Genomic DNA, 251,592 nt, shown 5'->3' on the forward strand with positions numbered 1-251,592 from the left:
TGAGTATAGTTCTTGCTGAAAAATGCACAAGATTTGATTTCATTAAGATTCCCTAGGACTGTGTTTCATCTTTAACATACCCTGCCTATGAATCTTCCCGAAAGCAGAGTCTATATAATACAGGAGCAAAAGAAACTGGATGAGTGCAAAGTATGCAGCAAAGCACATGCCAAATTTCCAGCATTCGCTTTTTTCTTTCTTTTCCAGACATGCACTATTCAATTTCTCACCTTGTGAGCAATATCTCTACTGCCTCAGTGTGTAGTTGCTCCTGGCCACGAAGCTGTTTCTCTTCACTCCATCCAGGAGGTCAAAGCAAAGTCAGGGCTGGCAGCTCCTGATCAGAGAAAGAAAACAGATGTAACAAATAACAGTCCTAACAGCAGTGTTGTAGGCTGAGATTACAAGCGAGTAAGTATTTAGGAAACAAAAGCAACCTAGGCCGGAGGAAAATGATGCTCAGAAGCATGAGGCAGAGACCCTGCCTGTTCTGCCACAAACGCCATGAGGCCGGCGCTCAGGTCTGCTGGCCAGGGAAGCTCACACAACAAAGACAGGGTTAACTGCACGTGCCACAGAGGGCTGCCTGGCAGCTTGATGAGTTTTGCATAATAAAATAGAGTTGCCTCAAGCCGTTTTCCCTCTGTCACCTTTCTTTCCTGTGAGCTAGATGAGAACACGATGCAGTCCCATCCTGCAGGCAGAGAGCAAATGGCCGTGCTGCTTTCTGCATCTGCCCGGAGTCCCCTGCCTTGCTTCACCGGAGGAGGATTTTGCTCGCTCACCCTCAGAGGCTCAGCCAGGCACAAACAGGGCTGGGAAAGAGAAGAGATTTCAGTCTGCTCACACATGATGTGAATTTCCCATCCTGTGGTCCAGCCAAATGGCAGTTTGCTTGCTTCACTCCTGGCTGAGCCGACGGGGCTGGCGGCGAGCACCGACGACCCACCACATGCACCTGCTCACGCATGAGCAGTGACACAGGCTCATTTGGACAGCTCTGAGCACCAGCATGCTCTCCCCCTCCTCAAGGATCTCTTTTCGGAGCAGAAGTGTGCTGTGCAGGAGTGGGTGCTGAGGGGTGGCAAATTAGGTCACCTAGATAGCTTTGCACTATGTGCAGCAACAGAAGACAAAGGCATTTTAAGATGCTGACTTCTGGACACCTAGAAAGGTACGGGTTAGAGAAAGAAGACGCTTAAAAACTGCAAAGGTGAATACCAGCTCTGTAACGGCATCGCGCCTCTTTAGTCACGAGCAATCCCACTGATTTTAGGAGGGGAGAGATGTCCTCCTGCTTCAGTCCCTTTCTGCTACCATCCCAGAGCAGCTCCAAGCTGGTGACTGCAAAGGAACTGCCCTGTGAAGGACACAGCTGGCCGAGGACAGGTGAGCCCCCAAGACCACAACCCGTGGTGAGGCAGAAGCGTGGAGAGAGTATTCTGACAGGAACCCAACATGGGGCGGGGGACAACAGAACAAGGAACAGAGGTGTCTGTGACACAGGGAAACCAGAATGTGCTCCCCCAGCTCTGCTGGGACAGGAGGAGGAGGAGGAGGAGGAGGAGGCGACGCCTCTGTCTGCTCGGGGGCCACCTCAGGCAGCGCGCACGGTGCCATGTCTGCCATGTGGGCTTTCCTCCTCCTGTCCGGTGAGTAGGAAATGTGAGTAGGAAACGTCTCCTCTGCAGGTCACGGCCTAAGTGAGGATTTCCTTTGGAGATGCTACTTTGTTCATCAAGGAGAGCCGGGGATTGACTGAGGAGCCAAGGGAGGGGGACTCGGAGCTGGACACAGCTGGGCAGAGGCTGGAGATGTGAGGCAGGCTGGCACGTAGACCAGAAATGGGAGCAATGGCAGGGATTTGGGTTTGAACCACCAGCCAGGGAGGGAAGAACCAGCCAGATGAGCAGGTAGAGGAGGCAGGAGAGCTGAGAGAGGGCCTTGGTTAAGGACAAACATGAGCTAGAAGAAACGGACAGAAAGGCCTGGCCCATCAGGCCACATCCTAGCAGAAGGCTGTGGCGGGGTCCCATATTTCCTGGTCTCCTCAGCCCCCACTTTCTGCAGATTTACACAAAGCCATTTGGCAAAGTGTCTCATTCTCATCCAATGTTGTCTCACAGAGGGCTCGATAACCTCTGGGACCATTTCAAGGCGGAAAATTGCACACTTTTGTGTGATCCTGCTGCATCTACAGGCACACAGATATTAAGAAGATGGCACAGATGCTAACAAGATAGAGGTGATGAGGAAATCTTTAAGTCTGCTTTTACCAAAAAAAAAGGAGAAAAAAATAAAAGGGACATGATAGGTTAACAGACTACTCTAGAGAATGCTTAGAGCGTGCCTAAATCCCATTCAGCTTGTAGCTTTAGATGTGTTCCCCCTGTGCATTGACATAGTAATAGCTCTTTAATCCAGCTTCTCTTTTTTCACACGGGTTTTGGCTTCTTTAGACCCAAGATGGCCAACGCCTTTGTAATGAGCAGCTATTCGTTAAGCTATTCAGTGAAGTTAAGGGTTATGTCACCCTCACTGTTCAGTGTCTGACTGATTTATTTGCTGATCCCATTTGAATGACTCATTTCCTCGTGAACTTTTCATATACTCTATGTTTCAGTGCTTCACAGCTATTAATTGGTTTATAGTGATTTTGCGAATGGCAAAATGAGGGCAGAGAGGGATTAAAGTTAAAAATACCCACTACTTCTAGAATCTCGCTTTGAGATGCCTCAACCCTGTCTTCTCCAAGCACGCATGCTAATGTAGCACTAACACTCAAAATACAGCACATACAGATTCCAAAACTGCAAGAGACTTCAGCCTTCCTATAAATGGCAACCCACAAGGTAATGAAAATGCCATTAATAATGTGCTGAGAAACCTGGTACTTGCCTCGCATCACATGCAAGCCTCTGTGGTGTAGCCAGGAAAAAAACCTCCTTCTTGGGAGAGTCCCCACAAAACCACCCCTCCTCTTCCAGCCTTCTCCTTTTTTATACACCTTCCCAACTGGGGGAAGTGAGGCAGGTGTCTCGAATGCAGCATGAGCCTAACCTGGAAAACTCTAATTCCCTGTCTGGGCGGGTCCAATCTCTGCAGTGAAGGAACTGGCAGTCCTAAGGATAGGAGAGTAGCTTGCTGCGTACTTAAAAAAAATGTACAAAAAACATATGCACACGGAGATGAAACTAAGATTGCACACGGCAGTTTCACTTGGGCACACGTAACTTCCAAATGTTTGATTTTGACAGCTTTCATGGTGTTCTGTACAGGGAAGAACTGGCTTTAAGTTTTGCATATGGGTTCAGTGAATGCTTGGACCGTTTCAAGGGTATACACGTATCTGTTGGGGCATGCCCCATTAACGCCAGGGGTCAGGATACACTGACCCAGAGGAGGAGAACTTGCAGACACAAAAAATCTTGAAAGGAAACCATCTCCTTGCTCCAGCCCTGACAGCAGAGCTGCATTCCCAGTTCCAGCCATGACTTCCAAGACATTTCTCCCAGCTCAGGACTTCAGCCTCCAGAGGTTTTGGTCAAAGCCCTTCAGCCACGTACTCTCTCTTAAGTACTACCCCCGTGTTAGCAGGGGGCTGACGATGTCTAAACCCCAGATCTTGACCCTGTTCTGCCATTTCCGATGTTCTTTACCTCCCACCAGTGCTCTCAGGCTGGGGCTGCGCTGCCGGCCCTCGGGGCGTGCAGGCACAGCAGCCAGGAGCGCCGCTCTCCAGCCACGAGTACCGCCGCTTCTTCAGGGCCCTGCGGGTCGCGCGCCACGCCGCCACCGCCTGCCACCTGCGCGCGCTGTACGGCTGCCAGAACCCCCTGGTCCGGAGGCTGGATGAGTATGAGAACCACGGAGTGATCCCCAAAGGTAAAGCCAGCTGTAACTGCCAAGGGCTGTCGTTTGACAGTGAGGTTGCTGCTGGTGGGACCTCAGCACCGGAGTTTATCACCAAGGCTGTGTCTTCATTTGCTTCTTCGTAGGGCCCGTATGCTCTGAGCTGCCAGGAACTCCTTTCTTCCCCAACTTCTGTGCCTTTGCTTCTTATCGCTGTACTATGAAAAGGTACTTCATTAAGGTGAGTGAGTTAGCTATTTCCTGAAGATCCTGGTGTGCTCTGGGCAGTGATCGGGTGAATGGGAGAGTCCTGAAAATGAGGACGTGGGAAAGCAGGAGGCCAACAGACAGGGAAGACAGAAGGGGGCTGTGGGCAGCCCACCTTCCAGGGGCACCCACAGCAGGCTGACCAGCTTACACAGATGGCATCTTACACAGATGCAGACACTCGCCAAGGTGGAGACATTGGGGAAGGTATTGTTGGAGAAAACGAACCTCTGAGGACCATCTCGGCCCTTATGTCCAGCTCTCACCCCCCAGCAAGGTGAGATAACCAGGCTGCTGCAGGGGAAAGGCTGACTTGTGCTGGCTATAACAGGCAAGGAAAGAGGAAAACTGGGAGTGACAAAAGAGACTTATGGCAAGGAAAGGTGATGGAGGTTTCTCCCCTCCTTGGGCCTGTAAAGAAGCTCACCTTTCCAACTCATCTTTGCATGTTCACCTCACAGAACAGGGGGGCAGCTGGGGGGCTGCTCCCCAGGTGCACTGCCTCTACGGAGGTACATTTCTCCCCCACAGAGGACTGCATGCCCAGGAGAAGGCAAGGCTGAGCTGGGCAGCACAGGAACCTTCAACACGACCATGAGCAGCGACGCAGTGTTGTCTAGTATCTTCCGTTCCCAGCCCCTTTTTCCCACCTCTCCTACAAGCACCCAGCCAGCCGGCTCCAAACTCGACATGGAAGTAGCTGTGGTCTCCAGCTCCTTACCCGAGGGCTCACCAGAGCTGACGAGCATCCAGCAGAGTCCTTCTGACCCGCATGCCTCAGAGGTGACAGTCAGTGGCCAGCAGCAGGGGCAGCTGCCCATCAGTGACATCCAGGATCTCCTCCTGAGGCTGCAGGATACCCACGTGCAGAGTTTGATGCAGAAACTGCAGCAGATGATGGCCATGGGGAAGGCGGTGGGGGAGGAGGAGTTGCAGGCTGTCGCCCTAAAGCTGCTGGTGGCCCTGAACAACGCAAACGTGTCCTAGGAAGGAGTCCTGAGGCAGCAGCAAAGTTGATGGTGCTTCCCCAGGCCAACAGTGTGGGAAGCAAGGGGAAAAGGCGCAAGGGAAAATCCAGGCACCCGAAATGGTATCGCTCGGGATTCAGAGAAAGACGTTATCCTCTTGAAAGTAACTGTACTGAATGTATATTGTCCTCTCCCACACAAACTGCTCACCCACCACTGCTCAGTCTGGGAGATCGCTATTCTTGGACAAGGCAAGATGGAAAAAAATTGCTCTTTTCTTACATGTGGCTGTACCACCACCATTGCTGGGGTTTTTATATCAAGCAATGAATGCCACGGGAGAACACCAGCCTTCCTTCATCAAGGACAGGTGTTTCTGCTGGGCAGCATTACGGGAAGAGCCTTCTTTGGAAACGCGCGTGTGAACACCCACACATATACACACGAGGGGTGCTCTACATGCAGAAGGCCTTACCCTGCAAGGGAACTGCTTGTTCTGGTTGTCTATTTCTGAAATAGATTCTGTTAAATGCACAGTAGCCATAGCGAGAAACTCTTGTCTCTCAGAAAATAAGTAACGGAGCCACGCTATTAAGCAAAACCCCGTGAAGTTACCTGCTAACAGCAGAGTGGAAACTGAGGGAACCACCTCGGGCTTTCTGCACCTCCACTCACTCGCAGTTCAGAGCCACCATCCTCTAAGGGCAGTCCTTAGATCTCCTTCTTTTTTTTTTACTTTTTTATTTTTATTTTTCTCCCCAATTACCCACCAAAGCAGCCTAAACGCCGCAGCCCCGCTTCCCCCTGCCCCCCCATGCGACCCCCGCGAGCATCTCCCCCCACCCCGAGCCGTGACAAAGCCCCCCCCGCTCCCCCGACCCCACAGCCCTCTACCCCCGGCCCCCAACCCCACACCCTCGATGGGGTCCCGGGGCCGAGGGCAGGCACCCCCACAGGGCTGAGGCTCCCCCCCAGCAGCGGGAGGGCTCCGCGGCGGCTCCCTCAGCCCCGGGGGGAACCGCGCTGCCTCCCGCTCCCTCAGCGCGGCCCCGCGCCCGCTGTGGCGCCACTTACCGCGGGCGGGCGGCGGCCATGGGGCCGGGGCCGGGGCCGTGTGAGGGGCGCCTCAGCCCGGCTCGGCTCGGCTTGGCTGGGCTCGGCTGGGCTCGGAGCCGTGTGGCCGGGCCCGCTCGCCGCCCTTAGCCCTCGGCTGCGCCTCCGCAGCGGTGACGGGAGAGGGCGTGCGGCCCGCGGGCTGCTAGGGGTTGGTTGTGGGGCTGAGGGGACCCCGGGCGGCTGCCTGGGTCCTGGGGAGGGGTCTGAGCCTCGGGGGTGGGCAGGCGGCTGGGAAATGAGCTGCGTAAGTCGGGGGGCTTAATATAAAATAAATACTGGGTAAATAGCGGGCTGTGTCCTTGTGTCTGACTGCCACGCTGCACCACCGAGCGGGCTCATCGGTCTCAGCACCTCTTCCAGAGGGGTTCCTGGGTGCACAGCCCGGGCTCCTGAGGTGCCCGACACACGCAGCTTGAGCAAACCCAGACTTTGCAGCCTCCCTGCTGCTCAGAAAAGGACTTTGCACAGGCAGCACGTTGCCTCTCCTCAGCCCTGCCCCAGCTGCTTTCATCTGGAGATGCTTCTCCCTCATGGGGCGGGCAGGTGATGTTAATATCTCTGGTAGGGGAAGCCTCCCCAGCTGTGCTCAAAGCCCAGCTACCAGAGCACAGCTTCGCACAGAGAGGGGCAAAGCCCTCCTCTGCCTTGCACTTTTAAAGATCCCCCTCCAGCATAGCTCTGGTAACAGACCTGAAGGGTCTGGGAAAAAAATCTTGCTTCAACAACATTTTCTATTAAAAGCATATTATGGAAGACTTAAATTATCACTTGCTAATTTGTGCTGATCGGTATTTCACAGTAAGAGCATTGGTATTATCAGAGCTTGCCATGTGATTTACAAGCCCAAGCCTAGTTATCGCCCATGGCCTCTGCTGAAATCTTCCGCCGTCTGCTTTTCCCCGGTGTGTTGTTTTCTGCCTCCTGAGAGCGTGCCTCAGTGAGCATACTCTGTCTGGCTGCCTTGCATCTTAAGCAGAACTGCCAGCTGAATTTTTTGAAGTAATACGAGGGCATTAGCTAAATGTCCTTGATCAGTTTAAACACTACCCAGAAAACCTCCTATTTCAAACTCAAAATAAGGACCTTATGGTCCTGCATCTTACTGTTCGCCAGAATATTGTCCCAGTGTGCCCTGTGAGCCTGGTATCAGACTAAATCAGTTGCACCCTTCCTTTGGCAGCTGTGAGCTTCAGCAGCCCAGACATTGTCCATACAAATGAAACAACGCGGCAGGCTTACATAAAAGCAGAAATTGTGAAAATGCAACAAGTCACCCCCTCACTAGCCCCACAAAGTCCCACCTCTTTCCCCATAGCTGTTGTCAGCTACAAATGAATGTTAAGATGTGCTGAACTCACTCCATAACCAAGAGATTTCACTGTGCGTTCGGGTGGAGGGCATCTCCACACCTTTTCAACACGGTTTCTGACAGCAGTCCCACAAGAGGCACGTAACCACAGGTCCCACCGGTGTGCAGCCCAACCAAGCAGCTCTCATATCTTCAGCACGCTGCTGCCGGTCCGTTCCCTGCACTGGCAACAGCTGGGTACAGCGGGTGGAGATTTTCTTCACCAGGGGATTCAACAGCAGCTACAAAGCAGCCTTCCCGAAGTGCCATGTATGGCACATTAAGCCTTTGCAGAGGTTTATGCATCTCTGCTTTCTGTAACTCCTTCCTCTGCACCGTGAGACACCTGTGGACAAAAAAAAAAAAAAAAAAAAAAAAAAGTAGAGTTCGCCATCAGACAACAGAAAATGGCTTTTCTGAGCCATATTACCTCTCATTCCTCCTACCTTTACCACAAATCAAGTCTTAAAATATTTTATTCTGAAACTGAGGGCAAGGGCTATTAATTCCAGAGAACAGCGTGTCACACATCAACTTTCACAGATTTTCTCTCTGCCTGAAGGTTAATAGCAACAGTAACTGTATTTCACTGTATAGTAATGGGTGAAAAAGACACTTTAAACATTACAATTTAAATATAAAAGAAACTGGAATTGAGGAAAAAGGCTAACAAGCCTTACTCTGCTTCTTCATGACTAGACAGAAATGTCCAGATCAGCCTCCTCAGCCCGTACTTCACAAAGGATCCCCATCACAAGTTCTCACCCCTTATTTGCTTTTTTTTTTTTTTTTTTTTTTTTAATATTTCAGCAGTAATAGGGTCACTATTTTCTAGCTTCCTTGATGGTGAAGGTCTTTGGCAGTCTCACAGATCTTAAAAACACCTCCCTTCATTTAAGGACTCCAGTCTTTAAAAAAATCTTCTTTTTTAATTATGAGGTAAAAAAAGTCCAACCCACCATGCATTAGAAGGGAATACCTTACATCGTCTCAGACATGAAAACAGAATCAACAATTCCCAATGCAATGAACCTGATTTCATTAGCATTTTTTTGCCAATATTCTGAAACTGCTGTGTTTTTTTTTTTCAAATCAGACTAAAGCTGGGTCAATTATTCCAGCTCCCTCTGAAATGAACAGTTCTGTGTCTGAAGCTGGCTACCTTAAGGCTGGAAACCTTAATTATTTGTTTGCCCAGCAGGCAGTCTTTCAAAGCAGACAAGATCTGATTTAGTATTTTATAGGTATGTTACTTTAGAGATTTTCAGAAAACCAAGAGATATGTAGATGTGTCAACAAGGAACTCTGGTGTCTTTGCAGATAACTTTCAAAGAAAACAGAGCACTAAAACATTCCGAAATACACAGTAAGAAGTCTCTCAGAGCCCTTGCTCTGCTCCTAGAGCAATGCTTTGAGGACTGTGAGAAAGAGTCAGGTTTACTTTTCCACAAGCTTAAAAAAAAAAAAAAAAACTTGTTTTTCCTAACTTCCACGTGCATAGCTGAGGAGTCCCATTACTTTCACAAGCAATAGAAAAGTAAATCTCTGACTTGTCGATGAGGCATTCAGATTCTGCCTCTCAGTGACCACGAATCTGATTATTCAGGTCTCAGCAGCCAAGTGGCAGCAGTTGCTTATAACGAACACGCAAATGCTTGGCATTGAAGGGCTCCAATTGGGAGAAAATGGTGCTGAAGGGCAACCTGTCGGCATGCAAGTAGTAAACCCAATTACTGTGATTTATACTCATAACCTGCAAAACTAATGATATCATCCTCAATTTTAAGTGAAGGATGAAAAGTCGTGAGTCCAGGTCTCAAAACCCTCTAGCATGTTGTCTCTAGCAACAGTAGGTAAGGAATATGAGGCAGTTACATGCTGTAAATCTCCTACAGGCACTGCAAAAAACATGAAGTGGAAGATTAGGGCAGGGTAGAGGGAAAAGAGATCATTTCTTTTAGTGTTTACACCTGTGAGGTGCATCTGTCCTAAGAAAAGCTTACAACCAACCTTCAGCTGGCAGGGAGGGGTTTCTGAGGCCCCAAATGGTTGTGATACACCATACAACATAACCACTCCAGAGAAAGGGAAGAGGAACTACAGGACATGACAGGGAGGTGAACACTCCCCTGGAGCTCACAAATAACACATCAAAAACCCTATTAATCCCCATATGGTCTGGTACAACACATGGAGTTCATCTCTCGGCAGTATCAAACAAAGGTATTGTCCAAGTGTGTTTCCTGGAAATACAGCCTGGTACACATGGACATCACTGCTTTTCTCCCAAATAAATGCCCAGGGCAGTGGGCTGTGAGCTCGTGAGCATGGTGAAACTCTAGCCAGAGGAATGGGGCCTTGCAGTCAGTCAGTCCCACATCTGCTGGGACGGACACCTGGGAGCTGTTGTCCTCCACCCAGAAGGGCAGGAGCTCTGCCAAGGTGTTGCTTGTGCCAGAGAGCACCACTGGGGATAGAGATGCGTTAGTGAGAATGACACAGGTGGGAAGATACAGGCTTGTAAACACTTGCAAAGTTACTTTCAGCTGTTCTTTAAATGCTTGAACTAAAGTTTAAAAATAAAAAATAAAAATCCCAGACTAAGAGCATCCAACCATCAAAGTTCAAAATGCAATTTCAGTAGGGTTTGCAGCAGGAAAAGTTAATGCAAGTGTATCATACAGAAGGCAAGCAAAGTATAGGTACCAGAACAGGCCTCTCTGCCCCAGTTCCTCTTAAATCCAATCCTCTCACCTTAATCTCACCTTAATCCTTTTAATAATAGCACGTGTTACACCTCCATCTTCCTTATTTTGTTGTTGCTGTGTTTGTTTATTTGTCTTCCTGTTATGGTTCTTACGCAAACTAAAAACAAAATGGCATTAGCTGCCTTAACAGCATGCAAAATGTCTTTCAGGAGCTCCTACTTCTTCTGCCCATTCTCAAAGTCGTCTTTTTTTTTTCAGACACTACATCTGCAGGTTTCATCTTCATCTTCTTGGCTCCCAAAAGCCCATCCTTCAGGAGCTTGTACTCTGAAGGTGTAAGAAGCAATCTCCTTGGCAGGCAGAGCTCTGTGAGTCCACAAAGCCTCGTTCTGTATGCAGACTGTGTCTCTTTGCATTTAATACCTTTGTTCCCCATGAACTAGTGTGACTCTTGCACAGCTTCATCTGTATTTACAGGCACCCAGATGAGCTATATCTATAGTATACCTATACTATTAAGCCTGCTTCTCAACTGCCTCTTGAAATAAAGGGAGATTGACCGTGTTTTAAAGGCACTCTCTTTTAGATCTGGTAGCTTTTTAAAGAAATCTCAAGCACCTTAATTCCATTTTTCAGTAGACTTTCCATACAGGATATGTGGGACTAGACGTTACAGGGTTGAATCCTTCCTTGTCACCCCTTGCAAATGGTTGAAAATCCCGTCCTATGTGCTTTTTGTACAGTCATTCAGCCCCTTCCACTGCTCCCCACGTGGCAAATGCAGATGCACTGGGCATTACAACTTACACTAATGCTAAATTCCCTACAGCACAGCCGCGGGGAAAGGCGAATGGTGATCTGACTCTGCAGTGTAGTCTCTGCCAGCAAAGCAAAGCCTAAATATATCTACACTTGCTTCAGACCATGGTTGTTATTTGCCCTGATCTATCAGCACGAGTTCTATTCTTTTCCAGGTCGATATTTTGAACAAACAGCTCATTCTTACAACTTCCTTTATCTCCGAGTTTTTATGAAGCTGCTACTTGTACATACCTTATGCTTTCCATTTGCATTTTCCATACCCACACGAGCCCACTGAATTCTCCGAAGAATATCAGATTTCACTGCACTTTGCACTGCTATTGTTACCTCCAAAGACCAGGCCATTCTTCACAGCAAACCCCGGTTTGAATTGGTAATGTGAGCTTGCTATGTAATTCCCTGACTCCTTTGCAGTGACAACCTTAATGCCTTTTTACAATCTCTCATCTTTTACTTGTGCCTCTGCAAATTTATTCCACATTTTCGAGAGCGAGCAATTCCCTTTTCTCATATTTATATGCATTGTATTTCTGGTTTCCTTTATCTTATATGTCATGTTTTCAAACCTAATATTGGCTTTGTTTCCAGCAGCTATAACAAACTAAATATACAACATGGAATATATGAGCAGGGCAAGTATATATCTGGGCTGGCTTGCTCAGACCTGTTCTCACTGCTCCTCCAAAGGAGGCAATGTCATCTTCTTCACGGCCCACTTATTCTTTTCATCCCTGGCACCAGCAAGAAATTAAAGTCCAGGGATCAGACCTAAGTACTGCAGTGAGAAAGTGAGAAAGGAGTGGAGGAGAAGCACTGCCAGAGGACGGGGAAAAAGAAGCCCTGCAGAGGCAGGAAAGGGCAGATCAGGGCTCTGCTGCTGCCCCAGAGAGGTCCCAGATTGCAGAAGCCCCTTGCAACCGACTCAAGTTCTTGTGTAAAATCACAGAATTTTCAGACAGACAACTGAAGGAAAACCTCAGGTCTCACAAGAGAAAAGAATCCCAAAAGACAGAAAGCATTGCCTCTCCACCCACACTGCCAGCTGCTTGTAGTGACATCCAGTCCTGCAGTCCAATCTTCCTGCAGCCATTGGCTTTATATAGGGACAAGGTGGGTCACTCTCTTACCCTCTTGGGTCACTCTCTAACCAGCCAGGTCCAAACTAACGCTGCGCTGTACCCACCCTTTGGGAAAGGGAGGTGCTATCTCAAGCTTTGCTTTTCCCAGACCATTATCCCAAAAAACAATCATTCTACGTGGTGTTACAGGTCTGCTATATAATTGACACATGGAGCAGTTGATATCAATACAATTATTTGATGCATAGGTATTATCACATCTGGATGCAAGAATAAACTCAGTCACCTGCTCGTCAGGAAGAGCAGCCTAGAAGCACTTCCCCATCTGTGAATTCTGTGAACAATTTTCCAAGATCCTCCATGGTATTTTAAATCTGAATTTTATCAAGGTGAATGGTTAAACTAGCAGTTAGGATCTTGCTCCTAAAATACTTAATTAAGTCTCGCACATAGCTTAATGAAATTACTTACTTTACTGTCTCGGAACTAATCCATAAGCCTAAGGAGCTTACAGGTATATTTTGTAATACAGCCCCTATGAATTCTCAAGGACAAAGTGGAATGAACCATTTAATTTTCTCGTTAACGTGGAGGATGTGCTTTTTGTACAGCACCAGGGTTGAACTTGGAACTAGAACTGCCCTGAACACACGGGTAAAGGTTCAAAGGCCACCGTACAGGTCTAAAATTGCAGTCAAAATGTGTAGAGTAACTTGATGTCTGTGATACCAGGAGCCTCTCTCTAGTCTTCAAACTGATATATTCAGTAAGTCCCATCTGTATAATTAAAAATACTGGTACAGTTTCATGTTCCCAATATTGCAAGTACACAGACAGATTTTCCTTTTCCATGCCAGCATCAAGTGTGAAATCCAGCTTCTTTCCTTCAGTCTGGTATCTGCGAGGCAGCTTCATGCACGTCCTGCTTGCACGCAGCTCTCAGAGTGCACCACCTCTGCTGCATTTCTAAGGTGAGCTTTGGCATGACTCCTTCTGATTGCTACCAATCCTAATCCTTTTTTTTTTTTTTTTTTTTTGCTTTTGCAAAGCAGAAGACACAGCTGGATGCCAGACTTGCCACAGACCAGATGTACCCCACATTCTGACTGTACTATTCTGAGATCATATAAAGCAAGACCAATTGCTTACCGAGGGAGTTCCCTTCAACTTTTTCTCTGAGCTGGGACATGAGCTTTTTCTGCACTGTCCAAAGGCAGCTTTGGTAGGATTCATGACAAGAACCAAGTCTTTCCCTGCAATTGTGAGCTTCTTTGCAATTGATTTTCTATTTAGAGAAAATTTAAGGTTCATTAGTCTATACCTTCTAAAATTTCCCCAAATCCCCTTTTTTTTTTCATAGAGTAGTCTCCAGTTCAGTGCACTCCAACGGTGATATTTCATTTCTATTCACAACTTGACCTATGCCCAATGAATGCCTTGTTAGGAATTTGGGTGTGGTTTACTCCCATTTCATTTAGCTAGATTCAATCCTACTGTTAGTACAGTGATTTTCTCTACTTTTATTATAGATCTTTTCAAACGTAATAGAGGAATTAAGGTTCCTGTCGGGACCATGCAGTCAGAGGTGCCTTACGTTACTATTAATTCAATTATTGCAATCATTTTAGTATCAGGTTTTATAAGAGCTTTTATAAAGTCCTCCATGTTGCCCCTACAACCAGTGCTGGGAACATTAGGGATTTTATTTCATATGCATAATATGAAATGGTTTTTCTCCACACCTGAAAAGTTTTCTTAGCACATAGCACTGTCATTCTTTTACCATGGTATATTTTCTTTATTATTTGAAGCACAGTAATGACTGGAATGTAAAATTACAGAATTTTCTCAAAGTTATAGGGTGCATCTATAGCCTTTCATGGCAGTATATAATCTTAGACCACAAAAGAGCAATGCATGGACTGAAGCAAAAAATACCATGGCAGGAGTGCAATGTTCTGATTCTTATTTATACATACCAGAGCAATCTCATTTTCTTTTTAGTTATTCAATGGACTATCTACAACGGCTTACTGCCTGCTGGGTAATGGTTCCTTTCTAATCAATTTTAGATTATTTTTCTCCATATTTACTCATATCTTCCTTCACAGTCCTTTTAAACCAAAATCAATTTCACTTTTGCCTCAATCTGCCATCCTGGCTGTGCAAGGACAGACTCTTCAAATGCGTTCCTGGAATCCCAATTAGAGTCTGCACCCTGTTCATCCTGGTCTTAGGCAGGGGCGCACACAACACATTCAGCTCCTCTGGGAGCCTGGCCAAGGCACTTCGTCACCACCCATGATTAAGTTCACAACTGTAACATCTGCACGGGGATCCCAAAAGACTCTGGGGGTTCAGCTTTGTGTTTCAGGCATCTCAACTATGCTCTCACACCCAGCAGGACGAGCCCATCCCCAGGTGCTCTTCCAGCAGTTCTGTGCCCAGCTACCACATGCACTGCTATGCCAAGCCCAGCTGTATAGCAGTGTCCTACTGTGGCCAAAATGCACTTATTCCTATCCTGCCTTTGCATTGCACTGAACAAGAACAACATATAGGTCTGGGAGTGGGTTAACATAAGGTGAATGCAGGTCCTCCTCTTGCAGCAGGGACACCCCACGCCTTCTGGAGGTGTCCACGTGTCCATCACTGAAGCCCAGTGAAGAGTGGACTGTCTGAGGTGATAGATATACACTCATGTAGTCTCTAACTTATTTATGGACTCTCGGTGCTGTGGGATGGAGATGTACATTTGCATGAGTTTCATCCATGCAAGAGCAGTGCTTTTTTTAAGGGTGCAATTTTTTAGATGAAACCAGAGAAACCCCCACCAAAAAATAGGTTCTCCTAAAGATTAGGAGCTCCTGGATGTCTCAGTGCTGGACTTCTGTCCAAATGAAAGCCACTTTCTTCTCTGCAGTAGAGAAGTTAAAAGAAATAACTGCAGTGTGAGGGAAAACAATGCTGTTGTAAAGAAATATGAAAGAGTTTAGACACCAGCACAAATGCTGAAAGAGATGAGGCAGATTTCACATAATGGATGGGGAGAGATATAGAAAGGGGAAAAAAGCCGAACCTTCAGAGGTCTGAAAAAGTTAGTAGCAGGTATGTTATTTATGTGTATGTAGGTAAATCCTGTTCTTTTCCTCCATCAGCAATTTATTGTAATAAATTAGGGGAAACTGCTGATAAGGTTTGAAAGTACAGATATCCTCGGTTGTTTTTCCTGGCCAGACATAAAGCTGACTGTATCCTGAGATAATGGAGGTGAACTGGCTTATAGGTGAGAAAAAATTTAATGCTGACTTTTCATCTGAGCACCTTACCCACCACTGGGCTGGCCTGACAGCCCACGGAGCCTGAGAGCTCCTTTTAGGACTCTGATTTCTGCCATTTGGGCAAGAGAATGGAAGAAGCTCAAAGGCAACCTTAGAGGTCCTTAGATAGCCTCAGAGATCATGCTGCTTTTGTATGGGTATGCCACAAGAAAATTGTGGTTGTGTGTGGATCCCCTAAACCTGCCCTGAGAGCAGCCAGCCTTAAGAAAATCCCTGTCATCCTTTCAGTCTGGCAGCACTGTGAATGAGCCGATGCCCCCCGGGACGGCGTTCCCCAAACCATCTAAACACACACCCTCTCTCACCTTCCTTGGTTAATCTGTCTTCAAGTGATCTCCCTAAATGTTCACACTGTGATTAGTATTTCAAGATCAGATTCCATGTAATTTGAATACGTCCCTTAACATTACCAAATCAAGATAATTTCATTTTATTACTTCGGTTTCAGAGTTACTTTTTTTTTTTTTTTAATTGTAGTTTAAAAACGTGAAGAGTGCTTTGCAGACAAGAAAGGCATAAGGAAAACTATTTCTTACAAGTATGATGCAGTAATGAATTTGTATGTAAAAAAAAAATGAGAAATCGCCTCTCTAAAGGGCTGTTCTGTGCTTGTTTGGACAGTAACTCCTGGGGAAGCCAGCAGGTTTCCATTAAAAAAGAAGTATGATGAGGAGAGATAAGCCCAGGTTAGTGGTACTCAGGTGGATGCCTGTTTGCTTAAGCATCTTTTCATCTTAGAGATCCTCAGAGAAGAGGAGGGATCATGTATAAGAATAAGAGCAAGTATCTGAATGTACTGCCTGGTGTGAGGAAAAAAATCTGTATGAAAGCTTAAAATCTGACTTCTCTGTAGGAGTTCTTTTTTGAATGGTTGGATGTCATCTTCCACCTAAGGGAAGGACAATGAAAATAGAAACAAAAGAGAGAGAGAGAATAACAGAAATTAGAGAGGATAATTGTGAGGATGCAGGAGGGAAAAAAAAATGGGAAAAAAAGACAAAAGTAGTTTAAATAGAAAGCAACTAAAATGGAGGCAGCAAATAGGCAAAAGAGGAGAAAAGGAGGATCAGCTTCCCAGGACAAGAATGGAGGTGGCCGATATTTTTATGAGGCCACTCTAACAAAAACGTCTATGAGGCCACATCATCAAAGGTTTTGGAGCTCAAGGAGATTCCTGGTGACTGGAAAAAGCCCTGTATCACACATCTCCAAGAAGGGCAGAATCTCCTGAATCTCGGCAGTGAGATGTCAATGGTGCCTTTCATAACGTATGTTAGTAAACATAGGTCCCTACATTTGATTTACGCAACGTAGTGCAATTCTTGCCCTGATGAGGATAGTTCTGGATAACTAGAGAGTAAAAGTCTGTTGTAAACTATTGGGCTTCTACACGTGGTTAATAAATCATGTTTTATTGGGTGATTTTTACTGTATATTTGAAAAGCGCCATATGTTATAGCAATAGTTCTCAGAAAGGTTAAATGTGTTGCTGTGAAGAAAATGTATTACAAACCTGATATTGCTGGAGGGGCAAGTGCTCTTTTCCAAGAAACCAAAAACAAGCTAAGGTCTTGAAAAATGCCAGGCAGGAGCAGGGCACTCACAGTGAGATGCACATGCTCCGTCCCTTGACGGCAGAAATAAATTTGAGGAGAAACAGAATTACTGCTTCAGATGAGGCTGGGCAGTTCTCAGAACATCACAGCAGTGCTAGCAGCTTGGTGTAAGTATGCCTGAAATTAGGTCTTCAGCTAAATGAGAAGCTGGAAAACTAAGTTGCTACTACTTAGGCAGGCCTCATTTTTGCATGTCTGTAAATTACAGTTCCATTAGGATAAAAAAAAAAAGAAATTTAAACAAGTCCTCAGACACCTTCTTCACTACTTTGCTGCCAGTAATGAAGTTAAAGCTGATGTTGTAAAGCAATTTAACAGCACTTTACAATCTGAGATGCGAGGTATTTTACAACCCACCACACTTTCTGCTGCTTTGACGTGCTAACTGCAGCTCTCACAGAAATGCATACTACAGCCCTGAGGTTGTGACTATGGTGTACTCCCAGAAGGTTTGGGAAACTATTTATGGGAAGTTTTCTAAAGAAAGAGACGCTCTGTCTTTTTAAGAAAAGGAACCATCTGAAAGTATCTAAACCCAAGGAACTATCAAGCAAGTTTATGGATGGCTGTTCACTGATGACATTTTCATGGTGACTGAAAGCATTAACCTGTCACAGGGAATCACTTATCAAACAAAAGACTACAAGGGTGGGGTCATTCTTTGTTATTTTTACCTCAAAGAATCATGAAGCACTCGTGCCAAACTGATTGATGTTTGCTGGACTGGAAGAGATGCACCTCTAAAAACAGAGAAGGGAGAAGAAAGTGTTTGTTCAATTGATGGGAATGGCTTCCTAAATCCCACACGTGGGAGGCTATTTCCCATGTCTGCACGCATACTTTCTGGAAAAAAATATGTAACAGGGAGGTTTCCATCACTCTTCCCAGCAAAGCACCTGGGTATTCCCACAAAACACCAATGTACAGTTAGTTACACCTTGGGGTCCCTTGGGAAACCAGTGTAATGGAAACACACCAGCCCTATGACGGAAAGCACTATTTTTCCAGATCTCTTATTTGGGTAGGAAATAGATAGACTGTGTGGATATGGCTTTCATTTAGTCCTCCAGGTATTGCTGTTCTGAATTTTATCATGGTGGCCCATAACTTCCAAGCTAGCCCTGATGGATGAGGTGCTTGGATATAAACTAACCCAAAAGCTTTGTGTAGCATTCAGACATTTTTCACCACATTATCCAATGGGCACCAATACATTGCAACATCCTTTTTATCCCTCTTTCTGCAGACATGTCCAAGCCATTCAACTTCTTGTAGCCATAAGCAGGCCATGAAGAATGGCAGTGCTTTAGAGGTCATTTGCATTGCATACTTACCCAGGACATAAAAAGCCAATGGGTTTGTTACTGCTGCTTACAACCATTCACATTTTATTCCTGTGAGTGAACATCCTACTGGCACCATGTCACTGCAGTAATTCCAGGCTAGAACTATTTCATTGTTATTTTGGCAAGGTGATGATTGAACTGTATCTCCCAAAACCTCTGAAGAAATTTTAAAAAATACTTAGACTAGTAAGTATTGTGATGGTGAAAATTATGGAGATCCCAAACAATTGTGTTGCCTGGAGGGAATATTTTTCCTTAGAACATGGGATTCTTTGTGATCTATGGAGGAAGGGTTACTCTTTGACAAACTGCCCCTAGGGGGAAGAAAGATGTGGAGACTTCTAACTGCTCTGTTAAAACAACCATATAAAACACTGCCAAAGATGTTGCAGGGTGTGTTTTCAAAACCATTTTCAGTAAGGGAGTGAATCTGCTATACAGAAGATTTTAAGAAGTCTTGTAGAAAAACACATATTAACCCAACACAGAGGATATTTGTAAGCCTCACAGAAACAACGCTGTGAAAACATCCAGTCTGCCACAAATTAAAAATTTAGAATAAGCTGGGAAGAAAGACGAAGAGCTCTCTTGAGGGTGAAAGGGATGGTTAAAGATGGCTTCTCTCACCACAGGTCTAAAGAGTGCACTAAATCTAAAACACACCTGTTCCAAATAACTCCCATAAAGACCAGGAAAGAGAAAGAAAAACCTATGCATAGAGGCTCCAGTAATCAAAATGACAGCAAAATTTAGCTTTAGTCCAGTATATCTCCCATTATTCCATCAGTCGTTTTTTAGACAATATCTTCTATTACACATGCTTTTTTACAAGGGTCCTATATTTTTTTAGGGGCTTTGTCAAAAGCATGCTTCCTTTTAAGACAGTGAAAGCTGCTTCTGAGATGGCTGCTCCTAAATTGTCTAAGGCAGAACAGAATATAGCTTTCTTCCATTGGGGGAGGGAGGGGATGAGTGGGTTTAAGAGGGTCATATTTCTTTTAATGTAGCTGGACAGGTTTTCTTTCAGCAGAAGTAGATTTAAAAAGTGTTTGTTGCTATATCATCTCATTTCATACTCAGAAATTGCTTTTTAGAAAATATAAACCTGTAGGTAATATAGGAGGAAAAGGCAACACTTAATCTCAGACTCCGGGGCGTAAAAGCATTTAACTCCGGTGCTGCATATTTGCAGCGTTTGCTGTTCGCATCCTCAAAAGCTTCTAGAAGGAACAGAATGACGCAGGTTGTATTCCCGTGAACAGTGACTTCTCTAGTCCAAAATAAGTTTTATCAAGGGAACAGATATAATACAGGTTGCAGAGATGGACACATCTAGCACAGGCTGCGGCTTGTTTCCAAGAGAACCAAGCACTGTTATCATGAATGCATTACATAATGAAATCTCAAGATCTGAGGAAAACAGCCAGTGAAAGAGCTCATCAATATCTCCCACACTAGCTGGGTTGGAAGATTTATCCCTCAGCCAGCTTCCTCTCAGATGGGAAGCCACGGAGCTGTTTGTCGCTCAGCAGGCTCCATCCCTATCACACGGTTCTGTTAAAGCGCCTCATCTCACTTACAGAAACCAACAGCAAGCTCATTTTCTTTTTCCTCGATCTGAGCACTACCTGGGACAACACGCAGCTTCTAAAATAGATGCAGGATTATTTGTTTGTTTTCCCCCTCCAGCTGGAGGCCAATCCATAGCAGTGTCCCCAGGGACTGACAGTGGGGCTGGTACTGTTTAACATCATCACTAATGACCTGCATGAGGAGGCATTCAAACCTGGGAGGAGTGGTTGATACACCAGAGGGTTGTGCTGCCATCCAGAAGGACCTTGTCAGGCTGGGCTTGAGAAATCGGCTGACAGGAACCTCAGCAAGGCAAAGTGCAGAGTCCTGCACTTTGGAACAACCAGGAACAACCCCATGCACCAGTACATACTGGGAGAAAGAAGGATCAACAGGCTCTTATCCATGCACATGAATATCTCATAAGAGGTAGTAAAGAAGACAGAGCCAGGCTCTTCTTGCATTGGAATGATAAGAAAAAAATGGGCTGAAATACAAGAAATTCTACTTAGAAGTAAGAAAAACTTATTTATTATGAGGGTGGTTGGACACTGGGACAGGCTGACCAGAGGAGTCATGGAGTCTCCACCCTTGGAGATACTCAAACCTGACTAGACTCTCCCCTTGGTAACCTGTTCCAGGTGACCCAACTCTGAGCAAGAGCTTGTTCTGGAAACCTCCAGAGATGCTTTCGCACCTCAGTAATTCTGCAGTGATCACGGTCAGCCTGACCCCAGGCAGCCAGACCAACCAGGCTTGCTCTCAGGGAGACTTCTGCCTGAGGCAGCAGTGAGCATTGACCTTTTTAGAGCACTTCTGTGCCAGATGCTAGTCCAGAGCTACAACAAAGGTTAGCCCTAGAACAGCAAGTAAACCTCTAGTAGGCTTTCAATGTCATTCTTTGATGATCCTAATTCTCAAGATGAGTCAGAGTTGGAAGTTTTGCTGAACTCTAGATTAGGGTGTCTCGGGAGACCAAGAGAAACTTTATGATTTTATTCTGTTGGCCAGTAGAGGGAGGAAAGAGAGAGAAAATGGAAAGAAAGTCATCTGTGATTTTCTGAAGGCTGAATATCAATTCTCTTTCATATTGGCACCAGGACTTGGCAGCCTCAGGGCCAAACCCTTGCTCATCAGAGCTATGATAATAGATAAAACCACAGGAGTTTTAGTCATTCTTCAGGCACTCTAGCCACATGGAACAACCTGCTACGTGGCTAATATCGAGGAGTGAATCCAGCTGTAATCCTTGCTGACAGTTGACTTATCATTGTGGACAAGTGGACTCAGCACAGGTTTCCCTACACCTAGAATTGCATTTGATGCATTAAAGCCTGCCCCATTAGTTTTTTTCCCCCCTAGCAAGGTTGTGAAGTGATCAAATGCAACCCCTCTGTCCTTTTACAAAGATGTTCTCTGATAGAAAGTGAGGAGACAGTTTCCTCCCAGCAACTACCTCTGAACCGTGTCCTGGACTGAATGGGGAGGGTAGCAAGATCCCCCTCGTGCCCTAAAATGCCTGTTGCTTTCACCATCTCTCCGCTGTTCTCTAGCCTTCTGCTACCCTATTGCAAGGCAAAGTAAGGACTTGCTAAGTGTTTCATTCACGTTATACATAATATTAAAACAAGTAATTTTAGCCTGGGTCTGCCCACCAATTCTAGCAGCTACATTTATATGCTGTGTTTTGGGATGTTATTTTTCACCCTGGCTACATAGCAACAGCTTATAAATGATAAATTTAATGATGAGTGTTATTGATGGAAAAAAAATAGGAAAATAAATTATAATTTGATCTAAAATTAGACCATCCCTGTCTGTGTCTGAGTTCAAATACTGTTACTCACTTGGTTCTGGCCCCAGCATGAATAGGACACAGGCTGCACTGCTGCACCAACGCTATTCTGAAGTAAAGCTGTATGAGCTGCACCAGACATGTTCATTAGTCCCTCTTCTCCTCCAGAAGTCCACGCTGGCACTTTTAATAGAGTTCTGGTCACAAAATAGCATTTCCAGGAGCGCATAAATGGTGTAGTGTCCCAAGTGCAATTTTCAGAACCGAATGTATGGCACGTAAAAGCCAGTCAATCAACCCTCAGCGACAGTTTCTCCTGCATATAATTGCCTCGTAACTGGCCTTTTGGAAAAATCTTGCTCAGGCTTGAGCCTGGATGCTGACTGAGATGTCTGTGAAACTGCTGCCTGAGATTTGCAACTTGCTCTGCACATTCAGTTACTCAGATAAAAACCTTTTCTAGAGTGTGAAAAATGCATACCCTTTGGAAATCTTTCAATAGAAAAATGACGAAGAGTCTCTCTCGGTCCTTGCTTTGTTGTTTTAATGGGTCAAAAGTTCCTCCCAGCTGCATTTCACAGCAAATGAAGAAACGTGTGTTGCGTGGCACAGTTCAGAGGTGTGACACAACCAAGGACGGAGCACATCCTTCTCAAAGTTTGATGTAAACTTCAGATGAACGCAGAGCCATGTCCACGTGGTGGCAGCAGAGGAGGCAAGTGAGAAAGCAGCCGGGTGGAGTCTAAAGATTAACTAAGAAATGCTCAGGCCACTAGCGTTTAACACACAGTGGTGCACGCATTTTCAAAATGAGGTGCGATATTCCTGGAAATAATACAGTAGGCACCCACCTGCGCCTACCCAAATCCACGCAGAAGCCTAAGCACCAGCTCATTGACAAGCACCTGTCACTGTCAGCAGGTCAAACTAATGCTATGCATACAGTACCTCATGCAGCCCTAAAAACCCCTTTTCCCTCTCAGTGTCCAGCAGCATCTAGAAATGAGGAGCAGGTTTCACCAGGTGGAAAAGGGCAGCGAGAAGGGGCAGGGTTTCCCTCTGTTCTCTGGAGGCACAGCCACGTAGCTGCGTAGAGCCTGCGCCCTGTGTATTATCAGTGTGACATCCACCCATAAGGGGAAGTTTGCTGTTGCCCATACCTCTGGGAAATTGAACTAAAAATCTAAGCTTTACAGAAGCCTGCAGCTCACTTGCCTTCACTCAAGCAGCATGGAATAGCTGAGAAAAATAAAAAATTAAGAAATAAAATATGGGGGCTGTTTCGACCCACAGCCTTGTACAGGAACTGCAGGACAAGGGTAAGCTGTGTTGAACCCACACTGTACAGCATCCTTTGCACAACAAGCTGGTCCTACAGTTATTCCCCAGCCCCTTGCCATGTGCGTGCACACACGCCTCATCTCTCTCTCAGGAAGGCTGTTTCAGCTGTCACAGATCAAGGATAAAGAAAAATGAGCTTAATAAAAACAGAGGCAGACACGAAAAACCCTCAAGCAACTAAATCATGGTTTTCTAGTAGCAGAAATAGATGGTATAATTGAGTCTGTTGCATCCTTTAACAAGTCAGCTCTGCTTCACCTCTTGCAAGCCAGCGGGGTGCATCCTTTCTCCTGCCCCACCACTATGAAAGGCTCTAGTAGCTAAACAAAACACCCAGCACTTCCTAGACTCCTCTCCAGCAGGACTGGATAGGTATTTCAATTCAGGTCTCCCCTGTTCAGATCTCCAGGGAGCTACAACATATGCTTTTGCTGACATTAGCATTTGGGGTAGCTCTTTGTCATGGAGATCTGAAGCCTGGTTTCAACATGATCTGTGCTTGCCATTAACTAGGATTCCTCCTCATAATCAGTGCAAGAAAGGGAGGACTTGGCAGTGGTTAGGGACCCTGGGGCACCTGTAATTGACTGTCTTCACTGATGAACTGCAAGTCTTCACTCAGGATCCATTTCTACTCTCTGATCTAAGTGCTAGGGATTTGCCACTCCAAAATGAGACTTCCACTTCCTCCTCTTCTGCTCCTCTTTGCAAACATAAACATGGACACTCATGATTTTAAAGCAGGGCTTGCTCCTGGCATCACATGTACACGGCTCAGTTCCTGTTCTCTGCTTATAGCACACGCTCCTCAGTTCTAACCTCCAAGATCATCCACCATACCCTGTGATGACCTCTCTGTCCCATCCCCCTTTGGGTACTAAATCTCATACACAAATAGAAGTTATATACAGCTTAGGGGCCACACTGGAAACATTTATCTGAATGCAGTGGGAAGCAGCACATCACTCGCCAGGAGCTGTCCACTACAATTTGTCGTAGCGAGCAGACACCTACCCACAGCACACTGATTTCCAAGAGGAAATGTGAAGCACTTAAATCTAGCACAACTCAACCTTGTTAGTCAGAGCTGGCAGCATAAACATATCATAAATTACCACAGACTCCCTTGTGCATCAGTGGGGATGATACAGGGTGACAATTTTTCTACCAGGTTTTCTACCAGGTACCTGAGACAAGGAAGAGATAAGATCTGGAGCCTTACACCATGCTTTAAAACCATGCAGGAGTACAACAAGGATCAGCATAGCTAAACACAGGATAAGTCAATTAGCCATATCAATACTCACAGCCAATTTCAAAAGGCATTCTGAATACAAGAGAAGCCATATCCCATCTGCTTTGCTGAAGTCCCAGCAGATATCCCCCTTTTACCATCATCCCTTTCAATAGACTGGTTAGAAGTTAGTATTTATTAAGCCAGAGACCACTATTCTCTCTCAAAGAAATCAAACTATTTATGCTCCCCTTGATACACATGAATTTCAGGATCTGCTAGTCAGCAATAGATTTTTGCTGCTTTTCACAGAAATAGTGCATTTAATGGGTCCATTCAGGAGTAGCAGCCAAGCAACTGTAAGTTCCTCTTGAGCAGGCAGGCCCAGCTAATTTCAAAATGGATTGCTCTGCAAAGGAAGGATAGCACTTCCCAGATCACAGAAATGGTTTACAGGGCCAAGCCTCCCATAAAATAGTCTCTTGGTGAGCGCTAAAGAGTTTTAAAGTGTGTCAGAGAAACCATTAGGCGATAAAAATTCACAGAGCAATTTTGCCAAAGAAAAAGCATAAATAAGAAGTGCATCATTTCTCTCCCAGACTTTCTCACCAGTCAGCTGCGTTCAAAGAGGTATGCCACAGCTAGTCAAACCAAAGGCAATTAAAAGTGTTGGCTGTCTTATGTCAAACTTTCAGCTTGTGCACTTTAATGAGAAAGGCAGCAATTATATAAATGGCTCTACTAAACACAGGGAGAGCAAGGAGTACAGCAAGCATGGATTCAATCCTCTGTGTGTCTTGAGAGGAAAAATAGCAGCTCATCCTTATTTGTGTGTGGGTGCACTCACTGTGTATCCAAAGAAAACACACACACAGAACTGGCTCTTGCAAGGAAACATATATGCTAAAACAGCTTCCAGACAGTTCAGAGGAAGGAAAAGCAGCATCTCATCTACTTTTCTTCAAGGACATACAAACTCAAAAGCAGATCAGCAGTAAGTTTCAGCTATGTCAAATGTTACAGATTCTTCCCAGAGGGCTTTCGGCCTGTATACAAATAAGGCATGCTACTTGGGGCTCAGATTTCTTCCTTTTAATGCTCCAACATTAAGCACAAGCTATTCTGAGAGAAAAGTAATCAAAACACTTTTTTTCTTTTGAAAAAAAACTTCATGCCCCTCATCTTAAACCAGCACTTACTGAAATGAAAAGAAAATGTTTATTCAATCAGCAGCTTGCAGTTTCATGAACTACTTTTAAGGGAAGAGAAAAAAACACAAAGCAAGACTGGGAAGCAGCATAATATCTCTGTTGCAATTAAGCAGAATATGCCTTTTTGATAAGAGAATCAACTTCATTCAGTAACTGCTAATGGTCGAGCAATTCTAGAAACATCAGGCCATGTTGTGTTCATGGCTACTGAAAAAAACTAACAAGACTATTTGAGATTTCACAGTTCTGTTTCTTGTGCCATGAAAAATAGCTAGACATGCTTGAGTGCAATGCCAAGCAGGAGCCTTCCTTCCTTCTTCCTCTAAACCTTGAAATACAAGCCCCAGAGTCCAGAGAAAGCCAGGTTGGCATGAATTGCACTGATGGGCTGTTGGAGGAGAACTTGCCTTCTGATTTTGAACACCTGTGCTGGCAGCATAGTCAAAGCACACAAGTTACAGCTGGTGAGTACGCTTATTTTGCCCTGTTTAAATGCAAAAAAGTCAGTGTAGAACTAGAGAAAAGAGCTTGCTAGGATCTATGCTTTCAGGAAATTATGCTGTCAGGAAATACTTGTCACTAATTATGCAATTCCACTTTCCCCACCCATGCATCCCTTTCTCTTCAGTATCTCTCTCCTTTCAAAAGGTGCAAGCACAAGTAATTATTGGTTCTGAAGCTCTCTTTTCCCCCATGAGTAAATTTACAAAATGAGAGTCAGACTTGCTTGTTGAAAGCTGGAGGGAAAACTTTGCTGTAGGCAGTGCTGTACCTCAGTGGACTGGAGACTCCCTCTTCTCTTACCAGATGCCTCTGCATCAAACAGATGGTCCATAAGGAAAGCAAGCAGCAGATCTTGAGGGACAGTGTAAACAGCAGATGCCCTACATGCTCATTTTAATTCTAGCTCCACACTAGAAGCCCACATTTTATATAATAACACTTCCCTTACCAGGTCATTAATTACCCCTCTTAGTAGTTGGCTGCCCACTTATAGATCAATAAAATAAAAATAAATAAATAAAATGAACATTGTCTTTTTTTTTCCAGCATTACCACAAGTTTTCCTAACACCTTCCTCCCAGGGAAATTTAAGCTACAGATTTCCCCCAAGGCAGACTGGGGGGATGGTTCCTGCTGCCTCCACGAGCGCACCCCAAAGGCTGGTCTCCGGCTGCAGCTCTGCCCAGCTCCCAGGGGCTGAGCAGCACCATGCCTGGGATGAGGCAGCACATCCTCAGTTTGGATGAGGAACAGTTACTGGGAGGTCAGGAGTCCTGGGAACAGTTTCCATTCTCTCTACCTGCCTGCCACCAAGAACAGTAGATGACTGACCCATCCTACCCTTGCATCTCTAAAGGTTTCAGTGAGCAGGTTGTTCACCCACTGCTGCACACACGTTCACAATACAAAGTCTCTGCAGTCTGCGACACAGCACTGAATTACAAGCCCTAAACTGCTCTATTTGCACAGCTGAAAATGCACTGGGGAAATCACATCTTTGAGCCAAAACCCACACCATAGTTACTATCATGGTGGCAGAGCAATTTCTTTTTATTTTTATTTATTTTTTTTAAAGTTAGTTATAACACAAGCCAGTCATCAGCAATGACAACCTGACAAATACTGCAATTTACAGCTCCACTAGTTCAGGGGAACTATTATTTCTGTAAAGACTGACTGATGCTTTCTGACTTCTGCTAGCATATCTGAGTTTTCCTTCCAAAAGTATCATGGGACAGGGACTGAAGAGAGAAGGGTTTCTTTAAAGCAACAGAGACAATATTTCTAAGTCAAAAGGTCATGTGCAACTTTTAATTTATTAAACTATTGTACTTGAATAGCATGAGGTATAAGAGTAGGCTGTAGTTCTTTAGCCATTTTGGCAGTAGGTGGTGGCCAAGGTTCCAGCCACGAGGTTGCTTTATCAGAAACACCTGCATTCATATTTTCATATTTAAGGAGACTAACATACAGCAGGCTGGAACAGAGCATCCTATCCTCTGTTTAAAGGATAGATTTGTATGTCATGCACAATAGTGCTGAAACCAGAAGAGATTGATGGAGGCAATAGAAGTTTCCTGGCTTGTAATTCAGTGATATATGCTTGTAGGCTTTATTCACAAATACACTTCACTTCCAAGTCTAGTTTTTAAGCTACCAGCTAAAGAATTAGATAAGTCAGCCACCCCTCTTCCCTCCTCAAGAATTTAGTGTTTATCCAAAAGTATAGTTAAAGCCTTTCATTAAAAAAGAAAAAAAGCACCCCAACTCCTCACAAATTGAATTGTGTCAGCATGGCCTTTCCAATATTAGACAAAGCTAAGAGCTTGTCACAGATGAAGCTCTCCAAAACTTGAAGGTATATTTACAATGGATGAGCCATCATACCAAATTCCAGATTGCTAAAAAGGAAGTGAAGTACCACTGTTGCTAAAGCAGTTCATCTTAGCTATCCATGCTATGGCAATGGCATTTTAGAAATGACTTACCTCTGGTAAATCAGGTTATCTGAGATGATCTGAGATGAGCAGGGGTTACCAATTTTGTTTTGACAGACGAGTACCAGCTGTGTGGAGGACTGGACATTAAGCATGCACCTAACCACTGAAGAAGCATACATTGCCTACGCATCTCTCTGTAACTGAATTCTCAGAGCTATGGCATCGCAAGTTGTGCTGCAGTAGAAAGATTTCTAAAACTGAGCACTCAAGGCGGAGCTGTCAAACCAGAAGTTTACAGGAAGGTGACCTGAATCACAAATATTTACCCAATGTACTCTGCAAGCTCTTTATTGAGGAATAACAAATAAACTTGAACAGGCTTTGAGGTGTTCAAATTTTTTGGTTTGTGACTGATGAAATCCAGTCTCTGTAGGCAGAAACCTTGGTGTAGACTGTTGGTGACTCTGGATGGCAATTGTCACTGGCCCAGCTTGCAATACCAACCAGCTTATAATGCCCATGGGTCCCACAGATAAGTGGCCATCCAGAGTCCCCCTGAGAGAAGGAAAAGAGTAAGGAGAGAATGAAAGCATAGAGTTACCACCCATCAGCAGCATCATAAGCATTCAAAGCCAGTAAGTTCAGGGAGGGCATGGTGTTGAGCCCTAGCCTGGACATGTACATCTGAGTACAGCATAGCACTCCCACCCCTTCAGTTACGTACCATGCAAAAAGCTGCCCCAGCAGATCTCGCACAGATGTTGGTCTTTTCAATATTTCGTCCCCAGTAGCTCACACAGGCCTCATAGGAGAGGAGAGAAACCTCCACTTGTTGTAGCCTGGAACCCTGTTCCTCCTCTGGAAAAATGCAACAGCGTCAGGTTGACTACCTAGGTAGGAGTCATGCTGCACCAACTGCCCCAATACCACTCCTGGTATCCATTCAGAACACTTTTGGGGACAGATCCCAGCTTGCAAGTAACATCACCCAATATCACACAGATTCTCATATGTTTCAGAAGAACATCTCTCTCTCCCCATATTCACCCAGACCCAGCTTGGCTTTTGCCATCAGTGCAGCTCAGAACCTGGCCTCCTGAAGCTGGTTGACGTGAAGCTGGCATGGGGATCAAGCTCATCAGCCAGGAGCTGTAATAGTATGGCAGTCACTGGTGGGAAGCATGCATGGTACAGAAAACCTTACAGGCCCTATACCTCTCCCTTGTCTTCCACATGGGCCACCAGCAAACCAGAAAGGTTGGCCCAAGCCCCTAAGAGAGAGCAAAGCCAGCACACCACCAGGAACAAAATACTCTTGCAGGGCATGGATGAGCACACCTTCTGGCAGCACCTCCAAGTCCATCATCACCCTGCCAGCTTTCCCAGACTAACCTCCAGCCAGCTGGTAGCTTGCTTCCTTGCTGCTATCTGTGCTAGACTGTGGCTCAGGGCCAGTGGGACAGGATGCAGACAGGCTGCTTCGGCTGTGTTCACTCACATGTTCCCTGCATCTCCTGGTGGATAGGTCAATTGCTATTTGGAACTGGGGGGGGTGGCACAGCCCTTGTTCAGTCTGAAGATGGAGGAAGTAGTTTTTCCTCTCCTACCACCAAGCTATCCCCAAGGAGAAAGGAGATGCTGTCACTGGGAGGCATCACAGGCCAGAAGCCCCAGGCATCAAGACACCATGGGAGTGATCTCATCTCCCATGAGTTCATTCCCCTTTGCTGAGCCTCCACCTTGGTTTTGCCTTTCCAGAAGTGGCTGCTTTCTGACAGAGAAGGCAGCCCAGCTCCTCTCCGGAAATTGTTTCACACACTGCAAGCAACATTTGGGGAAGGGATGGGGTGCAGATCATGCCTGGCACTGCCCCCAGTCAGCTGTTACTACCCTCAGCAGGCCATAGGTGCTCTCACACCAGACCAAGGCACACTTACCACCACCAGCTCCTCTCTCTCCCCATCCTGCTGTTAAGCATCTTGCATCAGGGCTTACTTCTTCCCTACTGCCTGCTAAGCAAGCCACTGCTGCAGAATCACCTGTGTTGGAAGGCAAGGTCTCCATCAGTGCCAGGAACAGCTCTCTTGCTCTTACCCCTGTCAGTCCCCTGCTTTTCTTGCCTCTTAACTCACTGCTTGGCTCCCCCTCCCCTCCTGTGATACACCACAAGACTGCAAAACAGATGAGGCAGGGCTTTAATAATGTATATGTTCCCTCACTGTACGTGCTGAATGCCTGAGAGCGCTGTTTTAATGAGTCAGATCTGGCCTTCTCCAAGCACCACTATCTGAGGTCACAGCACAGTCAAACCGAGCATCTTTTGAAGGCAGCTTCTGGAAGGTGAGAAAGGAAACCCTCCAAAACAGCACAGAACCAGGACCTGGGGAAGAGGCTTTCCTCAAGCCAGTTTGCCCCAGGATCTCTCTCCCTGAGGGACAAAGCCCCATCATCAGTGCCCACAGGCAGTGCTTGGGGACTGTGGCATTTTGTGTGGATACAGTCACCATGTCATACAGAGATCCATGCACTTATTTAGCCTCCTTATTCAATGCCCTGGTTTTGTGCACCAGCTCTGTCTAGATCACATTCCCCCACTACTTAACGCTCTCCCCTTTTCTTTCCCCAGGTCCTGCCCCAAGCTACACATAATATTAACCAGAAAAATAACTTCTCTCAGCTCTACCCAAGTATCACACTTGGTCATATAAAACCTAACAAAATATTCCTCTAACAAGAATCTTCTAGGCATTTTAGGCAAAAGGCATAGGCAAAATATAAGCTTATTCTCCAAACTTCAGCCCCTATCTCAGGTATATTACTTTGCTACTGGCAGAAAGGTGAGTACCATTAGTGCTGTGCATATAAATAGGGGGGAGGAAGGGGAGGGCGCGTGGCACAGCTCCCCTGGGACATGCATGCTTCTTTTTGACTCATTAATTTTAATGGTCACAATACAGCTGTGACGGGTTGGGAGACAGCTAGAACAGGAGACTAGCAAAGATCACCTAATCACACCTAGCCTACACTCACACCTTAAAGGCACAGGCAACTTTGCTTGGAGGAGCCTGCTTCAAAGCCTGCTGAAGACAGCAGAAGCATTCTTAATTCTCATGCTGTATTTCAGCCAGATAGGAAGCAATTCTCCCCAAAGGCTTGCTGCTCATTTTGCTCTTTGCATCCCTTCCTGAACAAGACAAATGCCCTCCCACCCCCCTCCTCACACACACACAAAACACTGTGCCCCACATCAGAATCTTACTGTAACTATTAACCCCATCACAGCTGAGTGTACTGGGCCCAAGCAGTACCTGGCTTGATGGGTTCCTGCAGCTCCAGGAGTGCCAGGTCATTTGTGGAAGGGAAGCCACTGAAGTTATGGTGTGTGCACACAGCTTTCACAAGCACAGGGCTGTTACTCTTCACATTTGGCAACACGTGTATTTTTCCCAGGACTACTTCGTCCATTTGAACACTGAACAATGAAAAAGAAAAATCAAATATTTTCAGTCTAAGAAACTCCATAGCTCAACTGGAGGAGTCCAAAGTTCATGTGTAACACTTGCTGCCAGCTACACTCATGCTCCAAGACTTACAACTTTACATCACAGGGATTCTTTTGGAAGTCCCAGCTGAGGTACCGCTACTTTCTCTGCTATACTGACAGAAGTTTGACTTCCATCTACAAAGCCTTGCTGCAGTTGCGATTAACACAGAGTCCAGAGGTGGATCAGTCGCTCACCTTCTCAGGAATCAGATCCCAACAGGGACAGAGCCTATATTAAGGCTACAGATCTGGGCTGTATAAATGCTTTGATGAAACATTCAAGATCAATACCACCACCACAGGTTTCTACATATAACAAAGATGGAGGTTCATCAGTATCACGTGGCACCTCAGCCTAACTGGGGCTAGTAAATACATAGTGGGGGCCACAGGCATAATACAGGTGTCAGCAGTTTTGAGGGCAGATGTCAAGTTCTCCAAGGACTGCACATACAAATAAATTACCAGGTGCACACCAAAGCTCAATACTCTATCTCTACTGCCACCACTGTCTGTGCTAGCAACATGAAAGACAGGGAGATATAAGCTACTGGAGACCAGCTCAGGTTGCATGTAGACATGTGGAAAACAATAAGACCATATGTATTTGCCATGAGTGACAAGATAGATTAGAAATTGACCAGCTCTTCATGCTAATGAGCCTTTAGCACTCTTGGGTGAGAGGATGTTGCCCACCTGAAGTTGCAGCGTGCGGCTGTCAGGACCCATTTTTCATCAATCAGAATGCCTCCACAGAAGTGGTGACCTTCATACTGCAGACTGGCCAGCCAGGGCCAGGACAGCAGGGCTGCCTCGCTGCTTTCACACACCTTATGCATCTGATGGGGCTCCCCCAGTTCTTCTGTACTTGTTGCAGGCCCCGGCACAGTGAATGGATCCATCTCTGGAAAAAAAACATTTCTCTGGAATTATTTCCTTGTTGGTGAATTGATGAGCTCCAACACCAAGCAAGCAGACTTGTTCTGGACAGCCATGTCCAAAGGTTCCACAACAGCCCTGTGGTAGGATTGAAGTGTCTATATTGGAGAGTTAGGAACACTTTGCTTCTCAAAAGAGAAGGTATCCATATATACTATATCAAAAAATAAAGACCCTAACTAATACCAGTTGAGCAAGGACTTGGCACCTTGATACCTTAATACCTTGGCCAACATGCTGTGGGTAAGCAGTTCTTCACAGGTTTTTCGGGAAGTCACATTTTGCAGGTGAGAAGTATTTCCTGACTTTTTTTTTTTAAAGTCAAAACTGTATTTATGAAGTGTTTCCTGTACAATAAATCTCCATTTTCCAAAATTAGTTCACTGAAGTGTTCCCAACTGACTCCAGTAACAGCAAATTAAACAGTGCATAAATAAGCTGAATCCCACCACCGCCAGCTTTCACTGATCACAAGAGGTGTTAGCATGAGAAAGGAAAGAAAACCAGAAACGAGTAGTATTTACTTTCTTTGGAAGTTGGTAGCACAGAGGATGAGTCTGGGAGAAAAAAATAACAGAACATGACCATTAAATACTTGCCATTGGCAGAGCTGATTTGGAGAAGCCTATACAGAGCTTTAAGGACTAAGGCACAACATTCCCCTTGTTTCACAGTGGGGCTCTGGATCATGCCATGGAAGCCAAACTTTTTTTTAAATACATATAACAGGCTCCCTTTATCCCTTTTCTTTGCCCCAGGAAAAGGCATAGCCCTCTAGTAAGACCAGTGAAGCTCTCAAGCAAACGTTAGCACAGATGGATTAAACTGTTTGGCTTTCTGTTTCTTGTTTACAGTGTCAGGTTCCAGATAGAGGTTATTAATTAATCAGGGATCAGTTACATGGTGAGACTAGTTGTTCTTTCCAATATACATCTACTTTAAACTAGTTGGTTTTTTTTGTTGGCTTTTTTCTTTTTCAGGAAACAGCCATTCCTTGGGAACATTTCTATATTTGTCTCAGTGACAGTGAGAACTGTGGAGATACAAGGACTACCACCTAACACAAAGCACTTGGAGTGAGCACCGAATTAACTTACTGCAGTTTTGGATACATGAGAACAGAGAAGAATATCTTGACGCCACCAGGGCAATAGTTTTAGGCAAAGTACCTTTAGCAAAAAATCATTACTAATTTGCCTGTCTGTAACCCTCAGTACTACTTTAGCAACAGGACTTTTTTTTTGTGAAGCAGACATGGAAAGACCCAGAACATTACTTACATTGGCTACCATCTTCCAGGTTGCTTTGTGTTGGCTGCAGATACAACTCTTCAAAAAGGATTTTGAAGCCTCTGTATCCCACAGATTCATCAGTTTTGAAGTGAAGGGTCAGGAAGCTGCTACTAGAAAACACACTAAAAGATTTTCTCTGGCCACATAAGCTAGCTGGGGGAAAGAAAAAAAAATACCGTAGTAAAGTGTCAAATTGTACTTGGCAACAACTACAGCCCCTACACTCATTTCCAGGGACATATCTTTAATTCAAAACCATTTGGTACTGGAATAGGTTAGTGATGTCAAAACAGCTCTGAGGTCTTGGGGTCTTTCAAGAGGTATGCCTCCAGTGGTCTATGCAACATCACTCCCTGCTCAAGCAGAACTGAAGCCTAGTGCAACAGCCAAATTGCTCCCATACTCTACATGAATGTGTATCTCATACTTCAGTGAGATTACTTCAGCAACCTGTTCCCTAAATATCTACGTATGTGGGAAGAGAAGGGGAGGAGACAGTGGGAGAACAAGAAAGGCACGAAGCCGTTTCAGTGAGCACTTCTGTATCCAAAAATCTTGATGCCCATATGGCACAAGGCAGCTTTGGTACTCACAGCAGTACCTGCTCCAGCTTTGTTTCAGAGTAAGATAATTACCAAGATACAAAGAATTAAAGAAAAAAGGCTTTATACAAGGAACCAATGTAGTACCATCCCACATATCCATGACACTGAAAGTGGAATTCAACAAGTACTGAACCCAGGCCACTTATACCTGGATGACAGAACTGCTCTTAATAGCTCTTGGTAAGCCTGATACCAACTTGACTCAACTATATAGGCTTCTACTTCAGATACCTAATCAGACAGTGCTGGCCCCTCTCTCTCTCACCTTACAAACAGATGGAACATAGTCACATTAAATAAAAGGGATCAGAAAAGTAAGGCAACAAATAAGGATGAGTTCAACCTACCCAGGAGTCTTGAAGAGAGATGAGGCCCATCATAAATACTCAGACAATCCCAAATGCAGTCCCTTGCATCCTCAGTTACGAAGTCTTTAATTACAGCCTTCAGTTTATTTCCTGAACTGGAATAAATTGTCCAAGTGCAATTCAGCATGTCAGGGTAAATGCCAGGGTAACTGGGAGATGTTATTTCAGTGGCTCCAACAGGAATTAGATCAAAGACTGGGCACTCTCCAGAAGAAAAGAAAATAAAGAAAAGAATCATATCACTTGCCCAAACCTGTTTCTGCATGGTATTTTTTTTTAAGCATGCCTGTTGATATTGGAGAAAGCCAAGATTGTAATGCCAGGATGCAAGTTCTGTTGGCTGAAATTAGAGTTTGCATAGCTCCCAAGCACAAGTTCCACATGCAGTTTAAGCATAACTATTCAACCAGGAAAAGGGCGACAGACTTGAGTAAACAGACTTGAATTCTGAAGTGATCTAGAGGCCAGACATCAAAACCATACATACAAGATCACTCGGAGGAAGCTTTCCAAATGGGCCAAGTTCAAACTTAAACACTCACTAGCCACTCTAAGTCGCATGTTTCTCTTTCCTTGCATTTATAGTTGCCACTAAGCTGATCAAAGTGAAGTATTCTATGCTGTGGTTGTGTTAACATTTTAATTACATGTTTTTGTGGACAAGTCTGCATTGTTTTCAGGAGTTTCATAAATAAAACACTTCATATCCAATGTCTACCTACTGGCTAACATCGCACCACATTTTATTGTGGTGAAAGGGCAGAAGGCCACCAGGCTTCCTGGGCTGAGAAAAAATGCTGAACGTGGTAGAAACATGAAAAATATAGAAGCTTGATGAGGCTTTTAAGCTTTCACCTTGAGGGTCTCTATTAGCTCAACATCTAGGGATATGCTTCAGGCAGGCTGGCCAACTGAGCAGAAGTTATAAATGCTCATGCAGAGCAGGGAGACAGGTTCAAGCATCCCAGATCCAATATATTTGAGTTCACTGGAATTAGTGGAGGGTTTTTATTTTGTTATAATACTCTCCAGGTATCTGTTTCACCAAGCATGCATAGCAGCTCTGATAGCAGGAACTGAACATAGATACAGTAAAAGAGGGATACACTGAAAGAACAGAAGACATTTAGTATTAACACAGCTAATGTTGCTTGTGACAGTCTCGTACTCATGTGTTCACACTTACTTATGACAGAGATTATTGCCTAAGCCAGAAATTCAGAACATACGTTAAGAGGTGGGGGCACTTTTTCTTTTAAATAAGCTTTTTCTTTCTTCCCTCTCACCAGCTTTGTAGAAAGTTAAAACCTGTCTTACCTTTGTCAGCATCTGTCATGTTTCCAGGTTCCAGACCTAAAAGGAAAGCACTGCCTTACCAGAGGCACATAAATGCAGAGGATGTAGGGCCATGCTGGGGACAGGAGCCTGAGCCAAGAGCAACTCATAGCCAGGCTGCAGGGGAGTGGAAAAGGCGCCTCCTGGTGTTTGGAGCTGGGGCCTGGAGTGCACGTTCAAAGCATGTGCACACGTGAAAGAAGGCAGCCAAGTCTCTGTTGATGGTGCTGTTAAGTCTGACAAAATTAATCTGAGAAATTTAGCTGCAATTTAGTTCTGAAGCCTGACACACTTGCACAATATACAGACAAAGATGTGCTTGTCTGCACAGCAATGAAGGCACAGGTAAGACAGAAGAAAGAGAAGGGGAAATGAGAATAGAAGTGGCACAGGCCACTAGGAACACAGAACTGTTTGCTTCTGTGAAGGCAAAAGATTTGAACTGGTATTTTTGATCTGAGATATCAAAGTAACTAATATGCTTAATGGTGCCAGGGCAGTGCTATTCAGAGAAAAATGTCTGCCTGTATCACCAGCTGTTCTCTGGTTTAAGAAGAGAAAGGTGAAAGTGTGACATAGGTTTCCTTCAGCCTTTAAGCTCAGAGTCCAATTAACTGGCTAACTTCCTGGGCATGCAGTAGAGGTGAGGCTTGGAGGGTACAGGGGCATCTGCAGTGCTTGACAGTGGTATTGCCTACAGAAGAGAGGTTATAGAAGTAGCAACAGAGTGTGAGGGAGTTAGGTAGGAGCAGAACAAAAAGGGTGAATGTCTAAGCTAGTAGCTCCTTTCTACAAGTTTATTGTGGGGAATGAGCACAGGAATTAGATTACTACTTATGCCTTTTATCATCAGCACTCAAAGATACTACTCAATCTTATTCTTAATGGTAACTTCTCTCCAGAATAAATAGATCTGACATACTAAATACTTAAGATATTACTTAACATCCTCAAAAAAAAAAAAAAAAAAAAGACACCACGCACCTAAGTAGCAGTGAATATTTTTGTTCTAACACTGTTTCCACCTTTCTCCTCCCTGCCTTCTTTTTAGTAGGAACCTTACTTTCAGCTTTAGTTCATCCTACCCCAAAACTGCAATAGACTTACTCTGCTCAGGAAATATCATCTGGTAAGCCAAGAGAAAGCCTTTCAGAGCTGCCTCAGCCCTGGAAGTGAAGGTCACTGTCATCACCGAGCCTCGGGATTTTACAGGGTAGATTGAAGCATCACCACAGAAGTTTCCTGCAAAATAGGCCAGATTGAGATGAAAGCCTTTTTCTTGACTTCTATAAGGCAAAATCTCCCAGAAACATGCTGTTGGAAAAGGTTTCCCTTTCTAAGAGGGGAAACAAACAGTAACAAACTCCTGATGCTATTCAGGTTTGAATTCACACACTGGGCTATAGCATAAGTCCAGAATATAGCTCACTATGCTTGAAACCAGAATGGGGACATTTACAAGGAAATGGTTGAAGATGTCCAGTTATAACTACTACAGACCACTAGGAGCAAGTACCAACTACCAAGACTACTCTGGTCAGAAGAAACCCCTCTCTGACAGGCAGACCAGGCTCTTGTGCCAGACACTATGTCATATCCACAAGACCTTAGGGCATCCACACTCCCTGGAGAATAAGTCACTGTGTTTCACATAATCAAGGCACTGAGAAGCCTCGTATCCCTAAATATATGAGCAGTTTATATTTCCAGCCTATGCTTTCTCCTCCAGATGCTGACTCCACTTCCCCAGCAATATCCTAACAAAGCTGATAGCCCCTCAGTCAGGGCAGGCAGGTACCTCCCCTCACTCAGCATGGCAGTAGGAAAAGTTTCCCTTTTCCTGGCCCCATCACTTTGACCTGCTGCCTCATTGGCACACAGCTGCAGACATACACAACAAGTTGCCACGCTGCATGTTCAAGCCTGGGAAAAGCAACCCAGACAGACCCGCATTGTTCTGAGGCACAGCAATGCCATGATTAAGACCTCACATCCAATACATTTGATTGCAACAGCATTCCTAAGAAGGGAAAGATACTGAGCTAGCTGAAGTAGCTCCAAGTATTATCAGAAATCCCTCCTGGAGCATGGAAGTACGCCATGTAAAAAAAAAAAAATCCCCATCCGTCTGCTACAAAATTTAGAACAGCTCCGCTGTTTCTCCCACCCCAGCATTAAGGTAAGCACTTTCTCACCTAGTAACTCTTTGGTTAGTCCAAATCCTTCATACACCATCAGTTGGCCATGACAATTAGACAGATTTCTTTCAGTCCAGAAGTCCAGGACTTCAAGCCTAATAATGGATTTTAATGGGGCTATAATTCTCCAGTGGCAGCTGCTGCACAAAGCAAAAGAACAAAGTCACAATGCTGGCATATCTTACAATTGGCTCTTTTTTCCTAGGGATAGCTATCAAAATGTGAGCCAAGGCAAAAAGGGATTGTAATGCCCATGTAAAGGAAGAAGTCAAAGATGAGATACTGGTCCAAATCTATTTCAGGCATATTATTCATTACTTCTGAAGTTAAATTTTTTTGAACAGTTCAGAAGTCTGTGCTATTGCCTTGTGAATGGAAAGTTCTCTCTTATCCTACCCAAGCACAATAAGGGAGAAAGAAAAGGAAAACAGATGAAAGTTCCAAAAGGTTTTTAGCAACACAGTTAAGCATTGCCATTTTTAAGCCCTCAGTTGTGCCATGTTCAGGAGCCTGACGTACTTTATGATGAGAGCTTTGTCCACATGCATCAGATTTTGTCTGATGTTTGCTGGAGTGAAGGTATGGGTGTGCCCTCTCCCCCTCCAATTTTCCTGACTACTTTTGAGGTACTTGCCCAGTTATTTTTCTAACAGGAGCTGTAATACCTATAGATTCATTAAAAGCCATCTCATATTTGCAGGTTTTAACGTGGGAGTTCCGAGAACCAGAAGAACTCAGGTGCTCACCTGGTGGCGTTTGTGTATCTCATGGGGTACCCTGGTGATTGGATCTTCCCTTCCCTATCTGTAAGGATGGCATCCTTGCATCGTGACAGCTCTGAGCTCATCTTCTTGGGACTTTCCTGGATATTTCCAGGTTTTTGTCCTAGATGAAGTAAGAATGCAAAGCATGAAATTCAGGTTTATTATTAAATAGACTTTCACCATGGACTATGACAATTCCTGTATGACATGACATGTCCAATTAGAGGATGAACCAGTTTTGAGAACTACTACATTCCTATACCACTAGGCCAGACCTTGTTCATCATAATACTGTAAAAGTTAAATTAATTTTAGCCATGTTTCAAGCTTCAGCATTTCGCAGTCAGTTGTACCCAGGCTAGAGCTTAGGAGGGGTCTCTTTTATGCATACTTGGAGAATATCTATATGGAAAGTCTCCATGAACTCCATAAGGGCGTCTTGTAAACAAGCTCATTCTTGAAGTTTCAGTCTAACAGCTCAGTTCATCACCTTTAGAGGGAAAAGCAGCTGTACTTCTTGACTGTACCTTGGACCGTGAGCATCAAGTACTCGATGCTGAAAGCAGCGGGGCTGACAGAGCGGAATGCCACCTTCACCATGGGCCCAGGGCTCCAAAGGATCACAGGAGAAATCAGGGTACCACACAACACAGCTAGAAGCAAACCCAAGCACAACACCTTTGTAAGAAGGGACATTTTAGAAACATCTCTCATATAAGTAAAATTCATAGTCTGTGGAAAGGCAGAAAAGTGGGGAACTACTCATGTTTCGGAGATACTCAATGCAAGCAAAGGCAGAGAGACTCCAGCTCCTGCCCTTCAAGAGACGCCCCACAGCTGGCCAACGGGGACTTGCTCAGTTCATTGCTCGTTATTGGCTGTCAGAAGTCTATCTACAAGGCTAGACATTTTGTTTGCTGTAACCATCCTGAAAGATTGCTAAACTACTTAATGGTTCATTCTTACATTTAAACTGAGAATGAGATGGGACAGGAAACTGGCATTATTCCACCTCCACTGATAGACACTTTCAGTTGTTAAGCACGCTAAACTATTCTGGGGTTGTTTTTGGCTCTCTGAATTTCCCAGCCTCTTTCTTCACCGTCATACCAGAATTCTAACTCACATCAACATTAAAGCCCAAGTCTATGTTTTAGGTTCCTCAGAAAAAGAGATTTGGTTTAGAGACAGGCACCCACTGACTTCTGTTGCTCACTAGCTCTAGAGAAGGAGTGAAGAAAAAAAGATGCTGTTTCAATATGTTGGCATATAAATAGGCATAGAAATCTAGTTTAATATACCCAACCTTGAAAAACTGCCAGCCATAACAAAATACTATTACATAGCAGCGAGTCTGTATGCTGGAGGATGCTCTAGGGAACTATCTATTAGACTCCTATTAAGGGAAAAGTTTGACTGATGGCCCCATTTCTGATAGTATTTTCCTCTGTCCTGCATATAAATAATTATGATAGTTAAACTGTTATTCTCAGCTGTAACAGACACACTTGATTTTTTTTGTGTGCGCTTTTATAAATAAGTTCTTGGAGGAAAACAGCTGTGGAACGCTCCAAGAGCTCCTTAGCACATCTTCCCTTTCCTGTTCTTTCCCTTCCACCTCAGAGTTAAAGGACATGCTACATTTCAGCCTTCTTTTTAGTCACTGCTGTGACATAAGAGGACAAGAGACTACACAGAATAGCTATTATCTAAAAACTTTCTCCAGAGGCATTACTTAATTTTGGAAATATTTGGAGAACATAAGTTCCATGCCCTGGAAGTCACCCAAAGGGCTCCCTAAGGTTGACGGTGGATTTCTCCACCACTCTTCAACTGAATGCTAGTGTGGATGCCTGCCCAGGAGAAATCCTTCTGTATAATTACTTCATAATGTCTACAATATATAAACTTAATTTTTAATGAAAGCCAGAATAAAGCAAGGAGAGGAGTGGAGATGGAGGGGAAGAAAAACTCATTGAAGAGCTAGGAGAAGGAACATCTTCTCAGGTCAGCACACCCAATATAAACTCTGCAAGATCTAACCTTCGTGAATTTCCCCCCAACGTTTGTTTCTAATTATCTCCCCCTTCACATTTACTTTTTGGTCCAACAACTTCTAACTAATACTCCGTATGTTGCAATAATTACTAACCTTTCTAAGTCCTTTACAGCAGCCTATGAAGCCAGTACCTTTCTTCTGCATCACCTTTTTCAGCTTGAGTCTGCTGAGTCTCTCCCAGTGCACAGCCAGACCAACCCCTGGAACCTGTCATGCTCCTCTGTGCTTATACATCCTTTTTGGAATGACTCTGCGATGGTGGGGGAGAAGGAGTAAACCAACTCCCCATATTAAGAAAAATGAAATTGGATTCTCAGGTTTATGTAGCAGCAGCATTTTTACTTTTCTATCCTTTCAGACAGGGGTATCTTGGTTGGCATTTCTCACGGCTAAGAATGTAGAACAGCGACGATTTTTGAATGATAATAGCTAAATAAAGCCCATAATTTGTGTACATGAGTGCAGAGGCATGGATCTCCTCCCTTCTCTCCTAAGACTTCACCACAGTGAAGGCAGGGATTGAATTTCTTTATGTGTATACACAACTGTTTATATATTACACAGCTTGTACTGCAGACAAAGCTAGTATTGGAGGTATTATTTCAAACAGATGTAAGAGCAAGCCCTACATTTCATCTCTTCCACTTTTCCCCCCTCCTCCTCCTATTCCCCTACTCTGCACACAGAGCCTTTGAAACAGGAAACAAAAAGCATTCCCTCCACACATTTTGAAAAGGCCCAGCTCACTGGAGTTACACTGATGTGCTCCTGCTCCCTGCCACACTGCACAGCATACGGTACAAATGCAAACCACACATGCAGACACTCTGGCCTCCAGAAGTGTAAACTTTCTGGTAAGCAGCATTAAAGCTCTCACTTTCATCTTTATTTTCTTATTTTCATTCTGTGGTTTGTCTTTATGTAGACTAGCATCCCAGTGAACAGACTGTACCTCAGCAGGGTCAAAGCAAGGAAGACCACAGCCCTCCGCATGAAAAATAGCATGTTTTCTGGTTCAAGGAAGAGCCACACCCCTGTTCCCCAGGCCCTAAAGCTTCAGAGTGATTCATTCCCTCTCCAAGATGCATACAACACATACTGTCATCACATTTCATTATGTCAGAGATTTTGGGGAGTATGGAGAAAAGGGGATTGACTTTGAATAAGGAGCTGCCACTATCACAGGAGTCATAAGTCACTTACGTGGACAAGAGTTTTCTATACCAATTTACTGAAATATCTGAAATATCACAGCTTGTTGCTATCTAGTCTGTTTTATCACTCTCTAGTGGACTAATAGGGCCGCTCTTCTACTGGGTCAATGCAGCACACATACGGGGATTAAGGGCTTCAGCCAAGTTTACAACCCTGGGTCTTAAATTTAATGAAGTCTGCCACACATCAGAGCCACGCAGTTGGATATGGAAACCCTTTCTGAAAACGTCCCAAGTGAAAGTGAGAAATTTCTAGTACCAAGCATCCTTAGTTGTATCACTTGTTACCTATCTCTTTTCTTCCTCCTTGGCTCTCTTCGTAAATCCCAAGAAACTCCTCTTGGCAGTTCGGTGATGTTCTTATTGACAGATGCTTTACCATAATCTTTGCCATTCCCTTCGGAGACACACGGAGTATCCAAGAGCACTCTGGGCTTCCCACATACCCTGACGAGGACGGAGCAGAGATAAACCCCCGGGGCTCTTCTAGCTCCACTTCTGACACACATTCTGTGGATAAATACACACTTCAGTGATAAAAGCATCAAGAAGAGACAGTAAAAGCTTTATATAAAACCTGCCAGTTCTGCCCATGAACAAAAATAACCTAGCAGGTCAATAAAAGTAGTGGAAAATGGTTTTCTAGTGTGTGTACATGCATACACACATTTTGAAACCCGTTCTTTCTCTCTCTACCTCCACAGGTATTACTAGATTTGTTGGAAATCTGAATATTCTGATATCTCTGGCAAAAGCACAGCTACTACAGTCACTGGAAGGACACAAATATATATACATAGGGTTAAGGTGTTGTGTTTTTTTTTTTTTTTAACCTGATCCCTTCATTTTGCCTAAATAGTGTTCCTATCAGTAAGAAATATATATTTCTTTAAACTCTAGCATGCAGACCAGTTCAATCCTGTAGGATCTTTGAAAGTGCATAGGATTAAAGTAGGCCTCTGAGGCTAAGGCAACAGGACAAGTCATCAGACACAAAGTAGGCAAAGGGGCAAGATATCAGGTTGTAGAGGAAAGAAGACCAGCTTGAAGATTACTTTTGAGCTGTGCTATAGATCAATGCCTGAAAACATAAACACATACCAGGTTGGCCAGGTCCCCATGCTAAGAAGCCTACCAAGCTCAAATGTTCACTCAGTGTTAAGGAAGAAAAGAAATTACATAATTATTCTTCCTTGACCTTGCAACCAGCCTTTGACAAGAGTTACGAAATATTATGCTTTTGTCTGTTCATTCTCTAGTTCTCCAGAAACAGTAGGAGAGTGCTTAGCCTGCAGCTACAAGCATGCACAGTGCAGTCAGATTCAACACTTGTTAAATAAGAGACCAATCCAACAGGGAAATATTTGGAAGCATCTGAGTAGTTATAAGAGCAGGAGGAGAGAAAACAAGATCACTAATGAGAACTGTACATCCCTTTAGTACAAGTATAATAGGGTTGTTTGCCTCCCAAGGCGGCAATTTTTCAAGTCAGACCCTCTGTAGAAGAGCTTTAATTCTGTTTAAGCACGATTCCTCCTACACCGACATTTATGAGCTCTCTGCTAAGACGGGATGCTGACACCACACCGTGTCTCTGCGTACCTGCATAGGGTGCTGAGAGCACCGAGGGGGAGGAGGAAGAGCTGAGCCCCTGGGTTGCAAAGCAACGAGTTAATCACACAGCTTTGTGCAAGGGTAAGGCAAGGGCTCCTGCCTGCATGCAGCACTGCTGGAGGACGTGGGCCCTGTGCTGGCAGCAGGGACTGCAGGGAACTGCAGCCATCTGGAAGGAGGGTAAAGCCCATGGGGCTGAGACACAGGAGCTTGTCTCTATGCACATTTTAAAAATCATTTTTGCAATCATGGTGAGCCCCAGATTCAGGTCATTGTGGCACGATGCACCTGCCACTGTTTGAGCTCAGCCAGTAGTGAGCAGCTCAGCTGAGATAAGCCTCCTCCAGTGCAGAGGAGAGCCTCGTGTGCATTTCCAGCTTCATCTAGCCAGTGCTGGAGCTGCAGGGCTAGTGCAAGGAAAGTTTTCCCACCTCCTGCAGCTTATCACTGCGGGAACCTATTTTTATCTCAGTGGTGTGAGGTTTTGCAGCGCCACCAAGGATGCCAATGAGAAGAGGAAAGCACACAATGCATGCCAACACCCTGGCTACATCACAAGTCCTCAAGTAGAGGTGCTGGTTGCACATCCCCTCCTCAACACTTATTTGTTGCCAGAGCCAGTGTCACCCAGAAACTTGAGAATGCCTTAGCATCATTCCTCCTCCAACACTATCACAGTATCAGATGTAGAGAAACTTTTAAATGCTTTATCAGTGGGGGAAGGCACATCAGTAGGACAGGGCTGTTTGCTGTGCTTTAAAAGCAACAAGCTGACAGCTCCTCGCCCAGGATCAGGGCTCTGGTGTTGCTAGGTACATGCACAAGAGATCAAATAATTGTCCCTACCGTGAGAAACTCAGTCTAGAATACAGAAGATGTGTTTTAGGAGACTCATTTGTTACCCAGCTCCACCCAGAGCTGCTCCCCAAACTGAACCAGCTCCACTACCATCTGCAGACCACATGCTGCAGCCTCCTGCACACAGCAGCTCCACACAGCTGTGCAGTTACCCTGTGCTGATGCCTCTTCCCGTAGCTCTGCAGGCAATTTCACCGGCTGCTCCTGCACCAAGGTTCCAGGTACAGCTTCAGTTCCCCATGGCGTGCTCTGTGCAGCATCTGAGGAGAAGCACAGTGCACTTCATTTAATACAAAACTCAGTAATAGTTATCATGGCCAAGCACTTCACACAACATGCAATCATGCCTGTATGAAAGTCAAGTAAAGGAGCCAGTGGTCAGCATCTGGTTCAAAAAGCCCTCAGGGTTTTGAACCTTTCATATGAAACCATGTGAAAAAGCTGAATGCAATACTAGAGCCTCCACCTCTAGGAAAAATTTACAGCTATGGAGCTGAGCAATTCCTCTGCATAAGCTACCTGACCTCCAGTAAATCCACAGAAGCCATTACAGCCTATGGAGTGCCAGGGTCAGCAGCCAGTTGCATCAGATCCAGGGGTATGGAAGATCTCCAGCCAGCTCCAAGCTTACCTGTGGGGATGCTCTGGCTACCATACAAGTGATAACTTGCTTCATTAACTGGTTTTAGCTAGGAAGAAAGTTCTCCCTCAATCAGCACCTGTACTAACATTTCTCCTAGGTCTACACGGGACTATGAATGGCACCATGAGGGAGAAAGACAGACAGATGCAGCACAAAGCAGCGGAGTCCAAGTGCTCATCTGACTCCAGAATGGAGCATTATACACACTGTGCTCTTTTCTCTAACATATACTTTAATTTCCTGCTCATAACTACAGCACACTATTCATGCTACAAGAAAAAAAAAAAAAAGTATTGTTAGCAGAAGTCTTCCATTTTCTCCTGGCTGCAATATAATAAAATATAGGCTGGGTAGAAACAAAAACTCTGTCCAGGATTAGCTCTTTCCCAAGAAAGGTTGTGGGACAATCCCAAATATTCACTAAATGGAGAATTACATTCTTGGCTGTACATGTGTGCAGGCAGGGAAGGAGGAGGGATAAAGCCTTGGAAGACAAATGTTTTACATCAGCAGTTTCCCAGCGCAGCTACTTTGAGCCAAAGGCCAAAGTGAAACATTTCTCTAGAATGACAAATCAGTTTATTTAACATGGAAAAAGAGAGACTTGAAGCTATCTGGTGGCTCTTTGAAGTCTCTTGAATCACATTAGATTAAACATCTTGAAGGAGGGGATTTCTCTGTTCACCAATGAAGCTATGAAGCCATGTTCACCTTGGCCTGAGGAACCTCAGCAGGAAAGAAACTTCTGGGAAAGAGGAGCAGAGAGGGCTGGTGCAGGGAAGCAGTATGACATTGATGGGTTCACATAAAGGGCTTCATATGGTTTTGCTCCCCTCGTTTCTATGATGAGTGCCCCCAGTTTAAGAACAGGGACCTCTGTCCTTGTAAGAGACCCATCGCTTTTGTTATATCTGTCCTTATTCACTAGTACATAAAATAAATTATTTTCCCTTGTACTTTTTTTTTTTTTTTTTTTTTTTTTTTTTTTAAGAAATTTACCTTGCACAAATGTGCATGCACACACAAGTTCAGTTTAGTGTTGTCCCAGACTATCCATCTATCAAAGCACGGGTCTGGTAGGAATTTTCAGCAGCAGCTGCTTTATACTGAGAAAGGTATTTGTCCAGAGATTACATTACATTTAAGAGCCAGAAGTGTTAAATACAAGTCTCATGCTTCTGAAAGTCCCATTCCAATTTCTAGTAAGCTTTTTTTTTTCCCCTTACAAGGAAGGTGCAAGGAAGAGGAGGAAGAAGGGACTGTCTGCAGGAAGTCAGTGAAGCCATCTGGATTTCTTTCCTTCTTTCTTGTAAAAGTCTACCAGACGAAAATCTCAATGTACTTGGAATATTTCCCACCATGGAGTTATTCAGGACTCAGATTGTTTAGACAAGGAAAACTCACCTTTCATTGTCAGTCTTATCCAGTCCAGGAAAATCCTCACCCTTGAGTAGACTCCTGGTTTCTTCGGACTTGCACAGCCAACACCCCAGCTGGCAACGCCATAAAGAATAAATGGTCCATTTTCCTTCCTGCAAACCAAGGGCCCACCAGAACCACCCTAGGAACCAAGACACAAAAGGATCTTGCAGTTCTCATCTGGCCTCTGCACTGCTGCAGCTGAGAGGAGAGCTGTCAAAGATCAGATTTGCCCAAGAAAAAAAAAAGTCTGTGCAAGAACAGGGCACACAGCTGCTAGCAGCTCAACCCCAGATCTGGAACAAAGACTAATTTAACAGCTTGCTTATTGGTGTGGAATAAAGACTGAGCACAGGCTGAAAACCAAAGAGCACTAGTCAATCATATTTTATGGTACGCATCATTTATCAGTCCACCATAAGATTGTGGTATTGAGCAGAACCTGCATTTTAGCTTGACAGTGCCTCAGTAAATTACTTTGCCTTTTATTTACTCAGCTGTTCTTACCAGCTTGCTTCATGACTTCAGGGAGATTAGTTAGTTCTCAAGCACTGCTCTGAACAAGAGTTTTTATAAAAACAATAGAAATGACCACAGATCACCTTGAAAAGCATGCCTTGAAAGGGGTTCCAAGTCAGCTGAAATTAGCAAGTAATTAGAAGGTATTTCAGTGGGAAGAAATGGGACTTGGGAAGTGCAGGGACGATCGTCCTCTCCTCCACCAGCATCTTGAACATTATTGTCCAGACAAATACTAAAACCTATGGTCCCACTTCCAAGCAACACTGCACACTGCATCTGCAGACTGACTGACTCTTGTTCACGTAAGCAGTGCCCACTTCAGGAACAGCAGGTTGTTTGAGTTTTTAACTGTCTTTGCTGTTCTCCTGTCCTCACCAGCCTCTTTCCCCAGCTGGTCTACCAACACCCATACAGAGATGCCTTCAAGAATGCTCACCTCTAGTTTTAACTCACCTGACAGGGGTCCTGGCCTCCCACTGAAACAAAGCCAGCACAAAGCATCCCAGCTGTGATCCCTCCAGGGTGACCAAAGTAGTAATTCCTCTCGCAGATTTCATTCTCAAGCACAGGCACTTGCATCTGCTGCAGTCGCTTAGCTTGGCCCCCATCTGCTTGGGAAATAAGTTCTAGGTAAGATCTAGGCAGAAGAATAAAACGAGATGGAAGCATATGTTCAGTTTATAATGGGCAACATGCAAAAATCAGAAGTCCCACCTTCTTCAGTGATGCCCCATCCAGATGCAGTGCAGAGGTAAGAGGAAGATAACGTCTCTGTGCTGTTGGGCAGACACGCTGGCCTCACAGCAGCATTGTACTCCAGAGGGATGTCCAGCTGCACCAGGGCAATGTCAGAGTCGTAGCTCACCACATCAAAGTGAGGATGTACCACGATGGTTTTAACCTGTCTCACCTGTACCACATCAGAGGGATCAGGGCAAAGAAGGGACAAGCTGCCTTCTAACTGCACCCTGAAAGCATACTTGCAAAAGAAGATAGCAAAAATCCCCCAAGCAATGACCAAGCTAATGAAAAAGAAAGAAGGTGCAAGGATTTTAAAGATGAAGCCAAATCCCTCGCTTCTCAGCTTTTCAGCCTAGAAGATTTCTGGGATGTATTATTTAGACCTCCTAAGCCTACAGCAATGGCTGTTCCATCGTGCAGATATAAGTCAGGAAGGTTATTGCAGAAGACTGGTGTGAGTCACTTTTTTTCCACATCTATTTCTTCCTCCTCCCCATCAGGAGGAAAGAGTCAGCAACCATTTTATTGACAGATGTATTGCTCAGCACCGAGAGAGTAAGATATTGAGGACACTCAGTCATCTGCTAGATTTAAGTCTTTACTGCTAGTAATAAGAGGCATATATATAAAACATACATCTACAAGCTGCAAGTTATCTGAAAAAGACCAAGTTACTGGAGTTCCTTTCTCATCCCTGAATGTGGGCTATGTACTGGTCATTTTGTCTTGCAGCCAAGACAGTTTTATTTGTGGACTTAGATCTGTTTTGAGAATATGATAAGGGCAAATATATCAAAGTCAACATTTCTAATGGTATTGCTTGTTTTTACCTGTTCTGTTGACTCTCTCAGGGCTCTGTCATGGTCTCCTGCTGTCACAGTCCAGTGCAAGGGTTTATTGGATCTGTATAATGAAAGCAAACATTGGAGCTACTTACAGTCAGCCATACAGCTTCCTTATTCAGCAGTCATACATCCCTTCTGGCTCTTCTCTAATTAGTCACTTATTCCCAGGACTGCTGAGCAAGAGCTTCTCACCCTGACAAACGCACTGCATCAGTTCTGGCTTTGCCACAGCTCTGACTGCAGCCAGCCCAATTACCTTTAACAGATCTCACAGGCAAGACCAACTCATCGCCATCTCCCAAATCACTCATCACAGAGGAAGGCCAGAAGGGAAGCCTCACAGTGGACAGGTGTGAGTATGACCTGCAGCTCTCCAGCCTGGAGGAGCACGGGGAGCACAGAGGACAGGGACAGCAGCAGAGGTGGCCGGGGACACACTGGACACACTCACGGCTGCACACAGTGGGCGGCTGTCAGGATCCACGTGGGGCTGATGACAACCCCGCTGCACTGGTAGTCTCCAAGGAAGTTCAGGGCAGCGTGCCATGGCCAGCAGTGAGGACAGGCCTCCTCAGCCCCGCTAACGCGCTTGAACAGCCACCAGGGAGTCACAGGGGGAAGGCCACAGCTGTCTGCAAGAGCCAAAGTGGTTATAAATTGTCAAGGAAGTTTTCTGTTTTCCTAGATAACCTCATGGAGGGGATACAGCTAGGTCAAAGAAGCAGGAGAGACCAAGTTTGTCTGTCCTGTCTGCAACGGGTGGGGGAAGGAAAACAGACAGATGAAAGCTGGAATCCTGGAATCCTAAGGAGTTCAGCACTTCTGAGACCAAACAAGGCTCAGGCACTGAAAGCAAGTCTCTCCCACCCTCTACACATCCCCACTCCCTGCAGGAATTGCACGTGGCCAAACAGAGAACACACCACACATATGGGGAATGAGAGATGGTGCACCTCCCTTTCACTTTTTGTCCATGGAAGTGGTACACAGAAGGGGACCTGAGGTCAGCAAGCAACTGCCTCGCTGCAGAATCCTTATACATTAGAGGAAAGGTCAGACTGGATCGACTGAGCAGAACTTAGTTGTTTTACCTAAGGGGACATCCCTCAGAGGCAACACTGGTGCAGTAGCTAATCCTGAGTCGTCTCTTCCTGCCTCCTCTACAAGAGAGGAAAAAAGAGTTAGCTCTTACTCAGATTAAGAACTCTTACCTGTCCCCTCAAAAAAAGGGCCTACTTGAAGGTGGATCTTATTCACCACTGCCCCCCTGTCACCCCCAAGCAGCAGCTGGCACAGTCACGAAAGCAGGGAGCAGTAATAGCAGACTAGCCCCCAAGTTCAAGACTCTCCTATAATGAAATTTTCAAGGGGAATATTAGAATGACAAAATTAGCAAGGCTGTTTGTTTCAGGTATCAGAAGTTAGTCATCTCATTTCTCAGTGAGAAATGAGAAGAAAACCCTGCTTCATCTGCCTTTTTCAGGAAAGGGAGATCTGCCACCAGCATCTATTCTGTTTCAAAATTATTTTGACACAATGCAGCAGGATTAGGCTAAAGAAATAGACTCGGCTATCTAAGAATAGATGCAGATGATGCAGCCATTGTCAGACACAGCAGGCATCTCTCTACTAACCTGAAAGAACGAAGGTGAGCTGGGCTCTGAACCCTCTGAAGTTGTTCTCCCCATCACTTTCAAAATGCACCAGCATAGTATTTCCTGGACTCAGCACTGGTTTGGGAATTGAGAATCCACAGAGATTAGCTGTGGGAAGGAACAAGAATGTATATTCTTAAGACTTTTTTCTTAAGATTTTTAAATGTCATCCCTCAAGCACTTGTTGCTTTAACTGATCTAGGTTTCTAGAAAACAAAAACCCTAAGTATTCGGAGACTACCTGAAAAAGTTTGTTTTGATCAGAAGAGGCGCTTGCATGACAATGGTAGTCAGTAACATGCATAAGCAATAGCAGGCAGAATGTCCTACAATCATGTTACAGATATGCAAAAACAATCCTAGCTTTCTCATGATGGAACTACAAATAATCTTGAACAGACAGTATGAATGCCCCCCACTGCACAAGGAAAACCTACTTGAGGACTACTTGCCACTATTGTGGGGTACCAGCAGAATCTCTCCCAAATGGTCTATGTGTATAGCTTGAGGACCTAGAGAACAGCTACTAGAGTTTTTCTCCTCCTTTTGAGAGCACTCAGTTTGCATAGCATCTGGAAGTCCCATAGCTGCAGCTGGACAGGGAACTTGCACTCTATTCCAAAGGAGTATTGCCTGTAAGAATCCAAGTTTCCTATGGCAAAGCCATGCTGGAAGGCTTACCTCAACCAAAATGAGTCAGGATGATGCTGAAAGCTCTCCCCTGCAAGATTCCAGGTTCGAGTTTGCCAGCCTTCTTCCTCCCATTTAAATACACGTATTTCCAATGGAAACCAGATTTCTTTTCAATGGAACTATAACGTTAATACTTATTCACCACTTGGTAAACACATGCAAATTACTAAGTTACTGCTACAAAATGGATGGGGACAAAACAGAAGCAGTTTGCCAAAGATTAATTTTCATTGGCAAACACAGGACAGCTTGAGTCTCTTACCCAGCTTATTTTTTATTTTTATTTATTTTTTTATTTAAAATAAAAAAAGCACCATCTTTTCATCACCTGTCTTTTGGCTCACGTACAGGTCTATAAAGAGTTAGGCAGAATCCAGTTCAAATATCTTCACTTCTGAGCACCACATTGCTTTTCACCTTAATAGATATACTCTGCTAAACTAAGTGTGGTGCCTGGATTTTTATTTTTATTTTTTTTTAAAAGCTGGAGTGTTACAACATGCTTTCATTTAGTCCAAGCAGGAAGAACATCTGGAAATACAGATGTTCATGAAAAGAAAATTAAGAACATGTATTTCACTAAAGATTTTTATATTGATAAAACTGAAGCAGATTTAAAGTGAAGAATTAGAAAAAATATTTCCTTCTGAAAGCACTGGAAAGTTATGCCTCAGGTTAGCAATTTTTCATTAATGAAATCTCAACAAAATTAGCTGAATTCATAAAGAATTCATGTCCATTTCAGTGGAATTAGACATCAATAGACAGCCATGCTTTCGCTCTGCCTTACTTTAAACATTTATCTTCTTAATGAATCTTATAGCAAAATTGCTCTTGCTCTTTTTGGATAGAAGTGTAGAGCAGAGATCTGATCCAGCAGCACGCTTGTGTGCTCTGCTGGTTCTGCAGCAGGACATGAACCACAGACCTGCACCCAGCTCCACAACACCAGCCTTGGTGTCCTTGGAAATGTGTAGCCTCAACCAGAACATGGGATCTCCTGTGCCAACGGTACACTTGGCCATGGTGGGCAAGACAGAAGTAAAAAAAAAAAGCTTTTTTCTAATTTGAAACAGAGTATTCATGCTCACCTAGCTGGTTTTCCTCTTCTGCATCACTGTAAACAGTAACTGCATCATAAATACAGCCTGGGCTAAGTTCAAGGGCAAAGTCTTCAAACTCCAGCTGCAAAGAGGACAAGCAAGTGGGAAACATCAGGAGTGAAGTAATAGCTGAAGCACTTAGCCTTCTTAACCTGGAGCTGCAGAAACGTCACGTTTAGGAATTTGAGCATTGCTTTCCTTGTCAAAGGTGTCATGCTTTGCACCAAAACAGCCTGTGGGCCATCTTGCCATGATGATGCTGACTGCTCCCCCATGTGCAGGGCTACAGAGTATGCATGTAGCCTACATTGTGCCTTCAGGGATTTCTGCTATTTTGTACTTTTGAAGGGTCAGTGTTCCATGTGGAATGCCCTTTCAAGAGCTTCTCTTTCAAGCAAGGAGAGTGGGTGATTTGTTTGGTTTGTTTTTAATCCATACCTCACGTTCTCACAGTAACAGAGCAGTAGCAACCCAAAGAATAGGTTTTCATACCCTTGAGCATCACTAGGTTTAATATAGCTTTCCACCCCTTAGCCAAGGCAGCAGGGGAGGAAAGTTGCTTCTCTGAACAATATAAGATGGCACTGTGGGACGTGATCAGCTGGATGCTTGCTGCACACTAACAGTGACATGCAGTGAAACTAAAGAGATGCTGCTACTATGAGTGGGAGCTATTACACACAGCCTATGCACAACAAGAAGCAAACATCTTGGTATAAGGCTAAGGAGTAGCTTGGGGGTATTGACACTACCGTGAGGAAAAAGCTGGCTGTTTGCAACATAAGCTCTACCTCCCTTTTACCCCCAGAACTCCGTGCTGCACTTCAAGGTACAGCTATGCAGAGATAGTATTGGTGCCTGCAGACCTGAAGCACTTACAACAGTCACCGCAGCTCTGCACACAAGTTCAGAGGTGATGCCTAATTGACAAAATATGCCCTGCAAAGAGTCAGTGACCTGGAAACCTTACAATTTACAGTCTTGCGTGTCACAGATGTTCTGGCAGGATTTTATTGAATCACTCCTCTGAACTGTTCTCAGTGCAGAGGTTTAAGTGCAGTTTCTCCTTTTATTACCTTTACAGCATACTCTACCGGAGCCTCAATGAGCCAGTGGCACTTGGTGTTCCTGGGATACAAGCCAGGGTAGTTTGCAGAATCAATCTTCCCCTCTTCCTCCAGCATTGCAACACTCCCACAGCCTGAACCTGCAACACAGTGAGAAGGAGACAGCTTGGCAGCTGGGATTACACAGTGCTTTTAATAAACCCACACCAACAACTAGATTTTTAAGGTTGCCAGGCACACAAAGGATAGCTTTTCATTTTAAATGGGTCAGAAAGGAGAGCAGAGGAGTTTCTATAGCGTAGGCAAGGTCACCTGCTTCAGACTCCTTATGGACAGCTGTGAAGGTGAGTTCAAACCCACGGCCAGCATTGCTCCCATCAGAAACAAACGTAATGGTGGCCTGGTCCGACTCTATCAGCAGAGGGGCTGGGAACACGTTCCCGCAGACTTTGCCTGAGGGAGACAAGGATTCGGTGGTAAGCGTGAAGAGAGCACACATTTATTCAGGCAAATCTTGCAGTGATTCATTAAGCTGGATCCCATTATGAAGGTCTCGTCTCACACTGAACAGAGAGACTGTTCAGCCTTCATTACCTATAAATTATTTAGAGGCTGTAGAGAAAAACTGGAGAGATGGGACTTCATCCAAAACAACTGCATGAACAACCGAGTATTTCTAGAGGATGAATTGCATGGACTAGGGATGTTAGGCTATTATTAGCACACGGTCATTAGTACGAAGAGGGGACAAGTAGTCAGTATTTACTTGAAATATTTATCAGTTCAGTACGAAGAGCACTTTACAAAGGGACAAGGGGTCCCTTCTGTTTTGGTCTCACCTCTACAACTACTTGGTAACCTGTATGCTTGCTGTGCCATATAACCAGTTTTGAAACAAGTAGCCTTTCTGAGAGGCATTTCTAACACACTTGCCAGCAGTGCTAGCACATCAGAAAGGCACCTGGATATGCACCAGCCAAACAAGGCTAAACACTCAGTTTTCTCTGCTACCCGTGGTCCATAGGATCAAAACAGGTATATAGGAGACAAGGCAGACAGGGCACAGAGAATTACGTGCAGCTAAAAGACACTGTTGAGATATGTCAGCCCACCACAGTACACTAGAAGCAAACACAAATATGAACACGTCCCACCTGTCCCACTTCATTTGGGATCACCTCTGCCTTGTTAGATTCATAGCACAAAAAAAGCTTCTCAAAGCCATATTTGCTGTTCTTCATGATTTCAATGAATGAAAGAAATTATACCCAGTTCCCCTCACATCTCTAAGGCACCCAGACTTACTGATCAGCTCTCTTCTGCTTGAGTAGAGGGACACGTAGTCACAGTCACATCCAACTCGGTACTCTACATCTAATTTAGTGAAGTATATCAGGATGATTTTCTCCTCCGGCACTGTTATGTTCCAGGTGCACAGGCTAGAAGCAAGCAATAGTAAAGGCACATATCTGCTTGGCTGAGCCTAGCCCTGGTCAGTCCCCCTTTGGGCTGGGAACCTCCAGCAACTATTTTCCTGCAAGCATGCACCAGAAGCTGACAACCAAAGTCACCAACTCCACTTGGTAATGTTATTTTAAAAAAAATCTGTTATCATATTATCATCATCTGAGAAGAGAGTTATCAATAGCAGAAGAGTGCTGTGAATTCCTTTGGCGCTAGGTGGAGAGTGGTCAGTAGCGACAGCTTTGTGTTAATGCTAATGGCACCACCAGCCCAGCTGATCTCATTTCTGTGCCTCTTGCAAGAGCTGAAAGCTTCTTTGTGTGAGCTGACACGGATACGGCTGCACCACAAAGGGCACGACAGATCTCTGGCCAGCCACAACCATTCTGTGAGCATGGCTCAGACAGAATCTGTGTTACAAACAGATTTTGTCTTCTCCTCGCAACACTACCCTGCCCAGTGAGCATAGCAAGGGATTTGCATTGCAGGGAACACCAAGCTGCTGTGAGCTGGGCACTTCCAGCAGCAGGCAGTGCCACTGAGCCCTGGGCCATGCTGCAGCGGGTGCCCGGCAGATACCTGTTGTTGGGGTAGTCATCCTCCAGGGACTGTGGGTACCAAACACGGCCGCTTTCTCCAAAAACCAGTGTGCCTTGGGGACTGCACTGGTCTGGCACAGGAAGGGGGCTTGGCACGGCAGCTAGGGAGAGAAAAGCATCGTGGCACTATCAGCCCAGGCACAGGCAATGGCACTGCAGTTCTTTAAAATCAGAAGCGCTTGACAGAGTTGAAAGAAGCCTCAAAAGTTAAATTTCTTCCACAAAATCCTACTGACAAGCCTCCAGCACTTCAGGATTTGTGCTGCCAACACACTGGGCCTGCATTCATTCACTCTGCTAAGAGCTGACGTGCCTGCTCCAAGCTTATTTTTAATTAAGCAGCGTTTTGTTCCGTCCTTCATTTTCTATGGGCATTTGATCCACGTGGATCCCGATAGCCCTGCTTTGCAGAGCCCTGTGCAGCTGCTTTGTAGCCACATGGCTTCTACTCCTTGCAGTTATTGTTCCCAATTAAAAGGCACATCCTCAGCTGCAGACAGCCCCTCTTTGAACACACAACCATTAAGGATCCCTAGCAAAGCCATAATGGGCTGGGTATTAGTTAACACCAACACCTCGGCTCTGATGGCTGTGACAGAAATAACAGCATCTCCTTAATAACTTGCATGAGCACTGTAATCATCCGTACAGGAAAATACAAGTGGCCTGCAGGGAGCGTGTGCCCAGACCTGTGCCTGGCTCTAAAAGGCAGCTGTGATAAGCCGCTACAATCGCTGCACTCGATATAGCACACCTCTTCCCACATGCATTCAAAGCTGTGTGATTAGGAGACAACACCCTCATCACTCCCGTGTGACATTTCAGGAGCACGAGAGCAGCTCGGGTCTGGAGCTGGCTAGTGCTCAAAGGGAGTTTACAAACTTTGCTGCTGCTGCATCAGCTGGAAACTAAAGAGAAGTGCTGTGGGTGGAGCAGCAGGACAACACGAATCCCTGTGGTGCTGAGCAGATAGAAGAGGAAAGAGCCTTCTGGTACTCGTAGCCATACCTACCTGCTGCCATGTGCTGGGCAATGAAGTCCATGAGTGCAGCCACCCTGGAGAAGACTCCTGGGGAGCCTCGGGCCGTGGTGCTTCTTCTGCTGGCATCCCATCCTCTGGCACAACCGACCCCCCAGGACACCACACCAGCCAGCGTCCAGGTGCCACCGGTCCTCAGACATGCAAGGGGCCCTCCAGAGTCACCCTGGTGGGGTGGAAAGGAGCCCTGTGCCAGCAGCAGCAAGCTGGAGGTGCTGCATGACAGGTCAGCTCCACCACAGCAGCCAGCACAGCCCTGTTGGCTTCTCCCCATCACAGGGAAACCCCAAGGAAGAAGGGAGATCTGCCCTCTTTGCAGGTTCCTGGTAGCACTGCCCACGCCAGGCTCCCTTGCTCAATTCACGGAGGTCCCCCCTGGTTTCATCAGGATGGGGGTATTTGGATGCCGAGGTGGAGCTCCTGCCTTTAGCAATGCACAGGGCAGGACCAGGCGAGACAGCAAACACTCGTCAGCCTCCCGCCCGCTCCCCAAATCCCACCATCAGGAGATCCCTCCTGCCTTTGTCGTCCTGAAGCTCCTTGGAAAGCCCTTGCTCAGCAGAGAGCTGACAGCACCATCACTGCTGCTGCCTCCCTCTCTCCCCAGAGGCTTGCAGATGGGCAGGCAGGGCCTGCTGCCCAGCAGGAGCCTGTATGGAAGAGTTCTTACCTTGCACGCATCCCTCCCGCCGTCAGGAAATCCTGCACACAGCATGGAGCCCTGCACGGGCGGCAGGTCCATGGCCCTCAGCAGGGCACTGCAGGTCGGGCTGTCGATGAGGGGCAGCTCCACCTCCTGCAGGACGGGAGCCAGCGCCCCGGCCCCTGTGGGAGCAACCAGGCCATGTCCAGCACCCACAGGACAGCTCGTCCCTCTGGGCAGCACCCTCATCCCCCGGGAACTGTACCCACCCCTTCCCAACACCCCGCACAAGCAGCCAGGGGTCCAGCACTGGTCACCTGCCTGGGTCAGTGATATCCTGAAGCAGTTTGGGATCACCTAGCAGAGATACGGAACTAAGCAAGTAATGCATTTGTGTGCCACCCACCAACGCAGAGAAGAGTGCCCCAAAACAGGGCTGGAAAAGGCCAGTCCTCAGGTGATCAGGCAAAAAGACAATGCTTTCTTCTCCCAGGTGCCCTACTACAAGGCTGGAGACTTTCAAGGGCCAGGGTAAAGCCCTCAGCTAGCTGCTAGCATGGGCAGCCAGCCCTGGCAGTGAGAGGGTGTGCTTGAGCATGGGGGAAAGGTCCATGTTCTCTACTGTGAATGAGCCCCAGACCACAGGGAACGTAGAAACGCAGCTGAGCTGGGGAGGGAAAGCAGCAGCCACTTGCTGCAACGGTTTCACTGCACCCTGGGCTCCTGAGAAGGGTTTCAGAGAAAGCATCACCAGGAGCAACCCCTGTACCTATCTATTCAGGCATTTTCATCTCCATCAAAATGTACCAAAACTCAAGCAACTGCAATTCTTTGGAGAGAACAGTTTTCTGATATCTGGAGGAGATATGTATTAAGTACAAAGGAGCTACTCCCACTCTTGTAGCATCTTGTAAGGACAGTTCTGCTTGCAGGAGGCTCTGATATACATGCATGAATATGCACAGCAGCACCGCAGAGTGCAACCTTTGCTAATGAGCTCCAAGGTCCCATGCTGCAGGAAAATGCTGATCTGCACATCTCTACCAGGTGATGGTAGTGACAAGCAGAGGAGCCCTGATGAGCAGCAGAGTGCTTTAATTCTCCGCCTGACAGGAGTCACCTTTTCTTGCCTTGCTATTTCTGGAACAAAACATCTCCTTTTCCCTATTCACCACCCTTCCTTCCTGCAGCTGTGACCAGAGGGCCCTGCCAGTTTACTCACCCTCAGACACCTTGCCCCAGCCACTTGTCACACACAGCATCCCAGCCTCAAAGTCCTCATCCCTGTGGGGAAGGCAGATCGGCTGGACCTCGTCCCCTGTGGAGGAGAGGGTGCACAGATGAGCACACAAACTCAGCGCTTCCAGGATCACGTCTGGTTTACAGGTACGAACAGCACCCTTCCTGTGGCACTGTTTCATATTTTCCCCTTCCCAAAACACTGCAGTCACACATGAGTGGTTATAAACTAGACATACAAACTGAAGTTAATCACGTGTGAATGGGTTTGTACTGAGGCAGGGCACATTCAGAAAGTTCAAGGAGGTAGCTAGCTGCCACTAAATGTTAACTTAAGCAGAAGCATATTTAGGAAGGGGACAAAAGAGGAAGAGGGTGAACAGCATGATAGGGAAGAACGGGGAAGAGGAAAGCACATTACTTCTACAGTCTCGCACAGCATGAGAACAGGGCTGTGCTTGGGGAATTCTTTATATCATTCTCTTCTGTGAGGACCAGTGCTGATCAGTATCAGAAAAGGAGGTATGAAGGCCATTAGAAACTTTAAGGGCTCATCTCATTACAGTCCAGGCATGTATTGGCTAGATTTTCCTTGTCATTAGCAGAGAAATGGATCACAATTCTCCTTGGCTACCTTGAAGGGGCACTGGCAGCGTTCAGCCTTCAGAAGGGCTTGGCAGGGAGCCCTGTCATTTCTTCAAGGGTTGTCCATAGGGCTTGGATGATGTTGAGCCCAGTTTATGCCTACAGACACCGATTTAGCTGCAGTACAGGCACAGAGGCAGCCCTCAAGCAGCCTTCCTCAGACTGACTGTCAGGATGCCTGAGCCCTGAAACAAATGTTTCTTGGGTCTTATTTCCTATATTCCTGCCATTACAGGCAAAACGTGAGACTACCAGCATCCGAGCCAGTGATCTTAGAAGTGACAGAAGGTTATTTTATGTTGGCTGATCTGCCATCTGATGGTCACAGTCAGGCATGGCCAGTTGGCTGTAACTCAGCAGAGCTCTATATAATCGCTCAGGGAACTGCTTTTGAAGAGCGTAGGAAGGGAGATTTGCACTACTTTCCTAATGCTGAGGCCCTAACATTATCTCCAGAGGCTTTGCCTTTGCCTGCAGAAGTGTTTACAGCAAGCAGGTTTTAATCCAGCCTGCACCTCAGCGGGCAGGCCCCTCACAGCCCGCTGCCAATAAACAGCCATGGGTCACGGCCAAGAGGAAGCTGACAGCTTTCCAGCAGCTCACCAAGATCCAGCATCAGCACAGCAGGGCTGGAGGAAGCATCACTGATACCACTTCTATGAAGGGAGCATAAAGACACAGGGAAATCTGGTGCACAAGGTGCACAAGGAAGACACGGGCATATTCAGAGCACAGACCCTGACCCAAGGGCCAAACTTCATGACAATTAATCAAAGTCCCTTCAGATTAGACTACAGTTAACCTGATTGTGTTACTTTGATGAGAATTAAAGGCAAAACCAAAGGGACTTTCACAACATTGCCTCTACCCCCAGGGCTCCCACTTACCAAGGCGGGCTGGGTGCTGCAGGTGCAGCACAGCCACATCGCAGTCCATGTAGTGCAGCCGGTTGAACCCAGGGTGGATGAACACATGCAAGACAGGGATGCTCTGCTCCTGCCTGTCCACCCGCTGGAGGTGATGCTCCCCCACTGTCACCACCAGGCTCTTCAGGAGTTTCCTGATAGGAAAAAAAAAGTGCCAACATGATGTGGGAGAAGGCTGCAAGGTCCCAGTCAGGCATGGGTGCTGCAACCCTGCAGCACGCTCCTGCACTGGGAACTGGGCTTCCAGCTGGGCTGACTTCACTTCAGCAGCCACGCAGAGGATTCACTGATCTCCAGTTGGAAAAGATGGACTTTTAAATGGATGAACAGGCTTGTTTCATCTGTTATCCATCAAGCCACTGTTTGTACCCAGCCAGCACAGAGCTGCCAGAAGTTGTCCCAGCAGATTCCTCTGCAGCCAGCCTGGACAGGAAAAAGGACAGTATCTGTTGCCTTGGGCCTCACCCAACCTCCCCACTGGTTTCAGCCCTGAAACACAAAGCACAGCCCTTGTTACCTGCAGCCCAGCATCCTAAAAGCACATGAGGAGCCTCAAAAGCAATGGGAACCAAATGCCAGAGTAGTTTTGGCCCCATAAATCCTCCATCCTAGTTTTGTTATCTGTGCATTCAGGAGATGAGCAGAGGCAGGCATTTAAGAGCTGTATGATGTTTTCAGGCAACTACACATGGATTAAATTAATGCTAGACAAGTGTATGCCCATTACAATTTTCTGCATATTTTATAAGCAATATATTGTCACAGTTAAACTTAGAGCAATCAGCTCCAGCATAGTCAAAGCCATTTAGTATGTCTTTTAGCAATTAGGTAGTTATGCTATCAGAGCTGTCATACCCAATAACCAGAGGGACAGCAGAGAAACTACACCTCTGGTACTACAGCAAGTGCACTGAAAGCTGCAGGGTGGGACAGTATTGCCCTTGATGGGACATGTGAACTGGGCTCAAAGACCTAGCAGTGGGCACCACCAGAAATACCCATAGGGACCACACATCTCATCTTTGCTTCAGCTGCCAGCATCTCATTACAAACCCACAGTGCAGGGTACAACACAGCAGCAAGCTTGTCTTGAGATCTTCACAATTAGGGCTAATTAAAAGGTCTGCCAGCACTATGAAACAGGACAAAACTCAGACCTGGACTGACCGCCCCTTTTCCCCAGCCTATGTTCACCTGGGAGTCCAAAAAACCTCAGTGCTCAGACAAGAGCTTTGAAGCCTATTTACTCCTGATTTATAGTAGTTTTGTGGGTTTTTTGAACCACCTGCCCTCAATCTCCTCTACAATCTCCATGGCATTATAGCCCTTCATGAAAGTCTGACTGCTGTGAATTACACTGTGCTATTTCAGCCACGCAGCCCTCAGAGGTGGCAAATCCAGGCAGCCTGGCAGGTACACACATTAAAGCTGCCCGCCTTCAAGTGTAGCACCAAGCCTTCAGAATCAAAGCATTGGGGGAATTAGGGGGTGGAGGTGTTCAGTGCAAGCCTTTGCTTCAGTGTTGTCCAGTAGATTAAGATATATCTATATTTTCACCTAGGAAAGCCCTTCCTCTCATTGTCTAATCACTCCCAGACATCTGAGCTGTGTCAGTAGGTTCGTTAATCTCCAGGGACTGTTTACCGAAACTGGAAAGTTGCTGCATTTCCCAGCAATTTCTGGCACCCAGAACTGCCTGGCAGTGCAAATCCCACAGTAGACGGGAACACAGGAACAGCATTAGCAGCATAACTGTTGAGAGTAGAAGCGCCAGCTAGTTTCTCACTGCATAAAGGACCAAGCAGGTGTCTTGTTATCAAGGTTAATCTTGCCCATTAAAATTTTTATACCACAGCAACTTTGTCATTATTCAACATCAGTCCTCAGAAGTGATGCTAAAGTTCAGTAAAAAACAGATGTGAAACTGACTGGCCTGCCACTGCAGTACAATAGATTGTAAAAGGGCTGGCAAAGGTGTCACGTACCATTGTCCCTGCCCATTAAGAGGTCTTTAGCATGACCTGTAAAGTTGGTCTTACATTAGCAGTACAGAAGCCAGTGACTGTTATGAGAAGTAGGACAGATGCCAGGGCTGCTTTTACCAGGAAGCTTCACACTGCTGCTCCTTCTGCCTCAGAAATGCTTCTCTGGGTGCTTGCTCAGGCCAGCAGAGTCTTTTAGAGACAGAGCTCTTAAAATCATCAATACAGGCATTTAAAAGGAATCATGGTGGCCCAGATCTCCCACACCCAGTGGGTATTACTCTGCAGCAGGCCCAGTAAGGTCACTCTGACACTGTGCTGTGGTGACACGCATGGGACTCACATCACTAAAGCCTTTTGGCTACTCTGTTTTTTTCCCCACCCAAATATATAGTATTTGCACTCAACAGGACACCTGAATTTGGGTTGCAGACTCCCTGTCCTGAGGAACCCTCTCCTCAGGCTCTGGGGACAAGCATGCAGAGCCCCAACGGGGGCAAGCAGGGTGCTGGGGGTTGCACAAATCACTCACAGGCCCATGGCCCCATAGTGACACCTCCCATGGAGCCGTGGCAGAGCACTGGTCCCTCTCAGCCCCACAGGTGTCTCTTCTGCCCTCCCTGACCAGCAGGTCCCACACCTGGGCCCAGGAACCCCCTCACTGTCACAACAGGAGCCCAAGTTGTGAGGCATTTCAGGAGTACAGGGGACTTACTGCTCCAGGTTGACCACGCAGTGAGCAGCAGTAATAACCACGTCTTCTCGGACCAGACTGCCGCCACAGATATGGAAACGGCCCAGTTTCAGGGACACCTTCAAAGAAAGGGTCAGATATGTTTCAGATGAGGTGACTCCTGTTTCTTACCAAAATGAGGCCAAAGATCATCCCAGGTAAGTCACTTCCAAGTGTCTGCTGACCCTAGGCCTTCAGCCCCAGCAGTATTTGAGAGGAACAAAACCCTGGAGCACCCCAAGAGAGAGAAGATGGGCTAGAGGTCCCACTCCTCTTTAATACTGCTGCAAGAGCATCCCTAGAGCTTGACACTAGCCAGGGATCCAGAGGCATCCACCTGATCCCAGCACACTGCACTCTCCTCCTAAAGGACCTGGCTACCCTTCACACTACTACCCACATACAACTCCAAGCTGCTGCATGTGTAGGGACTGGGTTTTGGGAAGAGGGAGGTGATAAATGCCAACTTCCCTCTGTAGCAGGGCACCACAGAAGTGTCTGTTCATCCTGCCTGCCCCTGCAAAGCCTGTACCACACAACCCATCAGACCCACAAAAGCTCTGCAGCTGCATCAGCTCACACCAGCCAGAGATCTTTTCTTAACCATTAAATCAGCTCATTCTTCCCCACTTCTAGAGGCAAACAGCCTGAAAAAGCAGGCAAGAGGGATTTTTTTTTTTTTTTTTTTTTAGTGCAGCTTCCACTCCTGAGCAAGCAGTGTTCAATGACTTGAGGAGGAAAGAAAGCTTACTCCAGCTTCTCCTCCCCCTTCCCCATGAAGGAGGGAACACATTGCCACTCAGACCTGCCAGGGCTGTCCCCCAGGCACCGACTCTCTTCCTCCAACAATCCGAGAGAAGAACCCCAGTGGCAGAACATCCTCCGGGCTTTCCAGATCAATGGGACGAAGTCCACATTTCAGACCTGCAGTGAGGACAGAAACAAGAGTGCTTTGCAGTGAGACAGCCCCCACAAGCTCAATTGCATCACCTCAAATGCTTCTGGCAGGTGGGGAATTAATGGGACAAATGCCAGGTGTCACAGTTTTTCTGACTCCAGCCTGTGCTTCAAGCCGAAGGCAATTTTATAGAGGTAAATGAAAAGACACAACCTGCATTTACTGATGAGAAGCTGATGTGTGCAAAGCTAAGGTATCCTGTGAGGTGCTTTCAAAATGTGTGCACAGTCATAAAAAAGCAAATTTAGATTTCATCCAGTAGTCTAGTTATGCTTAACAAAATGCAATTGGGACTTAAAAAAAAAAAAAAAAAAGTAACAAGTGCAACAGATTATGATGATGCTGCCTGAGTTTATTCAAAGCTGATTATTTCAAAGGTTCCATATCTAAGCAGTGCCCCGCAGCGCTTAACCAGAGCAACTAAAGTCATCATGAAAGATCTTATCTCTGAATCGAGCTGGCCCAGCGCTTAGTCTTGGCTTCTGCCTGAAACACATTGCAAGGAGACAAAGCTTTCTCACGTTGCTTTTGGCACCAATTGCGCCTTAGAAATGTGGACAAGGAGCCTAGGGAAAGTTTGACTTAGAGCTGAGGCCAGCCAGGGATGGCTGGGTCTGATTAAGTTTTAGATGCTTCATTGAGCTGTGCAGTTGGAGATAGATGTGTGGCAATCCCATGGTTCCTGGGAAGAAGCATAAAGGGAAAAAAAACAGCACTCCTCACCCAGATGGGTGTAATGTGCATGCTGCCCAGCCCACCAGCTGGGTGGAGGAGGTTGGGGAGCACTCTTCCCATGCAGAACATGGTCATCACAGCACAGGTCACACCTGAGGGGCCACCACAGAGCACTTGGGGCACAAAGAGAAGGAACTGACTGTAAATGTTTGTACCTGAGGTCTGCTGCTGCAGGCTGGGTGGTTTTGGAAGAGGGATAGCTTCAGGTTTCTGGCTCCTTCGCTGAGGAGGGGATGGCAGCTCTTCCTCCACACCCTTCACCTGGCCTGTGTCTGTACCAGCCAAAAATCATGCTATTGACCTCTCCTGTCCCATGTGTTTCTTGTGGTAACAAGCCAATAGGAGGGGTCCCCTGCCCCTCCCAGGCCAGGATACAAGTTCCTTTCTCAGCCATTCAAACATAAACAACACAGTGCTCATGGTTTGGGAGGTATTTGCACCATGTTTGCCCTGGCAAGAGCCTGGAGTAACTCCCCGGAGTCACCAGCAGACTGGGCCTAGATCCAGAATGCTACTACCCACCACAGCACCACCCCTCTAGCCCTCCCTTTTGCTTTGACCATGCGTAGTCTTGAAGGCTCCTTGCTTAACCTTCCCACCACAGGCACTAGAGAGCCCCCCAAGCTCTCACACCACCCTGTCTGAGTGACAGTGAACCAAGAAACCCATGTCTTTTTCCTCTGCCCACACAGCCACCTCAGCAGCACCATGAGGCCGTGGAGATCCTCACACAACTCCTGCTGTATCATGGCTCTGCAGGGCTCGGAGCTCCTTGCTGCTGCATGCCGCCCAGCCTCTCTCCCCCTGCCTTTTTATACAACATTTTACCGTATTCCCATGTCACTTCCCAGCCTCCACAGTTGGCCTCAGAGCATTTATTACCAGAGAAAGCTCAGTCACAAAATCAGATACAATTTTCTAAGCCATTGACCTGGACCAAGCTCTCCCTAGCCCCTGCTGCTGACTGGCTTTCCCAACAAGAGACCGTGGTGATTATTGCTATAGCAGCAAGACTACTGCTGAAGTAGAAAATAATAGACTTTATCAGGGAGGTAAATGATGGAGAAAACACTGTTCCCTTGGATCGTGGGGAGGGGGGGGAAATAAACAACATTAGCAACAGAAGGACCAGCATCATACTGGACCAGGATGGGAGGAACAGCAGCTAGCTCATTTTCCTATTCCTGCTCTAGCTGGGCAGATCTTTTCAGCACTAGCTTCATTACCAGGAGCAAATTACTTGAAGATCACCATCTTTCTGCCCAACACGACCCCCTTCACAGCCTGCCTTGTGCTTATTTTCCCTCTCTTACCTAAAAGCATTCCTGAAATAGTTTTTATAAGTGGGAGCAGACAAGGAGATATAGATATCCATGAGGACAGCTCAGAAGGGTTTGAGAACATGCTGCTGTTTAGTGCTCTCCCAGACACTTCTCCAACCAGACTGCCCCAGGGCCACCAGTTAGCCACGGCAACCACCATGGCTAGATGTAGAGGGTAAGAAAGCCTTCCAGTCCCAGCAGTCCAAGCAGTCCAGAGGTGAGCACAGCAAGCCCCAGGATGGCTTATGAAAACTAACTGGGTACATTCACTTTTTTTTGATACAGAAGTACATCACACCGGGGCTTACTGCTCTAGCCCCATGCTGTGGCAGACCCCCAGCAGTCCCTGTCCCCCAGCCCACGCATGGGACTCACCACACTGAGCAAGAAACACCACCAGCAGCAAAAAGAGCCCTGTTCCCACCATGGCCCAAGAAGTGCCTGATGCCCAGGCCTTGAGCCAGGCTGTACTCTACCACACACCAGACAACCAGCTCTCCCCCTCCCCAAATTAACAAGCCCCTTTAATAGTGGAGGGGGCCAATCAGTTTTGGCAGGTGAAGCTGCAAACCAGGTGGGTTTGGAGGCTCTCCAGCTATGTCTCACTGGAGATCACCAGCTCCCTGGGCTCTCCTGTTTGTGGTGGGCCACCAGGGACAATGTCAGGGCCCAACATCTCCCTCACCATCATCACCAGCCCTGGAGTTGCCTCAGCCCTTGCAGTTTGAAGCAAGTCTCTCTTGGTTTTGCAGGGGACAGCTAGTGCAGACAAGGGTGATGCAGCCAGGATCTTCACCCCATGGGCTCCCTGCCTCCTTGCCCAGGCTGGACAGGAGCTGCGGGACTGAGAAGAGCAGTGTGGGGTGTCAGGAGACATGGGGCTGATAGCTGTGTTTGTAAGGCGTGGAGGTATGTTTGCATCTCCTAACCCAGAGGGCATCAAGAGAGCTGTCTGAAACATCCACCAGCTTCTTGTCATTGGGGCTTACAGGGAGGCTTCAGGCAGCTGCCCTGAGTATGAAACCTGATCTTTTTTACAGGGAGGACCACTATCCACATGCTGTGAGAGCAAACAGGGCACAGAGCTGCCTTTTATTCTTGGGCCAGGAACTGCAGAGCCCCAGGGTGCTGCAGTGCCTCCAGGCAGGCAGGGCCCCAGGGTCACCCACAGCAGTATCTCTGGCAGTATCTTAGGTGTCTCCAGCCCATCACAGGAGCTGCTGAACAGTCTGGGGGCTGCACGGCCCTGCCTGCCCCCCTGCAGGCCAGCGGGCAGCTGGAGCCTCCCTTCCTTGGGTATTAAAAGTGATGGCCAACTATTTCTGCAAGCAGCAGAGGGAGATGTTACCACCGTGCTGTATTCCTTCTTCTTTTGGAGAGAGACAATCCACACGCTGCTCCACAGGGGAGGATCAGGGCTATGAGCTGGCGGTACATCTCATTTCTGCAGCATAACGAGCACCTGAACAAAGGAGAACCTGGGCAGCGGGGCACTGGGTAGCAAGCTCTGTTATAAAATCCTGCACTGCCTGGATGTGGGAGAACCCCAGGGCATACAGGCTGTCTTCAAAGTGAGCGTGCAATTCCCCTTCACGCTACAGAGGGCTTTGCACACACCAGGATGTCAGGAAACACTATGCCTTGTGGTCAGGGCTTTCAATTTTCTTCCTGGTCCATTTCCGACAGATGTGTTCATCAACATCATGTATCCCCTGAGAGAACCCAAGCCCCAGGGAAGCATGCAGGAGCACCTGGGGACATCTGCCAGGAAAAGGGGAATTAGAACAAAAAGAGTTTCTTCATCCTTTCTGTTCTTTTTTTCTCTTTACAGTCTACAGGCTTAACTTTGTTCGATACATTTCCGACAGATGTATAAAGCCCAACACGGACAGCATAACAAGTCCAAATCATCAAGACAATGTGCAAGCATCAGCCGTCATCTTTTCCCATGTTCAGGCTCCAAAAAAATGCTTACTCTAATAATTTTATATGGCCAGACTCAAATACATGTGCTGTATAGTTGCTCCTATGTGAGCAATCAGCTGGACTCCTTGAGGAGTAAAATGTAAGGCAACAGGAATAAGAGTAAGAAACTTGTGTCTTTCCGCATCCAGAGGAACTTATTCATGGCTGGTCCTAAGGAACAGACTGACCTCACAGCCAACAGAATAAAACCAGACACGCCACATACTTTTCTTACTTTTTATATAAAATAGACATTTACATACGTTTTCTTTTGCAAAGACTTCAAGCATAACTCCTTTATGTGAAATCTAGCCATAAATCCCACAGTGAAAAAAGCAAAGACTTTGCAAATTCCTGTACCACTGACACACATCCAGCTGCTGCTAAGTGTGAATTTATTTTTAAAAGATTTGTAATCCATGGGCTGTTTTCTTAATTTTTAAAAAGATATGCACAACTGATTTAAAAAATTAGATACAGAAATAAGAACCATATGAACAACAGCCAATGCAAACAACTCCCACATGATAGGAACACGCGGCGTGACATCCACTTCAGGCAGAGATTTCTACAGTAATACAGTTGTGGAAGCCGTAACTTTTACAGAGGATACCACGGGGGGTATTTTCCAGAAGAAAAATTTCAGCAAGTCAGTACAAACATGGCAATGAGCTTTTGCACAAAGTTATTGAGATTACCTGAAGCAACTTTGCCACACTGAAACACTAGTGAATGCCAAGCACATTTGCCTTTTTTTCTTTTTTTTTCCCTTTTTTTTTTTTTTAATTTTAATTTTTATTTTTTTTATATGTATGTATATAGTTTTGCTGCTGCTGGGTTTAAATGTACATGAAAACAAAAATGGTGCATTTTGAAATTGCTGCATGAGACTGAAAGTTGGTGGAAAAAAAAACTTGTAAGAGCTATTTTTTTCCAAAGATTGTACATAATTTCAATATATGAAAAATTGAAATTGAGCGTTTGGTCAATTTAATGCACATATAGTTTTAGGAGACTTAAGCACATACGAATTGTTTCACTGGTCTGGAGGACAGATGGGGCAAAAAATCATATGCTTATATTCTAAATGGCCTAATCATTAAAATTGGAATGACAATTACCTTCCTTAACCAGATATTGTATACCATCTTTGCCCTGGTTTCCATAACTTTTGAGAGGTTGAGATGTGTTTTTAAACAGTTTAAATGGTGTCCAGTCTCCCCTGCAAGTTAGGCTCTTTATTTTGCATTTTTTGTCTTAAGACTTCTTACACCCACGTGCATGCTCACACACCCCGTCCTCGCTGAGACCTCTGGAATGAAGGTCATTTTCACTGCTGCATTCGCTTACTGTTTGGCCAAGACAAGTTGCCTGTACATTTTTAGGAAAATCTAGTCCTATGACAGAACAGAAAATACACCCAACCCCACCCCGCATCATTTATCCTGAGGGATGGAAAAGGAATGGAAGAAAAGAATGCTGGACCTTCAATAAGCAATAAAATAAAACAAAATCCATCAGCTGAAAATGTTATTCATGGGGAAAGGAAAAAGCAACACAATTACTATGTTTTTCATTTAGGATTAAAATGCACAGTGAGTACACAGGAGCCCTGTCTAACCAATTCTGAGTTAATTCTCCACTTTAATATTGGTGAGCATTGAAGTTTAGCCAATGCAACTTACGCAAAGAATGAACTCTTCTCCACTATGTAGAGCTTCAGCCATTTATTAATTTGTAATCTTTGCTAACCATACAGTGCAGTTGGCAGAAAACAATGTATTTATAATTGATTATTTTATGAGCCACGCAATGCTAGAGGAAGAGGATATTCCCTATGATTAATTTGGATAATATCCAGTTTATCACAAGGTAAGTTGCTCTATTTATCTTTCACAATAGCATTCCCTTTTGGTGGAGGTAACCCATTTCATGTTACATTCCATTGCTCTGCTTTACCTACAATAAATCTTTCACGAGATTAATGTCCTGAACAAACACAGCATTTTAGCACAGAAACCAATGAGACAGGGAGTCAGATCCAAACTTCACGAAGGTTTAACTGCTTTGGTAGCTCATGGCCTGCATCATTCTCCAAATATTCTGCCAACTTACAGACCATCATCCTGCATAGATGGGGTATAAAGTGCCGGTTCAGGAACACAAGGTTCATTAATGAGTGCTCCTCTCTGCATAGCTACCATAAACCCAGCTCCGAAATGTGGAGAGTCAGCCCTTCATCATAGAAACATAACCCAGTTCAGCTGGGATTATCCTACGTGGATACGTTACCAGCCTATTTCAGGAGAGTGGATGAATATATGACATGTCTTCCAACCAAACTACGTCCCTCACTGGAATGTTGGTATCATCTTTCTACATTCTGCAAGTAAGACAGCATTACAAAAATGGTAATCCTTTCCCAGGATCTGGGAGGAGGCACCCAAAGCTTGATCATACACATGTGCCAGGTTTCGGAGGCCAAGACGGTTTTGATTGGATTCTAGGGCAAGAATGAGACAATCATTTGTACCAGGTCTCTTGGGAAAGACAAACGAAGCTTTAAGCCAAAGTTAAAACACAAAACCAAGTCACCTCCCTCACAAAGCATTGCTATAAAAAATACAACTTCTTTTATAGTTGAAAAAATACGTGTCATCGGCCACAATTTCAAGCCACACTGCCGTGTGGCTTGTAGAATATATAGTATTTATTTAATATATCTTTATGAGACGAACTTTATAGCTGATATACTTTTTAAATGAGACGTATCTCCCCTAACCACACAGCATCCCACAGGGTCCCCATCTCCTCCTTACCAGTCTGGCAGTGTCTGGGCTGTGCAAAGCTACTCCATGCAAGGTGCCCTGTGGAGCATGTGCACTGGGAACCTGCAGAAATGTTGGGTCAGTAAGCCTATGGCTTTAAAAGCTGTGCAACAGGACAAGAGCTGCTGATCCAGCCCCAAGCCCTCAAACCTACCTTCAGCCTCCAAAAGGAAAGTAGGCAGCTGAACAGAGAAGGGAAAATCCACCAGGAAAAGAACTGCCTGGGACCCAGCTGCTCCCTTGGAATTAATGGAGCTGGTTTGAAGGGAAGAGCCCAGAAATTTGTCAGCACCTTCCCCCACTGAAGGTCTCTCCCTCCCACAAACCTGAGAAGCCAGCCTCTGCCCAGCTGCAGACACTGGCTGATCTCTTGGGCCTTGGCCTTAGGTGGCTGGAGGGACTGGTACCCCACAAGTCCAGCCTCACCATGGCTCCAGCTGGCACTCAGACTCTGGCTGAGCAGATGCCTTTGCCAGTCTGGCCTCCCTCTCAACACCAAACACAGCTACTGTATGTCAAAAATTTGACCAACAACTGCAGCAAGACACCAGGCTTTTTAAATGAAGCAGCCATTTGCTTTAGAAATAGCATTGGGGGAACCTTCGTGCTGCTGCACTTTTCTTACTTCAAAAATGCAAGTCCCAATGGCCAGCCATGTGGCCAGCTGCGAATGACACTGCCCAATTTGTATAAACCAGAGACAATATATTAATTATTTGACTATAAGTTAAATAAATAAAGCTCAAAAATAAAAGCCCCACTTCTGCAGAGAACTTGTTTTCCCACTTAGGTTTTTTAAAAAATACAAGTTTATGACTGATCAGCTAGAGCTCATTTTCTGTATCTTTTGTGGGAGGGGGTGAGAACACTTTGACAAAGTGTTTTGTCAGTGTTATCACCATAATGAGTGGGCTTGGTCCCTGCACACCCATAAAAAAAACCTCCTTAGTACCTTCCCAGCCTACTAAATCATCCCTAATCTCTCTGTAGCTTTAAATTACCTCCTACACCAATCAGATTAGATGTTTTTTGTCTTGTTTTGTTTTTACTGGAGACTGGACAGGAAGACAAGTAATCCTAGAGTTTCCCACTACCTTTAGATACTTCCATTTTTTTCAGAGTAATAATTATTTGGCCTGCAGGGAGAGAGAAAAGGGTAAAGCTATATGATTTTTGACAATATTCATATCATGAACCGGAATTATTACAAAATGACTATCTTATGAGTAAAACATTCAGCTGAGGTTTTCGCTCAAAGGATCTTTTGTCCTACTTGTACAATTATCCTGCTAGGGTGATATTCAGATACTATTTTCCCTTTCTTTAGAATCATTTTCAAATCACATTTAGAGCTGTATGAATGGCCACCTTTTCCTCACCATCAACCCCTTAAAACCTTTTTATGTGACCATTAGGACAATCTTTCCTGGCTCATACGGATCTGGCAACACTTGCAATGAAGCCCATCAGTGGTACTTTCTGTGGACAAGGTGAGACTGTTTGAGTAACAGGAGACGCTACTTCACCCCGCTGCAATGAATGAGTGCTTTGTCTCCATGGCTTCCCCAGTGATAACCGTGATATTGGAGTTTTATGTCCCACCCACACTCCTGGTGTGATTAAAATGGGTTCAGCCTAAACATAAATCTTGAATAACGGAAGGTTTTCATTTGTTCTCCAGCACGTCCCGCAGGAACTGAGTGCCTCCTGTAACTTTGGTCAAACAAGCATGCATTCACAATTTGCCTTCCATAATTCTGAGTCCTGTCAAAGTTCCTTCAGCATCACTTCAAGCAATAGGCTTCCACCGCATTCTTCTCCAAGGAGCGCGAGTTTCCTTCCACTGGTGTGACTGAATGCTATGTCTGATCTTTCTCCTGGACTTCCTGAAACCGTTTTTCTAAGCGATCCAATTTGGCCAGATTCTCCTTCAGCAACTTGCTGTTTGGAACCAGCTGCAAAGCTGTCTCATAGTAGGCACGGGCAGTGATGTAGTTTCCCTACAAAGAAAATGAGTGAGAGATTTCATTTTACATTCCCTGACATCAAAAGTTCATTGCTTGGCAGCAGTGAAGACCATACTACGAAGGGAAAAATGTCTATAAAATTTGACATTATTAAATAATGAGAATACTTCTTTATTATGAAATGGGTCACCAAGTACTGTTAGCGTAAACTCGAACCAACACATATGGCACAAAATAGATTTACATTTTTCTATTATGTTGTATCAGAAGAGTTAATTTTACTCAGAAACAGGATACCTTGAGGAAGTCACACAATGTGACTCGTTAGGACCCAAATCATAATGATATCCTAAATTATTCAAAAAGGTAAGAAGCCACAGGGCTACCCATCTATTTCCATAATTTTATGCCAGCATTCTGCATTAGACATCTTTATTAAATTTATTAGGTAGAAAGGAATTTTAAAGGTTGACTCACAGTGACATTTTTCTAAGGCAGGTCAACAATTCATGTAGGAAAACTTTAGAGATGGGCAGGTTGTTCCTTGTAGCCTGCCCCCTTAAAAATATGGGATTTACATTACATATTCCCAAGCAACCTGGATGGAAAAATTTATCTGGAGTGGAATAGACTTTCCTCCTTTTTGAATAAAATATTCTGGGGACTCTTACTGGTCATAAACCTGACCAGAGCTGCACTCCTGGCAGTCTGAAGCAAGTTTAGCTTGCTGTCCTAAGTAGCAGTCTCGGTAGCTGACAGCTTAAGGAAACACAGTGTTGTCATACCTTGATGTGCTCAATGCCTCCCATATTCATCCAGGCCTGCGCTTGGTCTGGGTTGAGCTCCACAGCCCGTTTATAACTCTACATAAATACAAAACATTTTTAGGTTAAGAGTCTCGGTCTACAAACAAAACCAGTTTCTAAAACCAGAAACTAACTTTCCTCTCCCTCTAAATCCCTTTAAAATATAATTTCAAATTCTTCTCATACACAGTGCACATGCTAAATTGCAGCGTCTTTGCAGTAGAGGTGACAGATCTTACTGCTCCACTGTGGAGCTCAACTCGTGGGTTCTCCCTGCCCACAGAGCTGCATGAGGAGCCACACCAACCACTGTGACCCTATCCTTGCTGCCCTGCACCACTGGGGTCTGCTGCTCATCCAGGTCATTTCCCTGGGCAGGTGTCTGCCACCACAAGCCATGTCTAGGCTGTGGTGCTCCTTATCCTTGAGGCTTTAATTTGGAGCTGGCTGCAGACTATGATAGAGCTGCCAGCACACAAGTTTCACCAGGACCCGAGGGCAGCACTATTTCTCCCCATTGCTTCTGCCACTGTACATGGGAGAAGAACCAACAAGTGCCTTGTGGACTCTGACAAACAGCACCATTTTTATGGTGTCACACAACAGATTCAAGCCAGTAATAGAGATCTCTAGGGATATTGAGAATAGTCAGGTCTGTCCCAATAACATAATTTTCTGTGCTATTATTCAGCACTAACATAATTTCTGAGCTGTCAAGCCTCTTGCTCCACAGGATAAGCCCATGTGCCAGCTCTTAGTTAATAAGGTGAGATATAATGACATGGTGTGTGCTTTCAGCTGAGCTGTCCTGGAGTTGGCCGTTGCCAGTGAGAGGGGCTGAGGCAGGATGGACCAAGGGTCTGGCCAGTGCAACAAGACCTAGGCTCTTCCATAGTCCAACCATTACCCCATAGTTAACCTCTCAGAGCAGGGAGCTCTATTTCCACACTTGAGTAAAAAAGGATTATTTGTGAAAGGTAGAAAGCAGTCCTCTATTGAGGAAAAAAAAATGCAACTAACTCTGGCAAAGTTGGTTGCTCCATAGGTTTAGCTGTATCATTGATGAACTGATGAGCTCCCAAAGCCAACAGGCAGGGTGTGTGCACCATGGACTATTAGATGCATTGAGTTAATTTTATCTTTTAACCTCTAAAACTATCCATAGGGCTCAAAGCAGTCATACCTCAAAAGCCTCATCAAGGCGATTCTGTTCTCTTAGCTGGTTTCCTTTAGTGAAGAAGAGCTCTGATAAGATTTTTGGATCCTTTGGTTTTAGCTGAAGAGCTTTATCTATAGCTTCAAGTGCCTGTGAAAAAGCAAGAGGTCATTGTATCACTGTATTCTGCACCTTTCCCCTTCTCAGGTCTCTCCACCCCTAAGGCCTCCCAGTCTAGGACCCCAAAGATCAACATGTCATCATCCTCCTTCCCTTACTTGCCCCACAGTTACCACATGTGGAAATGGGTGTTTCAGATGCCTGTGGCTGATGGGCAGTGGGGCTGACAGCAGCATGAGCAGTAAGAGCTCACAGCCTCTGAAAACTACAGTGCTTGGCTTTAGTACTGTTCTTAGATAAACAGAAGGTTTTAGTGGGAAAAAAAAAAATCTCCTGGGTGTCTGCTAAGACACATGACACCTCTGGAGAGATGGAATGTAAAATGCTACCTGAGCTCTGGATGTGAGCCCTCTGGACGAGGACGCCCCGTGACCACAGTACCTTAGCATAGTGCTCCTGCTTGCTGAAGATGGCTGACAGAAGGCGGTAGCACTCCAGACACTGCACATCTTCGCTGAGTATATGGTTTGTCATCTTTTCAGCCTCCTTTGTGCGCCCCATCATTGCTAAAACCTGGGCCTATGGGATCATATTATAAAGGTTATGATTTTTAAAAGCTCAGCCCTCTGATATACAGTGCTGGTGACAGGCTCCTGCTCTCTGACAAAGCAGGGGCTGCTGGTAAGAGCCAGCTGCTCAGACACAGGGTGTGAGGTTGGAGGGAGTGAAGGGGAAACAAGAAGGGTGGGAAAGACAGTCACTGGGTGGCTGGGGTGGAGGGAGAGCCAAGCTCTGAGCCTTGGAAGTGTTCACACTCACGTGGCCACCCTGCTCCACGGGTGGCCCTGGCTTGGATGTGCTCGTCCCACACTCACCAGAGCCAGTCGGATCTCTTTGTTTGAAGGCTGCAGTGATGCTGCTTCTCTGTAAACCTGCAAAGCTTCTTCGTATCGCCCCGTGTTATAATACAGAGCCCCCAGCGGGGACAGGATTTCAGCTTTCCGGGATACCTTCAGTGCCCTGAAATTTGGGAAGAAGAGAGATTTCCAGGTGATGCGGGAATCAGAGCATATGAGCAAGGTGTGGCTTGCACTGGGATGGAGTGTTACCAGTGCAGCACTCACAGAGCAGCTTTGAGCACAGTGGGAGTAGCACTACAAAGCTGAAAACCTTTTGATGTTGTTGTCAGAGCATCCCCCATCCAAAAGCAGCAGCGTGCCCTGCCTGGGGGCTTGGGAATGGTCCAGAGAAGTCAACATTGCCTGAGTCAGTGCTTTCTTTCCAAGCACTCCCCAAAAAATAGCCAAATAAGCAGAAGTAAATCTGATTTCAAATGGATGGAGAAGGTGGGTGGGAAAACCCAAGCATGAAGCGGTGATAGATTCGGGTATCGCAGGCACTTTAGCACAGATTTGTGCAGGGACAAGGGAAATCTCTGCCTCCCACCTCAAATTCTTACCTCTTGTACCACGCTTCAGCCTCTTTGTTCTGCCCCAAGGAGCGGTGAAGCCTGCCCAGGTTTACCATGGCGACGTGGTGAGCTGGGCTCAGACGGATGGCCTGCCTGTAGTGGGACACAGCTCTCTCTGGAGCCCCTGGACGACAAAAAGGCTGTTAATCTGGTGCCTCAGAAAAATCCTGTGGCAAATTCAGCATGAAGCAATGCTCTGGTTTTTCTATCAGCTCTTATCGGGAACCATTTTGAGAAAGAAATTTGGGAAGAAGAGGTGTTTCCAGGTGATGTCTGAGTCACAGCAGATGAGCAAGGTGTGGCATGGAGCAGAGAAGCTCTGCACTGTGCATGGCACACTCACCCCACTGCAGTTTTATGGTCCTGGGGAAGGATAAGTGTGCCCCCAGCAGCAACCCCTCTGTCCACCTGGGAGGGAGAGGACCGCCCCAAAGTGCATGTCAGCACACAGCAGGGCTTGGGATGGCTGACGGGCAGAGGCAGAGGAGTGTGAGCACAGATTGGGATGCCAAAAAGGAGGCTGGGGTGTGCAGGAACTATAGCTCTCACTGGTACACCACTCACACAGCAGCTTTGAGCACAGCAGGAATAGCACTAAAAACCTGCTCAAGCCACTGAAGAACCTCTGATGCTGTTGTCAGAGCTCAGCCTTTCTAGAGATTAAGTGTAAGGAAAACTGCTGACAGGCTCCAATATTTGGAGAGAATCCTGAGAAACAGACTTTGCAGGGGTAGGTTTTAGCAAGTTGAGTACATTCAGCAAAAAAAGGCTCCTGACTGAACGCACCCCTCTATCGTGGTGCAGGGGGGATGTAACAATCCCTGTGCAGGCTGGGGTCATGTCCCACCTCCCAGGAGAGCATCCTTCTACCCTGGCCCACCAGCTGTGGGTGCGCAGTCAACAGAGACATGGAGAACAAGCCACCCAGTATTCCCCACAGCCCCACAAGAGCTGCAGATAGCTTCAGGCACTTCAAAACAGAGAACATTCCCTGTACCTCTGCTGCTGGCCCTGCTCAGTCTGCGTGCACTGCACCAGTAACAGTTAATTCCCACCTTGGCACAGTAAATCCAACACCACAGTGCCTGGATGCCCATCCTGGAGCACGTAGGCACTGTCTCCGTGTTTCAGAGGAGCCATTGGGTGGCACTGCTTCCCTGTGAGAAACCCTCTGCCTGGGTAAGGTCCTGCGGACCATGACATCACCAAACACCACAACACGGGACTGCAAATGCCTTGGAAAGCCCATCAGAACTCACCAGTACCCCGTATTTTTAGGAAATGCCAATGTTCAATCTGAATGGAAGAAAGGTGCCAGACCATTCATCCACCACCTTAAGTTCTAGTTCTAGCAGTATATTTTTATTTACCTAAATAATGCCTTTCCTCAAGAGGGATCTTGCAGTGCTTTCCTCAGGCAGAGCCTGCTTACTACTAATGGGGCACGGTTAAAAATCTCAACATTTCTGTAATGCAAATATTATAATTTTAGCTACAGTGCTGGTTTAATTAGTTTGTACACTCTGTTTGCTGTTACTGCTGAGCAGATGGAAGTTTGGGAAAATCACAAGCACAAAACACGCCGAAACAAGCAGCTGGGCAAGCACCTAAGTCCTTAAGGTCAGCCAGTGCCACCCCTGTTCAACACGCAGGGGTAATACACGTCACTAAGGGAGACACACTGAATGTCTATATTCACTGCCGAGTTACCTAGAGATCCAGCTCTCCAGAGCTGACACTTACTGGAGGCTCTTGCACAAAATCCTGCGAGTTATTTGGAGTGGTGCTTCACGGTGATCCCCCTGTGCCCACGGGGGAAGAAGGCAGCCTGTGACAGACTCACTGCAAGCCAGTTCCTTCGTGCTGTGTCGTGTCTCCAAGAAGGTTAGTTATACACCAGGCCTTTAGTTTTGAAATTCAGTGTGGTGAGCTTTTTTTTTTTTATTATTGTTTGCGTGTAGGAGAGTGTAGTAACAAACAGGAAAAGTTAGGTTGGAATTTGGCAGGACACACGTGCAAAAAAGAAAGCACAATGCATCACATTTGAACCAAAAATTTTGGTAGGAATAGAGTAGTTTATCTGGGTCAGGAAGCAGAGAGAAGTACAACACCAGAGTGAAATTACCGAGGAGTTTTTATTATTTGCACGTTTGAATTTTGCCAGGGCACAAACTCAGAATCTCAATTTCTGCTGTTAATACCACAACTTTTTTGAGTACAAATATTCATTTTGGCTTTCTGGTTATTTCACATTGGTAGTCCAGAGGAGTGATGTCTGAGTGGCAGCTCAGAGTGAGGACAGCCAGCTGCACACCGCCAGACACCGCTTTTTGCTATCATCCTTGCTTCCCAAGCACCACCGGCGCCGGGCACAGTGTGAAAGGGGCAGAAAGGGCAGCAACTACACACTTCAAGCCTATGATACTTCATCATTGAGTCACAGCTCTGTTCTGGAGAGACTTCAGAGAGCAGCTTGCTTTCCACTAGCTGTTTGTCAGTACAGACTTGGACTTGCTTATAAAGCTGTCAGTAAAAGGTGGCAACTGCAGAGGCACTTTTTTTTTATTATATGGATGCCAGGAAGTGCCTGAGTCCACGGAAGTTGGATGGGAACCAGGAGCCCAGAAAAGAAAGGCTTTGTTTGTCATTATGGAGCTCCCGAGAAATCAATTCACCCCATAGTATCTTAGGTTTTGTTTTCACAGATGATTGTGATTTAAAAGCCATGTTTATTTTTATAGTAGTGGCACTCAACCTTTAGTCAAAGAGCTGCTTTGTCACCAAAGAGCTGCAAATGCTCCAAAGACCATAACGATCCATTTGTGTGCCTGGGGTTGTACTTGATGCTGCCTTGCCTTCCTGGAGAAACAGTAGGATTGTCAGGGTGCTGCCCAGCTCAAATTGAAGAGGACAACTGCCTGTGTGAATATGGTGAGAAACGCTGTAGGAAACATCCAGGCTGGATGCCACTGCTGCACACTAACTGCAGCGACTACAAATTTCAGCACACTCTGCCATCCCAGCAGAGCAGGGATATTTATTTCCAAGCTACAGGGGAGGCACTTCTACCGCTCTGGAAGCTTTTGACACTCTTTTAGAAGTGTACTGCTGAATAAAACAAGCCAAAGCAAATAAGCCCGAGAGAGAAAATTCCCTGTCCCACAGTCACTTACCGGTATCAACCAAGAAAACTCCGTAGTTGTTATGCAGATCGGAGCTCTCTGGACAATTCTCTATGCCAGCCTTGTAGACCTCCTCTGCTTCCTTCAGCCGTTCCTTAAAACAGAAGGAGATGTCTTAGCCGTGGCAGAAATGGTATCAGCACCGTTTGCTGGGTGCCTGCATTTTGTGGCAAGGCTCACTTTGGCACTGCTGGTGCCCTTCCTCCCTCGCCACATGGGGAGCTCAGGCCCCAGTTCACCCCACCAAGCCTGGCCGTGGCCACTGGCTTCTTGGAAGCCAAAATTTTACCCCGTGGCATGGATGCGGTATATCTTGCTATCTGGTACTCCGCAGCAATGCAGACAGCTCTCCCCCCCCTACACTCGCAATTGGAACTACCTGTGAAATACAAATATCAGCTGGGAAAGGTTGGGTGGTTTGTGTGCAATGTCAGTGAGCTTCAGCTAGCACGCACCCAGCTGGGAAATGCACAGCGACAGGGGTCATGTTGGTTCTGCTAAGAATCTGTCATTTGGGAGCTGATATATTTTAATTTATTTGTTTAATGAGCATCTCGCTGGCTAACTTTCCCCCTCAGGAGCTCCGCTCTCCGTTCCCTGAGCAGCATGGAAAATACAAGGAATGAAAGCTTGGTGTGCGTGACAGCTGAGGGATGAGGAGCTTGCACAGGGCAATGAGGGAAACAGGAGGAGGACTGAGGGTGATGAAAGAGTGGGGAAAACCTGACAGTTTCAGATGAAAAACAGGTGTTGTCAATGTGTGAGATGTAGCTCACTGGGACTGATAGGACACGCCACTGCTCTGATTCTTAGATGCACCAAGCCCTTATGTTTTGCATAGATTTCAGTGAGGTTTGTAGGTGCTGCGCAAAAAAAAAAATGCAGATTTTTTCTTTGGGAACGTCCTGCCTATGGAAGTGTCCCACTGGCTGTGATCTGTCTAGCCTAAGCTATGGGCAGACAGGTCCTGAAACAAAAATAAGGTGTATTGTTTGGATCAAGTAGCCACTGAATAAGGTTTCCATTTCCCTCCAGCCAGACGGTACATGCCAGCTGCCCATGTGCTCACTAGCATCAGTTACTGAGATTTTCCTCCCCCCTAAACTCAGATCTTTGCTGTTGGGGTGTACAGGTGGAAGGAAGGTTGTTCACAATGGAAAGCAGCATAGTGCACAGGGGGTGTCAGTTAAGCTTCCAGAGGCAAAGGCGTTTTTTTTTTTCAGTTCTTCCCCTTGTGTGGAGCAGAGCAGCCCTATGGTAACAAACCCCACAGCCTCCTCCCAGAGCTCCCAGGCCAGATCAGCCATTTGGGTGCCTGCTGAGGAAAGCCTGGCACCACCGAGGCAGAACTCACCATGCTCAAGAGCTGAATCCATGTTGAAATAAGGGGGGGGGTCCATTCACTCCCTGCCCCACCAACACTCCCTGTGACCGGCTCTGCCTGGCCACAAGAAGCTGCCAAGGACAGTGCGTCCTCAGCTGCACGATCACATCTGGCTGTCAAGGCAGGCCCTGAGAAAACACTTTTTGGGGGGAGCCTGGGCCACGTCTTTGCGCGAAACAGAGCTGGTTCTGCTCTTCAGCCCAGCTGTGAACTCTCCTTTCCTCCTGTCATGCAAATCCCAGCGCGTGCTGGGCTTTCTCTGGATTTAAAGCGTGTACCTGACAGCAGCATGTGGTCTGTAGTTGTTTAGAAGCATGGGCTCCTTTCTCACCTCCTCTATCAGAACTGGAAAGCTGGAATTAATAGCTCTGGAAGACTATGGTTGATGAAAGCAAACGGTTTGTCATGGTTAAGTGCTTTCACATTTACATGAGAAAGGTCAGCCAGCAGAAGAGATAGGGTGTGATAAAACACAGAAACACATTTTTTAGAAGTGATTAAGTTTGGACATTTTGGATATATTTATGTGAATTTGACATCATTATCCTGCAGGGTCAGGAAAAGTGGAGCAATTGTCAGAATTGACTAAAATGAAGAGCAACCTCTTAAGAAAGTACGTGCATCAGACATTAACAAGTATATTTGCAAGAACTTCTCTATTGATTTCTTTTCCACTCATTTTATTTTTCAGCAGAGGAACACGGCTTTGTATGCATACATGTCAGTTGTCTTCATTTTGTTTAGCAATCACAAACCCGATCTTTAAGCAAGAAAGGGCTAGGTTCAACTGGATCAGCAGCAGTGTCCCATGTCAGAATATTCCCACTCACTGATACCAGCACTTTCAGCATTTTTGTCACGGTTGCATTGCACATGTGTTCGTAAAACACTTTTTTGGCATCTAACACCCTGACCCTGCATGTCTCGGGCTCAGTGCAAAGTCTGGGATGACTCCTCCAACAAAGTGCTTGCATTAAGTGCAGTCAGAAATTGAGCAGGGTGGGCCCGTCTTCTGCTGCCAGAGCTTTCTCCCTAGCAGCCTCTCTTCTTAGGAGAAATGCTGTAAGTTCATCAAGGCTTGATTCTCATTAACACTTAATAACGCTGCTTCCAGACCTTCATGAAACATTCATCAAGCTCACAGAATTCAGAAGACTGGCTTAAAAAATGTATGAGATTTTTATGATATTAAGAAAACTATGCATGTGAGGATCTCTCAGTTAAACTCCAGGGTTTTTAAGTCTGTTTTTTTTCTTTTTTTTTCATGGCTCGGATTTTCAGTCTGGGTATGCCTGAGCAGGCTCGCTGCTGTAGCTAAGTGGGTTAAAAAGTTTCTTTTTCTCAGTGATATTCTTACCAAACAAAAAGAAAAAAAAAAAAAAAAGAAAAAAAAGAGAAAGAAAAGAAGAAAAAGAAAAAAAGGAAAAAAGAAAAAAAAAAAATGAATCCAGAAACTAGGGCCTGAAAAAAGCCACCAGGTAGCATGAGACAAGTGATAAAGCTGCAAGAGCTAGGAAGGTGCTGCCGCAGTGCCTCAGAGTAAACCCAGGGGAACCGCAGTTACAACAAGGGGCACAGCACTGGCAATCAAAAACATTAAACATTTGATTTCTGATGTTAGCGCCACTGAAACAATCATGGAAAACAACAATACCAATACTGAGCTACGCTATCAAGCAGACAGCAATACCATGGGAAAGCATTTACAAAAGCCATAAAGAAGCCAAACTTTTATACACCGTGGAAGTATTTTCTTTTTTTCAGATGGGACTCTGACTTTAGAATCGTCTCACAAGGAGATAAAAGGGCAATCACACCGAGTAGCACCCTAATCCCCTGGTGCACGAGAGTTACCTCTTACAGTGTGCTTTATAGCTACGGCCAGAAGGGCACCATGAGCTCTATTTTAGACTCATAAGCCCATAAAGTTACTTGGGATCATATTGTGCAGGACTGACCAAGGCAATCCTGATGCCCCATCCCTGGAGGTGCTCAAGGCCAGGCTGGATGGGGCTTTGGGCAACCTGGGCTGGTGGGAGGTGTCCCTGCCCATGGCAGGGGGCTGGGACTGGATGGTCCACGCAGCCCGCTGTGGTAACTTCTTGCATATTGCCCGGCATCACAGATACCCAAACGGTTGTAAGATGAACTCTGAACCACAATCAGAAGGAAAAACAGGTCTATAACTTTTACCCTACTTGGAAACTACTGCTTGGACAAACAGGAAAACCCCAAACTGAAAAACAGAATCCCGTTTCTCCCTTCTGGCACATCTATCATCCTCTGAACTCGAGATGCCAAGAATTTCTGCCTGTACCCCTCCAGAAAGCACACAGCATTAGGGTGGAATTCTGCAGCCCGCAGCCTCAGGCAGCAGCATTTGTAGGACGCCTACCGAGGTCACAAGGATGGGTGTGTGAGGAGGAGGTGCACAATCAGGTAGGCATCTGCTGTGGCTTAACATGAGAAGGTGTTAAAAGCCTGCAGGAAATGGTTATTTTCTGAGGAAACGGTACAAACTATCTTTTCTTCCCTACCACTTACTCAAGTCACAGGAGGATGAACGATCTGTACATAAAAGCAGATGAATTATTGCTGGACTTACTAATGGCATTGGCTTTGGGCAGAAGGCCTTGAGACTCTATAGTGGTTTTATTGCTCTGTTGATCTTACAACTGATGGTTCTAAATAATAATTTCAATTAATATTAAAACCAGGTATTACTGCAGACAACTAATTTCTTATAACTGCAGACGACTCTTCATTGATGGGCTTACTCAAAATACAGTTTCCATTCAACAAAGTTCTTCTCTCAATTCATATACTGTATTTCTAGGTCCCTGCAGCCGATATTGGTAATATTCAAACATATAAAAGTCATTTAAAGGGGAAAATAAATGTCACATCTTTCAGTAACCCATATATACCACGGGTGAATTTTGCAGTGTCTACATCATTGAAGAAGCCTAAACCAGAACAAGACCTTTGCTTATAGTTTTTCTGAAATATATCTACTTGTAGAGACAAGATTTAATTAACCAGACTAGTGGAAAATAGTGAAAGATGATATTCCTTTGCTATGTCTGTATTTGCATTTTGGCAGGCTTTTATTTAATAAGTTTTAGCACCCGATGCTATGGAACAGTTAAGATCTGAAATTTTGGGGACAGAAAAAAACAGTTTTCAAAAGCTTAGTAGAAGCTTGCTGGGGTCGTGCAGGGGACCTCATCATGCATCCATATAGGGCCAGAATGGGGCCAGTGGTTGTGGCTACAGTCCACAGGAACAATGCCTGAAGTCTCTCATCCCTCGTCTCTGGCACGCTTGGAGAAAAGCAGGGCAGGGTGGTCTTGACGTGGCCACTCATGCTTCATGTCTTCTCCTGAACTCAAGAATTTTGTGCCTCAATTTCCCTTTTCTTCTGCGGAGACACTATTTCACCTCACAGGGACCTTCTAGAAATAAATTACCTCACTGCAGTGAGTGGCAAGCGCCCCAAGTAATGAGCATGTTAAAAAAAAGCCCAAGAGGAAATGAGTAATCCCACCTCCAGAGCACATTCTGGGCCCAGTGCAGTAAATAAGGCTTGGGGGCACATATCCAACAATGAGGTTAAGTAAAATATCCAACAGCTGCTCATTAAGAGCAACATAAAGCAAGGGAGCCTCTCCACCCCCAGTACATGATCATCTACCGTGGTGATTAGGGGCTTTATCCTGATGGATACATGCACGGGGCAGAATTCGGAGGCAGAAATTCAAAGTAGAAACCTTGTTTCTGCCATTTTCTAGCTTTGGGGGGCTTTCTTATAAATCTCAAGGTTATCTATGTAGGTTTGTGTGTCTGGGGGGGGAAGTACTCACCTATTCTGCTGTCATAGCATTCAAGGGGCAATGGATAAAGACTTTGATATAGATGTGGGGAGCTCCAGAATGGATAAGCACTCAACTTTAACAGTGAAGTAACTCAGAGCCACACCACATGGGTGTAATGACTCACTGAGAATGAGTTGCCTCCTTCCTATACTGAACAAGTCATCTCTAAAGCAGCCCAGCACAACTCTCCAGATAACCACAGACAGGGCTGTGCACTTCACTGCCATGTGTGTGAGGTGTGAGCAATTCCAAGGCTGTGAAGGAGGCATTGCAATTACAACATCTGTGTATCACCCTGCAGGAGAAACAAGAGCCTTGAATGGTACCCGTTACCTGTTCAGCCAACAGCGAGGCCAGGCTTGAGTAAGCATCTGCGAATTCTGGGCCGTATTTGATGGAGTCCTTCAGTAACATTACAGCCTCCTCCTTCTTCCCTTGGGACCTGCAAACAGGAGAGGAAGGGGAAAAAAGAAATTAAAGTTCTTTAGCAGCATGTTTAGGTCACACACTAATCAGGTACTTTAAAGAGATGTAAAAAACTCCATCTTGTTCTTTTCAACTAAACTAAATAATTCACTCGTGCCTCCTCTCCCCAGTGCACGTACCCAGCATCTCTCCAGTGCATGTACTCAGATCCATACTGAACCTCTCTGCCTCTCCCTGTGAAAGGGGGTCAGCACTCTGATCACCGAGTACATGCTAAATTTTGCTTGCTTGCTCTTTCCCCATAGAGGATGTTGATGGCTCTGGTGCACAGGGTCACTGCACTGATTACCTGTTTTTTTATTTGAATGGCAGGCGTGCAAAGGACATGCACAGGCACTGCCTCTCTCCAGCTCTGGTGCTCACAAGCAGAGCACGCTGTTTTAAACTAATCTGGACTCTTTGTCCCATTCCTGCTGTAAAAACACCTCTCCCTTCCCAAAGGAGGAGAGACTGAAATTGGCTACATCTGTAAGGAACCAGGGAGAAGCAAGAGGGTCACTCACTGTGGAAAGAAGACACACAAGTGTTGAAGTCACGTCGGTAGAAATGAAGGAACTCATCCTACCTCACGCCAGGGCGAGAAATGTGCTCACCAGGGCAACTCATTTCTTTGCATATTCTGAGACTTTTTGCTCTTCGCATCATGATTTCATTATGCTCCTCTCAGGAGCTGGGAGCAGATAGGTTTTAATGAACCTGCTGTTTGGTCTGCTGTTCTGATGAGTGCTCACACTGAGCATTACGCAATGAACCCAGCAAAGACAAAACACCCCCAAAATACTGAATTCCTCAATCGTACACGCTGAAGAGCAAAACATATTTTGCTCTATCAGGCAATCAGCGCGGGCCACAAGCTCTGTCTGTTAAGTGATAACTGTTAGATTTTGTAAACTTTTCCAGTCCTACTGCAAATCTACTCTCAGTATTTCTCTTCATTGAAAATAAATCAATAAATCAAGTTGAGAGATGGCTAGGCTAATGAGATAGACTTTTTTCCAGCATTGCTCTGCACTTACTGCCTTGGAAAAAGGAAAAGTTTTCCTGAACAAAATTCTGTGTTAATTTATTTGAGCTACAATTTCACCAGCATTGCTCTGTATTCCTTTCCTTGGAAAAATTAGAAGGTTTCCTGAGCAAACATCTAACGATGCTTAGTTGGACTGGAACAACATTTTCTTTGTGCTGGGTGTACAACAAGTATGAATAGCGGGGCTTACAAAAAGAAACAAAGGGCTGTGGAACACAGAAAGTATGTGAACACCTTGCTGCTTTGGCCTTAGATTTCATGTGAGTGACAGGGTCAAGTAACCAGATCTTGTTTATAAGGTGCAAATTTCAGCTGATAATATATGTGGCTTTGCAGATTTTTTCCCTTTCTAGTTATATAACTCAAAGAATATTTTGCCTGTCCATTACGCTAAGTAAAAACAGTTGTGCTAGTCTTTTTCTTCTTCCAGTGGTGCTCCATATAAATTACACGAATGAAGCAAAAACAAATAAAGAACCACTTTTCCCCTACACTAATTAATGACTAGCTGGCTTGTCAATTTATAAAACTTTTGGATTCCTTGGCTGGAGTTTCATGACACATTTTTATAAATCAAAAACAGATGACTGCTTTATAAAGGTATTGATGTTGGGCAAAAAAATGTAGGAAATGCCAGCTACAGAAATAAAAGGATTAAGTGATCCGCTCAGCAGTAGTAAAAGTTCCCATTAACCACAAACATGCGCTAGGAACATGGGGCAGTCTTCTTAATTGCTTTTTTTTTTTTTCTTTTTTTCTTCTAAATGGCCTTTTTTTCGTTTGATCCAAGAACAATGTTTGTCTCCTGAAAGTGGGGGTAGAGAGAGAAAGATTATGGCATCTTTTTATGTGACAGACTGAATTATATTATAAAAAGCAGATCCAATGGTTTCTCAGAGGGCTCAGTCCTGCAAGACACTGACTGCTCTGGCCAAGCACTTAAACACGTACTTAACTTTTATGTATGCAAGTTGAAAATTAATTACTGGCTGAAGTGCTTTTCTGGACCAAGGCCAACATATTCAGCACTTTGCAGGATCGAGGCCGTAGCTGATATAAATCTCATGCAATTTGGGAGAACACCGAGAGTTGGGAGAGCAGTCTGATACACTAATTTACCACAAACCGGGGATCTGCAGCAGGAAAAACTAGGTAATATATACCTTCAACATGACAGAGAGAGGAACAAATTCAACTGACACAAGGAGTCTATGATCACTTAATCCAATTTTTCCCCAAATTACCTTGCCTTACAATGCACTCTTCTGATTCCCTCTTCCCCTCAAGCCTCCAGCCTGCCCTCCACAATCAGCATGGTTGAGCCAAATGCTTTCCACCTGGAGCATCCCTTGCATATTTCTGCAAGTGCCCTGCAGTTTGAGAAGCATCAGCCTAAACTATCCTAAACTATCCTGCAGAAGCCTGCTCATCCACAGGGCTGCGACTGGAGCAAATTTCATTCACAAGAGAAGCAGTAACCCAGGAATTACTGCTCTAGAGGACTTTTTCATTTTCAAGATTTGTTTTGTAATGCAAAGTTAGTTTGACTGCATTAGAGTCAGAAACACAGAACTCAGTAAGGGCTCCACAACTGTTCTGAACAACTTGTCTTGGGTTTACACGATAATCCATGGGGAGCTTGCAGCGTGTAACCACCTGAATGAAAGAAAATCTCTAAGCACATTCCACTCCCTGGGTTTAAACAAATTCAGACAATATAGATGCTCTCCTTTGTTTTTTATCTGTACTATGTGGATGACACCGAAGTCACCCCAGCAATGCACTATAAGGTAAGGTTGCTTTTCAGATGGGAAGGTTTGACAGGAAGATCATGAAGTTCGGCGAAAATAAATTCATGTCCTGCACCCAGAGTGGGATAACCCCATGGACCAGCACAGGCTGGGGGACAACGGGCTGGACAGCAGCTCTGAGGAAAAGGCCCTGGGGGTCCTGGTAGACAACACATTGAGCACAGTATAGAAGGCCAACAGCGTCCTGAGTCACTGGGTCCAGGGCAGTGATCCTTCCCTTTTATACGATATTTGTGAGACTACATCTGGAGCAATGTCCAGCGTTGGGATCCTCAGTGCAAGAGAGGCATGGACATACTGGACAAAGCCAACGGGGAGCAGCTAAGGAGGTCTGGGCTGGAGCACATGTTGCATGAGGAGGGGCTGAATGAGCCACAGTGTGCGGCCTAGAGAAGAGAAGGCTCGGGGTGACTTCACTGCTGCCTGAAACTACCTGGGGCCAGAGGATACAGAGAAACCAGAGCCAGACTCTTCTCATAGATGCACAGCAACAGGATGAGAGACAATGGACACAAGCAGGAACGTGGAAACTCTGACTACATACAAGGAGAAATGTTTTTCACTGTGAGAGTGATAAAACATTGGAGCAGGTCACCCAGAGAGATTGTGGCATCCCTGACCTTGGAGGTGTTCAAGATGCAGCTGGACACAGCCCTGAGCAAGGGGATTCAATTTGACCTGCTTTGAGCTGCGAGCTTGACTAAGTGATCTCCAGAGGTTTATTCCAACCTAAGCTACTCTTTGAATCTCTTGTAAACTTGACGCTGCCAGAGCTTTTTGTTTCTGTTTGCTTATTTTTAAATGGGCTAGAATGTGCACGTGATGCTGATGTACAGCTTCAGCACTTCATACAACACCAAGCATTTTGACCCAGAGACAATCCAGAAAGCCAGACGCAGCTTCACTAAATGTTATTGCTCAGTCTGCAGCTTGGAATGGAAGGGAGGAATGTTTCACTTTCTGAAAGATCTTAAATCTCAATACACATAGTATCTATCTGATGTTTTCCAGTGTCTTCAGACAATTATATAAGTCCATGTTAGCATGTTATATATCCAAAAGCCTGTATGAGAGAGGGTAGACAATCCTTTCTCTGACTAGATGGGTTTGTAAAACTTGGACTAAATCAGGGCAACAAATGCACAGGACACCTTGGGTTACTCTACATTCCGAAGAGAAGCAGTCCTTTGAATAAATTCAAGATCTCAGGGGACATTGTTTCTAGGCACTTCACTTTCTCCTTGAAAATGCAGCCATAACCCTCTCAAAACACGTAAGAGTTATGAGGCTTTTCTTCATAAGAAATGCTGCACTGAATATTAGAGCATAGAGAGAGAGAATACAGTAAAGAGGAAGCTCTCTCCCATTCTGCAAAAGAAACCTGAGATCCTAAATATTTACTTCAAATGTTCATAATATTTTATTTCTTGTCTCTTTACAGAATAGCCCAGGGGCTATAAATTTATGTGAGGTATTCTCAATGATACATATTTATCTCAGTTTTTCAAGCTGTAACTCAACAAAACTGAATCTATATAGAGGAGTTAAATATTTATATAACAGGAAATATCAAAACAAAATGAAAGAAAGAAGTATCAGGCTAGGCTGCTTGGGACCATGAAAGCAGAGAATGAGATTTCTAGACAGGTCATCTTCTGGGGCTATTTTAACTAATAAATTCATCTGCACTGTTTAATTATCTGCTTCCCAATATTTATAGTAGGCAAGAAAATGATGACATACAACTTTATTTTAGAATAAGTAAACAAAACCAGAGGCTTATTCAGACTTCATCCTGCAATGGTTCCTGAGAACATTCATCTTCTGGCACATAGCTGTCTTCATCATGTGCAAACAGAAAATGGAATCTCTCTTTTTCATCTAGGGGATCCACAGAAAAAAAAACAACACATAATAACAACCCAAAATTTCCACTCTGTTGTCCAAAACAATTTTCTAGTCAAGCTTAAATCACAACATGTTTGAATAGCCAGCTTATAGCCAGGGAGTAATGAGCAGCAGATACCCACATGAGAACAGCAATCCCATCCTTCCAAAACCCCAGAGTTCCCCTTTCAGCACTCCAGAGGTAAAATCTAGTATCTGCAATTGGATTTCAACACTACGAGCAGGGGTGGGTGTACAGAACTTGGCAGAATCTGAGACAAAATTCTGTGCCAGGCCATTTTGTTCTGTGTCCCAGTACAAGTAATGCTGTTACTGGACATGCCTTGGGTGCTGCAGATGCGGCTCTTCCTGATCTGTATACTCTCGAAGCCTCTGTAAAGAGGACAGAAAATCCTTTCATCTCTTGACCTTTTATCCTTTCTCTGCCCTAAGCTTAAAAATCAAAACACCCTTCATAATGTCTCATAGCACAGCCGGAAATTAGTATCTGCCTGCAATATTCTGCAGATTTTCATTCATTACCTAGATTATACTAGCATTTAGCATCTGCAGAATACTGCCTGCCCTATATACACAGCACAGAACTGGTCTCTCTTTCCAATAAATCACAGTCTCCTATATGGCTGAATAAAAGGATAATTTGGTAAAAAATGCACACAAAATCAAAATTATAGGAATGGGGACCTTGAAATGTCTGCCTCTTTCTCGTGTGGTCATCTTACATGTCACCTCATGCTCTCTGCAAATTTGATGCATGATCCAGGAAGGTGCTAGCAAGGGGGTTTGGGCTACCGTTTTAGGGGAGATATTTAAGCAAGACCTGCTCACACAGCATCTGCTTTACACACGTGCTATTCCCTCCACCATGAACTCTACCTGGTTTTGAGCAGCTTTTTTTAAAGCTGAACAGGGAGATAAGAATACCATTTCTATTATAATTAATACTCTGTGTGTGCCCAGGTGCAATAGATTGCTTAGGAAACCTAAAATAAGTTCACAAAATAGGAGTAAATGGGTGTGGGGAAAGGGGAGAATGGATCCTGAGCACTTTCTTTTAAAGAGTTTAGCAGAAGTATCATATACCTTTAACTTATCACAATATGTAGCACCACAGGAGGATGAAGAACACACAAAATTTGATGCGACACACAATGACTTAAATATCACTTTAGGAAAAACATGACATATTGCACACAAAACAAAACAAACAGCAGTTCTAATAGAATTTCCCACATGCCTCCTTTGTGCTTTGCCAATGCAACAAGTCCAGTTTCTACCCATATGCTGGGTCATACGAGCCCATCAACTTGCCAGATTAAAGCATTATTGACACAGAATGTCCTGATGCTGTTTCAGGCTTATGTCCTTTTGTATTAACATTTCATATTAAAAAAAAAAAATCAAAGAATAGTAATTAAGACAAAGGTGATGGATTAAAAGGACTATATATATATATATTTAAACAGCATTGCCACCTAAGATTAATTTCAATCAACAAAATCTCATGAATAATACAAAGACTTTCGATTTTTTTTTGTAATAAGGCTGTCTTTACCTTTCTTGTATTTCCAGTAAAGCACTAACTCACCTTTCTACACATCTGCCATATTCTAACCCCAAACCATCAGGTTTACTTGTAATATTACTCTGGCAACTTCTCTGTTACTGAACAGACCAGGCAGAACTTCAGCAACCCACTTAATTTCCTTCACATAAACTCACACTTGAAGTGACATTTCAGAACCAGACAGATCAAGTGTGTTTTGATGAGACAGTGCCACTTTATAACCAGCCCAACACTAAAGCCCAATCTGCTCTGAAGGATTTACCAGAGACCTGTTACCAGCAATATCCCCTTACAAAACAGGTGCAGTTTATATCAGCAAAAGTGGCTTTTTACTGCTGTTGTTTACTCAGTTCTGCTAGAAAAAAAAAAAAAAGAAAAAAAAGAGGGAAAGGGAAAGAAAAAGAAGAGAGGAAAGAGAGAAAAAAGGAAAGAGAGGAAGGGAAGGAAGGAACCCAACTAATATTATTTTGACAAAAACATGGGTATTTTTTGCTGGTGCAAAAAAGCAAGGGTAGGAATAGAGATTTTTTTTTGTTTGCTTTAATTGTACCTCTGACAGATCTTAACATAGCAGCAAAGCTTCTCTTGTAGATCGAAGTTCAGCCTTTAGATATGGTTAGTCAAATTAATTTGCATGATTATGATTGCTATTCTCCTTGCTAAAAGCTAATGCTCTAAATAACAATGAGTCAAATTAGGAACTGATCAACTTGTCTTCTAGCTCAGTAAAGTAACCACATAGGGATGTAAACCTGCTTTCCCCTCAAATCCAAACCTACCCCACCCCCTGAAATGGGATGAACCTTCTGCCCTTTGGAGCATCTCGAGAGTTATGTATTTATGCCTAAACTACACATCTGACCTTCCAGTTACAGCTAATGAGGAGAAGTGGGAACTTGCAGGGAGGGATTTGCTGGATATGTGTTATTCATTAGATCTGTATCAAATGCCTGTCTTTGAGCAACATGGCTTGCTCCACTGGAAAGGTTCACATCTCTCCATTGAGATGGAAATCCCAGGTGACTAGTTTGGATTTAGACACCTCATTTTTTGATGCCTAATTTGGAACAAGTGAATGCCCTCCAGCTGAAGCATCGTTGTAAACAGCACCTGAACTGACCTGGCAGACAGCATAAGGATATCCAGACTAAGCTTTGTCTCTGTGCCAGCAGCCTTGGCTGCCGGTAAGAAATAGCACCATTCCTTCACCAGTTGGCAGAAAACCTACTTTGGTGACGTGCGTATGGAGATACCTGGATTTCCTTGGCCCCAGTTCTGCATTCAACTTACTTGAGCAGGTTGCCAAGATTGAAGAGAGCTCGATTGTGCTGAGGGTTTAACTGAAGGGCCCGTCTGTAGTAGTCCTTTGCCTCCAAAATGTCTTTGGTCAACGTCCCCAAGTTGTTGAGAGCACTTGCATGACGAGGGTACAGTCTGGGAAAAAGGAAATAATGAATTATGCACACTCATTAACTGACACACATAAAGCTCAGGTCACTAGCTCCACCATCACTGCTCTGAGGCACTCCGTACTGGGAAGGATGTCAGCTGGAAAAAGCCATCTTCCCTTAATTTGCTGCAGGTCCTGATGGGATCGTGAGGAACCTTCTCAACTCCCAAAGAGACTGTAAATCAGATCTTCTCCTACAGTTCCTTTATGCTTCCAGGGCAGAAGAGAACACTCAACAGCTTTGAAAACTTATTTTACCCTCCAATTAAGAGGCAGAATGAGTAGAGCAGCCTGAACATTTTTATTCAAAATGCTTATTGAATAAGTAGGAACTACTTAGTCAAAAATATGTTTCCAATATAAATTTGTTTTGACATATACAGAAACCAACACCACACTGCTTAATTGTGTGTTTTTAATCTGTTTCCCACAACAAAAGTGATAATAAAAAAAGGGCAAAGTGAAACTTGTATTCAGCTGTTGAATAATGTTTTCAGGACCAAGCAAAATGATCAAAAAATCTGGAAACAGACTGCTCAACAATATGAATTTCCTGAGTTTCTGTATTTTTTTAACACCCAGTTCTCCTTTCAACTCATCAAAACAGAAATTTAAATCTACCCATTTCAGTTTAACATTACACATTGGGCCCAGTGTATCTCTGCTAAAATCCTCCATGAATTAAGACGCACTTTATGGTCCACTCAGCTGCTTCTATGCTCAGGCAAAGTCGCGCTCCTGCATTAATGGTTTGGTTTGTAGGTTTTTCACCAGAAAACTCCAGTGGTGAAAACGATCCAGGGAGAGATTTAGCACCCAGGACCCTCTGCATAACAGATGAGTGAAAATTGAGGTTCATTCTGATAATGAAACAAATACAAAAAGGTAGCCCACAGAGGGGGGGAGACCAGCTGTGTGAGAAGTGTCCAGAGTCCCCTCCGATGCTCTGGTATGAAATGCTGTACAGGTGCCTGCCCACTCAACTCCTCCAATGGACATTTTATTCATGACAGGGAAGAAGTGAGTTAAGAGGGTCAAGGCTTCTGCTTGAGAAGACCAGGTCCCAAATCCTTCTGCCACTGCATGTTTTCTATTTCAGACCAGGGCAAGTCATTTGGCAATTCTTTGTCTTGGGTCCCTGTTTGTAAAGTGTGGATAATAGCTTTGTAATTCATGGGAGAGAGATGTGGATAATGACATTAAAAGTGGTTGGCTATGATAGCCCAGGGTATGGCATGAGGAGGGGCATTTAAAGGAAGAAGAGACTAAGACTATAATGCAGTCTAACTCTAAACTTCGAGGCTGTTTCTAATCTAAGAATTTCCATGTTTTTTGTTTTTTGTGTGTTGTTTTTTTTTTTTTTTCCTGGAGTTTTTCATTATGTCAGTTCAGCCGTGGGATTTTCTGTACTTAAGTACCGTGAATAATTTAGCATTTTATACACTGCTGCAACACTTGTATCAGTCACATTTTCATCCCACGGCACATAAATGATCCTGGCAGGGTCTTATTTGGGGGCGCAGCCAGGAACACACGAGGGAACTCCAGGAGAAGAGGATGTGAGCCAGTAACAAACGCGGGATATTTCCTACAACTAAGCAAGAAGAAAGTTTTCCACCCAACACTAAATCTAGCAGGCAAAGATTGCAAAACCACATACCGGAGGAGAGAAAGCATTGAAAGATGCCATCATATATATATATTTTTAGAACGTAGCCTATTACACTGACGGCGGATAAATGTAATGAGCACCACTCACCATACCTAACTTCTACAGGCTCTGCCAACATCCCTAACGTCCAGATAAGCACCCTGTCTCTCAGAGGTAACTACTTCTGCTGCTGCTAACCCCTAGATGCATCTTACACATACTAGCCACTGCCTTGAGTGTCTGCATTGTCCAGCGACACAACCATTCACTACACTACCTGCATTCACTGCTCAAGTGATTTCTGAAAAGATCCTTCATTGATCTTGTTACAGAGGAGTAAGAAATCCAAGGCTAGACTGCAGTTGCCACAGAAATAGCATCGCTTTCTACCAGTGAAGCTACACAGAGCGTCTGAAGCACTTCTGGATGTGAAAAGCTTCCTGCACTTGGAGAAGGGTCAGTGAAAGACAAGGCGATGAGGGTAGGGTTTGAGTCTTACCCTGGCCCTAAAATCCACTGGCCAGCTAGGCTAAGCCTCCCCAGCTGAAGCAGGATGGGGAAACTTTCTTCAGGAACAGCAGGGAAGCAATGGAAAGGCCCGGGCTTTCTTGCTCTTCGCTATGTACGACACAGCTCTGTGTGATACCTCGGACCAGGATCTTAAGTGAAGTATGTCCTATCTACCTTCAGACAAGTAACCAAGGGCTCAGACTTGTTTCCCATTTCTTCCACAGGCTTTTGACATTATTTTCAAATAGAAAGATTTGGGAGTCATAATTTTTGAGCCTTTTTCTCCATTTGGCTATGATAAAAGCTGAGCATCACTTCTGTCAGTCCTCGTGTATAAAAAAAGCTCTAATATCTGACATGAAGTCGCTTGATGTATGAGTGGGCAGAAGTATTTCAGACAATTCTTGGGAAAGTCAGAAACAGATTAATATTTTACAGCCCTAAACCTGATGCGTTTGCTCGCAAACTTTCAGAAATTTATTCTGCTCTTGGCCTCTAGTGCTCCCATGACATTTTCGGCCCAGGAGATTTGCTTGCACCGATTTGGAGAGGAATGAAAATTCAAAATTAAAAAAAAAAAAAAAAAAAAAAAAAAAAGCACTGATTTCACCTTTAAACTGCACAGTTCTGACCAGCAGCTCCATAAATACACTTCTGAGCTCAGCGCTAAAACCTCTCGACAGCACATCACAGCATGCAAACCCATCTCCCCTGGATCCTGGGCTCTATTTCTTGTGTTTTACGTTTATTCCTTACATCTCATTGCCCTTTCCAAGGAATATAAGTGAAAAAAAACAGAACCTCAACTGGCATAAATTGTCAGCTTAAACCAGCTTAGCATCTGGCCTGCAGAAGTTACAACATTGACAATTTTACATATCCGAACAAATGTGAAGAGAAAAATCCGAGCGCAGCGAGATAAGGCAGCGGTGCTGGGCTTTTCCACTGGGGTTCAGTTTTTAAAGTTTTTATTGGAAAATTACTTCATTATGGCAGTAGAGCAAGATGCCACTCAAGTGAGCTCAGCAGAGAGCGTAACCATGCCCTAGGACAGCATCACCCCCAGTAAATTAAGCAGAGCCAGCGCCTGGGCCCATCACCATGCACGCTGTTTATTGCTGCCACGATCCCTACCAGGTTTACACCACCCTCAAACTGTTCCCAGGAGTGGCCAGGGCTGAGCCCAGGCCAGGGTCTGGTCCCAAAAGCCAGCGTGGCCTCAGCCCCTGTCTCTCAGATACTTGCAGGCCGATTTATGCCAGTTGGCCCCAAGGCTAGAGACTGGGGCCCAGACCCTTTTTATTTATTAATATGGACATTGACTACAGGACTAATGGCCTTACTCAGGCTGCCCTCCGTTCATGCACACCCACCGCTGCTATCAGTAGCTTCCTGGGGATAAAAAATGAGTAGAACAAAGTCTTGTGGCTGGATTTATAGAACATCATAAAACTTGACCACAGGTGACTAATTAAAGCAACGTGTACTAAAGAAAATGTTTCTGCAGAATTTGCAGATATACCATTTGCAAAGCGTTTTGCTTTTTGCTCTATCTGAGCTACTTTTTTTATGAATGGAAGCACGTGTACTTTTTTTTTGTTGTTCACTTTTACGCTCTTGGGAGGGTTGTGCTGTTTTCTGAGACTTCCAAAATTGGCCCCAGTTCTTCCTGATGTCTACCTTGACTGCAGGTTCTCTGATGCACAGACTGCCTGTTCTCCATGCATATTTATTTCTCGGAAGACTCAGAAACACCTTACCATGACAAGGAGGTCTCAGGTTAACCTGGAGTCTCTTTCATGCCACAACGACAACCATACTCAGAGCCCAGACTTTGTTTTACAAATAGCTGGGACACTCGGAGTTGCAAAGAATCAGTTATTATAATGTATATGTTGTTTTATGACTTCTCTTAAGAAACAAAGCTTTTTGTCTGGACACACACAGAGCTGTGTTTTCCTTGCCACCACCATTGATAATGGTAACAGTCTGCAGGCAATATCCTTCTTGCTATGCATCTGATTAAGAAGAAATTCCTTTAGGCTTCACCTAATCAAATGCAAGTGCTGCATTATTTATGAAAGAAAGCTGAATTTCATTAAACTTATTCCACAAGAAGCAGTTCACGTAAAAAAATCAATTTCTCATTTCTTTCAGAAATCAGAATAATTTTCTTCCAAAACCTACATTCACAGGTAATTATTATAGAAGTCTCGAAACAGCAGAATTACATAAAAATGAAAAAAATAAAAAAAAAAATAAACCAAGCCTATATATTTTAACGTGTATTTTAAATCAGACTGGGATTTCATTTCTAAAGAGAAGACAAGTGGGATGTTTCCTTGTTGCAGAATGAATAATTCAAATGATTCCTCCAGTGCTGTATCTGCAATTGTCAGAATAAATTTAAACAGCTTTCCCTTTAACTATTACAGGTATACACTGCACAAGAACTCCTGTTAATAATTATCCCCACTTCTTTCAGGCTAGTAAAATTCCCTCTAATACCATTGAACAAAAGCCTTATTGACTTGCACAGTCAAGAGATTTTTAGTTTTATAAGATGATACCAGGCATAAAACATCTACAGTCATCATAATGCCGAAGACCACTTATTTTGCTGTTTAATTTAACGCTGTTATTACCTGAAACATTAGTTTATAAAAAAAAAAATGCATGGTTTTGTTTGGCAACATATTTATACTACAAGCTGATTCCAGAAAAAAAAAAAAAAAGAGAAAGGGAGGGAATTTGTTGTCATGGATACAACCTATAATCTGCCAAGAATTTTAATTCTTTTAATTCAGATGTAGAGAGACCACTTAAACACTTGGCAAGCTCTGCTCTCAGTCCTGCCTTTAAACGGCCCTTGGTTTGGTGCCAGAGGTATTAAGGGGGCAAAAGGCATCAGAATGACAACTCCCTGCTTGCTCTTTGAGTGTTACATGGGTTTTGCACAACCATCGCTGTGCAGGGGCAGAAAGCAAAAGGGATGTGGCCAGGCTAGAGCACAGTTATCCATGGAAATGCCCCCAAACAGCACAGAAAGGGCTGCACCAACAGCTTTTGGGATCCGTGCAGCTCTGCCCAACCTCGTGCTACCCTCCGAGCACCTGTGACAAGCCTGTCCAAAGCGTGCTCCCTCCCAGTGACTTGAAACACAAGTCCTTAAGGACATCAGAAAAGCCACAAACAGCACGGGACATAATTAACCTAACGGCCATGCCACGGCAGCAGAGGGAAGGAAAAACCTGCCTGCATCACCTTGCAAAACATTCGAAGAGCCTCCAAGCATGTTCTTGTCTGCCCAAGAGAAAAATCAGCAAGTGGGAAGACGCAGCAGCGTGCCTGGCTTTTGTTACAGCACCTTTGGATGAAAGCATGCCTCCATCCAAACCTGGCGTTCACGGCGAGTGCTCCACCTCTGCAGCAGCTGCGAGTCATTACCTCTGCTGTGAGCGACCCGCTGGAGTTACCTCTGCCTTGGCCAAAGGAGAAGAGGGGCTGAGGGCCCTGCGACAGACCTTGTTTTCTCACCAGTCCTTCATGCTGCTGGACACCTTCCAGCTGCTGCTCTCCATCCGTCCAGTGCCGGTGCGACCCTACCGCAGCGCTCAGCAGCCGGAGACCGACTCCGGCCAAATTAAGTGTGCAGAGTCAAACCTTCATTAGCCAAGCCCTGTTGCTTGCCGGCAGTGTGGCAACTTGTTTTTCAGACACATTTTGCCCCGTTCCAACACATGCTGAGATATTTTATTGGCACCGTTTTGCCAACAAAAGTCAGAATGTTACGTCAACAATGTTCCACCTGTGCCAAATCTTTATACTACCCACTTTATATTTACTCCGGTATAGGATTTCAAGCCAATTTTCCAATCTGAATATTACATCACTCTCATTTTCATGTATTTACATAAGTTCTCAATAAAGCGCTACATCAGGTTGATTTAAAACCTGACTTGATGCAGCTGTGAGAGCAGTCATCCCACAGGGAACAATCCTGCAGCGGCAATAACGCAGGCCGTGGCCTCACGATAGCGTGGCACCTTGTTTTGAAAGCTCCTCTATGTGACATAGGTCACCGAGCCAGACCCTATGTTTTTCTCCAAAAGACCTTCAATTTGCAGCATTTGAATTCCTTTTATAAAGGGAAAGACAATCCTGCAATATTAAGCAGCAGCTTGTTTCTCTTGAAGAGTTCTAGTAGTTGCATCAATATTTCCTCAAAGTTAACACCCTTCAGCTTGGCAGAAGATTTGTGGCAGGCTGGGATTTTATTTTATTTTTTTAACCTGGAAATCCTGTTGAAAGACAGGCAAGTGAGAGATCTAAGGCTTTTCAGTTCCTTTGAAAGCCTCAGGCATAATCTCCTTCAGCGAAAGCATGACAAAGCAGTGAGGTTCCTGGCTGTATGCAGCACAGCCCCGAGTGCTGCCATTGCATCTCACCAGCAACGAGCTGAATTAGTGCTTGACACAACGCTAGAAATGAGGCAGGGAGCGAGCAATCCTGCCCTGGCATGGTTCCCACAGCTCTCAGAGCATTTTTTGGCCCCCTCCCTGCAGCAGCTGCCCTGCGGGAGGTCCTGTGCATCCCAGGGTCTTTGCTGGCACTACATGGACCGGATCAGGTCCTGATGGAGACACCAATATCACAACCAGTTCACAAAGTGACGCTGCATACGGTCAGAGAGCAGGGTGCCTGATCTATTTCAGACCCTCCTGCCACTGACTGAAGGGCTGGGGTCCCCCACAGGTGCCTTGGGTACCCCAGCTCACCTCCGATGTCTTTTGCTGCCTAAGAGGCAGAAGTCACCTGAGTTTGAGCACTGAGCACCCACAACACAGACACTGAGTGATGGTGCTCACCTCCCCCGTGGTTTCCCACGTGGCGTGGCACAAGTCTGCCTTGCAGAGTCCCTGTGACCTGCAACTAAAGTGAGAGCACTGAAATGTCCTTTTCCTGTACCACTGCCTCCCTGCTCACAGCACAAGCCCTCTGCGGTGAAGACACTCTGCAGTTCTGTTCAGAAGCTGGTAAAAGGGGACCTTGATCTCATCTGGGACTTCCAGAGGCCAAGTCAGTATAAATAGCAAGTGCTGAATGGCAGCCAGGACTCACGGGAAGGAAGAGATGTCCTGGCTGCCCTACTGGCAGCTCGCAGGCAGCAGGAGCATCGGGGCGAGCCTGCTGCTGTGTGCAGAGCACGGGGCACGGCAGCCCCGCTGTGCCCCAGCATCGAGGGAAAACTCGGCAGGACGGAGATGTGAAAAAAAAAGGGCAGCTGAATAGATTTAACCTGTAAATTGGCAAAAGCCATGTGAACTTTTTGACCCCAGCATGCGTTTTAAGAAAATCACATCCAGAAGCATGACATTAAAAAAACAAGCCTGTGGCACATTAAATGGTATTTCATTACATCTTCAAGCTTGGGTGGGGGCAGAAGCTGAAGATTTGGAGCTCAGAAGGACAAAAAGGATTTTATGTCAAACAATGTCACAGGTGAACATAAGCAAGTAAACAGATAAAACCCCTCCTGCTAAACTCACACGTTCCCTGTGATGCTGAGGCAACACGAGGTTATCAAACGGGGCTGCCTGCTTCTGCTCTCACATAAAGAATTTATGCAGGATCTGTGTAAGTCCTTAAAATCCCAGAAACTACTCAAGCCCAACAAAGGACTAGTAATTCACAACATGCCTTTCTTACACAGAGAGCAAACAGTGCAGGCTTCTTCAGAGTGCTGACAGAAACCAGAGGAACATCGCAGCGAACAGGAGGCTGTGAGTTTGGGTGAGTTCTGCAACGAAACAGTTACATGAGGGAGCAGAAAAACAACACGTATCTCTTCTAAGCAGATGGGATGCCTGTCACCTCCTAGGGCTCCCAGGTGCCAAAGGAAGCTGTAAGTACAGCCCCATAGTGCCGTCCGTGATCATGGGATGGCCGGGGGTTGCCTCACTCAGTGGTGTAAATCAGAGCAGCCCCACTCCATCACTGCCCAAATTGCTCAGAAGGGCCATTCAGATGCCTGGGGATAAAGGATAGCACCTCACCTGCTCTTGCCAAAGCTTCACAGAAAGGCTCAAGGCTATCCTCGACAGACACTGACTAGGAGCCAATTTTTCTGCTGCCCTTTATTAAGGATTGGAGAAGGCAAATCTTTGATTTAGTACAGCTATAACCAGTGCTACCTGATTGTTCTTCAAGAAAAAATGGTCACTCAAAAGTTTCCATGATGGCAAGGGCAGCTGGCTAGGGGAAAAGAAATGGCTGTGGGAAGAATAAACAGCCTTTGGATCTGAGGTTCTTGTTTTCCAGAAGTGAAAAAGTAGACACAAACATCTGCAAAACACAGCCAAAAGTAGGAACTCCGCATAGCCCACGTGAAAATTGAATTAGATCTCTTGTCTCAGTAAGACAAAAGCATTGCACCTTCAGTGGGGGAAGCAGTTTTCTATTCCCCAGACTTTTAGCATGAGACTTCAATACATATGTGCTTTTGCTTCCCTACAAACAGTCAGAGCAATGAGGCAGTGCCTGCTGAAGGTTACAGAGCAGTCCTTAGCGCTGATGGGGGCTCTTCTCCAAGAAGATGCTTTTGACAAGTTAGCAAGCCCCTGAATTATAGCAGAGAAGGACCTATACCCATGAAAATAGCCACAGCCTAGGAAGGGACCCAGCCTACAGATACTTACACCCCAGAGGGAGTTACACATCTGCCCAGCCCAGCAGAAACAGCCAGCTTCCATTGCTGCCAACGCAGTCACACTGCACACAACCTGCCTGTGCTTCAGGGCTCATGGGTGCACTCACACCAGTGTGCTTTGGAGTAAATAAAAGCCTGCATGCCTGCACCTTGATTTGTATTTGATAAAAAAAAAAAAAAAAAAAAAAAAAAGAATAATTGAGCAAAGGGGGTGGATATCCTAAGAGAGGCAGAGATTAGTGTTTGTAGAGAACAGGTTCAAAAATAAATTACGCTGGCTGAAGTAATTTGGCCATCATCCCATGCACCGTGTTGTAAAGTCTATTGAGTCTCTGTTTCAAATTACCAGGCAGGCTTTTCAACCATCAGTTACTATTAAAATCATTCGCCAGGTTTGTCTCGCCTCAGGACAGCCACCAGGTGCCTATGTGAGAGCATCAATACCCCAGCAGCTTGTTGGCAAGGCGCGGTTTAGAAGAGCACCTCACAAAGATGTTCCCGACAGCCTGGGCCTGTCTCAGGCCTGTAACACACTCACACAGGGAGTTCTGTTACGTCTCTGGGAAGATGTTTCATCAAATGCCTGACCAGAGGGCCTGCTCCAAGAGCCTGACCCCAGCCACCCACCCGTCAGAAGGGCACGCAGGGCTTCGGGAGCAAACGCGGCCCTGGCAGCGGCAGCGAAGCAGCGCTGCACATTTTTGACTCCCTGTAAAAACAGGCTAACAAATGGTGCTGGTATTTTAATTCTTTCCAGAAATAAATCGCAGATGGTATCCAAGGCCACCTGCAGTCCACGCTGAGAGGCATTTTCAAGGCGCGCACGCACACATAAAGGGCCGTACGAACACTATTTTTTTACTTCATGGAGAGTGTAATTTAACTGAATTTAACCAACCCCAGATACTGTTGATTTAAGATATATAAAAACCCAGTGGGTAGGTGTGTGGGAAAGCTTAGCAAGAAACCTGAGTCTCCCTTGCAGCATTAGGGCTTTATTTCTAAAGTGGAGGGGGGGAGAAAGAGCCACCGAGCTTGCCCCCATTCCTGCAATGTTATGCACCAACTTCTTTCCTCGGTGAGGGATGTGGGTACAGTACTCACACTGCCTCCTCCTCTAGCTAGCCTACGTTCAAGTACCAAGTATACATGTGGATGATCTCGTGATGCGTCCTTGTGCCACAAGCCAGCGTTCCCAGTTTCCACACTGCAAGCAATGCCCTTAGCCATATTATTTGCAAGCTCTTCAAAAGCCAGCCTGCCCATGGTGCGGCACCAACCATTTTCAAATTGCCTGTATGCCTCTTGGCCCAGCCTCTCCTCTCTCTCAAGGCCGAGCATCTGAGCAGCTCCCTGAGCCACACAGCAAGCCAGCCTCAGGGTTCCTGCTTGCTGCCCCGAGGCTCCCTTCTCTGGAGGCTAACACAAGGGAGAAGGGAGGCTTGGAGGGCCAGATCACGCTCTCTGTCTCTCTCTCTCTTCCTGCATCTCTTGGGCTTGCTCACTGTTTAACCTTCTTTCCAGCACTTTTCCTTTCTTAGCTGCCCCAGTCTCAATTATTTTCTCCAATTCATTTCATCCAGGAAAAGTAAGTTATACAGAAATAACTCATTTATGACTCATCAATTTTGTGTCATTTGATGGTCACAGTATCTGGCTTCAATCAGAGATAACTCATTCTCACCCACTATTAAACATAATTACTCCAGTGACATTTTTTAATTAAGGGTGAATCTATATGTTTTTTATGTCCAAAAGTGCAAACACGGAATTTTAGATGTCAGCTTTTCACTTGTCACAACAATTTAGCTTGGACAGCACTGGATTATTATTAGCATGTTTATGCACCCAAGAAACCCAGCAACCTCCTTCAGCCCCACCTGCTGTTGCTCATATTAAAGAGAGATCTGTGGGAAGCAGAACCCTGGCAGCAAACATGGCATGCCAATGAGCAGTAGTCTGCAGTGCTGGTCACAGAAATACAGAGGATAAGATGGAGCTGCTTTGGGAATACAATTTTAAATAAGTTCTCTTGTAGCAGGGAAGGGAATATTCTTCCCCCCCTTTGTTGTTAAAAGACGTAAGGAATGGTGGTCAAATCGGTTTTAAGGCTCTTCTGTTTTTCTTTCATGTCAGCATACATGTGTTCCTAAGGAGTGATAAAATAGTCTCAACAGCAACATCAAGTAAATGAGGCCGGGGAAGAAGCAGGACAAGAGCTTGGTAACTATCAACAACAGCAAAAATATCTTCATTAGCACATCACAGATATTCTTCATACTTGTGTGAGGCTGCACGACCTTGCATTCTCACTTGCAAACATGAGAGTGGCAAGACAAGTTTTATTTCAGATAAAACTAGCTCTATTTGATCACCAGCAACAGGAGGTCTCTGAAATTCCTAGCAACAGCAGCGAATGTGCAGCAGAAGCAGCAGCAAGAATTTTCAGGCTAGCTTTCAGAGCAGCCATGGTCAACTCCGTCTCAGACAGAGTATTTCTGGCCTTTGCTTTTTGCAGAAAAATATCAAGCATCTCCTGGGGTCACCACCATATGTCAGGCAAACCACCAAAGCAGTCTAACCCAGCAGTGTGTTTTTATTGGTTTGCTGAAGGTAAGCTAAAAGCCTTATAAAACATTGCTCCAATTGCAGAATGCCAGCTGTTGGTAAAATCTGCTTTATGGATAACTCATTTTGCAGTTCCGAAGGCTGTGCTTCCATTTGCCTTTCATGAACCTGACGCACATGAGGAACTTTTCCTGCATATGCAAAACTGTTTTGTTTGTTTGTTTTTCTTTGCGTTCTCAAATGATAATGCTGTTCTCTGTTTTGGTGTATCATTTCAGTTTTCATTGCCCCCACTCCTGGGCAGCATAATTGCATTGCACTAATTACCTAAACCAAGCTACATCAAGACACTGCATCACTGGCTGCTCCGCTGCCTTTTGAGCGTCCATCTGCAATGAGTCTCAAACACCAACAGTGTATCAAGAGGGGGCTGAAGGGATCAATTGCAGAGTTTGCCTTGGAAATACGCCCTGCAGTTTGACTGTCAGAGGAAGCACGTTCTTCTGCTCCACCATTTATCTGAAGTTAACAGAGAAACACCAACATATGACAGCAGAGGATCCTGCCTGCAAAATGCCTTTGAAGGCAGAAATGGGAGTAAATGATTAAAGCACTGGGGATCAAGTTTCCCAGGATTTGCTCCCAAATGCTGTTATTTCCCTATGTATCTTATGTGTGCTTCAATGTCTTTTCACACAGCTACAGCTACAACATCACCTGCCCACATGACGGGAGCATTAGGCCACTTCACTGCACAGCGACATGGCAATTGACACTTCTGGCAGAGAAGCAGCAAGTGGAAACGCATTATTACGTTGGTGGAATGGTAATTGCAAGCGGTTAAAACAGCCAAGCGCATACTGACAGGATCACTTTTGTTTAGCAAACAGTTAAACTCACTCACCAGAGATCAAGCAAACCTACACTGCAATTTGGCACGGGCTTTAGGAGCGAGCTGGAATGATTAATGAGCCACGTGCCTCAGACAGAGCTGCTATGGGCGATGCTGCTCTCCCTCCCCTACCTCCCAGAAGCTGCCGGGTGGTGGTGGCAGCAGCCTGCTTCCCTATTGATTCCATCTCCTTATTAATTTTCCTATCGATCTGCCCACTGCTTCTTACCACGCTAGGCAGACATGATGTTTTGATCTCCCATCCTTCTGAGGGTGCTGCTGCCACACTGCTAAGCCTCTTGACTGGGCTGTGTTTTCCATCACCTGGGAGCGTGGATCCGTTCGGATTCACCCAGAGAGCAGACACCTGGTGAGGGGTACCTGGGGGGATGTCTGAGAAGCTGGTGGTGTTAGTGCCGAGCTGCTGGTCTGCCCTCTCAATGATGAAGAAATTCAAGGCCTGAGTGCCGCTTCAGCTTCCCAGCTACTCTTCCATTTTCAGGTCATACCAGTGGCCAAAAATATTCAGAATCATCAAAATCTGTTAAGGATAGTACAGCTACGAAGTCCCTTCTTTTTAATTGTAGAGTAATTGGTCTACAGTCAGGGCAGAGAGTGCAAAGCTGGAGCCTATGAGGATGCATAAAATAGCTTGGACATTACATATTTTCTTATCTGTGAAAGCCCTTTCAGGTACCCACCATCAGGTTGCCTGTCCCACATCCATCCCCTTCTCCACTGCTTCAGCACAGCCATCATGCATGACTCAGTAAGGCCTACACACAACCCCCAGACATTTCAGAAGGGGTATGTCTGAAGGGAAAACATGGGACATAACGCTCCAGAGGAAAACGTACTACACTCTTTAATGACACTATTTTATTGCATATTACACAGCCTCCAACACCCAGTGATGGGGCTGGGGAGAGGGAGTAAGGAAAGCATAAGCACAGAAGGATGAGGTGGTAGGACCAAGGAGCTGGCAGAAAAAGGCTTCTAGCTTGCACTGCAGGCCTTGCTAGGTCTGATAGCAAACATGCAAGGTAGGGGGGACAGGGGATGGCTTTTCGGAAGTGCCAACAAACCCTGAAGTTACCAAAGCGACCAGAACACTAGCAAGGCCCACTAAGATATGGAGTACCTGGGCCGGTGCTTCTGTGCGGCTCCAGGCCCTGACAGGGCTTCGGGTGCTGTGTAAACAACACCATCAGTACAAACTGTGCTATCTAATGAAGTTGAGGACATGTTTGCAGTCAGTTCTCAAAACAGACTCTTTCATAATTGAAATACTGCAGAGCAGAGGACAGCATTGTAATTATAATAAATGGGTGCTGCTGAGTTAGAGAAGAACAAAATATTTTGTCAGCAACTCCCATTTCCACAAGCAGAGGCGATGCTGGGAGGAACAGAAAGCTGTGAAGTTACTCTCCATACTAGCAAGTGCACTGCAGGGTTTGGAAAATATTTGTTAGTCTCTCTTCTTTTTAACTTCCAATGGCCCTTTCTGGCAACTTGGAGAAAGCTTGGAGAAGAGCTACAGGGATGACTTGATGACTGCTAAAACTTGCACAACACAAAGTGCCAGCAGCTACATCCATTTGTTGTATCAAAGAGCAGATTAAGGGAGGAGCTGATCAGTGTGGCATTTAAAAGTGTAAACAAATCTAATGACTGGAAACAACATTAAACAAATCAGACTAAAAATAAAGGAGGACATTTTCAAAAGACAGGGTAATTAACCTTCAGTACAATTTATTGATGGTTGTGCTGAATTTTCCATTCCTGGAAACATTAAAAAATAGGATGGAGGTTTTTCTAAATGACTTCCTAAATCCCCAGCATGGTAAAAGAGAACAGGATGCTACTCAAAAAGCTAAAAATCACCTTCACCCAGTTTCACACAGACCTCAGTGGCAATGACATCCTGTCCTCCCAGCTCACCTGGGTGGGTTAGGAGCCCTTGGGGAGCCTTTGGTATAACTCTGCCGTCAACTGGCAAGACGACAAAACATAGATGTAATTTCTAGCATTTCCTCCCACACGTCAGGAAAGAGTATTTCTTGTACCTCTTGACATGCCCTTTTGTGCTGTGCTCTGTTCTTGCTGCCAGAGCCACTCCTGACTTTGTCTGCCCTTTCCACACATGCCTTTTTTTCCCGATGGTGTTATCTGCACCCTCCATACTTGCTTTCCCTTACCACCCCCCTCCATCCCAGGACCTACCACGTGCATGGCCCGGGCCAGGAGAAGTTACGTATTACAGCCCTGCCCTTGGTCCAGATTTACCCTGTGTCTATGGGCCAGGCAGCTCACCTTCCTGCTTCAGCTTCCCCCTTTGCAGAACTATGGTAATGGTATTTACCCTGTTACTGCACAGGAGCATTGTCAGCATCAATTAGTTTAGTGTTGTTGCAAAGCTTTGCGGACAGGAGCCTCAATACAAGTAGTAAGTACTATTATTATTGCTCTACTTCAGATGGCTACAGAGCAGGCATTTTCCAGGCATGCACCATTAACAATTTACCAAGATAAATGGCCCAGGAATCCGAAAATGCATTTATGACAACTACCTCCCGCTTACCAGCATACATTCAGCCAAGTAAATGACACCTCATTGCTCAATGTGTAGCTATGGTAACATTTATATCTCATATATTGAAGTGTACACACAAACACACACGGGCGCACGCGGAGCTGGAGGGAAGCCAGGCTCCTTCCTTTAACGAGACACAAACACCGAGCCAAGGAACCTTCCCAACCTCTGAAAGCTGAGCTGCCTCCAGGGAGGGAAATGGGGGGTAAGGAGCAGGCAGCCCTCGCTGGGAAGGGATGAGCTGCCAGCAGGCTGCACAGCAAAGCCTGAGCACAGCCGGGGCTTCAGGGAACTTACTTGAGAGCAGTTTTGTAGTGGTAGATCGCTTCAACATTACGGCCCTGGTCTTTCAGAAAGTTGGCGTAGTTGTAGTGCACCTTGGCGTTGTGGGGCAGAGTCTTCACTCCTGAGCTGTGGGGAGGAACAGAACAGGATGGTGTTAGCTGGCCAGGTTACACCACCTCCCCCAAGGTCAAGCTTTTTCTCATTGCTCCTTCTTTAAGGAAAGTTTGGTCATATTTCGAATGCCTTGTTACTTCCACGAGCACAACTCACGTTACAACCACAAGCTTGGCCCACACATGCAAACTGTGCAGTGCACTGGCACACCATACGCCCCCGCTGGACATAAATACGTGGCAGCAATTCACCCAACCTGGCCTTGGCCACCATGGGCATCTCTAGCACCAACATGACAATGCACCCTGTGGCCAGGTACTGTTGTGTTTCAAAATATAATTTATTACATTGAAAGACTCTAAAAAGCCTAATATTTGGAGGGAAAGTACGCGGTACTTTTGATAATATAGCTGTAACGGGATCACTCATCTCCAGCCCTGCTTAAACTTGGCTGTCACGAAGCGCCTTATGAAAACCTTGATCTCAGCCTGTCAGCTGGAGGTATCAGACAGAAGGTACCTTTTCCACACGCAGCAGCCACTAGAGGGGATGCACAGCATGCTCTGAGCACCCAGCTCGCACAGACACGCAGCACAGCACTGAGCAAAGTAGCACCAGGAGCTGAGGGCTGATGGGGCTCTTGCCCTTAGCTGGCAAGTCGCACGCTCTCGTGTTATGTGACTGTGGACATGTGGCAGCACAGCCGACCCATCCCTCCCCTTCGTCTTCCTTGCCAGGCAGCTTGGACTGAACGTTTGGAATTAATAATGAGGGCACAAAGACAAAAGGAGGAGAGCAAGCATATGCTTATTTACTTAATTGAGAGCACAGTAAACAAGGTACGCCTTGCACAGCCAGAGGAAATGCTCTTTCAAGGTTATAGATAGAAAGAAATCACAGGAGCACGTACACCATGGAAATATTCCCCCTGCAGGAACCCAGAGAAGTCAGAACTCTGTTTAACAGGGGAATCCTTTCCAGCACATAAATAGGAACTCTCTGAGGTAATGGGAAATAAAGATGGATTAATCTGTTCACGTAAAAGCAGAAATAGCACTGCTCCTCGCTCACAAGCAGAATCCTGCCAGCTGCTTTTTCCTTCCCATCAGGTCGGAGCCTCCTGCCGCAAGTAGGAAGCGCAGGGATTAGGACATCCCCAAACCTTTTTGCTCTGCCTTGTATGTCTCTGCCATTTAACTGTGATGGGCAACGAAGTTAACCACAAAAAGATGAGGTCGCACACAGCCTCTACAATGACGAGAATGTACCCACAGATGCCCAAAACCCCTTTGTGAGGGATTTCACTTTAAAATGGTGCTGGAGAGTCAGTCTTAGCAGCAAATATGCCGTCTTTTTGGTTATCTGCAGCCAGTGGTATCAAGCGTCGCTAATGCCTACTTGTGAGAGCTTCCAAAGCTTCGCCCACGGCTGCCTTGCAGAGTTCAGTACAACACAGCCATGGTCTACCTGCAGAAATCAAAAATACACCTTGCAGTTGGCTTCCTAATCATCAGGTACTTCCAAATTACTTACTGGGAGCACTACAGGAATAAGACATTTTGTGACTAATCGCTGAATTAAATCAGTTAATTGATGCTATTCTTAAGAGAATGATTTTCTATATTAGTTTTCACAAAGATATACTGCACTAGCAGCAAGTAATGTGTGACTGCTATGGCTGTGTTAATTTCCATTGGCCTTGGGAGCTATTAACTACACACTTACAACCTCTGGGCATTACTGGAATATTAATTCTTATACAGAAAGGTTCACATTACATCAGTGGCAGCGTTAGAGGCAGAGGCGCAGACAGGGACTCAAAACTGTTACCATCTCAGAGCTGTGTGCCATGAGTTGTTAGCTCTGACAGAGCCCCTGCTGCACCAGAGCACAGCGAGTTAATGGTGAGAAGTATATTACATATGCACAAGCACTGCAGTCCTAATGAGATACTCTTCTAACTGGAAGATGCATATGTTTAAATATTTTAATTCTGGGCTGTTTCCCTTTAAATAGAATTTCTTATTAATCCTGCCGGTCCCATCTATTAAAACATCGCTAATAAAGCTCTTTCATCTGCGTGCTTCTGCTGGGGGTGGGGGTGACATAGGAAAGTCAGAAACGGGTTTGGGCTCGAGGTTTTACGATGCTCTCTTCTGCACCACACCACTCACGCTCCCTGACCTATTTATTCTCCTTGCATGGGCGAGAAGGGGGGTGTTTGGTTTTGCAAATACACACAGCATTGACTGAGGCTAACCGCTTGGCATCCCTGAACTGTCAGCAGCAGTAGCAAACACGGCGCTGGACGTGGAGTGGATTTTTTTGGAGAGTTTAGGCAAACACTTCTGCTAATTGATTGTCAACCAGCTGAGAACACTGTTTGCTCATTGACGGAGGAAACAATAATGTCCATAAAGAAAGCCAAGAGGGAAAGGGTGGAGTATAAATAACAAAGCAGAATACAATGGCTTTCCATTTCTGCTTTCCGCAAGCCTCCAGCCTCTCACAATTTCAATCTATTTTTCCAGCTCGGTTTTCCAAATGCTCCTATTTCCCTCCTCCCCAGCCCAGCACAAACGTGCCCTTCTGAAAACCCATGGCACCACTCTCCAGCCAGCCAGAAAGAAGTCCACTGAGATCCAACGTCACTTCTCAGGAGGACTTCCTTCCCTCCTGACTTCTACGACAGCACTAAGTGATATAAATGGAAAATAAACAGTGGGCAAACTGCTTTACGTAACACTTCCTCCCCATGGAAAGGAGAAAGCCTGTTAGTCCTAATGCAGAGAAACCACATACCATTGGCATTTCTAACCCCAAACGCTGTCCTCACCCAAATCCCACTTGAGCTGGAGAAAGTCTCCTGTGATCCTCTCTATTGTTTTCCTCAGTGCCTGTCCTGCTCTTCAAAGTGGCTCTGTGCAGGGCAGCGAGTTCATTGATCTGCCAATTTCCATATGAAAAGTGCTCCCTCCGCAATGAAATTTGGCCTCTCCTGCATCAGCAGGAGCCTTGGGAGACCGATGGGATCTCCTCTGCTTCAGGAGTCATTATCACCAATAAAAAGTCTCTCCAGCAAGCTGTTCTCTGGATGACACAGACACCTGCCTTCCCTGGCCTCCTACCCTTGCATTGATTTTCACAGATGCCAGCGTTGGACTCTTCAAACAGCTCCACAGAAGATGCACAAAATGTGATGGGAGTTGCCCTTCTCAGCTGAGCTGGCTTTCAGAATTAAGGAAAGCACACAGCAGTAAATGTCACCTTTGGAGTTGTTTGTCTGTTTGTTGTTGGTTTTTTCCTGTTTCTTTTTGGTTTTGGCTGTTTGTTTTTATGTTTGTTTGTTTGTTTTTTTTTTTTTTTTTGTTGTTGTTTGTTTTTTTTTTTTTTTTTTTTTTTTTGTCACATTACTGAAGGCAGCAGACCTGTCTTGGGGAGGGAGAACTGCTGACTAAGAGCCACTTTTCTACAGCTCCTTTGCTGGCTACAACTGCACTTCCAGACACTGTCACAAATGCGGGCTGTGCACGCAAATGCTTTCCAGGAGCAATAGGAAACGTGGCAGCTTCACAAGCCCTGAAAAGGTCGGTACAGCGGATGCAGAGGTTAGCCTGCAGCCCTCACCTCCCTTGCCCTGACTTGAGGCATTCATGCTGATTGCAGTTGGAGCCTGACCTCCTGGCTGGTGCTTTCACTCCACAGGGCAATTCCCTAAATATTTAACAAACAAGTTCTCCTTGCCCACCTGCCAATACAGTCGGACAAACTGCTCGGGGCTTCTCAATATCTGCTCGAATAATTTGCCTCAAATGGCTATATCTATAAATTTGGCCACTTTTTATACTTGTGGCTCAATTGCTTCTCATTTAGTCCCTGCACACGTGCTTATGCATAGATGTGTAGATGTATCATTTCCTCACCCTCTCCCATACCTGAGGGAGCCAAGACCCCAAGGGATTTCTGCATTTAGCAAACTTGGACCCCACATTGGAGACGGAGAGTTGTGGCAACCCACTGGCAGAGAGGTGTATGGTGCTGACACTGGCAGCATCATGTCAAAGCACGGTAAGCCTTGAGAATGAGACAAGAAGGGGTTCAAAACACAAAACTGGTAACATGTTGAATGTATCTACATCTCCCAGGGACAAAAAAAAAAAAGTGTAGAAAAAGCAGGTGTAACAGAACCGAGGAAACTGAGACATATCGACACTGAACAAACACATTTAAGTAAATGGAGGAATTGAAAGTAGAAGTGAAGAGGAAAAGCTAGGAGGGAAAAATCAGTAATTAATGAAAGCAGTAAGTGAAAGAAGAAGAATGGAAAACTAAAAATGTGAATAAGGATCCTCTCAGCACATACTTCTTAAACACACACAGAGAAACGACCAAGCAGGTTGATTTATGTCTCCTTTCCCCCATCTATAGATTTGCTGTTTCCTTATTATTTTCTCTCATACTGCTTTATTGTTCCTTATCTCCTCTTCCTTCTCTGTTATTTCCAATTTATTGCTGTTGCACATACCTCCATCCACTTCTCCCTCCTTTCCTCATCCTACACACAGCCTCCTCCTGCCCCAAAGACAAGATCTCCCACTCTTGGGATGAAATTATCTTCTTGCTATACTGTTCTTCTTTTGTATTTCCTTCCCATCCTACCATATTATAGCCTCTCAATAGATGTATAACACGTATCAGGCCAGCATGGTTAAACAACATAATAAAGAAGGCTACAAGAAATGAGGGAAAAAAAAAAAGAACTAGAAGTAAGACTAGAATAAATTTAAGAAAAAAAAATGCCAAAAACATCAAAGCTAATAATGAGATACATCAGATAAAGGAAACCTGCCAAAGATCCCCTGAGGCCAATATACAATGGAGGTCTAAAAGTAACGCTTGAAGACAAAAAGGCCACAGCAGAAAAGCTCACCACAGGAGAGGTGAACTTCCTCACAGGGGCAAGTCCAAAGCACTGTCTCAAACTAAAGCAGCACTAAAAGAAGCTTTCGAACAAATCAACCCCAAGAACACTTACAAATCCATAGGGCCTGCCAGTATTCATCCAAAGGAAATCAAATGTGAAGCTGCAATTAGCGGCAGTATGCAACCTATCATTTAAATGAGCCTCAGCACTGGAGAAGTGGGGGATGATGAACGTGATGTTATCTGCTTCCAGCCAAAGGATATGGGGAGTGACAGACCACCAAGTCTGATTTCCACTCCAGTTAATTTGGGATAAATTGCAATACAACTAGACCTAGCACACTTCTGGAGAGCACTAATCCATCAGGGAAGAATTAACCTTGCATTTTGCAGAAAGAAGTTAGAGGGATGGATCTGTTGTTCTCTGATGGGCTCAAAAGGGACATGGTACTAAAGCCATTGAAAGCTTTTGTGAAAATCTAAATATAGCCTAGTTGGTTGCAAACACATATCCCAGAGCTGCACACCTAAATGTTCAAAAAGGCTTTTGATAAAATCCCTCACCAAAGACTTCAATTTCTTAAAGGCATCATGGAATAAGAGGAAAGGTCCTCTTGTGAATGAATCAATGCCTACTTGAAAGACAGCAAGTAAAGAGTGAACAGTTTTCATAATTGGAGAAGACTACAACCAGGGTTTCCAGGAGACGTGCACTGCCACTTGAGCTGCTTCACATGTTCACAAAGGATCTGGAAAAGGGAGCAAACAGGGAGGCAACACATTTGCCGATGACAACGACATGAATCATGCTGCAGGAACTAAAGGGAACTACAAAATCTTGCAGAAGGATCTCACAGCACTGAAGGCTGGAAAAAAAAATGGCAGATGCAATGCACTTCTGGTACAGGCACAAGTTCAGACTGATGTCTGTAGATGAGATGTTTCCACTCACAACAGGTATCTTGGAGTTCACGTGGGCAGTGCTGTGAAAATATCAGCCAGTGCCTAGGAGTGGTCAGAAAAGAAAAGTGGAAGATTAGGAATTAATAGGAAAGGAGTAGAGAGCAACAACCAGAAAACAGCCCTATGCTACTGTGCTGCAGATGTCTCCTGAAAGGTGTACGTGGTTCTGGTCTCCTTCTCAAAAGGACATGTGACAGTTTGAAAGCACCCAGCAAAGAGTGACAAGGTGGATCAGAAGTCACTGATTTGGAAGCAGAGCAGCTTCCACATACAGAGAATTCAAAACCAGCAGACTCCAGCACAAAAGAGAGGCAGCCCTGGTGAGGGAATAGGGGAGAGGCTGGGCTGTAAAGGCACGAAAGGCACAGGAAAAATGCCAAGCTGCTGGGTTACTCCCTGCTCACTCGGAACACCAGGACTAGGTGATGCCAAACAAGGTGATCAGAATGTTCACAGCACAGAGAAGTCTTCTTGCACTCACTGTGTAATTTAATAAGGATGGAGCCCAGTGCACAGGATGCTATGGAAGCCAAAACTATAAATAGATTTGAAAAAGCAGTCAAAGACATTAATGGAAGAAAAGTCTATCGGTGGCTGTTACATGCAAAAAAAGCATCTGACTCCTGACTCAGGAAGTCTATAACTGGGGATTACTGCAAGCTGGGAAAGGACTGAAGGAAGCATAGCTGCTGCTGCTCCGGTTCTCACACTGCTTTTCTAGGCATCTGCAGCTGGCTGCTCTCAGAGGCAGGACACAGCACCGGGTGACCCAGCAGGAGCACACCTACGTTCTTGCCTTCTCCTCAAAAGTCTGGGGCAGATCTCCCTGCTAGAACCGTCCCCAAAAGAGCTGAGCTGAAGAGCAAGCTGGCTCAACCCCAGCCACCAAATCCCCAGCTCAGGGCAAGGTGCAAGCTCTGGCTTAGTACTGCACTGAGGCAGCGGCACAGTTTCTGAATTTGATCTGTCTTGCAGAAGTCCACCCTGCTTTGAATGGAGGCAGGATGGACACAAGCCTATTTGCATCCAATCAGGCAGACGAAACCTTTGCTTTCTCTTCTGTGACAGACCCCTGGACACACCGTACCATCCCCAGAGTGCTCCCCAGTGCGAGATGCCTCCTCTCCTCCTCCAGCTTGACTTCATCTGTTAAACCCAGGTGACCACAACTGCGTGCTACGTGACACCAGACGATGCCTGAAACACAACGCATGGAATTGCCATCTGCCCACCCCCCTTTCTACAAGAGAAAGCGATCCAATTTGGAAAGCCGTCTGCCTTTCCTGCGAGTGGCCACTGCTCACGTGGCGGACTGGAACCAAGGCCTAATGGCTTGGACTGGGACCACGTTCAGCACGGAGCTGCGAGAGCCCAGAGCAGTCACCATGGCTTCGAGTGTTTGAACAGCAAACAGCGCTTTGGGGAGAGGGGCAATGAATCATGCTGGAGTGAAGAAAACCCTGCTCCAGCTTTTATTTTTTGTTTAATTCCCACTAACAGAGCTCCAACCGCTTCAACAATGCGTCCTGAAGACTGAAGAGCACACATAAAAAGTAATTTCATACTCCTCAGCGCCGAGTAAATTAAACTTTGCTCTGGCCAATAAGTTAGAAAATAAAGCTAAGCAACCGGGGTGCAAATCACCTGTGTTTCTACAATTACCTCACAATTAGACAACTGCTGAAAGCAGCTGGAGGCAAATGCAATACATTTCCTAGCAAAACACAAAATGAAACAGTCTGTTTCGATGCAAAAAATATATATAAATGAGGTTGTAAAGAGAGCTGTTTGGCAAAGAGTAATCAAATAAAATGAAATATGGTACATTAAGCTTGGCACTTTGTTGCATTTCATTTTTGTCGTTAAGAACATTGCTAAGGAAAATTCGATATATTCAATAGCGTTACTACGGTGTTTTGTAGGGTTGCAGCAAAATTCAGCTATGTCTTTAAAAAGAAAGCGTTACATTATTGGTAAATCTACAGAACTGAAGTTATTTAAAAACAGAGTGTCTTAAAAGTGCTGTTGCTAGAACCAAAGTTTGTGTGTACACATCTAAAGTGCTGACACCAGTTTCTGCACAGTTGCCAGAAAACAGAAAGTAGATGATGATGTTCTTTTCCTTTTTTTTTTTTTTTTCCAATATATAAAAATCAAAATATTAATCACACCAATGCTTTAATAGCAGGACCAGTCCTTGAGCTAAAGCAAACTATTTACTCCATGCAACAAACACGTACAACTTATTTGAAACAATACAAAAACGCAAGTATTTTCACATGGCTGCTCATACCTGAAAAGGGACTCTCTTGAGAGCCAGATTTCATTCTGTTTCACGGTCTTCCAAGAGAATAGCAGCAGCAGTAAAGCGAACAGGGTCAAAACAGTAATTCTCCACTTATTTAACCATGTAGACAGCTTCTTCAGACCATGGACAAAAAGGATGCAGTACCCCATACTGGAAAAAAGAAAAAAAGAAGAAATGGAAAAGGTACAGTTGTATTCTGGTACTCTGGTTTAGACACAAGACCATTCAGTATTGCATTTATTACATGATTAAAGTTCGGGTTTTGTTTTTTTTTTTTTTTTTTTTGACTAATTATGTTTTCCAGGATAACAAACTCAAATTCAGCAGCGTTTTTCCTCAAGTCACTACACAATTTCCCAATTAATCTAAATGACAGCCCCAGATGCCAGAAGTGTAGCAGTGTACATAATACCACGCGGCATAATGGTAGCTTACCCCACTCTGCGGAAGGCAGCTGCTTTTCCGAACAGAGAGCTAGGGAAGCCTAACGTAATAACAGTCATACTGAGTGCTACCAACGCGGTTTGCAAGTGAAAAGCATTACAGCACAATGAATTCTCTGAACAACCCCACTGGTGGTTGCTATTAATGCTGGTCTGCAAATGATGAAACCGAGGAAGGGGAGCGAGGGTTTTGCCCAGAGCCGCGGCAGGAGGGGCTGTCAGGGGCCACCCCAAGAGGTACGAGCCCACGCTGGGGTCTTGCATGTGGCTCACTGCTCCCTCTCCCCATGCCAGGACTTTATGGGAACTGATCTGGGGTTGTTCATAATTTGTGGTCCCCTACAAGCCGCATGTGGTCCCAGTCTGGTAAAGGACAAGGGAGGACGCTGCTGGGTGACCCTGCTGCCTCTGTGAGAGGTAATGACACCAGCCGTGCCCATCGTGTCCGTGTGCTCCAAAAGGCTTGCTGATGGCAAATAATGAGGGCAGGGATTCACCTGACAGCAGCATAACTGCAGTTCAGCTCTCAGCTGATACAGCCAGTGACCATAAATTCACGCACTGCACTCGGGCAGTGAATTACTGCACCTCAACCTCGTACTGCAGCTGTGCAATTTTTTCATTTATTAAAATCCTGGAAAATAATGGTATTAACAACAATGAGGGGAGCAGTAGCCAACGATGAAGTTTTTCATTTGATACGTGTGATTACTACAAGATAACCTGAGCAGAAACTGGTTATGTACAGCTATACTGTAGTATAACTTTAGACCCGTAATTATTTATTACTCAACTGAAATAGTTTATTCTTCCAGTGACCCCCCAGTGAATTGGAAGTGGAGTGCTTTTGGTTGCTTTACTACGTATACTGCTTAGCATTTTTTACGAACTTCCACTTCTATTGCCTGACAGATTTCATTAGCTTATCTGCAACTATTTAATGCAAAGTACCACATATTGGACTACAGCTTGATATACCCTCGCTAGATAAAGATTTAGCTTCAGGCTGAAAAGCTATCTTTGTCCCAGCAGCCCCCTCTGAAGAAAAGAGGGAGCAGAAGGATTTGGAAAAATACTTAGGGATGATGGATTCACTGGGTCAGAAGAGCAGCCTTCCCAGGCTCTGCCACTCCTTGAATCCCAGCTGAATCCCACACCTGGGCCCAGGGAGGCTGGCAGCAGAGCTCGCACCCGCTCTAGCCGGAGCTCTGCACGCTTTTTGTGGACTGTACATAGAGGCCTGAGCAGCTTCCAGGTGGGACTGCTACAAGGGTGGAAAAACTAAGAGCACAGTTCCCCACTCAGAGGTAACATCGCAAGCAAGCAGGTGACATGGCAAAAGTCTATCTGGAAATCAGAAAAGGAAAAATGTCTCGTCTTCAAGGAGCTGTGAACGTGCTTCCTTGCACAGTTTCTCTGCCCCCACGAAGAGCCAGGCACGATGTTCCACACAGCTAAAATGCTAAATGCAGAGGGACGATAATTCTTGCTCTTACTGAGCACACTTTCACACGCTGATCAGTTTGTACAGCCTCTGTTGCATGAACTGATCAGCACCAGGCAGTGGTGCCATCCCTGGCAAGGTACAAGTGTCATATAGGACCCTGGGTGAAGTACAGACATCAGGGACAAATCTACAAACCATCCATTCTAGTGCTCAATCAAACTTTTTCATCAGTTTACAGTTTCCCCATTTTTCAGAAGCGGTTATCAACCCTTATTTTCGCGTAGCTATGCTTGCATTTTGCTGCAACCCATTTCTTATGGCACTTGCAGTGTTTTTTTCCATGAATTCTTCTGCACACATATGTTTATTGCACCTACATTAATTGCAAGCAGACATTTAGAGCTACAAACTGAGATGCTGGTGCCAAACAACCCAGCCTTTATAGCTGTTGAACCCTACTTTAAAACCTCTGAAAAGCTAATCTCGGTAATAAGCCCTCCCTTTCCAATAAGAAACGCCTCAAAAACCTGCAGACTGTTTTCACTCTGTTATTTAGCCTTTCAGCAATTTAATCCTTCCCTTGGAATTAATTATCTGACATAAACATTATTTAATTGCTTTAGCACAAAGCTGTTTTCAAAGGACATTCCCTACACCTTCACATATTTAAGAACAGGCCTTTTCAAACAGAATGGTGAACGCGTCCAGAAAACAAAATATGCAAACGTCAGTGTCTTGGTATTTATATCAAACCCTGCCCCAGCTGCTGGGAATTTCAGCCTCAGCAGCACAGCCAGAGGAAAGGTGCTGCTTCCAGGGGCTATTTTCTAACATCTGCGACATTTCCACAGTAGTTGCACATTGATGCTGGATCCTACAGGGAAATAAGGCTCCATCTCAGACTGCATTTACCCTCTGAGCTGCACAGAGTGCTGTAGTGCAGGTACACAGCAGTGCCCAGCTCCTAAATGGCACTTTGCAAGGGAGACCCTCTGCAATTTTCCTCATTTTACAAAGCAAGGACCCGAAACATGTGGCAACGAAGCAGTTTGCTCTGCTGACAGACAGGAAGGAAGCTGGAAAAGGATGAGAGAGTGTGAAGTAGGTAAATACCTTTATTTTTGGAATCTGCTAAGTTTTGTTAAAACTTCAGACCATTCCCTGTCTCAGATCATCAAGGATGGGGAGGATGTGGCTGCATTGCCTTGTCGGGCAGGGGCCCTTCAGAGCAGATGTCAGGTAGAGCTGCATCTCCGCATGGCTTTTTCTTTGACGTGGCCATTTCAGCCCCATCCTCTGGCTGAGGGTGGATGTCACCTTCCTGACTTCAGGTCTCTTGCAGACTCTGAAGTTACAGAAAGCACTCACACATCCTTTGCTGCCAGGGAAGCATGTGCGTTTCCAATTTCTGTGCCACAAATTGTTTGTGAAACAACACCTGTATGCAACTTGCCCAAATCTATTATACTTAGTACTTTTTGCACTTCTCTTTACTCTTCTTCCCTGACATCAAAAATTGCGGTGAAACCGGGGCAAATCCAGACCACTCCCCCAAATTCACTGTTCTGGGCTGAACAAAACACAAAGGTGTCTACATCAATGTGCTACGCATTCCTCAAAAGAACCATAATTATATTACTACTGTTTCACTTCCCCACTTACTACTATTACTCTACAACCCACTTGTTTCACACCAGACTAAACAATCCCGGTACAGCAATTAGCTTCTGCACACAGCCCAGGATCACTCATCCTATGAGTTTTAAGCAAGTTGGTAGCGGTCCAGGCAGAGGTGTGGTGGTAGAAAGAGCACATACAGGTGAGACTGCACTTACCTGATTAAAGTAATTTGCCAAGTGACTCTTTAAGACACTTCCTATGTAGTTAACTCTGCCATAACCCTGCCAACACCTACAAACATATACATTGCTTCAAATACATTAGCTTTTCTCCTCAGAGTGCTAGGGGACTCAACTCCATACCAAAAATTATGCTAGCTCTCCGGGTAATACTACATTCTAGATATCTTCACAGCTATCTGCATATGTAGCAGTAGAATTTGTTTGAGGTGAGGATTTTTTGTTAACTGTAGCATTTCCTAGGGAGCTAAGGGAGCCATTTCTCTTTGAAAAGTTTTTGTCCTGGCATTGTCATCCCCTGTCATACCAGCACCTTTCTAATATAACATGTAGTCAAAACAAAGCAATGGAAAACAAGCAAAATCCCCAACCCGTTATTATTTTTAAGTATATTTTCCACTGGATTATTGTTAAACTGCTTATGCTTTTTTGTTCTTCTTCCGTAGAATAGGGAACAACTTGCTACAGCAGCTGTCCCCCACTGTGCAAAGTCTGTGGCAGATCAGTCCTGGGGTCAGATTCAAGGCAGGACCCGAGGAACAGGTAACACAGGAAGCTTTAGCACAGGCTCACAATGAGAATACTTATTACAGAAGAACCTGTGGCTTCAGAAATTCAATGATGCTGCAGGAGAGCTCCCACAAGAGGTTCCTGCTTGGCACACAGACCCCCGGGTTTCATAATTCCTCAGGTTTTGGACTCTTACTGTACAGAAGCGGTACCTTGGTAAGGCCCTGAATTACAATGAGGGCAGAGCTGCACTTGGTAGGCAAACTCTGTGCACCACTTACAAGTGTTTCTGGCAGATGGCACACAGGGAGCTGTGCAATGGCAGGTTTTTGTCCATAATTTCTGCAGCTTGTTAATATTGTTCCACCTGCAAGGAAGTAAGAGGAGGCACAAACAGATGGGAATGAGGTGGCACGCAGACCCCATCTCCCACGGTGTGCTACACATAATGCCCAATTAAAACAAGCCAAAACAGCAGATAATTAATATTTGCAAACACTTCTTCAGCAATTAGATCACAAATTCAACCTTTTCTTTGGCCATTATGGCTCCTTTCCCCAGCCGAAGCTGTTACTGCTGACGCTTACGCCGTTATTCCTCTCTCCCGATTTGGACGTGGCACCTCATTTTTCATTAAGAAGACAAGAGCGGCTTCGCTGCACTTGGCTGTTGGCGACGGTGTCTCACCGGAGACACGCTGTGGTTACCGCTGCAGCCCAGGCTTGCTGGCGTGCTCTGCTGCAGCAATCTGCCCGCGCTGGAAACCATCTTACCTCCTCCTCTGGGAAGTGTGGGGAGCCCTCCTGCTGCAAAATGCTCCCGAAAGCCGAGGCGTGTTTTAGTCACACATTTGACTGTATTTTCCGAACTGTGAGCTCGCACAGCACAGTTTTGCACTCCAGCGAGGAGTGCGTGGGCAGCACAGGCTGAGCTGCAGGAAGGAGGCACGGTGAGCAATGCGATGCCAGCGCTCGGCTGCCTCCTGGGAGCCAGGGCAGCAGCACTAACCTCCTCTGGCCAACCAAGGCATACCCAGGTGGGAAAAAGACATGGAAAAGATACCTTCCTCTCATTTTTTAAGGCCTATTTTGAGGATGTCAAGTCTCATGGGGTCGGTGTTTGGTTTTTTTTTTTTAAACTGATTTAATCTCAGTCACGTGCACGCAAGCTTGGAGTAAACCCACTGATCTGAGAGCAGTTACTCCGGAGCTCAGCTCAGATAAGAATCCAGATGCATGCATATATAGCAGAGCAGCTAGGAAAAGGGCTGCCTGAAAGCTGCCTGTCAAAGCATGGAAGAAATACTGCTCCATTCAGGGGCTGTTAATGCAACGAAAGGGATTATCTCAAAACTATACTGAGACTAGAAAATGCACTTGGCTTTGACATTTCACCCCGGAGGCTCTTTCTGGGCTGCAAACCTCCTTCTTGATTTCCAGCACTTATTTCAGATTACTCCCTTTTCCTCCATAAAAACTAACCCTCACGTTCAAGCTGCTCAGAAGCAAGTTTAACCCTTGCATGCATCGCTTAATTTAAGCACATACATGTACTTTGCTGTTCCTGCCCCTTCAGGATTGCAGAGCACAGCCCAGAGAAAGATGCTGGCTGCTGTCAGATCCAAACGCTGAAAGCAAACATTTGAATATCTTGGTTTTAAACTCCCCCACAAGCTTTCTAGCCCCAGCCCCAAACGCAAGTTCCCAGGCCCAACATGCTTTCCTCGCTCCCAGCCAAAGCTGCTCCAGCCCTGTAGCCTGAGCTGAGGAAACACGCTGAGAGGAAGAGCCAAAGTCATTTGAAATGCAGCTCGCAGGCCGGGCTGTTGCTGCAGGGGAAAAAGCTTGAAAGGCAGTTCATCCCTGTTAAACTAAATGACTGTGCTCACACTTCTCTAATGGGGAATAATTGATGGCAAAAAGCACCCTTGGCATGACGTTTGGGCTGTTCCTGCCTCATGCAGTCAGATGTGGCGGGGAGCACTGGCAAAAACAAGCAGAGAGTTGCTCTTTCTGCCCCAAAACAGTGCTTGCAGCCACAGAGCTCCAGCGTGAGCAGCACTGGTTGGGCAGCAAAGATGGTGCTTAATGAAAAATGTCAAGTTTTCCAAGGCTGGAGCTGTTTAGGGCCAGAATAAAATTTAGACTTAAAAAAAATGTTTTTGTCTGCAAGAACAGTGAATGTTAGCTTGCACCTGGTTCACCCAAAATAGCTGGAAAATCAAAAGGGGGGGGGCACTCCTTGCGACCTGCATCACCCGAACTCATATCTCTGTGCCAGGTCAGGCTGAAGACTGGGGATGCAGCAAGTGAGTCCACTTGTAGGGCTCCAAGTCCGGAGACCCCAAAATTCTCCAGCTACCAAAGCCCATGTGCTGACCAGGAATGGCCACACTACTGGGGCAAGCGTATTCTAGCATTTTGGAGAAGTTAACTTGGTACTCGTACCAAGCTTACTGCTCAGTCAAAATTTTCTCTTGCAGCTGGTACAAGGCTAGCTTAAATTCAGTGACCTATCTATAGGCTGGCTAATTTGATAGAATACAAACATGAGCCTGGATCAGGTCTGAATCAAACAGCTCTTCACTCACTGACCTGGCAGAGTGTAGGTCCAGTGCTAACAATCCTGGAAAAATGCTGGCACGTAGCAGATGGGCTATGATCTCCCAGTTCTCAGACAAGTACCTCTGCTGCCCTGAAAGAAGCAATTCTGGGCTACATCCATCCAAGTGTCCATTCCTGTCACTCATCCTTTTACCTGTCAAGTCCACCTTGGGTGGTCAGTGTGCATTGGCAAAAAATTTTACATTAACCAAAATGTCCTACTTTCCGTGGGAGAATACTGTGTCAAAACTTTCTCAACCAGTCAGGACTAAGGAGGAAAAACCTCTTTCAACTGATAACAGTAGCTAGTTAACCCCGTTTTAAGTGAAAGAGATAAAATAAGTACTTTGAGGAAAGGGCAAGATGACCCAGGCCTTGAAGATGTCTAATGGATGATTAACTGAGGAACTGCTAATTAGGAAGAACATTATGTTGACATTCTTGAGGGAAACATCCTGGCTATGCCCTTGAATACATCACCAGTCAACATAATATGAATAGTTGGCTGAAACACAAAGATGAGAAGTATTCTAATGTGACCTAACTGTGAACTATCTTCATCATAATAGTAAAAATCACACCCCTAACCCGGGAGACCCTGGCCCAACAGGGGGGGATGTGCAGAATGATCCTGGTATGTCAGCAGGGTGGTGATTAGGTAATCAGTGGAAGCCTAGGGGAGCATACAAACATGTAAATGTATTGATAAGGGATTATATATAAAGAGTGGCTTGGAAAGCCATAATGGGTGCCAGTTTGGTGGGAAACCACTTGGTACCCACAAAACTGTTCTGCTTTGGGAAGCAGAAGGACCTGCAGTATTGCCGTTTTTTGTAAAGGTACCATTTTTTGTCTTCTGACTTAATAAATTGGAAAGAGTCAGCCAGTTCCTACTGAGAAAATCCTGAGAAGGTATACGGAATATTTCAAACGATTGTGCTTAAACACAATCCTGACTGGAAAGATATGCAGGTTTTGTTAAATGCCCTCCTTCTCCAGAAGAGTGACTGCTGGTGGTGGAGAAAGCTAACAAGGAAAATAGGAGGATTAATGCAAGGGAAAGGCCGGAGCTGTAATGCCAGACCAAGAACCTCCCTGGGATCTGTATACAGATGGAGGTAAAATGCTTGTAAAACAGTATCAGCAGTTAATTTTGTATGGAATTAAACACAGAATAAGAAAGCCTAGGAACATTTCTAAATTATACCAAGTAACTCAGGGTCCTCCTAATGAGGAAACATCAGTATTTTATGAAAGACGATGTGAAGTAGCTAGGAAACAGGCAGATTTAAATCCTGATGCTAAGGCAAAGTAACATTTAATATGCTGTTTATAGTGCAATCAGCCCCTGATATCTTGAAGTAGTTGCAGAGAGTAGATGGAGTTTCGTGAATGCCTATTTCTCAATTAACTGAGAAAGCTTATAAGGTATGGAATAATCGAGATTAAGTAGAAAGGGAGAGAAGACAAAAAGAGAAACAAGAAAGAAAAAATGCAAACAAGCTTGCTTGCAACAGCTGTGGGTCAAGCCCAAATGTTGTCATATGGTAAGGGATTTCAAAAAGAAGGAAGAGGCAGGATGGTGGGAAATCGAGGCAGAGGGCGAGGAAGATATATAACATCTCTCCCTCATCCATCTGACTCGCTGAGATTAAATCAGCGTGTATATTGTCAGGAGGGGCATTGGGAGAACTGAACTAATCCAGAGATCCAAAATTAACAAGTGTTCCCAAAGAGGACTTATTAATGATTGGCATGGAAGAATCAGATTGAAGGAGACTGGGGGCAGAACTATCTGGTACCCCAGCAGAGCCCCCATTTCCAGTAAAGTTGGGGAATTAAATTGTAAATTTTGAACTGTAATTTTTTTAGTAGATACAGGAGGCACTTATTCAGCAGTAAAGCTGCAAGGGACCAGTGAGTAAATTCTCCGTGCCAGTGATTGGGGCCATGGGAAAGTAAGAGGTTAAATCCTTTTTGCAACCAATTAAATGTGAAATTGAGAAATGAGTTTTGACTCGTGAATCTTTATACTTGTCGGAATGTCCCTTGCTTCTATTAGGACAAGACATATTACATAAACTGCGTGCTGAGATAGATTTTGAGAAAGGAAAAAATCCAAGTACATATTGCTGAAAATAATGCCTGGCAGGCACAAGTATATTTGTTACATGGAAACTGAAGAATCACCTACCAACTCCAATCAAGGATGCAGTAGTACCATTTGTGTGGGCAACCAGGAAACCTGGGAGAGCAAAGTCAGTGGGACCAGAAAAAGCAGAACTCAAGCCAAGAGCAAAACTGGTAGGGAAAAACAATACAAATAAAACTAGATAAAAAATAATAACAATTAAAAAAAATGGAGCACTGATGGAGGCAGTTACATGGTGCACAGAGAGAGAAAAAAAGGATATGCAGTGGTGACATTAACCGAAGAAAGTAGGAATATTTCCATATAATATCTCTGCACAAAAAGGTGAATTAATAGCACTCACAAGAGCTCTGGAGTTGGCCAAAGAGGAATGAGTGAATACCCAAACAAGTTCAAAGTATGCTTTTGGAGTGACACGTGCACTTGGTGCTATGTGGAAGGAGACTGCACTGTTGTCTCAGAAGGCATCCTGGTTAAATATGGGAATGAGATTTTGAAACTACTTGAGGGTGTACAGAAGCCCAAAGAAGTAGCAGCGATACACTGCAAAGTGCATTGAAGTGGCAGTTCAGACACCGTAAGAGGAAATCAAAAAGCAGACAAGGCAGTTAAGCAAGCAGATTCAGTTAGCACTATAAATCTTTTATTACCTACCAGAAAGACGTCGATAATGACACTAGAAAATACAAAAAAAAGGAAATTAAACTGGCCGAATTATTAAAGTGTTAAGGATTCAAATGGATGGTGGGTTACTGCTCATGGACAAGTATTGTTATGAGACAATTGATGACACAAGTTCATTGGAAAACACATGGGAGCTGATGCTGTAGTAGAAAATGTCACAAAGTGTGCCATTGGAGCAAAAATGTTCCTAATGTTCCTAAATGTTGAGAGCATAACTCAAAAAAATGAACTCTGACTTAAAAATAATCCTAAAATACAAATAAAACCTCCTCCTGGAGACGTGAAGAAGGGAATTACTCCTGGTGAGTACTGGCAAATTGATTTTTATGAGTTACTGGGTGCAATCAATATAGATACTTATTTGTGTGTGGGGACACTTTTTTTTTTGGTTGGCCTGAGGCTTTCCTGTGTTAGTAAAGTGCCTACTGATAGAAATAATCCCAAGATTTGGAGTAACTGAAGGGATGTCATCAGGTAGGGGGCCTCACTCTGTGGCAATACTCATTAAAGAAATGACTAGGATATTGAACATAAAATGGGATTTACATAACCCATGGAGGCCACAACGTAGTGGCAAGGCAGAAAGGATGAATTAAACATTGGAAGGACAAATACGAAAATTGTGCCAGGTAACCCAGTTGAAGTGGATGAAGGTTTTACCAATAGCATTACTTGGGGCCCAGGATAACTCCCAGAGCTCAAGAAAATAAAATGTAAGCCCATTTGAAATTCTGCATGGGAAAACTTATACTGTAAATTTAACTGGAAAACCTGATCAGATGCACATGACTAGGAATCAAGAACCTACAGATTATCTTTTGTCCCTTTTTTTTTTTTTCCCCCCAGTTCTTGGATGCTAAAGGTTTTAAAAGACACCCGTGCCAACACCTCTGCTGAAAAAACACACAAGCCTCACAGCTCCAAACTATCACTGTGATAAAGTAACAGGTAGCGTGTTTATCTTACTACTGAGTCTGCTGAACAAAATGTCAAAATTTCAGCAGAATTAAGAGGCCTTTTCCTGGATTAAGGTCTGCAAATCATAATAGAAAGACACGGAACCATAAACATGCAGAATATATCTAATTTGGAAACATGTAATCTTATGAGTTAGTATTAGATTTTGGTTTTGGCTCTAAATTAAAATCTGTAGGCCTATATTAAAGATATTTAGACACAACCAGTTAAGTTATCAAAATGATTGATCTCCATGAGCAACGTGGTCCTCTATGCAGAACATGATGTAATTAGAGAAAATCCAGGAACTCTTATTTTCCTTATTAGAGAGAAAATATGAACTAGAAATAAATGATTTAGGTAACCTTTGAATGGCTATTTAACATTTGGACACATTTTCCTTTCCTCCTTTCCAATGTAAGTCATGTGATAAACAAATTCACTTCATTAGAGTGCTCAAGTCCAAGATTTCACTTCCAACAGATTCCTGTCTGAAATATTTCCAGGTAATAAAGAACCTTTTCATGCTTTTGATTACTGTCTGCATTACAGAAAGAAAACAGTTTATAAATGAAAATTCCTATATAATTCCATAGATTTTCCACAGACACTTCAAAATCTTATATTCTTTACTTGGGGTCTATATGCTGCAGTTTTAATTAAAATACTGTAACAGCTTCAAGAATTCTGTAGCAGGGATATAATTTTCCATTTAGTTCCATCTCTAGGCTCCAAAAACCTCACATAAGAAACTATTTTCTATTAAATGTCATAACACATCTTCTGAAGGGGACCGTATTCCATTGTAAGTAAGAATTCCTCTTTTAATCAACATGACTAAATAGATTATTTCCACAAGATGGCATTAACTTAATTTATTGCTATTTCTCAGAAGCAATACCCTTACATACCTGTATTATCTTCAAAAGGAGAATAAATGTGTTTGAAGGTTTTTCTTTAACCTAATACATTACGATAAAACCAAAAATCTTTCCAGAAGAGCCATTAATGCTTATGTTCAACACAAATCTAGCGTTTTCCTGAATCAATTGTACATGGCCAAAACAAAGCGTGCTTCTCAAAAGCATGTTTTAAATTTAGTTAAAATAAGGCAAGACTGCAGTCTAGACCAAACGCGCCATGAGCTAATCTTTTTCAGCTTTGCAGAATCACTTGGGCTTTCATTCCTACATCTTTATTGCCTTTTGCCAAAATATCTGGCACTAGCATCTCAGCACTTCTTGCCTGCATTAACAGACGATGGCTGCTTTGATTTCCCCTTGAAGTGTTTAATAGGGGTGGGCAAGCCTTCAAAAGCGAGGGGCTTAGCTTTGGATACACATCTGAAAGGTAGACGCTTACAGGGTTTAGCCTTCCTACAAGCAGTTAATCCCCGTAGCCCCCTTCCGAAGGACAGAACGGAGTTGCTATCCCTGGTTAACAGAGGGGGAAGCAGAAGTGGGGTCACCTGCCTCAGCTGAGGTCCCGTTGTGCTGGCAGAGGGCTCAACACAGCACCAACTCCAGCTGCCATCTATTTCATGGGCTGCTGCTATCTTCCAAAACCCCCAGCAGGCACACTCTACAACCATGGTAAAGAGGGCTGAGGTCTGGCCTGCTGAAGCCACATAAAGTGCTCTTCGTGCCCTGCCAGCACCCCCATGTCCACAGTGCATTACAGGGAATATAACCCAGCTCACGCCTCCTGCACTGCGGCAGCTCCAAGGTCCTCACAGGAACAGCAGCAACAGTGAGACATTAAAATCATGGGGTTTTAAGTACATGGAGCAGGTGTGACGTGGACTCCAGATCCCAAAGGAATTGTGGATTCTGCTCTAAAGCATCAAACAGCTTAATTATGTTGGTGAATTGAGATCAGGGAGCAAATAAACTGGCTGTGTGGAGTCAGTGGGGTTTCTGCTGCTGACTTTGTTTTGGGTCAGGACTTGGCTCCAATTGAAAACAGGAGCTTCTTCTGTAAATTAGATTATCACTTACTGGATCTGAACTGAATACGAAAGGAATGCTGAACAGGTAAACAGGAATTTGGCTCTCCAGGCTTGGTGAACTTGCAGCTTCCAATAACTTTATAGAAAGCGGTGGCAATGGAAACTGAAAAGGCATCACCACCACCATGTTCCATAGCTGGTCTTGAAGAAAATGAAGATGATGTGGAGAGTGTGACATGCTCCAAAAAAGAGAAGCATCATCCTCAAGTAGCTGCCTTGTAAGCAATGAGGACTTCTGCTCAGGGATATTCAGGTCCACGAAAACTGCAAAGCATCCCATTTCCCATCAGGTTCTTTTTTTTTTTTTTTTTTCTTTTTCCTAATTACAGAAGATAATAATATACAGAATTACACTAATTGGAACGAATGCATTAGTGCACACAGAATCAAATACATGCTCTACGCAAAGGCAAAATTCCATATAGTCCCTGCATTGCTATCAAGGTAGGAAAGGGAAAGGGGATGGGAATATAAAAAAGGGAAAGCTTTCAGGTGATACGCTAAGTTCCTGAAAAATATAGGCGAACTTTTTTTTCTGGTTGCTGGCTTTCTTGCAGATTATTAGACAGACACTGAACCAAATGTCACACTGTATTAATAGAGCAGTGGTCTCATCTTCTACTATTATTGGGGTTTGCAACATCAACTTTTAACAAACTGAGGAGCTGGTGAAAAAAAAAAATGACAGCAAGCTGTAACTCTCTCTGTTGGGAAAGAGTAACAGTGCACTCTGCAACCCACTCCTTGCAATAAGCGAGGCAAGCGAGCTGCCAGAAAAGTCATGTGGGTACTGCTGGGTTGCCTATTGCTTTCATCTGCGTGGCTCTCCAAGTCAGAAATTTGGTTGATTTGTTGGTTGATATGAGCTTGTCAAAAGCACCTTCAGACATCTAGCTACAACACAGCAGCCCAGCCAGGGCCACTGCTAGCAGAGCAGCGTAAAAGATGAGGAAAATAGAAATTGCTCCCCTAGGACAGGTCTGATCCTATGAGGCAGAGAGCAACCCCAGCTCTGCTACTAAGTCAGTAGGGCTGGCAGCTCCTGGATGGATGGCCCCAGAGGCTGCAGTGCCCCTCCTGTTTCTCCATGTGAAACGGCAGGAGCTAGTGCTCCAGGGTTCAAGTTCAGTGAGACAAATGGCTCACGGCTCAGAATAACTGGATGCACAACGTTGTTCCTGATTTTAAAACCATTAGGTTGTATGCGGCCACTGCAGATGTGCCGCATGCATAATTGCATCTATACTTTAAAGAGAGGAAAACCTGCTGTGCTTTGAGTCTTTCACTGATCCAGCTATTTATTTTCATGTTTTCTTGAAAACTGTGGCCTTTGGAGCTGGATTCTGCCCACCTCTCCCAAGGTACACACTTCACATCTTTAGCCCTCTTGAAAACAAGCTTTCTTACCCTTTAAGATAAGAAAACAACAACTAAAAACACAGTTTGAAGTTTAAAGACAATAAATTGATCTCCTATGAAATTTTTCAGGCTTAAGCAATATTACTTTTTTAAGTTCTGATTTAAACAACTGAGCACTTGTAACCCTCAAATGAAAACTAAATACAAGCAATATTTCCTCCAAATACTGCTGTTTTGCTGAAGCCAATTAAAGAAAACATTCAGCCAGGTTGACTTATCTCATATCCCTCTCCCCTGAGGCATGGCTGCAGACAGAAGGGGAATTGTTCAAAATAACCCATCAGCCTCCAGAAGGCAAGGCCCAGCTGTATAATTAGCCATTGAGCAAAAGGCTTGTTCCTTGTTCCTTTCCATTTACAACATCTTTTACATAAATCTTTGGGTCCTTACTCAATTTTTATTGAAAACAAAACGCTTGACATTTTGCTCAGGTAACTACCGAGCAACACTGAATTAGGACTTCAGGCTGTGACACATATACACAAGCGTGTACAACCTTAATAGCCACAACTACTAATAAAAGGCTGCTACTTGAAACAGAGGTAGAAAAGCACCTTCTACCATAAGCCCAGAAACACAGGTCACCAGGTTCTTGCCATCTGACTCTGTACTTCTGTCTAAATGAAGCTGAATGACCACCTTCGAGCTGTAAACTGAATTATATAGAAGAAATGGCAAGGCATAGGAAAAGCACTTTTCAAGACGTAGCATAAGAAAACTGCCAAAGGCTGTTCTAAATAAAGAACACGACTCTTTACGAGAGCCATCACTATTAAACTGCCACGTTCCCGAGGAAGGGAATAAAACATCATCATTTGATTTCTGCCATAGTCAGGAATGCTCACAGAAGCCCTCCTCACTGCTCGTGTTGTTTTGAACCCAGAGGATTCAAAGAGAGCTTATTTCTTAGTAACTGAGCCAAGAAATCAGCTCTCAAGATCCTTTGGCTGGAAAGTGCCCCTTCAGCAGCGTTTGTGGTACCTGCCCTCTCCTGTTAGCTGTGGGGTTTTTGCCTGCCAGTCTGGGTTAAGAGCAAAAAACACATATTGCAAAGCAGGGCATGAGTGATCTGAGCAAAGCAGAAGACCCAAGGACTCCAACACAGGTTAGGTCTAGAGAAATTATTTTATCCCCCCCACCTCTGTTTTCCTGCCTGAAAAAAAAAAAGGGGGGTAACTATCAATTACCTATTTTGTAGGTCATATATTTGCAATGCCAATAGGGAGATGAAAAGCATTATACAAACTATATGCACACATGTTAAAGCTGATTAATTTTCTCTGTGCAAACATCTCCCTTTTTCTTCTTCATTGCCCCTCCTCTCATTATATCAGCAGTCTCATCTGGAGGAGGACAAGGAACTGCAGACAGCTGAAGTATTTTCCGCAGTTGTTCTTTTGAGATTCAGAAATGCAACCACTCAACACAGCCTTGTGTTCAGCTGACTGTTCCTTAATAGCTTTGCGCTTTCATGTGTCTCCTCATTTTCTGTTACATGAATTTAAAGCAATCTGATTTTCAAGTTAATTTGAAATGATGCAAGATCCATTAGCTGAGGGTATCATTTGCAAAATAACTTAGAGGGACAACTTTCACTCTCCATACTTCCAGGTATACTCCCACCAGACAAAAGCAGGGCTAGTGATGTGAATAAAAGCAGTAGGATTTGACCCAAAAAGCAAGTCAGTATACAGCAGAGCACAGAGACATAGCCTATGGAAAAGGCTTGTAGTAAATGCAACAACCCCAGTTTTACACCAACAAGCAGTCCTTTTGTGATAATACTTACACAAATGATTGTCAGAATAGGCAAAGGCTTTGCAAAAGAAAACCTATAAGTGCATTTTTCTAGGATTTTTGGAATTACACGAACTACAGTGTAAAGAGTAGAATAAAATTATTGTTTTAGTTATCACAAAGCAATCTGAAGTGAAATTTAGAGCTATACTTTGTTGACAGCTCCACAAGGACAGCTCCCGTTAGAGGTAACAGGAGCTGACCCTCTGCACCTGCAGGTAGAATTGGGCCTACTGACTGGTGGCATTCAAGAACGACTGTTTATGCTCATGGCTGGAAAAAGCTTCAAGGGCACAGGCAGCCCAGAGAGGCTGTGGAGTCCCTGTCCTTGAAAATACTCAAAAACTGTCTGGACAAAGTCATGAGCAACCCGCTCTAGGAGGCCCTGCTTGAGCAGGGGGTTGGACCAGATGACCTCCAGAGGTCCCTTCCAACCTCAGCTGTTCTTTGATTCTGCAAAATGGGCACCTGCCTGGTGCATTTTGGATAAATGTCCTCTAACTGCCGCTGTAGCCACTGGTCTGGATACTGTGGAGGTGTCAAAGTAATGCCTCAAAGCTGTCCTTGAGTAAAAGAAATGGGAAGACTAAATCAACACTTGTTAAGAGGCTGGAAACTGGAGGAAACCCTGAGGCAGATGCTGAGGGATGGAGGAGGGGCTGGATTTTCCTCACCCTCTTCCACAACTGCAAATCCTCCACTCATAGATGTGTCTGCATACAGGCAGAAGGTCAGGTACATATTCCACAACTCAAGTCAGCAGCCTTTTAAGACAGCAATACTGTCATCTCTGTTTTCACCAACCACCTAACGTAGAGAGGAAGCTGAGCAATACCACAATAAAAATGACAGGTTAACTCTTCAGACACTGTCCTTAAGGTAGAGACATTGACAATTGAGTTGATAATGCTTTCAGAAAGACTGGTGGGGAACAATCCTCAAGAAACAACACCTCATCACTGTATTCAGCTGTTTCAAACCCATCAAAATCTGTGTTGAAAAAAAATAAATGAATTTGGCCAGCTTTACTCTGGACAAGCAAGCTGCTGTCAAATGACTATAAAATCCCTCACACTGTCATGCCAAACCTCAAAGGCAGAGAGCATACTGACTACCAAAATAATGTTTGAAGTATTGCAAAAGGGAAGAAATAATCTTGTCTGCTTTTAGAAAATGGGATGGTGGTCTCATTAGAAAGGAATTCAATTGCAATAGTTACCTCGGCATGTAAAGGACTCGCTCTGCCACCACAAATCCCACCCTGAAGAAGAGGTTGCTGGCTGGGATGAATGGGAAAACCAGGAACAACAAGCCAACCAAAACTTCTTTATGTTCCAGTTTCTGCAATAACACAAAATTAAACAAATATCAACTAAAAAAAAAAATCCAATTTCATTCACCACTAAATTTCCCCTTTCCTTCTGAGATTCTTATTCACAAAAAGAAGCAACTCAGGTTAATGTTTGGTATGTTTTGCATTTAAAGAAATTATTTCAGGATACTGTTTTTCCGTATTTGCATACCGTCTGTGCATCTGCTATGTCCAGAAAGTGCAAAAACACTGACGACATGATGTATTATTGTCACTATCTCTTCCAATGTCAGTTCTATTGTATGCAGCTCTCCTGGGACGCCACAGATAGCACCTCAGAGGCACTCCATATTGGTGATAGTGTGGATGTATATATTAACATGTCCATCACAATATGGCCATATGAAAATATACAAGTGCATATTGCACACAGACTGTGGTGTGCAATCCTAAGTGTTTATAAATGAGGAAAAGCTGTTCAATCAGTCACATTTTATGTACAGAAAACTAGCCCCAAATGGCACATTAATGCAGTCATTTCATCCCTTTCGAGACAATACGTAAACTTGAAATGGTACTTCCTCACATGAGGTCTCTGTATTCATACAGAGCTGGAAATTTGAGGCTTACTATATATTAAAGCTAATGTCTTTCACTTAAGCTCAGTTAATGCCCTTCACTTGAGCTCACTTCAGCATTGCTCTTTGAGGAGAAATCTCATTGCCACATGCAGTTTACAACTGATCTGCATGGCTGCAACGAAGATCTCAGGATGCAGTTAACCACCAGCAGCCTCTGTTCCCACCACAGAAAGAGCAAAGCCTCCATAGGCAAGTTGAGCTTCACTATTAGCTCCACCCCAAGATGTTGAATCACTTTGTGTTTCTGTTGATCTCAAAGGATAAAACCAGGCTATCCAAAGGGTAGTACTAGGTCTGTAAAATCATCCAGCCAGGCATTTGTGCTTTCCTGCCCTGCCTGCGATGCTGCTGTCTCATCAGTCACCACAGCGCCGTTCTGCATCCATTTACAGAAGTCTCGCTTTGTCACATTTAGAAACAGATGCAAGCAGAGTTGCTTAATGGTTGTAGGACTGTCTAATTGTTTTGGGCAATTTCTCAACTTCAGAGAACAAATTGACTTACAAAGCTTTAGCTGGGGGGGGCCAAATTTAGAAACATTAAATGAGATTTTTGAGTAGAGGAGCAGAGTCCAGTCAGTGATGTGGGGCCAGGCAGTACAACCTGCCTTGCTTTTGCACACCTAGAGACTGCAACACCAGGTACCACTGGCCTAATCCATGGCTGAAATTCAGAAGTCCCAGCATTATAATCCTGTTCTGTGGAAAAGACAATGAACATTTCCTGTGGGCACAAAACACAAGGGTACATTTTAGAAGGCTAATCTGGCACACAGCCACGTATCAACCCACTACAACTACAGGACTGAATCATTTATACATACTAAGCACATTTACTGAGGACAGGATCTCTCTTTTCTACCTTTAGCCATTTGAAAGCTGGCCATTTAGGCTGGACTTAGTATCTAATCTACCGCTTTAGTCAATGAAAAGCACACGTGGCAGGTGACTAAGCATCCTAAGGGACTACAGTGCTGCTACATCGCGCACCCGCTGCAGGGTCTTTGTTCCCTCAGGCCTAGAGGAATGTGTTTAGGTGGTTCAAATTACATCTGCTCAGAGAGTGTGATGCTATCAAGGTTGCCCAGAGGTGGACCATGGTGCTGCCTCAGCTGTCACACAAGCAAGAATGACAAGCAGTACCCTTGTATCTTCTCAAACACACCAGCGGCACGTTACTTCTCACATCCACTCAGCAGTACCCTTCTCGCAGACTTTACTTACCAGTTTGCATTACCAGGTTTAGCCTGTTTGGTGAATGCTCTTTGAGAAAGAGATACCACCGTACAAGCGTGGATGGTACCAGAAACCGTTTAAAAGAAGAGGAATAAAAGGTAGATTGACTTTCACCTCGATAAAAGTCAAGACTGAATCTGAATGCTGTAGATATACTTGCTACAGAAAGAAAACTAAGTTGGAAGAATGTTTTAGGAAAATAATCACTTTCTGAGGGCAACTTTCCAACCAGTACCAACTTCTTAAAAAGGTATCAGAAGTCCTGCACTGCAAAGAGGTTACACATTGAGCATTTGTCCCCAGGAATGAAGGGGACCAACAGACTCTCCCCCTCAGCATTGGGGTCCCACCAAGTAGAGTGTTTGGAAACCCCTGAGTAAAAAAGGACCTGATGTTGCTTTAAAAGAGAGTCTTTCTACACCTAGTGAACTGCAAGTTCACCAAAAAAAGTGCACTGACTTCCCCTGGACTGAAGAAGAAACAAGAGGCAGGAAGATAAAGAATTCATTTCTCCAGGCACCTTTATTAATACCCACTTTAAGCAGCACCACAATTACCTGCCTGTTGTCTACTTTTTCAGTGCATTAAAACACAGTTACTACCGCCTTCCTGCAGTCACAGCAAAAGCTAAAATACATTACTCCCACAGCTCAAACTGATACCAATCCATAAAGCTGATGAGCAGAGGTACCCAGCGATGCTCATTTGGGCTTGTAATTACAATGGAATTGGACAGAAAAAAAGAATGGATTAAAAATTATTTCTCAACTCTGAATGCAGCAAATTATCAGTCCTAGCTCAAAAAAACCTCTGGACATGTATTCTATTCCTCTCCTTCCTCTTGACACTACTTTCCCTTCCCACCTTGTCTGGCCTAATTTTGGTGCCCACGTGCCGCCATCACTCTGCCCCACGAGTCTGCCAACAAAGACCCAGAGGCACAAGAATGTATGTTGGGCCAGAGGGTGTGCATGGCTAATGCAGAAAATGTTCCCCACGACACACTCTTGCTTTAAAATGAGCCAGCTATCAAATAGTTCCCCAGTTGTTGTTTGTTAAATCAATAGCTGGGGAGGCAACCTCTAGTTAACCTCTCTGGGAAGGACACGGTGTTACTCAAGGCTGCAGCGCTGCAGATAAGCGAATGAAACTGAAAGCTGGGGAAAGACAAATAAAACCTGCACATCCAACGCGAAAAGGGAAAATGTGGGAATTGGCCAGGCTGAAGGAGAAAACAGTACTGTGGGCCTTTTCTCCCCGCACAACAAGTCACAGCTCTGGACTAATGTCGTTGAAGGCTGCCAGCTCAGTCCCTCCGGCGGGGCTCCCGGACTGGAAGCAGCACTCATGGAAAAGCAGAATCCTCTGTGGCGCCACTGCCTTCTGAAATGAGACGTATCTGGCAGCTGGCAGAGCCCTTTTTAAAGCATTCAGTTCAGGCAGAGGCTTTTGTTAAGTCCAGGTCCTTGAAGGCCTTTAAGTTTAAGGGCACTGGACTGAGCATTGTTTGGTTGCGTTTAAACTTTCCCATTTTTAGGAACGCGAGGTCAGGGTTTATAAACCCTTTATTTGGAGCTGCTCTAGCCCTGTGTGTCAATGTGGTACCCTAGCCAAAATAACAAAGAGGTTATTACTTGTTTCAGGGGGAAATGATAAGAGTTGTCTTTGTTATTCTAAAACAAATTCACAAAACAAAAGAAATGAAACCCAATGGATCTGTGACTTCTGTTCTGTCAATGGGCCCAGCCAGGCTTCGGCTGGTTTTGTGCTGTGCATGGTCTTGCTGGCGAGCCACTGGGTCAAACTGTTGAGCTCGTCCCACACTCACTCCAGAGCTGGGTTTCGGTTTCTCTCCTCCACCCAGCCATTACCTTCTCCAAAACTTGTAAGCACGCTTCTTGTACCTGACACCTTCATGCCCTGCTGCTGTGCCCTGCCTGGGAGGCCTGGCAGTAGGATCTGCCATCGAACACAAGCTGTAGGAGATTGCCCTCCATGTTTTGGTGAAACAACAAAGACAACATGTAGCTTGTTACATTTTTCAAAATGATTTGGTTGGTGACTTACTGTTTAATTACTCTGGTCATCTGAGCCACTTACGAGACAGCTGAGCTAAAGGTGGCAGAGCCAACATATTGCGAGTGCCCAGAGCAATAGTAAAAGCTTTTAAAGGGCTAAGCAGTGCTGCTTGTCTTTTTTTTCCCTTAAAATAAAAAATCAGGGACTGAAATTACAGATCACTCCACTCATTTTACAGAAAGGCAACTCCTTCCATCTCAAAAATAGTGCTTTCTCTGGGAAATATTACTTTCCTTGCTACCTGCCACACAGATCTCTGGACAAAAAAAAAAAAAAAAAGTGTATTCAAATTAATCTTAGAATGATTTTAAAAATATTAAAAGCCAACCAACTTTAAAACAGATTATCATTCCTTACATCAGGTAGTTTGGTGGGAGTTTTCAAATTCACATCTACCTGGAATTACAATTAGGCATTCATTATACTGTAACCAAAATCAATAAAGAAGAATTTTTAACCCTGCTACTTTTACCCTGCTACTTTTCATGCGTTTATCAAAGAACTAAAGAATTTGTGCCTTCCCCCAGATGGAAGACGAAATGCCGTCACACTGTCTCAGACAAAACAGAAAAGAATCATTTCCAGGTCAAAAACCATCAACACAGCAATAAATCTCAAAAATTGCTTCCTTGGCAATTTGGAAGAAAAGGAAGAAAGTCTAGAGTTTACAACTGAAAGAGCTTCCACGGTATTACTCATAAGACATATTCCTGAGCTACAAATAAATATCTTTTTACTACTGTTACACTGCAAGTCTTCTGCAAGCCATAGCCAACTAAGTACAAGTACAGGATGTACACAGACTGCTTTGAAATATCTGTCATAAACTATGGACTTGCATAACCAGTTCTCTACCTTTCCCATTAAGAAGGCACGGTCTGAGGTGCCAGACCCATCAAGCCTTACAGCGTGATGGTGGGACTCAGGTTTACGCTCCCTGGCACCTCCGAGAGCTGAGGCATCCAGGAGCAGAGCTGCAAGGACAGCCTTCCTCCTGGCTCAGGGAAGACAGCAGCTGGGCAAACAAGTGCAAGCAAATTCAGTTCTGTTACAACCTGAAGAGGTTCTGAAAGTGCTTATACATGCTCGCCTGTTCAATGAGAAGGTGGAAATCAAATGGGTTTAATTTCTTCCTCTCACAGCTTATTTTGAGAATGAGGCAAGCGTCACCTCTCCACCATTTAGAACCCAACAGCTCCATGGAATAAAGACTTCCTTCCTACCAGAGGCATAAATCACCCTCTGCCAGGGAGCTCCGGATGGTCCATCACAGCCAGTGAGATGTTATGCTTGGAACATCTGGCTGCAAGTGCAGAGAAGCTGGCATCCAGGAAAGCTGGCAGTGCACGGCTGCGTGACAGCAAGAAACGCTACTGCACATTTTCAGGCGCTTGCAGGCCTGGGAGGTAAGCACATTATCCATTAAACGAGACAAAGATTCAAAGGAGCTCCAAGCCTATCTGCAGATCACAGACAGAATTATAATTCTTCAGAAGAATTCTTCTTGTTCCTAAGAGCCATTTGTGCAAGTGCTTAGTGCAGACCGCATGCAAACTTAATTCACCTACTCCTGTTGTATCTGTCGCTCACGAAGCCACAAGCAGCTTGGCAATGTGACGCCTCACCAGCTTGTGCAGGCCACTGGTAGCATCTCACACGGCATGAGGTCAGCATCTACAGCATCTACTCTTGCAGAGTGTTAAAGATAAAGGGATTATTATTAAAGGGATTCTGTAGAAGCATGTCAAATTCACTGTGCATTCATGCATAAGTGATAAAAAGCAAACTTCAGCTCATCAGGAAGCAGCCCTAGGGACTCGCTCTACCACAGGAAGAAGTGGCTGTTGATGGAAAGCCAGCAGGAGCAAACACTGGGCGCTCCCAGTCCCACCTCTCTGATGCAGGCACAGACCGAGAGGTGATGACAGAGCTGTACAGTGCCCCAGGTGCCATCAGCATGGTTTTCTTAAGGTCACCGGCAGAAATCACGACGGGACACGTACATCTATCTTCTGTGGCCAAACAGGAGGGCACTGGGGAGCTGTGACTGTTTCGCTCGGCTGCCTGAGCAACCGGTGCCAAAAGTCAGGTGTCAACAGATGGTCTGAAAAATGCAAACGTTTGGTAAGGCAAAGGTAACTGCCCAGCTTCAGAATTGGCTCTGACTCTGGGCTTAATCAGCTTGCTCCCACAAAAAGGAGACACAAATTCTGTAATCACCACAATTTATCAAGAGTTTTATCCTTTGGCCTCATCCAAAAAATTAAAATTAAAAAAAAAAAAAAACAGTAAATTGGTATCTTCAGTAGTGCCAGCTGCATGAATGCCAGGCTTAGCAAGTCACTGTCTTTCCTGAAAATAACTCAGTTTTCCTTGGTGACCATCTAGTTCTGATAAAATCACCCTCGGCTACTGCTGACTAGAATTGAACAAATTTTATACTGCACTGATAGTCCGAAGCCGTGGAGATTTCCAGTGCTGTTTTGACCACCAGTGCTGACTATTAACCATCTGACATGCTGATCCTTTTTCTAATATTTGGCGGCAGCAGCAAAAACTACTTTCCAGTTCAGCAGCAGGAGGATCTGTTCAGGAGCTGGTACGCAGGCAAACAGAAACCAGTCAGAAACAGATTCAAAACCTCTGGAAGCATCACTGGCTCCCTGATCAGGGATTATCTGAAAAGAAATCCTTGGCACATATATCTCAGACTGTCCTGGTGAGATCAGTCACTTCCTGTTTTCAGAAAGAAGCAGGTTCTGGTCCCTACCACTAGGTAAAACCGAGCGTGTTTTTTCAGAAATGTTGAAAGTACCAAAAAAATCCATCCGTGGAAACAGTAGATGTTCAGCAGCTCTGAAAATCAGGCTCTCAATTATGGATTAAAAGCAGAAAGCAGTCCTTTTCCAATTCCATTACCCACAGCAGGGCACAGAATTATATTCCATTAATATTTCATCTTTCATTTCTCTATCCTAACATAAAATTTTGATATTAACTATTTTCTTTTCCCCTGTACACCTCAGCTACCCATGCATTCAGCTGTGTGTTTACAGTATTTCTTACCCAGCCTCCTCAAATTCCCTGAGGAAATACATTCTTCTTCCCAGCCCCTAATCTCTGCACCTCCTAATACCACATCAGGAGCTGATCTGAACAGGATACAGAAGCACACGCATCCTTAAAACAGAAGTGGAACATTCCAAAAGGAAATACGGAACTCAATCAATTGCTCCAGGAATTAGAAAAACTGCTTTTGACCTTGTGGTTGTTTTTTTCCTCTTCCTTTTTATTCTGTGACTGCAGATTGCTTTACTATATGGGGGAAGAAAAAAGAAAAAAAAAAAGAGTAGCTATAATTTAAACACATGCACACTGCTTGCAGTGTGTACAAGCACGATCTTTGGAAAAGAAACTGTTCGTGGTGGGTTTGTCCTTAAAGAGGTAGCACTGAACAAGAGGATCCTATTAAAATCGCACAAGAGTTTGGCTCCCTAATGCTTAGCTCAGTCAGCTAAGAGCAGCAAGCATCATTATCACCCCCAGCTATGAATTTCTTGGTCCTCATTCTACCTACCTTTTCCTGCTCACCCCTGCTATTGTGCCTCTCCAAAACCATTCAGCTCTAAGTGGGCCTTGAAATACTAACTCAAACCAGAAGGAGAACACGGTGGCAAACAAAAAGGCTGTCTCTGAAAATACAGCAATTCAGTGCTGATAAGCTGAGCACGGCAGAAGTAACTACCCCTATGAAAGGCACCTGCCTAGTGCGGCAGACTCCTGCAGGAGTTAAGAGCCCATTTGGTGAGACGCTGAATGTCTTCATGGGGAGAAAAATCAGAGCTGCTTCAGCCATGGCTGTATTTACTCAGAGTACCCCACTCCAAACCCTTTATTTCAACCATTGACCGAGAAGAAAAATCTGACAAAAGGTATTTTGGCAGTTCCCGTGTTTGCTTTTTTAATGCAGGGCAGCAATCGCATACAAACAGGCTAAGGAAGGCTGCTTCTTTGGCTTGAGCTCGTTGGCTGGCACCGCGAGCACGCCGGGAAGGCTTTGGTGTGCCTGCAGCCCCAGCGGGGATCCCCAGCTGATCCGCTCGCAGCATCCGACGGAGCAGGAGGGCAGCCAGCGAAGCGAGCAGAGCTCCTTCACGGGGCTCCCCCCTTCCTGCAGCTCTCACCAAACAGAGTCTTTCTGGCTTATTACTCTCTCCCCGAAGCAAACATTAACAACAGAAGCAGCACCGAAAAACCTCACTGCTACGGATTAAGAACATCAGTCCTGACCTTCTGTATGTGGAAGGAATTCAAGTGGGCCCTCAGGAAAATGAAAGCAGGATTTATTTTAAATGGGCCTTTTATGGAAATGACTGTGGTTTCCAGCTCGTCAGATACACTCAGTCGATAAATAGCCTTATTCACCTTGCTGTGTCTTTGAAGCAGGTATTGTTCTGCGAGTGTTGTGGCATATGAATTTTGCAAGGCACAGTTTCTAACGGTGCCGTTACTACTGCAGAGCATTATGAAAGGCTACTGTTCCCCAGAAAGGTCCGTAAGCTGGGATTTATTAATGAAATGCCAAACCTGGGAAACCAGGCAAAGGTCTCAGGAGGGCAGGGTAAAGTAAATAGCATGAGAGAATACACATAATGAGTGCCAGCAAAAACAACAGAAACATGCACACAAAGAGAAGACACAAATGTGTTCCTCTCCTTGACGTTATTAAACATTGACAGCCAAGAAATACACTCTGTAAGAGACTCAGGAATACGCTGAGATGATATTCATACATATAAAGCACCGGATAAATGACAATATGATGCCAATTACGGCAAGAATTAAAGTCATAATAATTTGGTATAAAATGCCTTGTCTTGGCTAAGAAGCGCTATGCAGAGAAACGTAAAGAGGCAGCATTACCTTAAAATTAAAATTAGCTCTGAAGTAAAAAATAACCAACTGTAGCATATAAAAGAACAGAAAACTAATATATATTTCTATGATTTGCGTGCAATGACTATAAACTGAAACTCCTAACTTCCTGTGCCATATGTAGCACTGTCATATACAGCAGCAAAGCGCATTCTTTAGAAAGATATGTCCTAGGGGATGCTAGAGATTATTTTTTATTATTGATTTGGAACATAAGCAGCACTCCCTCCTCAGACGTGAGCAAACTGTTGCACAGCACTGTGTGCTCCTGCTGAGCTAGGGGAAGGTGCTGTGAGCCACCACAAGCTACCTCAGGAGCACCGATCAAGTGCAAGACAGGCCCCAAACTGTATGAGGCATGATAAATTCCCCCAGAGTGGTCAGGTACGTTAGCCACGATTTTGAGTTACATTTCCAGATGGCCTTGCTGTGAATTAAGCCGTCATAAACACCTGAGTGTTCCCACTGTCAGCCCTCCCGTGGCTGCCCCTACCTGAGGCTGTTCCCCCAGGAGGCTGGTACCGTACCTAAATGCAATCAGATCCATCAGGTGCTCTGCAGATACACGCACGGCCACAGCGACAGGACAAGCTGCATTTTAATCACACTACTAATTAAGCAGTGACCTAAAAATGCCATGCGGAGTGGCATTTCAAACATCTGAAGGGTTTCCCTTTCACACTCACTGAATTATTATGACATGGCAAAGAAATAATTGTTATCCTGACAATATGCCAGGAAGTTCCTCTCCAGTTCACCAAGTGCTCACTGCTTCTTCCAGCACACAAAGGCCCTTGGGGACATGAGTGGCCATAGGCACAGCCATGACTATTTTGTGTTATGGCTGGGACTTGGTGATAAATGTTTTTTAATTTAAGGAGCTGCAGTTGTTTCCTCATTCAGATCCAGGTCTAGAAAACACCACTACAAAAGTACTTTTTAACATTTGAGGTTTCATCTTTTCTCTTTGCTACTAGATATTTGAAGTACACGGCAATGTATGATGCGTAATTTTTATAAATATCTCAAATGTAAACACAATTGCTTGGCTTAAACCATACAAAGGAAGGTTAGAAAAGCATGTGTTCAGGAAATGGAAAGGAACCTGGAAAATTTAGTTAAGATTCCAAAAAAGACCGTGACCCTGGCTTCCACCCCACTCCAAGAAAAAAGACTGGTAGTTACTTACTTAGCCCTATCAACTTCAGGGTACTTTTTGGGTACCTGACAGCTGAAATACTAGTTTACACAACTTAGTTGCCCCATAAGATCAGGTGTGTGTCTACACAGCACTTTCAGAAACATGAACTGATTTTGGGGCAGTCATGTTTGGGGCCAGGAGGTGATGATCCTTGTGGGTCCCCTGGATATATCCTGTGATTCTCAGAATATTCTATGATTCTGTGGCGGATTATTTCTTTGGCCTCGTAACTGGCTTGCTGGGAAACTAGAACAAGTTGGTGGCTCAGCCATTTCACTGACACCTTTGTAATCAACCTAGTCACAAAGGTGAAAAACACACTGAGGCCATTCCTTGTGGCTGAGGCTGGCTTTGAAAATGAACAATAATCAAAACTCATCTTTGTTTTCCAACTATTATTATACCTCTGGGATGCAAGCCCTTGCTACACTGTCCCATGCCCTCGTCATATCCTCACTATGCTACTCGAAGTCCAGCCAGACTGGTGAGGAAGTTCACAGCAAAGAATTGAGCAGCACCTGAGGATGTCAAAATCCACTGATGACTCTCGGCGCCTTGGCTAAAATAAGGAGACTAATTTGCAGAGAATGCTGGGCATCTGCATGGCAAAAAAATCAAGTCTCAAAAGGTTTCAGAGATGCTTAACAATGGACTTCAACTTTTCCACATTAGTCACTATGAAAAAATCTTGGCCAGAGATGACAGCGAGGTCCTTTACTCACACAGCGGACCTTGTGGGAAGTGTGACAAGGAGCAGGCCTTTTCTTTACTCCTGTCGGGTCTCCTGAAGACAGTCATTAATTGTCGCCTGTGATAGGAATGAGAGGATGGTTGTGCATTTAAACTTGCTGCAGAGCAACAAGCCTTCCCTGGGAGCTGCTCACAGGGAAGCTCTTTCCACCCTCTTTGGCCAACAAGCAAGAGGGATTAGCACTATGCACAACCCAGTGAATAAAAATTCAAGGAATTGATAAAGCAATTTTTACAGCAACTTCCTCATTACGTAAGGAGATCAACAGTGAAAACACAGAAGAAGGAGGAGCAAGGTTTCTCACTCCAAACAATAATGAACTGGATAGCTCCCTTCCGTTTCTGCATATTTTTCAACACAAAAACTCCGTCCAGTCTAGTCACAGACAAGCTTCAAGCAAAGCACTTATGGGTAGAAATCTTGCGCTGTTTCTTCCCTTTCTGAGGTAGAACAACATTCACAAAATGAAACGGAACAAGAAAGCTTCATGCCTTAGATGTCCTTTATCAGCATCACACATACATGCCAAAAGGGTTATTACCCTAATCACGAAAGTCGACAACAAATTAGCCCTGTTTAAAATTCAATGGCAATGCAGGCAGAAATCCAATACATGCATTCTCTAATTACATTCCATGTAATATATTCTGCGAGTCTCCTGTGAGCTTGTTTTGTGCATACACGCACCACCTCTTGCCACTGGAAATCAATTCAGTGTTCGTAGCACAAGTGTCTTCAGTTCTGCCAAAACAACTTCTAGCATTTCCATCCTCCATGCCACAGAAAGGAAGTATTAGTGCCAATGAGAAAGAATGAGGTTTTGTCCTTTCTTACCCATGCACACCTACACACTCACAGAAAAGGCACACAAACTATTTGCCTGTTCACTGCAAAGCCATTCCTTAGAAAATTGCAAGCTGTTACTTCCAGGTTAGGCTTTTCAATGAAAAAGAGAGAAAATGGCTGCTAAGACAGTTCAATGTGTTTGCTTCAAACAGAAACCGGGACTTCTTACAGTTTATGAAATGTGAAAAATCAGTGACGCTACCTACCAACTACAGCACAGTGAGAAGTAGCATCAGGGATCTGACAGAAGGAAACGCTTTCTTGTGGGTATCAATGTCATATTAAAAGCCACTGCTGTTACATTTTGAAAGCAGCTTTCTTAAGAGCCTAATATAATGAACTGTGCCTGCAGTTCAAGTGTCCTGAACTTCCCTCTTGTCTCTGTGGAAGACATCCCTGCGAGTATCCAAAGCCAACAGGGTATTTTTTTTTTTCCCAGAAAAGTGTCTCTTCCTGCTCAGTACATCATAATCAACTTCATACCACCTAATGGCAATATCCTAATTGGATTGTTTTGTGTGTTGCTAAAAATAAAACAGAAAATAGCTTCAGAAAATTAGATTTTCTGAAAGTCTGAATATTTCAGCTACTTCTAATTATACCTAACGCTGGGAGAAGCATGTCCAAATTGACCTTCAGGAACCACTACCAGGGTCCATGTTCACAGTGGGTTTGCTGGGAAGTTGAGACTGATTAGAGCATTTTTTGAGAGTATGTGATTGTTCTGGTTTTACTTGTGTTAGACATGAAAGAGGATCACTTTGGATTTAATTCATTCGGTGTTTGGGGTTTTCAGAAGAAAACTTAAGGGAATCTACACAATGAATTTCAAGGCATCCAACAAGTAAATGTCTGGAAAGTGAAATTCATTTTGCTTGAAGCAACATTAGCGGTGGTTAAGAGTAAAACAGTGAACTTATCTTCACAAAAAAAAAAATTAAATAGAAGCTTCAAATCAAACAGTGGCATTCTTAAATCCAGACTAAATTGTTTTGCCTTAAAAAAAAAAAAAAAGGCACAGGAGTAAAAAAAAAAAAAAAAAAAAAAAAAAAAAGTGATGAAATCTAGATACTTAATGCACAAAGTGTTTTTGAAATACTTTGTTTTCCATTTTCACAGAAGACACACAATTTAGTTACCCAAAGGAATTCTTCTGGATTACCATTTTACCCACATTAATGTAACACAAAATCTCTAAGGATAATCCTGAAAGATTTTTTCCCAGCAAACCAATGACACTAATTTTGTACACAGTACCAATTCTGACAACAGGAGATGAAATAAAAAGCAACAGAAACTTCAAAGAATGTGGAATAAGGTTTTTCAGAAGTGTTCAGTACGGGGGTAATGAGAATTTTATCATTAACTTCCCCAGGAACAGGATTAGGTCTAATACAAACATTTCTGGGTATCTCTAACAGTGAGTAATGAAAGCAGGAGGAATATAAGGTGATATAAAACCTGCAGGTAGAACTAGTGAATACCTAACAGGGTATTTTCCCATATTTCCCATACAGCACCTGTCAATGTATAATCTAAATTAATGACACTGCAGTCTCAAACTGTTTGGTTCATTTTCTTTTGGGAGCACAGAGAAGACTAGCAGGGTAGACCGAAACATATATACGACCTGCATAGCTTAGCGTAACATAGGTATTAAAAACCTGTCACTCCTCTACTACATCTTTGAGCGAGTTGTACATTTATATTTAAGGAGGAGAAATTTTGTACTATTCCAAAAATTATTACATACACCCTTCCTAAATAAACTTCCACAACACAACTGCACAAGGAATAGTTTATTACCCCCTGTAACCTACAAAGACACCCTTCCATGTCAGTCCATATCTGTTCTCTTGCCCCTCACAAGCCTGGTATACCCTCACTTTCATTTCTGCAATAACAGTGGATCTGAAATGCTGAAATGTGAAGCTTGGATTACCACCAACTAGATCATTTAACCTAAATAACATTTTCCAGATCATTTCAAAACCTCCTGCATCCCCTTACTTCTCATCATGATGTATCCAACATTTAGGTTTTAAAAGCGTAGTAAAGGTACAGCTACAATAATTGATTTCATTTTCAAAGGGCTCTGCAGATGACAGTCCCCAGTCCTGTTTGAGTCAAGCGTCTATGGGGAAGGCTGAGACTACTCTCACCCACTTCAGCAGGTTTGGATCATTAACACTAATCAAAGGCAGGGCTCTGGGCCAACTTTTGCCCTCAAATCAAACCAATTAGAGACTGAGATATTCAGCTAAAGGGGCGTTTTCATCTGTTAAACTTGCCTGCCTTAGTTATGTAGTGGTGTGTTTTTTCATCTCAGTACAATTTATTTGGGAGGAAAATTTGTGCTTAGTGACCACCTCATCTAAAGATTAGGAAACGACAGATTTTAAACAAAATGCTGTACTGCATCTTTTTCCGTCTTACCTTGAATGCAGCAATGCAGTGTAGGCTGAGTAACACCAGCACCACAACCAGCAAGACTGTGGCCAAGTTCCTCACGTCCCAGACAGACTCAACCAGAGGGATACTGCCGACCTGCCAGTCATAGCACAGGGTAATCGGTGCCAGCAGAAGCCACGCATTGAAGGCCAGAAGGTAGGAGTAAGTTAGAAACCTGCAAAAGAAAACAGGTAATGTAATACAGGGCACGGCTGCCAACTCCGCGAAACATTTTCCTTATACCAAAACAGAGCTGAGTTCACACAGATTGAGATTTTGGCATTTACCGCTTACTAGAGAGGAGGAACAAAACAGCCATGCATACACAGGTAACCCTATACCTCTCTGTCAATAAAGACATGCTAATGTGGAGAGGGGCTGGGGGGGTTGGAGGGTAGGCACAACTTCACCAGGCCATTTAAAGAAATAGCATAAAATCAGTAATATTTGTGTGTTTTCCATGCACCAGCCTTCAGAAAACTTTACATATCTTAATATTGCACTCAGATGTTTTACTTTGAATTGACTTGCTATCAGCTTCAACTACAAAATATTACTTAATAACTAAGCAGGTACAGAAGCGTATCCACCTGTTGCACAGCACATTGCATCAGTCTTGCAATTCCAAATATGCTTTTACCTGGGTTTAACTTCCAGTTTAGGATTCTACCTATGTGCACAATATTGAGCATTTAAAGTCAGACCTCTCCTTCTCTCTTTGCATCCTAGCACAGAGAGAAAAGAGACAGCAAAGGAAGCAGAGGGTGATTCTCCGCCGATCCCATTAGAGCTTATTAGGATTGGGGACAGCCATAAAAGTGAGGGAGAAGTAGGGAGTCTTTTAAATTGTTGTAATCTTCATTAATTGGCATTCTCCGTAGGGAGGAAAATAACAGAGAATGGAAATGGGAAACCACACTGCCCTATGGGAAGTATGCAGGGATTGCAGAGGTCTGAACAAGAACAGCATGGGTGCGACCTGGTTAAAGACAAATAGAAAACAACAAGAAATAAAACATCCCCTCTACCCCCAGCCTTTTTCTGCTTGGCACCTACTTGGCAAAAAAAAAAAGCTTCTCCTTGAAACCACACTTACAGAAGTTCAAATACGTTTGAGGCTGGAGATTACTCCAGCAATCATGAAGTCTACCAAGCAGAACTGCAAGAGCCTTTGAATAGACAAACCCTTCCTTCGTTTGAAAAGGGAAAAGTCCACATTGTAAGCAGCACAAAAAAAAAAAGGGCACATACAAAATAAAAGAAAAAACAAAAGGAAGACAGAATATTTTATCCTGCATAGGATTTCTTCCATCGGAGCCGCCTGCTTAGCTGTTGTTATCACACCCAGTTGCCATGGTACCTTAGCAAGTTTATTAAAATGATAACAAAGGATCCCCAAGAGATGTAGAGCCAGAGAACTGCTTCACTTGCCACTTCGAAACCTGCCCCTTTGGGGTCAAAACGCAGCCTTTACAACAACAGTTACAGCATTATAATATATTTGTGGCAGGAGAGGGAAGATATTGAGGCTAAATGTGACTCCAGGCTGGCAGGATGGAATTTCCCAGATGGGTGCTGGGCCAAGACCTGGGGATGAACCAGGCCTACATTTTTGTGAAAACATTTTGAAATAACCACAAACAGTTAGGATATCAGTTTTCTTCTCTTTCAAAAAACCAAACATCTCCAGCGGCACAGCAACTCAAAAGCTGGGAAGGTTAAATAGCTGGAATAATGTTTCATTGTAAACAGTGCAAAAGGCACATTCCCATTTCCCCCCAAATCAATCTCATTTCACAATTCAATGGAAAATGATGTATTCTCATATCTTGAAGGGTTTAAAACCATTTGGCACGTTTCTCTTCCATTCCGCCATTTTTCTCCCTGAGGTAGTAAACAGGGAAAAAAGTGAGAGAAAATGCATTTTCTCACTTAACAGCAACAGTGATTAAAAGGACAGTTTCTATTTAAGAAAGCATCCCTCAAAAAAAAGCAATGTAATTCTCCCCAAATTCTTCGAATTTCGATTGTTCATGATAATTGAAGAAACAACTATGTCTTTTTTTAATTAACAAGCCAATCTCTTCTGGCCCACATTACTGAGAAACCCAGCAACACAAAACCTGGTGCAGCTTGCTCATGCTGGGGTGCGCTCAGCAAAGTTACATGCGGCGCTCCCACACCTCTGCTCAGCTGGAGAACAGCAGAGCTGTGCATCGCTCTTAATACGGCGACAGCTCGGAAAAGGTTGCCAGGATCTATTTACAGCTACTTAAAAGCCAAACCGAGATCCATTCCTTGCTTTACACTAAAATGCATATCCATTTATACCAATCTGAATAATGTCATGGCATATAACACTGTTACAAGTGTTTATTTTAGCATTTTCAGAAGCATCAAGTTAGGTTTGTACTGGAACCAAGTTTTCGGAATAATTGTCCTTCTAAGCCCTGCATGTTACCATTCTCAATAAGCACCGAAACATCCATGGAAGTTGTTTAATGAACCACAACACACTGCAAACCTTCTCCTGCTTACTCAGAGCAGGCTTTCAGACAGTGAGATGGATTGACAACTGGCTGAACAGCCAGACCCGCAGGGTAGCGGGCAGCGGTGGGAAGTCTCCTTGGAGGCCAGTAATGAGCCGAGTACCCCAGGGGTCAGTACTGGCTCCGGTCTTCACATCTTCATTAACGATCTGAACAATGCAGTAGAGTATGCCCTCATTAAATTTGCTGCTGATACAAAACTGAGGGGAGCAGCTGACTCACCAGAGCGCCGTGTGGACATGCAGAGGGACCCTGACAGGCTGGAGAGGTCGGCGGGCCAGAACTTCCTGAGGATGAATAGCCCCAGGCACCGGGACGTGCTGGAGAGCAGCTTGGCAGAAAAGGGCCCGGGGTCCTGGTGGACACCAGCTGAATGTGGGCTGGCAGCGTGCTGTTGCTGCTAAGAAAGCTAATGGCATTCTTGGCTGCACTAGGTAAGGTACTGGCAGCGGGTGAAGAGGTGACCCTGCCTCTCTGTTCAATGTTGGTGAAGCTGCACCTGGAGTGCCACATCCAGTTCTGGGCCCCCCAGGTCAAGAGAGACATGGACATACTGAGAATAGTACAGTGAAGGGCCACCAAGATGATTAAGGGACAGGAGCACCCCTCCTGTGAGATGCTCTGCCTGTTTGGCCTGGAGAAGAGCAGGCGTGGGGTAATCTCACCAATGTCTACAAACACCTGAAGAGAAAGTGTACAGAAGATGGAGCCAGGCTCTTTTCAGTGGTCCCCAGTGCCAGGACAAGAGGCAATGGGCACAAACTGGAACATAGGAGGCTCGCTCTGAACACCAGGCAGCCCTTCTGTGCTGTGTGGGTTGCCCAGAGAGGCTGTAGAATCTCCCTCGGTGGAGACCTTCATAAGCCACATGGACATGGTCCTGGGCAACCTGCTCTAGGTGGCCCTGCTTGAGCAGGGGCTTGGACCAGATGGACCCTGAGGTCCCTTCCAACCTCAACCATTCTGTGATTCTAGGCAGGAAGAAACGAGAAGATATTTTGGATCTGTGCAAGCTGCAACATTTCAGCTAAAGACAGACTAGACACTTTTCTGCATCTTCCCCAATAAGACAGGAGCTGATAAATCATTGTGCAGCACAGAAGAAATAAGCAGTTTGCTGCCACAACAAATTGAGTCAGTTTAACAAATTTTAAAAGGAATTCAGGATAGCCAGATTAGAGCATGTTAAAGCATTTCTGATGGAAGGTTAGGTCACACTGCTGTGGGAGATGAGAAAACAGACTCTGGGACGTGTGCTGCCCAGGAGAGGTTTATAAACAAGTCTCCTTTTCTCTGTGCTTACAGGGTTTTCATCTTCTTCAAAAGCCATGTGCATAGCGCACTGCCAGAGGCAGCTCCCAAAGGAGATGGACAACTGCTCTGTTCCATTACGGCAATAATTAGCATCCTAAATACACTCTGCCAAGAGCGGTGAACTATTTCAAAGCTTGAGACAGTGACTACTGCCTTTGCACAGTCAACTGGTTCACATCTCCAGACATTGTATTAGAGATTCCTTGGCTGGGTCTCATTGTCAAGCCTGAACACTCTCCCTGAACTTGCACGTGCCAAAAGCAGACATAGAAAGCAAGTCCCAGGAGGCTGCTGCCTGACTTTAGCAGGACTTTTTAAGCTGCAAGAAAGCCTTAAGTGAGCTCTGATCCAAGGAAAAGTTTGGATATGCTTTCAGCTTTGGCAAACTATCCTAGAATGAGATTGATGGCTGTACAAAATAAGGCAGTAGAAACTATCGCTATTCTAGGTCCTAGAAACAGAAAAATAACAAGATGCTAATAATAGATAGTGACAACCATGCTGCTTTTACTTGTGGATCTCAACAGCACGTGATAGTTTTCCATATCCGTGCGGCTCTCGTATCACGACACTAAGTAAGGAGAAAGCTAGATGCCCGAGAAACGTTTGAAGAACATTCTCTCCAAAGTTGACACGGCAAGGAGATAATTTGCAAATTCTGAATACTTGAAGATTCGTGGAACGATTCCAGAAGCTAATTACGTTTCAGAGGCCTACCTGTAAATGGCAACAAAAGTATTTTCTTTTAATTAGTTGACTAAGTGAATTACATTTTAAATTAATGATCTTCTCTATATTGCTGTTCGTGTCTCTTGGAATTCCAGGGGAGAAAAATCCCTGCCTATAACATCTCCCTCTCATCAGCTAATCTCAGACAAGGCAGAGTATTACTGGTGATGTGATTGGAAGAATCTGCCTCTTAATTGGCAACCAGTTTTCCCCCAGGCTGGTTAACAACATTTGCATTACAGCAGAGTCATTTTTTATTTGCAAATTGAACATGGAAATCCAAGTTTCAGCAGGTGTCAAGTGTTGTTTTTTCCTTCTCAGAATCTCTGGCACACTCAGAAAAACAAAACTTCTGTAGGTAGCAGGTGTTGTCATGGCAATCCAGTTTGTTTAGTTTTAAATTTTTAAGTATAAGTGTACTGTTGCATGCCTTATTTAAGATAAATACAGGATGACTCACATCTAGAACCCATAGCAGAAAACAACTATCTCAACTGATTGCTTCTACTGCAAAAAAATGAAAATAAAGGGTGCTACTTAAAGCCATAAACAATACAACATAAAAATACTTGAGGGATTGTCTGTTACCCTTTGCTGTAATAGAGACTAACGAGCTTGGAAAAGCTCTAGTCTCAGCTCTGCCAAACACGGACGATCTGAGCACATGAAGATCGTGAGACTAGCTTAAAATATACATATAGTTACAGAAATTTATGGGGAGTTTCATTTGCTATCTGATTTGGGAGCATTTTAAGTTTTTTTCCCCTGTTCCCAGGGAACGATTATAGATTTCTCTTCAAAACTGAGTGATCACAAGATTCAGACCATGCCCTACCAAGGCTGCGTGGAAAAGTGAGGGCCAGTGAATTTTTTTATAGCTGCACACAGTGGTGCAACCTACAGCCTGTCTACTTCTGGGACAACACATCACATCCCCGACAAATAACAGAGGTCCACCTTTCCCCCACAAAACCAGTGGGGTATACATCCACAAATGTAAGGCTTTACTGCACTAAGGATTTTAGCAAGGCAAGAGCAAAAAACATTCTCCTTCTTGGGAAGAAGATGGACCTATCTAGGAGATGGGTACTAGAAGTGCACTAAACTAATGCTTTGGAAAAGGAGGAGTTGCATGTAAAAGGGTGGGGGGTCTCAGAAGCAGGAAGAAGATTGTTGTCCTTTCAGAAAACCCTGATGATGTTAACGGTCTTCTCTGAAGGCAGCCTGCCTATTGCCAGGTACTCAGGGAGCTTTCACTTCAGGTAATGGTGAGAAGCATACCTTTATTAGGGAAAAGAGCTTCTCACTTGCATTAACAGCTGAAGTAACTTTAGCTCCAGGCTCTCTTCATTCACTACAAAGCCCTAAAGCCAAATGTGCTTGATGAGCCGAGCCACTTCACAACACTGTCCTCCCAGGACACATGTGGCTGCAATTATAACCAGGTGGTGTTATTTAAAGGTATTGTCTTAAAATCGTATGTATTTGCGCTTCCCCTGGGGAGCTGCCAGTCCAGTCATACCTTCCCACACGAGTTTATTTTACGGATCTATTTTACATTGTCAGCCTAAACATTTTCTTTTCATAGCCTTAGAAGAAAAATATCGTGCTGTGTCTATCCAGCACATCCTGTGACAGTGGAGTAAGAATACACAAACAAGAGAGAGACTAATTCCAATTTAACATCCAAATCCAAGCATCAGCTAGGCAGAAAACACTCATAATGGGAAAGTGCTTGTGCAGTCCCTTTCATCAAAACTTTCACATCTAGGGGAAAAGAGCTGTCAGAAGTAGAGGATAGGAGCAGAGGAGTACCAAAAGACTGCTGCAGCCTGATGAAGAGCAAGGTAACTCCCTGGAAGGTGGGTTGGCATGCAGCAGGGGCACAGGGGGGCACTGCCGGAAGGGCTCTGATCTGGTGAAGGGCTCTAGCAGTTGTGTCAGCTCTGCTAAGAATCTGAAAAATGTCAAATTCTTCAAGAGGAAAGACTTTCAAAGAGCCTGTGCATATCCTGTGAAACCCAAGCCTGCTGTCAGACTTGCAATACTGGAAAGCCTGGGACTGATCTCATTCTTTTTTCTTCCTCTCCACAGGCCTGTGTGCTGTGAGAGAAGCGTGCCCATCGATCAAACACTGTGCTCAGCTCACCTCAGCCCCAGCCATCCCTCACCTGGAGCTTCCCGGCCTGCTCCCGAAAAGGCCCATTGAGGCAGCGGGGATGGAAGGTCCTCAGGCAGCAGCTGAGATGCTAGTTGCTGATCCTCAGGAAATTAAAAACCCAGAGGTTATAAAGTCACTGTGATAACACATCTGGAAATGGTCATTATACCTCAGAGCATCACCTACCCCTACCCTGTGCAGGCAGGAGTGAAAGGGCCGCCCAGAGCACAGTGCTTTGCCTCAGAGGCTGGCTGTGGTGCAGCCTTCATGCATGTGCTTTGAAGAACAAAATGCATTCATTGTCTACAGGGGTTGACAGCCTCTGTTTCAGCTGCACCCGTGCACTCCAAACACCAGCTTTCAGCAGGGAAGGCTCGTGGTGGAAACAGCACCTCAGCAAGCGCCATGGCCTACCAAAAATGCCTCTCCAGCTGACTTCCAGAAGAGCACTACCTACACCTGCATTTGCTCATTAAAACAAGAAAACTTGGATATACTCAGATTTGAGGATATACTCAAATCTTTCATGTGGCTCTGGGAAGGCAGGTTCCTTGGGGAACATAATGCTACTGTAGGTTTGCCTTTGCTCTGTAGTGTCATCTTCCACACATGCTTCCCCTCCCCTTCCCCTCATCATTACAATAACAACATTTTACATTTAACATATGACCTGTCTAGCCCTGGGTAGACCTGATAGCAATTCTGACAGACGTTGCTGTTTTACTTTTTGTACAGATGTGGGCCCAAATTCTGGGTGCCCAGAGAGATTGTGCATAGGGCTGAAGAAGGTGCACCTTTGGGCACACAGAAGAAAGCCCTGACTAAGCAGGCAGACCTTTTCCACTCAGGAAGCACATCCAAACCTGGGTAATTAAAAGGCTGATATATTGCAGGGGTCCATTTTAATGCCAACTTCCAGCTTAAGGTCAGTGCAAATCACATACCAGAGGAGTCACTACTCTTTACTGCCTTGGTAGAAGTGGCTGGCACAGAGACCCACATCTCCAGCACGGGACTGCCATGTGCCTCTCTGCAGTTCATCCCCTTGGATGTTGCAACCACAACGATTAAATGCTCCAAAATCAGTCACAAATCCATATGAAAATGCCTATGTGCCATTTCTTATCTATAGATAAAAATTCTTATAAGCATTTCTTCAGCTTTCTGCAGGACTGAATTCTCATTTACCTGATTGAAACACCAAAGAAAAGCAGAAAGCCAGCTTACAGAGAGAACAGTTCAACCAGAGGACAATGTCATCAAGGCAGAAATGTGTTAACTATTTAATGCAACAACACAAACCAGACTGCTTCATGACCAGAGTGATCAGCCAAGGGATAACACGAGGCTAATGCCGGAAGAAGTTAATAAAACTTGACTTCCAAAGATACAGTTAGGAAGAAATACATTTTCTTAGTTTGCAATTACTGGCAGGATTTAATGTTTCACACACCTTAAGACACGCTGTACAGTGGGCTTTTTTCCTTGTCTTACCACAGTGCTAGTAACACAATCTGTTTATTCGGAGGCCTCCTACTTCTTTCCCCTCAAGAATGGGGGAATAAAGAAACGTTGTGCAAAACGTCTGAAGCGTGACAGCTCACCAGTCAACACCCTGCTAATACTCTAGCTGCACTTCAGCACAGGGATTGCACAAAGCTCTCCAAACCTTTCTAATTACTTTCTTCCCTAACTTTCATCTAATTCAAGCAAGAATTTTGTAACAGAGGTTTGGGATTGGTTTTTGTATCACAACAGCTTTCCCATTGCAGATGTTGGGATGCCACAAGTCACAGTGACTGGAAATCTGTGTTCTCTAGGGTAGGTCACTGGAGAAGCTACTTATTTTCTGTAGCATACAAGATTGTAATGGCAGTGCTTAGGAACAGTGGGATTCCCAACATTTTCATTTCTGCCTCAGCTGGGAGAGGGAACGATGGACAGATTTCTTCTCATATCACCCTTGCCAAAGCAACACACTGGAGCGAATGTGGTTTTCGTTTATCTCACTGGGAGTTTTAAGGTATTTGGGAATATTAGAAAATCCATCACCTTTCGGGGATGGAAAGTCATTTTCTGACTTGTAAAGAGTTTATTTGAATCCCCACTCACATGTACTTGTAAAGACTGTAATTCAGTGAACATACTGAACAGTGTTTTTTTTGTTGTTTTTTTTTTTTTTTCTTTTTTTAAGATCGAAAAACTCACTATTTCACAATGTTTCTTCTTCCAAATAGTTAATCAATTCTCTGTCTACATTAATATAGTCTCTCTCAACACCATCCAAGATTGCATACAGGTTAAACACTACATATGGTCATGTTCTAGGGCCAAACTGCACCACACAAACAGTATGCCCAGACTAAGACCCTCTATCCAGCAGTGACCAAAAGTTAATGACTATCAGAACATATAAGAAAAGGATAAGATGGTACTTTTTTTCTAGAAAACCCTCTTTGAGCCTGCATAAACTTTAAGCACAGACACAACATTCTACAGAACAAGCTCCCCAGATCAGTTATCTGTTGCAAGCCACATCCTTGGCTTGTTTTGAACCTGTTATCCTCTTAGATTTTTCTCATATTCTTTAATTTCTGTATGCTCCCCTCCTCTACACAATCACAGACACAGAGACCTCCTTCCTAGCCTCGGTCACCTAATTTAAATTAAAAGCATCGTATGGGCTGAAAAAATATGACCTCTTTAGCCAATACTTTTTCAAACTCAACCATAACTCACTTCTACCCCTACTCTTTGCCACTCTCTAATAATCCTTGACAGCTTTGGGACAAATTGTACCTGTACAGCCCAACAGCTGATGCAGAAACCTTGCAAGAGTTAACAACAGTCCTTGGGGTTCATCCTATGCCAGGCAAGACCCCAACTCCAGATTTAACCTCATATATTTTATGACTGCCACACATTTCCAAACTATTTTTTAAAAAAATATTTATTTTTTTTATTCCATTTGTTGTCATCAGCCTTCTTCCTAGCCCTATAGACTTGGCAAAGTCTTAACATAACTTTCAGTCCTGCTGAAAACCATAACATTAACCCTGGCAAGGCATGCCACATTTCCACATTTCCAGCTCAGTGCAAATGAAGACTTGTGCTTGCAAGCAGAAACCTCTATTTGTGCTGTCTGATTTTCAGAGTTACAACTCCTCTGCTGCCTGAGCCACTGACCCTTATTTCAGCCGTACTTCAGGCATTAGCAGACACCTCAAATCTGGCCTTGCTTTTGGCTTCATGGGCTTTGTCTTTTTTATCACGTAACATTCTCAGTCTCCAGTCCCAGGTGAACTTGAAGCCACTTGGCCTCATACTGTAACCCCATTACCATACTCCATCCAGCCTCAGAGCTGCTGCAAATCTTGATACCAAACCTAATTTACCTACTTTTACAACTCATCCCAAACTCCAAATAACATCCTGGCTTTACCTTCAGTGCTATGAGCTGCCTTCAAAACCTCACTAAAGCTTCTCACACCAACTTCCCATGTCCTGCTGCTGCAGGTGTCCACAACTGAGGATCGCACGCTGTTCAGCAGCTTCCCCAAGGCTGGACCATAACAAAAAACTCTATGTGACAGGACACCCACCAGCCAGGCAAGTGACCACGCATACCAACACCTACCTGGATCTTGAATATCCTCAAGCATCTTCAAGGATCTTGAATATCCTAGACCCTAAGCTAATGCCACCCCTAACACCAGGGCCAGCACTTTTTATCACCTCCAAATCCACCCTCAAGCATTTTACTGTTCTAACACCTCTTATTTCTACCCTGTTGAAATACAAGGCATTAAAAGCAATCTCTTCTCTTCTGCCTCCTTCTTTCCTGCACCTAAGCTGAATGCCAGGGATGGGTTTTCTGGATGGAAGATACAGGTTTCTAGGGAAGTTGGCTGAAGTGAGGGTTAGGATCAAGCTCAGAAGACATGGAAGAGCCAGGCTAACTGCAAGGCTTTAGAATCCCTCCAGAGAAACAGTAACAGTTTTCACTTGGAAGGGTTTCTATAGTGACTTTTCATGATGTTTGGAGCAGACAAGTTGCTGGACTGCAGGTGAGGCCAGGGCTGCTGCTGGGGCCAGTGCAGAGGTCAGCCAGCAGCACTCTCACTTGTCCTTCACAGGGCTGTTAATAAAAACAGTCGCTGTTTCATACCCCAAGAAGCTTAGCTGTGGGGTTTAAAAACCTTCCCCAGTCACTGGATGATATAAAGAGACAAACACCCGAAAGACATTTGCAGCACAAAATAAGTAATTGGAATCAGCCCAGGATCACTTAGGACTTGATGACCCCCGTCTTAGCATAAACATATCAAAAAGGGACAGCAGCAAAACCTTCACGCTGTGCAGCACAGAGTCTGGTATTAACGACTCTGCCAGAAATGCTGCGAACAGATCAGAGCTTTCTAAATCAGACAACTTGCTTCCTGGAAGCACTTTTAGCCTTGATGGTAATAGGAGCTGTTGTCACATTATCATAAAGGTCTCCCAAATGAGATCCAGCCCGACTCTGCAGCAGATGTTGAATAAGAATTTCTTGATCTTAACCTGTGTCTCAGCTGCAATTCTACTGCTAGAATTAGGAGCCAATGAAGCCAGAAAATGACAGAAAAGGACCATTCCTGTTTCACTTAAGACACCAGGAATTTCCTCCAGAAGCCTCCAAAGAGTCTTTCCCCGGTTTAGTAGCAAACCACAACAATCAGTTATGCACGTGGCCCTGTCTTAAGAGGAAGCCAACTTCCCAGCACTTTCTTGGAGCACTGGTCTAGCTAGGTCTGGAGGGAAGAGCTAAATAGCAGAAGCTAACACCCTGCAGGTCAGGTCCAGCAGAGACACAGGGATGTGGCATCAGCCCACCTAACCATACAGCAGGTCTCTGGCAAGGAAAAAAAAAAATCATTTTGTGTCAAGTTTAAGTATTTATGTATCTTTAGAAAAAAAAGAAAAGTGATGATAAAATAACAGAATAAAAATCTGTTAACACAAATTTCAAGTTCCTTGTTTTTATTACACGTGGCAGCCCATCCTATGCTCAGCCAGAACTGCACCAGCAGGGCAGTACCACACGCCACCAGGATCCCACCTTCCACCTTCACAGTCCTGATCAGTCACCCGTATTTCACCACCATGCACAGACAGCCCCTCTTACACAAACTTCAGCTGAAGCTAAAACTCTAAATACTTGCATCCCATACCTCAGGAGCAGCCAGTTTTAACATTTAGGCCTCAATCACCGGGTTTTCCAGTCCCATGCTCAGACAACTAAACTATACACTTGGGGCTTTGCATAAAAATAAATCCAGAATTTTCAGTAAGAAAGGATGTAACAGAACTCTCCAGGAACTGGAACATGCTTTGGGGTTCAAATAACGCTGATTGTTTTCTATTCTAAACAGAGCAATAAGGAGAAGTAATTAAGTTAAGACAACAAAACAAGCCTTCTCATTTACCATCTGTAAAACATTTTAGTGCAAGGAAAAAATAATGCCATGACAACAGTTTTGAAAACTTTTGTTTGATTAGTGGTGTACCTCGTCAGCAGATAGGGTGAGAATGAAGCTGGATTGTCCTGTTCTGAAAACATTGGCATGGATCCTCCCATTATCCAGAGGCGGAAATACAAAACGAGAATCACCTTCAAAGAAGAACATCCAGGTTAGTAATGTGCTGCTAAGAGGAACTAAGGCCTCTGCCAAATATTTTTTTTGATAGCTCTCTTGGCGCTGTGCTGTGCTCAGAAGAGAGTCAGCTCAGCTGTTTAGGCAAAAATCAATTCTGACAGCCCGTGCAGGTGGCAAAATTCAACTCTGAGGCCCTTGTGTTTACCTTCCCAAGCATCTGAAGCCCACAGGCAGGGGAAGAGTCCATTTCAAGGGCTGACACAGGCAGGGTGCAAGTCTTTTCTGCTCAGGGCAGACAAGCCTACCCTGGCTTCCCGGGCCCAAGCAACCCCATGCCCCACTGCCCCCCTTTCCATCCCACCAGCCACCACCTCCATGCACACCGCAGGCTTGCTGTGGTGCAGAGCCCTGGGAGCAAGAACTTGTGTAGTAAGGCAAGAGCACTCATCTTCTGGACACCAGCTAGAGGACTCTGAATATACAAGTGACAAACGTGTCAGCTCTCAGCACAGACAGCACGCTGCGTTGTCCTCCCCGCTTCACATGTAGCATTACTCAGAGGAACCAGCACATTGCAGCTACCCACAACAAAAGCAGGATTTTGAAGGACAAATCCATCACCCTGCTGTGGCTCAGACTGTGGAGTTTAGCCACTGACCTCTAAGTAAATGGAGAGGGAAATACAGGGCTCGTGTCTTAAAAGCTATTACTATTCACTCATGCTGGCACAGGTCTAAGGACAAGCTCCATCGATGTTTCTCATGCTGTGTAATCCTAATTTCTGGAAGGACTTCTGTGGGCTGGCAGCTCACCACCTTTCTGGGAAGCACTTGTCACTGCAGGACAAACGAGGGGATTTGGCACCTTGAGGAGCATGGGGATGGGGAGTTGCACACCCAGCAGACCCAGCGTTGTAGTGGTGGTTTTCTCCCCAACAACATGTCAAGTGCTGCTTGCACACCAGGAATTTGCAGGCAGAGCTGTTCTTGCCACTCTGCACAAGCCCTGCTGTGAAACTAACAGCACGCCACTGAGAAGTTAGGATTTGCCAGTCAGCCCAGTGCCACAGGTTCCCCCTGTACTCAGGGCAGGAAATGCCTGCAGATGATTACACCGTTGTAATGGCAACCACTATAAATTAAAAGAAAGTTTGAACCAAAACCATAGAGCCTTGTTTCTGCCCAGCTGAAGTTTTCTAGACTGTTTCCCAAGACTAACTTTGTGTTAACATTCATCATCTCAGCTTTCCAGCTCTTTTGGGGTACTCCCATTAATACTCATTCTCATCACACACACGGAAATACATAGCCAAGCCCATTCATACTTACATAGCTTATTACCAGGGCAGCTCTCTTCAAAAACGGCCTTGCAGTGTACAAGAAATTCTGGTTGTTATTTGCAGTCAGGTAGCTGAAACATAAGGAAATGTAGTTTTGAAATACTTTCAAACAATAGCTCATTTTTCAAACTAGAAAAAAGCTGTGCATTCAATTTAACCACCCTCAACTACCTTGCTATAATAATCACACCCCTTCTATTCTTCAAAGCCTTTTCCAGGTGAAAACTTCACCTGGAAAATAGAGACCACTTGACATAATAATAATATATAAGGCATTGCAGCATCCCCCACAAAATCTGATTTTTATTTTTTAATTACCAGTTAACTCCTTAATCCTCAGGAAAACCCATTCATCTCACTGAGCTTGCTGTGCTCAGTCTCCCAGAAGAATACACGGAGGCACATTTTTAAAAGGTCAACCAAACACATTCAATTTCAGGCCATGATTAAAATGCAAAAACTCCTTGTTCCCAGCTCACTACTCAGTCTCTAGAGATGGGAAGAACTGTCTAGTACAACTCAACTTACTTTAAGCATTTTTTTAAAAAGTGTATTCTGCACACTTGTTCCATTACAAGCCTACTGACAAGGTGTTATAATAATTAAGTGCACACAGACAAACACACAGGTGGCTTATTGTTACGAGAGTGCTCATGAAAACCTTCCTCCTTCTCAATGAATAAAATTAAACTGTATCTGGAGCCAAAACTACACATTTCTTTTAACACAAGGTAGAAGCACTCGCCCAATTCCAAGGAGCGTTCTTAATATAACAAACGGTGGCATCCCTATGACATTAATTCAATGTTTATTCCATTTCTATGGAACTTGATAGAGTTTTTGTCACTGTAATAAAGTGCTGAGAAACAAAAAGAAATACAGAAGAGATGATAAGAATATTTTAAGCAGAGAGGAACTAGAAAACCATTGGAAACTTGACAGATAATTTTAAGAAGTTACAAATAAGAAGTAAACAAAATAAATTCAGAGCCCAAACATTTGCAGGGTCTTCCGTGTAACAAATACTCTGTACCGGGACACTCTATTTAAATGATTTACAAAAATTACAGAATGAATCACACCACCTGCACACACGTTAGGTTTCCAAGTATGACAGCATCATACATTTCCCCCATGAACATCTAGCATATAAACGTATTTCCTTCCCACATTCCTCAGCACAGTTTATCATCTGATTGCTTCCACCCTTCGAGTCTCAGAAGAAAACAGGACCGTAACACTTCCTAATGCCGCCCAGGGTATTTAATATCTGGCTTTTTGTTCACATTTTCTATACTAGGAAGTTTGCAGCCCTGGTCACCATGGAAAGATCGATAAAAAATTGCACTGCAAACAAAGGCAACAGGGGCAAAGCCAGCAAGGAGCAGTCAGCATTTCACATCAAGAAAGCAGGGCATTTGGGTGCCCTCTACAAAATAGCCCTTCTTTAGAAAACTTTCCACGTCATGCCTAACACTCAGTAACCAGGCCATACATCGTGAGCAAAGCCAAATGACTTTGCATCTTTGGTGTCTACTTATTTCCAAATGTTGACATTTAAGCGCAGGCTCTGACTTAAATGTCAGCTGAGTCTTCAAGGGCTGAACTCTGCAAAGTGCAAAGTTTTTTGAGCTCCCACTGACTTCAGTCAGGCTGAAGCAAGTACAAGTGAGATGAAACCAAGTCTTCAGCTTTCCCTCTCCATGAAAGGTCAGGTTGGCCTTCAAGTGTTCACCATGGCCCTGCTCCAAAACCCACCGCAGCCAAAGGGAAAGGCTCTCGATGACTTTAATAGCATTTGGATCAAACCCTGCTCTTTTGTTCCCATTGGAACCCTTCATGAAACTCAGTTCCCTTATGATTTCCGGCAAGAACAGAAGTGTTAGGTTGCATTTTGTTTATATTTTTGTTGGGTGGAGGGAGGAGAGCCCTCTATTAATCACACTGCCTGGCTCTTTTCATGACAAAGAACCTGTTTTCACTTGCTTTAAGTTTTAACTAGCTGTAACACTTTGGGGAGAATTTTTCCATTACAAATATTTGGTTTAGGTGGAATTATTCTGAAAAAAAAAAAAAAAAGAGCAGCCAGAACAGTTCAGCTCCCCCCTCCTAAGACTTCAACTAGAGACAGAGGAGTACTTTTACCAGTGTTAAGAAGTTTGCCAACTTTGTCCCCAAGAAACCGTATCACCTCGCACCAGTGACCTGAAACTGGTGAGGCTGCCGTCACCTCCAGGCCACGTGGCCACCACCTCCAGACCAGCCACAGGCCCAGGGGAAGCACCCACGGGGAGGTGGAGGACACAGACTTTGCACATGCTGGGCAAGGATCTCACATGCAAGAAATCATTCTCAGTTGGCTTTTTCATCCTTGATGGCACAGCATAGGAACTCCTAACAACATTGTGGTTTTGATTTTTTTTTTGTCTGCCTCTATCTCACACCTTCCTTGCAGCAAGCGTAACACCATACAGAAGCTACCAAACACAGTTTCAAGGCACGAGTTTATCTACAAGTCAAAGTTAATCTGAAGTGCTCTGCAGAATTATAGGAAGATCCTTGGGTAGCTCAGGCTACTGCAGAGCAGGACTTTTGAAAGCATTTCAGAGAATCCTCACTGGGCTCTCTCAGTTTGTGTTTGTGGAAGAGTAATATCTCCGTGAGGAAAAACAAAAAAACAAAAAAAAAACCAAAAAAAAAAACCAAAAAAAAAAAAAAAAAAAAAACCTTTAGGTAGACACTAACTGCAAATCACCACTCTGTGCTGAAGAGCAGATGAGCTGCAAGCAAGCAGGCACCAGAATGCAACCAACGGGTAGGTGGAAACAGGTTAAGCAAGAGAGTTCAGAGAGCCCTTAACTTTCTGATCCATCCTCCAAATGCTTTTGCTACTTTGCAGCTTTGGTTAAGAAATGTTTCTTTCAGTGACAGTTCAACTGAGAAGCCGATTACTCCATTTTCAGGAAGCTCTGAGGTCTGCCTGGGAGCCATGGCAGGTGGCACTGCTCAGTGATCGGTGTTCGGCTGTCTGCCCGTTAACTCAGCCTGCACGAGTGGCACAAACGTACAGGTTCCCTCAATGCGTCCGAGCTTTACAAGAACCTTGTGGTTTTCAGAGCACCTTACAGAGCTTACTACTTGGTTGAGGAAAGGTAAGTAGGAAAACAGCTGATGTCTGGCATGGGCAAGGAACAATACTCAGTTTGTGTATTGAAGTCAAATGAACTGCAAAAGGCACCTGGATGTGGACATTTGCTAAATGTCAGGGGCACAGAGCATGTGCAACATACCCATGGTAAATTTAGATGCATTGCAAGCTGCAAATTATGCAGAACTACCCCCAGACAGCCTTAGGATCAGCTCAAGCTCTTGATTTTGCCTTTCACTAGGACAAGCAAAGAAATTGCTGTTACAAAAGGCCAACTGTTTCATACCTGTTTAAAACAGCTGCATTGCAGAAAGCCCTTTACAGGTCAGATTTCTGTGCATTTGCTGCCAAATACCCCACTGCTAATGGGAACCGCTCCCTATCATCTGCTCCACCCCAACTATTGTAACGTGGCTCGCGGTGCCAAAACACACACACAGGTATTCCCACGTGGGAGCGGGCACGGGACATACGGAGGAAAACTGCACTGACGGTAGCTCCACGCAGCAAAACACTACCTCCAGAGCATAAAAGGAGGTGAACATTTCAAGATGTGGCTCTCGCAGATTTTCACGATGAAAAGATAAAGTTAGGGCAAGAAATCCAGATCACCTGGTTCGCTGCCTGGGTGTGAAAAGAGCACGTTTGGACTCAGAGGTTCCACCTCTGCTTCACGCCAGCTTCCCCACAGAGCAAACCAGCATGTAGCTGGCTACTAGCTATCATTTAAAAGCCTTTCAGGAATACTCCCTGAAGCAACCAGGATCACAACAAACAATAAATCCAGGGAGCGCTTAATAAAGCGGGGACCTCTCTCACACAGCTCGAACGCGGGCCAAGACAGATCTTTGGCAGCTCCGGCTTCCTGCGAAGCACGGCTCATCCTGACATCAATTCCATCATCGGAGCGCTCGTGGATCTGGTAATTGAAGCCAGCAGGGTAGGTGGCCTAGTAAAACTCAACACCGCACAGTTTACAGCAGTGTAAACTTCGCTGGTACCAGATGGACTCGGTGTTAATCAAAACAAACTTTGCGGAGAAGCAGACAGCTTTTTAATTTGTCTTCGCTGTTGAAGGCACCTAGAGTTTACAGACAAGAGTGGGACAGCTTCTCAGCTGCAGCTAATTGCCATGACACTGCAAGCGATCACAAACCGCTATCAGCAACACATTTATCCCACGCTGGAGCTGACTCAGTTTCGGTGTAAAATGTGAGCTCACTCCTGTGTTCCCTTTGAAGCTTTCTCGAAGGAGAGAAACAAGCGATTCAGACGTATGGTGGATGCTACCCATCGGGGACATCTAAAAGACCAACCTACGCAGGGCTGAACAAGCTTTGGCATTTGGAGATCTTGTTTTGGCCAGGCCCCTCTGCTGAGAGAGGATCGTCACTCCCATTTATATTCTCCTCGGGAGGCAGATCCCACTCCCAGCAACCACAATCCGGTGTTTTGAACTAACCCTTTGGAAACCCCTAATATTAGGGAAGACGTTAGAGGAGGAATATAAAGGCAAAGTTTTATACCATGTTTATCTATTCCTAATTCCTGATAAGAGTTAGACCCCTCTAATCGAGGCATTTTTCAACTTAGAAGGGAGCTATTTTAAGTGAATGCCAGTTTTAGATCATTTGTGGATAGACACCTCAGTAGTTGGTCAGACTCCCCTTCTGAGAAGGCAGGATTTTTACAGGAGCCACGTTTTGTCTATAGAGACCATCCTTACCTCTTCTACATACAGATGACTTCCTTACAATCTGTCTAGCCAACTACATCTTAAATTGGGAAAGGAACTTCTCAGCTTAATTTGGCCTATATTTCTCCTTAAGGAGGACCATAAAGGGTATGTGATAGCCCAGGGAGAAAACAGGAGTGAAAATCTGTTATGCAATTAAGAATACAAACAAAAAAGTAATATATATATATATTCTAAACACGTCTGTGTTTTTCAATTGTTTAAAATACCTTTCAACACAGGGAAATGAATTATCAGTCATAGCTACAACTTTTTCAAATGAGAAGAAAGAAAAGCCCTCTTGCTTCCCAATTTGTGAGTAGTCCTGACATCCCCTGCAGCATACATGCAGTATCCTTGCTCCTTCTCTCCCTGGAGAGCCTTAAACCCCATCCACCGCTACCCACGCAGACCCAGATGCATAAACACACACAAACAGAAGCAGTTTTACTGACTCTTGAAAAGCCATGGAGAGATTTTATGAAAGTCACAAGTGTTTTAACTCATTTGCACTGATACTGGCACACACGCTTCATGGGCTTTTTCAGTTGTGACTGAAAATTTAGCATTCTTGCCCTTTATTGGATTTCTAGGCAAAACAGCGCAGGGTATAACTGTGCTGGCACATATACCCAGGGTGACCCACCTTGTGGCCTTCCTCTACACTGTTAGGCATCATGTACCTTGTTCTGCATTGGGTAAAAGTAGAGGGAGAAAACTGGGAGGAAGAGAGAAAGGCACAGTAAGGGTACAGAAAGAAAAAGAAAAAAAAAGGAAAGAAAGAAAATAGCAAAACACCCTTAACTGATCAAAGATGTGACCAAGAAGATGAAAGAGGGCTTCCCTTCATACCAGACATTCCACCGACGCGACGAGGAGACAAGGTGGAGCAGGGCTAACAGGAAAAATAAGACCTCATCAAAGCACAGCCACCTTCCACCACATCTCAGGAAACCAAAGCACCGTGCCTGCAATTTGAAAACTCTCATTGATTTCAGCCATTTTATTTCCTCTGCATCACACACACCTGAGGCCTTGAAACCCACCATTAGGCTCTTATGTCCCATCCCAGGTTTGCTAAGGACTGGTACAGTGTATTTCATGTAACCACATTACAAGGGGCACTGACAGCAGTGCCTAGGCTTCAGCTGCTCCACACATTCAACTACAACCCCCTGTTTTCTGTTGCTTGTTCTTTTTTCTAAGCTTTATTCATTCAGACTGAAAGTCTTCCATTCCAGGAGTTTGTGTCAAGCTGAATTTACTTACTTCCTCGAAGCTCTCAGGTAAAACAGTTAGAGCATTTCTGGAAAAGTGATCAGAGAAAATCATTGCTTTGTCCCTGTCAGTGAGTCACGGAACCATTTTGTTTAGAAAGCTTCCATGGTTGCATACTTTGGAGCAAGGGCTTGAAATTTAGCCGAGGAACTGCAGAGCTGTGCCTGCTGTTGCTTCCACCGACATCTCACTCCACTTCTGGGCACATGACAAGCCACTGAGGGGAAAAAATCTCTATCTGCACTCCTGACTTGAGAGTTGTATCAATTCCCCAGGGTCTCTGACACCATCGGGAGCAGCAGCAGACTGTCCTTTCAATTGCTCCTGTAAAGCAATTGAGATATGAGCCTCTCTCCAGCTGTGCTTGTACCCAGCCTGGAGGAGAGCATCTGCTTGGACAGCAGAGGACTGAATGTTTGTGGCTAAGAGGCTACCTGAGTATTACAAGGAAGAGAGGGGATAAAGGAGAAAAAAGGAATGGTAGGCATGATGAGGAAAGGTACAGGAGGAAAGAGGAGACAAGACTGGAGAGAAAAAGAAGAAAAGGACAGAGATACAGCAGGACACTCAGAGCTCTGCTGCTACCAAAGATCCAGCAGCAGTATCCAAGAAACCTGCTGCCACTGGAGCTCACTTTGTCACATCCCCAGCGAGCACTTAGGAGCCGAGCTGTGGCACAGGAGGCTGCTTCAGAAAGCAGCTGTGCTTTTGCCTAACCACTCCAGCATGAGCAGATGGACCTGAAAACACAGAGGACAGCCAGGACTCCTCCAGACTGACTACTGCCTCTGTGTCTCTGCACAGGGAAGAGCTGGCAGCTCTTGAACACAGGCTCCCCCAAAATGCAGCACAGCACCCAGCTCACTCCACCAGAGCCAGGCTTGGTAAAGGGGCTGCCTGCAGACCCACTGCATGCTGACAGGAGTATGGGGGCTGTGAGGTATGTAAAACAGGCTCCCTAGTCACAAAAAAAACCCTACTTTAATGAGAAAAGGGAGGTGGTTATCTTCCAGTCATGCATGAGGCTCCATTACTGCGAGTGGAAATTATTGAGGTGTCCCTGGGAAGCAAGTGTCTTAGTAAACATTTACAAACAAACCATAAAAGATGAGGAGGCCTGCTGCATTGCTTTGATGGTCTCCATAAAACATGTCATGTCAGTAAACACAAACTTTGGTCGGAGGGTTCTGCTGAGTTGCAGAAGGAACCGTGGTGGCTTAAAATTATGTATGTGCAGTTAAGGAACTAAGGCTCCAGCTTCTTGCTGCTGTGTTTGCCTGGAAACCCAGTAAGCAAACTGAAAAAAAATAAAAATAAAAAAAATAAAAATTAGAGCAAAAGACTGCAGTAGGACAGAAGAGGAGGAATAAATCCCTTCTGTCAGTAAAATTTACAGCAGAGAAAGGGCACAGAAATCAATGTCTATGAGACTGTCAGTCTGTTCCTGGTGAGCCTCTGGACTCAGCACCAGAAAGGAAAGATGCACACCTCAGAGCAGGAAATTGTATATCCCAGTGCCAACTACAGCAAACCATTGTGGCTTCAAATAAAATGCCTGACAAGATCAAGTGAGGAAGGAAAAAAGAGGAAAAAAAAAAAAAAAAAAGAAGAAGATAAAAAAGAAGCCAACACATTTATGCAGACTACTTACTCCCCATGGACAGACGCAGCACCACACAAGCAAGCACCCCCAAAATATGTGGTGAGGGCTCAGTGAGCAGGAGCATATCGCAGCTGTAAGCCTGCCCCATGAAAGCAGGCACCCAGCCCACGGCAGGGATGGATGCGTTCACCTGGAGCTGCAAAAGCTCCCCCTGAGCAAATGCCCCGCACCTCCTCAGGAAAAGCAGCCCCAAACAAAGGGACAGGCACTGGTAATAAGCACAGCGGTAGGCAAGGTTCAGCTGGTCCCAAGCCTCAGAAGTCCTGAAACAGCTCTTTGAGGAACTTAAATAACTTGGTGGTACAGCTGAAGAGTTTGATTTGAGAAAGGAGGGAAAGAAAACAAACTTTTCCAGCTGATTCTTCTCTCAATCATGGTGAACACTTTATTAAATGTTTACTGAATTATATTTTTAAAATCTTCACTTGCAGTCGACACAAAAATGCGTTTTGTGATGATTTGAGAGACAAATAATGTCATTGTGAGCATTTCTGGTAAATCAAGCGAGTCTGGTAAGTGAAAGCTCTTGTTCTGGAACGAGATTCAGGCACAATTACAAATAAATAAAGGGAGAAAATAATCTGAATCTCCCTGTAAATTTAGCCTGAAAAGTACTGTTTAATTTCAGAATCAATTTGTTTAGAGATTTCTTTAATACTTCCATAACTTACTTGTAATCCAAAACTACTTGTCAAATTCAATTTAAATGCGCATTTTTCATTTAGAGAAGGGTGAAAAACACACACTTCTACAGTTTGAGCCCTTAACAGAGATCAGAAGATGGAAAGAAGAGCAGTTATCACACGCTGTGGTGGTGTAGAGGGACTGTGCATCTTCACGACAGGAAAACTGAGAGCGTTTGGGGGAGTTTGTCAGCCTTAATGTCCAAAAACTAATTAATGAAAATTTAGAAACAAACAGCAAGTGACAGTGAGAGAATAATTACAAAAAAAAAAAAAAAAACGATGGACAAAAAACCACCAGCAGCAAAGGCTCTCAATTCAGCTGTGTTGTCTGCAAACTGAAGCTTGGACCACTTTCCACAAACTTCTCCTTCCAAGTGAAACCCATGTACCAGCTACTTAAAAACCAGTTCACTGGCTGTCCGTGCTGCATACTTCGGGAAGAAGGTATTTCCTTTCCGGAAAACTCCTAATCTGACATTTTGATCTAGCATGTCCCTTTGCCTCTGTCAGATTAAATAACGCAATCTGTAAATATGCCACAGCCATCTCTAAATACAAAATAAATGGCAAAAAAGCCCTTCCTCACTCTTCTCTTGTTAGGAAACCGTCTGTTATTTTTAACAGCCTCAAAAATAGCTTGTTCTTTTTAAATATGAATGACACAAGTCTGTTAGCAATATAGCGAAGAAGAAAAATAACATTCTTCAGAGATGCTATCCTTTCAGTGAAACTTTTTGATGTTTGCAATCAAATGCAACTCAATGCCAAAGTTATACAGCAACACAGAAAGAATCCGAAAGAAAACAATTCAGAAATTGGCAGCAAATGACTGCTTTTGTCAGAAGCTCTGTAAGTAAATTGTGCCTGTGCTATTACTGCTGGCATGAAATACCAAACAATATACTTCCAGCAACTTTCATCTCTGTCACTTTTCCACTCAATCATCTGCACACAAATCCTTAAGTTCTTCAAATTAAAAATGGACCGGCTCTTTCATCACAGACACTCAGGGCTCTGTCATGCTAGGGTTCATTTGTAAAAAATAAAAATTAAAATCTGCAATAGGCTATAAAGATTAGTGGCTTGCTTTAAATGGATTTCCTTTGCAAAGCTATTATTTCTATCTGATCTAAACAGATAATAAATGGTAAAAGCCAAAAGCACATCAATAAAAGAATAATTCTGAAACTTGGCAGAATTAGAAAAAATAATTATATTTTATCCTATTTTGACCACAATTCAGTCTCATCTATTGCCAGAAAAATAAGACCACAAATAACCCAGCCTTCTTTAAGTCACTAAAATATTCTCTTTGAACTGCATTGGCAACTTCCAAAAAGTAAGTAACAGCAAGAAAATGACATCATTTTGTAGTCTCCTACCGCCACAGAAGTGGGTTTAAATTCTGATATTTAAAAACTTGGCAAATGTGAGAGATCCTGCACAGTTTGCTCACAAGAAAGTTTACGGGATTTGTGCTCACTACCCAGAAATATGAGCAACTTCTGCCTTGGGGAGTTTGCAGCAGCCTGTAACGCATCCCCCAGCCACATCAAACTTTGATGGGATGGGACCCGAGCTGACACTCAGTAACGCTCAGCTCAGATGTGTGTTTATACAGACGACCAAACATCCCCAAGTAATTGATAGCTTCTCCTCCCTGAAACCCAACACTAGAAGGCGTGTCCCCCTTTCAGCTCAAGGCAAGCAGATGAAAATGCATCATGAAGTTTGCTCAAGGCTTCTCCTTACCCTCCAAAGTTGGCAGTCATCACCCTGGCAGGCCATAGCTGAGATCACTTCATCAGGGACATCTTGTAACTAATGTCCCTTACACAAGGACTGACTGCTTTGGCTGCTGTGTGGGGCATCTTCCAGCAACACACCCATCCCAAAAGCCAGGCAAAAGGAGACAGCGATGCTGGCCTTGATGAGCCCTGATCTTAACGACCTTCTCAAGGGCCAGGACCTGGCCAAGGAGCACCTCAGCCAGGCAGAGGGGACTGAGCTGTGCCTGCTGACGTGTAGAGGGTGTGGGCAGACAGGCCTCTTGTAGGAGAAAGCAGTCTGGCACGGGCAAGGAGAAGGAGCCACACATTGCAGGAGAAGTTTTAGGTCCCTCAGAGGGTAGCCCCGTGTCTGTGCTTGCTCAGCCAGCCTCCAGACAGTGATGGGATCCGGTCAAAAATGGTGCAGGTGTCCAGGCAAGATGACACAGGTGATGGAGGAGGGGAAAGAAGTGCTACATGATGTACCACAAACACATCTACTCATGTTAAGGCCTGCTGCTCCTCACACACACGGACACAGCCAGGAGCTCGTCCTCAAAGGCTGTGAGAAGAGTCACCACAGAAAAGCAAAGCCACAGCCTCTGATCCTCAGCTTGGAGGCAGCCCCACTCCAGCTAAGACAGGCGAGCTGGTTCTCCCAAATTTCACTTGTGAAGAACCCCCGGGACAAGCAATGCTGTAACTAGGCTGATACCAAGACTCTTGCATAGATTTGCTTGCAGGAAACAGGCATTTTCATTAAATTAACTGACTCTTCTCTGTTCTTGTTCCCCTTTAATATTTGCACTGCATATGTTTGATCCTTTTATTAAACACAATAAATAGGCCCTTGCTGAATAATTAAGAAAGAAGTATCAGCCAGCGTGGGTAATATCGCCAGCCAAGACTGAAGACAGAGCGCTGCCATTATTTCTGTGTTTGAGTTATTGATTAAACGTACCATCCATAAGCAGCAACCAGAATTGCTATTCCACAACCATTCCCAGAGAAACAAAGACTTGCTCTAAATGCCAATCACATACACTCTCGTGGTTAAATGCAATTAAACAAGTAAAGCATCCAATATACCCACAAGCCAAACAAAAACACAGCACAGAAACCTGAACTGTAGAGCAAGAAACAAAGGCAACATTTTAAAACCTAATTCGAGAATGAAAAGTATCAATACAGGCTGTTGTTCAGAAGCCACTGTAAAAACTTTCACATTACTTGTAGTATTAATACAGAGGAAAAAGTTTCTTTTTCCAAAATACGCATCAGTAGGAAAAATCTTGTGAAGCAGTACTGCTTTTACTCACTCCAGAATTTTGTCTTTCCCACACCTTCTTTTTTATGCTTTCTGGTTTACTTTTGAAGGTTTTTTAACTGATAAAACATATGGGAAGAAAAACATTCTTGAGTTAACTACGCATAACTCTTGCCCTCAGACCCTGAATAAAGAAGGCTATTCTGAGAAAAATAAGAGTAAGAATAATACAAACAAATCTAGTTACTTGGCAGACTCAGCTTGATCACCAGAAACACATCCAGAGAGCAACATCCTCACTGAAGGCTGTTGGGCTCTCCGAGAGGGAACAGGCAGAGGCAAAGCCAGGCCAGCAGGGACTTCCATCCCCACTGCTGCTGCAAGATGCAAACAACGAGTCCAGCGCACTGCCATCTCCCATAGAGGAAAGAGGCCGAGCATCTTCACTGAGAGCATGAGCTTTCACCTCAAACTTAATTCGTCGATCTTAACTTGTGTTAAGCAAGAAACAATTCTCAAAACAGCAGTTTCCTCCTGCAGCAGCTGGCTTATGAGGCAAACACCCTACAAGCACTGGCTGTGCTTCAGAGCATCTCCTGTTTGGCGATGAGTCTCTTAGCCAGTATGCTCAGGGCAGGGGGCTTTGCAGCAGGATTTTCTGAGGAGCAGAGAGGCAGCAGAGTGGAGTTCACTCACATGGCTGCTGCCTGTCAAAAGCCTCCTCAGAAGAGCCCAAACTCATCCAAGTGCGAGCACTTGAGCAAAGCTATTTTGTCTGCTTCAGTTTTGTTTCCTTGAACTGATAGCTCAGGGCTAGGAGGCAGAGGAGAAGAAAGAACACTTTTCACAAGGGTCAGAAAGGAAAGACTTTTACAAGATGGATGGAGTGAACCAAGGCAAAGTGTTGATGAACACAGTGTGCTTCAGGCAACCTAATAAAACTCGTGTTATGAAGTCGCTACAAATCATCTGCATGAGTTTAAAGTCATGACCAAACAATACATGCTGCATTACTCCATAGGTTGCTTGCCTCAGGTAAAAAGAAAAACTCTGACAGATTCACTGGTACCCATTCCAGAGCAATTACCCACTGCTCCGTTATTTTTTGTCGCTTTTAACCTCTGATGAGCTTGTTTTAATGCCTCGATCAGATCCAAGAATCTGTCCCTTTGCAAAGAGCCACCTGACAGCGTGCCACAGCAACTGTCCCCAGAACTAGGACAGAGATGTCGAAACACACAGAAGGAAAATTGATCCAATCGATCTCTAGGAGAGCTGAGAAGCCCAAGTCCTTGGAGACCTTTATTTTTCCAATCTGCAATGAAAGGGCCTGGCAGAAAACTGGAGAAAGCCAGTTTTATAAGCTGGGAGGGAAATGATTATAGAACTGTAGCATTTAGGGGATCTTCCAGCTGGTTTAAATGATTTAGCTTCCTTATGAATTTGCTGAAGAAAAAAAGCCTCCTGAAGGTCAGCCATGAGTGCTAACGGTATCGCGTGAAGCAAACTTCCCAATTTATTCTCAAGCATTTAATTAAAAGACAGGGGCTGGAGGAGGAAGGAGGCATAGAGAGGGGAAACGGAGGTTATCGCATCCATATGTAAATACAGATTAAGGAAGCAGACCGTCTCCTGCAATATTTTACACAAATGAGCAATACCTAGAGAGGAACCGGAGAGCAACACCACTGCCTCGCAGCTCCTCTGACTGTGGCAGGTGCTCAGGTGAGAGGGGAATTCAGATCCCTTCGGAAGCCGCTCTGCCATGGCTCAGAAGGGGTTTTTACCATCGGGTGAAACACCACTTCTCGGAGGGAGCAGGATCCAATTCGTTTGCTTTTCTCTTTTTATCGCCCAGGCTTTGCCATTGTGTGTGCGATACTGATAGTTTCTCAAGGAAGCAATAAAATTTCTAAAATGCTTGGAGAAAAAAATAAGGAGTGTTTGTTTCAGCTAAAATGTCTTGGCTATTTCACTCCAGATTCGCAAATAACTTTGCTGGCCCCGCACTACACGTCTGAGAGCTCCACAAGAAAAAGAAGTGGATCTGCAATGGGCAGCCTTCAGCAATCCAGGCCAGTGGGGATAAGGAGCAGCATCTTAATAGCCTCCTCTTTCTCTCCCACTCCTGTGAAAAGTGTGGCTGTTGCTGAATCTAACTCTTCTTCGACATTTCTTATTTAGAAAATGTCTGAAATAGAAACAAAGCATACTGTACACTGAGAAATGCTTTTTCTTTCTTTTGTTTTGAGTTGTGTTTTTGCAGATGGTTAGGATTAAGAAAAAAACAGTTTGGGTTAAACTAAGCTTTTCAGGATTCTTTTTCTTTTTTTCCATTAGGACAAAATCTAATAATTTAATTTCCACCCTGCTGGAAAATCAGCAGGGGCTCCTGCCTGGTCCCTCCTCCCTGCAAGGTCAGCAGGCTGGTCCCAGCTTTGGTTCCTTGCTGGCATAGGCTGCACGCTGGCAGCTCCTGTGCTGGCAGGAGGGCTGCAAACCCAGGGCTGCCCCGCTGCCTGCTCGTCTCCTTGGGAAAAAGCGAGCAGGCTGGCAGCAGCGGCCATACCCAGCACACGCAGTGGCGCTGCTGGCTGCATCGAGGCTCTCCCTGCCCACCACTCACTGCCAGGGCAAGGCCCACATGCAACATGCAAGGCCCCCTTTGACCAGCTGCAAGACACAGGTGTTTGTGGAAGTCTTTCATATCCATACCCAGGATCCTGTGGATGTCTCTGCAGTGACATCTCAAGAATAAAGGCTGTATTAGACAGGATCCCAACCCACCCATCCACCCCCCAACTGCACACAAGCTAACTTAAAAACTCAAATGTGCCAGATACCTCATTTGTTGCAATTTCTTTTTCTCTCTCACTGACCTCTCTTACTGGCTCCACAAGGCCACATCTGATATAAATAATATCAGCATCCACCAACGCTACAGAAAGGGAAGCCGAAACCCTGCAGACTCCATCCCACTTTCATTTCTGTCACCGGCCACCTCTTGCTGATTTCACAACAGGAATCATGATTTCTTTCCACTTCTTCATTATTATTTTTTAAAACAACTTCTGGTACTGGGCCAGCACTTGGTGGAGAATGAGACAATCCCACCGGGTGCTGTTCATCCGTGTCCTGCCAGCATTCCTGGGGCTGACCGCCCCACTGTGCAGGATTTACAACGCCTGGGCGAGCACGGCACTGCCTTCCCTCCCTCCCCTGCCCCCTGCAACTACCACATGCACCGTAGGGCTGACGGATCAATCTGCTCTCCTGCAACAACACGCACCGAGCCACGTACCAAAATCCCGGTGAACACAGCTGGAAGCCTCTGCAAGAAAAGGAGCAGCAGTGGGGATATTCAGGGAGTCAGGGGGGCTAGCTTTTGCCGAGGGAAATGAGCTTCCCCAGCCGCCCCCTCTGGTCAGGGATGAAAGGGAAAGGGAGATGCAGAAGAATACTTCCTTCTGAGTCCTCCTCTTGGGACCTTCTCCCTCTTCATGGGCTGCAGACAGAGCTAACCTCCCGTGGACACAGCTCCCTCTAAGCCCACGCTGTCCAGATACAGAGCAGGCTCTAATGCAAGGCCCTAACAAAAATAATTAGTTATGATGGAGAAAAAACACCTTTTGGGTCTGGTATTTATCTGACAAAAGAGTGCAGGATACCTTCACCCTCTTGGCAGCCCTGCCTTTAAGCTCCAAACAACTGACACCAGCTTTGATGGAAAAATAGGTTGCAGAGCCTCAGAAAGCACGGGGCTGGCTTTCCATTTGCTGCTCCGCAGGTCAGTCAAAGAGCCAGACTCACAAATGGAAAAGCTGCTGTCATTTCGCAATAGCAGCACACAGACAGGCTGTCTCTTGATAGGGAAAAAATAGGTCTACAAAAAATGTTGATATGGTAACACATGTTTAAAATCAGTAACGAGAAGGCCAGAGAAGAGCTTATCCAGAGCCCCAAGTGCCAGCTGGTCTTAGACTACTTTGGCAGAGACAACTCTGGAAAAACAAGGTGGGGATAGCTGCTTTATGACTTGCAGATTGTCTGTGTTAAGGCAACCATACCTCAGTCATCTGCTTTAGCCTAAACCCTGAGACCAAACAGCTCCTGAGACACTGAGGTCAGACAGGTTCTTTGGGGCCGCACGCTCTGCTTACGAGAGGGGAGCACCCAGCTGCCCCACAGCTGCGGGATCCCACCAGAAAATCCATCTCGAGATGATCATGGCTGAACTGAGCATCAGCACCCAGAGATGCAAAGAGGCACAATCTGTGTCTCTCTGTGTGTAAGCAAGCCGTCCAGTCCACCATCTACTATGGCACCGTCTGTTGGCTCTCCACAAACAAGTAGCCCATAGCTGCACTTTGCATCAGAAGTTTCAAGGATTTCAGCTCCACAGAGTGAATTAGACCAAACAATTCATTGTAACGCCTAGCATGGAGAAATTCAGAACATCACTGCCACTGGAAATGAAATGAGAGAACACAGAATGCAAATTTCTTCATGCTCTCAAAAAAGGAGCGGTTGTACTTGGTGCAATGCATCTTCGCGAGCAAGTAAACATTTTTGTCAAACTGCAGCATGCAGCTTTCCACCCCAAATGACTTCCCTGCTTTTTCAGAAGTATCAGTTATTTAACCTTCCAGATGCCCCAGGCTGCTCCACAGCCAGGTTTTGGAGCAAGCATGTGAAAAATGAAGAACTGTCCCCAAAATGAAGCTGTTGTTTTTTTTTTAGAGGACCTGCAGATGTGACTCCAAACACAAACTATGGGCTTCCCTTTGCATATTTTGTAAGCAGTCTCTTCTTTCAAGTCAATTATGGAGAAAGAAGAAAACAACAAAACCACCCTAATGACAATATTAGCTTTAAAAATATCCCCTGCCCAACAGCTGTTTCTTCAGGACCTCTGTATACAAGCTGTTCCACAGAATTTGCAAGACTGATTCACAGCTCTGCGATATCTGCATGCACCTGCCCCCACGGCAGCTCCGTGCTGCTGGGGCAAGGCAGGATCCCAGCCCCTCTGAAGCCCCCTGGCAATGCACTGCAAGCTCCTTTGCATCATTTCCATTAAGGAATGAGTGATTACTGCATCCATTTTGTCCCACGGCTGATTTTATGACTTGGTGCTGCAGTACAGTCTGTTTCAAAGCATTAATAGAGGTGATTGAGAAAGGGCTGGTACCGACAGACAGCCCTAGCAGAGAGGATGCAGGCCACCTCCTGGATCTTTACCCCTCTGCAGACTGACAGCAATCCAGAGGTTTTCTGGTTTCCATTCCTTTGACTGGTTTAAAAAGGGTGCGCTCCCTCTTTTTCAAGAGGACAGCTGACAAATTTCAAAGTTTCCCTTTCATTTCTAACCTGAGAACAGAGGAGGAAAGGATAAGGCTACATAAGGAAATACTGTTTCAGGGACAATGCAAAATGAACATTCTTCCAAAGACTTCAAGAGGGCTGATTCCCAACTCCAGGAGGAAAGACACCTCATTTAATAACAAGCTGTAATGAGACAAGAACTTCAGATTATAGGAGTTGAAGAAAAGCAATTTTTTTTCAACACCACTATTTTTTTTTTTTTAACACCTCACTGTCTATTTTTAACCCTAAAAACCTGTTAAGATTTTTTTTTTGTTTGTTTCTAGACTCTAAGGCATACGGTTTTCTCCAGGAGACTGAACTACTGCCAAAATTATGCTGCTAGCCAAGGATCTTAACATACTTTGCAACAACATTAATTAAAACTCACACAGCAAGATGACAGGAGTAAGGACAGATCTTTTGTTTCTCAGCAAGGAAAACAGGGGAAAAAAAAGGCAGAAAAAGATTTTACAACATACCAACCACAAAGAAAACCAACTGGGAGGGCAGAGAGGTGGGCTAGGAAGAGTAAAGCCCACTATTTTATCTCCCGTGCTTTTACTAGGCTGTGTTTCTACTGTGCAATACTAGGTTGGCTGAGATGGAAAACTGAGATTTAAGAGCCAATTCTCTTCATTCGGGCCCTCCCCTGCTTTCTCACCACACCTACACAAATGCTGCATCAAAATACACCATCCGTGCCACAGGAAACAAAGCAGTTGATAATTATCCTATCTTGTTATAAAGATGCCTCATCTGTACTTCTCTGAAGATTTATCACGGAACCATTATTTCTCTCTGCAGCATGATTTCCCACTCAAGTGTGGGGAAAATGAAGGCAATAGCTATTTAAAAGCTATTTGCAACATAGTCTATATGTATTAATTTCTTATGATCTTCCACGAATATTTTCTTACACTGGGTACCTAATCCACGAATATATATTCATTTGTTTAACAAATTTATTAACAATATAATATTAGAACTGAAGTGATAATATAATTCCTACAGAGCAGCACATATTCATTACTTTATAATACACAAACACCACTCCATCAAAATGGAGTAAGGTTAGCAAAGCCATTAATACATCCTATCCGCATGGCAGGGCTTGAAAAATAATAAAGGGGACCAGAAGTCACATCAGACATTATTTGCTGGTTTTGGAATGGTTATTTCCCTTACAAGTAACAACAACTGAAACCAGCACCTCCACAAGTGCAGACAGAAAGAACAACCTGAAAAGCTGCAAGTTCAGCAGCAAAATTACAACAATTTCAAGAAGGCAGCAGGTCAGGGTGCAGGATGCCCTCGATGGGATGTCACAATTCACCACACAATGCGTGAGGGTTTTACCTGAAAGGCCAGCACACGTTCAGAGCAGAGATCATTTTGGTTTGAACAACCCGGAGCTACAACAGCATGGGGAAAGGAGGGAGGTGAAAAGCTGAGGAAATGGAGGAGCAAAGCTACCCAGCTTCCTAGCCATTTAGGCTCTACTTCTTAACACAGACAGCTCCACTAAAAATATTTTACTGAACCAGGCAAACAGAAAGCTAAAAAGGAAATCTGACCCCCCCTAAACGTACATTTTCAGCTCTTTGGACCCCAGTACCGAGTTGATACCATGGCTGTTTCTCAGAGCAGAATTCAGTGGCATCCATGCCTGATGCCAAGGGCAGCTCCTCACCACAAAAATGTTCAACCTTCACATCAGGTCTAGAGGCTGTACTCCACAGTGTATTTTTGTCACAAAAACAAACATCTTTAAAATCAAATTTGCTTCCCAAACAAAGGAATTCACCTCCCAGAGTCTGCCAAGGAGAGGGGAGAGGGAAAATTCAACATCTCCTCCTCTGCTTTCAGGAAATTAAAGTTACCTGAGTACAGGGAGGTGTTAAGAAGCCTCAGCTTCTTCTTGATGCCAATATTGAAAGGTGTCAGATGCCTTTACCTCACACAGCTGCCAGAGGATGGTGAGGGAGCACAGCACTGCACATCCAAGCTCATGCAGAAAGTTTATTTTGTCTCCTCTGAACCAGAAACACTTCAGACCATTAATTTCTGTAGCTCCAAGTTATTTCCTCTTTTTTTTTTTTTTTTTCCCTTTAGCTAGCCAGGAGTTGGTACTATTACTGAGTGATAGCTGCAGAGCTGAAGAGCTGTGCTCTGTGGCCACTCCTCCAAAGTCATCGCTCCACAGCTGACAGGCAGAACAACCCAGCCCACAGAGGACTTCCTTCACCTGGCAGTGACCTAAACGATAACCCACTGACCAGCAGCTACAATATTGTCTCACGTGTCCACAGAGGATAGCTGTAGCCAAGAAAAACCCACAACTTCACCTAGCAGCTGAAGAAAGGTCAGTCAGCCCTGGGGCTGCGCCAGGAGTGGAGATGCCTACTCACCTTCCAAGGGAAACAGAGGTTATAGAAGTGTTTGCACTTCCCCTGGGGACCCCAGCAGACTTTTTTAACTGTCTAGCCAAAACAGAGCAAGTCACTCCTCCTCAGTAAAGACGCTCTTTCTGTGGAACTTCATGGATGGAAATCCATGGCAAAGGGGGCAGAACTCCCTCCAGCAAGTACACTGCCGGGAAAGGAAACACGCTCATCATTTTCTTAAACTCACATGAAATAACATGAAATACAATATATATATATACCTTTGCTTACCAGCTGTATCATTTTCACAGTCATTCAGACTTTCACACAATGGGCAAGATGCACCCCATAAGCATGGCAAAGGAAGCAAAAGTCTCCAAAGGGCCTGACAAAACGGCAACTAATGCCTCTAGGAATCCAGAAGACCACAAGAAGCAGCAAGTTTCATGACTGACATGAAAAGAAAGCGTTGATATTTAAGTTTTAAACAAGTTTTACACAAGTTAAGTTTAAAACAAGTGTGATTTTCGGCCCTCACCTCACTTGTGTCCAATACTAGTTGGACTGTTGCACTAGTGTCCAACCAGGCATAAGCAGGAGCCCCTACCCAAAATAATAACACTTCATTTTCCTTGTTCTCCAGTTGCCAAGATAACACAGGATGTTCTTTACTGCTTCACCCTCCCATGAAAGGAACTTAAATTTGATGGGGATACTGGTGGTATGTTTTTTATCCCATGCATTTTCAGTTGCTGATAGTTTTTGTCCTGTGTTGTTTCAAAATGGCTGTGAGTCAGAATGAAAAGCATAAATTGCTGAGATTCTCATGGCACTTGACCAAAAGAAATAAATAAAAATAAAAACAAGCACTCCAAATATACCCTCCTCACTGGCAAAAGTGAAGGCAGCTTCTCTGGAGAGTCTCAGCCGTTGTCGCTATGCAAAGCTTGCCTAGACAACGCCATTAAAGAGGATTTTAATTTATAATTAATAATTTAATTATTTGGTAACAGCCCATGGCAATCCACTGTTTCCCCCCTCCAGAGGAACACTTAGGAAATGAAAGAGTTGCTGCTAGATTCTCACACTTTAACATCTTTTTGTACCTTGCTTGACATTCCCCTTTGTTTTGTGTCTGTGTTCACGTATATTAAAACGTACAGGCACACAAAGGGAAAAAGAAAAGACAAAAGGAGACGTGCATATGTTAAAAGATAACACCAGCATAAGGGTAAATTGGCACAAATCGGCCATCGAAGCATTTAGGCTGGGAAAAGGAAGCCTTCCAGGCAAACTTGTCAGACTGTGGAGCAGCCTTCCAAGAGGAGCCATGGAGATGGTCCAAGAGGACGGCAAAAGGCAGCGCTGAGCCAGTTCACGAATGGGATTAGATCGCTGCCTGCACGTGCTAACACAGGACTACGTCTAACCAGCCAAGCGGTCCCTCACCATCTGAGGTGCCTCTGACAGAAGGAAGGACTCTACTTTGTGAAGATACCATCTGCAGACCATCTTCTGCGTCGTGTTGGTTTGTTTAGTTTTTTTTCCTTCTCTTTTACTAAGGCAGAGGAAGCAGACATCTCTTCTCGCTAAAGGCACAGCAACTCCCATCAGACAAGTTACTGAAGGAAATAAGCATTTAACAGATTGGAAAAGACTTTCAACATTAAGAGGTCAGAAATACTCCAAGGCTTCTTATTTAAGGAGGAAAGAAGCATCCCGCAGACATCAGCTTGTATATATTGCTTGACCGCAGGCAGGTGTGTGGAGCCAGTCAGAGCTGTGCCGCCAGCCAGCCCATTCACTAGATTTGTAGTGGCCTGACTCTTGTCACAGAGATCCCAGAGACGCGGAAATCTCAGCTGTACCAAATACAAACAGTGCTACAGCAATCAGCACCAGCTGTTCAGCTGCAATGACCCAGTAATCTTCATGATTATGTGTCCCTATTACAAGGGGACTCTGCTAGAGGGATTAGCTGGCCGTGATCATCACGCTAAGCTCCACTCAGCAAAGCATTAAACACAAGGACTAAACATTCAAAACAATTTCCTGCTGAAGTACCTCAGTGTTTGGGAGCCGGAGAAAAGTCAAGGCCTAACTAGCAGAGAGCATTACCGCTTCAAGTGACTGTGCCAGGAATCAAACATCTCGGAAGCAGGCCCCAGGAGCACCATCTGGACTCGCTCAAGAGCCCTGCAACTTCATCCAGCTGAAAACTAAAGTCTTCTTCAAATGTAACTTGGGCAATGACCACACTGTACTGAGGTCCCAGGGCTCCTGCCTCTCCTGGAGCCTCCTCCATGTCCTGGCAGAATTACCAGGGGACCAACATCACACCACAGCGTGCTCCAAAACACCACACCAAACCAAAGCCAACCTCAAACTCGGGGCCATGGCAGAGGCATCTTTCACTATGATGTAAAACATCTTCCCTGACTTTGAAAGGGAAATTTTTCAAACTCACTCTCACAGGTGTTTTCTTTCTTTTTTTTTTTTTTTTTAAATAACATGTAAGATCTACCACCTATTCAAATATAAACTTACAGACTACAGACAAAAAATAATTTTATCTTGGGATTCTTGCTGAACTTTATCATATTTGGAGACATCATTCTTTCTATACAAGTGTGCACTTCATTACTTGGTAATGGAACAATAATTGCTCTTCAGTTATGCAAGCTGCACCTCTAATTTGTAAGGGATTTCTGAAGAGGTAATGACAGATGCTTAAATAAATGAAATGTGAGAGTATGAAACTTGTTATGGAAAAGATAATGGCACCCACAGAGTAGTCTGCCAGCTGGGCCACAGCCTCAGCTGGTATAAAGGAAGTATGCTGATGTTCTGCCTTGTGTATTCTTAAACACTGAGCCTGCAGCCAAATTCATCATATTACTCTCTGCTTTAATCTGACTAAATCTTACAAATGAAGCATCGTCAACATAGGTCAACACCTGATGTCCCCACCTTCCTGAAAGCTTCCTGCATGCTCCAGGTTCGGCTGCCAGCAATTCAGCAGAAGACATTTTTCCCCTCTGAAATTATACTTCCCGAGTATAAAACATACTGAGTGTGAAATAAAGATACCAATCTACATCTTTTCTTGCTTCTAAAACTACATTGAATAAAAACCCACCAGAAAATACATCACAGGGGACAATGTTGTTTTAAAAAGGGTGATCTATCTCCATTTTCTCCAACCCCTTTTCTCCAATTTTACTAATGGGAACAAGGGTTCAAGACAGTATTTCAAAGATAGCATTTTCACTCACAGTCCTTCCAGACAAAATGTCAAATCCAGACTCTGAACACTTGCATTCGTTAAGGATTCCATGGCAATGCTCACAAGATCAGGAGCAGTGCACCATCCAAATGTCATCTGTGTGTGCAGATGCAGTATCAAGTGCACCTCCTCATATGACTAATTTTCCAATTAAGATTGAAATACTGTTGTGCTGGAAACACAACAAACACATGGGAAGATTTCCTTCTTACCCCATAGGGATTCATCAAAGATACACTGATTTTTCTCTAATCTACTTGTTTTTCCTTAGCAAAGTACTTCCTTTTGAAATATGTAAATTTTGCGCTGCAAAAATTAACTCTGTTTTACTGTTTTGAAACAGTTTATCATGACTATCACATGATTAAAAAAAAAAACACAAAAAAAAAACACAAAAACACTTATATGACTAAAAAGCTTGCTTTACCTACTCTGATCTCCATGTCATTGCAGATACATTACCAGCAGAACCCAAGCTATTTAATCTGAGACTTACTTGTATCTGAGCACATAAGCTTTGCCAACGCAGCGGCTGCTGGGTAGGCATATCCTTAGCAAGTCCAGCCTTTCAGTCCACCTTGAAGAACAATAAAACAGCTATCACAGACTGCAAAACTTTCAGCTAGGAGAGCCCTGCTCAATCTTGTGTGAAAAGACATAATGAGATGCAGTGCTTGGAAGCTGAAATTAGATAAATCAGACTAGAAATAGGAGCACATTTTTAACAGCGAGAACATACCACTGCAACCATCCACCTAAGGACACCTAAGAAGACCTAAGGGATGGTACGCTAGAATCAGAGGGGCTGTGTGCCAGTGAGGTCCTTCGGTCAGATCCACAAGGTGCTGAGTGTAAGGAGACGCACTTGAAATGCTTTTACACAAGCGCACACAGTATGAGGAATAAAATAGATGAGCTAGAAGTCCTGGCCCAGTCCCGCAACTACGACATCATCGGCATAAGCGAAACTTGGTGGGATGAGTCCTGTGACTGGGGTGTTGCGATAGATGGTTACAGGCTCTTCAGGAGGGACAGGCAGGGTAGGCGAGGTGGTGGGGTGGCGATGTATGTGAAGCAGGGGCTGGACTGTGTGGAACTTCAGGTCGGCGATGGCAAAGTTGAGAGCCTCTGGGTAAGGATCAAGGGACGAACGAATAAAGGGGATGTCGTTGTGGGAGTCTATTACAGACCGCCTGGCCAGGACGATAGCACCGATAAATTATTCTTTACAGAACTAAGAGAGGCCTCGAGATTAACTCCCCTTGTCCTTATGGGGGACTTCAACTTGCCGGATGTTAACTGGGAGTGCCACACGGCTGACACGAGCAAGTCCAGGAGGTTCATGAAGCACCTAGATGATAACTTCTTGGTGCAGGTGCTAACGGAGCCAACTAGGAAAGGTGCCCTCCTAGACCTGTTGCTAGAAAACAGAGAGGGTCTGGTGGGAGATGTGGTGATTGGTGGCCGCCTCGGTCATAGCGACCATGAAGTGGTTGAGTTCAAAATTTATGGTGACAGAAGGAAAAGTGCCACCAAAACCTCATCCCTAGATATGGGGAAAGCGGACTTCAGGCTGCTCAGGGAACTAGTCAGCAAGGTCCCCTGGGAAACTGCTCTTGAAGGCCTCGATGTCCACCAGTGCTGGTCACGCTTTAAGCGATGCCTCCTAGAAGCACAAGATAAGGCAATTCCAAAATATCGCAAATCAGGCAGGCGGGGCAGGAGGCCGGCATGGCTGACCAGGAATGTTCTAATGGAGATTAGGCAGAAACAGAGAGTGTTTCGCTACTGGAAGGAGGGCCAGGCGTCATGGAAAGAATACAGGGATGCTGTTCGTGTTTGTAGGGAGAAAGTTCGTGTGGCCAAAGCACAGCTAGAGTTGAAGCTGGCTGTGTCTGTGAGAGAAAATAAAAAGGGTTTTTTTAGATATGTAAATGGAAAAAGGAGAACTAAAGAATACATAGGGCCGCTCCTTGATAGGGAAGGTCTCCTCACAGACGATGACGTAGGCAAAGCAGAGACGCTTAACGCCTTCTTTGCCTCTGTCTTCAATGCCGATGATGGGCTTCGGGACCCAGGGTGTCCTGAGCTGGAGGGCTGGGACGGTGGGGATGACAAACTCCCAACTGACCCTGAACGTGTGCGGGATTTGCTACTCCACCTGGATCCCTACAAGTCCATGGGTCCGGATGGGATTCATCTCCGGGTGCTGAAAGAGCTGGCGGATGTCATCGCGGAACCTCTTTCAATTATTTTTCAACGATCCTGGGAATTTGGAGAGGTCCCGGTAGACTGGAAGCTGGCAAATGTTGTGCCAATTTTCAAGAAGGGTCAGAAAGAAGACCCTAGCAATTACAGGCCTGTCAGTCTCACGTCAGTGCCTGGTAAAGTCATGGAGAAGTTGGTTCTCGGTCTTATTGAGGCGCACCTGGGGGACAAAGCAGTCATTGGTCCCAGCCAGCATGGGTTTGTGAAGGGTAGGTCCTGCCTAACTAACCTGATTTCCTTTTATGATAAGATCACCCGTATGGTGGACCAAGGGAAACCAGCTGATGTGATTTTTTTGGACTTCAGCAAGGCTTTTGACACGGTTTCCCATAGGATCCTACTGGACAAAATGTCCACCATACAGCTAAATAAAAACATCATACGATGGGTGAGCAATTGGCTAACGGGCAGGGCCCAAAGGGTTATGGTAAATGGGGCTGCGTCAGGCTGGCGGGCGGTCACCAGTGGGGTCCCTCAAGGCTCCATTTTAGGGCCGGTACTTTTCAATATTTTTATAAACGATCTGGATGTAGGAATAGAGGGCATTTTGAGTAAGTTTGCTGATGACACCAAACTTGGAGGAGTTGTGGACTCAAATGAGGGCGTAAAGGCCTTACAGAGGGATCTGGACAGGTTGGAGAGCTGGGCGATCACCAACCGCATGAAGTTCAATAAGAGCAAGTGCCGGGTCCTGCACCTGGGACGGGGAAACCCTGGCTGCATGTACAGACTGGGCGATGAGACGCTGGAGAGCAGCCTAGAAGAGAGGGATCTGGGGGTCGTGGTAGACAGCAAGTTGAATATGAGCCAGCAGTGTGCCCTGGCAGCCAGGAGGGCCAATCGTGTCCTGGGGTGCATCAAGCACAGCATCGCTAGTAGGTCAAGGGAGGTGATTGTCTTGCTCTACTCTGCGCTGGTGCGGCCTCACCTCGAGTACTGTGTGCAGTTCTGGGCACCACAGTATAAAAAGGACATGAAACTGTTGGAAAGTGTCCAGAGGAGGGCTACGAAGATGGTGAAAGGCCTGGAGGGGAAGACGTACGAGGAACGGCTGAGGTCACTGGGCCTGTTCAGCCTGGAGAAGAGGAGGCTGAGGGGAGACCTCATCACAGTCTACAACTTCCTCGTAAGGGGGTGTCAAGAGGCAGGAGACCTTTTCTCCATTAACACTAGTGACAGGACCCGCGGGAACGGGGTTAAGCTGAGGCAGGGGAAATTTAGGCTGGACGTCAGGAGGGGGTTCTTCACAGAGAGGGTGGTTGCACACTGGAACAGGCTCCCCAGGGAAGTGGTCACTGCACCGAGCCTGTCTGAATTTAAGAAGAGATTGGACTGTGAACTTAGGCACATGGTCTGAACTTTTGGGTAGACCTGTGCAGTGTCAAGAGTTGGACTTGATGATCCTTAAGGGTCCCTTCCAACTCAGGATATTCTATGATTCTATGATTCTATGACCTCAAATACTCCATCACATCAAGGCTTTAACACTGGCGTGCAACACAGCTCCAGGAGAAATTCAGGCTTGACACGGTAATTCTTAGATGAGGCTCCGTCTCCTGCACCATGCTCCAACTCAGATTAGATGATCACAAATGGGTCCCTCCTGACTTCAGAGAGCGACGGTGACACTTCCAGCAACAGTAAAAATGTCTTCAAGGAGTTGTAGCTCTGCACAACCCCGAGAGACTGCAAACTGTGACGCTTTCATGCCAACAGCAAGTGTCACTCTCGTCCCCTGCAAACTGTCTGAGGGCCATTGGCGGAGCCGTGCTGGACTGCTGGCATTTCGGAACTGAATTTATTCTCTCTCCCTTGGGCTGGCAGCAGCTGAAAGAACTGTAAAAACCCTCATGAACCTCGATGAGGCAGCTCTCCCCCAAAACATCAGCTGTCTCACAGTGTCAAGGACTTTGAAAAGAAGGACAAAAGAAAAAAAGTTTAATTCTCATCTCTTTGTGGGGAGTTGCTACTGTATGGTCTTTATACAAATGGCAGAGCAAGAACGGCAAAATATTTCTCCCCAGATAACTATGCAATTTAAAAATAGTTAATCCTGGAAACACTCTCAAAAGATTAGCCGTGGCTCAACAAACTTTAAAGATGATCATTTTTAATTTAATTTAAAGTTGAACATCCTTGTGTAATAATGGCAGAGATGAAGGACTATTAGGGAATAATCTTGTTTACGGATCAGTGAACTTAGAAAATTGCCAAGGCACTGTGAAACATATTCCTTGTTCACACCTCATAATTAACTCACTGCTCTGTGGAGACAGGATGCTGCAATATTAAAGTCATCATCGTTATTAGAAAGCTGCTCATTTGGACTAGGATACCTCCGAGGGTTCTCACTTGGTGCTGGCATTTGCAGGCACCCAGGAAACTGCACCTTAAATGTGCCAGCACAGCAGACTCCCAGAGCACGATGAACAACAGAGAAAGCCTACAACCAAAAGAATGGCTTTTGCACAGAGGAAAAACATCTCCCTCCTCTTCTACCGCCATCTGAGAACACGTCTCTTTTAAAAGCAATTGAAGGGCGAAAACACAATTCTCTTAATTAATTCACACTGAAAGGTGCTTTTGGTGGAGTCCAGAGGCCAAATCAGATCAAAGTAAATAACCACAACAAATTGTGACATGCAGGCCCTAGGACAGCAGCTATCATGGCTTGGGCTGTCTACATCTTCTTACTTGAAGATAGCAAATGCTGAAGCTTTCAGCTTGCTGGAGAGGGAGGTGCAGTGGGCTCTGGCTCTATCTTTCAAGAAATCAAGAGAGAAATTGTCAGTTTACTGGCAAAGTAAGAAGGCTTGCTGAGGTAGATTTGCTTGAGGCTTAGGCAGTCCTGGATTCAGCCTCTGCTTTACGTCAGATGTTCTTGAGCAAATACTGGGAACTGCTGCCCTGCAGTTTTTGGAGGTGCCATTGCTCCCTAGCTGAGGGAGCACAAACACACTGAGAGTGGAGGGGACACACGCTAGGGGTCCTTGTTAGCTGACATACTGGTAGTGGCCCCTTTGCACTACATCACAGAGGAGAAGAGAAAGCTGCCGACGTTGAAAAAAGCAGAGAGAAAAAGTCTCATGATTCCACGTCTGTGGAAGTGCACAAGCTTTACCCAAGCCAGGTTACTCTGAGTTATTACTTACCCCCAAGTAGCAGTTGAGAAAGGGAGGAAACATCTTAAACTCATACTGATGTAGTTGAGGCCCAGATGCTGCAGCTACAGAGTTTGATGGTCTTCCCTCTGGCCCTGAAATCAGCCAGGCACATCTCAGCTGATTTCAGCGCCTTGCTCCACCCTTTCCCCTCTAATGGGGAACAGGCTGGGTGATCAGCAGGATGCTTTTCAGCCACAGAATTCAAAACACACTAATAAAAGATACTCACATTTTCCATTCAGGTTTTTTACTGTACATCTCATTTATCTACACAGACTGCAATGCTTGCAGTCAGAACAAAAGAATAAATAATAATAAAAAAAAGGTGGTGGCATAAATCAGCACTGAAAATGCAGCTTGTGAACAGCATAAGGATCCAGCACATTTATAAAGAAACAGAACAGAAACAACAAGCAATAATAGACTCGATAAAAATCCCAGCGTGCCCCTGCATCTGGAGTACTGCATGTTATTTCGAGATTTCCCCTTCTTCTGTACAATTTTCAAAGGATCTAATAGAGTTAGAAGAGGTACAGAGAAAGGTAATAAGGCTCATCAGATATGTGGAATGGCTTTTGCATGAGGAGATAATACAACAGGAAAAGGACTGTCCAGCCTGGAAAAGGAGTACATGCTGAGAGTTTGGTATAGTGAACCAGAAAAAATACGTCCTACTTCTTATCACAATTAAATTATCAGTTTTCAAGCAAAGGGATAGACTTTCTAGGACTGTGTGCCATCAAATCACAGAACTCATTGTGATGAGGTGTCAAAGTCAGGGGAGAAAATGGGTCTAAAAAATGAATTAAGCAGCTCCACAGAGGACAGGCCCATGGAGAATCTGAAACACAGTGCTCCAGACAAAGCCTCCAGGTCCATAGTCTCTAAATCACTGCTGACTGGCACATTTTCAGAGCTTATGGTGAGTAAATCTGACCCTGTTCTGGCCTCTTTCCTATTTTTTTTTTTTATTTTTTCTGTGAGCATCTAGTAATGACCACAGTCAGAAAACAGGTACTAGAGGCTGATGGACCACTGTTTTGATACAGTGTTCCTATAACGTTCTTCTACTATGTTGAATATACTGATGTGAGTTTCATAGACAAATCTGAATGTGAAGATATCTATTTTTTTTCTGAAGAAATACCATCCAAAAATTCCTGTATTCACCACAATCATGCATAGCACTGGACCAGATGCATGAACAAATGCCCTCTGGATGGAAAGTTATCCATCATCTCCAAAGCATATTTGGGCAATGAGTGAAAGAATTCACTCATTGAGTAATTCCATGATGGAGTTACCACTCAGGATCAGGGTAATGTGCGAATCCACAGCACGTCAGCCAAGCTTAGCAAAGGAACACTGATCTGTAATGGAGAGACTAGAAGGAATGGCATCAGCAGCCATTCAGATCACAAACCAGGTAACAGTTTTCTAAAGATGAAAATTGCTGCTGCTGCTTGTATCCTGATGTTTGTACTTTAAGCGATTCATCTTCTGAAATAAATACGTGACATAATTAACACTGGAGAGAAGGGGGGAGAAATGGCAGAACAACAATAATCAATCAAGTGAGCTTATTATCAAAATACAAAAGAAACATCTCTGCTTCAGACATTTACAGATAACTTCCAGGCACAACAATGATATAAACTGCTGTCATGAGATTAGGCAGAGATTATTGTTAAATGCAATTAAAATCAAACAAAGTCAAAATACTGCAAGAGAACCAAAGTGCATAATTTTACAGCGGCTTTTTCTCTGCAGAAATTCCTCGCATAGTTTGCAAGAACAATACACGGAATAATGTTGTATGATCAGACAAAACTGCATTTTATGGGAGGGAAATAAAAGTATTGTTTTCTCTCCCTTCCATCCTTGACTGACAATTACTCTTTCCCTGAACTTTACTTTGAACAGTAAATACAGCCTTTGCCTCCATGGAAAACAGAGATAAGACATTTATTCCTTCTAATTTTCTTCTTCTTAGCTGAAAGCCCAACAGGTTTGTTGTCGTCTTTCACAGATCAGAAGGAATTGTATTTTATTCCATAGTTCCTGTATTAGTAAAACCGAAGTGCAACCATAGTAAGCTTCAACGTACACATTGTGTGCCTTATTTTCTCTGACTCTGCCCTGATTTGCAAAGAACAAGGGATTCATAGGACATAAAAGAAGAGATTTTAGCAGACTTTTAGACCCCAGCCATGAAACAGAGGACCTACAGCAAACACACTGGCATGACAGCTTTAAACAGAGGTAACAACTGCATCATCCAGATGGTTGAATGATATTCCAAGACAACCAAATCTAACCTCAAGAATGGAGATTAAATAACAACCCCCACCACACACTTCAGTGGAAGATTTTCTTTTAAGCTGTCTAATGATCAGTTGCAGCAGGTAATGAGAATCCACAAGGCAAAGCAGAGCACAGCCAGGTACCGTGGGACCTGTTGGGCTTGGGGGCAAGCAATCGATAGCACTGCTCCAGCAGCACTGGTGCAAGTGGTGTCTTTCAAGGCTTGCTTCGGCCATTATCTGAATTTCAGCACAGATGTTTGAGAATGTGGAATGCATTTACAAGAATCCCTTCTGTGCTACAGCTTCCTGGACATTCCCATTCTTCAAACTGCTTAGCAGACAGCTAAAAAAAATCTGCATCAAAGACCTGCAGTCAGGAGAGAAATGTGCATTGCAGCGTTTCAAAGACGAGTACAGGATTAAGGTTTCTAATGAACTAGTTGGAAAAGCATATTGGGATAACTTAATGAAAATGTGGAAGTGGTTTACTACCACCAGAAAGTTTAGATTGAGTTGAAGATTTAGTTTTTAGTCAGGGCAGGATCTATCCATCTTGGAAAGCATACAGGAAGAAGGAGGAAAGCATTACATATACTAACAGATTTTGTTCTTTTAAATGAAATACTAAATCTCAACAGCTACTTCACTTTGAAAATCAAAGTAACCCTTGCCACACAACTGTAGCCATCCACCTGAAGTCAAATTTGATGGTCTCAAAGTCCTCATGATTTGAGATGATAGTTTGTATCAGCCTGTGAAACCTAGAGCCATGTAACTTAGCCCTGCTGTCCTTCAGGTAATGCATGCTGTGATTATCAGGTTCTTGAAGGAGACATGGACCAGCTCAGAAAGCACTGGTCATAAATGATGCAAAAAGTTACAGCTGAACACTCCAGTCCTGAGAACAGCCTAGAAGTTTCCCTAGATGTCCAAAAGTACCTGGAAGTCGAAGGTAGAAGAGAGAAACTGTACAATTAGATTAGGTCTGGGGAAATGTCTGTAAATAACCTGGATTTCATCCATCTTCGGGTGTGTTGTTTCTTTTTTGTTTATTTGTTCTTGTTGTTTTCTGGGTAACTGGAATATCATTCTGTGTCAATCTACCCCAGAAAATAGCCTGGCAAGCCATTAAGGTTTTTCTGCTTCTCAGCCACTGTTAATTCCTTGACACCGGTTTACCGGGCTTTCAGAGGAAGCCAATGAACACAGACACGCTGCTGTTTCAAACGGCAATTTAATGAGACCGCCATGAACTGTGAATAGAAAGGCAGGCCTGTGAAGTAAGGGGATTGAACACTCTCCTGTGAGTCAACTCCGGGACACACAGACTGCACCTACAAATTAGGGACTTCCAATTAGCAACACGGGGAATGGAGCAGGCCAACGTCCAATAAAGTGACTGCAGCTGCAGAGTTTAAACGCAAGTCTCGCTATCAAGATAAAAAGCCCTGCTCCCTCTGCACATGGATGAACCAGTGATCAGCACCTTTCAGAAGATGGAGAGAAAAACAAAACCGGTGGTCAGCTTTTCCTCCTTATTCCATCTTCCTACGTATGGTTCTCTGTCCCAGGCATCTTTCCCACTTATCAATTCACAAAAATGGATTCCCATAGGCTAAATGAAAGTCTAACAGATCTTTAAAGGACTAAAAAGTCATTCTTAAAAAATAGCTAGCAGATGTTAAGTCATCGTTGTCTAAGAAAACTACCATCGGTCTCAGTCTCGTGCCTTTATTCCGGCACTTAATGCACATGAAGCCGAACTACTTGCATTTATTTGCTGCTCACTGAAATAAACAGAGCCTCTTGTAGACTGTCACACACTAATAATCCTCGGGATATTATTTACTTTCCACTTCCTTCTTGGAAGGGTTTAAAAGAGGAAGAGAGGTTTCATTCTGTACCGTGGCACCAAAAAACACCACCCAGAAGAGCAGCTGATCCAACAAAGGAAGTCAACCTTAAAACCCAGCTTCTTCTATGTCAGTGACTGCGTGCACTGTACTGGGTCTGGCTGGAATGTTAACTTTCCCGGCAGCAGCCCATACAGTGCCGTACTCTGTACTTGTAGCTGGAACAGCAGTGTTATCACACCAGTGTTGTGTCTACTGCTGAGCAGCAGTGGCACAGCATCGGGCCTTTCTCTAACCCTCCTAGGGGGTGGGCAAAAAAGTGAGGAGAGAAACATCACTAGGGCAGCTGACCTAAACCAATCAAAGGGATATTCCATACCATGTGGTGTCACACTCAGCAATAAAAGGTGGAAACAGGAAGAAGAGGGGAGGGGTGGGCTCTCGTTGAGAAGACGTCGGTCCTCCTCTCGAACACCGGCTGCGTGCGTTGAGGCCTTGCTTCAAGGACGTGGTCAATCATCGCTCATTTGTGGGAAGTAGAGAGTAATTTCTTTCCTCTGCACTTCCATATCGCTTTCATTTATTTTGTTTGTTTGTTTTCCTCCCTTTTTCCCCTTTCCCTTTTATTTCCCCTTAGTTAAATTGTTTAGTTCATGGTAGTCTTTATTTAATTATTATAATTATTTCCCTTTAATTAAATTATCCTTATCTCAACCCGTGAGTTGTTCTTTGCTTTACTTCTCCCCCTCCTCATCTAAAGGAGGGGGAGTGGGAGAGCGGTTGTGGGGTTTAGCTGCCCAGCAGGGTAAAACCACCACATGCACCAGCATGGGCTTTTCCACGTCCAAGCAGGCCAGCCACGCAGCCAGCCGTGGCTCCATGCCACAGCAAAGCAGCTCCCCAGCTTTGCCTGGCTCTCCATGCTCCCTCCTCCTCAAACCCAGGGAAATCTCCTCATTTTGGTGCAGAGCAGAGGAAAACTGAACCCACACAGATGGAGGAAAGAGACTGCAAGGCAAGCAGAGCTTGTGGGCTATGGATCAGAAGCCCATGTAGAGGGGAGAAGGAGATAAAGTAAGGAGACAACTGGTGGGACCTTGCTGGTGGTCCCAGAGAGACCTTGTCCCCTGGCTGGGCAAAGCTCCCACAGCAGGAGTTTGCAAGCTGGAGGAGTGGGGAGCATGTGTAGGATGTCCTAGGACAAGGACACAGGTGGGGCCCTGAAATCACCTGGGCAAAAGTCTCCCATCTCCTCTAACACTCGCTCCTCCAGAGCACAACCTGCTGCTGCCAGCAGCTACTCTGCTCACTCGAGCGGCAGATGTCGATGGGGTGGATCCAGAGGTTTCAGTCCACCTGCTCGCACCCACGCGGCAACCCTCTGTGAAGTTTGTTTATTCACTTTCCTTGTTTCTTCAAAACACATCCAGAAACTACGCCAAGAGTAATTCGAGAGCTTATAGATTGAAGAAACAAACTGCAAGAAAATACCAGCACTTGGTAGATTCTACTCTGAGAAATTATTGAGAGGTTAATCTGTCTTGGAGCAGGACTCGAACGATGTGAAGTAAGCAGGGCATAGGGCTGTGCCCTGGACAAGGAAGAAACAAAATATTGAGCAGATGCTCATTAAGTGAGCACCATTCATTCTGGGCATTGAATAGAGCATGGATCGTGCAGAAAAAAATGGTATATGATCATGTAATTAAAGACCGCCATAAAGTAAACACATAACAGGGCCAAGAGAGCCAGGTCGCTCCTACCTAGTGGCCGCAGAGTTTTGCAGCCCTCACGATGTCTTAATATGCCTTCTCGTGTGTGCATGCAACATGAGTCACTATCATACCAAAGCGGTGCTGTTTTTAAGTAAACTTTAGCTAGCAAGCAATGACTTCAATTGCTTGTGTTGAAGGAGCACTAGCACATTGCAAATATTCAGACACGTAAGGCCACAAGCATGCACAAGAGAGACAGTCCTTGAGCTTAGAAATTTACAGTCTTCAAACAACAACCAAACCACACAAGTGGAGGTAGAAAGGAAGCGTGCATTACTGTGTGTCAGCTTCCAGCATGGGCAGTGGGCACAGAGAGATGTAAGTGTTTTCCCAAGATCACACAAGGCTTCTGTGGAAGATAGTCACAGAGCAGAGCACTGAAATCCTAGGCTGAATCCAAGGCTTGAAGCACGGGACACCCACTTTTTCTATGCTTCTAAACTCTAACAAAGCCTTCTGGCGGCCTCAGGTACCATCTGAGCATGACAATAAATATCATCACTGACTGTAGGCAAAGGGGTGGAAGAAGATTCACATGTTATTGCTAGGGAACGTTTTCTGAAAGGACAGGACATGGACACAGCAGTAGCTAGTGCTAGAGCTCAGACTCACAATGGAAAAATGATCTGAAGAAATTAGTTCAGAGAAAAGTAAACCGCTGGCCAAATCCACCTCTGCAATACAGCTCCCCAAAGGGGGCTGAACTTCATTCATAACTTAAGCTTACTAAAAAGAGAGAATGGCAGAGCCTTTGCAAACCTGCTACAACTAAAAAAAGCTTGCAACACATACAAGAAGCATCCCACAGCTACCAAGATAACGATGACACTTATCTAATCTGTTCTCTTTCAGTACATGCTGTGCCTTCTCAGGTCTTGGGACTCAGGGTCCTACTTGTCTTTTAGGGCAAAACTGGATCATCATATTTTGTTCAATTTTAAACTGCAGTCCCCCCCCAAAAAAAATCAATGTACAGCCAGCAACCATTCAGTACTTAGTTTTCTCTCCTTTCACGCAGAGACAGTCTAACACCAAACTTTGCCCAGAACGTCACAGACTATGAGATTGCTCCTTTCTTATCAAAGGCTCACAGCCCTCAGGAGATCATCAATGAGAGAGGAAGGAAGAGAAAAGTCTAGGTGTAATGCTCCAGGTTACTAGAGGTCTAGGTCTAGGAAAGCAGAAAGAGCTTTCTTAAAGAATAAAATCATTTTGACTGCTAGACTCCCAGACCTTTTTCACCACAGACTGAATCCTAAACCAGGCTACCGTCCTTGAATTCCTCTATCAACTATTGCTTCGATATTTGCAAAGTCAGGCCGTGTCAAGTATCCAGGCTTTTCTTTTGCTGTATGTTCACCTTATGAAAATAAATAATTGTCAGACCTTAGTGTTTTGTCAGAGGTATTATTTTTTTGTCAGAGGTGTTTTTTTCTGTCAGGCTTTAGATATGAATGCAACCACCTTCAGGATACATGAATGCAACAAAGAATGGCTTCCTGAAGTTTAAGAAACTGTGTTCAGTTTTGGGCCCCTCGCTACAAGAAGGACATGGAGGTGCTTGAGCGGGTGCAGAGAAGGGCGACGAAGCTGGTGAGGGGCCTGGAGAACAAGTCCTACGAGGAGCGGCTGAGGGAGCTGGGCTTGTTCAGCCTGGAGAAGAGGAGGCTCAGGGGCGACCTTATCGCTCTCTATAGGTACCTCAAGGGAGGCTGTAGCGAGGTGGGGGTTGGCCTGTTCTCCCACGTGCCTGGTGACAGGATGAGGGGGAACGGGCTTAAGTTGAGCCAGGGGAGTTTTAGGTTAGATGTTAGGAAGAACTTCTTCACTGAAAGGGTTGTGAGGCACTGGAACAGGCTGCCCAGGGAAGTGGTGGAGTCACCATCCCTGGAAGTCTTCAAAAGACGTTTAGATGTAGAGCTTAGGGATATGGTTTAGTGGGGACTGTTAGCGTTAGGTCAGAGGTTGGACTCGATGATCTTGAGGTCTCTTCCAACCTAGAAAATTCTGTGATTCTGTGAAAGTTCTAAGAACTCTTCGTAGCACTTCTATTACCCAGACAATTTCATATTCTGAGCAATGCCTTGCTATAAAACTCCCTCTGACAAATTCAAGAAAATCTTAGTTTACATAAATGAAATCCTGTATCTGAGAAACCCACGACACTATTCTGCCTATAACAGTTATGGATCCAGGAAGCATTACACTGTGTTGCAAGGGAAAGCATTAGAAACACAGCTGACACTTCTGGTTTTTGAACAGAAATTTCATGTTAAAGCAGAAAATGTGTTACACTGCCAAATTAGTTTGTTTAAAAATATATATATAAAAAAAACACTGCTACACAAGAATTAGAAAAAGAAGTCCCTTTAGCACTTAGTGAGGAAAAGCTGAATCAAAATCATTCAATTTCTACCCAGTTGCAGGTCACATGTATCAGCACTTCTTCCCCCACCTCTCCCTCCATTCCTTCATGTTGGTGAACAGCATCTGGTTCAGCTCAAACACGGACCGTGCACGCTGCGCTGGGACACGGGGAAGATACTTTATGACCTCAACATACTTTTCCTCGTAGTATATCTATCGTTTGTCCAGCGCAGACATCTCTGGAATGCACCATGTTCTGCAGAGCGTTTCCATTTCCCTTCCCCTGCTACTGCAAAAGGAAACAACATTGCTGCCGGTTTAGTCATCAGATCACATTTATCCCTGCTACAACCTCATGAATTTAACCGAATTTTGGATCAATGGGTTTTCTGCATGGATCCCACAGTGCTAACATGTAGTGAGCTCCCTCGATCTCTTTTGCACGTCTGCAGAGATTTAAAGTGACAATGCTGGGCACAGCTCCAAGTACACCTGCTTCTTCTCTCAGTCTGTCACTTGGCAAGCAAGTAAGAAAGAAACACGCACAAAGAATAAACCAATGCAATGGCTAGGGTACACAGAAAACAGACACATTAAAACTGGTCTATTGTCAATTCCAAGGGAAGAGCCTCCCCAGATAAATCACTGAAGATCAGTTTCTAGATGAGCAAAGATAAACAGAGGTTTGTGTTTCAAAAGCATGCAACTTACTGAGGAGTTTTGTTTTCCAAGAACACCTGAAGCTTCGACTGTGGTCCCACTACAGACTCATTTAGAAAGCTCAAAACCATCAGGGTTACTAAGTGTTATGAGGGGGAGGTCACGGGTTACATAGCACTTAGCAATGATGAGTGTGAGGCATGTGTGATGTGACGTGACTGTAACGATATACGGCTTTGTAAGGAAAAATAATCAAAAAATAGACACCAATTTTCATTGAACAGTGGGTTCAGCAAATCAAGACAAAGCGAACGACCAACCTGTTGCTTTACACTTACTATTCTTGTTAAATATCTTCAAGGATCAAACAGCGTATCACTATGTTGTGCAACGAGGTATTGGCACTGATATCTCTCGATAATAAGACTCCGCTCTCGGTTTTAAACTAAAAGATGGTAGATTTATATTAGACATGAGGAAGAAACTCTTCTCAATGAGGGCGGCGAGGCCCTGGCACAGGCCACCCAGAGATGCTGTGGCTGCCCCATCCCTGGAGGTGCTCGAGGCCAGGCTGGATGGGGCTTTGGGCAGCCTGGGCTGGTGGAAGTGTCCCTGCCCATGGTAACGGCGTGGAAGTGGGTGGGCTTTATGGTCTCTTCCAATCCAAACTACCCTGTGATCCTATGCTGCACTACCATAGTGAAAGTACTGAAGCTCTGGCTTCATCCCAAACAGAAGTAAAGGTTGATGTGAAAGTTCCTCTCTTCCATTCTCTATTTGCATCATACTGGAGGGCCTATATGGTCACTAACCTCTTTTGGTCACTAACCTCTTTCGGGTCTTAAAACTCAGGGATGCTGATCAAACTTGTAAGAGATCCTACCTACCTCACTTCAGCAGTATATGCCAGCATCCCCAAGAACTGTAATAAATCGTGGTGATAAATCCTGCAGCTTCATCCAGACTAACTCATTCCTTACTCGTGAACGCACTCAGGACTGCAACCCGCACACTCACTGGGTAGCCAAAGATAAGAGCACACGGTAACAAAGAACAGAAGTCTCTCTGCACCAGGAATTTCCGTAACTAGCTCCAGTTCCTGCTAATTCAAATGATTCCCTTAACTCTTCCATTATGTTTTCCTGCATTTTTCAGTTCGCTTTAGTAGAATGGTACATAGTAAATTATTATTAACTAGAAACCTAATTGATCATACTACAAGTACCTAGAAGTACAGATCAAGCAGTGCACAACTATTTTATTTGAATGAAGAGCTTCCAACTAGCAGCCTGGTGCACTAAGAAAGGTACCTGAAGCTACTTGACCGTGCCCAATCAGCCTCCAAGTTCAGTGTTTTTAAATCTTTTCCCTTCCCTTTTGTTGACCTACACAAGTCAGAGAAACATCAATTACAGAGGAGAAACTGTGTAATTAATTTTGTATATTTGACAGCAATTTCTATTTTTTTCCTCTTACCTTTTTTTCGTCAATATTAAGGATTTATTTTTCTAAAGAGATGGATTGTATTTTGATAGAACAATTGCTTTGCCTGCTTCCTACTCCACATCATATCATATGCCAATAGCACTAGGGAAAGACCACACACAGAAAGTATTTAAGCTATTTTAATCTGTCTTGTGACAGAAGCAGTAAATGGAATGAAGGGGAGGACCACAGTCATGATTTGGTGGTGGTCCCCAGCCTCCCAGGTGATGTGGACGTCGTTTTGAGTCACTGTGCTGCAACACATTTAAACTTACAGTTCCACACATCTGCAAGCATGCTCCCTGTGGTTAATACTTGAGAAGATCTCTTGAAAATGCTGTATCTGTTTGAGCTATTTAAGGGACAAACGCTGCAGCGGCACATTTATTTTTTCATAGTGCCTAGTAAACTTTGGCGTTAGACAAGCTGGCACTGGTCACATTGCCCAGGCTCTGTGAGGCTGTCGTTCCGTGAATACAATTCCTCTCCACCAGGAGGATATTATCTGACCTAATAGTGCCTTCAGAGGTATCAAAACCATGATTACTTTGGGGAACAGGAATGCCCGGAGCAAAGCAGCCCTCATTGCTGTAAGGTATGAGAGCCGGGAAGATCTTGCCTGGATGCTGTGTGTATATAAACATAAGGGGAAAATCCTGACAGAACAGTGGGATCCCTTAACCCATCCCAGGCTTTCTCCCAGAGCTGACAGGCCCAGTCACCACATGAGTGTGTCACAGCAAGCTTTCCTTTCAGCTACAGGGTCCAAGCCAGCTCCACTCTGGGCACCCCCAGCGAGCTGTCACACAACGGGTCGTCACAAGCACGTTGCACGCTGTCACTTGAAAAGAGGAGCTGAGAGGCTTATGCCACGAGAGCCTCTTTTGAGAAAGAAAGCAGCTATGTACATGCAGAGCTCTATTTGCCATGAAATCCTTTACAACATTTGAAGAGGCAGCTGCCGAAAAGCAAATGCCAGCTGGCAGCATCAAAAAGTTCCCTCTGAAGCCACCCCACGTGCACCGTCTCTGCAACACAGCCTCTGACACCCCCCTGAAAAGGCCAGAAGACCTGAGGCCTTCCCCTGGTGTAAGAAAGGGACGGTCCTAAAAAGAAGGACAGGAGGAAAGTGTCTGGAAAAAGTATAAAGCAAACCTCAGGGGAAGGAGCAACAGGAGGGAAGAAAGAAAGAGGGGCACAAGAAACAAAGAACAAGATGATGGAGGAAGACAGGAGGTATTTCTTACATGGGTACCCTCCAACATAGTATCTGTCTGTGAAAATGAGGAGCAAATACAAAGAGAATGAAAGCATTTAAAGAAATAGGGAAAGAAGAAAGGTCAGGAATAGCAGCTGTACCACTGCCTGTGCTCAGTTTACTCTTCCCCACCAGGTACTAAACTCTAGGGGCAAGATGGTACAAAAGGCACTTGGACAGCCCATTCTGGCCTGGCATAACAGAATGAACAGGGGTCTCCTATGCTTATCTAACTGTTCTACTCATTTGGAGATATAGAAGAAGAAACAAATTCAAAAAAAGAAAAAAGAAAACAAAAAACCCTAACACTTTAGAAGCAGTTCCCAACTGGCAGCCGAGTCCGGGTAGGGGAGCAGCTGGCACTAAGCCACTCGGAAAAGTCTCAACTTCCTCGTCATTCTTCTGTCACGGGTTCCCACACACGGAGGCACCGCAGCCAAACCCACTCTTCTCTTTGTTAAAAACAAGGCCAAAAAAAACAGCCGCGCACAAGTCAGACCCATCAGACTAAACACCAGGCCCATCAGTCTGCACCGTAGAAGCTCTCGAGTGGGCTGAGCCATTGCGACTAAATATAGAGCAAACAGATTCTGTGATGTGAGAAGGTATGGGTTTCATGTACCAGCCTGTATATCATACATACTGATGCAGCAGGAAGATGAAACGAACAAGGAACTGCAGCAGATATTTCTGATCTAATCAAGGAACACAGCACTTTCTGCAAGAAATAGGTGGTGTGGGGCGATTCATTATTATAGGTCTCCAACGAAAATGATGCTGTGGCTATTTGGTAGCTAAAAACAAAAATCAGCAGTAATGCAGCATGCTGATGCTAAAACCTGCTGTTTGCTCACTGGGATGGCTGCAGCTGAGATAACCAGCAGAAACCAGCACCCCTCAGCACGACAGCAAGAGGTTATTCCTCCTTCCAGAAAACACAAGTCCCACACCTCAGGGTTTCTTCTGAATTTCAACAACACAAAATACTTGAAGGCAACTTGGACAAGACAGTGGGGGCATGTCTGTGACGGAAGAGCTGACTGCCCTTCCCTTCTTTCCCTCTCCCACCCCCACCACAAGCCTCAAAGTCGTGAACTTAACTGAAGAGGAACAATCCAGAAAAACAAACAGAGAAAAGGCAGCTTCCTCCAGAGAGAGGGAGAGACGTGGGAAAAATCCTCACTGGACTTCAGAGACACTTCCAAAGTGCTTCTCTGTTTCTCCCTGCAGACTCCAAGGAGACAAGGAAGCCCATCGCCAGGCCAAACACAAGCTGGCAGGCAAGGCCTACCAGGGAGACCATGCAAAGGTCAAGGTTAAAAGCTAGAAAACCCAACACCCTGGCACAGATCCATGACCCAGAGCTGACTCTTTCCCTCTTAAACACTCCTCCCAACTCAGTGCTGTTCGAAATGAACAAGGCCACAGAGCCCTGGCACCACATCAGGCCTTCAGTTACGGGAGAGTCCTTCCTTCCCAAATGAGATGCACAATGAGCAAGTTGAGAACTGATGGAACACCAGCAGGAAAAAATCACTCTGCTGCTGCCTGAGCCCAGCTCTCACCATCACGTGCAAACTCTCAGGAGCGGGCATCACCTCTCCTTTCATATGCACACATAAACATGCACACCCACCGCATAGATATGCCTGCATACATGCATGTAGAAATTATACCCGCAGATGTGTGCTTAGAGATACTCAGCACTAAAACAGGGCTGACAGGGTTAAGACAGGACGAGCTGTGCAGCAGAGGGCCGGGCGGCCATCAGTACCTCCGAATGGCCCAGATGGCTTTGCTGGGCACAGGAAGGCCACCGCTGCGCTGCTCCTCAGGCGAGGTGGGGTGGCACGAGCTCCAGGCGCCCCTGTGAGCGAAGCGATGCTTCCCGTTCTCCCGGCCGGCCGCAGGGACCGGCGGCGAGGCAGGGGTCGAAGCCATGCACGGCCGGCCAGGTCTCTGGTGGATCCCCCCATTTCTCCTGATCAGGCGACAAACGGGAAAGCAGGGGGGCGTGGAGAAGAAGGGGGAATGGGAAAGATAAGAAAAGGCTTTTAAGGGATTTTTTCCTCCCATGTTTACTTACCAAAAGGTTGAACATTATGTTAACAGCACAACATGCAACAGACGACATTTTATTTAAAATACAAAGTCTATATGATCTGGGAGGACAGGACTTATTGGTTCCTAACTCAAACTAGGGGACAACACCAAGAGCAACAGCAGCCAAGCACACCCATGTAAAACTCTTCTCTGGACCTCTGGTGTGGTGGGAAGCACTGTGAGAAGAATAAGCCACAATCCTCATTGTTTTGTTGCAGAAAATGACTGGTGCTCTGCCTCTTTTTAAACAGAAATCAGATCTGTACAGGTTGGAGGTAGGAACAGGAGGAGATGAGTTTCAGCAGCACACAGGAGGCTGCTGGTTTTCTGCTTCCCCTTAAAAAAATTCATATGCAGTCATAAAACCCTGAGTGCCACAAACAGATAGAAAAGTGCACAACGCATACAACTAGAACAAATATTAAAATGCAGCACGCCTGGACTACAGAGCTGCAAGCTGCCAGATCTGGGCAACTGGGTGCCACTGAAGCACAGGAAAAACATAGAGAGGCCACTGGGAAGTAAAACTAAGGGAAGGGGCAGATTGCGGGGAGTGGGGGAAGAAGGGACCCAGATTTTCCCAAGGTTAATGAATATTTGTGTCATCTACAGCCAGGCAGCTCCTGGAACACCGACCAACAGCCTGCAAATGCAAGCGTTATGAGCACTGTGCAGGCTGTCAGCCCTCAGAAAGCTCCTTGCTGGCTACCTGCCCACCAGTGGCACCACTATGACTTACTCATCAGCTGAAAACAGGAGAAATTCCCAGCCAACTCCCCAAACCCTGCTGGGAGCTGATTTAATTCACTACTGCAGGAGCACAAACTCAGTGTCCTTTCCTACAGCCTATGCACACTAGCTCCTGCAGGGGTGGGACAGGCTCCAGAGCCCAGGGGACAACGCAGGTAGGAACATGGGAAATGATGGCAGGAGCAAGATCTGCCATCATCAGTGGCAGCAAGCCATTACATTCGCTCACTTATTGACAAATCTGTCCCAGGGGTGGTATGGGACAGAACTGCATATAAAACAGATTCTATCAACTGAAAGACTTCTGTCTTTTAATGAAAGTGCAGAGCTGCATAGTTATTGTGAAGCTAAGAGGGTGAGGGATATCGTCTTCAAAGGATTTGACTCTTCTCCAGTAACTGCTCAGAGCTGCTAATTATTCCAATCATTTCAGAACTGGCTGGATATTTTCCCTCTTTTTCCGTTTTGTAAGGACAGGAAGGATCAAACCTGATTTTACTATTAAGTGTCATAATATATTTCTACAAGCATGACATTATGACTGAATAATCATGCAGATGCTGCTAGTGGAAGGAGTTAAGGTAGAGAAATTTTAAGATGTTGATGCTTCAATCTGAGCTCCCATGCAAAAAAAAATAAATTAGTCTTGACAGACTGAACTGAGCATTTTAGAGATCAGATCTTTACATCCAGTCCATATACCCAGCAAAAGTTAACAGGCAGCTAGAGAGTAACAAAGAACAACACCAGAATGTAATCTTGCTGCCTTCCTAATCAGTCCGACGTGTGCCTCCTAATTCAGCAGGGCAAGACCATCTCCCACCGTGCTGTGTACAGTGTTATATATTCTGTAGTACATACAGGCAGCTACACTGGGAAAGCACAGCAAGCATAGCAATTACTTACAGTTTGAGGGCATTGCAGGAGAGGGAAAAGAAGTCATAAACCAAGCACACACCAAACACGGTGACTCCAGTTTCTTTCACCAGCATTGCACACGTCCCAAGGAATAAACTAAGCAGCAAAAAGAATGGGGAGGCAGTGGGAGGGAAATGTTCCCCAACATAAAGCTGATCCACACTCCTGAAAAAGAGATTTGACAAACATATTTTTAACTTTTATTTTCAAACGTAGTACATTCACACAAATATTGAGGTACTTCTTGATTTAAGATCTTGGTAATAAGTCGTGTGAACTGTCTACACTGTTTGCTGATACATGCAAAAAGGTTTACACACTAGGACAGAAAGGAAAACACAACTATTGAGAGGTACACCAGGTACTTGAGCAGCAGAAGAAAAAGAGACAAGCAGAAAGACAAAGTAGACTTAAAACAGTCAGAGAAAGTAAAAGGTAGGGCAAAGAAGTAAAAGAGGGCAAAAGGTAAGAAACAAAAATCAAACAAACTTCCTACAGGGTCACTTCCAGTTTTACAGCTTTGAAACCTTCAGATGAAAACGGTGCTATAGATTTGTAGCAAACATCCCAAGAGGGACACAAGCAGCTTTTCCACAGGATCATGATGGCACAGTGTTGTTCATAAATGAAACAGCAATGTGAAAGGGCAGAAACACTATCCAAGTAAAGCTGTTTCTTATCTGTGCTTGTTCGGTTACAGTTTTAGGATACAGACCCTCAAAGAGTGCTAAGTTTTCATCTGAAAAGCACAACTAATGGTCAGGACATGACCCGGAACTCTCACAGACTGGATTTTTCTCTCCAAAGAGACAATCTGCCTTCAGCTGAAAGCAATTCTTTGTCATTTCAGGTCTAGCTCTACAAACACCCCTCTGGTGTATGGTCAGTTGGTAATGTCAGTGGAAGAGGACATCTTAAATGCCAAGTTCTCTGTTTAAGCTTACAGATTTTAATAAGCATCACTTATTTGGCACTGCAGCTGCAGCAGGGACCAGAGCATTGTGCTGGAGGAAGCACCTTTACCAGTAATAGCCAGAACCCAATGGATTTTCTCCCCAAACCAGAGCATCCCCTCATATCGTAACAACAGACACCAAGGATCCATACCTATTATAGGAGAGAAAAGCCAACAGAAAGAGTAGACAGGCTAGGACATCCGCTCTGCCTACTATACCTGTTACCTAAAAAGAAAAGAGATGTACAGATGTAAAAGCAGATACATAAAAAGGCACGCACATTCACTGACTGCTTCAACGATCCATGCTAACTGCTACTATTTTAAGCTTTTATATTGTTGTTATCCTTCCTCATCACACCAAAATGCTCCTTGGTTAGTGTAGGATATATTCAGTTTTGTCTGCTGCATTTCCCACTTGGCAAAACAAGTGAGTAATCCAACAGACAAATCATCCTTTAAGTTCTTTTTAAAATATTGTTAAAGTTGCATAGAAAAACACCGGTTTTAGTAATCTGTTTTGATTTTGGGTAATAAGACTTGAATGAGAAACACATCAAAGTCCCAGAATTGAGGTTTGTAAAGAAAAGGACTAATCAAAGAACAACTCTGTGGAGGAGACTTTTCATATAGGAGTGAGTTAAAAATTAACATTTGAATAAACTTTATCAACAAAAAGTAATACAGTGGTATGTAATTTATCCTCTTCGAATAATCTGAGTTTATACAAGTTTTTCCACATATCTATTAACAAAATCTGTAAGAACTTACTGAAGAACTTATAAACATTCTTTTTATAAAATATTTCAACATTCCATTTCATAAAGATCTAAAATTGAACATAAAGCAAATTAAAGGCCCTTTGAAATTTTGCCTCTTTTGCAATTACACAATTAAGCTACATTCAGTGCTCTGGCATTTATTTTAACCTTTTTAAGTTCTGACCCCCACGAAAATAAATTCAAAGAGGGCCTCTTCTAAAACCTCCCCTGCACTACAAAGCTGTATTATCAAAAGGTGCCTAGCTGATTAGTTCACACGACACAGCACAGGGAGTAACTGTAAAGCTCGTGGCTTTTTGTTATTAAGGTAATCTCTCCTCAAAAGTTCTCGGCCATGGCAGCTGTTTCACTCACTAATTTACAAAGGCTCGTTACAAGTCCGTGATGTCAATGGTATCTCAGCTAACAAGTGCACTTCTCTTTTTAAGCATGGGCAGCTACACGTTGCATCTCCTTTTCAAAGACAGCAAGACTCGTTTTATCCACAGGAGAAGTAACTCCCCACGCTAACAGACTGCAGTTGTAGAATGACTAAGTCTTTAAACGCTTTCGTAGAACAAACAGGAAAAAGTGCAGGATGAGCTGTTGCTCTGTAAACTTACCATGGCATTTATTAAGCTAACACGTTTTTCTGAGGATGATATTCTTAGGTTTAATTGCAAGCAGTAAAAATTAATCTGTAGGTCACATTGCCTCTATCCGAATGAGTGATCTTGTCCAGAATACACGCTAATGCTCCCTTCGCTTTTTCTCCCTTAAATTGATGGCTACAGGAGACGAGTGAAGGCATGGAACAATGTCCCAGCAGGAGACGGCGGCCTCACTGATTTCTTGGGTTTCAGAAGACCCGACATTTTCATCGAGTGAATGACTGTCCATTTGCTGCTGGCACTGCTGACTACGACTGTCACTTAGAATTTAGCACAGGAGCAGGAAGATGGCAAGTCTGAATACATGGATTTCTTAAGGACTCCTGCACCTTTTTTTTTTTATTATTATTATTTTTTAACTATAGCATATTCTCACCTTTGATCTTCCAAAGCAAATATCACAACCACCACATTCTGTGTGACTCAAAGGTTTCTTTAAAGGAAAAGAAAGAAAGAAAGCGTACATTTATTTTTAGCTTCTGTGTCATTTTGTGTCACATACTTACAGCCTCGGTGTGAATGGGATGCACAGCAAAGAACAGCGCTGTGACAAAAGCAAGTCGACAGTCCTTGAACACAGCTTTGTCGCAAGTATACATCAGCACAAGAGTCACTAGACAGTGTAAAATTACATTCACCGCGTGGAAATAGAAGGGGTTCATACCAGCCAGTAATATGTTTAACCTGTAAAGAAAAGAAAGAAAAAAAAAGAGCCATAACTTGACTGGAGTGGCCTTGTAGTAGCAGGACATCCTTCAAATGCTCTAAAAAATTGTTCTTTTTACCTGATTTGCAGTCTTCTAATGCAAGTGCTATTAAGCTAATTAGTGAAAATTGCTCTGAACCTCTAGTTTATCTGATTAAAGAGAAACCACTTCCTTAGTTTTCCTTCTAAAATATGTGGTTGAATTTGGCAAGCCTCACGACAGGGAGATGGGAGAGGCTTGTTCCCTAGCATTAGGTCAGGTCTGCTGCAGTGAAACAATAGATGTGCTTCCCTAGCAGCAACTAACACGGTCCAACATCAGAAGTGCAGCACTTGTCCTATTCCCCTGTCGGCACTTCACGTGCTTCTCAGCCACGTGGCAGCTTTACAGTAAGAGTGGTGATTTTCTGCTATGGGACAGAAGCTTTTGCTTGGGAACACCCAGGGCAAGGACTCGGCAGGAGCTGGAGCATCAGCCTGGTGCTACAGGAACATTCATTGCCACCTCACTTTCAAAATGCTTTCGCATACTGGAGGCATAGCATTTATTTAAATGTTTTACTGACATCGGGACTGGGCTACGAAGCTGCTCTACTAGTCAGCATCACTTCTACAAAGACACTGAAGTTAAAGATAAGTTAACTCATCTAATGACAGTGAAGGTTCGTTATTTTTGTCTCATAAACAAAGTATATAACAAGCTGTTATGACATTTGTTTGACATCATGTATTAATGTATTTTTCTTGTCACTTTTTTTTTTTTACAGCCATCTTGCTTAACAGCTGCTGACAGGCTTTGCTTTACGTGCAGTTGAAGATAACTTGATTCTCTTTAGAACTAACTGTATCTGTATATTTGGACTTATTTATATACACACGTATACATGCACATACACATCTGGTGTCTGTATGTGGTGAGGATTCTATAAATGAACATGGAATTTGGAAGTATTAATGTTAAGGATATTAAAAAAAAAAAAAAAAAAAGCAGAGAAGGCACCCAGTGAAACCATGAATCAACCTAAATATTTAGCATGTAGCTGTAAACAGGCTAAGGGGAAAACAATCCTTCCTGTTGCTAACAGCCACCAGGCTTCCCGTGACATACATGATTCAACAGCAATGCCACCGAGTTGTTGCTACCATGCAAACACCTTCGTTTATTTGTAAGACAGAGGAGGTGGGGTACGTCTGCAAGGGCCAAGCAACATATGCTTTTTATAAATACTCTCTACATTCCTTACTCACAAGTAACAGCGTGCTATCTGTCCTGGGCCACGTCTCCCATGTCAAGCCTACTTTAACAGACCTGGAGTCTTCTTTGTGCATTACTCCTCTGTTTCCATTGCAACATTTATCGAGGCAATAGCTGAAACCCCTAGAGTCTGGGAAAAGTGGGATTTTGTCATGACTTGACCTGTCCCTTTGAGTACAGGTTGATACAACTACTTTGTGACACGACATCAGTCTGCATAATTCAAGTGCACGTGAAGAGCTGAGCTGTTGGGGCATTTTTTCCCCATCTCTCCTGCAAACCACTGCAGAGCTGCAGCACACATCACTTTCCCTCGTTTCCACTCGCACAAAACAAAAAAGCACCACAAATGGCAGTAACACACACCCAGACAGAGATTCAGCTGTAAATATGCTGCAGCCGCAGGAACCCCCGAGCCTGAATCCTGGTTTCAGCACTCAGCATGGAACAAGGGGCAGCAGAGGCCGCCCTGCCCAGAAGAAGTCGAAGCAGCAGCCCAAACAGCATTCCCTCTCAGAGGCACCTGCAGATGTGCACGATGGCAGGGACCACCTGCAGGACCAGTTCTTCAGACAAATGAATCACTTCTGGCTGTAAATCAGCCTGATGGAGCGCGTCACCACCTGAAAAAATGTCAAATTGTACCTTCTTCAGAAATCAGGTTGCCAGAGCAGATGAGGGCAGGTGAGGGGCGTGGAGACAAGCGCTCAGGTTCAGGTTATCAGGCAGCACAGACAAGCCGTATACCAAATGTGAGAGATTCCCGTTTATTTATTTGTCTGAGATGTGAAGACCAATCACTAAAAACACAACATCTGACAGCACTCTTGAAAAATCTTTCACAGTCTACATGAATCATGTCTGATGACTTCTCATCCTGCAAAGCATGGCTATTGGCAAGAGAAGGAAACCTCACAGGGACCGATCCTGCCTCCCCATCAGCTCACCTCTCCTAAAGGCAGGGTGCGCTCTTCACAACCCTTCTTGGGGTGAAACATCAAGTCAAAAAGGCTTCTAAGTGAGTATTACTTGGTCTAAGTTATTGAAAACAGCTATGTATAAGCATCAGCCTCACAGCTTGGGTATTCCCCTGTGTATTCTTTAAATAATGTTAAGAAGAAAAAAAAAGGCAGAACAAAACACAAGCATAACAGCACCATGCTATTAAGATAAGTCTTCCATTAAACAGCAGAATCTGAGTGCAAGCATGCCTCCATGTATGTTTTGAATACCATCTTTGGTGGTCCATAAACATTAAACGCAGTTGCATGCAGGTGCTATATTCACACCCATGTTTTTGCTGCAAAGCTCTTTGTCATAAAAAATTAGGCCACATGACAATAAAGGAAACAGTCTTTTGTCCTGAAACAATCCCAGTAGAACAATTTTGAAGCGTTAGCAGTGGCTAAATTTATTGCACGTCAAATGAATGAGTAAATCTGGGGCTCCACATAGCTCTAATCACAAGTCACAAGAACTCTGCAAAGCTCCCCAGCACAGGCTTCCTTCCACCCATGGGGAAAAAAAGGCAGCTGACTACAGAAAGGCAAATTTGCTCTACTGCAGAGTAATTCCTGGGCAGGTGAATGGGTTAGGAAGGAATGGGTTAACGGGAAGAAGAAGAAAAAAAAAGCCTTAGCACTTTTTTAAACTTTAATACCTTTGCAGAGATTCATTCTTCTCTTTGTTTACTGGCATCAGCATTATCACAGAGTCTTGCAGTAACCATACACAGTATGTAGCCCAGCAAACAAAGAAACTAAAACACAAGTAAGAATCTCAAAATTAAGCAATAAATAGTGTTTCTCCAACACAACATTTATGAACAGAAGCTCTGGCAGGCAATAACTATACTCTAGTATAGGATGAGGGAAGTCCTTGTTTCCATATCTAAACTGCCCCACAAATGGGGAATTTCACGTTTTTAAGCTGCCAGCCCCAAACTCACCAGTATTACAATCATTCCTAACTTCCAGCCTCTTCTTGCAGGTAACTAGTGACAGGTCTAGAGGGAATGGCCTCAAGTTGGCCAGGTGAGGTTCAGGCTGGAAATGAGGAGACATTTCTTCTCAGAAAGAGCAGTCAGGCACTGGGACTAGTTGCCCACGGAGGTGGTGGAGTCGCCATCCCTGTGGGTGTTCAAGGAAAGGCTGGACATGGTGCTTGGGGACATGGGTTAGTGGGTGACATTGGTGGTAGGGGATGGTTGGACCAGATGATCCTGAAGGTCTTTTCCAACCTTAATGATTCTATGGGCTAGAAGATGACAGACCTGGTAGAGCACATAGCTAGAAGTCCAGATGGGCTGGCCAAACTTTTTGAACTGACTGCTTCTGTCTGACCAGACAGGTATTTTCAAATAATATTGCAAAGATACAGGGCTGAATAAAGCAAGTGAACACACTCCAAGGAATGGAGACACTAGGAAGGGGAGACACCATGTCAGACAAGATCTTTCCTCAGGGGAGCTCCTCATGAACCACTCATGGAATAAGAGTTTGGCACTGTCTCAACATCTCTACTGGAAGAGTCCCTGAAGGCAAAGAGGCACTAAGCCTCCTGAGAAGTGGTGAATGGCAGTTCAAACACAAAGACCTTCAAAAGGCACAGAGGAAAGGAGAAAAACATGTACACCAAAGATACCACGTGACATCGTCAAGTATTTAAGCCACCACCAAGCAAAAAAAATCAGTACAGAAGCCCCAGCATTGCTCACACCCCCCTGAAGGGGAGCAGACTGTACTAACGTGTCTTCAAGCACAGACCCTGGTCCCAACACCAGCCCTTGTGGCCGAGTGTTGCAGCACGTGTGGTTTAGTGTCACACCCAAGGCAGAGTATTGCCAAACTGCATGCTGGAGCAGGAGGTATACCGGAAGAAGAGGTATGTGCCCTAACAAGGAAATTCCTTAATTTAGTTAAGGCTCGTAGATGTTTTGTGGGAAGAGTGTAGTGCACACAGTCCTTGGTTTTGGCGTAGTTTGCTTCACTACCTATGGCAGCTTTTCCTTTCCTCCACTCTAGGACAAAGTGCCGCATGGACTTCCCCAGCCACAGGTTGGTGCAGGCCCAGGGAGCAGTCTGCACACCGTGCTACTTTCCTGCCAAGGACACCCACCCGGGAGATGTCAGGCAGTGACACCTCCCCCTGGGTAGGCAAATCACCGCACAGAGGGCCTGGAAATCAACTGGGGTTCGGCAACTCCAGCCTCACAGACCTGGAACCAGAGGGGCCTAAGCCACAAGAGCAAGGGTTCACCACACATCCCAATTCAAAGCCAGTTAAACATAACCACCAGCACCCTTGGGCTCTAATGTAGTGCTTGTTATCCACTTGTACACACAAAGACCCATTCAACCTTTTTTTTAAGGCCTCTCATGATTTAATAATACTTTAAAGCATAATTGGAGAGTTTCTTTTTTTTTATAGACTTGATCATTATCCCTGGGCAGCTCTAGTTTAGTTTAATCTGTTTTATTATTTCGAACAGACTAACAAAAAACACAACATGTTACGAAATAGAAATGCACAGAATAATAATGGTAATTTGTTATAGCAAGTAACACAATGGAAACTCTCAGAGCATCCCACACCTCATAAAACCCCCACAGTTTTTACAGAGGAAGGCTCACATGCAGATTTATATGATTTTATCTAACATACAAGAATAGATTAAGTTTCCTATGATCTTCCTTTCCTTTTAGATTTGTGTGACACATATGACAAACTTTATGTAAACTAATGCATGATTTCAGTGCACAGTGAGATCTCATAATTGCCACAGATGCGTCTATTGTGTGCCAGGAAAATGAGCATCTGTACTCCAAAAACGGTGCAGCTGCATCAGTGGCAACAGCGGCTGAAGTTCTACGTGGAAACAGCTCAAAGATTAAAGAAAAACCTGCAACAGTCAAAAGAAAATCAGCCCCGTTTGCAGCAGTGTTCACACGATGGCCAGTGCAAGCACAGCAGAATCCCCTGGTGAAGCAGCACTTTGCACTGGTAATCTTTTCATAGTACTGTACAATGCCTCAGAATTAAATGGACAATAAGGCTTAAATGGTTTGTTACCCAATTTTCTATAATGGGGATGGGTGAGAACACAGAGGCCGTATCAGTTCCCAAGCTATAGCAATTCCCTTAGAGCACAGTCATCACTTAGAAGAGCTCACAAGAGTTAAGTGTTGGCATTCAAAGCAGGTTATTGCTTTCCAGCAGGGCTAGAAAAAGAAAACAGAAATCACAATTAGACTGAGAAGCAACAGCACCTTGGAAGTGGCAAATATGTTAGAGCAGAAATTTTTCCTAGTGAAACACTAGGATGTGGGCATTGACACTCCTGCATTAAGAATACTGAATGTACCATTCACCTGGCTTTCAAGCCATCTCCACAAACAGTCTGGGATAACTAAAAAAAAAAAAAAAAAAAAAAAAAAAGACTGGCAATTTACAAACCAACAGTGTCATTTTACCCAGATTAGGAACAAAATAGAGTTTGCCTTCAACACTGTGCTTAACTATCATCTCTGCAACAGCAACATAGAGAAAGAAATGAACATCTCTCAAAACTCTTCCTCACCCCACTATCAACCAGACCACTACGATATATAAAAGAGGCTGTGATGCTGTGTAGTCCATGCTGTTTTCCAAAAGTACAGCAAGAGAATAAAATATGTCCCAGGGTTTGATAGCACTACGGGTGAATGACTCAGATGTTTTAACCTCAGCAGTCCTCTTCCAAGTGCAGCAGGGGTAAGGGATGAGATGTATTCCAGAACTGAGCTGGGACAGTCATTCATCAAGACGAGAAAATGGTACTAACAGATCTAGTATGAAGTTTTAAGGCCTAATTAAGAGCACATTTCAAACTGGATACAAGAGTTTTTCACCAATTTTGAAATAACTTTGGTAATCAAAAGATTACCAAAGCTCAAGCTACCCAAGAAATGCCATTTTAATTGATATTGAAGCAAGGAGAAAACCAAGTGTAGCGCATGAAAACAGAGCAACACTTCTCTCTTTTAACTCTGAGAGACAATAAATGAGAAAGCCTAGGAAAGCAGTCAGAAACACAGTGAGTAAATGCAGAGAAATGCCTTTAGCTAACCAGCAGCAGCCAGAGCACTTTATTTTCATGGACTCTAAAGAGCATTGACAGGGATACTCCTGTGGGGAAGGAGGCTGCTCCAAAGCTGAGCCTTTTAGGTAAGAGAAAACAAAAGAAAATTAAGGGTGACATTGGTGCAAGAGGAATTGGATGCTGGATGAGAGAAAATCCCCAGGAATCAGTAGGTGTTTAACAGGCAAAGCACCAATGACAAAAGCAGCAAACACAGATGTGTCTGGATTCACCTCAGACGGATCTTTGAGGAGAACCTGCCTGGGCCTTTTTGTGAATGCTTCCACTCAAAATAAGAGGCTTTTCGATTCAAGAGAGACAAATTTTGTTACGAGTCTTAGCCACGGAGAAGATTTTGTGACTAGACAAAGGCCACACACATTTTGTATGCATCTCCCCCCGCCCCCATCCCACAGTGTGCTGAGGGCTGATTCCCGCTTGTGGGCTTGGCAGCGGGGCCTGCAGCCTCCATGCAGCCTGGAGGCCTGCCGGGCTGCTCCCCGCTCCCTCCCCAGGCAGCAGCTTCCAGTGCCATCCCACAGCTCCTGGCCTTCCCCCTGTCCTGAGGTCTCCAAAGCCCTCCCAAGAACACTGGGCTTCAGAGCAGTCTCCTTCCATGGAGCCCAAGAGACCCTGCTGGTCCCCATGGAGGAGCACAGCCCATTACCTACAGCCGAAAGAAAGAAAACTGGACACACGGTACTGCATTTGCCATTCAGTTCTAGCTTACCCCTTCTATTTCAAAACAATAATTATCTTCAATGTGGTGGAGAGAAAGAAAGATCTTCTGTACATCAGCTTCATATGAGCAATTCCACAGCTGGAAAAAGCCAGGCTTTGAGGCACACACACCCTTTCCCAGATCTAAAACGGCAGCAACACCGCCCGCTCTCAGTCAGAATAAAGGCTTATGTGTTTAGAAATGTGTCCATATATTCCAATTACAACACCAAACTGGCCTCATACAAGCAGCTGCCTCTCTTCACAAACTTCAGCTCACTTGTAACTTCAGCCCATTGTGGCTACACCAACACTGCATCGATTTCATGGCACGCATCACAGTCTCAGTATGGAGAGTGATTGCTGTAGCTAGGGCAGCAATATTAGACTAAGCTGTACGGAAGAAATACTGATATAATCTTAAGCATCGTGATATTGCCCTAATATAGATGTACAGAGTGAAGAAAACACTTGTGCAATGTATATTTAACCTGACACATTATAGCTCTCTATATTACCCTATTATGTCAAAATGTAATATACCATTAAATCAAGAACAAATAAAATCTAAGATCTTTTTTCTTCCCCTGGTTGTTTTTCTTAAGCTGCCTGTCCTTGAAACTCATGCCATTGATACAGCTGAAAAAACAGAAGGATCAGCTGTAGGCAACTAGATAGATCAGAAGGCTGGCAGTGAGTTATTGAAATAATTCTCTCTTTGGCTGTATATTTACATCTAACCCAAGCTCACAGTAACTTCAGGCTTTGATCTGAAGCCATTGGTAGTCTTACATTAGGCTTGCAGTGCCCACACAGTGTACTGAACTGTTGCTGAAGGATCCCATTTATTCCTTAGATGTGCGTGCTACTCAAGCCATCACCAACTAGCAGCCTCTGCAGGCAGAGCTGGTGGGTCATCCATTCTGCAGTCAGCAGTAAGCAGAGGATTATTTTTTTTTAATTTGATTTTTTTTATTTCCACCAGTCTTTTGCCTCTGGTGAGCTGTCATCTGGGGTCATGTGGCACTTCCTTCACTAGCATCTGCCTTCTGCTGTGTCCAGGCTGTGCCTTCCACCCCACTGCCAAAGAGGCCAGGTGGACAGAGCTTTCACTTCTCCCAGACCTCTGCCCAACCACATGGAAAACCAGCAGGCTGGTCTGATTTAGAGTCTTTAAACCTTAGCATTTGCCTTTATAATAAAAGATTTGTTCTCACAATCTCCAACCATTGGACACCTTTAGGCTAAGTCTGCTGTCTTGCTGACTACATCAAATGTTGATCACCTGCTTGTTTCTGTGATGAAAATCTACCCCAACGGGGATTTGAAAGACAAGAGAGAGAGGGAGAAGGAGGTGGTACTGAGGAATTCACTTTCTGCTTCAACAGTAGAAGTATTTTTGCAAAACCACTGGAACCAAGGAATAACTTAAGTGCTATTAAGGGAATAAATGATTCACCAAACTTCTGTTAGTGGAGACAAGGTGCAAGACAGAGAGCACCCAGTTTAAATATAAAATGCTGAGTGAATTATATAGCTGGCAGTTCTTCCCCCCCATCATCTTAACATTTTCTATGGAAGGTACCAAGAAATACTATATCTTGAGTCCAAAAAGCTGCCTTCTTTAAAAAGAAGTGTATTGAATCACTTCTTGGAGGAGAACATAGCTGGAGATAAACATCTCTGAGTGACAGCACTGGAAAGGAGAGCACAAAGTAAGTTTTTCCTATGAACTAAGCAAAGCCATTGCCTATTGTATCAGTTCCTTTGGTCTGCTGGACCTGTCACCTAGCAGTTACCCAAGTACAACAGGAATGTCTCTGAACCAACTAGTTTCAACACTTCTTCACATATTAAAGTCAGGAGAAAAGGTGAGAGAAGTTCAAAGGCACAAAGTAAACAATATTTAATTCAATGGTTCATGTGCAGGCTTTTCCCCCTTCTGATGTTAGCCCACACACACGCAAAATGTAGCGGTTCTGTGAATATTTTAAGTTTTGCTTAACAGTTCTAGTAACACAGGCCACTCATATTTTCCTCTAATCATTCATTCTGACAGATCCGTTGTGAATAATGTCAAATACTTCAGCTCTTTTCACTATTTGGCTCCAGAGCATTAGTCTACTGGAATTAGGACTGTCATTTAAGATTTCCAATAAGGACAGGATCCCGAACTACAGTTACAAAATTTCATCAATGTCTAGTCAAGATTTTTTTTTGACAGAGAAGTGATAAATTCTTTTAATTGAGACCATTTCAAGAATATGTAGTATATATGAAAGATATGCCTAGCCCACTGCAAAGTCCACAGGGAATCCTGAGTCTTTCCTCTTTTACAGCTAGGAAGGACAAAAAAAGAGATTGAGACAAAGTTTCTGTAGACTCATGGATCTGTAGACATACATTTCAGCCCACCCTTCACATCTGTTCTGTGCATGCAGTTTGGAGATCTCCCAGATTTTTCATTTTTTAAAATCTTTATTACAGCAAGATTCAAAACAAGTCTTTCAGGCAAAAATGTCAGGCCACAAAAGGAAAACAACCAAGAAGGTGTAAAGAATCACACTACTATTAAAATGTCTTGGATTTGACCAAACTGGCACAGCAAAAAGAAATATATATTAGTCCCCAATCCCCATCTTCAGCAAGATCCTGTAATGCACATCACAAAACTTGCTCAAGCACCCTACACAGATGCACTAAATCCTAACAAGATATTAATAAACTACATTCATTTCAACCTTTTGTTAAAAGACTTTTTTCTGCTGAGCCTTTTACAGCCAGCAGGGTAAATCTTTTTTCTTCCTGCAGGAGGACAGAGCACAGCCAGTAACATCGTGCTGGGCAAGGCATGGCTCAGGCAGGCAGCGCGCAGCTCAGCCACAGGCTCAGCATCGCTTGGCAAGAACTCGCTGCACCCTGCTTTAAGCGCTGGGTTTCAAGGATCTTAACATCTTCCTCTGACACCCGGCTGGTAGATACGAAGTGGGAAGAATGTGGAAACCAGAGGGCTGGAAGGATATTTGGGACTCAGTGGAAATAACCTTCCTCTGCAGCCAAGGAAGATAAACATTATTCCTTCGTTATTCCAAACGCAATGCCAACCAGTGAACAAATGACTTTGCCTTTCACCCTAGGTTTTAGCTGTATGGTGCTGTATGCTTATGATAATAATAAGCACTTGAGGATGAAGTCTTGCTCAGAAAATTGAGTCTCACTGATTTCCTAAAAGGATTTGACAGGGACAGCACTTCATCTTTTTCTTCCTCCCCCTCCTTCCTTTAGTTAATAAAGGGTAAACCAGTTCAGAGTCAAGACACATAAACGGGAGATAAAGCACTGAGTTTCCATTCCGTTATTAAAGTTTAAGACTCTTTGCTAGTTAGCATAACTTAACTCCATCCTGCAACCCGATCTCCGTGGCCGAGCCCAGCAGCACTACAGCGCGCAGTGCAGCCAGTGGCGACCCGTCCAGGTTTGCTCACCTCTCAGATTGCTCAGGAAAGTGCTGCAGGAGGGAGGGATGCATTAATCAGACTGCTGCCCACACTGCAACGCTCCGGCTGAGCACCTGATGGAGAAGGCATTCGGCAGGCACAGAGCCAGCTCTGCCCGGGGCTGCCTGTGTCCCATTGCTCTCTGCAGAAACCTGCTTAGCACTGCCCAAGGAGAACTTGCAAAGTCTGTCCTGGGCTACCCAGCTCACGAGTGTCTGCGCTGCTCGGTTTTGCTTTCCCAGGGCTATTCCAGCCGGAGAACATGCAACATGCCCTTCCAACACACGGAGCACCGAAGGGATGCCCGAGTCCCCTCGACTGCTCCTGCCCTCCAGACGCACGCTACTTTCAGAGCGTGCATGGAAACGCTATCTATAAGCGTCTGGTATTTGCAGGGATAGTTCACTCGGCTGAGCCTACCACTAACAGCTCCTCCTGGCGTACTTCTCGCCGCCTGCACAGTTTGTCCCTTACTCCTGCCACGGCTCTGCAAGGAGCAGCGGCCGATCGCTGACGAGCGGGACCCCAGCGCCGAGCATCCCCCAGCTGCATTGCTTCCTCGGCACAATCATTTTTAAATATTAAAGCGTGGCAAACACTCGCCAACATTTGTGGCACCCCAGAATAAAGCAAGAAGAGAATAAGTCAGTGCACCACAGACCAGCCGACCCGTAACTGCGATGGGCTGCTACAGACTCCCCTCTTTTAAGGGGATGAGGGCAGCTCTTGGTTTCCCTCCTGGGACCAGCGCAGCCGCCCTCAGCCACCGCGCCGCTGCCCAAACTTCTTTTATTCCCCTCACACCCAAACTCCTCGCCAACTCCCCGCGCCCTTACTTGAAGCTGAGGACGCAGAGGGGCCGGTAGGACTTGTGGCTGGTGTTCTCCGCCATCCGCTTGCCCCAGAAGTCGTTGGCGAAGGCGGCGGCCACGGGGGCGGCCGCCCTCACGTCGGGGTTGTTGACGATGGCCCAGACGTCGTCGTGCACGAACTCCCCCGGCAGCGCGTTGCCGTAGCACAGGGCGCACAGCCCCGCCACCGCCGCCGCCGCCGCCGCTTTCCTGCCCGCTGCGGGCACCGGGGCCGGGGCCGGGGTTGGGGTTGGGGCTGGGGCTCGCTCCCGGTCCCGCTCCCGGTAGCGGAGCCCCGGCGCCGCTCCCGTCACCATGGTGCGGGTGCGGGGCGCCGAGCCGCCACCCCCGGGCCCTCCGCAGCCGCGGTGCGGGAGGGCAGCGGCGGCCGCATGCTGCGGGGCGGCACCGCCACCGCCACCGGCACCGGCACCGCCGGCGGCCACTCGCGCTCTGCCGGGGCGCAGCCGGCCCGCCCGCAGATAAACAGCGGCCGCCTCCCCGCGCCATCCCTCCTCCTCCTCCTCCTCCTCCTCCTCCTCCTCCTCCTCCTGCTGCTGCTGCTGCTGCTGCTGCCGCTGCTGCCCCCCCCCGCACGCATGCTCCTTGCCGTGCTGTCACCCCCGCCCGCTGCCGGCGGGGGGCTCTGTGCGCCCCGCTTGGCCGGCACCCTCCCGGCTGCCTTCGTCCCAGCCCCTCTGGGGACACAGAAATCCCCCACAGCCCGGGTATGGGTGCTGTTTTTGGTGGTAGGGAAGTTGGCCGCTCCGCTCTGTCCCCGGTCCCGGATGAGGTGCGCCGGGTGGGACCCCTGCCGCCTGCACAGCCCCGCCGGTGGCAGCTCCCAGCCGCTGTGCCTCAAGGAAAGGACGCGGTCACAGCACCTGCTAACCCCTAAATGAAGGGTGTGTGGCCACGGACCCAAAAAACAAGGGCTCTGTTAATTACCTTACCCTTTAAATAAAGCCACCTTTACATAACCAAAAGAGCACCAGCGCTCCTCGGCAAAGACGCTCCCATTAACTTCTGTGAATGGGCATACTCCGAATTTCCTCCTGAAAATAAAGATGTGCTAAGGTGGTGCAGCTCGCCACCAGCTCGAGTGGCAGCAGGCTGCCGTGTGTGTGTGTGTGTGTGTGCGTGCCCCAGTGTGGGATCACGCCGAGCAGGAGCCAGGCGAAGTTTTCACAAGCAAGCCCGCCCCAGGAATGCTTTTCCCCCCTGCCTGTTTGGCACGGGGAGGGATCTGGTATTTTCCAAGTGCAACAGAGAGCAAGCAGGCTTTTCAGCTGGACTTTTGTAATGGCTAAGAATAGCAGTGAACTCCGAGCAGGACAGCGTGTTTATATCCGGGATGGGAGGAAACCCCACCAGAAGCGGGGCCATCAGTCAAACTTTCTCTTTAAGTGGCTGATGAAATTTTAGCAGACGGCTCCCCAGAGCTTTCCCCAGCGTGGGACGCCGTTCATTGTGGTGGGGCGGCGTTCATTTCCACCAGGGTTTTGAAGCCTGGGTACGCAGAGCCAGACTGCAGCGTCTCTGCCCGGGCACAGACACAAGCAGCAGCTCCAGAGGCGCTGGGGTACTGAAGCCCACCGGCGCCCAGCAGCTCTCAGGGAACAAAGTCACTGCTGCAGACGTGCTAAAAGGCAGAACTGGGACTTTCTGTGGCATAAATTGAGCACTCAAGGGTCTAACTGCTCTAAGTTGGTAACTTATGAAGAGCTTATAAAATCTCATTTCTAATCAAGGGATTTAATGCCACTATCTCGTAACAGTAACATGCACACCACACAGTACAAGAGACGCTCCATGGAATACATAACATAGCTTCGTATACAGAGCTGTGATTTCCCATTTGCTTTCATAACCTGCCATGCTTGATGATACCAGAAAGCACAGAGAGAGCCTCATTCTGCCCTCGCTGTCTTTAGGAGAGCGCTAACACTGACAATCAGCTCTCATCTAGCATGGAAACCTAGAGCGTGAGTGGGATAAAACCCCTACATCCTTTCTTACCTATTTTCTTTCACACTTATCAAACCATTTTCCAGGAAGTGTAGTTAACACAGATTTGTCAAGTTTCCTTTACGAGGAGGTGATGCTGCTCCCACTTCTCCATGCTGGAAGAAAAGATGTATCAGATATTCACTTTCTTCTCTCATTCAGAAGTCTGAAAGAGACAAATAATGCTCACATCAGACACGGAGGAAGACCGCCTGTTCTTAACACGAAGACCTGCTGAAATACAGTCTTTTCCTTTCAATCCACGGTGTGAAACCTTACCTTGTAACTCAGCAGTCATTGTCACAGACTGAAATAAGAATATTGTCTATTTCTAGAATCTCTGACCACCTATAAAGAAACTAACAGCAAATTGTAAGAATTCAGAAGGTAGGAGAACACACATTCACCACTTGTATTTTGGTCTTAAGTCAATACACGCATGCATGTGCATGGAGGGGAAGAGAATGAGGGAGAGAAGGGAATCCAGGGGTGGGAAGGTTTGTTCCAAAGCTGCTTTGACTCTTCCAAAAATATCTGGTCTAATGAGGAGCATTTCTCCCTCCTGCAAGCCCTGATTCTTTACCTAAAGTAGCCATGTCACAACTTCTGAAATGTAAAGCCAAATTGCTTCTCAGAAAAGCAAATCTGAATGATGGGATCATAGCTGAAGCACTCCAGCTATTTGGCTGTTTCCCTGTATTCGAATCACAAGTTTTGTGCCAGCTACGGAAAAAGATTGTTAAAAAAAGGCTGGTAAAGCTAGAGACCTCGCAACTAATTACGAAAAGTGCTCAAAAACCTTGCTCCGCTAATTGAGCAGAGCTCACTACTTCTGAAGTAGGAAGGTTTAGTCTCCGCTCAGAGTAAAACATAAGGCAGGGTGTACGCAGCAGCAGACACATCTGAACCGCTGCACTTCAAAGGGCTGAGCACCAATTGATCTGTTATTATCTGAAGATGGCAACAGCTCAAAGGCAGAGAGAAGCTGGGGAAGTTTTAAGTGTAAAGCTTAAACGTGGACTTCTGACGCGTTCGGCTTTGCGCTGACTGATTAGAGTAGAAGAATGCGGTAAATACAATTTAAAAGTTAAATTACCATATGGCCATAGCTAGAGGTAAATTTCAAAAGTAGAACATGTAAATAGTTTCTCGCTGTCTGAACAAATAATTTTACTTTTAAACTAAGCCACTTGGTAACTGGTACAATTGATTTTTGCTTGTAGTCAGTTACCGAATGGTTTAGCATTTCGTTTCAATAGCCCGAGGCTGCAACTCTGTATCTGCTATGCATATAATCTTTGGTATCTACTATGCATATAGTCTTTGGTTGGTACAGATTGTGTTCATTCTGTTAAAAGCAAAAAAAAAAAACAACCAAAAAAAAAAACCAACCAACCAACCACAAAAACTAAACAAAAAAATGAGGCAGCCACCATGCTCTGCCAGCTATTAAAGGGCATTGCCATCTTAAATTAAATGAAGGAGTGCTGCAAAACCTGGCTCTGAGTTTGGCATTTAGTCCCCGCGTGCCATCTGTGCTGGAAGAGCCATGGCGAGACAGCAGCCCACGTGGGCCAGAGCCCCTCCGAGCAGCTCAGCGCAGGCATCGCTCTCTTTGGCCAAATAGGATTTGGACTTTGGAGTTCCCAGGAGCACTGCAACAGAGGCTGAAATCAAACACTGCACTGGACTGAGCTAGAGCAATCCTAATTATGATCCTCTTTGCATGTTGCCATATTGATTTACTTCTGCGTCTATGCAGGCTACAGAAAGTTTGTCTTTGGCAGAGTCTTCCTAAAACCCAGTGAAAGCTCTTATGGTTTTGTTTTCCCTTTCAACTGCGGGCAAGTTCCAGAGGTATTGCAAGAAGTAGAGGAAAACTTCTTGCCCTTTGTACCCTGCAACTTTTGTTCTGGTCCTGTGATCCTTAGGAGACAAAGAGATCTAATATCCTCTGGATGACCTTTCATTTTCACAGGCATGCAGCACTGCAGCTCAGCCCACAAGCCCCTAATAAACCCGCTCTCCATGGCAGTCATGGAGTGTGCTAAATATTAGTACCAAAAATACAAAGCCCCAAGTTTTCACAAAGCAGTATCAACGAGAAGATAACGCATGACACAAACCACTTGGTGGAGCCCCGTGGATGCACATTTCCCCTCGCTGACACAGATGGCGAGTAACAGAATCCTCCCTGACCCACTTTTGGATGCGTTTGTCACCTGCTTCACATGCTCGTGTAAAACAGGAGATTTCAAGCTGGAGAAAAGCTTACCATAGTTGTTACCGGATTAGCAGGAATCTCTTTTTCAGCTCATACAACAAATGCATTTTCTGCCTTTGAAGAGACCCAGTTTAAGCTTTAGTCTATGGGCAAGGCTGTACGGGGTCTTTAAACCCCCCAGCAGAAGCAACATCCATCATTTGACAGAGGGAAGAGGCATGGGACAATCTGTTACAAAGTGACCTGGGCTTGTTATTTGCTATTTAAGGGTTGGGGACAATACAAAGGCGGCACAAGTCCCACTAAAGAGAATAGTGGGGCTCTTCATGAGCAGAGCACGAGCAGAATATGGCACAGGCTGCTGCAGTAGTCTACTCCAGTGGGTTCACTCATCGTCTAAGGATATTACTGCTTCCCCTAAGCATTTCTGTGTGCTGGATTTGGGGGTGTGGAGCCTTGCGTTGGAATGGGGAGTGGAGAGAGAAAGTATTTTTCTTTTCTGCTTCCTCTCGAAGCACTGCAGACATCTCCCAGAGCCAAAGACAGCTCTCAGTCTTTCCCTTGCCTGAAAGAGCAATTTTATAGCATAAGAGCAAGGGAGAAGTGCAGCCTATAGGGCCTGAGTCATGAGAGTTATCGCCTGTAACATTCATCTATTTAATGCTGATTAAGTACAAGACGGCATAAGTTGAATTTTTATGTGCTTCACGGAAATCAGCTAATGACTCAGAACCACAAAAATGAAAAACAGAAAGCTCAGGACGGTCTCATTTTTGGCTGAGGGGATGAGGGAGTCAGATGACCCAACATTTCCTTCACTTACAGTGCACAGCCCCGGACTGCAATCTTGAGAATCAGTGAGAAGGCTGTTTCTCATCGCAAGCAGGTCAGGATGAGTGTGAGGTTGTTTAGTGGCAATCTTGATGGAGAGAAGTTGTTTTAAAAGGCTGGCTTTCCTGAGAAATGGGCATGAGTAACTCAGGTACCACAAGCTTCCTACTGTGCAAAGAGATGATTTACTGTGTAAATGGCCATGTGGCTGTAAGGTTGGGTGCTGAACTGCTGAGAGCATCGCAGTCAAAAGCAGCATAAGAAAAAGCTTTGGGCACAGCACCCAGAGCCATACTGCTACTGCACTGAGGCACTGCATTCCAAAGAAGGATCTGATTTTGGTGAGATGAAGGAGGGTTTTTTGGCTGTGGACTGAACTGACTCAGTTTAACTTGACTCTGTGCTCAGCCTTGAGAGCTGGCTGTACATTTCACAATGTAATTGCCTCCTAGAAGTTTGTATGTTGAAATAATTATGGAGTTTGAAGCCCCCAAGTTTGTCCCCTGTTCAGATTCAGCTGGTGTGTGTTTTCTGGGCATCTCTGAGCTGGAACTCAGTAGCAGTCCTCTCCTAAAACTAACTGATTTATACAAAAGATCTGGCATCCCTAGTTTCTATTGAATTGCAGTCACTGCATATGGCCTGATAAAATCAGATAGTCAGATAAAATCAGGAAATCTCTACATTTATTCTCTGATTACCAAGCAAGCTCAATTTCATCATGATGAAGTAGAAGCCAGTGGTTATAATTATCTCCCTCTTCTTTCATCTAGTTTTTAATATTTCGGTTTAAGATGGAAAAATTACAAATGAATAAATCTGCACCACGTCCAGTCAAGATTTTCCTCTGTATAATAATAATATTCATCTCTCTACAATAACCAACAGCTGGAATAAATTTTTAGTAAAAATATTAAAAACTATATTGTAGAATAAGCCACATGGAGTCCCTGTAATTTGAGCAAGGTAAAAGTTTTCATAAAAGCTATTGAGAAAGGAATATGATTTTTTTTTTTTCCAGGTGACTTTTTTGGATTTTAGTTTTACAAGCAGACACACTTTTGCTTTACAGTGCTCAACTTTCTAGTGTTTACATTGAACAAACACTTGAGGTAAAAACGATTCATCAATCAGCCACTCTGGACGCTGCTTCTTCTCACTAGACCTCTACACTGAGGTGTACCGAGCTGCTCAAGCTGTGTTAAAGCAAAGTTTTCGGCTGCAGTTACAATGACCTAAACCAGTGCCGGTGCTAGGCTGGCTGGAAAGCTGTTTCGCAGCCCTGCCTTTCACCTGCAGACATCACCACGCACCAGCTGCTGTTCTTACAAAGTCTCTGAGAAGTTCACAGGCAGCCAATAGATCAGTTAAAATCAAAGCAGTAAAACTCCACACAGCTTCTCAAGGGAAACAATTTGGATCCCCAGTTCAGTGGCCAGTTGTAAAGGGCAGCATCAGGGGAAGTGGAATGAGGAAAGAGGCAGGTGGGAATTACGGGAGTAGCTTTTCAGTGCTCCCTTTTCTCTCCGCATTGTTTCCACAGACCATACATCTAAATGACCCTCAAACTGGAGGCAGGATAAATTGGACCCTCCCTAGAGATCCTTGCTTCTTCAGCACTCATCTGCACTCCTGTGAGCCTGCTATGGACAGATAAAATATGTTGCAATGCTTGAGGAATTTTTAATAAAAATATTAAGGCCATTCTGAATGAAAGCGATTATCTACTTGTGAGAGCACCAGGGGGAATGGTAGAATGGTAGGCGCAGATGGCATCTAGGTCAGCAGGTCATCAAGATGCCAGCACATCTGTGCATTTTACCAGAACCTCCTTAAACTAAAGGCAGACTAAGCACAGAGCAAGACAGAGGACAGGCTATATACCAGAGCCCTCAAGAAGTGATGAAAGGAAGAAAAGAACAGGCTTAGAGCCATAAACCACCCAGATAAGGAGGGAAAAGTAAATCCTAATTCAGGGGTGGAAGAGGATGAAGAAACAAAAGATCACTGCCAGCTCCTAAGAGCACAACAGCAGCACTTGGCTTCCAGTCCAAGAAGAACCCAAGAGACACGATGAGATGTCTACAGCTGCTGTCCCTTTCCCTCTGCACCACTGCAAGTAATCCAGGACAGACTACCTGGATTCATACCTCTTGGTGCTTGGGAGCGTGAAATTCTGTTTTGTGTCAAGTAAAATCACCATTCTCCCCTGTATTGTCTCACATAGAGCTTTGTTCCATCGTTATGGCTGTGCTATGGCAAAATGGGTTTGGCGAACACAAACCTAGCACGGTTAGCCATGCCAACCACATCTACTAGCACTACTTACATTCCTTTTACCCACCTGAGTGCAAACTTTTAGCTTGCCTGAAATGCTCTGGAGAGACAAACATGTGTCTTTTCTCAGTGTTCCCCAAGATGAGTAGAAAAGTACAAGCTCGGGATTTCCAGCTCCTCCTGTTAGTAGGTACCATTGGGCTCCTTCCTCTCAGATGCTGGGAACAAGGCTCTCTCCGAGGAGATGAGTATCTTGTGCTTTCTTACGCCCATCCCACGCTCTGCTCTCCTGCATCATTCCACTCCACCTTTCTTCTCAGTTGGTAGGAACTTGTAACCTTTGAATGGATATTGTTAAACAAATTTTAAAAAATTCTGAGTTTTGCCTCATTTTGGAACTTACAAAGTTTCCCATGGCTCCAGCCCACAGCCAAAAGTCATTTGCAGGTCAGCTGAAACACTCCAGGGTCCCTACAATGGGGTTGGGAAGCTTTCTGGGCAGTATTCGCAGCCTGGAAGATGCAGAAATCAAAACCAGACACAGTCCGAGAGCATGCCCACTGTGCTCACTGCCACTAAACTTGCTCAGCAACACCTCTCAGTGGTGTTTTCTGTCACCTCTGGTAGACCAAAAATTTCATTCCAGCCTGCTTAATGACGACTCATTTGTGCTTTGCTAATTTTTGGTTTGTCCACAGCAATGTAAAATGTCGATGTATGAAGCCCTCCGAGTGAGGGAAACATTACCCCTGCTCTTTTTCTTCCATCCCTGGGCCATGGCATCCAAGGAGTGTTAAGAGAAACCCCAGCACAGCCCAACTCTGAAGAAATGTCGCAGAGATCACTGCATACCTTGTGATTTGGGCCTGTTTCTAGTTATTTCTGTACTCCGTAGAGCAACAAGGGTGAGGAACGTGAAAATCCTAAAGACGGGGTTAGTCTTTGGCACGAGGCTGGCGTCTGCCACGGGAAATTAATCCACTCTGAGCTGCAGCGAGCTGAGCTGCTGAGTTTGTATTCGTGTCACCGAGACCGCTTACACTCACTGCTGCTCTGTGAACTCTTCTTAGTCAGCCCCGACAGTGGCTTACATCTTGATTAAAACAATAGCCTACGGATCACGATCCATTAAATAAGGAAAAACGACCCACCTAATGTCATTTTTATAAATCAGAAGTTCACCTTCCAAAATATTTTGGGGATATGAATAAAGTGATAGTGGGGATTTTATTTTTTATTTTATTTTTTTTGGAGAAGGGGGATTAGAGGGTCCCAGGGCACTTTGTCACTGAAATACCACATCTGTCAGATACATTGGCAGAGCCATTACATGTAGTTTCTAGAAAGAATTCCTCATATGCTGAGGTCTTGGATACCTCACAAAAGATTTGCTCTCCGGTCAGTTGAAGCAAAATAATATTAGAGAGGAAAAGTAGTTCAGAGCCAGTTAACGTTTTTGATTTTCTGAATGTCACATTGTCCAAAATGTTAATGGGAAAATGAGGGCTCATAAGAGGCGACTTGACAGGAATCACATTTTAATTTCCTTTGCAAAATTTTGGAAGCTGCTCTCTCTCTCTCTCCAGTGGCCACCTTGCTGTTGCTGCCTTTTGGGGGCCCCCGTACCCACCCTATGAAGAACAGACATCCCAAGGCCTTTCCTTTCTTCTTTTGCAAGATGCAGTCAGAATCCCATTACATTTTTTAATTTGTTTAACTGGCTTCTAACTTCTCAGGCTCCTGTCATGCCATAAAACTGACTGATGAATGACAGGGCCCTGCTAGGTCTGCCTAGTGTGTAATACGAGCTCCCGGGGCTGGAAACAATAAAACACAATTTTCTGAGAAAGAGGGTTTTGTGAGAGACATGCTAGCCCTGACTTCACCACACCCTTTGATTTTGTCAGCAAGTTACGGCTGGGTTTCGTTGCAGTTTCTGTTATTACGAGTCCTCGGTTCTCAAAGGTAGGGAGGATATTCTGGGCAGCTCAAGGTCATTTAGGAAGAGAGCTGATGAGTGCCGTGCCGGAGCCTGGCTCTGCACGTACAGGAGCTGGTGTAAGAGTTGCATAATGACACGGCCACGGCTCACACTGAGCAGCCTGCAAGAGACAAGAATTTCAGATGAATCGGAAGGCAGTCCCTCCCCTCCCACAATGACCTCCTTGGCCAACCTGCTTGGAGCTGCCCTGAGCTGAAATTCCTCTTTATCTTTTCCCATTACACTTTCAAAGGACCATGGCTTGAAAAGAACAAAGAAAGGCTGCCATTAGAGTCCGGCATTCAGCTATTATTGTCGCATGCTGGTTTGGAAACAAAGTAAAGAAATGTTAATGTAAGGTTTCAGCTGGCTGTGTTAATACAGTCAGGCTGTCCTGGAAGAAAGGCTTCCTCAAAACTCCGAACACTCTTTCTCTGGCTTTCTAGGCAGAACTGATCAGATCCCAATCCAGGCAGGCGAACAAGGCAAGGAAACGGGGGAAGAAAGGAAGACTTTTTGTTCCATCATTCAACAAATCTGAAGCAGCAGAGGTGCAGGAGAGCTGGGAGCTCTGCCCAAGGCTACAGAGGAGCTTGGGCAGGGACAGAATCAGGAGCTGCAAACAGCTCCCCCCGACTGTGGGGCCATCTCCTACCTCTGGACTGGGAAGGGACACAGACTTCACTGGCTCTGTTCTGGTTCATGCTGGGACAAGCAGGCAGGAGTGAGAGATGTGGGCATCAGGCATCATCGTGCCGGTGCTGCTGGGACAAGCTTCAGTAAAAGCTGTTGTTGCAGCTCTTCACAGAGGCAGCTGTTCCTCTGCCCTATCCAAGCACCTCTAGAGAGCACGGGGAGGCTGGAACTAGGCTTTCCCCAACCTTCCTGAAGTTTTCCTGGGGACTTTTTCAGTCTTTGTACTCCTGAGATTTGGAGATAAGTGTGGGACAGGGCTTTGCTTGGGAGACAAAATCCTGTGCCCTCAGGCCACAGCTATCTGTAAATCAACCCTAGAGCAAAATCCCAAACGGGCAATAAGGTAGGATGCCACATCATTACAGCATCTTGCAGCAGGCTGTGCTGGTGTCAGAGCCAGAGAAGCAGGAACGCATATGCCCTTACCATGACAGCATAGGAGATTTTGTTTTGCTTTTGAATAAATGATTGATAGGGTAAAGGCAACTGGGGGAACAGGTCAAACAAAGCTAATGAAAAAAGTAAATCCAGTCGTCATCCTGTTATATCACTTGCTAATAGAGTGGTGTTTAGCAATAGCTTGTGTGTTGTAAGGCTTAAGGTTATCAGCAGAGTGACTGCAGAGAGCTGTTTAGAATTCATCCCACATCTGCAACCATAACCCAGCAATTTGGACAAAAACATGTACTCCCCATAGGTGCGTGGCATAGGCTATTACAATTATTAATACAGTAATAGTCATAATAAATTACGTATTGAGTGTATTTGTTATTCAGTGGAAAACTTAATTATAATATCCAAGCTGGCAGCAATTGATTTACTTTTTGTTATCTCTGAAATTGTATAATTAGTTCCCAAGTTACAACTCCTGTGAAATCTCTGCCTTGTAGGGGGTAGGAGATCTGGAGTTACAGCTGCAACCATTGCTCTTTCTGGCAAAGAGCGCTTTCCCTGGAGAATATTAATTTTTAACATAAAAATGAAAAATGAGTAAAATTGTGTTGTAGAAAAAAGGGAATGCTCTGTATGAGCCTCTCATGGAGTCTGCCCTCATGCTGGAGGGATGTCCTTGGTAAAAGGAGCTCTCTAGTGTCCAGTTGTAATACTGCAGTTCGGAAAGACGCTGCGAGCACACAATCTAATAAAATAAATGTGCAAAGCAAATGGAAGGCCTACGTCTCTTGCTCGAGGTACTTAGTGCTAATGCATAACGTGTAAAGCCCTACTTAAAAACAGCATAACCCAAACCAACGCTGTACTCAAAGGCTTTAAGGCACGAGGCAGAAGTCTCATTCATTCCCACCTATCCGTCTCAATATGTTTTTTTACCTTTTTACTTCTGCTGCACTTCTGAAGTAGCTCCTGCTCAGTTTGAGGGGTGTGCACATCTGCCAACATCCAGGCCATGGCAAAAAGATTTACAAGTTTACTCTCTTCCTTTCCAAAGACAGAAGTGCCTGCCATCTGGGGAGCCAAGGTCAGGTGCGAATAACAGCTTGAGGTAGAATATTTGGTACAAATGAATGCCTAATTGCAGCTGCTGACATTTAACGCATGCACCTGATAAGGCAAAATTGTCTCATGCCAGACAAAACAAGCCCTTGATCACTAATCATAAAAAGCACAGAAAGTATAAAAAAGATGAGTGGATAGTAGTTTACAAAGGTGGCTAGTCACTCTGTTTTTCTAAAATGAAGATCTTAATGCTTTAACTAGCAGTTATGCAGCAGGTTTGGCTGCATGCTACGATAATCAACACATTGCCCTTACACTGCTTTTAATGCTTGCGTTCTGCTTTTTCAACAGGTTAGTGATAAGCTCGCTAACGTTGATAAAAATGAATTTAAAAGTGTATCTGGTCATCACTGGATATCACAGATGGGGGATAATGGCACAACAAATTGGCAAACCGAGATTATCTGCAAATATTATGAGAGACACTGGAAGCTCTTATAAAATACACCATCATTTTAACAGCGTTTTGCTTTTATGGCACCTCCCTTGTGGATACTCTGGTTTAATATTGCAAGTATGAAAAACGATGACACAGTTGAAGCTTTGCCACCAAAAAGCACCATCTTGTGCTTCCTAAACCCTGCTTCCACAGCAGGGCTTATTTTAGAGTAGAAAATAAATTAAGATATAATAATTAACTAAATGTGTTTCTAAGGCAAAAAGCCCCGCACAGGTCTAAGCTGCTCACCTTTAATCACTACAAACAAAATGATGGTGGATTCCCTGCAAGCTACTGTGAGCCAGCAGTTGAAACCTTTCACCTTTAGATGTGTTCTCAGCAGTTTCTTCTTCTCCCTTTATTGGCCTCCATTATTGGTGTTCAGCGTACAGAGAAGCCATAGTTTTAGTAGCTGAAAAATACTTTCAAGAATAAAAGCCACAAACAACAAAGCATCCTGCCAGACTCCGTTCAATCATGACGATATTCATTTTTCTTTTCCTCCACCCAGCATTTCAGCTGAGATTTAAAGTGATTACTCTTGCTAAATGCAAAGCCCATCATATGAAAAATCTGCAGCCCTTTTTCCTTTTTTTTTTTTTTTAAATTCTTTCAAACCTGCAGTCATGGTGGCAATAGTTTGACCATTCTTGTGGCTTTTTTTTCAAAATACAACAAAGTGCCGACATATTCTGAACAGAAAGCTAAAGTGTTTCTTGCTTTGTAATAAAGTTCTCTTAAAAATATATATATAAAAAAAGTCCTCTGATGCTTAATCTCAAAAACACTCATTCCTTTTTCATTGAGATTAGGATTAGATCTTCTTTTCAGATCTCCTGCATAATCTAGCACAGAGAACTTCACAAACTCCACAGCTAGGTTCAGTTTTATTTGCAGTATTGGCTCCTAGTACTCCACAGAGCCCTCACTCACCCCTGAATGAAAGGTTATTGTTGAATTCAAATGGACTGGAGCAGAGCCTTATGGAAGACTTATGGTCCTGGGGTACCACAACCAGTTGTCAGGGACAACCTGGTATTTTGCACTGTACACTTCAAAAACGATAAACCAGAAGATGTGTAAACTGTGTTCTAACAAGAAGAAAATCCATAATTCAGGACAGCACAGAAAGCACCTGGTTTCATGCTTCATTTCCATTTCTAAACATAGAAGAGGCTCACAGAAGCATCTGCTGAGCTTCTGAATGAGTTTGGATCAGCTGCGAGTTCCTGCATGCCAAAAGCAAGCCAAAGTCACACATGAAACCAGGCCAATCTCAGGGACACCAGGTCAGCCTACATCCCAAACTGAGAGCAGAAGCACATACCTTTTGGTTTTTCATTTCTGCTATTCTTTCTCTCCCCTTATCAACAAGGATGGTCAGATTAGATGGAGCTTTGCAAGTGGAAAAAGATGTTGCTGTTCCATGAAGAGGTTCAGTTTAGTAAGGTAAAGAGTTAAAGCAAAACCTAAGACTCCAGGGTATCTCCAGCGAGTGCCTCAGATCACTGGATCTGGATTACAGCCTGAGGGCTACAACAACATCAGTGGAAACTCCAGAGAGCAGAGCAGATCTTCTGGAGTGCCACTGGCTGTACAGAAGAAAGGTCTTCATTTGCTTGGTTTGAAGGGCTCTCGAAAAGGAAAATTACTTGGAGCACAGAAATAATGAAAAGTGTCACTCTTGCTCTCAGCTGCGGGATTTTATTCTCCCCAGTGGGGTGCAACATTTACCTCTGTCTTGGCTATCCGATGAAGGAAAAGACGCAGTGAGTCTGCAGTCACATCTGATCTGCCACAGCCAGCACAAACCTGGCAAAGGTGATGGAATTTGTCATCCCCCAGGACTACGAAGGGCACGTGAACTTGTAGCCCCTGCCACCACCCGCACAGACACCCGCAGAGGCCACGCAGGGTCACAGCCCTTGAGTCTGAAGGGAACTGCTGCATGTACCAGCATGAGGCACGCTAACAAAACAGCAGCCAGTGCTGCTGCTGCTTTCTGCCATCACTACCACTGTGAGAAGCAGAAGGCTTGTGGACGTGGGGTGACACTGCCAACGCTGAAAGTATCCACATCCCCTTTTCAGAAATGCCCTGCAGATCTGTGCTGCCACAGGAACATGGCACAGAGGTGGTGAGACACCTCCAAGGAGGCTGGCACAGCCTAGGGACCAGCTCTAAAAAAATCAGCAGTCACATCCCTGTGATGCTGCCCCTGACCTCACCATCCCATCCCATCTCACCAGGGCGACTCGGTGGAGGTTCATAGTGCATGGGGGATCCACAGCTTCAGAGCTGGTTTGGTGTCCGATCTCAGCCCTGCTGCTGAGGCACAGCTGTCTTGCAGGGCCTCGCAAGGTGTCTCTGCCCAGAACTTCCCAAAGGGTCAGCTTCCAGAGCAGTAAATGTTTGCCAATGTGTAATATCTGCCTTTGCCCTACGTGGCGGCAGTATTTTCGAAATAGGATTTAAACTCCTTTGAGGATATAATCCCAACAGGCAGTTATGCTAAGACCACCAAGCACATACCAGGCAAATAACATTAGCAAATTCTAAAACAAGTGCATATGTAACGTAATTTACACTTATCAGGAGGGCACTTCATAGAGCAGGAAAAATATGAATTGGTCTGCTAAGACCAGCATTTGGGGAAAACAAAAAGGTCTTGGAAGAACTGTAGATGCTTTCCCTTACCAGCAAGCTAGACATACCAGCACACCCTTTAAAGCTTCTGGTTGTCACCCTGCAAGCTTGTTGATTTTCCTGTGCTCTCATCTGGAGTTGCTAGGATGAGCACAGGAGTCACGCCTGAATCCCTGTATTGTAGTGGCAGTGCAGGTTTCCTGCTGGAGGATGGTGGAGATGCCAAAAGGCAAAGAATCCGGCCTTGCTGCTGGTGTCAGTTCTGACAGCAAGCCACCCAGCTGCCTCAGCTGAAAATTAGTCTCTCTGTCTCTCCCGTCCTGATGAATATTGATGAACTTCACAGCATCAAACGAAGCAAAGGCAGGACAGCTGTTTGAAGGGACAAACACTTCAGCTCTGGATTGGAAAGAAAGGAACAGACGCAGACAGGGGAGTGGCTGCGATGAGCCAAGGCAGCCTTCTCCCTCATTTGTCAAACTGTGATTTACAGACACGCTTCCATTCACCCTGTGGCTGCCATTTTCCACATCCTATGTCCACAAATCTCTCGTGCTAATTAGATAGGCAATATGTGGGCTGCCTCCTCTATAAAAAGCTGCTCTGAACTGGGATGCTTCCCAGCTCATTTTAATAAATCATGACTGTAATTAAATTCTTTTGCTGTATATTTCTGCAATAAAATCTGTATCATTCACTTTTTAGCCTTTTTTTTTTTTTTCTGGCCGGCCACCTATCATTTTGTCTTGCTTCTGAAGCTGCTTTTCCTGCCTGGTCATTTGAAGAGTACCATCTGCTTGGAACCACCAGTCCAATTCCTCTTCTTTCTCCTTGTCCACACCTTCAGAGCCTTTCCTTGTTCTGTCCATCCCCAAAGCCCCACTCATGCTTCCAGCCACTGCCCCTACCATCAGTGACTACTTCAGCTCACCCAATTTTCAGCTCAACAAGGCCATCCCACTGCCTCAAGGGCCACTTTTACCAGCGTGCTAACAAGTGAACCTGACACAACTCCTTCCCAACCCCTTCTGTGCTGGCAGGAGATGGGGAGGAAGCCCTGAGCTGGGTGCTCACACTCCTTTGGGTTTGGGGAAGCAACAATTTGGCTTGAAATGATTACAGCCAGCATGCCAGCCAGCTGGCTGCAGCCACCTCAAAGCAAACACAACTGCCTGAAGCAAGGGTTGGTAATGTCAGTCATGATGGACAGGCAGTGTGCTGGCTAAGCAGCACGTTTCATTATTCATTTTGCTAACTTACCTGAAAGAAATTGGCCAGAAGCAACAAAAAAAAGAACCTGCGATTAGAAATAATTCTCCGTCTTTTCATGGGAGCAGCAGTTCTGAAGCCTCTGATGGCCAAAGCTCACACCACGTTGGCTGTAGCCCATGGCAGCTCAGCAGGGCAGGACTCAGGTGGACAAGGGAAGCTCACTGGGCCCAAGGCACCATCCTTCACTGGAGACCGTGCCATGAGGTATGGAAACCACAGCTCTCAGAGCTGTGCCTGTGGTGGTGCCTTGCCAGGACTCTCGGCCTCCTGCAGGCTGCACCTTTTAGCTACAGACTTGAGGGCCTGGACAGAACGTAATTAGTAGTATCGTTATTTTTTAGCCATTGAAGTAAGAATTTTGCATGGAAAGGATAATTTTCTAACCAGTTCTGTCAGCAGAGACCTTGAGGCAAACAGAAGCACAGACACTTACACACAGGGTCACTGACCAGAGCGAAGGCTGTGGGTACAGCTGGGAGGAGAACCCAAGAGCCTTCATCCTCAGCTTTAAATCTCACTCCATCACCAGCTTTCACTTAATTTTAATATAGATCCTGTCAATCCTAGTGCCTAGAGATAACAAGGCTGACCTCAGGAGCCACATTTTGGCTTAATGGAAAAAACCTAAATGACAAAGGAGACGTAAGTGAACTAAGAAGCTGGACAGGATCTGGGTCTGCTAAAACAGTGTGAACATCGAGTCTTTTCCTTGGTTTAAAAAAGCATTTCCAAGACAGGGACGCATGAAGCAGAATCTTGTTTTGTGCTCCTTCAGGAAACTTCTTTATAACTTTTTTTTAACGGGGTCATGTTTAAAAGGGAGAGCCCCTTGTCTTTCACCTCCTCAAAAGCATGCTGTAAAAAGCGCTAATGTATGAGGTTATAATATAGTGTGGGTATAAAACATTCATTCATATATATTTGTTCATTTCAGATTCAGAATAGACTGAGATATGCCTCTTTTTGCACAACTCCAAGCTCAGCTTTGAACATGTAAGTGGGAAAATTAACATTAAAATGAAGCCTTAAACTGCGGTTCCTTGAAAGATGCAGAGCATGAGGAATTCAAATGGTTCTCACTCAGTGACCCAGTTAAAATATACAGCTCAGGACTGCAAATTGGTGGCAGGCATTTCAGGGACATCAGGAGGTGGAGGCTGCCTCTGCCCTTCTCCAGCTTAGCTGCAAGCTGCTCTCCCAAGGCAGGCCCCAGAAACAAGCAGGTGGCCAGAGCAGGTTTCCCTAGAAGGTGTTCCCATGAGGTGGGATTATCCTCAGGCTTTACCAGGTAACAGGAAAACACTTGAGATTGAGGATGGGCTCCACGGAGAGGTGGCGAGGTATCATACGATCATGGGTAACATCACGTAGGTACCACTTGTATTGAAAATGCAGCTGCTGCTCCACATTAATACAAAGTCAAAATGTGTTCTATCAGATGAAGGAGAAATAACATCTCGGCATTTCCTATTATGTAAAAATGGCTTTGTTGAAAGAGGCAATATCTGAGTTCGGGGAACAGAGAAAATGAACTCCTTTTTTTCTTTTCTATTTATTAGAAAAAGCATACTCTGACTACAGCAAGCAATCAAGTGAGCTAACATACAGCACTGTAGCACAGCGCTGTACAAAACCAGTGTCCTTGCCCTGCAGAAGGGTAGCAGAGCACACCATCAGCGTGGGGGGCCTCGTGAAGCTTTGCCCTCAGGACCCCTGAGTTGCCTGCCTTCCTCCAAGAAAACTCATAGACCATTATGAGGGAAGCTAAAGTGACAAAAGTTGTCATCTTCTCCACTATGTCTTTTGTCTCCTAGTGACAAGCTGCCTTATTCTTAAGGCAAAGTGCAGGAAAAAGGGAAGCTTACAGCCACTGCAGCACCGCGAGGATGGATGCCAGGAGCGCCAGCCCCAGCCCTGTCAGTGAGAGCCACAGCAAAGCCTTGGTTTCCCTGTGGATTATCTGCTAGGGGAAAAGAGCAGCATGGATCTGGCAAACTTACATGTTCTCAGTGGAAAAAGACATCACGGCTACGTTCCTCTTCTTTGCATTATTAGCTTCGGGTTTTGTTTCTTTTTTCTTTCACATCCATCCACAGCTGCTGGGCAGGGTCTGAAGGAGGCCCCCGTGCAGTAGGCGTGAGCGTGACCTTTCCGTGTTACACAAAGGATGAGCCGTGGCTGAGATAAGCAGCTCTACAGCCCCCTGCCTTTTCTCCTCTTTCTGATCCTCTCAGCCATACCCCAGCCAGGCCTGCTTTTCCAGGGACAGGAAGCAAAGTCAATGTAGTGAGGGAGATTGGGGAATCAAATGGCAATTTATGGTTAGAAGGCAATATGAAAGCAACTTGATGGTTGTACTGCTACTAATACAGCCAGGTGTCAGCTCTCGTTGTGATGGCACATTCTTGACTCATGTTCAGCTTGATGTCTGCCAGGACCTCCAGGTCCTTTTATATAAAGCTGATTTCTAGCTAGCCAGTCCCCAGTTTGTACTGTTGTGTGAGGTCACTGTTTCACAGGTGGAGGGCTTTGCATTTGCCTTCTTGAACTTCATGATGCTTCTGTCATCTGATTTCTCCAGCTTGTTCACAGCCCCCTGAATGATGGCAGCCTGGCCCACTAGCATATCAACTACATCCAATGTATAAAATAACTGCAAGCAGCATCATGGGCGATATGATAGTCAGCTTAATGGCACTGTATAAACTGAGAATGCAGCAGGACTGACAGCTATGCTGCATTCATCCTTTTACGAGATGTAAAAACACCCCGTGTTGCTGTCCTTCACGGGGTGGTTGATGCCCTTACTTTTGAAGACGAAACCAAAGGATGATGCAGTTTACAGAAGGAGCTTACAGAATTCCTCTGAGAAGATTTAGCAAGGGGTAGTAGAATTAAGGTGCCTTTTTATCTCTATCTCCACTCCCAGAAATCAAAATTGTTAACATCAGCCCAAAGCATGAAGCACATCATCTAATCTGGGGAAAAAAGATGCACTTTCCTGTGACCTTAACTCAGTCATATAGGTCAGGCAGCAAAAATGAGCTGCTTAAAATAACATCTAAGCTGAGCTTCACTGCTCCTCTACATAGGCATTTGTCCACAGGAGGGAGAAAAAAAAAAAGCTCTATTTCCTTTTTGAGAGCTGCTAATAAATGCTACATTTTGTCTCCAGAGCTGCTTAGTCATTCAAATAAAGACAACAGCTAAGTAACAACAAGCAAGAATTAAATGGAAGATAATGCTGTGGTCTTAGCCATGCAAAGCCTAAATGTTCATTGCTCAGAGTGACGGGGGAAATGGTTCCTCTCCAAGAACTGTGCTGACAGCAATATCTGCACCTTCCTCTTCCTGTTTTCGCTCTTCCCACACAGCAGTGGTTTCATCTGGCCCGTTTGGATCATCTATCACGGCATGTTGAAACACCACGCAGTAAATCAATGGAATCAATTCTTGAATCCATTAGAAAGAGTCAAGTGCATGCTTAGAAAAATCCAAAGAAAATTTGGAGAAACTTACCAGCTCAAAGGGAGACATGGGGCAGTTTCCAATGGTCAGACCCAGATGGCAGAATAGCAACTGTGAGGACTTGTCTACCTGAAAGAGAGGGTTGGCAGCCTGTACAAAGGATGGAGACTCCTGCTATCCCTGTTTCATGTTTCATGAAACATGCTGAACATGTTTCCTACTTACCTACAGCCTCCCCAGAGAGGTGCTAAAAAGTGAATTTGTGGAGTATGAACAAACAAGGAAACAATAAATCAGACAAAGAGACCTCAGAGGTACCTCCCAAACCCAAAGGGCTCAGAAATCTATCATGTGCTTAAAGCCCAGTGCAGAAAATCAACCCCTTCCTGGGCAGCTCTGAGCACCTCAGTGCTGAGTGGTGGGGATGGTGGGATTTTGACTTCCTCGTGAAGGCCACTGCTCTGCAGGAAGAGGTTGTTCAGTTCACTGACAGCGTGGGGTAAGCAACTGATAGGAAAGGGAGTAAGCCAAGGACAGTAACTACGCAGTTAGGAGAGGGAGGAAGAGAGAGAAAGGAGGCAAAGCATGGAAAGGAGTGCTTGGTAGTATGAAAAGCAGCTATTTCAAAAAGCAAAGGACACAGAGAAATTATACAAACTAGTTAGAGGAACAGCTCTACTTCTTAGCCTGGTAAATGCGCGCCCAGCCAGTCCTTAAACCTGGACATGTGCACCACAACTCCACACTAGCCTTTCTGTTTTTTTCCTCTCTCTCTCTGAGGTTGCAGAGCTGGGGGAGAGACTCCCCACCTGGGAAGAACTGCAGGAACTCAGCCATGGCTCCTGCCCAGAGCCTGCAGGCTGAGGAGTAGCAGAGGCTGGCTCAGGAACCACCACCTCTCACTGTGGTGTGTTGCTGAGGCACCTAGCTCAGCACCAAGATGGGCAACAGCTCTGGGCCACCTTCCTTTCTTCCCCTTCTCTCTCCCATGAATGCTGAGCTGCCAGATTCAAAATCTAGATTTCCCAAGTTCAAAGCAGAGCGGGCATTTGGGATCCACCATCTCGCTGCTATGAGGAGTGGCAGAAGTGTGTCAGCTCCACTGGGTAACCTTGCCTCCAGACTTGGCAGGGAGGACCCGCTAGGGTGCTCAGGCATCCAGGAAAACCCACGAGCTTGAGGTCAGAAGACCTTTTCACTCAACCAAGGCAGATCGTGGCTCTGCAAGAAGCAGATTCCCGACCTCTGTCTCCCACTGACTTCAGGATTCAGCAGATTCCTGCCTCCTATGGCACCTCACCACTGGGAGAAGCTGCTGCTCTTGGCTGCCTGCTCCTGAAAACGTTTCCTGCTGAGCCTCAGGCCACATCCCTTCTCCAAGGTTCCTTATGCCAACAGCTCTGCACAATGCAGAGCGAGGGAATAGCTTTGACACTGAAAAGGAATTTCATTATCCTTGCAACCCCAGGACGTCTGCAAGCAGTTTCCGCCAAGAAAAAACATAAACATACATTTCAGCCTCATCAAAACAAACTCTCTTAGAGGAACTCCGCTTGGAACAGCTCTTGCCAGCAGTGGGGAAAGGAGATGCTGCCACAAACCACTTCAGTGACCGAGTGCTCGGCAGGGTCAGCTGTGATGTGGGAAAACCCTTTCCCTGAACTAGGGCTGGACCCATGGATTCCAGCATCTTTGCTATGTCCTTGCTAGGTAACGTGGGTCCTTTTGCAACCTCCCTGTTTTGTGGCACAGGAGGAAGCTGCCATTACAACACCCAGTGAGCTCCCAGCTCTGAGATCTAATAAGCAGGAGCTGGAAGTTCTGTGCTGTTCTTTAAAAGTCTGCTGCTTTAAATTCAGCTGCAGGGACTCGTTCCTACGGTAGAAAACAGTCCTTCTGCTGGAGTCAGATCTAAGCTCAAATAGCTTTGCTCTGCTGCTTACCCCAGGACATTGCCTGATAATAATCCTTTTGCACATGGCCACTTCCTTGGGGTTCCTGCTTCCATGGCTCCGCTCGCAAATAATCTGAATGCCTCCTTTGCTTTTCAAAGAGCCTCCCTCCTTCTCTCCAAAGGAGAAGCTAATCTGCTCATTTCTTCATTTCCATCCGGTGAGCCATTAAACCCAGGGAACAGAGTCTGTGTCATAGAAATTCACTGAAGTACCCGCTGCTAGACCTGCCTGAAGGGTATCTTTTGTCCTTGTTCAGCTCCTATGCTCGCTTTATCCCTTGGGTGCAACGTACACCATGCAAGTACTGTTGGCTTGTTATCCCCAGGACAAAGAAAAAATAAATAAAAATTAGCCTAATCACAGCGAAATGACATATATTGGCTCATCAGCCATTTCCCCTCCTCCACAATATCTTTTGTTGCAAAAAGGGTGCCAAAATGCAGAAGAAAGCCTTTGTTTGTCTTTCAGACGTGGAGAACCTGAACTCACTCCTCCGCCAAATCTGCAAGGCTACCTGTTCCCTCCCCAAACAGAAAGCCACCAACCTTGCTCGGTCTCTGCCTGACAGCCACCCAGAAGGATCCAAGCAAGAGTCGGAGGCCCAATAAAATAGATGTTGTGCCTCGCTCTGAAATAGATACGGCAAGATGAGCTGGCGAGGAAGAAAGAGTCAATTTGTCTCGAGCCCCTGTAAAATCCCAGACTGTGTTCTCAGTAATATGATCAGATTTGGGGCTAGATGATCAGCTTTGGCAGTTCTAATAGAGTCTGTCTGCCAGTACTGTAATTGTAAACACAACCAACATCTGAATATAATAATAATAATGATAAAAAGTAATGTTACCATGGCCCACACCCACTGGGATGTCTCATTTTTGCTTTGGCTTTAGGATAAAGGGCGATGAGGATGTTTGGATCAGCAGCTTCATTTCAGCCAGTGTTTCTGATAAGTCTGTCACCACATTTGTCTCTGGAAAATATTAAGCACAACATAGAGCTCGTTCCTCGATGATGTACAAGCAGCTTGTTTTTCTCATTTCACCACAAATCTTATTTATATATACACTGCAAATAGATTGATACCACACACAGAGCACATCTATAGGGCCTGATTTGCCAGTGTTATATTAGATTTACGGCCTTGTAATTCCATAGACTTTAATGAGTTTTACCAGACTAAAGCTGGTTCCTAAAGAGAAAGGATATATCATGAACATGCACATATTACTTGTATACCCACCCAGAAATGTTAGTACAGGCAGACACCTGGCACAGATGACAGCAGTTAAATTTGCTTCGCATTTCCTTTTATAAGGCCCTGATTTCAGTTGCTCCTAACTGCCAAACATTTGATGTTTGGGCAGAAATTTTCCTTCTAATGTGCTTGCCTCAGGCTAAGTGTTTTCAGACAGTTCCAGCAGAAGCGGTGCAGGCGTGTAGCCCCAAAGCAACAGGCAACGTCTGTCCCAGCGGACAACAGGCGCTTTTAGGATAAATCTGGGGGAAACCACAGTGTTTCACCAATATTAAGAAAGGCTCCGACTGCCTTATTTAGAAGGTCCCGAAGCTTTGAAGCAAGGATTTGAAACGCTGAAAGGAAATCGGATGTTGTAACCCAGAAATGGTTACAACAAGCCTAACCCAGCAGTTCATACTCCACTTTGCTTCGCGCTGAGCTCTGAGTTACCCACACGTGCTAACGCCGGCATGTTCTTTTGCAGTGGGAGACCTCTGTGCTTAAACAAGGCACGTAGCAAACCCGCAGCGGGTTCTTATAAAGCCATTTGCAAGGAGCTGATCGATGCTTAAGTCTTCTGCCACACAACCACATTGTGCTTGCAACACCTGCCGCTTCACTGGCTTCAGCTTACTGAGGCTGGCTGACTTTGGAGGGTCACAGAGATAGCACCATGGGTCAGCAGCAAGCTTTCGGAGAGGACAGAAAGAGGGAACGAGACAGCTGCCTTAGCTTACAGTGAGTTTTTGTTTTAATTTTTAATTTTGCTTTTTATAAACAGCTGCTGACAATGCACTGGTTAACACTGCCAAAAAAAATAAATCCTTACCGTTGTCTTTGCCTTGCTATATTCGTTTCAGATGCTTACCCCTAAGGAAATACAGAAGATATTGCAGAATGATGTGCTTTTCTTCATGTGTCAATGGTCTTTAGGTAACACAGAAAAAGAGAAATGTAGGGTGGGCTAGATCCTTGGAGCTAGAAGCTCCAACAACCCACATTACTCTAGAACAAGGTCAAGGATGAAGCAAGGTTTTCTGTAATTGCTCATCTTCGGTGCTGAGGATCACTGTGGCACACAACAGAAGAGCACCATGCCACCACGTGCAGATGGCACCTCTCCTGTGGCACACCCTATGCTCTTAGAACAGAGTATTCTACCTTTAGCTTGCACTTACTTTGCCATTTCATGCAATTCTGCAGACTCTCTGCTGAGCAGGCACAGCGGCCACTGCCAGCTGCGGGCTGCAGACCACCCTGCCGTTGCAAAGAGCTCCTCTGCGCTTTCGCCGCACGCTCTTAGCTCAAGTGGAGGTCTCTGCTAAATCTCAATCTAAATAGCTCAATCTAAATAGCTCAGCCATTTTGCTGACCCCTGTGAGGGTACATATGGTTCCATATGGTGGGAAATCTGCCCTTTTTTTTTTTTTTTTTTTTTTTTTAAATTTGCTCCTAAGATCAAGTGTAGGAAAATATAAACAAAACTATGGTAGGAGAATATTAAGGTTGCAGAATCAAGCGCTTTTAAGTCAGGAACTGGCTGACAAGGTTTCTGTCACATAAAAGAAAGATCGAAATAAATATGTTTTGATAGCAACAACAAAAAAAAAATGCTGTCTGCACGACAGGCTAGATAAATAGAAATAAAAGAATGAGGCTGCTTTGTTTGAGAACAGCTTCTTAAATCACGATCATCTTTCCAGACCATTTCCTTCTCCCTAAACTCCTGCCAAATTGCAGCTAGGTTTAACACGAACATTTCACAAAGAGTTGATATTTGTACTTGAGAGATAGGCAAAGTCCGGGCTTCAGAGGTGATTTTTTTAGATCATTTTTGAAGAGTTATACTGGTGTAAATTGAGTACCTTAAAAATTCACCACACTGGAAACCTGCAGTACTACATAATTCCTCCCATAATTTTTCTTCCTCTTTAAAGAGGACATTCATCCCTGCAGTGGGTCTGCTATAGTTAAGGGAAAGACTTATCAAGATCTCTCCACAAAAGGAGATAAGAAGATTTCAGAACAAGTCCACTTAGGGTTATGCGAACAACCCTGCATTTCCCCACATCCCAAACAAGCATTGCATGTGTTGTGCTTCATCAAGAAGAAAAACATCTCCCAAAAACCCAAGGAAAGGTGCTGGCTTGCTGTGAGGGAAGCAGAAGCTTCCCTGGCCAGGCTGCCCCTGGCTCAGAGCAGCAGCCAGCAGTGGGTGATGGCTCAGGGAGGCTTAACAGCCACCCACAGCACATGTTGCCCAAATGCCAGCCTGGCACACGCGCTGCTGGCAGCAGAGCCCACGAGGGCAGCAAATGTTCGCTGGCTGGCACTCACAGCCCAGCGCAAGGTGCCTGAGGAACGGCTGGGTGCTCTGTTCCTGCTCCTCGGGTGCAGGAAGCGAATCCTGGACCGAGTCCTGCGGTGAGAACAGCGATAAGGTGCTGGAGGAAGGCAGAAGTCATGCTGCAGCAGTCATCTTTTGAGCCAATGCTGAGGATCTATTGGGTCCCAGCCTACAGGAGAAACTGAGCGAAAGGCTTTGGCTGCTGGACAATACCAGGGAGACTAAAAGAAAAGAAATCAAAGCTAGAAGGGTGGCAAAACAAGCAAGCAAGTCATTTGAAATCAAAACACTTTCTAACCCACCTCCCTTGAAAGAGGTCCTGCCCGCTGCATGCCCTGCAGCACTCTGTCTCCAGCAGTTACAGTGGTAAGCTTTGCAGAGCCTTATCTGCATGTCGGGAAGGGCACCTGAAGCAAACAGGCTTGAAATCTGGCGCCACTGTTCACGCAGATCCTGCTGCAAAAGGGCTCTTTCCTAGAGCAAGCAGGATCTTCAAATGCCAGTCAGGCAGGGAACTTGCAGAGGAAATGAGCAGGGGAGCAGCACAGGCTGCAAAAAGCTGAGCCTGCTGGGCTGAACTGTAGGACAGCCACAGCTTATGGCAAGGATCGAGCACAAAGGAGAGGGTGATTAGCAAAAAAAAGTCCCAGCTAAAAGGGCAACAAGGCCTATTCCTACCTGTCAGGTTCTGCCTTTCACTGACAGAAGCTACGCTTTCTGTAAGGAGCATTTCACTAGACTCCCAGAACCGCAGACATCAGTGCAGGCAAGATCATAGCTCTGGAGGAGGGCCAGCAGAGTTCAAAGCCCTCTGCTGAAAACCAAAGCAACTCTGACAAGCATTGAGGTAAAATTTATGAGGTCCTGATTGCTAAAAACCTATGTTTGGGATATAAAAAACAAAAAGTAACAATTATGCCACCCACACTGTTTATTCTTTTCTTATGTGTGGCGCTTTGGGCTAGCATGCTGACATATAAAACAATCTGAGCACTTTTTAGATTGGATTTATAGCATTCCTAGACTGACATTTAGTATCATGGTTTGCAGTTAAGCATAATATTCAACAAGCCACCTGCCTCTATAAATGTCACGATTTGGGCTCAAACTTGGTTTACACACAGCTCAAAGGAACCCGTTCTTTCAGTGAGCGCCTGTTTACAAGGAGCTTTCACGGCACACAGCACTGAAAAAAAATCAATTTGTAGAAAATAAAGATAAAGGTGAAAGTCTTGTGTGATTTATCTTGTTTGGAAGTGGTAGAGAGGGGCTTGTGAAATCTGCATTCCAGAAAAGATCAGCACTGCCCACAGAATAAATTGGCACTGGCCGGTGCAACCAGCTACCCTGCGAGAAACACGGAGAATAGCTCACAGGGAAGAGCAGAGGATTGCCAGGTGGAGTGGCTGAAAGCCTCAAGTTTTCACATCTGGAGGTTCCTGAGACTTTTACAAAGCACTGGAGCTGCCCAAAGGGACACTCTGTCTGGCTCTGGATTCTTTGGTGCAAGTGTTGCTAAAAGGTAGACATCCTGCTACATCCATGGTGACAGGAGGAGAATCAAGTGTGGGACGCACGAAGGCAGAAGCACGTCGGGACTGCCACACACTGCAGCATTCAGACTGCAGAGCAGCCCAAACCATGGGGCAGTCCCAGAAGCTGCATCTCCCCGTGCCTCCACACTTCTCAGCAGAAATGAAGGAGGCAAGCCTCTGCCCAAGAGCAGCTGCAGCAGCAATGGCTTCAGCAGTGGCTGTTTAAACCACCCCTGATTCTGGCTATATGCTCAGGCAGCTGCATTAGAGTTGTGGAATGATTTAGATGGAAAGAGACCTCTGCAGGTCACCTCGTCCAACTTCCTGCTCAAAGCAGGGCCAGCAAGAGTAGACTGCCTGGGGCCTTGTCCTCATTCATTAGGCTGAAATGCAAGCAGTGCCACAGCTGCTCCATTGCCTCTCTGATCACAGAGATGCATTACCTAGATGCATGCTCCAAAAACAGAATAGTTGCCCCATGGTCTTAGGGTGGGATTCTGTTGGGCAGCAGAAGCCATTGATAAATTTACCGGTGCTCTTCACAACTCTGTATGACACAGAGGGCTCCATCAAGCTCCTATTACTAATACAAGATCTGGCAATTTGCTGTTTTACGAGGAAGAAGAGCCCATTCAGTGATTCCCTGGGGTCTAGTCACACCACAGACCAGGGAGACTAGGAGCTGAACGTTTCTGGAAAAGGAGCATTACGTTGAAGTACTCTGCAGAGCAATTGGGTGTGCTCCAAGTCCAGATTCTCCAAATAGATAATCAGGTCAGAAAACAAGCCATTTATAGCAGGGACATAACAGACATTGCTCTGCTATAATGAAGCTCTCTTCTGCTTGGAAGAAATATTCTGGTGTGACAAGATAATTTCTCACCTGGATTTAAATGCTATGGTATCTGAAGGTATCTGGCATCTTTCTCCAACTATCATCAATTAAGCTTTGAATACTGCAAAGATGAGGAAAGGTAAGCCTATGTGTCATCCATTGGTTCATGCAAAGTGACCTAACCAAAAACCTATCCTTCTGGGAATGACAAATCAAAAAACTGGTGACATACAGAATGAAAATCATGGAATCATCTAGTTTGGAAAAGACCTTCAAGATCATTAAGTCCAACCATCAACCTGACCTACTGAGTCTCATCAACAAACCATGTCCCCCAGTGCCACATCTCTTAAGTACCTCCACAGATGGGGACTTGATAGCTAGCTGAGCTCTGACTGACCTGATCTTCCTAAAAACGCTCACTATAAAAGCAAATTAAAAGTTACATGTACGTCATTCCTGAAGACCATGGAATGAGAAATCATACATGATAGAAATCCCAAGGCATGACCTCTGGCATGTAACTGGGAGCATTTTTGGTGTTTTGTTGCAGGTTTATAAATGGTTGCACTCCACTTTTGGAGCATTTTCTCCACAGGTGACACTTCTTATGCACTGAATGTAGTCCAGCGGCAACGACCGGATGATGATACATCAGTTGCAGAAATTAGTTCCGTCTGGCACGGGCAAGATGAGTTGGCCCCTTCTACAGCCATTACTTGAATCATATGAATTCTAATATATAACGTGGAAATGTCCCATGCTGGTAATTCTAAGGACAAGCCCTTATACTAAAAGCAAGCTTGTTGTGGATGAATTTAATATCTTTCCCACAAGTGAAGGCAATGACATAGATAGAAGTAAAACTCTTGAGCATCGATAGCACCAAGGCATTGAATAAAGATATTCCATCATTCCCTGAGTTAAATAGGAACAAGACCAAGAGCAAGATAAAGGTAGGAGCAAGGCAGAGGGTGCTAGACTGCTAATAAGGGCTTTCAGAAAAATGCTGAACTGCCAAGAAGAGTGCTTGATGGAGGTTACAGCATCAGAAATCACGTGTGTAGAGACCTAGGATTTTCTCCTCCGAAATATTGCTTCCTTAGATGCTTGTTTGGCCTACAGAACCAAGTTGATGGTGTGTATTGAGATTTCTTCTTTAAATCTGACTGGCATACATACTCTGTCGGAAGTAACCCATGAATACTTAAACAACTGGAAAATCTATTTTCATTCTAAAAATGTTAGATATTTGAATGTCAGTCATTCATATAATGGTACGGCTCAGCTCAGTAAAATTGTCTCATGAATCCAAACATTGCTGTTGACCAAAACACAATGTCACAAGTATGCAATAATACCTACAGAAATGCCTTTTGCTATCAGCTTCCCTAGGAAGTGCTGGACTTGAAGCAGCTCTCTAACACCCTGAGAGAGATTGCAACAATTTAAATAATGACACTCTGCAAACAGCTTTTAGTACTACAAACCTCTGAACCACAAACTGCTCCCACAAGTTAGATAAGCAGTAAGGGAGCCTTTCTTTCAATGTCACCCCTGACTGTCTCTCTCCCTGCCTTCTGGCTGCTCTAACAAGTCAGGCACGTGGTGAAAAAATATTTCAAGCCAGTGGGTGGCATCCAGTATTATATTCTGGATGTGTCGTTGATAGCTTGAATATATCAGATATTTTTAGCTACTGTAAGCAGTTCTAAGCAATCAAGTATTGTAATCAAGAGCATGCAGAAGCTGAGCTGTATCAGTTCAGTCAGGATTTTAAGGATTCAGGTTTTACAACTCTGTTCGTTAATGTGCTGGGATGGTACGGACACAGTTGCTCCCTCTTTCAGCGTAACACAGTCATTTTCAGAAGTATGACCTTCCTGAGAACTCCCTACCGTGCTCAGCTTAGTGTGTAGTCATTTCAGTAATAGCAGCTTTCTGCAGGGAAATAGGAAAGGCAGCCTCAGGCCTGGCTGGAGATACCCAAAGTTATGTGATTGTGGAAATCTCTGGGTTCCAGCAGGCCACGAAGCCATGCTATTTGGGAAATGACAGCGATTGCAGACAAAGAAAGATCACAGAACAGCCAACCCTTTCGAGACCAAGCAGGAAGCCTGCAGAGAAGCCGCGATTCCCGCCCAGCTGAAGGAGCTGAGGGGAGGCCAGAACCCCGCCATGTTTTCACCATGGGGTTGCCAAGTGCCAGGCCGGGCCTGGTCCCACCCTGCTCCCTGCCCTCATCCCAGCCAGCAGGGGGGTAGCACAGTGCTGGGACCACGGGTGTCACAGCAGTGCCCCGACACGTGTCCCTCTGAGAAAGATCTGCAGGCAAAAGCCTTGTGTGAAGAGGAGCCACTGAACTCGTGTGGGTTTTGGCAGAGCTGTACCTCAACTTGGAGGGCTTTGGCTCTCTGGTAGCCACCTGGGTTTAGTACCAGAGGAAAAATGTTTCCCTCACAAATTAGAGTAGGAATCTAGGAAAGAGTTACAGAAGGAAAAAAAAAACACGGAGTCTGTATTAACAGCTCTGTATCTTCTCCCTAAACTTGTGCATGCCTGTGTGCCCCCTCTGCCTCACTTCTGTTTTAATCTCAGCCCTTCCCACAGATTCATCTCTCCTGCCTGTTTTTACAATACACCCATAAGACATTTGCACCTACCATTGTTGTATCATTGCAAAGAAGTCAAAGCTTGATGGCAGAGCTTCAGACTTGAAGACACCGTTGTCTTGGCTACATCTCTCTACCCTAGGCTTGAGCAAGCACTTTCCAGGTCACAAGTGTGCCTCTACTTTCCCCTGCAGTAACACGAAGTAAATGACTGCAAGTGCTTTTCTGAACCTTTGAAAGCCACTATGTCCCTATCTAGCCTTTTCTCCTTCACCAGTACACTTTGCCACCCTGGAAAAGGTTAAGAAGATGGGAGTCACAACCCACCTCCTTGAAACCTCCATTCCTCTAAGCCCCTTGCGCTTAGATCCCATTCCTTGTCATTGAGCTGCTCCTCCTCGCTTTATTCTGTTGTGAATACTGAGCAACTTACTTCTTTCAGCAAGCAGAACCCACCTGGCACCTGCTGAAACTTTGCAATCCAAAGGGACGCTGCTGATTTCTCACATAGTTTCTCCTTTTATACCTCCTCCCCACCAGGAGTAACTCATCAGAAGTCAGTAATACATGTATATACTAGTATTGACCTGAAGTCTGCAGAGAAGCAACCCTTAGCAATCTGCTCAGATGAACAAAAACACAGCCATGGAGACCTAAGAACAATCACTGGTGTGACATTCTGCTATCTGATTCTCCCATTCACAATCTCTCTGGCTGTTACCTCTCAGACACCAGCATTTCTAACAGACCACTTCTGGACATAACACAGGCCTCTTCAGTTCGTGCTTCAGCTTTTGGACTGCTCTGAGGAAGTGACATACACTTGCAATTGAAATGAATGGTACTTCAAGCAAGCTGTAGTTTCCAGAGTTCAAAATTGCACGGTAGTGGGACTCATGCCTAATGCTTATTGCTTTTTCTGCTCATTTCCTTTCAAATGCAATGCCTAATTATCCTCTGACTGCCTGAAGCAGAGCCACCTCAATCAGGATTATTGCTATTAAGACATTTTGAACAAGACAGAGAGCTCCCCTCTTAATATCTCTGCACACACAGCCCACCCAAGCTACTCTGCTGCTGCTAGCCCTGCTCAGCCTACAGAAGACTGACTGACTGAATAAAATCCTGAGCAATCAGAGCTGACCCTACTTTGGGCTGAAGGTTGACTAGAAACCTCCTGAGCTCCCTTCCAACCCAGTATGTTCTGTGGTTCTAAGTTTTCAAGCAGGAATATTAAGAGAAATTTACAGAAACTCCAGCTCTGTAACATACTCCCCTCATGGGTTACATTTCCCTTCTTTCAGATTTTCCCCTAATACTAAATGATTGGCAAACCGTCAAGGGAAAGATCAGGATCTGGGCAACACATGTCCAGGGGCTCGTCACGTTCCTTCATCCCTAATCAGAACCTTACCTACCTTTGGGTGCTTCTGCTCAGCAGATTTCCAAGCTGTTCCTCCTGGCTGCCTTTTTTTCAAGGTCCTAAAACTTCGATGTTCATAGATTATTTTTCACTGCACTCACTGATGCACTGCTGACCTGAATGCAGCTTGACAAGTTTCCTGAATGCTGTAGTATCTTTTAGTTGTGTTGGAGCATCCACAATGAAAAGACAAAAATAAAATGCTACAAAAATGCTACAAAAGACGGTGCAATTAAGGCAATGTATCACACTGTAAAACATAAGAAAAACTACAGCTCAGCTCCTGGGCAAGGAAAGGCTGTAATTTACTGTAGTAAGACAAAGCATATGCATCAAATTACTCCCATGTTTCAGAATCTCTCTCATATACAAGCATCAGCAAAATTGACTGTACACTTGCACACAATCAGCAAACAGAAAGTAGAAGCTTTTATTTTTTACATAGTTGGTTATAACCCTCCTGTTTCTTTTTCCCCTCCAAATATGCCTCTGGTGGTTACCAGAGGTATATTCATATTAGCACACTCACCCACCTGACCTGAATGGTTCATTTCCCATTCATTTTCCTTACAAAAAGAGAAGAAAGTAGGTTTTCCCCAAGGGTGATTCAGAGCAGCTGATGCCTTAGAAGCACACCTCTGTTCCCTCCTGTCTTACAAAAGCTTAACAAGATAAGCTTTCTAACCTAAATTCAGTGCCTGAAAAAGGTGGTGTGCTTTTTTTTCCCCCCTTATCTCTTCCTTAGGGCTACACATACTAGTGGACACCTCTTTGTATCTTTAAAGATCATATCCACAGGGGTTTGTTTTGTTTCTTCCCCTATTTGTCTTTAACCAAAAATGGAACAGTATAAAAAGAAGAGTAATT

The 251,592-nt window shown here is 44.8% G+C and overlaps 2 protein-coding genes across 3 annotated transcripts; both read right to left on the reverse strand.

The window, feature by feature from the left end:
• Positions 1 to 28,450: 28,450 nt before the first annotated feature.
• On the reverse strand, positions 28,451 to 66,250 carry OVCH1 (ovochymase 1; the record flags this gene model as incomplete). Its single annotated transcript, XM_084303828.1, has 30 exons — positions 28,451 to 28,615; positions 28,785 to 28,918; positions 31,369 to 31,532; positions 32,301 to 32,508; positions 33,833 to 33,988; positions 34,788 to 35,012; positions 36,126 to 36,161; positions 38,339 to 38,478; positions 39,088 to 39,226; positions 42,667 to 42,888; positions 46,898 to 47,054; positions 47,888 to 48,045; positions 48,149 to 48,344; positions 49,006 to 49,078; positions 49,472 to 49,652; positions 50,112 to 50,180; positions 50,655 to 50,783; positions 52,460 to 52,553; positions 53,548 to 53,678; positions 53,851 to 53,991; positions 54,844 to 54,977; positions 55,582 to 55,702; positions 56,614 to 56,806; positions 57,311 to 57,465; positions 58,506 to 58,601; positions 60,055 to 60,227; positions 61,738 to 61,845; positions 62,791 to 62,888; positions 63,614 to 63,732; positions 66,199 to 66,250. The coding sequence occupies 30 exons, from the start codon at positions 66,248 to 66,250 to the stop codon at positions 28,451 to 28,453; spliced, it is 4,167 nt and encodes a 1,388-aa protein (XP_084159954.1).
• Positions 66,251 to 68,077: 1,827 nt separating this feature from the next.
• On the reverse strand, positions 68,078 to 219,851 carry TMTC1 (transmembrane O-mannosyltransferase targeting cadherins 1). 2 transcript variants are annotated; one of them, XM_084306508.1, is made up of 20 exons: positions 219,411 to 219,851; positions 207,784 to 207,961; positions 205,998 to 206,071; positions 204,879 to 205,055; positions 202,894 to 203,100; positions 161,390 to 161,471; positions 159,972 to 160,075; positions 147,658 to 147,847; positions 133,441 to 133,562; positions 116,328 to 116,492; positions 108,047 to 108,160; positions 92,667 to 92,810; positions 84,911 to 85,019; positions 79,310 to 79,412; positions 76,125 to 76,260; positions 75,541 to 75,685; positions 75,107 to 75,244; positions 74,573 to 74,695; positions 73,369 to 73,446; positions 68,078 to 72,616 (listed from the first exon to the last, which is right to left on the reverse strand). In XM_084306508.1, the coding sequence occupies exons 1-20, from the start codon at positions 219,740 to 219,742 to the stop codon at positions 72,476 to 72,478; spliced, it is 2,862 nt and encodes a 953-aa protein (XP_084162634.1). In that variant the 5' UTR covers positions 219,743 to 219,851; the 3' UTR covers positions 68,078 to 72,475. The 2 variants fall into 2 exon arrangements, with proteins under 2 accessions (XP_084162634.1, XP_084162635.1); XM_084306509.1 differs by lacking the exon at positions 92,667 to 92,810.
• Between the last annotated feature and the right edge of the window lie 31,741 nt (positions 219,852 to 251,592).

This window comes from Netta rufina (assembly GCF_964035555.1).
Source record: "Netta rufina genome assembly, chromosome: 1".
In the NCBI taxonomy this organism is placed as follows: domain Eukaryota; kingdom Metazoa; phylum Chordata; class Aves; order Anseriformes; family Anatidae; genus Netta; species Netta rufina.

Coding starts and splice junctions, on each gene's coding strand:
- TMTC1 (XM_084306508.1), bottom strand. CDS start 219,742: ATGGTGACGGGAGCGGCGCCGGGGCTCCGCTACCGGGAGCGGGACCGG. Junction 92,811..108,046: donor CACTACAAAACTGCTCTCAA/GTAAGTTCCCTG, acceptor CCTTTTTCCCAG/ACTGTACCCTCGTCATGCAA. Junction 72,617..73,368: donor GAGGCATTGAGCACATCAAG/GTATGACAACAC, acceptor TTTTCTTTGTAG/GGAAACTACATCACTGCCCG.